General features: G+C 51.2%; 12 protein-coding genes across 23 annotated transcripts in view; 7 read left to right on the forward strand and 5 right to left on the reverse strand.

Moving 5' to 3' along the window:
• Positions 1–22135: 22135 nt before the first annotated feature.
• Positions 22136–24775, forward strand: LOC122365488. Its single transcript, XM_043336746.1, has 5 exons — positions 22136–22272; positions 22660–22757; positions 23072–23484; positions 23659–23771; positions 24715–24775. Exons 2-5 carry the CDS (start codon positions 22751–22753, stop codon positions 24773–24775), a joined length of 594 nt encoding a protein of 197 aa, XP_043192681.1. The 5' UTR covers positions 22136–22272; positions 22660–22750.
• A 394-nt stretch (positions 24776–25169) lies between these two features.
• On the forward strand, positions 25170–30281 carry LOC122365486 (myelin transcription factor 1-like). Its single transcript, XM_043336744.1, has 10 exons — positions 25170–25542; positions 25803–25921; positions 26227–26371; positions 26574–26916; positions 27244–27472; positions 28150–28233; positions 28536–28667; positions 28930–29156; positions 29353–29483; positions 29750–30281. Exons 1-10 carry the CDS (start codon positions 25270–25272, stop codon positions 30014–30016), a joined length of 1950 nt encoding a protein of 649 aa, XP_043192679.1. The 5' UTR covers positions 25170–25269; the 3' UTR covers positions 30017–30281.
• A 5859-nt stretch (positions 30282–36140) lies between these two features.
• LOC122365501 (mucin-17-like) lies at positions 36141–71560 on the reverse strand. 2 transcript variants are annotated; one of them, XM_043336768.1, is made up of 16 exons: positions 71417–71560; positions 69251–69425; positions 66834–66972; positions 64931–65184; positions 47400–51567; positions 45880–46009; positions 44226–44319; positions 43652–43799; positions 42905–43367; positions 42395–42495; positions 39688–42100; positions 39285–39396; positions 38393–38571; positions 37380–37479; positions 36981–37124; positions 36141–36479 (listed from the first exon to the last, which is right to left on the reverse strand). In XM_043336768.1, the coding sequence occupies exons 2-16, from the start codon at positions 69413–69415 to the stop codon at positions 36399–36401; spliced, it is 8691 nt and encodes a 2896-aa protein (XP_043192703.1). In that variant the 5' UTR covers positions 69416–69425; positions 71417–71560; the 3' UTR covers positions 36141–36398. The 2 variants fall into 2 exon arrangements, with proteins under 2 accessions (XP_043192703.1, XP_043192704.1); XM_043336769.1 differs by lacking the exons at positions 64931–65184; positions 66834–66972; positions 69251–69425; positions 71417–71560 and adding an exon at positions 63027–63089.
• A 14568-nt stretch (positions 71561–86128) lies between these two features.
• Positions 86129–94905, reverse strand: LOC122365495 (F-box/LRR-repeat protein 4-like). 3 transcript variants are annotated; one of them, XM_043336758.1, is made up of 6 exons: positions 94895–94905; positions 89871–90114; positions 89427–89587; positions 88567–88727; positions 87787–87966; positions 86129–87417 (listed from the first exon to the last, which is right to left on the reverse strand). In XM_043336758.1, exons 2-6 carry the CDS (start codon positions 90019–90021, stop codon positions 86646–86648), a joined length of 1425 nt encoding a protein of 474 aa, XP_043192693.1. In that variant the 5' UTR covers positions 90022–90114; positions 94895–94905; the 3' UTR covers positions 86129–86645. The 3 variants fall into 3 exon arrangements, with proteins under 3 accessions (XP_043192693.1, XP_043192694.1, XP_043192695.1); XM_043336759.1 differs by lacking the exon at positions 94895–94905 and adding an exon at positions 94810–94891; XM_043336760.1 differs by lacking the exon at positions 94895–94905 and adding an exon at positions 94543–94634 and having other exon boundaries at positions 89871–90122.
• A 225-nt stretch (positions 94906–95130) lies between these two features.
• Positions 95131–100031, forward strand: LOC122365496 (T-cell activation inhibitor, mitochondrial-like). Its single transcript, XM_043336761.1, has 10 exons — positions 95131–95336; positions 95550–95775; positions 96018–96147; positions 96367–96592; positions 96959–97179; positions 97533–97725; positions 98048–98191; positions 98529–98601; positions 99014–99072; positions 99279–100031. The coding sequence occupies exons 2-10, from the start codon at positions 95620–95622 to the stop codon at positions 99511–99513; spliced, it is 1437 nt and encodes a 478-aa protein (XP_043192696.1). The 5' UTR covers positions 95131–95336; positions 95550–95619; the 3' UTR covers positions 99514–100031.
• A 1593-nt stretch (positions 100032–101624) lies between these two features.
• LOC122365497 (deubiquitinase OTUD6B-like) lies at positions 101625–110253 on the reverse strand. Of its 3 annotated transcripts, XM_043336764.1 has the most exons (6): positions 110090–110253; positions 104473–104616; positions 104020–104171; positions 103443–103711; positions 102967–103183; positions 101625–102481 (listed from the first exon to the last, which is right to left on the reverse strand). In XM_043336764.1, exons 2-6 carry the CDS (start codon positions 104564–104566, stop codon positions 102296–102298), a joined length of 918 nt encoding a protein of 305 aa, XP_043192699.1. In that variant the 5' UTR covers positions 104567–104616; positions 110090–110253; the 3' UTR covers positions 101625–102295. The 3 variants fall into 3 exon arrangements, with proteins under 3 accessions (XP_043192699.1, XP_043192698.1, XP_043192697.1); XM_043336763.1 differs by lacking the exons at positions 101625–102481; positions 102967–103183; positions 103443–103711; positions 104020–104171; positions 104473–104616 and adding an exon at positions 104870–107042 and having other exon boundaries at positions 110090–110178; XM_043336762.1 differs by lacking the exons at positions 101625–102481; positions 102967–103183; positions 103443–103711; positions 104020–104171; positions 104473–104616 and adding an exon at positions 104870–107095 and having other exon boundaries at positions 110090–110175.
• Positions 110254–110804: 551 nt separating this feature from the next.
• On the forward strand, positions 110805–112526 carry LOC122365489 (dynein axonemal heavy chain 7-like). Its single transcript, XM_043336748.1, has 4 exons — positions 110805–110980; positions 111306–111542; positions 111851–111998; positions 112345–112526. Exons 1-4 carry the CDS (start codon positions 110834–110836, stop codon positions 112524–112526), a joined length of 714 nt encoding a protein of 237 aa, XP_043192683.1. The 5' UTR covers positions 110805–110833.
• Positions 112527–113369: 843 nt separating this feature from the next.
• Positions 113370–122092, forward strand: LOC122365490 (dynein axonemal heavy chain 7-like). Its single transcript, XM_043336749.1, has 8 exons — positions 113370–113383; positions 113611–113764; positions 114136–114285; positions 114734–114916; positions 118716–118810; positions 121087–121234; positions 121637–121764; positions 122089–122092. Exons 1-8 carry the CDS (start codon positions 113370–113372, stop codon positions 122090–122092), a joined length of 876 nt encoding a protein of 291 aa, XP_043192684.1.
• Positions 122032–181764, forward strand: LOC122365487 (dynein axonemal heavy chain 7-like). The gene is made up of 65 exons (XM_043336745.1): positions 122032–122163; positions 122576–122740; positions 123138–123353; positions 123587–123673; positions 123900–124016; positions 124187–124365; positions 124592–124702; positions 124890–125043; positions 125378–125500; positions 125778–126004; positions 126202–126400; positions 126650–126777; positions 127034–127143; positions 127488–127603; positions 128145–128286; positions 128541–128677; positions 128928–129158; positions 129435–129600; positions 129879–130024; positions 130569–130703; positions 131551–131664; positions 132708–132868; positions 133641–133812; positions 134249–134428; positions 136685–136816; positions 150550–150669; positions 152044–152142; positions 153664–153861; positions 155238–155361; positions 155795–155970; positions 156693–156844; positions 157139–157286; positions 157589–157680; positions 158016–158136; positions 158364–158678; positions 158912–159025; positions 159264–159404; positions 159859–160017; positions 160412–160641; positions 160953–161082; positions 161370–161490; positions 161780–161937; positions 162239–162382; positions 162549–162633; positions 162916–163136; positions 163435–163555; positions 163857–164085; positions 164389–164542; positions 164991–165124; positions 165545–165736; positions 166059–166464; positions 166697–166888; positions 167239–167419; positions 167801–167946; positions 168396–168548; positions 168938–169089; positions 169412–169518; positions 169704–169819; positions 170135–170288; positions 170693–170859; positions 171993–172224; positions 172789–172940; positions 180097–180234; positions 180639–180806; positions 181109–181764. Exons 1-65 carry the CDS (start codon positions 122092–122094, stop codon positions 181289–181291), a joined length of 10245 nt encoding a protein of 3414 aa, XP_043192680.1. The 5' UTR covers positions 122032–122091; the 3' UTR covers positions 181292–181764.
• A 2886-nt stretch (positions 181765–184650) lies between these two features.
• LOC122365499 (actin cytoskeleton-regulatory complex protein pan1-like) lies at positions 184651–219184 on the reverse strand. The gene is made up of 7 exons (XM_043336765.1): positions 219053–219184; positions 214629–214702; positions 198470–199811; positions 196702–196937; positions 191590–191706; positions 186783–186962; positions 184651–186458 (listed from the first exon to the last, which is right to left on the reverse strand). The coding sequence occupies exons 3-7, from the start codon at positions 199800–199802 to the stop codon at positions 185241–185243; spliced, it is 3084 nt and encodes a 1027-aa protein (XP_043192700.1). The 5' UTR covers positions 199803–199811; positions 214629–214702; positions 219053–219184; the 3' UTR covers positions 184651–185240.
• A 34804-nt stretch (positions 219185–253988) lies between these two features.
• On the forward strand, positions 253989–272711 carry LOC122365500 (ras-related protein Rab-27A-like). 2 transcript variants are annotated; one of them, XM_043336766.1, is made up of 6 exons: positions 253989–254115; positions 265193–265371; positions 267255–267343; positions 269690–269804; positions 270760–270869; positions 271705–272711. In XM_043336766.1, the coding sequence occupies exons 1-6, from the start codon at positions 254013–254015 to the stop codon at positions 271898–271900; spliced, it is 792 nt and encodes a 263-aa protein (XP_043192701.1). In that variant the 5' UTR covers positions 253989–254012; the 3' UTR covers positions 271901–272711. The 2 variants fall into 2 exon arrangements, with proteins under 2 accessions (XP_043192701.1, XP_043192702.1); XM_043336767.1 differs by lacking the exon at positions 253989–254115 and adding an exon at positions 258021–258428.
• A 1515-nt stretch (positions 272712–274226) lies between these two features.
• LOC122365493 (WD repeat-containing protein 37-like) overlaps positions 274227–283485 on the reverse strand; it is a 25999-nt gene continuing 16740 nt past the window's right edge. For 3 of the 6 annotated variants that reach the window (XM_043336752.1, XM_043336754.1, XM_043336755.1), the window contains exons 4-11: positions 281641–281736; positions 280670–280777; positions 279700–279891; positions 279140–279312; positions 277192–277350; positions 276571–276785; positions 275716–275962; positions 274227–275285 (exon numbers count right to left, since the gene is read on the reverse strand). In XM_043336752.1, coding sequence (XP_043192687.1) covers positions 275151–275285; positions 275716–275962; positions 276571–276785; positions 277192–277350; positions 279140–279312; positions 279700–279891; positions 280670–280777; positions 281641–281736 — 1325 coding nt within the window. In that variant the 3' untranslated portion in view covers positions 274227–275150. The remainder of the gene's footprint in view (positions 275286–275715; positions 275963–276570; positions 276786–277191; positions 277351–279139; positions 279313–279699; positions 279892–280669; positions 280778–281640; positions 281737–283485) is intronic. The other 3 variants (XM_043336756.1, XM_043336757.1, XM_043336753.1) reach the window with 1 other exon arrangement.

The raw sequence follows: 283485 nt of genomic DNA on the forward strand, positions 1-283485 counted from the left end.
CCACCGCACCACAAAGTATGAGCAGAAGCCGCGCCCAAAGCCAGGGCCCCGGTAACGTGAGGTAGCCGAGTCGGGGCAGCGTGCGCTGACCCAAGCCAGGGCCGCAGCTTTGGGCGCGGTCTACCGCATCCCCGCGGGCAGCCCCGGGCTATCACATGACACCGGGAGGACGCGCGGCCCCGGCTTGGGTCAGCGCACGCTGCCCCGACTCGGCTACCTCACGTTACCGGGGCCCTGGCTTTGGGCGCGGTCTACCGCACCACCTAACAGGCGTGTTCGAAACCGCAGGAGATGCTGATGAACGGGTTTATCGAAACTTGATTGGATGAGCATATCGGTAATAGCGATTTCAGTGTGTGCATTTATTGTTCATAGTGGTGTGAAATGTGGTTGAGGTACGACCGACAACCCGTCGGGGCGAATTTCGCACTGGGGTACTCAAAATTTGAAGAATTTAAGACGTTTCCATGAGTTTTGAAGGTATGGATAAGTTCTAAAAATCCGGTTCTCCTTATCTGGGCCATTAACTCCATACGGTCCAGGAAAGCTGGCACACTACCTTTAAGCACTTTGTACCAGTAATTATGCCCTCATCTCTACTTATCTTTCGAAGAAGCGCATTTTACTTATCATTAGCAATTTAATTGGCGAGCTACATGAACGATCCAGGTAACTTGCCCACAGCGCTTGTCAACGTACTAGGATGTTTGGATTAGGCAACTTCGATGCATAAGAACAAAATGGATTTAAAGCAATCGCCGGCCAGTTGATACTCGCAGGCCCTGTCATTTCAGAGTCCGAAATTATCTGGAGACGCCGCTGCATTGCCCGCCGGCAGTTCAAATATCACCATCCGCGACGGTCAATCTGTATGTAAATTCGCACCACCGCCTCGCCCGTTCTTTGATCTTGATAAAACTCAGGTTGTATGCGAAATTACATCCAATTGTTCGTTCCATTTCTTTCAATGAGGCAGATGTGTTTCGTCGGGTAACAAAGCCAGTGGCGCGATCGAAATTAATCCTCTCCGGATGGTAAGCTCATCGCCGCTTTCGACACAGCGATCCCGCGGCGCTATAACATTCTGTCTTTGCGGCCGATTCGCACCTCTTCAACCGCGTTGCAGCCTACTTGTGGATTCAAGTTGTGCGTTTGTTTCCAAACGAGTGCGTCTCTGCCCTCACACCAGCCTTTTCAGGCTCGTTTCCCGCTGTGAACCAGCCCTGTGCCTTGTACGGCGGTAATGGCCATACTCAAGCAGCCATTAGGTCTCCACACCCATATGATTCGGCAAATAAACCTAATGTGAGTAATTATGAGGCGGACATTCGTCCTCATAAGCATGACGGCTGCGCGGCCGCTCTGAGGCTGCGGTGTGGGAGCCGAGCTAAAAATCGGACCAAGGCTAATGTGCCCCGACTGAAATGAGAGCGCCGCCTTATTAACGTATCGAGCTAGGCGTGAACACAAGAGCGCCACAAAGTACGGACTGTGATATTTTGCTAGAGGCACCACTGCCGACTCACCTCCAATCTGCCACGATTCAATGTAATTGGCCGAATTAGCCCAACTTCGGCCGTAATTGCGAGCATTAGGACGCGATTTCTCCGGTTTTTAATATTCATGAGCTGGGAAAACTACGTGGGCTGGGAAAAAATAAACAAGGCAGGAGGCTGAGCGCCTCTTCTGAAAGTGCCGCTCGCTCGGTCCCTGAAGGGAAAACAATGGCGGCGAAATAAATATATACAGGACGGAATAGGAATTAGGAAAGGCTTTGTTATGTTCGCCCAGTGACAGACATTAAATTTTGACTACCGCGTCTCTTCCAGCGTGCCTTTACCTGATTGTCATAGACTTAGAGGGCTGACACATAATTTATTTGAGACTCACTAACTATATCTCTTTTCGATGTTATGTTTTACTGTGAGGTAACAATGTGTTTCATGCCAACAGGGTCGCCGCATTCATAGTTACCAAGTCATCATATTGGCCACAACTCCGCACACAACACTTGATATGGTTCCACACTTGACCAAGGAATTCAATATTGGATCTCCTGAACCCCTAAGCGGACACGAACCGCGAGCCCCCGGAGGGGGTACCCTAACCAAACCCGGAACCTCCTGCGAGCACCGCAGGCGGCTGTCCAGTATTGCTCCAAATGAACATGCAAATACCGGCGGTAGGCGCCCCGTGGGTTGTGGCAGCAGCGATGAACGCGCCGACAACTTTTCTCATTGCCGCGCCGGCGGGGTGCCGGTCGGGTACCATCCGGTGCCGGGACCGACTAATTACGACCACCGCTGAGAATATTAGGCGCGGCGATGACGTAACATCACGGCCGGGCAGTGTTTGCATTTCGGCAGGCGATGTGCGCATTTGCGTAACAATAGTTGAAAGAATTCATATTGATTTATTGAGAGTTCTGTGTAGATTGTCTATCAATTGAAACTGCAAAAACCTTCCTTTTTTCCTAGAAAGGCCAAGCTAAGAGGCTAACAACTGAAAACAAAAAGATTCCTTGCTTGGCACGATTTCAATCCATAATTACAGAGTATTCGCCCACCATGTGCGCGATGCTATCAGTACGCGTGATACTGGTGACAGCGACAAAACTCAATCGAAAACTGCTCAGCAGTGCACTACAGCACACTCCTTTGTTTCACTCCTGCCCGGACCAGTGCCCGATGGGGCGAACAGCGTCCGTTCAGCTCCGGTTCGGCCGTCGCTCGGCCCCTGATTACCTCGCGGTCGTCACTCACGACGGCAGACGACGCGTCGGGAGCGACGGAGTCCAACGTCGGCCGCGACAGAACCCAACGTCGACGACGACGGAGGCGACTTATCGGAGCCGCGCCGCGCCAGGCCAAGTAAACTCTAATCAGAGTCGGCGAACGGACCGTATTTTTATGTTAATCACCCTTTGCTTTTAACACATATAATGTGATTCTGTTAACTAGCCTCTTTAGAATGCAGCCGGGGGTCCCCGGGGTGCCGTATCGCCGACGTCGCCATCTCCGGCGGAGCGTGGAGGCGGCCCGCGGACCCGGCCGGAGCCGATGCTAATATGGTTCCGATGTAAAAGTGCCATTATGACCGGGGCGGTGTATCGGGCGCGACGATTTGCATATTGAGAAGAGGGGATCGGATTAGGGAAGATAGTAAAACGTTCGACACGAACAGGAGATGCCATAATGAAAGGGTCGGGGAATATTAATATTTTTAGAGCGGCCCCGATGCCGCATTTGCATCCGATAGGAAACGCGTAAAAGCCATCGCCGGGTCCTTTGAATTCGAAGGAGTTCTGAAGAGGCGGCGAAAATTGCTCTTCAAAAGAGCCCTTGACGCCAAAATGGCCAGTCTGTAATGAGACAGAGGCGACCCCGATCTCGCTGCATATCGGCTTCGATCGGTATTGGCGGCGATCGAGGCGCGAAGACGATCGCAGCCAATGATGCGGTGGTGACATTTCAGACGCGCATGTGCTCCACAATTGAAAATAAGCCCTTTATCACCGCCACGATACGACCCACACTGCGGAATGATGACTGAAAGGGTGTCTCGTCACAGCTCAGTAAAAAAAAAAAAAATGCGCGTGACTGTGTAGACTGCATGCTTTGAGACGCGGCGTCTCTCTCTCTCTCTCTCTCTCTCTCTCTCTCTCTCTCTCTCTCTCTCTCTCTCTCTCTCTCTCTCTCTCTCTCTCTCTCTCTCTCTCTCTCTCCTCTCTCTCTCTCTCTCTCTCTCTCTCTCTCTCTCTCTCTCTCTCTCTCTCTCGCTCTCTCTCTCTCTCTTTCTCTCTCTCTCTCTCTCTCTCTCTCTCTCTCTCTCTCTCTCTCTCTCTCTCTCCCTGTCTCTCCCTCTCTGTCTCCCCTCTCTCTCTCTCTCTCTCTCTCTCTCTCTCTCTCTCTTTTCTTTATTTCTGAAACTGGCTTTAGATCGGCGTGCAAAGCCTAGGTAAATGATGAAATCGTATTTCAGTTGTTAAAGCAATGCATAGCAATGTGAGGTTAGCATCCTAGACATATACCGTGTTTTGGAGCCGCATAGATTCACTTCCATAGAGATCTTTTATGCCTCCATAATATATATTTGTATAAGATCTCTATGTTCACTTCCCCAAGTGAAATGCCATTCAGAAGTATATTGCATATTATGTAACAACACGCTTTAAGTACTTGTTACGAGCTGTAACAGCGGCTGACTGATGTTCGAAGTGCTCAAAGCATCCCGATTCCATAACATCTGATACTGATAGAACGGGCTGCATGCAGATACCTACACATCTTTTGAGCATTACTTTTCATAGGCTATTAGCTATTCATGATTTTAAATTTTGGTACGAGCTGAACATTGAAAAGACAACAGACTCACCATTCAGGCGTAATGGCTCGCAGTGATGAAGTTCATTGTCTACGAACTTGCATGCTCCGTGCAAACTGTAATTGATTCGGGCATTCAATGTGTTGTCAATAGGCTGATCAATGATCATTTGACATTGCCTTTGCAGCGTTGCTTCGCTGGGCTGCTACCGATGAGTTGCTAATTGAGCTTCCTTGTTGTCATTTCATTTTAGCACTTTACTAGTTATTTTTAATTCACTACAACGTTCTTTCAGATACCATGCGCCCTGTTTCACGGCACGACGCTACAGCACGCTACGCGTATCGGTGTATTAGTTTCCATGGAAACATCAACAACCTCGGACGCCCGTAGCGCTGGAGCGTTGAGGCGAATTTGTCGCAAATGCCGCACCAATACCATAGCGTAGCGTAGCGCACTGTGGCGTCGTGCCGTGAAACGGGGCCCGTGGCGCCACCCAACATTTCATATAACCTCAGCACTCCCCAAGCGCCGCGAATGGCACACGTTTCCCCTTTCCGTCACTAGATGGCAGCGCCGTCGGTGGCCGGTGGTTTCTGGGTCTCTGGGTCACGCCCCAGATTAGCTGCGCTGTTTCTGCCGTCCCAATCAGCACTGGTATGACATCTGCTGTAAACCTCCGGTACCAGAGGTTCGTCCCTCCTCACTGTCGCGCAGCGGCGCCGCGCCTCCCCTCCGATCTGATGGGGCTGGAGCGGGGGAACAAACGCCGCAGGGGAGGAGGGCGAGGGAAGGAGAGGGGAGCCACAGGTGGCCGGCGGCGACAGAGACGCGGGACGTCGCGTCAATACTATCTGAATGGGAGATTGTGGTGTTTCAGGGAATGGCTGTTTGGTGGGGCTGGGTTAAAAGTGATAAAACGACACACGCACACAAACAGTTTTATCGAACAAATAAGTATGGGATGCTATGCACCGACTAACAATTGATGCTGGGCGTTTTGTGGCTGGTTTAACCTATAAAACGGCTTAGGATGTCTTTCAGATATTGTTTCACATACAAAAAAAATCAATTGGTATACCTTTAATTATGTTTGAAAAAGCTTCTTGAGTTTTCATAAAACTCTATAGGCATAATCGTAACGATATCCAGAATTTACATACCTACATCTGGTGCCGACTGATATTTTAGCATCTAGAAGAGGAGAGCAGTGGCTATATGCCCAATACCAACTGACCAATAACAATATTTTCTGACTTGTAACTTTGCTCTGACCATTAACTCACCCTTCAAACTGGCATTATCTATTGTTCTTTTACGTGTTGTTAGATGAGCGCTTATAAGCAGGACTACTGACATTGGATTTTAAGGTGAGAGGATCATAAACAGGGAGTGACAGGGGTTGTGCTGCAGGGAGTGACAATTGTTTGAGGGGTTAGCGTTTGCGAAACTACTTCAGCATATAGGATCATAATTGGATACTTGCTCATTGAGAGGGCACGATGCGTTCAGGCATCCAAAGAAGGCGATCCTTAACTTTATAAGGCATATCACAGTTGTAGAATGCCTATACCATTACATTACCACTTATATTATTTCTTGCAGAATGCACAGATGGTGCTTCATTAAATAAAACCATGGCATTCCAGACCAACAGTGTAGGGTACGGCTCAATAAAGAGCTAATGACTGTTGGTTGAAGCGACTTCACCACGGAAGAGCTAACCCCTTGAAGTGATACGCAACAGGAAGTAATGAGAATGACTTGTGCGGGAATAACTGCACAAACTAGGAGGCGGGAAGCGGCCGCTTCCAGGCTTTAGCAACAGGTCAGGGGATCCCAACGCAGGAACTTTCGCAGCCAGCCATGACCTTTAGTGGCTATGACAATGGCCAGAGTTCAGGCAGAAGTTGCGGTGTTTGTAGCAATGTTGCTGGATGGATGTTACACATCCAGCGCAGAGGGCTTTTGCGCCGTTTCGGCTCCTGTGCACTTATGTAAGGCTGGCTCAAGGAAAGCTGTAGCCGAGGGCACGCATTTTATTTTTAGAAAACAGTACCGAGCGCCCAAAGAGATCGGTCAAGATCAGCACATTATATGTAATCTGGAGATCTGTATCAGCACATTTCATGAGCTGTGCTCACATTTCATAAACAGTTTGGCACAAAATCAAGACATGAGTTCAAGGATACCATAGAAGCACTGGGGAAATATTTATCGAAGTAATATATGATCTTGATCATACCTGTCATTGTCATATTCATCCGACCGTAATGCTGTCTTCCAAAATCAGAACTGAGCGAAAGTTTTCTCTCGATTAACCCGCGCCGTGCTGGTGGCCTGAACTTTCCGCCGAGTGCTGGGGGGGGGGGGCGTTTTCACGCCCCCCCCGTCTAACTCGGCTCCTGGGCCACGTAGCGACACGCGGTAAGCGGCAATCGAAAGAGCGTCAAAAATAAGGACGAAAACACTTCGGTCATTTTTTGGGTCAGGTCAAAGGTCAGGTCACCAGAGGTCACCAAAGGTAAAATGTTGACTATTTCAACATTTTGGAAACTGCCAACGGCTATCTCGGGAACCGATAGAGCTACAGCGCCGCGGAAAAGCGCATTCGATAGCCCTTTTACAGACCTTTCTGAGTAATGTTCTCAGATTTGATCTCAGGTCAACGGTTTAGCCTCCAGAGGGCAAAAACTCCAAAAATAGCCGTTTTTACGAAAAACGTTTTTCGTCAATAACTTTTGACTCATAAGCGCCATGACATTACTTTTGCCAGCATCGTGTTCCTCTCGTCGAGACGCGTCGAATGAACTATTTGTTGACCTTGAAAGGTCATTTTGAAAATTTGACCTCAGGTCAAGGTCATGACCTGACCGAAAAGGGTCATGTTGCATATCAGTCGATCCGTATCGTCGAGCTGAACACATCTGACGTGTTTTCACCGCTCTAGCACGTCTCTATCAAAAGTTATAGCCAAAAAACTGCTGGCGACCGTTCATGACCTGAGATGACCTCAGGGGCACACAGAGGGGTCACAGGTGCATTTTTCCTATTCAGTGTGTCATGTTTACCTATGAACCGATGTTTGAGAGCGTTTTGAACGATATTCGTCCAAAAGAGGCGCATTTCAATTTTCTCCCATTGACTTATAATGGAGAGGTCGCAAAATTGACCTGACCTTAGGTCACAGATATCAAAAATCCGAGATATACATTTTATACATACTGTTACTCATATCAATCGCTGAAAGTTTCAAAGTGATCGTTCAGTCGGTGTAGCTATAGCGAGCCTTTGAACTTTTTCTGAGGTAAGGTCACTTGACGTGACCTGGTGACCTGACCTTGAACGGCCTAGGTCTGAAATTTTCACAACATGTGTGGAAATGATGTAGGAACACGTGTACCAAAAACGGCGGCGCTGCGCGCCGCCGTTTTTGAGATATTCGCGAAAAACCTGAGGGGGGGCGTAAAAACGCCCCCCCAGCACGGCGCGGGTTAAGCATTTGGTTTTACATGCTCAAAACTTAGACGGAATAAAGAAATGTTCACTACGGGATGTATGTGCCACTGGTGTGCAAAAACGATTCCCTCAATACTTATATACAGCAGACGGCTGACCAGTCTCATTGTAAATAGTTTTGCTGGGACTAATTGCAGACATACCTATAGTTATTAAGCGATCATTAAATCCAGCACGTTGCAGCGAGACATCTGCTTTTGCTTGGCAATGGCCTGGGAATCTATTTACTTATCGGTTTTAACATCATTAGTTGGTGTCCTGCACTGGCGGATCCAGGGTTTCAGCGCGGGGGCATACCAGGTCACGGAGCCAAACCTAGGGTACCCCCAAATCATGTTTTCTCATCGAATTTAGGCCACTTATTTTTCGTCATAGCCCTGCCACGAGTTTTTTTTTTTTCTTAAAAAAAACGAAATGGTAAGACACCTGACCCCATTGGCGATCCAGGAGGAGGAGGCTTTTGGGACAAATACCCCGGCAGCGCCAGAAATCGACGAATATTGGTGGGGCCGGTGGGCCCTCAGAATGACTGGTGTATAGAGCCGACCCAGGGCCGCCGGTGTGGGACCCTAAGAGGTACTGGCGTGGGACCATCAAAGGTATCGGTGTGGGTTCCTCAGAGGCAGTGGTGTGGGGCCCTCAGAGGCACCGGTGCAGGAACCACACAGGAGCCGGTGTGGGCCCTTTAGGTGCTGGTGTGAGGCCCTCACATGGACGCCGTTGTGGTGATCTTTCAGACACTGGTGTGGCGCTAATCCCACACCATTCACAGATGGCTGTGTGTGGGGCCCTTGGAGTTGTTGGTGCGAAATGCGAATGCTTAATAACCCAGTAGGGCTTCTCAGAGACCGACAAAGGGCCCTCAGAGGCCGGTAACGGGCCGTATAATGCCAACAATGGGCCTTTACAGGCTGGCAAGTGAGGGCCGGCAGTATCTTCAGGAGCCCTGTGGAGTCCTTAGAGATCGGCATGGTACTCTCAGACGCCGGTGGGGCCCTCAGAGTCACCGGTGTAGGACCTACAGAGTTACCGGTGGCTGGCTGCCAGAGGCACCGGTGTGGGGCCCCAGAGGCGCCGGTGTGGGACCCTCAGAGTCGCCGATGTTGGGCCTCAGGAGACACTGGTGTCTCAGAGGTGGCAGTGTAGGGCCCTCAGACGTGTCTGTGTGGTGCCCTCACAGTCGCCGGTGAAGACTTTCAAAGGCATCGTTGTGGGGGTCCTCACTCCTCAGAGACACATGCATGGGGGCAAGGAGTCTTCAAGAGACCAGCAAGGGCCAGCAGAGGCCTTCAGGAGCCCTGTGGTATCCTGGAGACCGGCGTGGTACTCTCAGGCGTCACTGGGAGCCCTCAGAGTCACCAGTGTGGGGCCCACAGAGTTGCAGGTAGGTAGCCGTCAGATGCGCTCGTGTAAGACCTTCAGAGGCGCCACTGTGGGGCCCTCAGAGCCAACGCCGATGTAGGGTCTTAACCCTCGCCCATGTAGGGGGGGGTTGGTGCAACCCCCCCCCCCCCCTGGGGCTTTTCGGAAATAGTGCAAAAACGGCGGCGCGCAGCGCCGCCAAATTTTGGGTACCTTATGGGGCAAACCTTGCGCATCTTTTGATAAAAAAAAATTGACCGGGTCATGTCAGGTCACGGAGTTATGACGTCACAAAGGGAACAGCCTCCGGCCGGATTTTCACAAACTGAGTGCCAACGCCCGAGGTTTCCTGCCGGTAGTACGGACATCGGTTGATGGATCATGATGAAACTTCCCATGCATGTTGGGGCAAGTATTGGCTATCATATGGTATAAGAAACTTGACCGGGTTAGGTCAGGTCACGGAGCTATGACGTCACAAGAGGAACAGCGTCCGGTACTATTTTTGAAAAGCGCCCGAACCACTATTTTGCTAATTCTTGTCACCTCAATGGGAATATGCAGCAATATTAGCTTTTATAGGGAGCAAATGGACCTCCCGAATCCAAAAATGCAATCAGATTTCAAAAATTTAAATTTTGATTTTTCGAATTTCTGCCGCCGACTGTGACCTTGCCGACTTCCGGCGCTCCCAACGCGCCATTTTTAGAGCTAGGGAAACGAAATACATACCAAACGATAGAGAATTGATCAAGGAACACGATAGTGAAGGTTTCAAGTCGATATCTTCCACCGTTTGGCCGCAATCGCCGCGGAAAGTTAAAAAAGTCTATTTTTCCGAAAAATTTGACCTTTGACCGGTCAAAAGTAGGTCAAACGTTGACCTAGGACCAAAAAATATACCACCAATCGCGAGATCTCGGCGAGAGCAATCCGTTGGTCTTTTCCGCTAAGCTCTACAACGCTCCGTTTTCAAACGCCAAGGGGGGGGGGGTCGCACCAACCCCCCCCCCCTACATGGGCGAAGGTGGCAGATCGCCGTTTACGGGCGAGGGTTAAGAAACATTGGTGTTAGTCCCTCAGATTGGCGGTGTTGGGCCCTCAAAGGCGCCGGTGTGAGACCCTCACATGTGCCGTTATGGGCCCTCAGAGACACTGGTGTGGAGCCGTTCCATGCGGGTATGGGCCAGGACCCTAATTAGAGCTGACGCTTAATAGGTCAGCAAGGTCACTCAGAGGCCAGCACAGGGCCCTCAGAAGCCGGAGTGGGGCCCTTATGGAGATGTGCGATGTGTGGCGACTCAGGAGCCCGTGACTCCGTGAGGTGCTCTCACGAGTCCTGCGGGTTTTATCTCAGTCGAAATAAGGCACGCTTGGACCCTGAGCGGCCAATTGGCACTTCAGGGCCTCTCGGGCCCATAGGGCACCATGCATCTACTGAGGCGGCACGCGCCCCTTGTGCCCCCCCCCCCCCCCGGTTACGCTGCACTGGCTGCGGACATACAGGTAAATCATATTATAACCGTCCGTATTCCCAAGCATAGGCGGCGGCCGATTCCTGGTTTGCGCAATATGAGTGCCATCGTTAGACAATACGGTCAAAAGGGTTGGAGCGGCATTAGTCCCCTGGGGTAAGAACTAAGAAGGAACATATTTTTAGACAAAAGAAAGCAATGACAACTAAATTGAGGTTACTAAAACGACTCTGATCACAAAAGTAGTTACCAGGAAGGCTTTCTAATCCATTTTTATTTAGTTCCTCGTTATAGGCGTTAGAAGTGTAAGTCTGAACGGGGGGGGCATACTTGTACTGAATGCCCTCCCCCAGGCTCCTGTCGGGGGGGGGCATATGCCCCTAATGCCCCCCCCCCCTTGGATCCGCCAGTGGTGTCCTGCCGCGTATAGCTATCGGCATCGCAAGGCCCTCTTACTACAGCGATCTTAACTTCGTTATTTTCAAAAACGTCACATCTTTGAACGCAAATTCGTTCAAAGCTATGCGCGAATCACTTTCAGTTGGACAGTCGCCTGAAAATAGCATTTTACTTAAAGCGTCGCAACACTTTATTCTTTGCCAAACTTTTGTTCATGTCGCCTGACGCCTTTCCCTGAAGTCAGAGTAGGGTGTCTGTGACACACACGGCACTGCGCTGCCACGTGCAGGACGGCACGGGTCGGGTGGCAGTACCGGGAACGCACGGCCCGGCGCCGCCGGCCGCCCGCTGCAGTCCGCCGAGCCGTGACATACGTTCGACCGCGCGCGGACGGCGCCGGCCAACTTTGCCGGCGGGCCGACCGGTCGGCTGGCCGGCCCGGCGCCCGGATAATGGTTAAAACTGGGCCGGCGCGGCCCGCTTCCTGTTCAAAATCCGGCTCTGAGGTCGCCGCGACCCCCCGGATGCCGCGGCGGGACCCGTGGATGGGCGGAAGGGCGAAGTTGTAGCGGCAGACAGCGCTGTTGGCGCCCCCGGTTTGTTGGCTCTGGCCTCTGGGTCTTTGTTTCAAGGGAAAGGTTTGTAAAATGATACTGGATATGAATTTTGAACCATAGACCTCTGTATAGGTTACTGAGCTAGGTAGGTATAGAGAGGCATTTAGAGGTCTACATATGCCTGAACAAAAACAATGCGTTTCATTTCATGTGAATTGTGACGTTTCACAACGTTTATGATGTTTCAGGTGACGGGTCCAAAATCTGAAAAAGAAAAATCTAAACTAGCGTTACACAGCCCTATGTAGATCAGAAAAAAAAAACAATGTTGGTTTATGTCCTTTGAGATCCACTTCATGTGACGGAGTGTCCGTTATGAGTTGTGAGTGCTGCTGCTAACGGTGTGGCAGTGGCTCCGTAAAAGTGGCACCAACTCATAACTGGATGCGCTCTGTTTGATTAGAACAAAATATCCTGGCTCATTTTTCTGCTGTTGTTGCTCTTCTGGGTCTTCATCCACAGCAAGGCTATACTCCACAGTATGATCTGTCCAGACATGCAAGACACTTCATACCTAGCTGTGGATTCCACGTTCACGCCATTTGTCATTTTTCCTTGTCCTTGTTGGGGTTGTGTTGGGACTGCTGTTTCCGGCAGCCGAGAGGAATGGTTTAAAAACGGCCTCTAGACTCTAACGGCGGTCCAGTCCCGTGCTATACGGCAGTGCTTTTGACGCGAGTCACCAAAAGTCATGAGCAAAATTAAAATGTGTGCTGTATACATAGTGTATATTGTCAACGTGCCGTCGCCGAGCACAATTGCTCAATGCGAGTAGGCCTCCCTCACATCCATATTTGACATATCATGCTTCATAGAGAAGAGAAGGCGATTGTGATAAACGTGATCGATTCCTTATCTGTGGTTCGAAGTGCAAAGTGCGCAGTGCAAATTGAATCCAACTAATTGCAACTGTCTTCCAAAAAAATAAATGTTAAGGTTAATTTCCATTGAAGTTGGTCTCCACTGCATTTTTTGGATGATAGATACGTTACTCGACTCCAATGAAGTGTTGGCGATTCCCGTATGTCTCTGAATGCAGGTTAACCTTTATCTTCGCGTTATGGGTGAACATCTGCCATCTGGGTTTCCCCATTTGCAAAGTCTGATCCCGATGAATCAAGGTCACGGCAAAGTTGACAAACTTTTTCCGATTGTTTCTGAGTTGGCCCGATGCGGCGCTTCGAACCACGATGCCCTGCTCCAGGTCAAGGTTAAGGCGAAGTTGGGGACATAAGTTGTCTTGAATCGTTTCCTCCTAGTCATAGATAACCGCGCATGGAGAAGGAGTCTTCTTGTTACATCGACAAGCATCACCAAAAGTCAGAAACAGGCGTCAAATGCTGATTTTTACAAGCATTGGTCCTTGAACTTCAAGGTTCCAGCGTCACACACAAACTTGCACAACTACATAAGTTACTTTGTTCTTCGCCTAGCTAGCCGAAGTTTGATTGCCTTCAAAGTTCACGACCAGTGAGGTGCCGGTGACTTCCTCAACAAGCTGTCGTCACGGCCAGGTTTAGCCTTGACTTAAGTCTTAAGATCACGCAACGACAACCCTAGTTGATAACTTCGCACATTCATTGCTTGAAACCTTGTTTACCGTTTAACACGGAGTTACAGTACTGAAGTAGATGATCCCAGTTCAGCCATGCAAATGTTTACCTCCTTCATAACCACATCGCACACGCTTTTGCGCTTTTCATGTTCCGCATACATAGGTATGTCATCGCCATAACACCGCTTCAAGCACAACTGAGAGTGGGAATAGATTGCTCTTCTTCCCCCGAGTCTGGTCCCTTTCTCTGTAGCCCACCACCCAGCTAAGTCTGACAGCTCTTCATCCTGTGTTACAGGACCTTCACCATGACGAACCGTGCCGAGAGCCGACATCTGAAGCGACTGCGTTCAGAAGAGTCGGATCCGGCCCCCAAGAAGCGGCGACGTCAGCGAGCTGACAACTCCTCCAGAGCTGCCGGAGCTGGCAGAGACGGCAGACAGGAGTCGGTGCAGGAGACGAGGGTGGAAATGAAGCAAGAACAGCGCTCGAATAGAGAGGAGAGGATGGCATCAACGGCAGAGACGGAGATGGAGCCAAATAAGGGACCAAAAGAGTTGATAACTGGTAGGAGACTCAGTCAAGAGCTTGAACTGCAGTCTAGTTCAGAACAGACGAGCTCTGTTGATGGCACGAAGGAGCAGTCCGAACAGCAATCCTCCTTTGTGTTTAGAGCATCAAAAAATGAGAGTAGTCATGACCGGGGATCAGACTCGAATCAAGAACTGAGACAAGAGCTGAGACAAGAGATGAGACAGGATCTGGAGCTGAGGCAAGAGGGGTGGACCGAGCACCGTGCCGAGCCGCGCACGCTGACGGTACTGGAGGCCCGGTCCGGGGGCGATGACGTGGTGCGCGTGGTCAGCCCTGTGGCCGATGGCGCCGAGCCGCCCCCGGAGCCGGAACCGGAGCCGGAGCCGGCCGGAGAGAGACGCGAGCCGACGGCCGGACTCCTCTACAACCCGTTGGACGATCTGCTCAAGATTGAGACAGAGTGCGCCTCCATCCAGTCCATGGCGCGTCATTGTGAGCGGTTGGTGCGCGACCGGCCGCGGCCCCGTCAGGAGGAGCCGCCGCCGCCGCCGCCGCCACCGCCGGTCGCTCCGCCGCCGCCGCCGACCTCCGAGGCTGACCGGGGACGGGCGGAGGCGGGGGGCGGCGGTCCGCCGTCGCCGGCCGGGCCGCCCACCGCCGCCGCTGGCTCCCCGGCGCACTCCCCGGCCCACGCGCCGGCCGACTCGCCGGCCACGCCCACCGACGCGCCGGCCAATGGCGGAGCGGCCAGCCCGAGCTCGGCGGCCAATCAGCGTTCTCCGTCGGCCGCCGGCAGCCCCCTGTCCAAAGGTGGGTCGATAGGAGGCCTCCGGGCTCCGCAGCGACCGGGATTGATTCGAGGCTTTACCTGTCCTTCCCCGACGCGGCAAAGGCGGCCTGATGAAATACACTTGGTCGAGATGATAAGCCCTCCAAAGTTGGAAACCTGTCAGGAAAAGGCTTCATCCGCTGTTTAATGACATTAAGTTTAAATTGCTCATATAAGGATTGGCGAAGTGTATCAAAGCGTCTATAGTCGACATAGGTCCTTGTCATAAGCATTTTGCACACATAAGCTCACAGTTTCCTAAACAAGTCCTCCTCCTTTCATTCACTTGTGAATATTAGTTATCATATCGAGTACATGTGTGTCACCCGACAGCTAGGCACAAGCCTTTGCAGCCTCTGACCCCCTCGTAGGTCGAACAGCGCTAGCGCCTAGCGGCCATATTCCTCCGTTCCGCTGAAAGCCTTCGACCGGCAGTGCAGTGGCGTGACCGAGGGCTGGTCTGCGGCCAGAGCGTTCCATCAAAACACCACCCGTCGGCTAAAGTTAGCCGGCAGCCGCCGCCGCCGCCGCCGCGGGGCTGCCGGGGGCCGCCGACTCAAAGTTGGAGGCGGCGCAGCGCCGAGGCCGTTGCTGGGAGCGCCGCAGTTTTGCATTATACATGCAGAGCGAAGCGATACGAAGCGAGGCCTATTCGGTACGGTGGCGCTACCGTGTATCGCCTGAACTGCCGTCGGCCGAACAAAGTTTGACAGATGTTTTGCTACGTCATCGTGAACATGTCAGAAATAGTGGATATGAAATGCAAATTACATAATGTAGCCGGTGTAGGTATTCTGAAATTTTACATATAGTATGCTTGAGGTAAACTGAAGTTAAAACTGTATTTTAGGGCACACCAACCAAATATGCAAGATGTAAAATCTGCATAACGTTATCGTAAGAATAACTTCCCAACTTTTATTGCGCATTTATGATCCACTTTAGTCGTTCAAAATCATCGTTCGAAGCGTTGACTGTTGTGAATAAGCAGTGTCACTGACAGTTTGATGGGATCGTTTTGGGGTGTTTAGCTTACTACCTGAAGCTTAATTTACCTACATATGTCGCTCTCCTTGTAACGAAAAAAGGCTGAATTTTTATAAGGGAAAACGTTTGCTTGAAATTGCACAGCAGCGACAAAAAGCAAACTCAGAGAAGTTTACAATTCGGAGGCAGTTTTTGAGGAGCACGCTTGCCCCGCAGCGTCCAAAATCACTTATCTAGGCTCATCAAGTAGCAACGCCCGGAAAGATGCATAATTTAACAGCATTCATCATATTTCTAACATGTGATCTGAGGCCAGTTTTACCAACAGAAAAAGAACCGCCTGCCGGAATTTTTCGCCTAAAGATCGCTTCACATACGGAGCGTAAACGTGCTGGGCACGTAAGCGGATAGGGCTTTACCGTTTACGGTTCATATGTGAAGCAGTCTTTAGGCAAAAAATTCAGCAGGCGGCTATTTTTTCTGTTGAAAAAACTGGCCTCTGCATCATTTTTCATGAATATTGAACTGTTCAATCGCTCAATTATCTAATCACATAGCACTCATGGCGCAACTTCCGCACAGGAGGCGTGGTGACCGGCGATTACCGGCATTTGCCCACATCGATATATTCGATACATTTCTGCTGAAAAGTTAGGTTATTTCAGTCCACACATTGCTTGGCTTTGATCATCAATGAAACGGAGAAAGACTCAACAACAGGACCTTCATTTTTCTAGAAACATTTAGGACTGATTTGTCATCAGGAATCTAAGTGAAAACACCATACAAATCGAAGATTCAGCGAAAATAGGCGTTTTCTAAGCAGCACGCGGGCATTTTTCTGGCCCATAGCATTCGTCCTCCATGTAGGCTGTGCCGCATGCCGATGTGTGGTGCGGGATAGTATAACTCGCAGGCATCATGCCGCCTCGCCGGCCGCGCTTGGCGAAGCTGCTTGTCGCTTGTGTGTGAAGTGTGTGGTGTGGGCATTGGACAGGAAGAGTGGAGTTTGCAGGTCACTCAGAAATCAGTGGTGAAACGGCCCCATCCAGCTATGGCTCAAAAGGAAGCAGAAGTTATTACTTGCTGCCGCCAATCCTGTCCTTATCAGAGTGACGCTACAGACTAATATTTGCTAATCACATCTCCATAGCCTAGAATCTCAGTTATGTCCCCATCTAGGCTGGGTGATAGTATTGATATCAATTTTGGGGAAACATGGATTATGGAACTTAACCTCATGCATCCATCCACAGAAATGAGAATCAACCCATGGTCATATTCGATCACACTTTCCTCCCCAGGCTGTTGCGCACTACACCACACCGCATTCCCCTTCCAGTTTAAGCGGTTTTCATGTCAAATAATCAATTTCAATTTCAAAATGTGTTTTATTGGACGTCCAACAAAGAAATTGATCCTTATTCACAGCTGAAAACTTAATTGAACCTCCATAAAGCTCCGTTAGAGACACTATCACGAAAATGGCTTCTTTACCACAGCTGCTCCTCAAATAACCCACTTCCAATGCCTATTGACAAGTGGCATCAGCTTCTCCCTGAGCAGTTCTCCCTGACTCCTAGCTACTGTCTCTGTCCCAGCCTGAGCTCGCCCCGTGTCCGCTGCCGCTGCCGCCGCCGCTCGCCACCTAGTATTGATCGGACGTTATTGAGAAAGTTGGACAAAGTTCGAGCCATTCGAGAATCAATCTAGCCGGCCTGCAGCGGCGGCCGGTGCAGTCAGGTGATCTGCATATAGGGTCGGCTCATCGACGGCACTGCTGGAGGCCTGATTACGGTCCGATCAGTCATACAGAGTCGGTTAGAGTCAGAGGTCTGATTAGGGTCCAATCCGATATATAGAGTCGGTTAGAGTCAGAGGCCTGATTACGGATTACAGTTCAGTCATATGCAGTCAGTCAGATTCGGAGGCCTGATTACGGTCCGCCTGGCTATAGCACCGAGAGTCTGAGTCGGTCAGAGTCAGATGTCTGGCTACGGTCCATACCGTTCAGTCGAAGAGCCGAGAGTCGGAGTCGGTTATAGCCAGTTGACTGATTGCTGGCCACTGGCAGTTCAGTTATGGAGGAGATTGTCGGAGTGGGAGTCGGAGTCAGAGTTAGAAACGGGTCAGGACCGGAGTCAGAGTCAGTCAGGGTCGTAATGCCGATTTTTGTCATTAGAAGCTGGAGTTGGAAGAGGTTCGAATCAAGGCGGCAATGGCACTTGCGCCGATATTTGATGGTCATCATGAAACGGCAGCTTGCTAGTCAAGTGCGACGAAAGAGCTTCTGCTAACTCTGTGCTAGTCTTTAGCTAAAAGCTAAATCAAAGACGGATCCTTTGGTTTGGATTGGTTAGGTATATATTTGTGCCTTGAGTCTGAGACAGAATTAGATGCGAACTTCGTAAGAAAACTGTTATCAAAATATCTTGTGAAATGTACAGTACGGCTGTTTTTCATTAATGATCAGCAAAAAGTTTTTAGGTACGGACAAGCAAGGATGCTTGACGTGGAGCTGATTAAAACTTTGCAAGCAGATAATCTAGTTACATGTAAGCGACAAGAACAAATAAAGTGCCAAAATGAGGTGGAAAATAAATTAGTGATACCAAAAGCCTCTGAACACACTGGTAGTCCCAATCAGAAATAATTTATGCCCCGAGGCAGCTACACTCTTTCTCTTGAAAACATTTAATGCATCGAAAGCGTCATGCTTGTCATCTTAATATTTCATCCCGTTCCACATTTTCATTGACACTCTTACTTTTTCCACGTGACCCGTGACCGCCGCCCGCAGCTCTAAATTGGTGGCTGTGACCGGATGATTCAAATATGGCAGCTGCTTCTCTATTGGCAGCTTTAACGACAGTTCTCTCTCAGAATGAGTGTGGATAGTGCCTTACCGACATGAGCTTCCCAATTCCGTTCGGAAGCTCTGACCTCCGGATGAATGAAGCCACTCCCGACCCGACCCTCGTCAGTCTACCGGTGGTCAGAGCCCACGCACTCACCAAGGGCGTATGAACACTGAACAGGCTACAGCGGGATCCAGGATCCAAGCAAAGGACGGATGAGGCTGCAGCGATGCATCCTCATCATTATTTTCATCGTGCTACACGCATTTCCTCTCTACAGCTAGTATTCTCCGAATGAAAGAAGTTCTAGAAGCTTCTTTTTCTTACTTTTGATATGTGCTCAAGCATTTTGGTGCAGACAAAATGCATAAGCATACGTCAATCCAATGTGACCTCTCACTTCTCGTCCCGCCTATGTCCAGTGAAGACTTCACGTGCTGTCTCAGCTCGGTCCGACGTCATTCGTCACAGAATCCTCCGCCTGGCAATCAGCGACTCCGCAGCACGGTCTATCCGACCTCAGAGATAATTAACGACCCAGCCGGCCGCGCCCGCCCAAAGACGACCACTAGCGGCCGAAGTCAAATTACCACTGCCTAAGGACAGACAGGGCCTAAATCACTATTCAGCACAGTTTCAAATGAGCGGCGGGTGACTGTGTTTCAAGTTGTAGGTATAAGCGGGGTATTATACATAGAGACGATACAGCTTATCCGTTGTCGTTACGTTACAAATATCGCAGTTTTATATGAGCTATGTGACAATTTCCGGGTCGTCGCTGTCAACACTCCACAGAGTGTGGGTAAACCAGACTTACGGGGGCGTCAAGCCTGAACTTGGAATATTGTAGAGTTTGGAATGGTTCGATGCAGCGAACCTTATCCTGGCAAATCTATTGTTCTCTGCTCATGACTTAACTAATGAACGAAGCACTAGCAATTATACCGCGCCTTCTGTATGCGAGCAGAGTTGCAGACCCTACCGTTATTTCTAACGACGAAACTGGGAATTCTAACTAACGTTATGTGAAGACGCCGAGCGTGGGCGGCATTACATAACTTGTCATTGTTCCGGATGTTGCAAGATTTCTCGGCATTCAAGATCAGCCTTGACAAATTTCTAGGAATTGTTCACTGTTCAGGATAGCGACAGTTTGCTCAACTATGTTTGGAGATAGCTGCAAAGTTTGCCAACAAGGACTCAAAACTATATTAAAGCAATGAAACTCAGACATCAGCAATTAGTTAAGATACATAGAATGAATTACGAGACCAACAGAGAATACTCCGACATTTGATGTAGCTTCAGTTGGCGAACGGAAATATATTAAGGAAACTTCACATCTTATTACGGAGCGAGCGAAGCGAGCGGAGTCTCATACTGAATTAAGGGAAAATCCTGAGTATGAGCGGCCGGCCGGCCGTGGGGACGCTCTTCAAAAGCTAATATCTTAGGAACGGGACATCCGATTGACAAGCGGTCTTCTTTACTGAATGTCACTTGGACGTAAAAGTTCTGTGGTGTGATGGCCACCAACCATGCGTTCTTGCCAACCACCGCACGTGGCGCGTGCTAAAGTTGGACATTTTTTAAGAACCCTCAAAATTGCAACCTCAATAACGGCACAACGGTTGGGCCGATTGAATTGAAACTCGGTACACAGTTAGGTCTCCATCAGATAATTCATCTGCATGTGTTAAGGTTGGGGTGCTACAGCACGTGCGCACGTGCAGGGGGCGCTCCCAGATCTCGAGAACGGCTGGGCCGATTGCACTCAAATTTGGTACACGGCTGGGGACCAGTTAGTAGGGTGCCGTGCAAAAGTCAGTTTGGACCCCGCTTGCACGTGCGCACGTGCAGTGTGCCGCTTCCAGATCTCGAGAACGGCTAGGCCGATTGCGCTGAAATTTGGCACATCGCTAAAGACCGGTTAGTAGGGTGCAGTGCACAAGTTAGTTGGAGGTACCCCCTCGCAATGTCGCACGTGCAAGGCCCATCCTCTCGCTCGCTCCGTTGGTCGCCCAAAAGGCGTTTTACTGGTATATAACCAACATTCCATGTTATCCTTTAATATGTTAACTACCTAAACGACTATCCGCTTGGTCCCAAAGATTGCAGAATACAGAATCACAGATATGCTGCCTTTTATAGTCCAGACCAGACACATGACCGATCAATGTATGTTTATGCTGTTGCAGACTCCAGCAAGTGTCCCACCCCAAGCTGTGACGGTACCGGTCATATCACCGGCCTCTACTCTCACCACAGGAGGTAAGAACCCACCGTCTTCCGGCGCTGCTGGGGCGTGGACGGTTTACTGTTTGTGATAGACAGGCAATAGCCGGATAAAAGCGAGGTGTAAGAGAGGGCTAGGTTGTGACGCGTGGATTATTACATCTACCTGCATAGATAGAGGCAATTTTTTAAAGTGCTCCAGCTTGATGTCCAAGTGATGCTGGATGACCGTTAGCAGATTCGGCCCCGTCGCTATCACGTCACTATTTCCTTTCTAGCTCTAGTCATTTAACTTTCTCCGAGCGTTTTGTCCCGGTGAAACCACCACACGCGTTTCGTTAATCCGTTGCTGTCTGTGGTGTCAGCTCGGTGTTCCCTGGCTCGGTTGTCGCGGCGCCCCCATTACCGCAGAGCGGTGTCGATGGTTCCGCTCCCAATGACCTGTCCCCGCCACCCGTCCCATCCAATTCGCCGCCCGAGTTTGGACGGCCGCCCAAAGAGCTCACCTCAACTTGGCGAGCGGAAAAGTTGGGCCACTGACGGTCTCAGTGTCACCCAGAGGGGGCGGGTCGTCAAAGGGTCCACTGGGCGGGGCGGAGAGGGGAACAAAGAGAGGGAGAGTAATGATAGAGGGAAGGATGCGGGGTCATCTTTGTGAACGTTATAGGTACGCAATGTGCTACCAGTGCGGATTAAACCGAAGGTGCACTACAGTTCGAAAACGAGTGTTGCGCATGTGCTGTAAGAAATGTCCCTACTTTCAAGCAGCCTATCAGGATGTCCAAGGAGGGACAAAGTGACGCCCGAAAGTAAGTTGGGGCGGGTTTTCTGTTGTTTATCTGTTTAGTAGGTATTGATCGATTTATTTTATTTTTCAGCTGCAAACTCTTACATAATACACAGCTACGTTACATTAATACAGCACCTAACCTTGATGCACCGGATGCACCACTCAGTAGTATCTTATAATTAAGTTATGCTGCCGTTTATTGGTTCACCCGTCTTCTTGTTTCGTTTTCATTTAATGTTATTCATGTTTTATAATGTGATGTTCGTGCTCTTATTTGCAAATTTAGCAAAAAAAACAGGTTTTGCCTGCAATGTCTAAGAAAGTAGCATTGCTGTAGTAAACGTTGGGCAATGAATCATGGATATAAAAAACCTGCAAGACGTACGATCCCTTCGCAAACGCATTTTTTTTCACGATGATAATTAGGTACCCGGCGTGATTGAACCCAATTCATGAGACATGAGTGCATTATTCTTTCATCATGTTTACGGAAATGTGAACTTTTTAAGAGTGAACGAATCAGCCTCGTGTGCTAGAAGTTAAACTTCGAGAAGCATTCAAAGCCATTCGCAGTAACTTATTCCTTTGAAGAAGTCAGCATGCATATAGGTACATACTTATTTCCCAACCGTCACGATCGCGCTTGCGTTTACAGTCGCTTGTGCTTTCTACTGCCCTCCACTAACTTATTTCCCTGACAGTTCTAGCCCAGTACGAGACAATTCTGAAGTGTCCTACGCCTGGCTGCAGCGGCAGAGGTCATGTCAGCACGAGTCGCACCACTCACAGGTCAGTCGGAGGTCACATCTGAGGTCAGGTCAGCCAAAGGTCACATTTGAGGTTCTGTCAACGTGAGTCGTACACAACTACATACTACATACACAGTACACAGTCATCAGTAAGTCAAAGGTCATATCCGGGGTTAGATCAGTCGTACGTCACATGAATGGTCAGGTCATGACGTAGATGGGTCATAGATGGGCCTGAGGATCATCATAGATGGGTTCATTAAAAAGTGTTAAACTAATTACTTTTTGGCACTTCACATAAAACTTCCAGCGGGAAATATCATGCAGCTTACTGAGCGATGCGCAGCTTCACGTATATCGTGTCACAAACCACACAGTAACTGATGACGTTCGCCCCCGTGATTGACTGATACCCTTCCTGTGTCAGGTCACTGTCGGGCTGTCCACTGGCAGCTGTCAACAAGCAGGCCGCCCGGGAACAGAAGCACAGAACTCTGCTGGCCCAGACAGCTCTTGGGATGGCCGGTAAGGACGGAAATGTGTCGATGGCGGACGGATTAGGCTATAGCTGAATGACAAACAGAAGGATGGACAAATGTGGCTGATAAATCGAACGAACAATGCTGACGGGTAGCCCAGTCCCTGTCCCTTCATCTACGGTTGAGTTGCCCGGTCGAGATCGTCCAATTTTAACATGAAATCACTGGTCAATATGTGGGTGGGGGTGAGAGGGAGAACTAAGCTATTGCCGTATCCTTTAGCTTGACCACAGTTGTAAGGTACGTACTGCTCGACCAAATGGCGCAGACTATTGACACAGCTCCTGACCCCGTGCTCAGGAAGCGGCTTCAAGTCGACCCTGCCGCCGGGACGCCAGGCTGAGATGGGTGCTAGCGGTGGCTTCGCGCCCCTGGACGCGGAGGGGCGTCGGCTGGCCTCAGACGCCGTACCACTGTTCGCTGGGTTGAGCAACGACTTCGGCGAGCAGAAAACGGTGCAGCGTGTGGCCGATGATCAGGTGCTGCTCGAGCCAGACGACCAGGAGAGCTCGCGCACGATCCTCGAGCTCAAGAATGACCGTGCGGCACCGGCAGCTCCCGCGCCCACGGCTCCGCCGGTAACGGCTCCGGCTGCGGGAGCCGTGGTGACTCCCGTACCGGTGTGTGCAGCGCCCCCGGCCGTGACATCAGAGCTGCGACCACAGCTACCGGCCGTGGCGGCCTCCCTGCCGGCCCACCTGACCGTTACCATGGTAACGGAGGACTCGGCGCCCGCGGAGGTCGCAGCGGCCGCGGCAGCAGCAGCGGCTGCGCAGGCGGCGGCGGCGGCAGCAGCACAGGAGGCCCCTCCGGCGCCCCAGGTCGGGTCGCTAGGAGAGACTAGGTCCGCCTACACAGGCCTCGCGTCCGAGTATGACGCCGCTCAGTCGCGGTATGGCTACTACGGAGACTTCTACAAGCGGCCAGAGCCGGTGCGGCCGGCGGCAGCGGCTCAGTACGACGTGACAGCGCAGCTGGCCGGCCGGACCGCCGTGGCAAGGTGGGTGGAAGGGCTGCAGGAACAGCTTTGCGTATTCATGATGATGCACTTTAATATGTTCATGGTTTCCTGTGTGGGTTTTTACTTCCCCAATTTGCATTTTGCGGCCACCCATAGGTATGCAAGGGGTTTTGTGCTTTGGTTCGCGAAAATCGATCCTTCTTCTCCTGAGCTATGTGATATCCGTTAAATTTGTGTGGCATAACACGTAAATCAAAGCACGCGAAATTAAAATCACGATTATCAATTTGTTCCTGTTGTAGAGCTTGCTATCAATCTACTATAATTTATTTCTCACTGCTTATAAAGTTGTGTACGTTTTGCCACATCCGCAGTATTTCGGAGATTCTGAACACGAACCGAACCGGCGCTATCGACCGAGCTGCCGAAAAGTTGGCCCAACAATGAGACGTTTTGACAACGTCCGCTGAACTTTTACCGCTCGCCACTTACGGTCTGACAGGCGAACCATTGTTCTGGCGGCTGGCATCCGGCGTGTGACAGCCCTGACCGCCCGTCTGTACCCTGATAGTCTTTTCGCTGACTGCTCTGACCGCTGACAGTCTGCCCGTATGTCTGATGACAGCCCTGTCCGCTGACAGACCTGGCCGCCCGTATGTCTGCTGACAGCTCTTTCTGTACGCTGGCAGACCTGGCCGCCCGTTTGTCCGCTGACTGCCCTTTTCTTCCGTCTGTCTGTCCGTCTGTCCGCTGACAGTTCTATCTGTCCGTCTGTCCTCCCATCGTTTCTGCTGATAGCCCTGACAGTCCGTTTGTCCAATGACAGTCTGATAGCCCGTTTGTCTGTCCGCTGGGCGCTAACAGTCCCGGCTGCTAACAGCCTGTCCGCTGACGGCCCTGACCGCCCGTATGTCTGTCCGCTGGTAGCGCTGATCGTCCGTCTGTCCGCTGACAGTCCTGTCTGTCCGTCTGTCCATGACAGTATCCACCCGTTCAAATTCGCCCGTGTCTGTCCGCTGGGCGCTGACAGTCCCGACTGCTGACAGCCTGTCCACTGACGGCCCTGGCCGCCCGTATGTCTGTCCGCTGACAGCTCTTTCTGTCCGCTGACTGCCCTGACCGTCCGTCTGTCCGCCCGTTGGTCCGCTGACAGTACTGACCATTAATTCGTTATGAAAACTTCACCTAGATCATCATCTGTGTTGCGCCCGATGTTTTTTTTTCTTGTCGCGAATGACGTGTTAATGAGCTAGTGTGTGTGAGGGAAAGGTGCCATGAAATAAGCTGCATAGCTTTTGCACTGATCCCAGACTGTCTGATGTCTAAATATGCGAAAATATTCAATAAAACCGAGAAAACAAACAACCACTCCGCCTGTTTGTCCGCCGACAGCTCATCTGACAGCTCTCTAAGCGCCGCGCCGCCGCCGGCCGCCTCCGATGTGACCTCCTCCTCCTCCGGGCTGGCCACCTCGCTGCCCTATTCCGCACCTCCACCGCGGTCTCTGCAGCCCCTACCACCGGCCTCCTACGTCACAATGACGTCACGCGAGCCCTCGGCGGCGGCGGGCAGCGGCGGCTACACATACACCACGGCCACGGCGGCGCTGATGACACCCAGCGTGATGACGCCGGCGGTGCGTCATCCGTCACCGCTGGCGCCGACAGCGGCCCTGCAGCAGGTGTCTGTGATGTCGTCGATGACGTCGCTGTACTCGATGAACGGGTACGGCGGGTACGAGGTGTACCCGGAGCAGAGGTACCACCCGGAGGCGGCCCTGATGCCACCGACTGCCTACGAGCCCGTCCAGGTGAGGGCTGAGGGACACCGAATGGAAATACAGCAACAGGCCCTCGCGATCTCGTATGTCTGTGCTAGCCCCTTCAGGTCAAAAGTCAGCAGACTTTGCGTCTTACCCTCGTGCAAACCCTTCCTGATCTGGACGGAAGTTGCCGATCAATTCCTCCTTGAAGAGATTGTTATACTAATCCCTACACTAAACGACGAAAAAGAGACCCGCAGCATAATACTCTCAGTCCCTCCACGACTATGTGACCTGTGTACCCTCAGGGAGCGACCAGTCCCCGTGTGGGCGGCACCTCCCCTCACGGCCGATCCAGCCCTCAGCTTGGCAGTCCACAGAACCAGACGCTCGACCTCACCATGCCCAGGCAGCAAATGGCACTCGGGTAAGATGGCTGGAACGTGGAGAGGGCAACGGGAGGACTTAGTGAGCGATGGAGCCACGTAGAGTATATCAGGATCTCGGAGGGTACTGAGACCGTGGAGAGGACGGCCGATCACTCAAAAATTTGAAAATGTCTACACACCGATATAAATGTCCTTAGTCCATGTCTTTGCCACGCTTTTCTGGTTTCCATCAATGAGGTAGTTTTATGGACTGGTTCTAATCTATTTTGCAAGTAAGTACCGTTCATCTCTTTCTCTCTAGTCTGCACGTTACCGAAGTTCCACCCTGCTTCTCCGTTTTCAGCCCCAGCAGCCCGGCGTACAGCCCTCCGCCGAGGGTCGAGTCCCAGTCATCATTCGGAGAGCAAACGGAGCCAGTGGACTTTTCAAACAACTCGCCGGTCGACTTCAGCCTCGGGCGCGCCATGGAGTGTGTTTCTCACAATCAGGTGAGGAGTGAGGACAAATAATCGGCTTAAGTTTTATTTTCATTGGAGATATCATTTTTGTTTCATACACACTATACACTACAGACTTGCTTTCGTTGGTATGAAGTGATATTTTCGGGGATATAATCGACACTGAGGATTTTTTTTTTGTGCCGCCTCTTTACCAAGCTCCGTATGCCAATGATGATTCTTGCCTTTGTAGGTGATGTATTCAAGAGACGACTACGCGGCGGCTACGTCACAACAGCAGCAGATGACGCAACAGCCACAAGACCACCAACAGCAGCAGCAGCATCAACAACAACAACACCAACATCAACAGGCCCAACAGCAGCAACAACAACAACAACAGCAGCAGCAGCAGCCGCAGCCGCAGCCGCCGCCAGTGAGCTCCAGCCACCTCTCTGTGACGAGCGACGCGCAGGGTGCCCAGGACCCGACGGTCGTCGCTGCCGCTGCCGCCGCCGCTGCGTCCCAGCCGACGTACCAAGAGACGCTCGAGTACACCGACTCACAGACCGTCCTGTACCGCGGTACGCTCACTCGTGAGTCCGAGAGAGAGAGAGAGAGAGAGAGAGAGAGAGAGAGAGAGAGAGAGAGAGAGAGAGAAAGAGAGAGAGAGAGGGAGGGAGAGAGAGGGAGAGAGAGAGAGAGGGTGAGAGTGGAGTCGCAGAGCCAAAGGGGAGGGGTATTATTTTCACACTTCTGTCTTTGTCGACTGTCGCATTTTACCGCTAGACGTCACATTCTGGGGTACCATTTTGGTGCGTCTGATTTCATAAGCTCAGTAGATATCCACAGCTGCTGTCCAAGCCCATGCTGAGTGACCCCGATGTCGGGTTCAGTCCTCTCACTCGACCCTCCTTCCACAGCGACATACTCGACCTCGCTGACCTACCACCGACCAACATACGACGCTAGCGCCACTTACAACGGCGCCGCGTACCAGAGTTTCGGGTACGGCGCGGCCGACTACAGCGCGGCGTACTCGGCCAACTACGCCCCGGCCACGGCGTACTCGCCGTACTCCGTGCCGTACTCCGTGGGTACGGCCGGCAAGCCGCTGACGCCCGCCGGAGCCGACACGCTGCAGCGAGACCTGTGAGTGGCGGGGAGGCGCGCCGGAGGGGTGGGGATGAATGGTTTGAGAGAGCCCCCAGGTGCCTGAGGTGCTTTTGTGTCCGTGTGTGTGTGAGTGCGATATATATGAGGACGTTGGTGTATTTTTTATCGTATTTTTTTATCGAGTCACGACTATTCTGTTGAGGTGTGCTGGCAGCTAAACTAACTAACTTATGTGTACTCAGTTAAGTTAAAAATAAAATAGGTTATTCAGTTGCAATCGTGGTGCTCAAATGTTTGGCTTTTGGTGTATGAATTTTCATGCCATGATCGCGAAAGAGATAATTAAATAAAATCGGAAATTAGTTTCATTAGCTTAGCATTGGACGAATATGTGCAAAATTCCAGACGTAAATCAAAGACGTCACAGTGCTGCTGAGACGTGCAGCTTTGTCTTAACCCACTTTAGAAGAGCAATGCCTAATATTTCAATTCAGGCCTGTTGCTCGTCACCAACCATCTCTATCTCAACCTCAATGATCAGTGTTGCATGCCTCTGTATGTTCTGTATGTTTGCCTGTGCCCCTGCTCCGTGCGTTCCACACCCCTACCCAATGCTCGCCAAGAGAGAGACAGACGGAGAGAGAGAGAGAGACCACGGGTGCCGTCTCTCCCGGCAGGTCCACCCCGTTCACGTACACGCGCCCTCGCGGCAGGGACGGCCGTGAACTCATCTCCTGTCCCACGCCCGGCTGTGACGGCATGGGCCATGCTACTGGAAACTACGCCACGCATAGGAGGTGAGTGGGTGACAGTCGGTAGCGCTCAGACGTTAGGCAGACGCCAAAAGGCCGGGCGGTCGGAGCCAGTCGGCTGTGGCGCAGTATAGGCTAGCCCGCACACACCAGAGCTCGGCGGTACAGTCTATCTCGCAGTAAGCCGCCGCGGCAGCCGAGACAGCGAGATCTAGGGGTTTACACGGGTGATGACTGATGAAGTGCTCAGCTGTGAGAGTTCGTTTGTAGCCGACTGAGCCTTCACCAGACCTCACGTGTCTGTCAGTCCATGTGTCCGAACTGACCACTATCCGCGTATCCGCCAGCTTGTCCGGATGTCCGCGAGCCAACAAGCCCAAGGGACGCCGGGACGGACAGGACAGCGAGCCACTGAGGTGCCCGGTACCCGGCTGTGACGGCTCAGGTCATGTGACTGGCAAATTCCTCAGTCACCGCAGGTTAGTTGGGAGGAGTTCAAATGTCACCTGTTTCAGAGCTCAGCGGCTAAACGTTATACAATATACATGATTAGGTATACCTATCAGACAGACGCCTAACACTGATGTTGTTTGTGCTGTCGGTCATTGTGACTTGATATGTTTTTTTCTGTCGTTTATTCGATGATTCTATTTCACGTTGATCAATCGTTGAAGTTCAACGTTACAACCTCACAAAGAGTGAACTTTTGAGTGTCTCCACTAAGAGACTTTCCCTCCACAGCGCGTCTGGCTGCCCCGTGGCCAACCGCAACAAACGCTCTCTGGACGCGTCGGGTGCCTCGGACCGCTCCTACTCCAGTCTGGGGATGATCAACTCCATCTCCATGGGTTCCTACATGGGCGGAGCAGGGTTCGGCGCGCCTTACATGGGCGGCTCCTACCCGCCTGCTATCACGGCCAGCACGAAAAAGAGCTCAGGAGATGGATCAGGGCGACGGGGCTCCTCTGGTGAGTGGAAAGAAAATTCGGACAGTTGAGGCGTAAGCGATGTAAAGCATCACGAGATAACGTCTTCATATGAGCCTCTTGACTGCTGAGTGCAGCTTAGGTAGATCCGATTGATCTGGCGTAGTTCATGTGCATGTTCTTACCCAGTGGTAAGCATCTCGATTAACTATATGACACCATGTCCCGTTTCTTCCAGCAGCTCAGAGTGGCGAGACTGCGGCTGCCGGCGCGACAGCCCGCCCCGGAGGAGACGCTAGCAAACTGTCGGCGACGGCCGCCGACGGCACGGGGCTCTCCGTTACGGCCACCCAGATCAAAGACAACCGGGTGAGTGGCACATATATCATAGAGCCGGCTTCACAGAAACTCAACGTAACTTTGGATCAGTTATGTGTTGTGGTTTTTGGTCGACACATGATTACGACACCACGGAAGAACATGCAAGCGAAATTTTCAGTTCAGTAGGTAAACCATGTTTACATGACCACCTGATCCAAACAAAGTCCTTCACGAGTTCATAAACAAGTAAAATGCGTCTTAGAGTTTTCACCTTGTCCCAGCGCTCGTTTATTAACTTCACCGTTACCCGACAGGTGGCCGACCCGGCGGCCCCGGTCGGCCAGGGCGGCACGGCCCTCAACGACTACTACGACTCCTTCAGGACCAACATGATCTCCCTGCTAGAGCACGTGAAGGCCCCCAGCTCTGCCGAAAGGCTGGCGCCCCCCGGCTTCGACTCGTACTTCACACGGTTACACGGAATGTACGGCGACGGTGGCGCCACCGAGGAGTACCGGCCGATTTATGAAACTATGAAGGCGGCTATCCATGACTTTACGGTGATGCCGACTCCTATCTAGGTTAGCGAAGGTACTGGTGACGTTTGTGCTGCTGATAAGTGTGTGGTGCGTGCGCTGGTGCCGATTCTGCGGCACCAGGCGAGTTTGGTGCTACTGTTTATGTTTGTTTGAACGGTGCGTGAGGAGGATGTTTGAGATGTTTGTTCAGTGTCTGTTGATCCAGAATGAAAGAGGGTGTCGCGAGACAGCTGGAAGATCCCAGCTGAGGCGAATGATAAGAGCTGTTTTGGAACCAACCACCGAATGATAATGTAAAAGCACGTACAGGGTGTCTCAAAAGTTCGTTCACAGGTACCTACCAGCCATGCTTTTTTGTCAATAATTCTGAATCAACAAGAAATTAACAGTCGAAATTTTGCATGGGCATTGGTGACAACCTTCCTCAAGCAGTCTCATTGTTTTCAAGTGCATTCGACCCTTCATGAGCTCACAAAAAGGGTTCACCTCTGACCATGGGTCAGGCACGAAAATGTAGGTTGCAAAGTCGGGTATGTTGTGAAACTCTCTGTTTCAGGAGTAATGGGAATGGTTCAGTCGGAAATGACACATGGCTAAGTGTCGGCGAGGATGAGTGCAACATGATGATCATCTTATAAAAACGGTGGCTAAAATTTTTGAAGGACGAAACCATGCGAGACTAAAGGTCGTTCTCCACGGTACATGTTTTGCGCGTTTTTAATGACGTTTTAACGCTTTTTTGATGTTTTGCGAGTTTTTCATGATCCGGCGTTGATCTGTACCATTAAATTACAGGGTGCCATCTCCACGGCGGAAGATTTGTCAAAAATCGAAAAACGCGAGGCTTCATAAAATTAAAAAACTGCAAAACTCGTAAAACGCGTCAGGTTGTGTCATGCAAAACTCGTAAAACCTTTAAAAAACGCAAAACTCTCATTTGTAAAACGCGCGATTTTATCCAAACATTTGGATCGAATGAAGTTTTCCGGTTTTTGACAAGGATAAGAAGGTAATCCTTCTGCTATTAATACCATTTTACGGTGAAATGGATGCAATGGAAAGTGTGGAAAGCGATGAAAAGCAATTTGATTAAGCCAATGATCATGGCAAGTACTCAGACAACCATACCAATAACTTTTGTTGCTATTCCGACGATGTGGATGTCAAATAATTGCATAGTGAGTCTATGGATAACAGATATTACTATATATGATCATTTCAGATAATTGATAATTAACTGATGTCATAGCGGTGATAACAATAGGGGAACGTGATGATACCCCTATACCTATCTTTACAGCGAAAATCAAGGGGTTAATAGAAGCCGTGCGCCTGATACTTGCCCTGTGGGACAAGAGGGCCACGGCATACAGCGCACGAAGGGCGGAGAAAGATGTTCTTTCTCTGAAATTGAAATTGTTCTGAAATTGTAATTGTTCTGAAAGACTGACAAACTAAAACCGTAAAAAGCGAAAAAACTCGCAAAACTCGCAAAAGCGTCTGTTAAAAAGCGAAAAAAGCGCAAAACTCTCGTTTGCTAAAACGCGTAAAAACCGAAAATGTTTACACGTGGAGACAGTACTTAACGGCGTTTTGAACGACCCTCGCACGACAGCAGACTCGTGTTCCGGAAAGCAGCTGAAAATGCGGTCATAACTATTGAAAATTGGCAAGAAGGTCACAGACAGAGGTTACCCATTTTCAAAAAGTGCAGGTCATCGTAAAATAAAGACAAATTATAATTTAAAATTGTTTATAATATCTATAACGCTAATTTTTGGGGACAATAACACAAAAATCGTCAATGCCAAGGACACCTGACCCTCCAAAAGTGTCAGTTATTGTAAAATTTTATCTAACGGAGTTTCGAGAGGCAGATCTGCAGCGAATAATTTTCTTTTAAACACAAAATCCCGATAAAACCACACGATGGACAGGTTTGGGCCGTTTACAAAGCAGAACATCTCCCGAGGAAAACATTCCGCAACCGAGCGAAGGTCTTGGCATGGGGAATGACGAGCGCTTGGAATTTGCAAAATTTGCACAATGTGTCTGAGAAACAGACGTCCGACACATTCTGCTACCATATGATGCGAAAAATTTACTCCTAGCACTTCCCGTTTGTTCAGGACTGGGGTCGTTTTGAAAAGGAAAATGGCGCTTGGGATGTCGGCGCCAGTCATTCATGAAGGAGTTAGCGCCAGAGAATGCCTACAAAATACTCAAGAATGGTGTCGATGCAAGCTGTCGGCTTTCAGGGAAAATCAGATGTTGCCGGGGAGCTAGTCAAAACTAAATCCGACGCAGAAACTGCAGGGGATTCCCCTGCAAGAGCTTGAAAGATGGTAACCTTTTATCAGCCTCCGGCAGCTGACGGAGCAACAAAAATCGGTATGGGCAAATATTTTTGGAGATACAGCAAAGGGGTTGGTTTCCAACCTTCTTAATCAGTTGTCAAAGCATGCATATTTGTCTAGTGTACACACAGACACCAAAACCTTATACTTTTGGCCGGTTCTTATATGCTTTATTGGCATGGGAAATGTGTGAACGAACTTTTGAGACACCCTGTATAAGCAACTAGGTACCCATCAGGATTTCCACGAAAGACCTTGTAGATTCTGCCGAGATATGAGTGGCAAATCAAATTCGGGGCCTCATGTTGGCTGACGGTCTGTCAGTTTCATGGTTTCAGGCAGGAGGAAAGCTATAAATATTCCAACACAGTATAAGTTGGTGCAGAACACGCCAATTTGACACAGGGCATCGCTTTTCCGAGACTGCCCAACAGATGTCAGAGCGGGATCCTTGCCCAAAGCTCTACCTATCTTGAAGTCAGCAAGCCCTCAATATGTGTGCTGGTGTAGGTGTGGCTCTGCTGTTGACTGAATGGTTGAAATGCCTGTACATATTGTAATCATACCTCTATATTATATGTTGAATCGATGTTTTGTATAGCCAAGAATACCCTGTACAAAGAGCTTGAAACACAAAGTTACATGTTGCTGTTAACCCGCGCCCCAGTGGCGGTCTCAGCCAACTTCGCCCTAGTGAGGGGGGGCATATGTTACCACCCACCTCTAACTCAAAAACTAAGAGGGCTAGAAAGACGCGGTAAAAAGCAGTCGATAGCTCTCAATGCGTACGTTTGAAAGTATTTCAGTCATTTTTCACCTTAGAGCAATATTGGGGTCACCAGAGGTCATCAAAGGTCAAAATTTGCCGATTGTCATTATATTTTTCAGAAAACATGCCGCTATCTCAGGAACTATGGTAGCTAGAATAACGCAGGAAAGAGCAATCGATAGCTTTTGAACTCTTCTTTTGAAAAGGTCATTATCAATATTGACCTCAGGTCAACGGTTTGGCCTCCAGAGGGCAAAAAGTCCAAAAATAGCTGTTTTTACGAAAAGTGTTTTTCGACAATAACTTTCGACTACAAAAAGCTACGACATTTCTATTGCCAGAATCGTGTTCCTCTCGCCGAGACGCGTCGAATGAACTATAATTTGACCTTGAAAGGTCAAGTTGAAAATTTGACCTCAGGTCAAGGTCATGACCTTACCGGAAAAGGTCATGTTGCATATCAATCGATGCGTCTCAACAAGGCAAACACAATGAGACCAACCCCAGCGTTCTATCTCTTTCCAATCGCGAGTTATTGGCAAAAAACTGTTTGTAGCCTCAAGTGACCTCGGATGACCTGTCTAGAGGCTATCAGCAAAAATGACACCTTGGTCATCACGAGTGGACTAAATCATTGTGATTCTGAAATATTTGGACTGTTCCGATGCGTACACACGGATCTAGAGGCATTTTCATTTTTCTCCATTGACTTGTAATGGAAAGGTTTCGCCACTGACCTGACCTTAGGTCACGGATATAAAAAATCCGAGATATACAAATTGTAGGCGCCCATAACAGCATGCAATCCAACAAGTTTGAAACCTTTCTGACAAACACTGCAGGCTGGACATGATTGCAAACTTTTTTTTAGGCTTGGTCAGTTAACTTGACCTGGTGACCTGACCTGACATGACCTGGGGTCAAAAATTTCACACATTGTCCAAAATCGATGTACCAAAAGCTACCCCAAGCGGCGCGGCGCTACGCGCCGCGGTTTTTTATTCACACGCAAAAAACGCGACAGGGTGGTAACATATGCCCCCCCCCCCCCCCCACTGGGGCGAAGGTTAATAGCAAACCATTGTCATCGGTTAGAATAGGGCTGTAACTCAATGCCATCTGATATTTACGTTCAATTTCGTTACCAGCACAATAAGGTATCAAACGATCAAAATGTGACAAAACATCCATGTTCCAATCACGCTCGTCTGAGCTTTCTCATTTGAGTTGACCTGAGCCGATCGATTCAGTGATTTGTTGTTGCTTTACTCGTCAGTGATCCAGTTGCGGCGCTAAACGGTTCGCTGGTCCGATGCTCCTTTATGTTCGCCAGCCGTTAATCGCCAACATCATGGAATCTAGCTTAGCTCACTTGCAGCACACTTCGCGGTGAACTAGACACTAGTCGAGCGTGAGAGCGCACTGTTGCACCGGGTGTGACGAGTCGGTTCGTCTGAATCTGCATCCCGTAAACTGCTCGCGTCAGTCGCGCTCGACCAGCCTGAACGGAACCCCCCTTCAGAAGGTGTGCCACCGAGCGCCACGTCGGCCTGTGTGACGCGCGTGACGCCACTGTGACGCGTGTGTCACGATTGGTGGCCGACGTCATGTCGGTGATTCTTTCATTCTTGGCTTTATGTGTGACGGAGTGGTATGCGCCGATGTGTTAGCTGGTCAATACAAAGTTACAATCCCGCCCCAGCACCAATGATTGCCTTCGGCTGAGATGCATAACGAAATCGTAGCACATCATCATTTAGTCCACAATGAACGGGAACATAACCACAGTAAATCGTACCTAATCAAACCGATTAAAAGTTGAAACAATCACGGCAGCCTTAGCCCTTATTGGAGCGAAACAATAGGTACCTAAGGACGATTATGCAGCCACGTCCGGTGTTAATCTCTTTAAACACCGATCTATAACACTCGGTTACACAAGTTTCGAGTAACATGATGAAAGAAGAATACAAAATTACACCTCCTGGCTCCCCACGATGAAAATTATGCTTCGACAATCAAGTGCCCTGAACAAGCTATACTCGGCGTTCAGTTATTAATTATTATAGAAAGCATTCTAGGTATCAAACACAGTTATCAGACATTATACCACATATGAACCAAAAGGCAACTAAAAAGGACAAAATGTGACTATAGGTATGCATCTGTTTTCAAAATTCTATAGAAAATGAGAACAAATATTCTTTAGCCAAAAGAATCTGTCTGGCAGTGGTACAATTTCTGCTTAACGTGAGACCTAAACAATATTTTTCACGCATAAGCATTGTTGTATTTCACGAGACATCAAAAATTCAAAAAGTGTTTCAGTTTCAGGCTAAATTGAATCGTCATAGGAGCAAAAACCTGACTCTTTAGTTTAATTTTATTTTTTTACCGAATCATCGCAATGATTCGGCGTTCAAAATCCTGCAGTGATGGGAAAATGAAGAAAGTCCTGCTGGATATTCATGGCAGCGACGTGAAGATATGGCCCCTGCGCGATAGGAAAAGCAAAGGATCGAGCCGTGGACGCAGCAAGTCCAGAGGTTCCAAGAAGGCTGGACGGAAAGGATCGAAGAGGAGGTCCCACTCCAAGAAATCCGGAGGAGCTTGCGGAGCAAAGCCGAGGAGGGTCAAGAAGAAGAGGTCGAGCTCACGTAAGGCCAAGGCTCGTGCCTGCGGAGCGCCGAAACCGAAGAAACGCCGTGTTGTGAAGAAGAAGAAGTCGTGCTAAATGTTTCATCTCTCGTAACAACTACACGCCACAAACTTAGACCTGTGCTGTCAATGTCTTCAGTGCTAAATATAAGTATCGAACTTTGACGTTGTGTGTTCGGGACGAAGGAAACGATGGAAAAGACGTTTTGTTTGTCAGAGACTTATTCAAGGTATAGAGGACTTGAAGAGCGTATAATAGAATGTCTTAGCATTCTAGCCACTCTAGCCACTCTATAGCCACCACTAGCCACTTAGCTCTGAGCCACTCGCAAGTCAAGGCTATCAACCAAAGTCGGCTGACAATTGATGCAAACAGCTACAATTCTGGTACAAAAAAAAAATGTTATATTTGGTAAATTCGACGATCACTGGCAGCGTTATCTTGTACAATAAGCGTCGTTCTTACCCACAATGACACACAATCAGCAGTTTGGCAACAAGTGAAAGCACAGTAAAGGCACCTCGCGCACACACGATAGGTGACAACAGAACCGTAACGATAACGGTTTCGCCCTTAATCATTTATGGACGATAATGCCCGGTACTAGATTCACCAATTACTACGAAAACGCACCTCAGCTCAGTGACAGTAAACACATTTCGGGTGGCATTTCTTTCCGTTCACACCACACTTGCATCCGCCAGAAATGTCTCCTTTGCCCTGGAAAGTAGATATTCGATTTTGAGATGGAAATGTGCATAGGTTTCTTGACAGGCTTGGTTTATTTCTAAATCGTATTCGAGCACTTAGGCAAACAAGTTGTAAACAAATTGTAAAATAAATTTGATCTTCTAATTCTATTAATAATTCGCCAATTAGCTTCCACTCGTAGCAACTCGATTTACGTTTATTGTAAGCAAAGTAGCGTCTAGCATATGTGCAATTTTATGAACTAAAAACGATCTCTTTCCAGCGGCTGGCCTTGAATCGTGGGCTGTTAAACGAAACTCCTATCAAAATCGCTGCCGGACAGTCAGCATGCTAAGTTATTCATATTATAAATGAATCACTTGATAAAAAGATCTTATAACGCAAAATCAAACCTTGAATACGCTAAAGGACATACTCTATCCAGTGTCCTTGTTGACAAACGTTAATTTTCCGGTCCCGATCCAGTTTGATCCGGTTTGATCTCGGCCAGTCGAGTGCTGCGGTACTCACCCCGGGTCCCCAGCGTGGCTGGGCAGTGATCCAGCACACCTCGTTTTTGCACATGGAGCAGCGCACCCAGTCACAGCCCCACTTCTTCATCAGTATGACGTCACAGATGGGACAGCGCAGCGCGTCGCCGCGGGACACCATGTCCTGAAAATGGATAGATGATTGTGAAAAGGTCAGGAAAGCGTGCACACATTTTCTTCAATTTCATCAGGTACCGACTGCATATCTGAAAGAGTTACATGAAACTACTTATAATCTTGGTAATGGTATATCTATCTTGGTAATATTCTAATCTTAGTAAACTACTCGATACATCTTGATAAAACGCCATAATTCATCGTAAGAAAGTGGTCAGTCAATGACTAAATATCAAAGTTACAGAGCCTGGGTCGGACTCACATCGAGGTATTGCTGGGTCTTTTTGGCGTCCTCACTGGTCTCGGCTTCATCCTGCAGTCGCCGCTGGTACGTCTTACAGTCACAGTCCTCGTGAATGGCTCTGTAGGTGGCGACAGTTAATCGGTCAGCTCAGCCAGGGACAGTGAAAAAATCGGAGCTTCGTTTGAATAAATACAGGTCAAGATCGTAGGTACTAAGAGGAAAGGCTACCACCCAGCCAGCAATTTTACTCCGGGCCCAAGCAGGCTAAAGTGCGGCTTACCCGAGATTTTAGTCGGGCTAAAGTCGGCTAGGGCTTGGGCTAAAGTCGGCGTATGACACAAAAACGCCGACTAAAGCCCATACTCCGCCGGAGGTATGCCCGCTCTGCGAGCTCCGGACAGCCGTAGTTAAGCCCTAGTTGTGCGACGGTTGGCGGTAGCCTGATGTAAGCCCGAGCAAAACGTGACTGGCGCAGAAATGCGCATGCGCGAACAGCATATCAAGTATGGCTAAACTCCGGCTTTACACCAGTTAGCCAAAGGAGACAGCCAGCTTTATCAGCCCGCGCTCCGCCCAAGTTGAGCCTGCTTTGGATGCGCGGGCAGATGTCGGGCTGAGCTGCAGCTGGCCACACTCGGGCATAGCTGCGGCATGCCCAAGCTCAACCCAAGTAAAAATGCATTGGTTTTGATCAAAGTGGGCAAACCCAAGATAAGCCCAAGCTACCCGACGTTTGCCATAGTTTAGCCCAAGCGAATTGCTGGCTGGGCAGACGAGTGGCATCACTTTCACGAAATATATCAATACTTGAGCGTAAAAAAAAATAAGCTTCCCTTGTCATAATGTGCTGGTGCGAACGAGAGAAGACTAAAGCATTCCTAATCAGCTAACTCAACTAGACAACAAGAAACCCAGCCCCCCTCACTAGTCACTACCAGCTACCCACACACTACCACACCCAAACGCTCCAAACTAACCACACACCGCTCACGTTCGCCAATCCGCGACACCGTGTCGCCGCCTCCCCTCACCTGCAGGTCAGACAGTTGGGCCGCCGGCACACGGGGCAGTTGAAGACGTTGACGTTGTCCTCGAACACGCACCAGCCGGTGCAGTTGGGGGAGCGGCAGTGGAACGAGTCGGAAGCGTTGGCCTTGGCGTGGTTCAGAGAGCGGGCCAGATGACGCTCGTACTCGGCCGGACTCACCAGCTGAGGGCGGGGTAAAAAGGTGTTATTGGGTTATTGGGTATTGGGCGTTGGAAACTTTAGGACTCATCATCCACAATAAGTTAGATAGATTTGGGTAAGAGGTTTCACGATTTCACGATGTCCATACACCAGGGATAGCATTACGGCCGGAATGATGCCCCGTACTTTGCGTGTGAAGCCGCGAAGCGCGTGAAAGTGACAGCAGCTGGATCAAAACTTCATATGGGGCACAAATGACATGATAAAGCGATCTAACGCCGCGAAAAGCGGATTTACAAGCGTTGGAAACATCATTTTCCTTCGCAGCCGCTCAACACAGCTCCCGTTCAGTTCGAGGTAATGCGGTACAGCCTACCCCTCCAGGCGCAGATTACTGGTGCCATCTAGCGAGCGGCCAAAGAACCAGCACTGCAACTGCAGCAGCGGAGCGTGGACTGGGGCCGCCGGCCGGCAACTGCGTGTAGTGCGGCACAGTATACACCTTCAGGCGCCGACAGCTAATGCCATCTATGAGCAGGAATACAAGTAGAATACACTGCTCAGTTTACAAAACGGTCACTAATGCTGACCGCCCCCGCGCAGATATCATATCACGCTTCCTGTACAAATACCAGCAATCGTAAGTACTTACCTACTCATAAAAAATACGTGCCGAATCAAGCCGTTACAGTGTGCAGCTCCACCTTATCATTCAGAATCAGACTCCCACTTACCGCTTTGATCTCGATCTCCAGTAGGAGACTCTGGCAGCTGTATTCCGGGCTCATGTAGGGACATTTGACCTCTGCTGTGTCGCTGTGGGTCACTGTGCCCTCCAGACATTCCCTGAAGACGAAATGGCGGGAAGGGGTGAATAAACACCAAGGTCACAACATAGAAAGAAGAAAGCACAGGTAAGTATGATTAATTTCTTATTGGCATACGTTTTCTATATACCATGGCGAGCACATAAGTCACATTAATACCACATCAATGTGAAAATACTAAGCCAGAAATCACTTTCTGAAACGCAACTTTTGATGTAAGACTGGATAACGGGAAAAATAATCGTTATCATCGTGTAGTCTATCTGTCGCTGTCTCCCTCCCCCTTCCCTCCCAGTCTCCCATCGCTCACCTGCAGAACATATGCAGACACTCCCTCAGCACCACGCCGGCCGCCGGCTCCACGTCCAGCATACACACCGGACACTCGAACCGCTCGGCGTTCGGCACCAGCTGCTGGCGCATTGCCTCCAGGTGCGCAGCGTAGTTGGAGTTGGGTACCGCACCGGCCGAAGGCGCCACCTTTCCACCTCCGCTTGTAGCCCCGCTTCCGCTTCCGCTTGAGCTTCCGCTTGTAGTTCCGCCTCCACCGGAGAAGAGCGCCACTTTTTCCAGGACAGAGCCGGATGACTGGCGGCGCACCGCCCGAGCCGCCGCCACCGCCCCCGCCCCCGCTCGGCGGCTGGCCATCGGCGAGGACTTGGAGCCGACTCCTGTCGTCCTGGTGACTTGGGGTGAGGTCTTGGTGGTAGGTGAGGTGGTTTTGGAGGCGGGTGAAGAATGGACGGTCGTTGTGGTGGGTTTAGCGTTTGCTGTCTCAACAGCTGATGACGAAGCTGAAGAGCCTGATGGAGATCGAGAGGCGTCTGGGCTCGTTTTAGCAGCTGGCGACGAAGTCTTGGTCACGGCGCCGGTTTTTGAGATCGTTGTCGCATTTGCTGGTGAGGCAGTAGCCTTGGCAGTGGAACATGAAGTTTTAGGACTCGCATCCACCTCTTTGGAGGTACTAGAGGGTTCTGCCTTCTTCACAGAAGAGTTCGCTAGCCGAGAAGTCGCGACTGGAACACGGGAAACCGGAGAGGCTACTTTACCACTCGGGGAGGGGCCTTTCTTGTCGGGAATAGCAGCATTCAGAGGAGATGTACTGCCGGCCTTCCCGGCATTGCTAACAGGAGCTGCAACATTCGCTTCCTTGGCAGTAGAAGAGGCATCAGTAGATACCTTACCCGTGACACTGCTCACTACGCTTCTCACTAAACCAGGACTCTGTAGAACATCAGAGCCCCTGAATGACTCTGCCTTTGTCGCCAAAACCTTCTCCGATCCATACACTACACCATTCATCAGCGAAGCTCCCTCTGGAGAGTGTTTCTCATCCGCTTGTTCCTTCCCTTTCACTAATGTAGTTTCCCTGGCGCCACAATCATTATGCTGAGGAACAGTCCCATTGGGTGCTTGCACCGACTTTGACTGAGTCTTAACCTCAGATAGACCAGTCTTCGGCTTTTCTGTTACGTCAGCCTTTGGCTTTCCTGTGACGTCAGACGCCACCTTCGAATGTACTGTAAGTTCAGCCACGCCTGGCGCCATGAGTGTAGCCGGTGGACTGGTCACCTTCACAGCTGCGCAGGCGGCCAGTGAGAGGGCCTTCATTGGTTCGGAGTGCATATCAGGTGCTAAAGCCGTCATCACTGTCACAGAGGAGCTGGCTGTATTCCGACTAGTAGGGGCAGGGGTGGGGGCAGGAGATGCGGATGCTGAGGGGGAAGAGGACGTGGCAAAGGCAGTGGAAGATGTGGATGGCGTGGGGGAGGTCGGTGGACTACTGTATGTATCGTTAGAACCAGTATTAGCGGTTGACGAAATGGAAGAAATGTAGGCATTGGTATGGACGCCCGTACCCGTAATGGGCTTCTGCGTTGTAAATGGTGACAAATCAGACTTCATAGACGATTGAGTCGAGGTTTTAACGGGGGCCAGTTTCGAATTCTGGCTACCTACCGGTCCTTGGTCACCATACGCTACACCATTCGTCAGCTGAGACGAGCTTGGTCCGCTGCAGCTTTTCTTGTCCCCAGAATCACCGTCCGTCCTCGTTCCAGGCACCGCCGATCCAAACCCCGCCGTGGAGGGCGCAGCCCTACCCTGCAGAGACGACACTGTCACGTCTGTCGTCCTAACCCCGCTCCCCGCTGATGCAGCATTCATGGGCGTCCCGTCGTCTCGCAGAACCAGGGCGGCGATACCCGGTAGCTTGAGCGATGCGCCACCTGGCTCCGGTTGTACGCGTCTGGCAGACGACTGTTCTGGTGACAGATGGTCGGATGAAACCTGACTTGATGACGCCTGTCCTGATGACACCTGACTTGATGACACCTGTCCTGGTGGCACCTGACTTGATGACGCCTGTCCTGACACATGCCCCGCTATCGATTGGTCGATGCCGCTCCCTGCTTTCTCCACCGTCTCACGCCGCCTCAGAGAGCTCGGTGAGCGCTGTTTGGCAGGCAACGGGGGCGGAGGAGAGGCCCCATCGCGCACCGCCAATAGACCGCTCTGTTCGAACGTGGATCCACCATCGAACACTGTCTCGGCAGTCTGTACAGACCCCGACCTTGCGGCAGCAGCGGTTGAAGGGTCTGGAGTGGTGGGGAGGGGATGGGAGACCGCTGGCAGGGAGGGTACGGTGCCGGTTGGTGGCGAGCGCTCCCTGGCTGAGGTCTGCTGGGTGGAGCCGCCACCTGATGTAGAGCTGAGATCCCGCTCTGAAATAGGAGATAAGAGCGTATATTTGAATGAAATCAGAGCACATCTGGTGACTGGTACACCTTACTAATGGGATGGAACCGATATCAACCTTAATAGGCATATTAATTACCGTCATTTACGCACGTTGATAACAAATTATGATCAAGGAAAAGTTGACAATAACACAATCATCTCTGTAATCTCATTTGGATGCCAGATTCATCTATAAAACATGGTACAAGACGCAGAAAATCTCAAAGCAGGGTCATGCTGAGCCCTGTCATTCCATTCTCCGCAGCGAAGTCACGCACCTCTATTGAGCTCGGCGTCCGCAGCTGTGCACAGTTGCAGCGAGCCCGGCGGTGACGTCACGCCCGTCAGCTGGCGCCTCTTGGCAGGCAGCGGCGGCGGCCTGCCGGAACACGGTGACGTCACTGGAGTCAACGCTACTGACGTCACTTGGCAGGGGAACAAAGCCCCCGCGGTCATTGGAAGTTCCTAGGTGTGCATTTAAACAAATCCGTACTTTGATATCTTTCGTCGTGGGCTGCCTAGCTGCCTCTGGGGGATAGCTGTCTATCTATTGAGATTGAAAAACTGTCTTCTTGCAGCGTCAAATTTCATCGTGGGTTTTGACGTAGGTCCTCTAAAATGCTCAATCGTGGGTCGTGCAAAATTGGGTTCGGCTAATCTACCAGGGTAAAGGCGGCTGTATGGGTGCTCAACAAACTACACAAAACATAGATCATGCCTTTATTGTTATTAGAGCGATTCAAGCAGTTTATCAACATGCCAAATTTTTGGCAAAACGCCATACTTACACCTCCGCATCGGCTCGCCTCTCCACCGGCGACACGCGCGCCCCTTCCGTCGCATCACAGCACTTCTGTTTCCCATCTCCGCCGGTAGATGTCACATCACTCATGCAAGTCTCCGCGTCCACTCCGTTCGGCACGCCCGATAGCCGACTCCGGCTTTGGACCCCATTCTCAACCGTCTCTCCCTTTGAGGGACTCTGTGCAGCGTCCGTGACGGAACTTCGCTTGACGTCACGTGCCTTAATTGCCGTCGTCGTCGCCGTCGAAGCGCCTTCCGAGCCATCGTCGGCGTCGTGAAACTCGTCGCCGCTGGCTGACGGTTGTCGGCCGCCCGCCGTGGCCCGGGCGGGGGCGGGGGCGGACTCGGGGGCAGGGGCGGGAGCGGGCTCGGGGGCGCTGGGCGGCGGCGTGGCGCGGAACAGAGCAGCCGTGGAGATGGGTCGGTCCCGGTAGACGTCGGCCGCCCCTGCCGACACAAGAAAAACTCGTGTGAGAGGCTCTGTTATTGCAGTGAGATAAAAAAAAAACTACGGACTTTCCTCTGTATAAAATATGGAAAAATAATCGCTAGTTTTTGGAAGAGGCATTTCGTACCGAGAGCGATTTTTGAAGAACGAGCAACATGGACAATGACTCATCGATACACTACTAGCACTTGACGGTACGGTGGAAGTTCAGTGCTGACTGCTGACCTGGCTGTACAGTGGAGCAAAGTACTGACCTGGTGGTACAGTCAGGTACAGTACTGACCTGGTGGTACGGTAAGGTACAAGTACACGGCCGACCCGTCGCTGACCCCACTCTCCACCAGACTGCGCTGTTCGGCCTCTGGTTCCACCAGCCGGCTGTCCAGGATCCAGCGCTGGCACGACACCGGCAGCGCATAGTCGCGCTCAATCTGACCGACGAGAGGGCGGGTTACAGGTAAGAAGTCATGGGTCAGTAGTCTGGGGTAAGAAACCACGGGCCCTCGGTCACGGGTCAAGGATAAGGGCACAGGTCATGGGTCATGTAGTCAGTGACCTTAGGTTGGAGGTCGAGGGTCGGATATATACACGGCTAATGACGCGTTTCTACGGCACGCTGGCATTCGACTCAAATGAAAGGGAAAACAATTAAGGACTAGGTCCAGCTATAACGCATAAATCCCGAGATGCCATGGAGGGAAGTAGGCGGCTAGGCGCCATTTACTGATATTCGTGTAAGACTCAGAGCAGCAATGCAACGCTCCATTGCTTTATCATTGCATTCATTGTACAATCCTTGCTCCCTCCAGCTCACCAAGCTCATCCCCCATCGCTCCCACCCTCCAGTCGGTACTGACCTGCGTTTTGAGCTCGTGCACGGCCATCAGAGGTGACAGCCGGAGCGGAATGGGGCCCACGTGACACTTGCGGTCCTCGACGAATAAGTTCACACTGCACAGAACAGAGAGAAACGTCAGGGCATAGAGGCAACAGCAGCTGACAGGAAAACAGACTGCACAGAGCAGACAGATGTCTAAGCCCGGGCGAATGCACAACCAGAGCAGGGATGGAAAATAAAGTTGAGGAAATGGAAGCGAGAGAGAGAGAGAGAGAGAGAGAGAGAGAGAGAGAGAGAGAGAGAGAGAGAGAGAGAGAGAGAGAGAGAGAGAGAGAGAGAGAGAGAGAGAGAGAAGAGAAGAGAAGAGGAGAGGAGAGGAGAGGAGAGGAGAGGAGAGGAGAGGAGAGGAGAGGAGAGGAGAGGAGAGGAGAGGAGAGGAGAGGAGAGGAGAGGAGAGGAGAGGAGAGGAGAGGAGAGGAGAGGAGAGGAGAGGAGAGGAGAGGAGAGGAGAGGAGAGGAGAGGAGAGGGGAGGAGAGGAGAGGAGAGGAGAGGAGAGGAGAGGAGAGGAGAGGAGAGGAGAGGAGAGGAGAGGAGAGGAGAGGGGAGGAGAGGGGAGGAGAGGAGGGAGGAGGGGAGGAGAGGAGAGGAGAGGAGAGGAGAGGAGAGGAGAGGAGAGGAGAGGAGAGGAGAGGAGAGGAGAGGAGAGGAGAGGAGAGGAGAGGAGGGGAGGGGAGAAGAGAAGAGAAGAGAGGAGAGGAGAGCTAGGAGAGGAGAGGAGAGGAGAGGAGCGGAGAGAAGAGGAGAGGAGAGGAGAGAAGAGGAGATGAGATGAGATGAGATGAGATGAGATGAGATGAGATGAGATGAGATGAGATGAGATGAGATGAGATGAGATGAGATGAGATGAGATGAGATGAGATGAGAGGAGATGAGATGAGATGAGAGGAGAGGAGAGGAGAGGAGAGGAGAGGAGAGGAGAGGAGAGGAGAGGAGAGGAGAGGAGAGGAGAGGAGAGGAGAGGAGAGGAGAGGAGAGGAGAGGAGAGGAGAGGAGAGGAGAGAGACTGATTTTCAGGGCACCGGAACAACATCAACTATCAAGGCAGAGAAGATGCAAATAAATACTCCGCCAACGGAATACCATGTCATCTGATACGGCCAGGATGACGTCATAGGAATGAAAGCGGCTCGTCGAAACATTGCAGATTTACACTGTGGCGCAGGTGTTATGGCAACAGGGGAAGGCAAGGGCAACGTTTACACTTCACTATAAACAGGACTGAACACTATCCAGATTTAACTGAGCCGTTGCCGTCCGATCTGAATCATCGCGAGCCAAATTTATCACCGAAGCAGTGCAGCGCTGAAGTAGGTCACGGAAAATAGCAGGCGACAAGACCCTAACTGTGCGCTTTCCCGACACCGTGCCAACGAGCACACGATTAACATCACGCGGTCACATTGGGACGGCAGCTGATGCGGTCTAAAACGTTCTCAGCTGTCCTCGGGAAAATTAACCAATAAGACTTCCTATACTAGCTCCCTCCTCGTTCTCTCCTCTCTCTTTTCCCTCCCTATCTGCCTCTCTTTCTCCCCCACCCTCTCTCCCTCACGCGCTCTCACTCTCTCTCTCTCCCTCCCCCTTCCTCTGTCTCTTTTAAGATGTCACTCACGTTATAACTGTGCTGGCCAGTCGGCTTTTCTCTGCCTTCAGAGCCGCCAGCCGGCGGGCCAGCGCCGCTGCCTCCCTGTGCTGACCACAGTCGATGGCGCGCTGTAGCTCCAGCATCAGGTCCGAGCAGCCTGTAGGCCAGGTCAGGTCAGGTCAGATTAGGTCAGGTCAGATCCAGGGAGCCTGTGGGTCAGGGAAGGCCATATTGCTTGGTCACGTCATAGAAGGTCATAGTAAGGACCAGGGTAACCGATGAACTTCTGACTGGTTATAAGCGACGCAGATTAGGAATTGGCCTAAAACAGATAACGAATAAATAGGCATTGATTGCGGAAGAGCCAACACAGGATCTTACTAAAAAGGCCAACAGGAGAACAGCCAGTCAAGTGTAATGCAACAAATTCAATTTCACCGAAATCCGCAAGGCCAATTGTGTCATGCTACGTCCTATGTTGCCATGTGTCTATCATACCCCGTGAAAGAGCTTGAATCACCAGCGAGGTCCACCACGCCCGGACCCGGCATGGCGGGGCGGATGGTACACGAGCCTCACTCTCAGTTTACCCTCCCTCAGCGAAGCCATCTCAGTGGGAGGTAAACACACCACATACCACCGAAATGCCGACACCGACACACCGGGCGGCGGTGGCGGTGGCGGCAGCGGCCGGCTGGCCCAGTGCCCTATTCCGCGCCCCACCCAGGGGCGACACGTCAGCCAAGCTCTCGGCCACGAGCCCTGCCAACTCGGTCGGGTTTCGACAGCGCCGCACCAAACGCGAGGCTCACCGGGGAAAGACATTGGACGAGAGCGTTCCCGATAGGATAGACGAGACAGAACAGCGCGGCTAGGGCGGTAGAGCAACGCCACGTGCGAGGTATGGGGTCAAAGTGAGGAAAACGTGGACATCTAAACAAGCAATATCTTGGAAATAAGTGGGCCACTAGGCGAAGTGGGCAATCAGGACAAGTTCAAATATGGACTGTTCGCACGGTTCACACTTAGCATGTGGGAGCTAAAACTGGCACAGACAGACCAATAACTCGAAAATGATAATGCATCCGCAAGGAGAAAACGTTCAAATTAATGTAAGCACCACAGAAAAAAGGCATGAACACAAAAGGTGCACAGTTAGTGGTGCGAGTTCTGCGGGGTACGCTACATCGACAAGAGGTTAATCAAAACACAATAACAAACCTCGGCCAATGTTGTCCACAACGTGCAACACCCGGGAGCTCCTCATGATCACAGCCTCTCACCGACCACCTCACAGCACCACCCGCCCTGCCGCGCGACCCGTCGACCCACTGGGTATCTGCGTCACTGGCGCCGGCCTGACCCCTCGCGTCACCACATGGGCCCCGAACCACCCCGGCTGGCCCGCTCACGTCACCCAAACCTCCACACCCGAGAGAGGGTCACCCGCGTGCGCCAGTCACCCTGCCACGGCCACCTCCGCTCGCGAGAGACCCGGCACGGCGCCCAGATAAATATACCTGCTCTAAAAGCGCCCTCTCACTAACCTTGGTCGGGCTCCAGACGCTCTGGACGGTCGGCAGCGCCACCGCCGCCGCCGCTGTCCGCGGCAGTGCTGACATCTGTGGGGAGGGGAGCCGAGCTGGTTGGACCGTTGCAGGTAGCGCCGGCCGGGTCTACTGCTTCCTCTTCTGCGCCCGCTGCCGCCGTTGCCGCCGTAGTCGCCGTCGTTGTCTTCTCTTTTTGTTGCTCCGGTGCGGGCGCCGAATCTGTCGAAGGGGGCGCCGGTGCCGGAGCAACGGCGTCTCGCGGCGGTAGCGCACGGCTCTCTACCGCTGCCGGAGTAGGTAGCTGACTGTACAACACACCATCTCTTATCACAAACTGAGGGGCAGTCGAGTCCCGCTCCACCACACAGCGCACGCGGCCTCCGCGACCGTCCGGCACAATAAGTGAGTCGCCACGCCACTGTGGCTTACCAGCCGGCCGGCGGCGAGCCTTCTCAGCCGGAGAGAGCTTCCAGGGACGCGGGGCGACCTCCACGTCTTCATACTCGTGTACAGTGAGCGGCGGCGCCGCGCCACGAGTCTCCTCTAGATAGTCAGAAGGAGAGGCTTCCTTGATGGCTGGGAGTGAAGGTTCAGCAGCGCTGTAGGCGCGTCCTAGAGTACCCAGAGGCGGCGCAGATGGCGCCGGGGCAGGAGTGGCCGGACCGGCGGTCGGCGGAGTGGAGATCGCAGCAGCAGCAGGAGCCACATTCGAAGACCGCGACTCAGAGGGACGGAGATGACCGGACATCGATGTCGAGTCTGACTCTGATTCATCGTCAGCATCGTCAGCGTCCGTGGGATCAGCAGAGAGCGACGCTGAGCTGGACCGGTGACTGTCCTCTCCTGAGGGCGTCGGCGCCGCGGCCTGCTGCTCCTGCGAGCCGCGTGCCGCCTGCCGCTGAGCGAAGAACGCCAGCCGAGCGCGGCGCACCTCATCCATGTCTGGCTCATCACTCGTTGACGGGCGGGAGGCAGACTCTGTTGATGTTGACGGGGCAGACGGTGTTGCCTGAGATGCCTCCCGCTGCAGTAACTGAGCCACAAACGTCGATGGTAGATTAGGGCGTTTCTTGACGGCCGGCTCGGCTCGTTCAGGCTGAGTTTCTCTCTGATTGGGCCCTGAACCCCGAGAATCGCTGAAGAAACTGCGCCGGTCGGCGGCGGTGAGCGATTCTTTCGGTTCCGCTCTGCGACTAGTAGCTTCCTGACGATCCTTTGTCGCGGCTCCTGCCGATCCGAATACACTCCCGGCCAGGGTCACAGGTCCGTTCGCCGTGCGCCGTTTGTTACCCTCCTCTTTCTCCACCGTCTGCCTCCCACCGCTACCCCAGGCGTTCATCGTATCATCACCCAGCTCCAGGCTGCGGTGATCACCACGAGCAGGCATTGGTCGACGAGGCGAGGCGCTATCCCGACTCAGAGACCGTGTACCCAGAGAACCCTGACCAGGGAACGTACCCAAACGGTGCGCCACGCCACCCTGTACGACACCCAGACTCTCCTTTCGAGGTGTCGGCTGCGGCGGACTGCCGCCAAAGTAGCGCTGCATTTCGGCACTCCAGTCGGGCGCGCCGGGCCGCCGCGAGCCACAAGCCTGACAGGCTGAGAGCACCGCTCGGTTGATGAGGGTGCACCGGCTGCATGACCAGCCGGCAGAGGGCACAGAGGCCGCCTCCGCACGGGCCAGCGCCGCCTGCCGCCTCTGGGCGCCCGGAGAGCTGAGAGTCTGCATGGTAGTGTCCAGAAACTGGTTCAGGTCGCGCACCAGAGTTGGGATGTCTCCGTCTCGCTGTGGAGTCGCCGACCCAGCCGAGGTCGGCACTGGACGGGAGGTTTCCTGGGTAGAAACACTTCCCTGACGCATACTGAGCCGAGGGGCGGGCTCTGGCGGCTCGGGGTCCACTCGGCGAGCCTCTTGAGGAGAGTCAGACTTTGCACGTTCACTGGATGCCACCGGCTGAGTGGTCTTTACCATTTCCTCTTCCTTCACTGGTGGCTGACTTGGTTTGACACACCTCTCGGCACTGTCCTCATGCCGCGGCGCGGACGGAGCAAACTCAGCCGCCGCCGCCGCCGGCTCAGTCTCTGCGTCCACATCATCTGCGAACGGGTTCATCGTGTCCGGGTACTCATCCTCGTCAAACGGGTTGGTCGACTGGACCGGTGCCAGCACGACGTTGTCATAAACGCCGTGCTGTTTCGACCTGGGCACGGGCTCGTCCGCGTCTTCAAAGGGATTCCCGCTCGGTTGAGGCCCTTCGTCGAATGGGTTTCTGTCGGCGGGGTAGCTTTCTTGACGCACCATTTTGCCTCGAGAGACATTCGACGGCGGAGCTGCTTGTTTTGGGGACTGAGTAACACTGTTGTTTTTCTGAGCTGCAGAATCAGAGCGCAGTGATACAGGGCTAGAAACATTCTGCACCTTTGCATTGTTTGTCTTAGTTTCATCACTTTTCTTTGTCTTATCACTGAAACCCGATGTTGCACTCGACGCACCACACGAGACCCTACTTCTCTCCGTCTTCAATCCCTGCTTCGCTACCTCCGGCGAGCTCGATTTGACACCCCCAGCGGCTCCCCTTTCCAGCGCCGATCCTTTCGGAGATCCCACACTTGCCGACGCTGAGCACTTCTCAGTCTCTGTCTCCTCTCCCTTCTCCTCAAACTTCTCCCTAACCAGCATCGCTATCGTCTGACACGTCTCACGTTTCTCACGCTCCATTTCGGCGTGAGATTTCCCACTCGCCACCAGCGTCCCATCGTCTCCTTGTGCACCATAATCATCGTCCACTCCGCCTAGAGCGCCGCCCAGGTGCGAGTGTGACGGCAGAGTAGCCGACTGATCAGCCCGCCCTTCAATCAGCTGGGCCGCCTCACGATCCAGTGCACTGATGTTTGCTAACATTGAGAACCGCGGCCGGGCGGCGGCCGGGTCACCACGAGATGAGGACTGTTTCGGCGAGCGATCGCGGCCGAACAGACTTCTCAAAGGACTGCGGTTCTTGGCCGGGAGCGGCGGCTGTGGCGGCTCAGGGTCGCTTTTGGGTGGCTCGGTGGGTTTGGTGGACGATCCCGTACGCTGGAGCGGAGACTCGGCTGATGCGGGCGTCAGGGAGGAGGCCGGAGCCGGAGCCGGAGCCGGAGCTGGAGCCGGAGCCGGTGCCGGAGGCGGTGGGGACGGCTCTGAGCGCTCCTCCTGGTCAGCAAGGTGGCGGAGGACCTGCAGTCGCCTCTCCACCGTACCCTCCGGCGGCGCCGCGCTGCTTCGAGCGTACACCATGTCCGCCAGCCAGTCCAGCTCTCCGTCCGGCTCGGCGGCACGCTCACTGCGACTGCGCCGGTCCCTGCGGCCGCGCCGCTCGCGGGCGTCCGAGGGTTTGCTCTCTTCGGGTTTCTTCCGTTTGTACCAAAGCCGAGGACCGGCGGCCACCGAGAGGCGTGATAGGGTCCCCGCGCGGGGAGTCGGCTCTGGGGTCCGCTCGGCGGCAGACTGCTGCGCTGAGTCCGACGGTAGTGCTGAGCCCCTGGTTTCCTCTGGAGTACGAGTCCGAGGTCGCAAGACACCTCCCTCCAGGACCAGGGTGTCCGTTTGTCGGCTGGTGGTTCGGTCCAGACTCCGCGCGGTTGGTGTCGGCGGCTCGGCACGGCCCGGCGGCTGTAGACTACAGAACTGCCCGGCGGCCGGCGGTGGCGGAGCACGCCGCTTCCCGCGCACATGGCGCACCTGATCGGAGGGCGCTGGTCGGGTCCGATCAGCGGCGGCCCCGCGTCGCGCCGTGCCGGTCCGCGCCGGCCGACCGGGCTGCTGCTGGCTGCCGACCGGCGGCGGCGGCGCGGCCCTCTTGCGCGGCCGGTAGCTGAGAGTGCGGTCCTCACTGGAGGCCCGTGCAGGCCGGCTCGGCGGCGGTGAGCCGGTGACAGCTCGGCGCCGTTCGGCCGACAGCGAGCGACGCCGCCGGAACAGACGCAGCAGCGAGAACAGGCCACGCTGGGAGCCCGGGTCGCCGCCGGGCCCCGGGGAGCCCAGTCTGAGACCGCCCGGAGGCATGGCCGGCGGACTGGCGGTGCCACCACTCCGCGGAGGGCTCTTCACTCGCTGGGTGCGCGCCGGAGACTTGGATTTGGACTTGGTCTCGCGTCTGCCGCGTGCCGGGCCGACATTGCTCTGCGGAGAAGAAAAGCCATTATTAGGAAAAGATCGGCGACACCAAAAACACTTCACGACTTCTCAATTTTTCTAGCGATTACCAAACAGACTTCAACATAAAATCTAGAACACCATACTCCTCACAGCCACAGATAACTAAAACAGGCCTCAGCACAAAACACAAAACAAACATCACCTCAGCCTGGTAGCTGTCAATATCCCCAAATCTTTATCCCCAAACAACAACAGTCCTGTCACCCACCTCTCTACTCCGCTCGCAACAGCCTCACAGCATCTCCCACCCTTCCAATCGTCACACAGCTGAACCACAGACACAGACAGCCTCGCCAGCAGCGCTCGACCGACTGACGGACGCGAGCGGCCGGAGCCCGATGACCCAGAGGTCAGGAAGGGAGGTGCGCCGCGCGACCGACGCGGCCGCTCGTCGGGACACGGCCGTCGCCGCCGCTGACAGCGCGTTATTTCTGTCGCCCGCGCTCCCAGCGTGTTTTGCTTGGAGCGACTCCAGCTGCTGCGCGCGCGATTCGACGCCTATCTGGTCAGGGATGACCTAGCGACCCCGACAGTGACCTTAGGTCACTCTGAGGTCATCGGTGACGGGTACTAGCGGCCAGACGACCCGAGACTACTGGGACGTGGTCCGGCGCGGGCGCGACCAGTGGCATCTATTTTACACTCTTGGCACGGCCTTTGGCAGCCTCGTCCGGCGCGGAGGCGCAGTTAATTCAGAGGGTGATGTCGCCGGTGGCGGCGGGGAACCAGCTGATGGCAGCGCCAACCGGAGGTGCACGCTCGTCACAGATGATAGTGGGATCAGGGGAGGCACAGAGGATCACAAAGGGAGGACGCAATCATGACGGACCAAGGGCTTCAACTCGGAACACATTTGAGTGGGTAACGCTATGATCACATCATCTAGACGTAACCGAAACCTTAGAAATACGGAACACTTTCGACCTAGCCAAGAGATCATGGGCACAAGCCTGCAACCACGTACAATTCAACACAGTGCTTAGCACATTGTCTCTGTCCACCAACCTTCCACAGCACATCTTCTCCAGCACAGCCCATCTCAGTCCAGCCCGACACACCACGGCGCACCAGACCCGGTCTCACTTCGCCAGTCCCTGGCAAAGTGAGAGCCCACAGTGACTGGCCCGCCGCCCCGACCGACGCCCGCCAACGATATAAACAGAACGGAACCGCCCCCGCCCCCGCCCGGACCCGACACAAAGCCAGCCGCCCCCGCCTAAAGACTGAGAGGACCCGACTGGTCGCGCAGTCAGCGACATTTAACCCTATTAGTGGCAGGCTCCTGGCTACCCCCTATTAGTGGCAGGGGGGGGCTGTTTACGACCCCCCCTTGATATCTCGAGATCTAACGGGCCGATTTTCAAAATTCAAAAGGCATTCAATTTCGCTCAACGTGATCTACATTTCTAAAAAATAAAAATTAAAAAATGTCAATAGGGGGGGGGGGGTAGAGGGGGGTAAAAACGGGCAAATTGCAGATACATTTTAGACTGTTTATCACGGCCAGGTTTCTGAACCAATCTTAACGCAACTTTTGCCGATCGATAGAGAATGAACCAGGAATTCACATGGATCCTAAAAATATGCATTTTCAAAAATCATAGGCGGATACAGATCATTGAGATTGGGGGTACACAAAAAGTATAGTAAATAAGGTTTTTGTTGGTACTGTTTCTAAAAAGGGTGGTAATGGTCTTGTTATGTTACAATTTTCTTATGAGAGAACGACTACAATTGTATTGGTCATGCATAGGCGGTGTCAGGGCACCTATGTTGGGAGGTAAAACATAACCCCCCTTTTTGGACGCCTGGATCCGCCTATTATAGCAAAAACGTGTCAAAAGAGGATGCACAATAACTGTATATGTTATCACATAATACCTTTCATTCACTGTTCGTAAAACTGGTGCAGCATCGTGATCTTCGCCCAAATGACTCGCTTCACGAATAGGACCCCCCAATTCCCAGTGCTCTGGAGCCGCCCCTGGTAAAGTTATGAACTTGAAATTTTCAGGGAATGTGCCCAATTTAGTTTTAGGAAAAGTCAGAAAATTTCAGCATCGTAGCTTCAGCGGTTTCGGAGATATTCCCGAAAAACTGAGGGGTGGATAAAAACACCCCCCCCCCTGCCACTAATAGGGTTAATGACCAGAGGTGGATGTAGAACGAGACAAGGCGCGCGTCCGTGAGCCCGCGCTGTGATGGAATCTAGAACAGGGACGTGGTGCGAGAAGTTTCCGCTCTGTTCGCAAAGGTCAGGCCAAGCGGATCTCTCTTAGTCACACCCGTCGGTATAAACAAGACCAAAACAAAGAACAAGAAAACAGAGATAAAAAGTGTTTGAGATACACGCTCCTTTCGCAGCTTCACAAGCTGGAGGTGTTCTAAGACTTCGAGAATCAGGGTTAGAATGATAAAATGAGTGGCAGTCAGGCAGCAACCGGAACTGCCGTCAATGTGAGCCAAGTTTATAACCCCCAGCTAATGGCGCCATAGCCTATTCTATAATAAACGTTAGGCAGAGTAGTCTTTGGCAGCACAAATCACATTGACAGTCTCCACGCCACTATCAGCATATCTATTTGTAGTTGAGCCATCCACCAGAAGCTCGGACCAGACGTGAGTGACGGGCCCTCCCACCTCGCCGCCTACCGGGAGAGGCCGTCTGAAACACCTCACCTCCGTGCGTCTGTCATATCAGCGCGGAGGGCGTGTCATACCGACGCAGTGGGCGTGTCCTCTGCCAATGACACGCCCCATAAGTCACACACTCCGAGTGAGCGGTCACCAAATCACCTTTATCGACATGACAAACGATAGGCGAGTACATCGCTGTCACATCTTCGAGACCTCACACTTCGAGCGGACGCTGACCGGGCCAAACGCCCGACGACGGCGGGTCCAAGTTAATCGTTTACGTATCGCTGTCAGTTTCGAGACTTCATACCCCAAGCGGACCCCGACCTGGCCAAACGCCCGACGTCTTCGGCGGCGGCGGGTCCGTCGGTTAATCGTTTACGTATCGTGGTCAGTTGATACCGAAATACACCGTTCGGAATTGGATCCGGGCCGGGCCCGGCCCCGGGTGCACGCAGCTGTGTCAGTTGGTGCTCACTGTTCAGTGGCAGGCAATCGGCCGGGGGGAGGGGGGGGGGGGGGCAGGGAGCGATTTAGAGACCGCAGTGTCACTGACCAGAGCACAGAGAGGCGAGCGCGCCAGGAGAGGCGGGGAGGGAGGGAGGGGTGACAGTCGGACACGCACCATTCTTCAGGCAGCCACCTCCCCTGGGGGGGGGGGGGGTCTGACCAAATACCAGAGCACCACTGACCCATCAGCCGTTGGCACCGGGCGCGCTAAGATGGCCACCGTTAAATGCCCCGGGCAATTAGTCAGGTGGCCAGCCAGCGCGTGAATATAAGGCCTCGGAGGTTGGAAACGGCGCGGATAGATGGATGGATGGGAGACGGGTCAGACGCAGACCAATAAAATACATATTCTAAACATAATTACAAGGCCAGGAAATAACCCACCACTCACCAAACCGCACGGTTCTTTACACTTACAACAAAGAGATAATCCATAAAATTGCGATGGAACGTTTAGGCCACCATGATAGTGAAAAGTGAAAAACAAGTCGACGTTTCATCAAGAAAGTGATTATGCTATGGTTTGGGCCCGGAACGGCAACCCTAACGGGCTGTCTCAAATCGTAGCGACTCCCGACGGTTCCATAGTTCCGTCACCTACCGCTGGGCAGCAGCACCCGTCTCTCGAGCCAATGCCGGAGGTGCAGCTGCCAGCGCCACCAAGCGACAGAGCGACAACCGTAGGGGTGAAAAGAATATCCAACAATGCCAGCACGCTGCATGAGCCGTCCAGGGTAAAACCTCAGCAGCTGCCAGATCTGATGGTCAGGGTCGATTGCTGACTACTAAGATATAACCAATGATACTTTTATGGAAAATAACGTCTCTGCTACAGTTCAGGTAAAACGAAAGCAAACATGTCGCCGTCCATCTGGTGTGAAGTCGCACTTACCCAGCACATCTATGCTCTAACCCCGAGTGCACACATCCCAGGGGATGATATAGGGCTATATCCAAGCAACCAGCTCCGTAAAGGCAGAAATAGCCACGACCCAGTCACCGATGACGGGACCCCCTAAACCCCTCCCTGTAGGAAGCGGGTGGTCGAACAACCCCCTCCGATCCATCATACCGTCAGCTGACCGCGGTGGAGCGGCCGATCGCTGTCAAACAGCCTCGGCTGAGGTGAGAGGTGGTAGCCGACCGGTCAGAAATATCGCTGGCGGTCGACTGGTGGCTATTTTGGTCAGCCGGGTCAGCAGCGTGCATTTTGAACACAGTATGGTGATAAAAATATGACAGATATAATAAATTGAAATGAATGACGAATGCTTAGACATTGATAACTAGAGCAAAGCTTAAAAATGTTTAGGTATCTTTTTGTTACCATGATCGTTATTCAAAAATTACCTACTATTCGCTGACCTCCAAAGTCTGTCCGGCACTTGACCTCAGGCTCAGACACCTGGTCCCGTGTCATCGTTCACCTCAGGTCACCCTACCACGCCCCCTCCGTCGATCAGCTGGCGAGGGGGGCCTGGGGGGGTCTGAGAGCGGGGTACTACATGGCCCACCGCCAGCCCTCCCCGCCGCGCCGAGTGGTCTCTCACTAACATTTGCCTCCGGTGCGGCCGGGCGAAGAAAGGTGTCGGAAATTAGAGCCGCGACCACACACAGCCGACGCACAGGTGCCGAGGGAGCTCTCGGCTCGATGACGATGGAAGTATAGAGACACGTGGCGAGAGACCGAGTGACCCAGGCCGACCCCGGGCCGGCAGTGAACTCGTTCTTGGGAGGAGCACGTGGCGACGTGGTCCTATTCCACGTGAAGCGCCGATGTAGTGTGTGTGGCCAATGCGAGATACAAGAAACAAACCAACCGTCCAAGAGACTCGAAAGTAGGCCGCAGTATTTTATCATCATTATTCTATAACAGTTTAACAGCAACCAGCACAAAAAGCTGCACCACCACTCTCTTGTGGAACACCGACTCAGTTACTTCACGCAGTAGGACGGAAATCGAGTGACTCAGGTATCACGACACCACCCACAGTGAGTCAGTGAGTCAGGAACTGGGGCTGTTTTGACTCGGTACCAGCCGCACTGATTCATTGTGCCCAAAGAGTACTTTGCAAGGAGACGTAATGTAAGCAGTTTGAATTGGCCTGTTTCCAGCAGTAAATTCTACCTGACCATTTGTTCTAGCGACAGAGAGATAAAACAGAACGGTTGTGTAAAGTGTCCACTTAGCCAATGGTTCAAACATTCGTGAAGAGCACTTTGGCCAGGACAAATTGCTCATGTGATTCATACCGTTCTACGAAATACATTGGAGCTCAAGAAAAGCTTAATGCAACTAAACGGAGCATCCAATCCCCTCCAAACTAAAACTAAAAATATCTACCACTCACCAATCTGACATGCCACTTGTCAGTTTCCGTCTGAACAAACGGCCATGTATGCCGGATACATACATGCAACCCAGTACCCACATGCTCTTTGTCACGTCACAATACTATCTGTCACATATGCACTGCCAAATACCGCCCTATCACATCGTCACCAAACACCCTCCAACCCGTCACGTCCCCCCAGTCACATTATATCCGGTTAGTACTGGACAGGGTGCGAATGTGAATGACGGCTGTGACACACGGCTCTCGATGGCTGTTTTCGCCCCCCCCCCCCCCTCGTCACGTCACGAGCCGGGTTGTCACGTTCGTCGCCCGTGGCGGTCACGTATGTCGCACGGGTTTGACACTGCCGAGCCGTCAGTGTGCGAGGTGTGCCACCACTGCGCAGTGGGGCGTTGAGCTTCTGTTGAGGCTGTTACAGCTCTGACAGTGCTACAAAGAGGAGTCTCCGAAAGCAGGCTTGCTGGTGTTACGCGTGGGAAGGATGGTTCATTAGTCATCCTTCTCATCAGCTCCTGTGATTTTCGTCACCATCATCAACTTGATCGTCAAACATCGGCGCAGCGATAACAGCTCTGTGGCTGTCTCCTCCCCGATGTCGGAGATGCCTGGAACCGCCCAACGCCTTTGGATAACCAGCTGAGGCGACAAGAGTTCAAGCCAGAGGAGAGCCCGGTCGTTGTCCTTCAGATTCGGCGCGGCCACAGCCGCCGCCTCTCAGCCGCAACACTGGGCAAGTAAGTCACTGGGCCGACCAAACTCCTCTGTGGAATAGTAGGACTCACTCAATAGCAACTGAGTCAGAGTCAGCAGGTGCTGAGGCCGGTATTGAGTGAGAGTAGGCTGCATTCAGCTACCAATGAGTCAGAGTAGGTCTCATTTGAGTCAGGTCGGCCTTACTCAGCTTCCTCTGAAAGTTTATCTCGCCAAGACTGTGCTGAGCTGTGGCTGATTCGGTCAAAGACCTCGAGTGACCTCAACAGTCTGTCCGGTGCCGCTTCAAAGGGCGTGCCGGTCCTTGGACACTGACTTCGCTGATCAAAGATGATCTAAGACCGGGTGAAAAGATTAATGGGATCAGAGGGATTTCAGTGACAGAGGTGAATGTTGATTGTTTGATTCTCTCTATTATTGTTGCGCTTAACTTTAAAGCAATAGAGTAACCCGATACCGCTGGGAAACTATTGAAGTTCAAAGTAAATACATTCACCAGGCTAGGCTTGACTCAACCATTGCCCTGGTCTTCATAGGCCAGTGACAGACACAAGACCCTCCTCGCTGTCAGTCTGACACCACGTCCTTTTCAGCTATGAGGTCTGGCACGATGTCGCCAAAGTGACATCACCCCTTCCCACTCACAGCTGTGCGAGCCTGGCCAGTGTAGGATGCTCCGTTCATAATTGTGACAGCCAGTGTCTGACACCATTGCCTTCAGCCAGTTTGACGTGTCTCCACATTGACACCAACCTTCTCCCCCCTCCACAGCTGTGGGAGCCGGTGTATGACACCGCCCTTCTCCCCGTTCACAGCTGTGAGAGCCGGTGTATGACATCACCCTTCTCTCCCGTCCCGGTCTATGACACCACCTTCTCCCCGTTCACAGCTGTGAGAGCCGGTGTATGACACCAACATTCTCCCCCGTTCCGGTGTATGACACCACCCTCGCCCCCCCCCCCCCCCCCCACGTTCACAGCTGCGAGAGCCTGTGCCGGTGCTGCGGGCCGTCCGCCGGCGGCCTGCTCTCCGCGGACGTGCTCTGCGCGCTGGCCGTGTCAGAGCGGGGTGCCGCCGGTGTCTGGCTCGATCTGGACACCGCTCTGTGTCGGTACTATCGCCGTGACCTGCCGCCGCCGCTGGCGCTACACCCAGACCCCACAGCCGTCAGCGCGGCCAACATAACCGCCGGCGTGCGCCACTGGGCCGGCCGCTGGGCCGACGACGGTCTCTCTGCTACCGTGTTCGCCGACTGTCCTCTACTCGAGGAGCTATCGCCGTACCGACTCTCCCAGCTCCGACAAACCACCGAGCTGACACAGCTCGCCGAGCCGGGGCAACTGACAGCGCGACACAAGCTCAAAAAACGACTCAAAACGCTACTCGATGAGTACGACATCACTCTCCAGTACGTCACTCCTGATCGGTACGACACCGCTGCCGCTGGCGACGAAGGTGCTAACGACACTCACGGAGAGGTGCCTGAGAGGGATCACTACACCCTATCCATGGGTTCAGCGCTGCTCGACGCCACCACGTGGCTCGCGCGTCACGTGAACGCAGACGTGGAGGCTGTGGAGGAGAGGATACGGCACTCTGTCGGTGACGGTGGTGAGCTGGAGGTGGAGCCCAACCGTGATACCAGCGAGCCGCCGGACGGGCTCTTCGAGAGCTGAGAGACGACGATGAGAAGAGAGAAAACGAGAGAACGACGCTGAGCGAGCTTGTAGCAATAGTTAGTGGAGCAGTCAAAGACAGAGAGGCGAAGATAAAAGTTCATTCGTATCGATCATAAGTGCTGCATTTGAGGTCTGATAATATCATGACGAAAGGCATGGCAAGTAGACACCTCCCACGCTACGACACCCCAGTTATAATTTACCTCAACTGCTGTCAAACATGAAGTTATAAGCTGTAACCGCTTAGATGGGGTGATAATTTTGGGTCAATATACTGTGACACCCAACCCGCCGGGATTTATGAATCACCCTCAAAATGGCAGCGCTGTGAAGCCTGGTGAGTTAGATGTGTCTTCATTTATCGACCACAGTCTTAATTTACCACTTGTGGTTTGGTCAGGAGCCAAGATTCGAGCAGTAATTGAACTAAAGCTCGGGCTAATATTTACGATCCGACATTTCTGCGCCGGTGGGGCTGAGGTGCTCCAGTGGATTGGTCAGCTCACGTCATCAGTAAAACCGCTTTGGATCCAATGATGTCAGATAGCGGACTAAAAATAGTGTGAAACTGGCACCCCACTGGTTGCTTGCTCACTGCATGGTGAAGACAGTCTTACGACAATAAATGACTTTCGCGCAAAGATTAAAAACTTTAAACAAGAACGAAATATGCCGGTGAAACAGAGACGCGTTTGGCTAAACACAACGTTCTCTGTTCTTTGTGTAGCAAACATGGTTTTTATCGCCCCAAATCACGCGAAGACTTTTCCAGTCCACATCGCACACGCCCCTATGTTTTTGACTCCATATTCCAGCTACGTGCGGCTCTTGTAAAGGCACCGATTTCTGAGTTCAATGTCAACTTTTTCAGATCGACCTTGCTTGGCACATAATTATGTAGCAGAGGAGCATCGCAGGAGATCATTACCCAGGCTCCGATACGAAACTAAGCATCTGAATAACAACGAAAAACGAACAACGATAAACGAATATGACAATACAAACCGAGCATCGCGCGAAAACTCGCCATTTCTCCGCTTTACGATTCACCCCGAGAGCAAAGCAGCCGTGTGTAATGGATTATGTAGGCATTGTCTAAATCGATAGGAAATGCTTCGGTGGTTTGTCACTGAGAAGAACAGTCTACGATTTTCGTGAATAACGACGACTTACCATTTGTCAAAGCATGGTCAAAGACATAAATGTGTCCAGATTCAACCATTTAAATCAAACCAAATAAAGCTTACATTAGCGTTGTAGCAGTTGCTGCTTCTGTCTACGAGATGTGTTTGCTGAAACCACGCGGTGGGGGTGGCCACAAATCAAAACAGCTCTTCTGCTGTTGACATCATAAATCACCACGCGTGTCGAATGCAGGTGGGTGGCTAACCGCGAACCCAAATAACGGTTACGTCAGATGGGAGCCAAATAGACCTCAACGTGAACTCAGCAGACCCGGCTAGACATATGTTCATGACGAAATGAAAAGCAGAACCACCAGGTACAAGAGGAAAGCAATTGCCCGTCATAGCATAACCTATCACGCGCATAATCATTGCCAAGTGACCAAGCATATTGGTGATGTAAAAGCAACCTAATGACAGACAGCCTTGAAAATCGAAGACCAGACGTGGACTTTGATGATCCTATGCGATCACTGTGACGTCACGTAACAGCGGAACCGGAGGGGGATGCTTGGCCCGTGTTTGTCGCTTTTACAACGTCCAAACAAACAACACCAGCGCGCGGAATCCGCGGAAACGGTGTTAGGAGCGGATACTAAACATTGTCCGCATTCCTCGAATGCTTCCATGGGTAAACAGAGTGGATAGCAACAGCAGTAACCGCTACCGCGGCAGCCCACAAGGAATGAACGAAGTACAACTTCAACAAATCAAAACTTCACCAAACTACCAGTATATGGTAATAAAACCGAACCATCAAAAAGCCCTTAGGGCCTAGCGACATGGGGCAGCAGTGTCCCAAAATTTTATTTGGGCTTGGGTGTCGGAGGGAGATACTCCGCACTGCAGAGAGGGCTGAAAGTGGAAAATCGCGAGTAAGAAAGGCACAAAAAGTTGAAACAGGGATCATCAGTTTTTTTGGTGAATGTTAGAGAATGTGGGAGCTGCATTATAAGATGATTCAATGTAATATGGATAATGGAGGTAGGTTAAAGCTAGCCAGCAAATGTACGTGCAAGTGCTCTTTATTGGTAAAATTAGGAGTGAAAAACTGTTCTGGAAAATTGGAGATGAAAGGGGAAATTGATTTCATTTGGATGTCACTTCCCACCCAAAACTGGCAAGTTTTGGGACACTGTGGGGCAGCAAGTAAAGATTAACAAAGCACGAAAGTAAAGCGGGCGGAAACAAGTCGTCTTCCTCCGACCTCCATGCCCCAAACGTCATACCTACCACCCGCGCGGCGCGACACCCCCCGCACCGAATATGGGCTGTTAGTGTAAGGTGAAATGACAGAGCAGAGCCGCTGGACCAACGGCCACTCACTTAACACTCCCAACACTCCCCACTCTTTGCGTCACTTCGTACGTCACGCTCACTAGCCTGAAGATCACTAGAGGCCGGCATACTCGTAGAACAGCTCAGCAGCATATTCAGCATAAACTACATTTACTGATGTTCGAAACTGACTCACCACCTACGGCTGAAGATCCCCGCTCCCCCATCTGTGACCTCACTACACCCTTGGATGTTCACAAAACTCACCGCATAATTCCACCGGCTCTTCGACCAGACTTCACCAGTTTTGCGTCTACGCCTCCTTCACTCTTTCCTTAGCCTCGTAGTCGTCACACTCACACCCAGCCCCCGGTGTCTGCCGACCGCTCCCCACCCCTTTTCCCCGCCCCGTCGCACGCCACGCCTCGAACACCTGTGGGCTGCGAGTGCACCCTACCCGGGGCGGGGCGACCTCTCACTCCCCACCAGTCCCAGTGCTCTGACTCGATGTAGCCGGGCAGCAGCTGTCACTAGCTCTCCAGACAGCAACACTAATGACGATACTAGGAGGGTATGCGTCCTAGTCTGCGATAATCAGGGGCCGAAGCTGTACGACCTGTGGTGCGAACCGATGACAATAACACGGGGGGTCGTATGGGGTGTCAAGTGACAGGCGGTAGACCGCATTCATCACACATTCGACCGCAAACACCCAACAACAAAAAACACCGGTTCTACTCCATCGAACGTTGCAGTGTACCCCAGCCCACCACATCACAGTCCTACCAACGTCCCTCCCGATCAGACCAGACACACACAGCTGGCTCAGATTCAGGTGAAGGCACGAAAACAAACAGTTCGAGACGCACAAGGTTACACTGTACACTCACATCGTATACGACTGAAAATCACTATCACCGTCCAATCGCTTCAACGCCTGTATCAGAAACGCATACTGACGTACAAAGCATTACAGCGCGAAACAGTGAAGGCACAGAAAAGCACTTGCACTCGGAAAGCAATAAACAAATAAGTGAGTGATAAGATCGGCATCTCGCGGTACTCACCACCAGCTGAGTTTCCTCAGGTCACCGGCAGGTGGCGCTGGTGCCACCAGCAGCACTCGGCCCGCTGAGGACGGAGCGGGTTAGTAATGTTAGTCTCACACACCACACACTCAAACGGTGCGTGGTTAGAGGGAAATCACTCAGCAAACCGTTCGGACGACGCTAGTAAAACTCAAACAGACACGACAGTAGCGTCACACTCAGCCGATTGGTGGGAGAGCAAGCAGTACGAATCAAAATTAGCATTGCCATAGCATAAGATCACACTCAAAGTGAAAAATATTACATCTTAGTTCTTACAATGTTTTGCCACAAGGTTGAAAAACGCATGCGATAGCTGTAAAAGGGACCGTTCCGTGCTTCTATCCTCAAGATACAGAAATCCTTCTCCTCCACGCCGCAACCCCCTCCGGGCTGGACAGGCAACTTTATCCCATGCGGGCTGCTCCCTTGGAGCTAGCCGGATGCAGAGAGTACCTTGGGGCTGGGTGGCCTGTCCTCTGGACGGGCTCAGCCCCGGCGACTCACTAGGGTGCCTGCCCAGACCAATGTCTCCCTCTAATTCCTATCATCCTTCCGGCTCTGCAATGGTCTTGTCAGACCGAAAGGGCCTAACCCAACAAAACAAACAGCAAACAGTAAGATTTTACCCATTCGCCACCGTTTTGTCACGACAAGGTTGAAAAACGCATGCGATAGCAGTAACAATGATTTAGCTGCAATTTTAAAACTTTTATTCTAGAGTTTAGACTATACAAGACCAGGGGCCATCTGATGCGAGCTAAAAAAGGAAACTTGATCAGTAGCCAAAGGCAGGTTGTGCTATTAATAAAGTCATCTTAGGTGGCGCATAGACCTGGCTGCTGCGATAATATTTGCGCTAAAGCTGCGTTCGTTATGACTGAAACGTCCGGCCCTTTCAAGTCGGGGTTCACCCATCATTTTGGCGGGAGCCGACAGCCAGAGATCAATCACGCGGGATTTAGAATCGCCTGCGATACTTCTAGAGATTCAGTTCTTTTTTCTAGGAGCACACCACACAGTTAGCCGGTCGCAAATAAGAAATCGACATTTTAGCAAGATACATAAGGCTGCTCTGGAACTAATAGCGAAATCACATCTAACACTTAGCACGGAACACCAACGATGAGAGCTACTCCTGGATGTGGAATTTGACATAAATACGCAAAAACCAACTTAAATAATTCATGCCCGAGTCCATTATCAGACCATTCACAGTCGGAAAAATTAAGCTTCATTCAACGAACTTCGATTCACGTCATTCGACTTCCCATGTATTCAGTCTATTTTGGAAGCGGACTTTAAAGTAAATCAAAGTAGAAGCGAATGACATACTATCAAAGCTAACGATCCATTTGACATCAAACGCCTTCTATTCATTAGTTAATGGAGGCCGGTGCTTGAGCTGGTGCCATGACCTTCCCGTGTCTGGCAAGCAGCGGTATTTCACACTGCAGCACAGATGACCGGCGAACGTGGATTCATAAACCACGCTTTGACCATTACAACACAAACATAAATATTGATTAACAAAGCACGGGGGCACACAGCGGTGTTTCATCGGTGCAATCACTTTCCGAGCGTTGTAATCGCCTGTGAAGCGAACTTTGTGCATCGGTTTCGGAACTATTCAGGACCTATTTACATAATCAAACCAGAAATCAACAACTTTGGAATGTTGCAAGCAAATCTGTACTTCGCTAGATGACTTTTGGTGCAACTAAGACTACGCCAGCACGGAAAGATGCAAAAAACTGCACCGACAAAATCATTCACCATTCGTCACAAAAAACCGGCACAGCAAACCATGCTTTCAAACCAAGTCCACCCTACCATCCCGATCCTCTACACATCAGCAGCACTCCCTCCTCCCTTCCTCTCACCTTGTGTCCCCTCGCGGCGGCCTGGGCGGCAGCCACTCTCCAGGGGGGCTCCAGCATGGTCAGCGGCGCTCCATACGCCGCCGGGCCGGCTCCCTCCCCCACCAGCACCTCGCCAGTCTCCTCCGGTCGCCTTCCGCGGTCCCGTAGCACCCGCTGCTCGGCCGCCACCCGCGCCATGGCATCCTCAATGAGATCCCGGGCAGTGAGATTTGGTCCAGGCACCGGAACCGGAGGCTGTGGCTGCTCCGAGGCGGCTGTCCGGCGAGCGGGGCGGGCGGGACGCACGGGACTGTCAGGCGGTGGGGCGGACGGTTGTAGCGATGGGTCGAGGGAGGGTGGAGGGGGAGAGTACAGGCAGGATGACCACGGGACACCCATTGTAGCGGCGGGGTCGATGGATGTGGCATGAGGTACTCGCTAGTCAGTCGGATGGACTTGCTGGAGCCGCATCAGTCGGCATGGTCACAATACTGCAGGTTCAGGTTCACCACACTATCACCCGCCAGGGGTACCAGCAGCGACACTGGCCCTGTCATGGTCTTTTTCAGTCATTCAGCCTGGAGAGCCTAGCACGGCAGCACCACCACCGACTAACACTTCTCTCACACACTGCCTAGTGCCTACGCACCGCACTGATTCACACACGCATCACACGCGCTCTGAACTGGCGCACCTGTGCTCCGCCCGACCACCACGCGTCCGATGACACAAAGACCAGCCCCCGGGTGCCGACAGGCCCACCCACCTGACCTGTGCCGTCAGCAGGATGACAAATGCGTTCATTGAGCACTGGAGGCGGGCCAACTGACGCACGGTTACTGGGCGGCGGGGGCGGGGGGCGGTGGTGACCAGAGACGGACGGTCACGGCTCGGGGGGAACGGTCACAGGTCATTTGGCGAGCTGGAACCGCTGCACTGGCGCCGTGGGGTCGGACCCGGGCGCCAGACCCAGTCACGGCGGATGCCGCCGGAGACGCCAGCACGCGTCTGGAGACGGTGATCAACAGCATCCGGGGGAGGTGTCGTTATTCAGTGGGGCGACGGGACGTCAGTGGATGAGGGAAAGTGGGTGGGGAGGGTTGATGTGGGGTCTCTGACTGACGGGTTGGGTCTTAGTGTGGTTAGTGACTGGGGATTCCGTGCAAGGCAGAATAAAATGGGTAAGTGTCGATAATAGCGCGGCTAATGGGATGAGATCGCAGTCAAATACTAATTTCAATATTTGTGGCAAGTAGAGAATGTATCTATGAAAATGCAAATGCCGATATAGTGAAACTTAACCCAACGACGGAAAACGAGTTATGGAGGACAACGCTTAGCGAGATCAGCAGTTAAGTGGCGACCATGACCTCACGGGTCTGCGATCTATGTACCGTTGCCAAGTCGCACTGTGTCCCTGCCCAGTACCCAGACTGAGATCTAACCGTCCGGATCGGCCGCAGAGCTAACTTGGCACCGTAGCCGGTCTGCGCGCCCTGCCAGGAGGGCGGTCAGCCGCCGCCGCGGCAGCGTGCATCCCCAGGAGTCGGCACAGCGGCGCCCTAAGCCCGGAGTCGGTCCGCGAGGAGTCGATTAATAAACCCCGACCCAGGGTGCCTGCGTCATCGGGACAGTTTCCGCACGTGGCTACGAGTTCAGTCGGGTTGGGTTACACGGACAGGTGCGCTTCATTCAGGTCGAACGATTGGTTGCAACACCACTCGAATATAACGAAACATCCCACAAAGTCGGATCACACCAGGGAAGCCGATCCCACCCCAAAACTACAAACGATCACTGGCTTACCGCTCACAGAGGGGCATTCACACAAGCCAGATTCGTTCCATTTCAACATAATCACACATCAAAGCATCCCCGTGCCATTTCCACCTATCCCCAACTGGACCGCTCTCGCGGCTCTCACCTGGGTCGGGCTTTCCAAAGTAGCGGTGCTCCAGGACCAACTCCTGGGGTGACACCAGCTGGCCATGTTTGGCGCGCGCTCGGAACAGAAATCGGCCCTCGTGCCACCCGTCCGTTCCACCGCGCGGTAGCTCGTAGTCCTGGCGAGGCAGAGGGCACGGGAGATAAGACTTACATTGCAGTACGGATATATCTCCAATGCACATGTGAGGCTAACTAGTGCAAAACAGTGGGTCGGTGCTCTCACTAAAGAATTGATAGTATGAACTGCAGTTTTACCTTCCGGGCTTCGAGTGTGTTCAGATCAAATAGCACTCGTAGCAGCGCGGATCAGAGTCCTTCAGCGACAGGCGCCGACAATAGCGACTAGACAAATAAGCACGTCAAACAGAACCGCTGAGTGAGAGTGGGGTACTACTGATCGGAATGCCTTACACCCGGCCAAAGAATACAACGTTACGGGCAAACAATCAAACAAACACGACTTACTAAAAAAGCACGCGGCCATGCGACTCTCACACGCCACAGTCAACCATATGCAATTAATTTGTCAGCATCTCCAACCCTCCCCCAGTGGTGTCGCCAATAGTAACACACGCTACCACGCAGTCATGAATCATGCGCGAGCATCAAATAGCATCCACAAATCGACGGCGACTGAAATAACAACCCAGCTACACACGACGTAACGAGCCTGAGACGCACCGTCATCCCTCCTCGCGCTCTGCACGACGGAAAGTGACAGATGGCACTGCGGAGAGGACTGATGACGCTGTGGAGAGGACTGATGGCACCACGGCCGGCTGACACGGCAGTCATCAGCGCGCCCATTAACACCCCGTTAATTACGTTCCTCGGTACTGAGCTTCAGCATTACATCGTGGGCTGGCGGTTCTGGACAACGTTACGGAAGATCTCGTAATGGTGCGCTGATATCTATCGGGCACAGTGTACTACGAGGGTGGTCAGTATCATCAATAAGGTTACCTTGGTCATTTGCACTCCCCATTCCCCAGCCCTCGACCTGGCTACTGCCAATATAATTTAAATCAATGTTTTAGGGTCTTGATTTCAATAGGGCTTGGATAGATGTCGACTAAAGCAGTTTCAGACTACAGCGAATATTTCCGTTTCCGCTACGATGGATTTTAGGGTCGGTTTGAGTGGAAATTTCAGCGCCTGCTTTTGTAGGATTACCTTTTTCCGATCCCTACGATCAATTTGGTGACGTATTTCAGTGGGTATTTCAGTGTGGGGTTCAGTAAACATTCCAGAAATGATTTCCGTCAATATTCTTGTCGCTTTCCGTTGCTATTTCAACTTGGTTCACTGGTTTTCGTTGGCTGAGGTTTTTGTCGCCACCAGCAAAAGTTGAGTCAGTTTCGGTTGATATTTCAGCATCAGCATCATATTTCATCATCAAGTGAATAATTATATGTCGTTTTCCATGGATATTTCTGAGTCGATTTCAGTGAATAATTATGTGTCGGTTTTCAATGGATATTTCAATGTCGGTTTCGGTAAATAATCATGTGTCGAGTTCGTTGGATATTTCGGTGTCGATTTCAGTGAATAATTCTGTACCAGTTTCAGTGACTATTTCGGTGTCGATTTCAGTGAATAACTTCGTGTCGGTTTCGGTGGTTTCACGGCGGTCTCCAGCCGGGATGATGGATGTACCGAACATAAACAAACAGTGTCTGGCGGCCGGGCCGGCGGGCCAAGTGGGGCGCCGACCGACCTGCAGACTGCATCCCGCCCCCTCCCCGGCGACCCAGGCACCTACCCTCCCCCATAGTCACCCAGGTGACAGAGTTAGAGAAAACTGACCTTAAGTGCATTGTTTACTAACCAGTGCCCTGAGCAAGGGTGTTTGCTCAGCCCTGCGACTGAACTAGAGAGGAAAACCAAAGGGTGTAAGGTACTGCCGGTCCTGCAGCTCAGTCTGTAGAACGCTGAACTCCGCATGGTGAGAGCATCTCTCCCGGTTATGAAAGTCCGGGGTTCGAAGCGCTCGATGTTTCTTAGGCTCATCACCGGTATGATTGCGGTTGGTGACAGGTCGTAGCCAACCAAAGTCAGTGAAGGGGACTTGTCGTCTGTGGCTATGAGCACACATTAAACTTAAGACTCTAAATTTTTTCATACACCAGGAATGGTGTGAGAGAAGGGTAGAGGGTGAGACCAAAGCAACACACTCACTCTACTCAGTAGGAGCAGAGTGTCACAGAGTCAGAGTCAGGGGCAGAGTCACTGCCCTGAGAATCTTTCCATCCAAAGGGCTGATTCAGATTAAATTTAGGAAAAAGCTGACAGGCTGAACAGTGACTTCTCATTTTAAGGCAGTACAAGGTACCAATCCCCAATCTCAAAACATTGCATGCTAGGGCAGATGAGGGCCTCTTATTCAAGACTTACCAGTTCTATGCCAACAGTGGTGCCAGAGCGCAGCTGGGGCAGCTCGCCCAACCAGCGGACGGTGCCCAGACGAGTGCCCAGGCTGCCCAGCCACACCACCCGATCAGAGACAGAGAAAACTGAGGCATCTGCCACTGCTCCACCTGTGACAGCCTCTGACGACATTGGTGCAAGGCTGAAAAGGAGAAAACAGAACACACTAGTTAGTGCCTAGTGGCAGCCATTATAAGCCATAAGCCAGCCGGCAGCCGCCAGCTGATATAACCAAATAAGTCAAAGTACGTCTCATAACAGTAGCCTGCTAGCAATGGCTATTAGCCCATTAACCTGATTTTCATGAAGCATCAGCATTGATTCATGGTAGTGTGTCAAGCAAGCTAAATCAAAATAAGTTTTTGTCAGTACCTACCAACCTATGTTATTAAGCACCCACCAGCTTCCAGATTATCATTATGATCCTTATCATTATGATCCAGTGTAAAATATGTGGGATTCGTCAGATCAATAAATGAGTCATGTTGGTGATAGATCAGTAGGCGGAACTATGGTCAAGCGTACCCATTTTCGGGAACGCATTATCGTTCCCATGTTTGGGAACGATAAACCCAAATATGGGAACGCCATGTAGGCATTATTTAAAACAAGAAAAAGAACCGTTAAATGACGTCCAAAAAATATAAAACGATCGTGAACCGCCTGATAGTTGTCTCAATATTGTTGGGAAAGAGTTTGATATTGTAAGGCCCATCGTAGTTTCAAATCGTTCCCCTATTTCTAAAGCAGTCCATCACCCGGGCCGCGAGCCCAAATTTGGGAACGCTCTCGTACACTGGCGCTGCAAGCGTTCCTTATTATGGGAACGGCGTACCCAAAATTGGGAACGATTTCACCGACGCCTTTCAGGGGCTCTTTTCATTAACAAGCATCACGTCCAACGCCGCAAATTATTGTTAACGCAACAATCATCAGATGACCTTTCCGGCAAGACCGTTGCATGTTTCGCCCGGTCTTCTGCGCTTTTATTCCCGTCGATCTCGCAGCGGGCACGCCCCCCTCTGCAGGATTACGTAATCCACAACGCTCAGCGATGTTCAACAAGGTCTTCCATACCTATATCCACCGTCCGCGCCGAGGGTGGAGACATGTCAAGCACCTGTCTGCTAATCACCGAGAGTTGACGAGCACAAGAAGTATCCAAAAATGGGAACGCTGAATATGTTACCCCCTTAAAACACCTAGTCCCAATGAAAATCTAGTTTTTTCCTTTCTTAATGAGTGTAAGTGGCAAAAGGCCTGGTAGGATGGGCACGAGGAATGATCGAAATCAGCATAAAAATTATAAATAAGCCACACAGAGCGACCTATATCAGAGAAATTCCCCCCAAACGATCATGCTTAGAAACGCCGAAGACAAAAACCACGCTCATGACGCTGCTTGTAAAACAACGCTTAACAGCTAGCATCCAAATAAAATATGTCTTTCAGGGCTGATAAAATACAGCTGAATGATTTTAAACCACTGAAACTGAGTTTACGACAGTAGTTCGGTAAAATCACTGACGTTCCACGCGGTCGATCGCCCCGACACCAAAAGTCAACAATATTACCTCGGGACTGTCCGCGTGTTCGCTTGCATATGTCAGCATCTGGTGTCGCTAGAATGAAACTTCATAACCAGGCGAAAATTATTATACTTGACCTAAAATGTAAAAAATGCTTCATTTTCCTTAAAATTGCATGTTAAATGTCGTATAACCCATATTTCCACCATTCTGTCATTTTTAAAAAATCATTAAAAATATCATTCCACGGTCAATTTCCTTGTTCCACGGTCAGATTAAAGATAACTTTATGGAGATTTAGTAGATACTTAAATCAGCGTGCACTTTTTTGAGACGTGATGCACTTTTGAGTTTTAGTGGGCGAACGGCCGAAAAATTGCCTTCCGTTCTCATAAATGGGAACGCCCGTTCCCATATTTGGGAACTCCGTTCCCAAAAATGGGAACGTTCCTATATTTGGGTACTCATGACCATAGTTCCGCCTACTGAGATTGCTCATTGTAATGCCTGATTTAAAAAATGTCAATGTTCAAGTTGTGACTTTGTGAGCATTTACTCGAGTAACCTAAAAAAACAGCAGTCTAGGGCCTAGGCAGACACCTACCTTATCAAGATCAATGAACGTAGACTGAGAAACTGACGCTTGTTTCTTGCCAGAGGTGCATTATGAAAAATATGATAAATGTTAGGGCAATATTGATATGAACGAATGCCCTATCCTGGCCACACCAACACACACCAACACGGCGCGCGGCCACCACCTCCACAGCAAATCTTCCAAACAACACTTCGCCTCTGCTGCGTCAAAACGGAGCTAATGCTGATAGTGATGTAAAGTACAAAGCCTAATAGTGCTGGGCAAGGTCCTATTGCGGCAGTTCCAGTACGAGTACCATGCCTACGGGACCAGAACCGCCTTGCCATTACCACCCAGTGGCGGCGCCACCATAGGGGCAGGGGTGGCAGCCTGCCACCCCTGCCGCGAGGTAGGGGTGGCATTGCCACCCCTGAAATATGGGACAAATTTGAAACGTCACCGACGAAGAAGACTCGCATACCTACTGCAAAGTCTTAACTATTCGAGGCCCCTTTGACCTTTAAGTCTACACTACATACAGGAGGCCCTTTTACACGTGGGAAGTTATCTAAGAGGCCTTTGCGTCACACAGGAGCCCTGTGCCCGCATAGGAGGCCCCTGTATCCGCGCCCTCACAGAAGGCCCCTGGGCCCTGGGCCCGCACAGGAGGCCCCTCTGCCCAAATAGAAGGCCCTTTGCCCACAGGAGACCACTGTGCCCGCATAGGAGGCCCCTGTGCCCGTACAGGAGGCCCCTGGGCCCTGGGCCCGCACAGGAGGCCCTTCTGCCCAAGTAGAAGGCCCTTTGCCCACAGGAGACCACTGTGCCCGCATAGGAGGCCCCTGTGCCCATACAGGAGGCCCCTGTGCCCGCTCAGGAGGCCTCTGTGTCTGCTCAGGAGGTCCCTGTACCCGCACAGGAGGCCCCTCTGCCCAAATAGGAGGCCCCTTTGTCCACAGGAGACCCCTATCCCTATGCCCGCACAGGAGGCCCTTTTGCCCACAGGAGACCCATGTGCCCGCACAGGAGGCCCCTGTGCCCGCACAGGAGGCCCCTGTGCCCACACAGAAGGCGTCTGTACTCACACAGGAGGCCCCTATGCCCGCACAGGAGGACCCTGTGCCCGTACAGAATGCCCCTGTGCCCGCTCAGGAGGTCCCTGTGCCCGCACAGGAGGCCCCTGTGCCCGCACAGGAAGCCCTTATGCCCAAATAGGAGGCCCCTGTGTCCGCACAGGAGGCCCCTTGCCCAAAGAGGAGGCCCCTTTGCCCACAGGGGACCCCTATCCCTATGCCCGCACAGGAGGCCCCTGTGCCCACACAGAAGGCCCCTGTGCTCACACAGAAGGCCCCTGTGCTCACACAGGGGAGGCCCCTCTGCACGCACAGGAGGACTTTGTGTCCGTACAGAATGCTCAGGAGGCCCCTGTGCCCGCACAAGAGTCCCCTGTGCCTTAATAGGAGGCCCCTGTGCCCACACAGGAGGCTCCTGTGTCCGTACAGAGGCCCCTGTACCCGCTTAGGAGGCCCCTGTGCCCGCTCAGGAGGTCCCTGTTCCCGCACAGGAGGCCCCTCTGCCCAAATAGGAGGCCCCTTTGCCCACAGGGGACCCTTATCCCTATGCCCGCACAGGAGGCCCCTGTGCTCACACAGGAGGCCCCTCTGCCCGCACAGGAGGACCCTGTGCCCTACAGAATGCCCCTGTGGCCGCTCAGGAGGTTCCTGTACCCGCACAGGAGGCCCCTGTGCCTTAAAGTGACCATCCCACCTGAACATTAGTTTTGAGTTGAGACAGCCAAATTGCTGGCCATGGCCTGCGCCCTGCAAATACCGGTTTGGGCACTCACAGGTCACAACATCAAAAAATGCTTTAGTTCGGAGATATGGAATTTCAAACTTGCAGTTTTCGGATTCTAAGGGGCTAATGCATTGAGATGCCCCCTTAGAATTTGTGACGTCAGCGGTGATCTAACGATTTTAAAACCTTATACTAACATCTTTTTGCAGCAGTGGTGGTAGGTATATGCTATTTGCGCCCAACATCTGCCGCAAACGCCGCACTTCCAAAATGAAGTCGCTAGGAACAGCGGAGATCCCAAAAAGTAAACAAAAGTAAAAGTCTGCTATCTTGAAAACCGGTGAATATTTTTTCGGTGAAATTTGGTAAATATTCGTTTTTGCTCTTTCTGAACCGAGCGACATCACTTTCATGCAAATTCATTAACTTTTTTTAAAGTGGGAGGGTCCCTTTAATAGGAGGCCCCAGTGCCCACACATGAGGCCCCTCTGCCCAAATAGGAGGCCCCTGTGCCCGCACAGGAGGCCCCTGTGCCCACACAGGAGGCCGCTCTGCCCAAATAGAAGGCCCCTTTGCCCACAGGAGACCCCTGTGCCCGCCCAGGAGGCCCCTAGGCCCACACAGGAGGCCCCTGTGCCCGTAAGGAGGCCCTGTGCCCGCTCAGGAGGCCCTGTGCCCGTAAGGAGGCCCTGTGCCCGTTCTTTGCCCAAATAGAAGACCCCTTTGCCCACAGAAGACCCCTGTGCGCACAGGAGGCCCCTCTGCCCAAATAGGAGGCCCCTTTGCCCACAGGAGAACCCTATCCCTATGCCCGTAAAGGAGGCCCCTGTGCCCGCACAGGAGGCCCCTCTGCCCAAATACGAGGCGGCTTTGCCCACAGGAGACCCCTGTTCCCGCACAGGAGGCCTCTAAGCCCACACAGGAGGACCCTGTGGCCAAATAGGAGGCCCCTGTGCCCGCACAGGAGGCCCTATCCCTATGCCCGCACAGGAGGCCTCTTTGCCCGCACAGGAGGCCCCTTTGCCCGCACAGGAGGCCCCTTTGCCCGCACAGGAGGCCCTTGTGCTCTCACAGGAGGTACCTGTGCCCAAATAGGAGGCCCCTGTAGTACCCGCACAGGAGGTCCCTATCCCTATGCCCGCACAGAACCATGTACCTACACAGGAGGACCCCTGTGCCCAAACAGGATCCTCTGTGCAAGGCGGTGGACGACCATATGTGACGGGGGTCCACCAAGGTAGGGTATCCCCAAATCTGCCTTTCTCATCGGATTTCGGCCACTTATTTTTCCACCTTGATCACCGACAAGACAAATTAGAATCTTTTTTTAATCTTCGAAATCTAGGCCCTCACGGGACCCGATGCACAAAACGTGCAGTTATAAAGGCAAATTAGTTATGTCAGCGGAACACGGGCCATTCTAACAGAGGCCCACGCCGACTAAAAAGGATGGTTGTGCTGAAAGGGACCAGGGAAGGTTTTGAAGGCCAATGCCGAGTGAAGGGTTCGACAACTAACGAGATCTCAAAACATTACGATGAGAGACCTGCTTGCTAAAATAAAAGGATGAGAAGTTTTCGTAATCTGATGCGGAAAGGACCTGGCGCTGGACCCTCGGGAATCAGAGTATAGGACCTTCTCAGATCAATATTGCCTATTCTGAAGCATCGCGGCACCCTCCGAAGTCGGTGTAGGGCCTTTAGAGGCTGGTTTTGGAGACGGACCTGGATTTATAAGAGGCCGTCGCGCGGCGTGCGGCGCTCAGAGGCAGCCATGGGCCGTCTAAAACCACTGGTCTTTCGAGCATCTTGGTATCCAAAAAGGACTTGAGCCCATGGGACACACCTCATTTCCAGCTACATATGCTTACCGTGGTTAGAACCTTAGATGTATAGTGTATACATAATGTGCTTATTTGCTTATTGTTTCGTTTTACTTCGTTATCAAGTGATGGCTGACAAAATATTGGCAGGGCTCAGGGAACATTGATAGGACCCAAATAAACATCGGTAGGGTTCGGGGCTCGGGCCCTACCAGGCCTATACAAAACCACACCCTGCCCCTGTTCCTACACAGAAGGCAACTGTGCGGCCATAAAGGACGCCCCTGTGCCACTGGCGGATCCAGAGCTCCGTTTTTTTTAGGGGGGAGGGGGCTAAACGTTGGTACAAGGCCGCTTTCTGTAGGCAAAAAGTTGAGCGGGGGACGAGGTGCACTCCGCAATTTTCAACCCATATCTTTCCATATACCCAATGTATGGTTAAAAAAGTTGTTGAGTGGGGGGAAGGGAGTGCGCTCCGAATTTTCCAGGCCGTTTTCATTCATTGCAACGGCATAATATGAGAGTTCAGACAAAAAAATTGTGGAGAGGGGGGGCTTATATGTATTGCCTGTATTGCCCTATTCATAAGTGGAGCTTAGTGGCACGTGGGCGTTTGCATCATTAACCTGGGGTACCTGGCGCTTTAGCAACCGCATCCCTTCATTCTGCAGAACCACACACAGAGCGTCAGCTTCACTGACGTCTCTGGTAACAGACAGATTGCAACCGCGCTTCCGAATAACAAAGGCGTTTTCCAAAGTTCGGCACTAGGTCCCCTCTTATATACTATCTTTTCAAATAACCTCAGCTTGTTCGTGTGCGACCGTTGGTGCCGGACGACACCCAGGTCATGGTCTGTGGCAACAAGACAACCCTGTCAGATCTGACTGAGCGCATGGAGCAGGCCCTCTTTTCTCTCGACCTTTGGTTCCGCGCAAATTCGACAAAACTCACCTGATTGTTCTTGGCAGTAGACAAAAACTGCGGGGCCGGAACGTTACACCTCTCGGGGTGAAATTCCGCGAGCGTACAATATAACCCGTATTAGAAGCAAAAATCTGGGGGTGATCTTTGATCATCATCTTTCCTGGGACGCCCATTTAACTATGTACAAGAAATTACGCGTAAATGCTTCGGGATCCGCATTGGCCTGTCGCACATAGGTACGTCATTACCTTCCGGCCGAGATCTTGCCCGCCATTGTAACCGCCCTGGTGCTATTGCCTCCCTCCCGCGTCCGCTATTGCCTCCCTATGTACGGCAGCGGCAGCGGGAAGAATCTTGCTAAGATTCAAAAGGTGATCATTGATCAACTTTGCCGCTCGTGTCGTCTCAGGTAGAAGGAAGTTCAGCCATTCTGCAGACGTTCGGAGGGCGCTGGGATGGCTCGATGTAGAGGATCTATTCAAATATCATACGCCTGCATTACTCACAAAATTATCAAATACCATACACCAGTGTCACTTTCATCCTTTATCCAAGCAAACCGTGATACACGAGTTCGGAGCACTCGCCAGGGTGACGACCTGCGAATGCCACCTGTCAGGACGGAGGCTGGGAGGCGCCGATTTATGTACTGTGGCCCGATGCTATACAACCAACTGCCAGCTGAAATGCGCAGCGTACGATGTCAATCGGTCGTTTTAATTATGCTATCAGGCAAGTGAGAAATAGCCAGTATAGTAGTAATACACTGCCATGGTCACTTTTATCATATTTTGTTTAGGTATTTTTATCGTTTTTATCAAGGTTAGTTCGTACCGCGTCTGTAACGTGTGGAGCAGTCCCATCATTGTATCATTTGTTTTACCATTGACTCTAGGCAAGGAAAAGCCACTTCTGCGCAAGGCCATATATAGACTTCTGCGTGGATTTGCCCGAATAGGCGGGATTGGTATTGGTAAAGCGACCCTCCTGCGCAAACCTTGGATTATTCGATATTCACGCACCAGTTCGACGCTTCACGTCAGTTAGCGCACGGTGTCCTCACTGAGCTCCAGGGTCGTCCATGGACGACCTTGGTCGCTAACTTTGAGTAAGCCTTCAGCTCTTTTTGCTCTATGTGACTGTAGGTAGGTCATCTAGGATAACTGCTCAGTCCGGGGGAAACCTAGCGGTGATAACGAACCGGACTATTTATCTTTATCTTTGCCTATAACAGACCCCGATCATGGCCATGGACTCGACCGGACCGCCTCCAGGGGCGCGTCTCCCACCCGACCTTGACCCACCAGAAGGCCGCGCTCTCATCCTGATGAGCCGGCCTGATGGCACTCCACTGCGAGGGAACCCGTTCGCCATCATCAGGGAAATCCGCTCGATCTGTGACTCGGAAGTCGAAAAAACCAAACAACTCGGATCTGGCAAAATTCTCATCTCGACCTTCAACAAAGACCAAAGCTCTGCCCTTCTGTCCTGCCAAACCATGCTCGGAAAACCTGTTTCGGCTGTTCTTGCAACCAACCTGATGTCATCGCAGGGTCTCATTCACTGTCCGGACCTCAGCGACCTCTCTGACGAAGAGCTCCTCACCGAACTAGCCCCGCAGGGTGTTATCGAGGTGCAGAGGCTCAAATCCAAGGACCGAACTCCAAACCCCCTGATTCGACTTCGCTTTAAAGGACTCGATCTCCCAAGAAAGCTCCTCTGCGGGTACCTCTCCGTCCCTGTTCGACCCTGGATCCAGCTGCCAAGGCAATGCCGTAGGTGCTGGAAGCTAGGCCACTCCATGCGCTCTTGCCGACGAAAAGAGACAGTCTGCGGGCAGTGCTCTGCCAGGGACAGCCACCCCACAGGTGACTGTACCTCGGTCCCAAAGTGCCCCCTCTGCTCTGGTCCACACCCAGCATGGGACCGAAACAGCTGCCCCGTCTGGAAAACCACCAAACGAGACACTCGAGAGCGAGCGCCATTCCAACCCCCGCCGCTCAACTCCACAGCTTGGCCTCCACTTGAGAGTCAGCACCGAACGATGCAGCCCCCTCCGGCTCGCACAGACGCCTCTGTCCAGACAGATGGTGAGGTCATGGCCCCTAAGGCGACCGCAGTCCCTGTTCAGACCCAGACCGAGACAGCCAGCTCTCAGACGACCGACGCCAGCACCCAAACGACCAAACTGACCACCTTCGACTCGACCTCTCAAACTCGACCCGCCCGACTGGTCTCTGCCGAAGTCCAGACTGACACCCCCGACTCACCGACACCAACCACGGACCCCGACGACTTCGGCTGCTCTCGAAGCAGGCCGTTCACCCGAGGCTACACGGCGAGCTTCCAGCCTGACAGCCCCCGAAACGACACTGACGATCCCGATCCAGACCTGATCCCGAAGAGACGTCCCAGGGGTGAGATCCCTCCACCTGACATCGGGTCGCTGAAGTTTGAGTACGCCAGCGGCAGGCGACTTTCCTACCCTCCCTCCACCCTCTACTGGTTTGACCATGAAATCCGACTATACGACCTTGACCTTCGCCCAGAATCCAAAGCGTACAGGGCAGCCGTGGCTGGCTTCTATTTTGACGGACCCCCTCACCACGGACGCCGTATCTTCCTTCAGAGAATTCCTCCAACGGGTAACCACTAGCCCTACCAACATCGCTGCCTAGGAGTCGAGCTATGCCTCACGGCTACTCCTCCAGAGCCACCAAATTCCAGTCAAAGTTGTACCCCTGAGACGGGCGGGACATGACTGGGGCACCCGGGTCACACCGGCTGCCATAACCCGCTGGCTGTCTCACTCGGTAGGCCGGTTTTATTTTGGCCGATCCCTGCGAACAGCCTGCGCAATTACACTTTCACTGTCCACATTAGAGATATAACGTAACGTAACTATTGCGGGGATTTTTACTGTACTCGACAGTTTTTGCCCCTTGACTTAGGCACCAGGTTTTTTCTAGTTAGGACTTTTCCTGGTAAATACATCCCACAACAAACATCACACATTGCAACACCTCACACCATCAGCAGCAAGATTTACAGCAGCAAGTATGAATATTCTACCCCTTTCTGGACACCCTTGCCTTGTTAATCGGACGCCACATGAGCCGAATTAAAGTAAAGTTTGCTTCTCTCTCTTGCTTGGGTCAGAATTAAATAGCTGACAGTAAAGTAAAGTAAAACGAAAGATCTGGCTCATTGCCAGCCTTAGTAATTTCCCCTTCCCTGGCGGTTGCCTTAGGCATGCCGGGAAGACTAAATTAAAAAAAAAAAAAATGGTAAAGCGAAAACGTTTTAAACTGCAGATAATAGATACACGTACTGTTTTTGACAAACGACCACAATTTTCACTTTTGAGGAGGCCCCAGAGGCGAAGAGGAGGCCCTCTTATGAAGAGGCCCCCTACTTCGGCCTGCCACCCCTGGCAAAAATCCGTGGCGCCGCCCCTGTTACCACCCATTACCACTGGCGGATCCAGACTTGCGTTTTGGGGGGGGGGGGCCAACTCATGCGGAGCCAAACCTAGGGTACCCCCAAATCCTGTTTTCTCATCGGATTTAGGCCACTTATTTTTCGTCACAGCTCTGACACTATTAATTTTTTTTAAACTAAAAAGAAAAATATATAAATGGTAGTCCACCCGACCCATGCCTTTATATTACTTTGTGAACACTTACCATTGCTTTTGTCGACCAGTTAACCCGCTTCGAGTCAGTTCTTGGGTCCCTTTGCGGGCCGGGAGGTGGTAAAACACCCCCAGTCTAACTCGGCTCCTGGGCCACGCACTGATTGAACTATGTTTCATTATCGTTTGGGGGAGGGGCAAACGGGCCACTTTAGGCCTCTGGGAAAGGGGCATGGCCCTAAATGCCCCCTCCCTGGATCCGCCAGTGTAAGACACCATTGGAGCTGCAGTTGGGTACCTCAGACGTCAGGGTACGCCCTCAGATGTATAGGACTTGCGTGAAGACCTCTTATGCTGTAGTGGACACTGGACTGAAAGGACCCAAAGGAGCCCGTCTAGGGCTCCCGGAGAATGGAGATAGACGTGGGCCCTCAGGAGCCCGCCAGAGCCCCCAATGAGGGATAAGTGAGGGATACCAAGTGCCTGCAATTGCATATTGCATAAGCCATAACGCCTTTACAAATCAATATATTATGTATCAGTGGCAGATACAAGGGGGGCCACATGGGTCATGACCCCCCTTGGTGCCCGGGGGCACCACCGGCCAAGCAGGGGCACCACCGGCCTAGCAGGAGCACCACCAGCCCGCCAGGGGCACCACAGGCCTAGCAAGGGCACCACGGGCCTGTGACGGGTCCCACAGGCTTGTCAGGGACACATCAGGTCTGTCAGGGACACCAGAGACCTGCCAGGGGCACCACCGGCCTCGCAGGGGCACCATGGGCCTGTTAGGGGCACCAGAGGCCTAGCAGGGGTACCACAGGCCTTACAGGGGCACCACCGGCCTTGCAGGGGCACCAGAGGCCTAGCAGGGGCACCACAGTCCTGTCAGGGCCCAGGGGCACCAGGGGCCTAGCAGGGGCACCACAGGCCTGCCAGGGGCACCACTGGTCTAGCCTTTACAAATCAATATATTATGTATCAGTGGCAGATCCAAGGGGGGCCACATGGGTCATGACCCCCCTTGGTGCCCGGGTGGTGCCTGTCAGGGGCACCACCGGCCTAGCAGGGGCACCACCAGCCCGCCAGGGGCACCACAGGCCTAGCAAGGGCACCACGGGCCTGTGAGGGGCCCACAGGCTTGTCAGGGGCACCCCAGGTCTGTCAGGGACACCAGAGACCTGCCAGGGGCACCACCGGCCTCGCAGGGGCACCATGGTCCTGTCAGGGGCCCTGCCGGCCTCGCAGGCATCACGGCATCACGCAGGGGCACCTTGGGCCTGTCGGGGACATCACGGGCCTGTTGGGGGCGCTTTAGGCTTGTCAGGGGCACCGCAGTCCTGTCAGGTCCCAGGGGCATCAGCAGCCTAGCAGGGGCACCCTAGGCCCGCCAGAGCCACCACAGGCCTGCCAGGGTCCAGGGTCACCACAGGCCTAGCAAGGGCACCATGGACCTGTCAGGGGCACCTCAGGCTCCCGTGCCCCCCCCCCCCCCCCTGGATCGGCCAGTGATGCCACACCACGCGAAACACCGCCAACTACCAGCTGCCGCGCCATAAACACGTGCCAACCAGGCTGGCACGGTCCGCCGACATCAAAACAACGGTGCGTCAGCTGATTATTGGTCCTCCGATTCAGGAGAAATTATTAACGCGGGAACGCCGGCGCTAAATAAAGGCGGTAGGATTCACGGCTTTGCATGATTGTGTGCAATATTTTTTATAGTATCAAGCGAGGGGTATTGCTGGAGTTTTGCAAATAAATATTTTATTCTCAGTTTGGCTATGCGATCGTGAACACTTTATTTTCATAGATACGATATGAAATAGTATAAACAGGCCAACCCAAGGCTATGTAGGCCAACCTTAGACTTCGCATAGCCATGGACATTGCGTAGGAAGGTACTCGCCGATCGTACCACGATACCACGGGCAAGATATCAGACTTTTGGGAGTTTTGTGTCGCTGAAATGTATTTTAAGTGCTAAGAAGGAAAATAATTCAATTTAATGTCATGTACAATGGACATTTAGCCATTCCAAGCATATAGTTTGCCTGGCTTCGCCAACCAGATAGCCAGGTTTATTCCAAGAGCTTCTAAAGAGGTAGTGGATTTAATATCGTTTCTATTACATTTATTTGATAATCCTACATATCAGTAAACCTGCCACGTTATCATTCTCGTCGAGCGATTACCGGCACATCGTACCAATTGGTACGATGTGCCGGTAATCGCTCGCCGAGGATGCCAATGCAGCGTCGAGCGTCCGATGGTTTACGATAGGAATTATAACAATAGTTTTAAACTAGCGCTTTTTAGAACCATGGTCCGAAATGGTAATTCAAAGAACCTCTTCCCCTTTCAACTCACCTGAAAAGGCTGCTTTCGTGTACCACCCAGCACCCGTTTCGTAGATATATCAAAATGATAACCGGAGGCGAAGCAAGCCCTCCGGTTATCATTTAATCGTGTGCTGTGCTCCACAATCATTGCGCCGCGCGCTCTTCCTTCTTATCGGCCCCCTTGAGATCGTATCCATCAATATATATTTGCTTCAGTTCTAAGTTCTAATGACTTGTATTGTAGAGAAACAATTTTAGAGCGTTTAACAAAATAATTGCATAACCTATGAGCGATAGGAAAAGCCCAATCGTCCAACTCATAAAAAACATTGGGACACAAACAACTGGAAACTGATGGTAGTTGGTACTTTCGCGCATAGGCGGCGGAACGGGGAGGGCACCGGGGCACCGTGCCCCCCTTTGATTTTGGCATTTTAACATGGGCTCTATGGGCGTTACATGGAAAGAATGGGACCAAAAGTCGGCAGTGCCCCCCCCCCCTTCCCCAGTTGAGCTGGGCGCAGGTACTAAATAGCATCAAAGGAAATCCTATATTCATCTCGCCGCATTTAAGCGCACCAATCGAAAGACGACAGCGTGACCGCGCTGACAGGCAATCAACCTGGCCACATAAAACTAGCTAGTGCAAGGAAGATGTCTATATAAACCACTGAACCATGCAAAGCGTTCATCTAAATAAAATATGAGTAAAGATGACCCGTTTGAGGGCAGACTGGCCAAACAGTGACGTTACACGCGGATCTCAACACTGCACAACCCATTCATCAAAAAAGATCTCGTGGATCCCTATATACGTCATAACTAGCCCTAGTACGGGGGTATATAGCCATGGACGTAAATGGCCGGCTTAAGGCACAGAATCCCAATTGTCATCCCCATTACGTGGTCCCCAGAAGTCGCCAGGCCGAGAGCCAATGGCAGTTAAGCACATCTTACACGTGCCGACAAAGGTGACACAATGAATCAAATAATGAGTCCGTTAATAAGCCTGCCTAATTCTGCATGTAGACTGCTATTTACCACCACGGCGGAAGGCTAAAACGCATCCATACAGCTCAACATAGGTGTCAATTTCCGCCGGGTTGGGGGTGCTCAAGCTCTTTAAATTCCCCGCCGGCTCGGCTGGCTTGGCTTTGGAGCCCCAACAGACGGTGCGGGTCAAGGTCACCGCTGAGGCGGCGGCGGATTTGCTGCGCCCGGGCAGTGGGCACCCTCAATTCGGTGAAAATCGACACCCATGCAGCTCAACATGACAAAACGCTGCATACAAGCGCACGTCCTCGCATTTAATTGACGCATTTAACTGCGTCACTAACCTCGTACACTGTACAACACTGGTGAGATGACTGTCCGAAGGAAACTGCCGACTTTGGCTGGCAACATTCAGGGTTGGTGACTTATGTACTGAGTTCGGCTGGCTGACAGCGATGTGACTTCAGGACCGGTTGATGAACGGGCCATCCTAGCCCCATACTACAGGAGCCCAGCTGGTCTTGGCGAGCGGCGGCGACTGGACGAGGCTGGACCCCTACTACAGGAGCCCAGCTGGTGCTGACGAGCGGCGGTTACTGGACGAACGGGTCAGCCTGGACCCCTATTGCAGGAGTCCGGCTGGTCTTGGCGAGCGGCGACGACTGGACGAGGCTGGACTCCTACTGCAGGAGTCGAGCTGGTCCTGTCGAGGAAATAGTTCACCTTTAACATGGGATTTTAAACTGAGCAGTCTGATAGAGCAGATTTGTGTATGCCCTATATTTGAACCGTTTGAGATATTCACCATTTATCAGTGAATATTGGTGCTTAAATTCATGTTCTAGTGCTCATTTACAGCAAGCAGAAACCTCTTCAACACACACAGTGGCCAATCAGCGATGAGAGCACTTACAGGAGCAGAATCCCTTGCAGCTGATAGGTTGTTCAGCAGTTAGTGTTCATAACTCTAATCATTAAAATAATGAAATCCCTTTAGAAGAAGTGTGTAATTCCAAGTTAGAATACATTTAAATTTTATTCATCACATTTTTAACACATCTTTTTGAATTTTATTAATCAAATTACTCACAGAAGGTGAACTATTTCTTTTAACACTTACCTTGCTTCAATGGTGACATGTAGCTCTTGCAGCAGAGAAGGCACAGCATTTGGCTGCAACTTCAAATATTGACTTGTTGCTATCAATTATTCAGTTTTGAAATGCATACAGGTACAGTGAATCTTGGGTTCTCCTGTAAGAATGCTGACCGCAGAAGCAGAAGTTCATCCAAAGCTTGTGCCTGAAAAAGGGCCAGGTTTAATATATGAGTGAAATGAAGACTTATAGGTAAGGTTTTGACTAGACCCCTGGGTCACAACAGGAGATGACCCCCGTGATTGGTGGGACCACCAGGCACCAGCACTGGCACAGTCTGTTCTGACCACCGCACACCTATCAGCCCGAGAGCACACTAAATTGCATGTTAAAGCTCCATTAATGCTTTTTTCAATTTTGGCCATCCATTTTGTTGGGTCCATCATGTCCATCACCAAGCCACATTTAAAATGCACTACACTACATCCCCCACCACCTGACCACACCAGGCCAAATCTGCACCGCGCTACACAAAATCCGCACTGCACCAAGCTAAATCCACGCCACACCAAAGCCTCACCAGCCGGACAAGCCAGCACAGACGAGATCTTGTTGAAATTGCCATGCTTTGCAGAGTGCATACTGGCCTACCTGAACCTGACCTTACCCAACATATGAGCCTGACTGTCCTTAGCACTGGGAGCTCATTGAGACCAGGCCCCACAGGCCTAGTGGCCTCCTGAAACCTGATTTCCATATGGGGTGAGCTATTTAAGAAAGAATGGTGATCGGATATCGAACCCGAGACAAGACAGCAATGAGCAGTGGGCGGTTCATGCAACCATAATCATGTTTCCTTACCACAAGTATCAAAGCAAAAACAAAAATAGCTACCTATCGAATTCAAATTTCACTGGAACCTCACCTGCATGGATCTTAAGTGAAAGGTACATCTTGATACATCTGCACGAAAGATACATCTTGATCCACTCAAGGCCCTAAAGGATCCACTCATCTCAATCTTGTTTTTCTGCATCCAGGGCATGCAACACTTCTGGTCAAGGCCGTATATAGGATATCGCTTCTGGTATTTTTGGCACAACTTACTCGACTGCTGAGCTCAAATGCAAATTGCAATCACGGTCATAAAATACTGAATCAAGGCCATATTACTGAATATTGAATCGCAATGTATATTCAGTCGATGTACCCCTCGTTCGATGTCTCTCAGACGACGAAGATTGTACGTCGTCCGGCCAATCCTCTTCTAGGTCAACGGGGGCTCGGCTGCAATTATGGAATGTGATTGGCCAAACGGCGTAGAATCTTTGTCGTCCGAAAGACATCGAACAAGAGTAATGTCGCTACTGCGCCATTGTTGCATCGAATTCGCCCCATAGAAGCACGTGTTAACTCTCTCCCATAGGGCCCTGGGTAAACTCTTGTACACAATCAGCTGACGGCATGCCTCCCGCGTCCCCTGGCTTGAAGCTTCGGCTCCGTGTTACCTTAGTATTCAATGACCGTGGTGCCAACAACAGACTTTTTCTCGCGCAACTTTTGACTGACCCTCACTGCTACCATATTGCTTCCATATTATGCTGTGGAAAGCTTTACTTCACCAAGTGGCTAAAAACCTCCATCAAGGTATATTTTCTTAGCATTTTTTCGGACGTTTTGGGGGGGCCAAACCGGCCACTTTAGGCCTTTGGGGGGGCCATGGCCCCCGTGGCCCCCCCTGGATCCGCCAGTGCCCATTACCTAGCTTTGCAAACACAATTTGGGGACGTTCCGGATCAATAACGTTCAAATTTTGATGCAAGTAACCGTGGGCGGACATTGTTATTAGATGTTGCTATATTTCTCTTCCGACGTCCCACATCCTTCAATCAGCATCGATAGCCGGCTATAGCCATATGGCCCACCCCACCTAATTCTCGTATTCGCGACGCGACGTAGGTACGTACCAGAAAATGCATCATGTTTAGATAGATATTCCCATTTCCAGGTTCCACGCTCAGTTACCGTTCCGTGCCGTTCCAAATCACTCAGAACTGAAACCTGTAGAGATTCAGTTTCAGCGCTTGGAAGTGTAGTTACCTCTAGCAGCCGTTCAAAGGAACTCTAATTATACGACATACGTCGGTCGTCTATTATCACACGGTTCTGATCAAATCATGACAAAACTACGGGACACATGCCGCAAAATTGAACGTAGGTAGTTAGCATCGATAACAAAACGGCATATCACACGTCAAAATTAGGAATCAGAGTGGGTAGTTTATGACTGAGTACAACAATGTCTTGCAAACAAATTAAACAAACCATATGCATGGGTTATAATTGCAATTCGGATAAAACATCTCGCAATATTGCTCTAAACAGCTCATTATTGACAGAAAGTACAACGATCAACGTCTGGATAAAGCTATAATTCGTCCTAGTAAAAACCACAGACGCCTTATCATTCGGAGCTAAAAATATTTTGCAACGATCTCGTATAAGGCCTGTCGGCATACTGGCTCCTAAATTTCAAATATCACACAGAAACGCATCACCCCCCCCCCCCCCCCCCCCCCCAACACAAAGAGTGCGCATCATACGAGCCACAGCCTGTCGAATTCCGCAGTCTCCGCGGGCGGCGGTCACTGCCATTCCACCTGTAATCGCCACCCGTTACCCTCTGCCAGTCTGCGCACCTCACCCGCGTCCCTCCGGGACAGCTGCGGGCACATCACCATCCGGAGTGTCTCCAGACGCGGACACTGCAGCACCAGTCGCAGCAGAGGCTCCACAGTCACCTGTCCGCAGTGCTCCAGTGAGAGCGTCTCCAGCTGCGCCAGCCCGCCAGCGTCCAGTGCCTCCTCCAGCAGTGTGTCTGTGATGGTGTCACAGTTCTGTAGGGTGAGGGTGGTTAGCGCGGGAGAGGCCAGCGCGCGCCGGAGCAGGTCCATCGGAGGAGAGCCGTCACTTTCCTCCGCTAGCCAAAGGTGCTCCAGGTTGGAGAGAGGTCCGCCTGGCGCCGGCTCCGACCTAAACCGACACATAATTAGAATCAGCGACTGCAGCGAGCGGCAGTGGCGCAGAGCAGCCGCCAGCGGGACTCCCGTGACCCCGTTCAGAGCTAGGTTGGTCAGCCCGGCACCGCGCGCGGCCAGCAGCTCCGCCAGTCCCGGGCACGGTTCACACGGTGACATCAACACCAGTTCTGTGAGCTTGCTCAGCTGTTGCGCCGCTTCCAGAGACGACTCGGGATCCATGTCGAGCCGGAGCAGGGTGCAGTCGGGACAGGCGGCGGCGGCCACCTCCAGTCCGGCGGCCGAGGAGCCCTCCAGACTGGTGAGGGCCAGAGGAGCCCGCTCCGGCTGCTGCAGCATCAGCTGGGTCACGCCCCACAGAGAGTCCGGGTGGTCGAAACTGCACGGAAAGGACGGATGAGTCAGCAGTCGGACACAACAGCACAAACGGCGGCATATACACTTATCAACCGACCATCGGAAGGAAGCAGATAATACGAGAACAGAGGGTACCAGCTATGTCGAATACGATCGATAGATTAATTATTCGCTTTGCGTTTGCTTTTCTAAATTGAAAATAAGTGACTTCATTCGGAACCCACCATTCTTCAGATCTTTCGATTCCCGCCGCTTGCAAATAAAAATATTTTTATGTAAGTAAAACAATCGTAGAATCTCTTACGCTAGCTAATTCGCGATCAGTTTAAGGTACCTCAACTGAAGTACCGCTAAACCCATTTCACGCAACTGGGTAAGATCGATCACTCACTGTACGAGGTTGGGCATGTTTTTGATGACGCCGAAGGCCGACTCGGGCGAGAGGTTGCAGCCCTCCACACTGAGTTTGGTAATGGACTGTCCGGCGGTGGTGGTACCGTGGGAGGGTACCGATGCCGCCAGGCTGTTCAGACCCAGGTCCGTCACCCCTGAGCGTTGTACATCCAGCTCCCTGTGGGTACGGGGAGGAGTGACGGCGTCAGCGGAGCGGCACTGTCGCAGCAGTCATGGGGGGGGGGGGGGGTGACACTGCTCGGCACCGTAATGTTACAGGTGACGGCGAGACCGTTCTGCCGTGCAAAGGCAAACATGATTATGTTAGGGTGACTTCTTATCTGACGCAAGGACCTCTGACCCGACGTAATCGTTTTTTGCCTTTGCACGGCAGCGTTAGCGAGGAGTCTTGATATCTCTATATAAGCTCTCTTTGCCCAGATCGAAAGTCACGAGCATTTGCCAGAAATATGGCATCTGCATCTGAGAGCATTGTCTGAAGCAACTGGCAGCAAATCGTCACTGTTCTCTGAAGAGTGGCACTCACTGACCGGAGTCGCGTACACGGTGCAGTACACTCACCGCCACCGGAGTTACATGCAGAAAATTTACCGTAACTGAGCGTACTATTCTTACCGGAGCTGCATACGCCGTGCAGTATCCTTATCGGAGCTGCGTGCGGTATCCGTATGTACTGGAACTGCGTGCGGTATATTCCCCAGAGCTGCGTTCAGTACCCGGGTTCAGTACTGTCCGGCCAGTAGCCTTTGGTACTCACTGGAGCTGCGTGCAGTAGGCGCCGATGACGGACATGACCCGGTCGGACGTGTTGGTGCTGCTCAGGTTGATACTCTCCAGCCCCCGCAGGGTGGAGAAGAGCGCCAGCTGGCCCTGCAGCGGCAGCTTGGCGTTGCCGGACAGGTCCAGATGCCGGAGATTCTGGGAAACAATGGCGGGAACTGGTGAGTAATCCGGTATAAAAAGGAAAAGGTGTAGATCCTGACCTTGGAAGTTGGAGACCTCGGATATGGGCAGTAATCGCCACGCCATGTGTGGATCGCCCATGATCGTAAATACAATACAATACAATACAATACAATGATCAGGGCTGCGGAGTCGATGGATTTTCAGTGACTCTGACTACAACTTTGGCTTCCAAAAACCAACTCCGACACTGACTCTGGTCAGAACTTTCAACTCTGACCGACTTCAACTCTGATTCTGACTCTGCAGCACTGCCAGGTCTGCAGAGTCAATGGATTTTTCGGTGACTGACTCATCTGACTCTGACTCCAGTCAGAACTATCAACTCCTACTCTGACTTCACAGCCCTAAATGTAATGATACTTATAACTTTAAAACTGTTTATGAGTGGTGTCAAAGGCCCAGCCATATGGAACAGCATAAGTCCAATGAAATGAATCTTCCTAAATCCTAGGTTGGCTTATAGCACATCTTCATATTTTGACAAGAGAAAACAGATGTTCACCAAAGCTTTGCCATAAAATTTTGCACTAAAAGTTGTTGCATAAAAGGTAAGCTCAGGAAACAAGTAAGAAGGAGATGTAAAAATCCCACCTTTCTGTGCTGAGATCAAACTGTTATCCTGGTACCAGTAAGATTGAGTCACCTACTCACCACACATCTATTGGTAATGGTGTTGAGGACTGTGCCCATGTTCTTGCTCAGCCTGGAGAGATCCAGGTCCTGCAGACTGTAGTCAAGCAGAAGCTGAAGGTGGCCAATCCTTACACCATTGTTCTTCAGGTATTTGATCAGTTGACTCAGCAGTACACCAGCTGGAAGACAACATCAGTGCTCAGTCAAATTAACCTTTATCTATCAAACTATGAAGACATCAGATTACAATGTGGACCATTTACTACATGCAGCAGTAGTATATACTTACTATCCTGTTAACACATTAGAGGCTTATTATCAGTAGGTATTTGCCAATTGTTATTACCCATCCCAAGACATAGGAAACATGTCCTATCATTAAGTTTAAATGGTGTCAGGTGTTTTATATATGCACTGCACAACAAAATGGTAAATTGGTACACCCTGATTACTGATACTCACGGAGGTTGGAAAAAGGTCCGAGTAGATATAAGCACTCTGACTTTCCATGAAAATGCTCATCATAGTGTTTACACCATAAATTGTCCATATTTTGAGAGATGTTTTTGCAGCATAGCTCTTCTAGCGTCTTTGGATCAGCAGTGTGAGGCATGCTCCAAAAAATAAAGATGAGCAGCAATGAATGAAACTTGACTGCTGAACTTCTTAACTGCTTGACCTGCTTAACATTGAAGCTTAACTTCAACTTGAATCAGTTGGGGGAGGTTTGGTCAATGGTTGTCATTTTTAGCACATGCCATTTTTGGCAACCATGTGCTAAAAACAGGGGTGTAACTTTTGATTTTGAGATGGGGGTGCACTTGGTGATGGGGGCGACATTCAATGAGGATAGGGGCGCTTTCCAAGGAGCATAAATGGTGCATATCTCTCAATAGGCGCGCACACAGGATTTTTGAACGGGGGGGGGCACGACCTTCAAACTGCCCCCCTCCCCCATGACGAAGGGCCCCAGGCCCCAGCCGAAAAATTCCCCGACGCCATTCTATTTCAGTTGACTTGAAAGTTGGCTTTTGTCGATACATGATTAAAACAATCACTTCAGTACCTGTTCAATTTTCAAAGAATTGAATCTGAATGTTCTATTTTTGTTTACGCAGCATGTTTCATTCAAATACGATTCAGTGATTAGTTATCACCATCTTAACAATCACGTAAAATATTCTATTAATAAGCGTGGATGCAAGGCCCTCAAAAATCAGTCCGTGTAGCGCCTTACTGCCAGCCGGCCGACCGACCCGGGCTACTGGCTAGCTAGAAGCGGAGGCTATAGTCACGGGTAAGCCCGGATGTGTATGAGCGGGGCAGCACCCCCTTTGTCAATTCGCATATCTATTCAGCCACATAGACATGAAAAATCATTACAATGATTCGTAGCGAGATCACAGACAAGAGATTTAACTTTTCTCACTTTTATACCACAAATTACAAAGACACGATTTTCAGGCGGCATGCCCCACGTTCCTAAGGTACCAGTCGTAACAGATATTCAGGAAGCCCATACCAGGGCACGTACGGCCGACGGCGGCCCCGATCACCCACCTTTCGCTGTCCCGGCGGCGAGCGAGGGACCCACGGCGACCGCGCACCTCACCGACAAAGCAGCACTGTCACAACGAAGAAGCCCTCAAGGGCCCGAAGATCCGAGGGTCCTTTGAGGCCTTCTGAGCCCGCTGAGGGCCGTTTGACGTCAGCTGAGGGCACTTTGGACCTAGCTGATGGCCCCTTGAGTCCTTCTGAGCGCCATTTGACGCCAGCTGAGGGCCATTTGATGTCAGCTGAGGGCCCTCTGACACCTGCATGGGGCCCTCTGACACCAACTATGGGCCCTTTGAGGCCTTCGGAGGGCCGTTTGACGTCAGTTGAGGGCCCCTTGAGGCCTTCTAAGGACCCTTTGACGCCAGCCGAGGGCCCTTTGAGGCCCTCTGAGGGCCGTTTGACACCAGCTGAGGACCGTTCGACGTCATTTGAGAGCCCTCTTACACCAGCTGGGGGCCCTCTGACGCCAGTTAAGGGCCCTTTGAGGCCTTTGGAGGGCCGTTTGGCGCCATCTCATGGTCCTTTGACGCCCTTCAAGGCCTTCTGAGGGCCCTTTGACCCCAGCTGAGGGCCCTTTGAGGTCTTCGGATGGGCCATTTGACGCTAGCTTAGGGCCCTCTGACGCCAGTTGAGGGCCCTCTGACACCAGCTGGGGACCCTCTGACGCCAGCTAAGGGCCCTTTGCCACCTTTGGAGGCGTTTGACGCCGGCACTGGGCCCATTGGCGCCTTTTAAGACCTTCTGAGGGCCGTTTGCTGTCGGCTGAGGGCTCTTTCAGGCCTTTTGAGGGCCCTTTGACGCCATCTGAGGGCCCTCTAGGCCTTCTGAGAGCCCTTTAAGGCATTTTGAGGGCCCTTTGACGCCAGTTGAAGGCCCTTTGGGACCTTTTGAAGGTTATTGAAATTTTACATCTATCACCTTCCCCTTGATTGCGCTGGACATTGTATGGCCTCATTTGGGCCTGCCGGGGCCCGAGATGGGCTTTCCTCATCCTGGTCTTTTTAATCGTCTTTTTAGCTCATTTTAGACAGTCTTCGGCGGTCTTAAGAGTAGAGGCCCATTTGAGAACCATTTGAGATGGCCCCCCTTTCGAATGGGGGGGGGGCACGGGCCCGTGTACCCCCCCTCCTTTTGTGTGCGCCCTTGTCTCTCGATTTCGGTAAAATGCTTTGTTGGTATATTTCGAAATTCAGACTTGAGAGTGATCACCATTTTGTGTTCCTCCGGTTTAGTTTGAACACAGACTGATGTTGCAAATGGGATTGAAGTTCATTTATATTAACCCAAGGCCCTCTAACCGGCGCACCGATAAACGGAAGTCGAGGTTTCTGCTTGTAGGTACAACTTACAATAACTTTTGAAATAAAATGAATATATTTGCATGTACAATTTTAATTGTATGAACACTAAACAATAAACATCCCAATGTTACAGTCCAATGGCATAAAGTTGGGTATTACGAAATGACATTAAATTCATTCGCACGAATATCAATCAATCAATTGAATTTATAACGAAATTGCATTTTACTTTTTATTCCACCCTTTTATAGAATCGGGGTGCCCTTTTATGCTCGGCGACTGGCGACACCAACTTTTGCTGGAATCGCCTTCTTTATTGGGCGCCTTTCTACTGCTGGGGTCGCCTTTCTCCTGCTGAGGTCACCCCGCTTCTGCTAGGCGGGACTTACTTCTGATGGGCGCTCCTCCTCTGCTGGGGTCTCACTTTTCTACTGGAGTCTGACATTTCCCTTCCCTGATATGCTCTATTTTTGCTAGAGGCGTCCCTCTTCTGCCGGGCGAGCCCAACTTCTGCTGAAGGTGCTCGGGTAGGTCTGTTGGGGGCATTGCTCTTTTGCTGGGGAGCCCCTGTTCTGCTGGGACGCCACACTTCCGCCGGGGCCGCTTGGGGCGCCCCACCTCTGCTGAGTGCTGGGGGCGCCCCGGCCCCACTGCTGCTGGACGAACCCAACTTTTGCTCCAGGTGCCCCTTTTGTATTGAGGCGCCTCTCTTCTGTAGGCATCCCTCTCCTGGTAGGGCGCCCCTTTCTGCTGGGGCGGCCCTATGCTGGGGGCACTCCTCTTCTGCTAGGGGCGCCCCACTACTGCTGGACGAGCCCAACTTTTGCTTGAGGTGCCCCATTGTTATTGGAGTGCCTCTCTTCTTCTGGAAGCATCCCTCTCCTGCTGGGGCGCCCCCTTTCTGCTGGGGAGCCCTTCTTGTGCTGAGGGCGCTCCTTTTCTGCTGGAGACATCTCTCTTCTCACTTCTGGTGGGGCGCCCTTCTTCCGCTGGGGCGCCCTTCTTCTGGTGAGGCGCCCCTTTCTGCTGGGGTCGCCCGTGTTCTACTGAGGGCGCTATTCTACTGGGCGAACCGCAAGTTCTGCTTGAGGTGCCTCATTCCTACTGGGGGCGCCTCTCCTCCGCTGGGGCGCCAGCCTTATGCTTGACGATCCCAACCTACGTTGGAGCCTGGAGGTGCCCCACTTCTGCCTCGGGCGCTCCACTTTTTCTGAGAAAGTCCCGTTTTTGTCGGGGTGCCCCTTTCATCCATTTTTAGGGAACGATACGACTGGACGCTTCCCAAGCCCGCAAGCAGCACGACGCCGGTCATGAGACGGAATGTAGCCGGGAAATCACCCTCGCCATCTGATCAAGAGCTTATCGGTGTCGGGCGGCGTGTGGGGTGCCGCTTAGCCTATGGGGGTGCACTTTGACGTGATGGGGGTGCACTTTCAGGGGATGGGGGTGCACCTGCACCCCCATACATATAGAAAGTTACACCGCTGGCTAAAAATGACAACGCTATCAGCTATTTTTAGCAACGATGAAGCCGATTTCACTCCTCAGCGAGGAAATCACGATTTTGGAAATACAAGCACTGATTTTGGAAAAGAAGTGCTGCCACCTGGTGCAAGAAGAAGAAACCAGCTTTAATATGGCCGTTGTTTGTATGGTAGTCCAACGTTGAAGTATACCCTTTTTTGTGGCCCGAAGTTGGAACTTTAAATTGAAGCATCCGAAAATGATCGATATTGATCGAAATCATGATGTTGATGAAAAAAATAATATGTTAAGTTGAGAGAGGAGGCCATTTTATCCAGATGCGGTGGTTTACTTCTTGAAATTATTTTTGCTTACGACGACTGCCATGTAATGAGGGATAATTAGCAGCCGTCATTAGCAAAAATAATTTCAAGAAGTAAACTACTGCATCTGGATAAAATGGCCTCCTCTCTCAACTTAAAATATTATTTTTTTCATCAACATCATGTTTTCGATCAATATCGATCATTTTCGGATGCTTCAATTTTAAGTTCCAACTTCAGGCCACAAAACAAACTACCATACAAATAACAGGCATATTAAAGCTGGATTCTTCGTCTTGCACCAGGTGGCAGCACTTCTTTTCCAAAATCAGTGTTTATCTTTCCAAAATCTTCATTTCCTCGCTGAGGAGTGAAATCGGCCTCATCGTTGTCAAAAATAGCAGAATCGTTGTCATTTTTAGCATGTGTGACAAAAATAGCACGTGCTAAAAATGACAACGATTGACCAAACCTCCCCCGACTGGAATCCTGCAGAAAAGCAAATTAAAACAAATCAAATGAAGTAGAGTGGGCCAAAAGGATTCTGGAAAGCCCAGTTCGAGTTGCAGTTGCCAGTGATTGGTGAATAGTGATAATAGTGAAATAGATAGCTATCGTGATCGATGGTGAGCCCAATTACCCTTGCTTCTATAGGTCAATGATGATGGTGAGCCCCTGCATTCAAGAAAGTTAAAATCCCTCAATGTGCTGTGCAGTGAGCAATTCCCTTCTGCAACAACACCTTCCTGCACCCACGGTATATAGAGAACTGCCTGCCCTGCACCAATAATACTTTGACTTGCCACAATGGATAACAATAAAAACATAACACCAATACAACGTTGGGCAACAACTTGCATGGTAAAAAATGACAGAACAGGAGTGGTTGCCTCTAGTTAAATATCACAAGAGCTATAATAAAAATATTTGTTGAAATTTATAAGTGTATTTCTGAAAAATCACATTGAACTATTGGACGTAAACGTTTGTAATTAACCCTTCATATTTCATCTATATATTTTGATCATATTTCATCTGCCAATCATGGCAAAAAAAGAAAATAATTTATAAAAAAATAAAAACGGCACGAAAGCCATGTTGGAGTTAGACCCTACCCTTTTTGTTTCGCTATCACGACGCAGATGTTTCGAAAGCAGCGCGAACCCTAGACTCTATTTACATTTCATCAGCTGATTTATGTAGAAGGACTGGAAATTCAGTGCTTCTTTTATTTTGGGTTGTTAGCAGTTCTTCATTCTGTTTTATTCTGTCCTTCTGTTGAAGTAAGTTATGAAGCAGGTCCATTAGCCGCATTACAATGCAATAACTGTATTATCTCATGCCATGCAGTCCTCTCAATCCTGTATTATCATTATTGGCATCGAGCGACGACCATCATTTGAAAGCATTACAATTAAACGGTTGTCTTCTCGTCGTCTCATTGTTTTTCTTTCAGGTGGCCGCCATTTCGTATTAACTCAGGCTATTGTTTTCAGACCGCTTATAGCGGCTGACTCCATCCTCAGTGAGCGGATGACCGACCTGCACTGAGATAGAGCGGCAGCCATGTTGCGCCGACCGGCCGTCGGCTTGCTCCGCTGCAGTCGCCGCCAGTGCCCGCTGCTGGCACGACGGCTCAGCTCTGCGCAGCTGGCACATGCGCTCAGGCCATTCTACTTTGTGGTTCACCCTGACCTGTTTCATCAGTATCCTGACTTTAAGGTGCGAATAATGACTAGAAATACTGAGTGACGAGTGTGTATGTGAATGCGTCAGTTCTCTGGCATTTTTCCATATCGTTCTTGGGCTAATTGTTCTTGCTCTCATTCTCGCAATCTTGGGAGTGGTTTTCTAATGTTTTTTAGCCATGGCTTTTGTAAGCTCGGTATCAGTGACAATATGCTTAGCGTCTAGCGATGTTGTCATCTTTGTCTTACGGAATTAATTTATTTGCTCCCTTTCAGAATGTGAATGAAGGCTCTCTTCAGTTTCTCCAAGCTCACCTGGACAAGCTGCTGAACTCGAAGCGAGTGGCTCCGAGCACCGTAACGTTTTACGTTCGCGACGTCGAGCAGAAGGGGAACCGCGCACAAGGTGAGTTGTCGAACGCTGGACATTGCTAGCCTGACATTGTAGGCCGTAGCCAGAGAATATCGGCTTTATTTTCTGTCATCATCGTAGATTTGGGCCAGTATACCTTTGTTTTATGTTCAGTCACTGTTGTATTTGTGACTTGCTTCTGGGGGCGTACATAAGTCGGGGATGCTCGTTGAGTAAGGTGCCGCCTCCACTAACCGCCTCTCTTCTCCACAGCGGCTCCGGCGCCGGTGCAGATCGCCCTGGCCCCGGACCTGAAGCGGACGGTTCGCACTGTCCTGGAACAGTGTCGGCTGCCCACCACCTACCTGGACAGTCTGCCGGCGGGACAGAGCGGCCGGCCGGCCCGCCCGCGCCGACCCACACCCCCCCTGGATGACCTGTTTGCTGAGATGGGTGCGGAGCCCGAGGCGCCGCCGCAGAGGCCCGAGATGACCCTGTTGTGAGTTGACGGCGGGATACTGCTGAGGTGGGATTACAATTTAAAAGAGCTGAGAAATTGGGATCTTTTGGGTTCTGTCGATGAATGATCCGTTTATTCGGCGGCACATTGTATAGATTCCTGTCAATGTGTATAAACCTCTTTGTTGCACACCATCGATTCCGTTCGCGTTGCCACGTGCTTGTACGTTCGCCCTACGTCTTGTTCGTTCTGCTTCGTTTTGCTTCGTACTTGCAATCAATTTGGCGCATTGCAACGAACTTCCGAACGCATTTAGCACATTCCTACACGTTGCAATAGACCGGTGAACTTATTCCACCTTGCTGTATCTGACTGCCTTCCTGACCACCTCCCTCTCGTCCTCAGCACGTGGCTGGCGCGCACCGGCGGCGAGACACGGCGCAGGGCGGCTGCGTCCGCGCGCACCCGCGCCGAGATCGGCCGCCTGCGCGCCGCGCTCGTCTCGCGACTGCATCTGTCAGCGATGGAGTGGCGCTGTGGCTGGGGCGCTGAGCACTTCCGGGGGTGTCTGCGCAGCTTTGACACGCTGGTCAACCACCATCCGGATGTTAGTGAGCTGCTCAGAGGTACGACGGGATGTCGAAGGAGAAAGGGAGGGAGGGAGCGAGTGGCTGACCTTGGAGTGTCGGGCACTGTGAGGATGGATTAGTCCGGAAATTGTGAAAAGCACTAGCGAACGAGACTTTCAGAGAAGGCTTGCAATAATAGGAGCCCGGCTGCTCGACTATATTTCACTCTGTACTTTCAGTTTTTTATTAGCGTCGAGACTGCTTATAGTACGTAATTGCAGACTAGCGTAACAAATGGGGCCTTGCTTGATTCTGAGCTTTGCCTGTGCGTGTTCAATGACTGGCCGCCACTTCCCTCGATGTTTTTTCTTTGGCTGTCGTCCTCACACCTCCCGCGCCGCTGCCGACAGACAAGACGGTGGTATTCGGTAACGAGTCGGGCGTCAGTCTGGACGGCCACCTGATCCTCAACAGCGGGGAGGTGATCACCAACTGGATCAGCGTGATCCGGCGGTGCGCCGACGACAAGCTCTACCTGCAGAAGGTGCCGCACCTGCAGCGCGCCCTCTCCCGCCACCTGAGGGACATCCAGGTGGTACACAGGTGAGCGGATGGTGTGGAGGGATACAGGGAGTTCTGAAAGTCGGGGAGGGGTGGATATATCCATGGGTGGGAGGGAGCGTGTTTTTGGTTTTGCCGATGGATAGTAGCCAAGTTAATCTAATTCATTCTGATGAACTGATCGTATGCATATTCGAAACAGCAACGTTGAGTAGGGTTACAAATAAGAAGTATGACATGCAATAATGAGTCAGTTGCCACCCATAGCGTCTTTTATTTATGCGTAGCACTTTCATACTGAACGTGCTACTCGTAAAACCCCGGCACGCTCCCCTTAGTTACAACTCCGCCCATTTGCCGTCAGGAAGTTTCAGCCGATCACCATGGTGACCAGCTACGAGCAGCAGCTGCGCCGTCTGGTGACGAGCATGGGCGACTTCTGGGGCAGCCATGGCTACCCTCGCTCGTGGCCCGACAAACTCAGTCACCTACAGTTGGTGGTCGAATCGTGAGTAGTTATGGTGGTCGAATCTTGAGTAGTACTCTGGTAGCCGTCTCTGCTGAGACTAACTGGGCGATGGGGTCTTATCGTTAGAAATGATGCAGTTGGTTTGTAGGTGATAATGAGAGTTGTCATTTGATATTTAATTTTGAATGTCCATGCTTCTCCAGTTATGCCGTTACCTTTTCTGAGATCTGAAATGAAAGGAATGTAAGGTCAGCGTTGTTGCAAGTCATCACTCAGTTCATTTTTTAATACGCTGTAAATTCTAGTCTGCCCGGTCGTCTATCTACCAATGCCATCTCGCGCTCGATTGACACCCTCACACTGTGTGTGCCGACAGCGAGTCGGGGCCACTGTTCCTGTCACCCATGGGTCAGATCATCGCCCCCTCCTCCTGTCCGCCTTCACTACTGGTGAGTTTAGCTGGACTCCTTGTCGCTTTCACTGTTGGTGAGTTAACCTGAGATAGACGCCCGGGAGCTCCGCTGGTGTTGACTTATGGCCCCGAGGACTCAAGTCAGCCCTACTCTCATGCGCTTGAATATTAGTTTAGGGATTCCGAACGGGTGTTCCCGATTATATTTGCTACCAGATCGATCTGAATTTATTATGCGATCTTGAACATCGCGTTCTAGTTGAGCTCGCTGAATGACACATGTGAGTTATGAATCCCGATCTTCTCTTGTCACACTGATCACGAAACTCCGCCAACCGGAGCGGACTCAGATATCGAAGCAGAGTCCCGTTATATGCGCCTCCCTCGTCAAGAATATGTGTCAGCTGCTAGCTTGCTAATCCTTTACGTGCTGTATCTTCATGTTACAGGTTCGGTATATTACCGATTGTATGGTGGAAGCAGAACAGAAACTGGAAGAGTACACTCGGTAAGGCGCTAACTTTTTCAGAAACACTATCAAATCAAACTCTTACATTTTGAATATATGTGTAAAAATGAACTTCTCTGACAATGTGTGTAATGAAATGTATGATAAAGTGTGACAAAGTAGTGTCCCCGGTTTAATCTTCCCCGCCCATTTTAGATACCCTCCCTCTCTGGTCTGGTCCCTAACAACCGCTCTCCCTTCGTAAGTCTTTCTCACGATGAGACGGCGGTGACGGCCGAGTGTGCGGCGGCGCTCGGTCTGCGCCGGCTGGAGAAGCAGGACAACATTCTACCGCAGCAGATGCTGGCCTGCTGCCGCCGACTGTTGGCACACCGGCACCGCCTGGCTCCAGTTCTGACCGACTGGCGTATCTCTGTGGCGCACTACTACGCCGTGGACGGCGATGGAGCGTGCACGCTACCGTGGGACTGGTTGGACTGAGGGGAGGGGTGGGTAGGATTTAGGAGAGTGATAGGGGAGGATGTCTTGGGTTAGAGAGTGACAGAGGACCAATTACCGGGACTGAGGGACAGTTGGGACCTTGTGAGAATGGGTGTACTGAAGAACCTGTGATGTGTGCGGAGGCGGACGGGGCATTGCGAATACTGTGACCTGCTGTATGTGGATTGACTAGAGGTGCTGTGTTAAAACTGATTGGGCCACGTTACTTGTTTTGACCGTTATTTCTGAATTTGGGCTTGACGGTACGGTGGCATTGTAGGGATTCGGTTTAACATAACTTGATGTTTTTCTGGTCGGCCAGTTCCCTAGATGTGAACCATGCCTGAATCCGTCGCTGGTTTGAACGACCTAGGATATACTCGTATGTTTGTGACCTACCGCATAGTGCAGTACTTTTCTTGTGATTTGCAAATGGAGCAAGTGATTCGTGTACTTTTAGGCAGTTGAACGCATTTCAGGACGTAGATTGAGACAGAACATAGTATGATGTCTCACGAGCTGTTTCTCTATGAGAATCTACTTTTTGACAAGGGGTGCCATTTGCGAAGAGCGAGGGAACTGTCATAGCTATACAAGTCAGTAAGTGCAGTCAGTGAGGGTGGAAAGCCATTCGTCTCAAGAAACTTCGCGAGACGTTAACGTTAGTAAGTGGCATTAGATATGGGGGACGAAGTCGCCAAGCGGCCAGATGGAAGTTCTCAGGGAATTGTCTTCGAAGGGAATCGATCAAATAACACGCACCGCGCTCGTATGCGTAAGTTGGCTAAGAAGTTGGCTATCGTTATGCTGGCCATTCATGTGCAATCGTTTCTTATTATCTACGTTTACATTTCTGCCCCGAAAATAATTGTTTTGGGGTGGGACTGGAAGTATTGCTAGCGAAAACATTCTTAGCGTATCGCTGTTATGGTTTTTATTGTCTTTCGACGCTGTAATGTCCTAATTTTCGACAGATGATGGCATTTTAGAGGCTACGACGGTGTATGTTTAAATAAAGCGGATCCCATAGTTTGAAATGTTTTTGGATATGGGTATAAAATGAGAGGTACGTGAGCTGAAGCGATGTTTGTGTGTCATGCTCCAGCGAAAAATGTGGCGCTGAAATGTCAGAAACTGTTGACGGCTATGGCAGAGGGCCAGAGGTTGATTATTGGTTACAGCACGTCAGCAATAACCTTAGTGCGTTGTTTCACAACCGCGTGAGAGACCCTGGTCGGCTGAGTGTCTAGTCTACTAGAGCGCAGCATAACTGTCCCGCTACCGCTACATTATCACGATAGATTTACCGTTCAGTGACGTGCCAGCCAGCTCTTCTAGCCTGTGTTCGTTCTTCGTATCTCCTACCAAGCTGTATCTCAATAGCGTCCCCGCGTCCAGTAAATCAGTATTAAATAGTAAATGTAAGGGACAACCTGTGCCACTTGTGCGGTGTTCTCGTCGAATGTGGCCTTGCATGCCGACTGTTCCGCCCTTACCGTAACAGTAAAATGAGGCTTGGATAGGGGCTGTGGGGCTGTGAATCGGGATGACTGTATGTATAATGCAGATAGGCCGGTTTGGAGGGATGGCATCAGCGTCAAGCTGTTGGTGTCCCCTGTGGTTTTCGGAATACACATGTGGTATTTTGTTTTGTGTCGAGCCAACGAGCAATGAGGAGAGCGATTTTTATCCCTACGTCCTGTTCTTTCGTGATTTGATCGAGGGACCGCCACAGATGCAACATACATAAGCGATATACGAGTACTTCGGAGACTGCCAGGCATGGACACAGTTTCAGTCTTCACAACGAGTGAATGATCTTTGATTTTTCGGGCTTTGATTTCCCTACTGAGAGCAATTTCTCCAAAGGTGCAAACTACTATCAGCGCTATCCCATGCCGAACAGTGCCCAACAACATGGGCACTGACGACCAAGACCCCCCCCCCCCCTCACCGTTTGACAAATTATTTGGTATCTAACAAACATTAGGCATGTCTTCCCCTAAAAAGTCTAGATCCGACTTACAGCACAAAATCAGCCATGAACACAGTGGGCCGTGAACACATGGAATAAGCAACCATGGTGCTGTGCTTTTCAACTTAACATCAACCAAGAGTAGTAAGTTTATTTGGCAGCTGCGTCATAGTATTAATTAGGCAAACAATAAAACAACGCCATTATTTGGATGAACCGAGAAGAACCTTTGTAACAAATGTAAACGCGCTTTGTAACGAGAAATTCGTAGAAAACATTCGCAGATGCACACAAAAAAGACGGCATTAGCACATCACATCTTCCTCCCGAATGAACGGCAGAGAGGCATGCATGAAATCGGCGTCTGATTATTCAGACAGGTAGCCCAGCTCCGGTGTGTACGTCTCATTAGTCGCAACGTGGGGTGGTGTGCGACTCGAGCCCTTCTGCTTTCAACTCGCCGTCACACCTCACGGCTTGAACCACTTAACCACTCATTTTGCACCAAACCGAAAAAAACTCATACACAGCACACCTTTGGCTCCTTCCATCACCGGACATCCTTGCACGAAACATCTTCCGCCATTTTCAATGCACCGTTTGATGAGCTTCATCCGACGCAGGCAGCAGCGTTGAACTCCAGCCTCGCGTCCCCTAGTCAAATAGCGCCTTTCCCGGCACTCTAGTCATGCCTCTCCCGGGTCTCTAGCGTTCTTCCAGGTTCAACAGCGTCCTTCCATCCCCACCTGTACTGCTCCAGACCCTCCCGTGCCCCTCAAAAACCCATCAGCTCCCGGCTCCCGGTCGTCATTCGTCCTCGTCTTCTGCGGTGGCCGCGCGTGTGGAGTTGTAGTGCTCGCCGAGGCCGTACATGTGCCGATGGTAGGTGATGAGGAGGGTGTTACCGGGCCGCCCGTCACCCAGCACCACCGGGGCACCCTCGGCCTGCACCACTTCAATGGTGCGGTCCAGAGCGGCCGACAGAGCTGCCACCTGTCGACGGGGGAGGGAATGTGACTACGAGCGGCTGCGATACTGGGGCACAGCGTAGGGGTGACGGCACTAGGTGCTTCGAGTAAGGCTTCTTAAACCATGCCGCTATAGGATTCTCACATCATCAGGCACAGACTGATCAGTAATAAATACCATCCTGCCTCTCATACTCGCATATTTAGTCCAACCATTACAAGACAGATAAACGACTAACCCACTGAGCTATGCTATACAACTGCCTTAATCTCCGTAATCGCCCACATCGGTCATGCTTTTCCAAGAATCCTCGTCTCTACCACGGACTACCACGGCACGGACATCAAGCCTGTGCTACCGCGTACACAATGCCCGATTCTCCGTGACAGGCCATGCCAATTGCCAACTCAACCCAACTAGATTGGCCGACCATCAAAACATATAATGCCTCACACCTCGGTCATCAGAGGTTCTCCAACACCAGCCTTGAGCTTTCGCTGTTCACCCACCTCGGTCATGCCTCCCCAGGCGTTGGTATCGGCCACTAGCCGGCAGTAGCGCTCGTAGCCCTCGTCCGAGTACATATCCCCAGTGGCTGGGTCTGTGAGGAACGGTTTGTACTCGTCCGGGTGCTTCGTCAGCTCGTCAGCGGTCCGTTGACGCAGTGAACCGACCGAGAGGCCAGAGGACGTGCCGCCCAACTGGTGGAGTACAGCTGCGTATAGACTGAGGGCGAAAGGGGGGGGGGGTAATAACTTGGTGGTCGAGAGAGGGAGGGTGATTGAAGATGCATTATTACTAACTTTTGTGCTGGGATGCATGATACTTTGTAGCTTAAAAAAACATCTTAACACTAAACTGGCATTAAACTAAAGCATGATACGGTAAAATGACTAAATAACTGTCTAGTAAAAATCGATGTACGAAGACAAACCACCTATCTGTCCATTGTTCGCTCTCTGGCTCCCCTACGCCCGCCACTGACCAGTCTCCATCGGACGGTATCAGGTGTATCGCCCTACTCCGCTCGCGCAGTCGGGCCCGTATCGCCTCCGTCTCCAGGTGGCGTGGCCCCTCCAGGTTGGCCACCTCCTGTTCAGCGATGGCACGCTCCCGCTCGCGCTGCTGCTCTGCCTTTTTGTCCCGGCGGCGCTGCGCCTTGGTGACACGCGGTTCGCGTGGCTCGCGGACTGAGAGGTTTTCCACGGCGTCTGTGGCGACAGCCACGGCTGTGTCCTCTGCGGCTGCCTCCGGCTGGTGGGTGGGGAAGGTAGTCAGTGGTTCAGCCTAACTTCCATCTGTCATCCGGCTGTGGCACGGATGACGGAGCGCCTTGTGTTGGGCTAAACAGATTATTAGCACTATCACTAAGCTAGAGGTGCGACGATAACTTGTCAAATGTCAACCAATAATTCCATCAAGCAGGTGGGCAGCTGCTTAGGGGAAAGGGGCTACGGTTGGCTACGGTAGCGAGTGTTAGGCATGAGGCTCTCACAACCTCATCATTTGATACAGACCATGATTTATCAGCGCATCATCTACGGGCACATCGGTGCACTCACATGCTGTTTCTGTAGCACGGACGACAGGGCATTTATCTCCTCGGCGTGCCGCTTCTGTAGTTCGTGCTCCATCTTATCAGTCTGCTCGGCCAGCTCCTTCTTCTTTTTCTTGTCCGTTTTCGATATCGACTTCTTCATGGACAAAATTTTACCTGGATCACCGTAAATGTTGTTACAGTATACCCCAACAGAAGCGGTCATATGCATTTTTAAGCGGGTGGTGCGAAACGACGCAACAAGATTCAAACACCAAGAAAGTAAGAAGTAAGAACACAGCAACATGACACGAAAGACGAATTGGGATAACACGTGTGTGAATGTGCGCAATATGATCCACTCTTGCAACATGTTTTACAGAGAAAATGGATGAAACTGAAAACATCATACATAATTGGAGAGCATTCCCAAAATACTTAGCCAATGAATTCCTCCGCTGCTTCCCAGAGAACGTACCTTGCAGTTCCTTTTTCTCGTGTTTGTGATTGGCAAGGAGGGCTGCCATCTTATCCTCTCCGTCACCGCCGCCGTCGGCTGATGTGGGGTCCATGACTGCTACTACTGACAGGTCGGCAGTGCTTGTCTCGCTCAGATAGTTATCTGGAGGGACACGTTATGAAAACAGTGATGGTTGTAGTCTAGGATGGAGAGTCGTTTTAGACGTCGTTTTGGGAAGGATATGCTCTGATGTGGGACTTTGTTTGATAAGCAAAAGAACATGACATTTACAGGAAAGCAATACTGCATATTAGCCGATTAAGGTTAAACATTTTGAAGTTGTCGCGCTCATGAGTGCTAGACAGCTCCATACCTCACGTGAAAAGAGCTGTTACATCCCACAGAAAGGCATATATTGCAACTCGTGTATGCATTTGACAAATATATGCCATCGAAGTTCTACAGATCCTCAGCATACAATCGATTTGGCCAAAAAAAAAGCAAACCATAACTGCAGCCGCTTTACGAAAGGAGCCCACACTAATATGTAGCCTTGTCATGGTCACGTTGGTGGTAATAATTGGAGGCTTTGGGCGCCCGGAACGCATCAGATATCGGCGCCCAGTAATTTGCCCAGTCTCCAAAACAGCAAACACATATCCTAAAATAAGTGCATTTTTAGCACATCTTTTTTCGTAACCATCCAACCTAAAAGCCTTCTAAACAGTCAAAACAATCGAAGGTTCTCAACTAGTGACATGAAGCTTTTCCATTCATCAAAGACTCAGAGCATTCAGGTCACCGTTCAGGACAGGCATGACTACTAGTTAGTAGCACCTTTAAACGTCTAATCTATCGCTGATGTCGTTTGAAAGGTTCACACAGCTGACCAGGCAGCACCATATCAAATCGCATTTGCTGCACAACGCTGCTCGCACACGATGAGACAATCCTCACAGGAGAACCACTCAAAGACATACTCCAAACTCCCGCCACAACCCCTGCACAAAATGGTCACCTTAGTTTTATCAGCAATGTCCACACATCCAACCATTGTGTTACTCGCCACGCGTTCACCTGTCCACGATCTTTGCCGCTCAGTCCATGTCCATGTTCATGTCCAGTCCTCTCCAGTCTGGACTACTAGCATCCACCTTCGCTCACCTCACCAGTTCTCACTCACAGCCTGTCCCCGCCCCAGCCGGGCGGACTCGGCCTCACATCCAGACGCAGCGTCACTTCCGCGCGGAACGCGTCCCTCAGTCGCTGTTCCGCATCTCTAGCCACCGCGCGGATCTTCCGCAGCACAACACGGCTGTGCTGCATCCGAGTACACTGCAGTCGCATTTCGACGGCCAGTACGTCGGCGGCGCCCTGATCCCACTGCGTCACCTGGCAGGTGATGCAGTACGGCACCTCCGCCGGCAGGTGCTCCAGCAGCGCGGCGCGCACCACGTCCTCGGCCAGCTGACGTGGCCGGCGGTCCGTCACCAGCTCGCCGCTGACTCGCCACCCGGCCGGCCGCGCCGCAGACAGGAGATAATCTGTCAGCGCGCTGACACCGGCGCCCTCCAGCGCAGCCGTCATGAACACACGCCGGAACAGCGGCCACGCGCGCCAGCGGCGGCTCAGCGCGTCGAGCTCGGACTCGGAGAGTTGGTCCGCCTGTCCGGCCAGCACCAGACGACGGTGCTCGGGGTTTAGCGGGGGCGGCGGTCCACCGCGGTCCACGTACCCCTCGGCCAGCTCCACGCCGGCTGCCCGCAACTGCTCCTCGCGGTCCAGCGCCACGTCTGGCGGCTGACGAGACTCCCCGTCACTGCTATTACCGTCCGTGTTAGCGACATCACGCAGCAGACGAGCTGGGTCCAGTCGGCGAGGACGCGGTTTCTTCTCCTCTGCCAGAATCGGCACACCGTCCACCAGCCCGTCGGTGAGCTGTCGGGTGAGCTCCAGAAGACGTCGCTTCCTCGCTAACATATCCACCTTGGTGAGAACCAGCACGGCCGGGCGGCTCGGCTCGGAAAACAGCAGTCGCTGTACCTTGGGGCTGAGTCCGGCGCGGCAGCGCGGGTCAGACACGTCATGAAGCACGCACACTAGATCGGCTCGCCGCAGCGCCGACAGCGGCTCGGTGGTGGTGGCCGGATCCAGTCTGTGTCGGCGGCGCTCGGCATCCGTCACCAACCCGGGAGTGTCCTCTAACACCAGCTGAGTATCGCCGATCGTCAGTGCCGCGCGAGAGTTCGTCTGCGTCGTGTGCACTTTACTCGAGACGGAGCACACGGGCCAGCTGAGAAGCCGGTTAATGAGCGTGCTCTTACCGCTGTTGGGTATACCCAGCACTGCCACAGAGAGGCAGCGTGCCTCGGGCCGGTTCGGTGGCCGCCTCCGGAGCGCGGCAGCCTCATCTTCTGTGACGGGCACGCGGCGACGCGGCGGGCGCGGCTCCCAGGACTGGCGGGCGGTGCGTACCGCCGCCGCTGCTGAGACGGACAGCCGGGCGCGGCTGGGCAGGGACCTGGCCGTCCCCGGCCACCACAGGCGGACCGACAGAGCCGGCGGCATGCTGCTGATCGGAGTGCACGCTGCAGAGAACAGAGTCCGACAGTTGGCACTTGGCAGAAGAGGCGGTGAAAACCTAGAAGCGTGCGGATGCGCCATTCAGTGGTGATTTATCTTGTGTTTTTAATTGATGAAAAGTCGGGGATGAGCAGATAATATAGGTATAAACATGGTTAATGGTGTGTACATGTGTATGTATAAAAGATAGGGACAAACAACGTGTAAGAGTTCGTTGGTGAAGAATGACACTATTGAGATACAATATCTTTAGAAGTTTGCATTCAAAATTTAAATATTCATGTTTTGAATTTCAGGTATCTTTAAAATGTGACTTTCAGAGCACTAAAATCAAATTATGAGCTAAAAATATTAAAACTTGGTGTGGGGAAAGTAGCAATACAGCCTGGCCAATGACCATGTCTGATCTTTCTGACAACTACCTGTCACACAAAAACATATATTGTCATATTGTAACTTGTAAGATCAGTGTTGTAGCAGGTAGCATCACCGTTTTGGTTATTTTGTCACATGTCAATTAAAAAAAGCCCAGTATCCACCTAATAACAATTATAAACAAAGGCAGGCAGCATCCTTATCATCAAAAATACTCATGCAATTATGGATTCTTCTAAATTCTCAGGTCTCATTAAATTCTTATCTGAATGCGCAAACAAACAAAAAATCCACCATCAAAATTGACACGACATTTAACAGCTTTGAAAAAAATAGCACAGGTGTTCTATATAGGTACCTACCTATGTTACAAATCATCAGCCTGCAAGAATGTATTCTTTTCTTACTGAATGAATGAATGAATGAATGAATGAATGAATGAATGAATGAATGAATGAATGAATGCATGCATGAATGAATGATTAAATGAGTGAATGCATTCTTTTTACACTTTTATTTTAATTTAAATAACCATTCAAAACTATGGAAATTCAAAGAGCACCATTGACATCTGGTGGGCAATCAGTCAAACCACCTTTACCTACAGGCTGATCAATAGCACAAAATCATGGATATACAGACATAGGTATCTACCAGTATAACGCCTTATGGGGCGACTAACGGAGCGAGCGAGAAGGTGGGCCTTGCACGTGCGAAATTTCGAGGGGGTACCTCCAACTGACTTGTGCACGGCATCCTACTAACCGGTCTCTAGCGACGTGCCAAATTTGAGCACAATCGGCCCAGCCGTTCTCGAGATCTGGAAGCGGCACCCTGCACGTGCGCACGTGCAAAATGGGTCCCAACTGACTTGTGCACGGCACCCTACTAACTGGTCCCTAACCGTGTACCAAATTTGAGCGCCATCGGTCCAGCCGTTCTCGAGATCTGGAAACGACCCCTGCACGTGCGCACGTGCAGCAGCACCCCAACCTTAACACATGCAGATGAATTATCTGATGGAGACCTAACTGTGTACCGAGTTTCAATTCAATCGGCCCAACCGTTGTGCCGTTATTGAGGTTGCAATTTTGGGGTTCTTAAAAAATGTCCAACTTTACCACGCGCCACGTGCGGTGGTTGGCAAGAACGCATGGTGGCCATCACACCACAGAACTTTTACGTCCAAGTGACATTCAGTAAAGAAAACCGCTTGTCAATCGGATGTCCCGTTCCTAAGATATAAGCTTTTGAAGAGCGTCCCCACGGCCGGCCGGCCGGCCGGCCGCTCATACTCAGAAATTTCCGTTAATCTAAGGAAAGACTCCGCTCGCTTCGCTCGCTCCGTAATGACAAAATAGTTACTCATTATCAGCACTTAAAGGGACCCTCCCACCTTAACATTAGATTTGAGTTGAGATAGCCAAAATGGGGTCCCTGGCTCACAATTACCGGTTTCGGCACTCACAACATCGAGAAATGCCTTAAATTGGAAATATTGAATTTCAAAATTGCAGCATTTTGATTCAGAGGGGCCAATGCATAGGAATACCCCTCTGAATGTGTGACGTCAGCGCAGATATCTAACGATTTTTAAATGTTTGACTAAAACGTTTTGTAGCACGCGGTGGTATATGCTGCTTTGCGCGCAACAAATGCCGCACTTTCAAATAAAGTCGCTATAGGAACAGCGGAGATCCCAAAAAGTAAACAAAAGTAAAAGTCTAATATCTTGAAAACCGGTGAATATTTTTCGATGAAATTTGGTAGATATTCGTTTTTGCTCTTTCTTAACCGAGCGACATCACTTTCATGCCAATTCATTAACTTTTTTGAAGGTGGGAGGGTCCCTTTAAGGTTTAGGTTGTGACTGATAAATGGGCTTATAGAAGCCTTTGAACCTCTAAGAACTGCAGGAATTCTAAAAAAAACATGAAAGGAGAGAACACATTCTTCTAAGCTTGAAAACTGGCACAACACCTTGATGCTTACATTGACATATTTTCTTAGTACAAGATATTTATTAGTTAGGTACACACTAAGAAAACCTAAACAAACCTAACCTAACCTAACCTACAACCTACAACCTTCAACCTAAAAACCTACAGCCTACAGACCTACAAACCTACCCTACAACCTACAAACCTACAGCGCCTCTCCTCGGTTAGAAAACCTTTGGGTGATATCTGCTCTACTAATGCCGATTAAGTTACCTTTAACCTTATTGTGTTACCCGTTAGGTTTGGAACGGTTGGGTTTTTGCAATTTGCATTACCTTCTGCTAATAGAGTACCTGATATTTATGAAGTAGGTGATTGTATAAATAATTTTTCATGCCAAAAAAACTATTGTTTGTGGCAAAATGGTGTGGTTTTCATTTTATTTAATTTAGTGCCTCAGCCTAGGGTACAAAACAGCAATTATACCAAAGTCTGCAAAAACGTTGAGGGATATAGTTCTTTCATGGAGAGCATAACAAAAATATACCATTGTAAAAGCAGTGCATGGAAATGCATTACACATTACACAATGGTGATGGTCTCAATGCAATATTGATATGCAATTGCTAAAAAGCTTCCTAAGGTCAAAAGTGCAACACAATCTCAAGCTTATTCATTGAAGACTGCTGTATCGTGCAATGGGAAACTTAAGGGAAATAATTAAAGAACACATTTACCTTTGATAAATATTCACAAATCCACCGCGCACACGACGCGCGCGCCTTTCAGCGAAAAGAAGGTGGTGCGTCATTTATGGTCTCAGTCGCGCAATTACTGCTGCCATTAGAAATAATCGTAAAATTTTGCATGCATTTGTCATGTAGATGTGGCATTTGAATATATTCATTTTATTTCCAAAACTGTAAATTTTGTAAAATTCTTGTTCAATAAAACCTAAAAGTATCACAGGAAGGACAAAGAGAAGTAAACTTAAAACTATTTTTCAATGCACTTGATAAAAGGATTCGTTGCTATAGCAACATATATGATTTCTTCAAGGTCAAATATCACCTGATTTCCGGTGAGATAGTTGGACTGAGTCGTTTTTTTTTGCCTTTTGGTTGGCATCCGAAAGGGTACGGATGTAGATGACTTTCAGTAGTCTGCTATAATATTGTTGCGTTAGCCATTTCCACATTCCTGACATTTCGTTCACTCAATTCTAGCTCAATAAGTAAGATTCGAGCTCCGAGGCTGGGAGTGAGGTTCAGGTTGAGGTTTGAAAAGCAGGATATGATATCAATGTTCAATTTTCACTATATTTTTCAGCTTCACCAGTATTTAAAAGTGTTCTAGAGACTAGATTACGTGCAAATGGAAACAATTGAGATTCGAAATGCATTTGGCTCATGGCTCATCGGCGTTCCGTCACTGATGTCAATGTATCATTGCTATAAATTTGTCTATTTTAGGCCAGCGCCATGCGCGGCTCCAAAAGAAGACCGAGCATCAAGCCAACGGGCGGCGGTTCTCCGTGTGTGAAGAAGCCCCACTACAACGCCCCCATCCCACACAAGAGGGAAGAGTTCGCCCCGCACAGTAACCTACCGAAAGATGTCAACGATCAGGTGACAGAGGAGGTTCTGCTGTAGTACTACGACTTCTGACGTATATCGGTGTGAAGGAAAATAAGCGACGCGTAACAGTATATGCATGCAAAAGTAGCCGTTGAATGATCAAGTTATTGTGTTTCATAGTTGACGCGTGTTTAATGGGAAATTTTTTGTCACGCTTTGACAGACAAGCATTATTAGTGTGCGCTTTTATTCAGTATATCTAACCTTTAAATGAATTAAACGTTATCAGTTATCGTCAATTTACTAGGCCTCTCACGGTCACAAGACAGCACAGCTCCGGTAGATGCATAACCTCCCCCCCCCCCCTCCCTTGCAGACGAGTCAGTTCGTACCGGAGATGTCTCTGCGGCGCGAGCAGCCGCCGTGGCTGCAGGAGCCGCCGGTGTTCACACCGTTCGCCCGGTATGGCTCGGACCGCAGCCAGCCGCCGGCCACTGAGCCGCTGTTCCGTCTACCGGCCACGGGACCGGGCCGGCGGCGTGGCGCCGTGCCGCCGCACATCGCCGAACGATGCGTCATCAAACGAAACAAGTTCACGCGACCGGCCAAAAAGGTGACTGACTGGGGAGATGACAGGATGGCTTGAGGAAAAGGTGTGGGTGTTCCGTGTTGTGGAATAGCTGCAATACGGTCAAGGAAGTGCGTGATGGATACGTTTTCCATCGCTGCTCTTGGCCGTCGCACTCGTCTCATTGTTTCCTTGACTTCTACATACCTACATAATCGTGCTTGAATATAAAGGCTTAGCTACCTTCCTGATTTGACCGGTAGTTTTGATCGGAGTGGGTCAGATGAATTCCATGTATGTAGTATGTGTGTACTGCGCTCTCATTTCCGCCGTCGCCCGCCGTTTGCTGTCAGGTGGCCACCCAGTCGTACCTGCAGTGCCGGGTGGACCGCGAACAGTTCCGTCGCAGACTGGTGGAGCTGCTCACCTCCAACGATGACGACACACTGACCAGCGGGCCGGCCTCCCGTACCGGGTCCGTAACAGAGCTACCCGTGCCCCGTGAGTGGACTGTGGGACGATAAAATGGGGTAGAGCTTAGCGAGTGCTTAATGCTAGAGAGGGGGTGCTTAGCGACTCCTAGGCTAAGCAGCGATGTATGATAGGAAGACGGCTCTCATACGGAAAGGCTAGTAAAAGTAATATATCAAAACGTTAACGGTCGTAACCGAATGGATCTAGGAACTCAAAGAAAGAACGAACAGCCGGTAGTGTCATAGTAACTGTTTCGTTTATCGTTCGTTCATCTATCGTCGCTGTCTCGTCTGACATCTTCTCAATGTCAGCGCCGCCCCATCACCCACCGCACAAATCCCACTCTCCATCTCTGACCGTCTGTGCCGGGCAGTGTCGGAGTCAAGCAGCGCCGACCCGTCCGCCCAGGAGCGGGCTCTGCTGCGCTACTACTACTACATCCACAACGGCATCGAGACGGGCCAGGTGGCTCCCATGGCCGACCAGTGGCTGCAGCACATGGACTCAATGCTGGCCGCCAAACTCCGGGTGGGTGAGGCTGGTGGGCTCGGCTGACTCTGCTGTGGATGACTGGGACTACATAGAGGGAAGTTATTAATTCAGCAGGCGTTCTAAGATGTTCTGAGTTTGTGCGAAGCGTTCGTGGTAGTAGTGTGAGTCGTATGTATAACAATGACTGTCAGTATCAAGACTGGTTTGACGACGATCGTCGGTTCCAGAGCCGGGCAGAACCGCTGGAAAAGCTGCACATTGAGCTGACGGAGGAGTATCTGTTTGGTGTGAAGAAGGCGGTGGTCGACTACATTCTAACGGAGAGGCCGGGACAGGTAATAGCGGCGTCAGTTGCGGTGGCTATCGTTTTTTTTTTGCGCTCCTGCGTATCTGCCAATATTTTATGTAATTAGTCAGTTTTCCATGACCAGAATCATGATTGCAAGTGGAATTTGAAGCAGAAAAAGTGCCTGCTGTATTTCTCTTCCTCACTCGCCTCTGCGCCAGGACTACGCCGAGCCGCCTCCGACGCTCCCCCACCGTTTGGAGCTGCGGGTCACCCCGTCACCGTGGCGACACAGCTTCCTTCACCACCGGCGACTCATCTTCTTCAACCTGTGGTCCATCAACACGTGTCTGCTGCAGATCCTCGATCTCTGGTATAAACAGTTCAGGTGAGAGACGCCGAACGCGGCCGAGCGATCTGCAGCGCTGCGGCGTGGTGGCGCGGCGGCGGAGGGCGACGGGGAGGTAGACTGTACCGCAGCACGTCAGTGTACGGCGGGTTAGTCTATCCTTCAGGCACTCGCTGCGCCGGCCGACACTACGCGACGTCGTCGGTGTGTCGGACTCGGTGATTTTAGTGAGGCTGTGGCTGGCATCGTAGTGGGAGGGCGTGACTGTGTGATGGTGCTCGTTCCGTACGTTGCCGGCGTGATATTGCCGATTTCGCGGTCAGTTGGTGTTTAGCGACCAAAGACGACAGTGGCCAAAAGCTGGTTTGTCGATCTCAGTCCCTCGCCATCTTCGTAACGAATTGTCGGGTATAATCTCCCAGTTTTACATATAACCCGTGACATTCCCAGTTCTAGTGAATCTCGCAGTTTCCCGATGCGTTTGTGCAACTGTGCGTGTGTCTGCGCGGCAGTGAGCTTCGGCTGCTGGACTCGAGTGAGCTATACTCTGCCGAGCCAGCGCTGGAGCTTTCAGAGTTCAACCACCTGCTGGAGGAGCACATTGCCCGGACCATGGAGGCGCTGGAGCACGACTGGTTCCCGGCAGTCCATCACATCCTGATGCAGGTCAGTCAGCATCACTACACTACAGTGGGTCTGGAAATATGTTGTGTATTGGATACCGTGGGACGTCATGTCACATGATGATGCCGTGTGTGAGGTGACTTTCTCAATTGGATGTTGGCAAGTTACAAGCACCTTTTTATTTAGGTATCGATAATTTTTGCCACCCATATGTAGAAGGTAGCAATGAAGAAATTATGTGTGAGCTGCGTAGAGCTGAGTCAATTAGTTTTATCAAAATCGGTCGGCTCTGGTTGGAGTAACTCGTCGGAGCCTGATATCCGACACCACCGACGGGCGATGGCGGTTGTAGCGATGCGTTATTTGACACCGACCGCGAGACGCGCCCGTGACCGTCTGGCGTCGGTTGGCAGGGTGCCAAGCGAAACATGATGCCTTCGCTCAGCCAACCTGACAAACTAGAGACGTTCTTCAACGCGGTGGCCACGCTGATGTCGATGAACGTGCAGAACCTGCTGCTGCACACCATCTGGGAGTACACGGACATGCTGTGCAGCAGCAAGGTGAGGATTTGACTCAGTGTGACGGTTTGAATGGTGGGAATAAATGTCTGTTGATTGTCATACGCTGATGCGTTTGTGGCGGGAATTACGCTTGAATCAAAGAAAATAATCACCTACTATGCTAGTCCGCTATTGATGTGTCTGAGTTCCCGGGTGTTTTTAGTTACTGCCGTCAATTTTAACCACCGCTAATTCTTTTAGACCATTCAACCTTCGGTGACTCCTGCGTTTATGCAGATTCTAGCGTACCCAAAATACTTTTCCTTCCCATTAGTGCATTTTTACCAAGTTCATTATGATTGACTTTAGACTACATTCGACAATGCGAGGTGGTTGTGGCACTGGTGGCTTCCCCTACCACTTTGTTTCGCCGTCAGAGCTGCGGATTCGTGCGGCAACCGGGCCGCCGCTGTGGTTCGGCTGGCTGACGCTATGTGTTTACCGCCAGAGCCGCGGTTTTGTACTGCACCTGGTCCGCTCGGGCGGCGAGCTGCACTTCCAGCCAACCGTGGACGAGTTTGAGGAGCAGCTGCTGGCCGTATTTGAACGCATCATCGCCGCCGTTCAGAAGCTGAAACGGGCAGAGACTCGCGTATTCCTCGACTGGCCCGGGCGGGCCCAGTACCTGAAGGTGAGGCGAGGAATTGTGAGGTTGTTGGCAGGGTGTCAACTAGTGTGTTACTGGTTGAGGGGTTTCGTGCTGAGTGATATATCAACGTTGATATGAGCATAGTGAAAGTAAAAGTTTACGTCATTCGTCATTTCACGAAACACTTACTAGGAGAATGCGGAGCAGTACAAGTAGCAACGGATGGGTGCACGTCAGAATAGCTAGTGACATTTGAGCTAGTGACTATTGAGCTAGTACAAAACAGCTAGTGCCTCACAACAGCTAGTGACAAAACAGCTAGCGTCAAAATAGCTAGTGAAGTAAAATAGCTAGTGCTTAAAAATAGCTAGTGACAAAACAGCTAGCGTCAAAGTAGCTAGTGAAGCAAAATAGCTAGTGCCTCAAAACAGTTAGTGACGAAATAGCTAGCGTCAAAATAGTTATTTCATTGGACCTCTATTCCTTTCCCATTCACTTCGCTTCGAAAATGCAAGATATCTATGACTGTAAATATATATTTCCCGCGATATGTCATCTCAAACATTCAAAGTGATGTTGAAACCTATTCCCCGAATGAATTATTTTTTGCTAATGATGCCTGCCCTGTAGCGTCTCAGTAGAGTGACTAATCTGACATTCATGTCTCTGTATGCTTTCTTTTGTTTTTGAACATCCTGGCCACTTTTAAATATCACAAGATCAGATGCTTGAAGATTTTGCTCTTTATGGATGGCGGTGAAAAATCTCATTAACCCGCGCCCTGCTGGGGGTCCTGGATTTCCACGCCCTGCTGGGGGGGGGGGGTGTTTGAACACCCCCCCTTGTAACTCGGCTCCTGGGCCACGTAGCGATACGCGGAAGGCGGCGTTCGAAAGAGCGTCAAAAATAATGACGAAATCACTTCGGTCAATTTTTTGGTCAGGTCAAAGGTCAGGTCACCAGAGGTCATTGAAGGCAAAATTTCGCCGATTTCCAGGTCGAATGTCGAAAATTTCCAAGAAGCCAACGCATAACTCGGGAACCAATAGAGCTACAGCGCCGCGGAAAAGCGCATTCGATAGCTCTTTTAACGCCCTTTCTGAGTAATTCTCTCAGATTTGACCTAACGTCAACGGTTTTGCCTGCAGGGGGCAAAAACTGCAAAAATAGCCGATTTTTTCGAAAACAGTTTTTCTGCAATAACTTTTGACACAAGCCTTGTACGAGCCTACTTTTACCGGCATCGTGTTCCTCTCGTCAAGACGCATCGAATGAACTATGACTTGACCTTGAAAGGTCAACTTGAAAATTTGACCTCAGGTCAAGGTCATGACCTGACCGGAAAGGGTCATGTTGCATATCAGTCGATCCGTATCGTCGAGCTGAACACATCTAAGGCGTTTTCATCGCTCTAGCATACCTCTATCAAAAGTTATTTGCGAAAAACTGTTAGATACCATTCGTGACCTAAGATGACCTCAGGGCATAAACAAGGGTCACGGACACCATTTTCAAGTTCAGTGTGTCTAAATTACTTGTAATTCGGTGTTTGGGAGTGTTTATAATGTCTTTCATCCAAAAGAGGCGCATTTCAATTTTCTCCCATTGACTTATAATGGGGAGGTCGCAAAATTGACCTGACCTTAGGTCATCGTTATCAAAATTCTGAGATATACATTTTGTACATGCTATTGCTCTTAGCAATCGCTGAAAGTTTCAAAGCGATCGGTCACTCGGTGTAGCTATGACAGACATTGAAAGTTTTTATGAGGTGAGGTCACTTCAAGTGACCTGGTGACCTGACCTTGAATGACCTTGGTCTGAAATTTTCACAACATGTGTAGAATTGATGTATGATAAGGTGTACCAAAAACGGCGGCGCTCCGCGCCGCCGTTTTTGAGATATTCGCGAAAAACCACAGGGGGGGTGTTCAAACACCCCCCCCCCCAGCAGGGCGCGGGTTAATGATGGTTGCGATCAGTCAAACATGCCTTGACTTTCCCGGTGTCACACTTCTTATTTGTTGTTTGTCTAGGGATCCCGTCCTCTGTCCTCACTCCTCCTTCTAACATTCCAAATAATTTTGTCAAACAACAGTGCACAGTGCAACAGTCAAACTTCTGCTCCTTCTACCTGTCGGGACTCGGCGTCAGGAAGGAATCTAAGGACTCGTCGGGAAAGAATCTATAACAGCTGCTCGTACTTTGTACGAATCAGCTATTTTGCTTCAGTACGTTATCCCGCGCCCTGCTTGGGGGGGGGGGTGTTTGAACACCCCCCTTGTGGTTTTTCGCGAATATCTCAAAAACGGCGGCGCGGAGCGCCGCCGTTTTTGGTACACCTTATCATACATCAATTCTACACATGTTGTGAAAATTTCAGGCCAAGGTCATTCAAGGTCAGGTCACCAGGTCACTTGAAGTGACCTCACCTCATAAAAAGTTTCAATGTCTGTCATAGCTACACCGAGTGACCGATCGCTTTGAAACTTTCAGCGATTGCTAAGAGCAATAGCATGTACAAAATGTATATCTCAGAATTTTGATATCGATGACCTAAGGTCAGGTCAATTTTGCGGCCTCCCCATTATAAGTCAATGGGAGAAAATTGAAATGCGCCTCTTTTGGATGAAAGACATTATAAACACTCCCAAACACCGAATTACAAGTGGTTTAGACACACTGAACATGAAAATGGTGTCCGTGACCCTTGCTTATGCCCTGAGGTCATCTTAGGTCACGAATGGTATCTAACAGTTTTTCGCAAATAACTTTTGATAGAGGCATGCTAGAGCAATGAAAACGCCTTAGATGTGTTCAGCTCGACGATACGGATCGACTGATATGCAACATGACCCTTTCCGGTCAGGTCATGACCTTGACCTGAGGTCAAATTTTCAAGTTGACCTTTCAAGGTCAAGTTATAGTTCATTCGATGCGTCTTGACGAGAGAAACACGATGCCGGTAAAAGTAAGCTCGTACAGGGCTTGTGTCAAAAGTTATTGCAGAAAAACTGTTTCCGAAAAAATCGGTTATTTTTGCAGTTTTTGCCCCCTGCAGGCAAAACCGTTGACGTTAGGTCAAATCTGAGAGAATTACTCAGAAAGGGCGTTAATAGGGCTATCGAATGCGCTTTTCCGCGGCGCTGTAGCTCTATTGGTTCCCGAGTTATGCGTTGGCTTCTTGGAAATTTTCGCCATTCGACCTGGAAATCGGCGAAATTTTGCCTTCAATGACCTCTGGTGACCTGACCTTTGACCTGACCAAAAAATTGACCGAAGTGATTTCGTCATTATTTTTTACGCTCTTTCGAACGCCGCCTTCCGCGTATCGCTACGTGGCCCAGGAGCCGAGTTACAAGGGGGGGTGTTCAAACACCCCCCCCCCCCAGCAGGGCGTGGAAATCCAGGACCCCCAGCCGGGCGCGGGTTATTTCGACGATAACGATTTTGTCACTAGCTATAATGAAGCACTAGCTATTTTGCTCTACTAGCTGTATTGACGCTAGCTATTTTGTCACTAGCTGATTTGATGCACTAGCTATTTTGCATTACTAGCTATTTTGGCGCTAGCTGTTTTGTCGCCAGTTGTTTTGAGGCACTAGCTCTTTTGTACTAGCTCAAAAGTCACTAGCTCATTAGTCACTAGCTGTTTTGACGTGGACCCCAACGGATAGTGTTCGATGAAATGGTTTATTTATCGATGTTTACTTTTTTATCAGCAGTCAGCCAATGCTTCTCTTGACCTTGCTAAGCGTTTAGCAAGATAATTAATGCATCCTATGTTCTAAGTCGTTTTCCCTATCGCTGTCTAACCGTCTCTCCCGCCTGTTCCGTCCAGCCGGTGGTTCTTCCTGAGATCGTGGAGAGTCTGAAGCAGCGAGTCCGGGCCGTGGTCGCCGAGCAGTCGGTCGGACCCAAGGAGCACGCCCTATGGTCAGTGTGGCACGCCCGTCTCCGTGGGAGGGTAGGGGAGAGTGGGGCACATTCGTGCATGGGGCACATTCGTTTTCAGCAGTTTATGGGAACACAAGTGACTGCACGAGCTCAAGGTAAATTATGGAAATATGTCTATCATTGCCGCCCTTCGTTCACCGTAGAAGACAACACTGTACCTGCTGTCATGCTTGATAAAAACGCAAATTTGTAATATTCGTGAGCTTTCCAAACTTTTCTCATATCATCCATTTTCGTGATCCTGACTCGGAAATGTGGTTCAGCTTTTCAAAATTGGGGGTGAAGAAGCCCACTCTATTCACGGAACTGCTGCAAACTTGTTTGTTGAAAAAGTGTCATTTTTTCAAAAAGAAATTTTGAAATCTATATTACTATTTGAGGAAGGCGTAGTTTCTGTCTATTACGAAGGTCGCGACATGGTGCTACGTAGCGCGGGTTACAGGTCACACCGTTGCACCTCCCGCGCTGAAATTTGCGCAAGTTATAGAACAAGGATGGACAACGTGCCTTTGAGCGGTCTCGGCTCGATCGGATCGATAGCGAGCGCGTGGCGCGTGCCCAAAAAGTGCAAATTCGCGTCATAGACTTTACATGTATAAATCGGCTGGCAAAAACGGGCGAAAATGGCTAAATTTGCCCGACACGGGTCCGTTCCCCGTGCAATATCTCGGTAGCCGTGCGCCCGATCGGCACGGGGAAAACAGCATCGTGTAGAGAATCGAACGGGCAATCGAATAGTGTGCGGTGCAGGGGTGGCACGCGCCACGTGCAAGTGTGAGGGCAATTTCATTTCAAAAAGTGCCATTTTAGACGTATTTTGGATTTTATTTTATTTTCCCGTGACCATCAGACTGAGAGAGTTGAAACAACGTCAGTTGCCAAGAGAAATGTACCGCCTCTCATGGAAAAATTGTGGACAGCTAATTGATCAAAAACAATGTGGAAAAATCGCTGAATTAAAATGGTATTTGTCCACAATGTGCCACTAAAAAGATACACGGGATTTGCTGCTTAACCTGATACGCTTGACAATTGAAAATGCTATCATTAGAAAGAGCATTCAATTCTCTCCAAGATCCAATCATCACGTTTGCATGACAAGCAACAGTATTCTTAAAAATATAAATGTTTTAAACCTCTGCAAAACGATTTTTAGCGAAAATTATCTACGCCTTTCATTTGTCTTAAAACTACGCACCTCAATTATAAAGCACATTTGACAGATTCTGAAGTGGAAAGCATGCTTATCAGACACGGGCACCTCGATGCGATGGATATTTTTTTCCAAACCAAAACGTTTAGCCGTCAAAAAGCTATCGACCGAAATGGATAGATAACCAAACCGACACAAGAACAACCAAACACCCGCCGATCGAAAATATCCCTTTTCGCGTTGCGGAGCACGCGGGTCACCCTAGTATATTACTAATAACGTCGTGGGGCAGGTTCGTGTACGCACTGCCTGGGGGCACGTTCGTGCATATTTTTTTTAGTTTTTGCGATTTATGACTTTATCTGTAGTAGGTTTCTCTAATGACGCTCGCCTGACTCAGTCTCGACTGCTTGCGACGTCGTGACGAGCAATTCACGCGAACTTGGCGAGGTCACGGAGGCCGGCAGTTGGCACATTCTTGTTGGCCAGCCCATTCTTTCTACATTTGTTGTGCAATGCATTCTTGTCGAAAGGAATCAAGTGAAATGACCCCCTGCCAATTTCCTTTGGTAAATTTCTGGTAATGCCCGGTAATTTCTCGAATTTTGCCGGGTGAACGGAAGTGCCCCATCTCTTGAACGAATGTGCCCCATAGGTGGGGCAGTTTCGTGCAAATGTTCAGAGTTAATAAAAGTCATTTTTTCTAATGGAAGCAATAATTTTATAGGATAACTTTTAAAGAGGAAAACTATCTGCAATAGTTCCTTTCCATACTACAATCAACAATTTTGCCATTGCACTAACCAAAGAACAGATATATGGGTTTATCCATTTTTTGCACGAATGTGCCCCACTCTCCCCTAGATACGTAACGGGATAATTGGGACTGTGGGTTGAGTAAGGAGCTTCATCTAAGTGGAATGGTCGCGATTTAATGTGATAGATTTAATGTGATAGGTCGTTCGATATCGTTGCTTCGTGAGCAATTAGTTCTTCCCGTGCAAATAGTGCAAATTGCGATGTCACATAGGTTAAATCCGAAAACATCAAATGAAGCCTAATATTTTCCTTTCTCCGGTACTGCTGTACCACTACTACACAGGTACGAGCGGTACGAGTACCTGATCAGCGGCCAGGCCAACGCAGACGTGGAGGAATTCCTGTCGGGTCAGCATCCATTCGAGGAGTACCAGGAGCAGGTGGTGCGCTACCACGAGCTCAGCTATGAGATCAACTGCGAGTCGGCAAAGGTGAGACATGGGAGGGGGAGTGACAGGGTTTAGGGGCGGGGACTGGTGTCGGGTGCGAGTATAGCCGAGACGAGAGATCCATGAGTTTTGTAACGTTTTTTTTTTTTTTTGGGGGGGGGAGGAGGCTTTGTAAAATAGGTGTTTGTTTCTCTGGTCTAATGTCGTATGTTATCATTTTTGAGTCTTTTTCGCATGATAATGTTTAATTGTGGTTCATCATCCTATCAGCTATTATCAGCTTATAAACATTAAAGCTTTTTTAAAGAGTCAATTTATTATGTTGACAATTTGATAAAACTTCCTCTCGTGGCTCACCGTTTCAATGGGTCCGATCTCGATTGAACGTCGCTTGCCAGTGTTATAATCGTCATTGCGTTTCCCACCCTGCGTTTCTCGCGGCAGGTGATCCGTTTGGGCATGTTTGAACTCCGCTGTGACACACTCACCGAGGATCTGGTGTCGCTGGCCACCGGTCTGCGTGACAAGATACTGCACAACATGCTGGCTAACCACAACGCCACCAACAAAACGTGGGTCATACGCTCACCGTCGCAGCTTGATATGAATGGCGCTGAATTGCGCTTTGATCATGCTATAGAAGTGTGATACTTCATGTGCGATGCTTTATGTACATAAACATCGCACATTAAATATAGAAATGTTCTCACATTAATAAGCACTGGACTCCAGTCGCAGTCTCTCTGACATTTCCTACAATTCGCCATTGGATCCGAATATTCGTCTCGCACCGTTTCACATACCCTATCGTTTTCCGTGCGCCATTCTACAGACTGTCCGAAGAGTACGAGCAGATCACGGACAAGTCTCTGACCGTGCCGTCCAACACGGCCCAGCTGATGGAGCTCAAGGAGTACGTGGACCAGACAGAGTCGGTGCGCATCCCGCAGATGGAGGATCAGCTCAGAACGGTACGGACGGGGTACTCTGGGAGGGCCGGTATGAGAGATCGGTGAATGAGGAGGGCCTTAGGGGTGGCTTGAGACAAACTTCGCAGAGCATATGCTCCCCGGTAGTTTTCTTACTATTTTTCCCATTTGAGATTATTGTTTTAATGTTTGCTGGTTTAAAGTGATTTGCTGCTGGGTCATGGTCATGAGCCCTTACTAATACGGTATTTATGGAGATAAGTATCGGTGTTAAAGCAGCTCTTCTACAGCAGCTATCGCATTCACGGCTTTGTAAAAAGTACAGTATCGACTATCGACGCCTCAAACTTTTCGATGAGCTCCAGACTGAGAGCCACTGCATCATTCGGTCTGATCTGATGGCTCAGTTCACCATTGCCCTATCATCCTGTACAACTGTGTCCGCACTCTGCAGATATTCTCGCATCTGCTGTTCCTGTCGGACTACGCTGAGTTTTCCTCGGCCGACCTGCGTCACAATACAGAGACATTCCTGTGGCACCAGCGTATACCGGCCGTGTTCGACGAGGGACGCTCCATCTACCGACAGAAGAGGGTCGAGTTCGAGGAGGCCCTCAAGGTTAGAGAGAGAAGTGGAGGCATGGGGAACAGGGAGAGGAGAACGTGAGAGAGCACGAGCCCTACCTGCTTGTTGTCGACACTAGCTTGTGGCACTGAAACAACACTTTAATGCTGCAGATGGTCAAACCTAGTTCACCGCACGATATCTACGTTGATGACTAAATATGTATCATGCAACTGATCGTTGTTTTCTTGGCTCCCTTCTTGGACTGCGTTTGGGTATGCAATGTGCATTCCTCGATACCGTCTGACCGCTGGAGTCCTCAACTACAGGTCCCTGACGCCGCTCCCTACATTTCGCCGCTCCGTCAGCCTTTTCTGACCTCCCTACATCGTGACGCTCCCTCTGCCATTTCTGACCGTTCTCCCTTCCCTGGCTCACCACCCTTCCTCAGGTGCGGCGCGAGCGTTTTCTGGAGGAGCTGGAGACGTACAACAAGCAGGTGGAGGAGCTGGAAGAACTGGGAGAGCTGCCCGAACTGCCGCGGTACCTGAAGCGCGCTCAGGGCCTGGAGGAGAAGCTACAGCAGGCGCTGGACAAGACGACGGCCATCAATGACGAGGAGGAGGCGTTCGAGTGGGAGGTCACCAACTACCCGCGCAGGAAGGAGGTGAGAAGCACGGTGGGGTGGTGCTTGTGAGAATATAAAAAGTAGATATAGAGAGAATGACGGGTAAATATTCGACTGCTTTTTGTGCGGAATGATAAAAGTGATTTACTCTGTCGCACTAATTGCCGGCGCATGCTTTCTGTAATGCTCTGTCGACTATGTTGTTGCGTTAATGTGTTAATATATTTGCTATAATCGCCACACGTCCACGTCTCGATCTATGTGTGTTTCAGGTGGCCGACAAGCTGAATCCCTACCTCCGCCTGTACACCAACGGGGTCGATTTCAGCGTAAAGTACGACTCCTGGATGAGCGCGCCGGTCAGTAAGCCCTTGATCGTGACTTTAGGATAGGATGTCAGTCGATTGACGCGATATTATGGTTATCATTGAACTGAATGACGATGTGGAAGGCATCGTGCATATGACTAAGATTAGAAATGAAGCTTTCAGTCTGGCGAACCAATCCTTGTTATGCGTTCGAATGTTCGGGAGAGTGGGCATTCGCCGTCGCCCTTCTAACCATGACTGTCTGCTGTGTGCCCAGTTGGGAGCGTACGAACCGGAGGACATTGACCAGGAGACGGACGGATACTTCCGCAGCATCTACAAGCTGGAGAAGTCGTTCAGCAACGAGGGACCGGCACGTGACCTGCTCTTGGAGGTAACGCTGCTGCCCAGACTAATAATTATTACCGAACATTTGGAGGCCAAATAATATGCTAGCTTTTATTATGTGTCGCGCTTACCTGGCCAAACAAATTTACTTCGTCATAAAATATCATGTAACCCCAATGCTCATCACAACCATCATCCCATCTCGTTCCCCGGCAGGTGAAATCGGCTATCGACGGGTTCCGTGCCCACCTACCTGAGGTACAGACTCTGGGAAACCCGGGTCTGCGCGACCGCCACTGGGAGAAAATCTCCGAGATTGTCGGATTTCCGATCAAGGCCGACTCGGAGACCACGCTGGCCAAGATCATAGACCTCAATCTCACCGACTACATCAGGTCGGTGGCTGGGGAAACTGGTGAGCGAAGTTCAGGCTGTCATGGGGAGCATGTCGATTGTCGATTGATGTCTGGTGAACGATCACTGTGACTTGAGACGAAGACAATAGAGATCATAAGCTTTACTTCTTTTAAGACGGTGTTCATTGAATTTGTATTTGCTACTTCATGGGTCGATGATATTTGCCTATGTTTAAACGCGTTTTGTTTCTTCTGATTCTGACAGCAAGTTTGAGAGCATCAGCGAGTCAGCTACCAAGGAGTACAATCTCGAAAGAGCCATGGACAAGATGAGGGCCGAATGGAAGGACATGGAGTTCAACATTGTCCCCTACAGGTAAATGCATCACTTATGTCGTTAGAGACGTCTTGTCAGTGAGAATGTAAGGCTGGAAGCAGGCAAAGCGCGGCGATTCCAAGTCAAGTCTGGCATCGAGCCTTTAGCTGAAGAGTCTGCTTTATAAAAATATTGCCAATGGCGAGCATCATCTGCAATATATGAATACTCCTCACGCTACCGACAGGGAGTCGGGGACGTCGATCCTGTCATCGCTGGACGAGATCCAGCTGATGCTGGACGACCACCTGGTGAAGACGCAGACGATGCGCGGCTCGCCCTTCATCAAACCGTTCGAGGAGCAGATCTGCGAGTGGGAGAAGACGCTCACCAATCTGCAGGTCGGTAAAGCATGGTCGAATCAGGGTGTCATTTGCCATTCTCGTGGGCAGTGTTTTAATGGGCATTTCTTCAGCACCAAGTTAATTCGATTGACTTATTCTACTTGGCTGATATTTTTCCAGAATGCATGTGTAGATATGGCGATGTGTAGTATGCATGTGTAGACGTAGTTGCTTGAGATTCTTGTGAATAATAGCTTGACTCGGTCTCAGTTTTCTGCTTTCAGATATATTTTCCTAGACACTCGGCTGACTGTTCCCAGCCGATCCGCTTATGTTGATCGTACCAGCTGACCCGGCTAACCGCCCGCCCCCGCCCCGGTCCGACCTGCAGGAGATCCTGGACGAGTGGCTCAAGGTGCAGATCACCTGGCTGTACCTGGAGCCCATCTTCTCCAGCCCCGACATCATGTCACAGATGCCCGAGGAAGGACGACGCTTCACTACCGTCGATAAGGTACGTATGTATATACGACTTCGTGTGTCCCTTGCTCAGTAACGCTGCATACGTTTTGAGTTGTGTGCATTTGATTACCGACATATTACGGCGAGTAGAATATGTCGTGTAAGGCTCTTGTTTCTTAGACGAAGTGCCGACGTTATGCAGATTATCACACACTTGTGATGTATACGGTCGAATCACGCACTGAAAATTAAAGAGCTGGACTCCATGCATGCACTTATTATCCTGCAAGTCAGTGACGTCTGGAGTCCCTTTGCCCCTCCCCTTCCAGAACTGGCGCGATATCATGAAGGCCGCTCTGGTGGACACACATGTTCTGGCCGTCATCGACGTGGAAAAGATGTTGGAGAGGCTGAAAAAGTCCAACGAGCTGCTGGAGCTGATCCTCAAGGGCCTGAACGACTACCTGGAGAAGAAGCGGCTGTACTTCCCCCGGTTCTTCTTCTTGTCCAACGACGAGCTGCTGGAGATCCTGTCGGAGACCAAGGACCCCACTCGGTCAGTGACGAGGCGGGGATGACTAAAACCGTCATGTTGAGGAACATTACGCGGAGGTGGCGGGATAACTAGTTGATATTGAGTTCTCCATGATTTTAAATCGAGTGGACGTTATTTTGTACTGAGTGGTTTGCAGGGCATCTCGTTTCTGCGCTTCCCCTGCACTCTAAACTATCCCTCCCACTCTCATTTCCCAGGGTGCAGCCGCACCTGAAGAAGTGTTTCGAGGGTATCGCCTCCCTGACGTTCACCGAGACGCTGGACGTGACACACATGAAGTCGAGCGAGGGCGAGGTCATCAAACTGCTCGAGGAGATATCGACAGCCCGCGCCCGCGGCCAGGTCGAGAAATGGCTGCTCGAGCTCGAGTCGTTGATGAAGAGCAGTCTGCAGCACGTAAGTCGTTGGCGATAGTGATTCAAGGGAGAGGGTAATGGATAGAAGAGTGGAACGATGGGCAGGGCATGGTAAAGGAGTGAGAGAGGGGTGGAGATGGAATGAGCCAAGCTAGAAAAGGCGACGATGACGAGTGACGAGTGACGTACGGACGTGGTGAGAACGTTCATTTACTGAAGTGTGCTACGCACCGGTGAGCTCCGTAGACATTACCGATAATTGATCACCGTCGCTCGTCTGTCATTTCAGGAGGTGGAGCTGGGCATGGACTCGTACGCCGGGGACGTGCGGGAGCACTGGGTGCTCTCCTGGCCGGGGCAGATTGTGCTCTGCGTGTCACAGACTTACTGGACCGCCGATGTGCATAAGTCCATCAGGTCGGTGCAGCCGATATTATAGTTTCTAGGCGCTTATTTGTAGATACAGATCTTATGCCTAGTTTTATTGCTCCGACTGGTTGGTTATGTTTACAGCAGTCTAATCTCAGAGTGGTAATGGGCTGTAGGCATGAAGACTGACATTTCAAGTAAAGGTTCATCGCGTTGAATTATGTTTGCAGTGATCTATAAGCCGTGACTGATGTATTGTCACGACACAATTATGTGCTTCACCTTGCCCGTTTCGTGTTGCTAGGTCGGGGAAGAAGGCGATGGACGCCTATCTGAAGCAGAACAATGACCAGATTTCAAAGATCGTGGAGCTGGTGCGGGGGAAACTTTCCCGACAGAACCGTACCACTCTCGGTCAGTCTCCGGGGGCTAGTGACAACTCTGCTTATCGATGGATAACTTGCTAAAGAGGAGCTAGAAAACCTTCCCTTCTATCCGCGCAACTAAGCCTTACATACAAGGCAGATGGAATGACCATTGTGCTGACCGCCCCAGAGTGCCAAGCTTAAAACGTTGCCATGTGATGTAGGTATTGTTCCGTAAACTTTTGAGCATTTATTCCGTGTTATCGGTGGCAAAAGCCAGGCTAGGTTTTCCTTTTAAAGTGTTGCTGAATGATCAATGAAGTGCCAGTGAATAAAGTCGCTCTCACTGTGCCCTGACCCGTGTCCATCCCCACCCGCCACCGTCCACCCCAGGCGCTCTGGTGGTGCTGGACGTCCACGCCAAGGACGTGTTGGCTTCACTGATCAACAGCAAGGTGGAGTCGGAGAACGACTTCGCCTGGCTGGCGCAGACACGCTACTACTGGGAGGTGAGGATCACAGGTTGAAACGTGAGAAACTGGCAGAACGACTTCGCCTGGCTGGGGCAGATGTGCTTCTACTGTGAGGTAAGGGCTAGGCTGTAACCCATCTGTAAACGCCTGGTTGGCGCAGATATGCTACCACTTGACTGGGGGATGAGGACCATTAACTAGACTGGAACGGTGAACAACTGGGAGAACGACTTTGCCTGGCTTCCAGAGACTTGTTACTGCTGAGAGGTGAAGTGCGCGGACTGTATCGGTTTGGACCTGGGAGGATGGGTGCGATAGCCAGGTGCTATTTCAAAAGAGGCCGACAGACCTAAACGGTAAGTACATAAGTGAGATAATGGAATAGAACGGCAACAACTGGAGCGCATCCTCGAATCGTTCAGATAGTGCACAAACATAAACTAGGTCCACAAAGTTAACGATATATTTTTTATACCGTGGCAGTAGCTCGCAATTCCAGTACCTGTCTCGTTTCTCGCCCTGTCACGGTGCAACGGCGTCATGTCTTGACGTCACCGTCTTCCGTCTAACCCTGCAGGAGAAGCGGCTGGCGACACGTATGATCAACTCGACCCTGATGTACGGCTACGAGTACCTGGGCAACACTCCGCGACTGGTGATCACTCCACTGACGGACAGATGCTACCGGACACTGTTCGGCGCGCTGCACCTCCATCTCGGTCAGTGGGGTGGTCAGGGCGGGCGGGCTGAGGGTGGGTGCGGCTGGTGGAACTGGTAGGGAGCCGCGGCTGTCATGCGACTTATAACATCGATGCTCCTTCATCCTTGAATTAATCGCTCCTCCCTTCTTTTCCGGCCACTGCATTAGTAGGCCACTCCATTGTTCTTTTGTGACTTTGTTATGGTAACTTTTCTTCATTTAACCATCGTCGGCACTTAACCTGAGCCGACACAACTGACGATGTGTGTTCAGGCGGTGCGCCCGAGGGACCGGCAGGTACCGGTAAGACGGAAACCACCAAGGACCTGGCCAAGGCCGTCGCCAAACAGTGCGTCGTCTTCAACTGCTCTGACGGACTCGACTACATCGCGCTCGGAAAGTTCTTCAAGGTCGGTGAGAGGAGTAATTGTTAGATGGGTGATAAATATGAATAGCAACGATTAAAGTGAACTACATTTATATCAACATGCAACAATCCAGGCTAAAATGCTTGCCGGTGCTCAATTATGCTAGTTTTCCCCAGTTACAGATTTTTTTTTAAGTTTCCAGCTTCCTTGCTGTGCCATCTGATTCTGATTCTTACCTATCAACATTTTAATATTTACCTTCCTGCCCCACCCTCGTCATTCTTCCCTCCAGGGCCTGGCGTCGTGCGGCGCCTGGTCGTGTTTCGACGAGTTCAACCGGATCGACCTGGAGGTGCTGTCGGTGGTGGCGCAGCAGATCCTCACCATCTCGCGGGCCATCAGCGCCGGCGCCGACATGCTGCAGTTCGAGGGCTCTGAGCTGCACCTGGACCCCACCTGTGCCGTGTTCATCACAATGAACCCCGGATACGCCGGCAGGTCGGAGCTGCCCGATAACCTGAAGGTAGGTAGCCACGGTCGTGTGGGGCGTGCAGTAAGGTGGATGGACTGGCTGTACTTTGTGGTGTGCTATCTTTTCTACGCGTTTCTGAATGGAAGGTATTAATTTAAGACCGGCTGGACATTTTCTTTTTGGCACTACAGTTTTCTAGCTAAAGGTGTAGCTGTTTGTGTAGCTAAATCCTATTGACGATGCTGCATCCCGGTTCGCACTGCATGATTGCTCTGAAGAATGCACATGTTGCCACACATTTGTCTAAAATCGTCTCTCTTTCCCCAGGCGCTGTTCCGCTCCGTGGCCATGATGGTGCCCGACTACGCCATGATTGCCGAGATCGTGCTCTACTCGTGCGGCTTCGTGAACGCCCGGCCGCTGGCCACCAAGATTGTGGCCACCTACCGGCTGTGTTCGGAGCAGCTCTCGTCACAGCCCCACTACGATTACGGTGAGGACGGTGGGGTCGGGTGGCTACGATTCGAAGAGCTACGGGATAGTGTCCAATATTCAAGCCACTTTTCAATGATAGTAGAATGTTTGGAACGAAAGTCTGTTTTGACGCTGATACACGTATGAGGATGTGCTAAACATATTATGTCTGAGGACATACGCAACTTATCATGCTCATGAGTACTTGCTACCCAGTACCCAGTACCCTGACTCATCATGACACACTTATAGCCGACTGGTAGCCTCTAACCGCGTACTCCGTCCTCTGTGGCCCAGGTATGCGAGCGGTCAAATCCGTGCTAACGGCGGCCGGTAACCTGAAGCTCAAGTTCCCCGAGGAGTCTGAGGACATCTTGATCTTGCGCTCCATCACCGACGTCAACCTGCCCAAGTTCCTGACGCAGGATCTGGGCCTGTTTGCGGTGAGTAAACTCTCCAAGTTCAAGAGGGTTGGTGGGGCTGTCCACGCCGCCCTTTTTAATCTGCGCTGCGTCGTTAGCATTCCTCCTGCCAATCTGCGAATCTTACTCTTAAGCTTCTTCCAAGGAAAATCGGTAACCAGTCAATGTATCGCAATGATTACAGATAACTGATCATTTACATAATAAGTAATGACCCGGGCAATAGTTCCAGGCCGTTTCAATCGGAGTTAAGCTATAATAGCCGTTTTCACGACGGCCATCTGGTACACATTTGGTGCACATCTGGTGCAGATCAGGTGCAGATTTGGTCAAATCAGGTTCAGTGTGTCTCTTAGTAGCTATCAGCTAGGGTTGAACTTATTGCTTATATGCCTGCTTTGTCATATTATCAGAGACATCGATTAAAACACTGAAATAAATTCATAAAATGAAGATATTTGCTGTAAAAGAGATTACTAGGTGCAGATTTGGTCAAATTAGGTGCACTCGCCGGATAGACCGTCGTGAAAACGGAATGTAACCAGACATCGGCTCATGTCGACAGGGTATCACGTCTGACCTGTTCCCCGGTATCAAACTGCCGGAGACAGACTACACGACGTTCAACGCCGCCGTCCGAGAGAGCTGTGAGGAGGCCAACCTCCAGTGCACCGACTACTTCCTCGAGAAAATACAACAGGTCAGAGGCGCAGAGTCGGCTGGGGCGGCCAGAGAGCAGAGCGATTTGGGAAGCGGCGTGAATTTGATTGCGAATGCTAGCTTTCTAAACGTGTTGTTCGTATTTTCGCGTATTTCGTTTATGGCATCAAGTTTGTCTTTTTTCACTATAAGGTACCAGTATAGCGCCTTTTGGGGCGACTAACGGAGCGAGCGAGGGGTGAATCTTGCACGTGTGAAATTTCGAGGGGGTGCCTCCAACTGACTTGTGCACGGCACCCTACTGACCGGTTTCTAGCGATGTGCCAAATTTGAGCACAATCGGCCCAGCCGTTCTCGAGATCTGGGAGCGGCACCCTGCACGTGCGCACTTGCAGCAGCACCCCAACTCTGGCACATGGATATGCAGTGCCTAGTGGGTGCCTACCTACATGCCAACTTTCAGCGCAATCGGCCAAGTAGTTACCGAGATATTGCAACAATTACAAAACTGACACCTCTTCGTTTTGCACGTGGCACGTGCATAAGGGGTCACCCACATGAATCGGGAATAGTCCAATACTTGGTAGAAGGAATGAAGCTACCCTACAAAAATTACCGCGTGTGAATCGGATAAGTGGTTGCTGAGATATAAGCCTCGCAAAAGCGTCCGCACGGCCGGCCGCTCATACTCAGAAATTTCCGTTAATCTATAAGGAAAGACTACGCTCGCTTCGCTCGCTCCGTAATTAATATCTCATTGGTCTCACTCTCATATTTAAGCTAGGTATAATTTGCGTACCTGACTCAAATAACTACACAACTGCCGAGCTTGTCTCTTTATCATGTGAGCCCGATTTCGGATATGATCACTCTTGTTTTTTTTTCAGATATACGAAATGATGATCGTGCGCCACGGATTCATGATCACGGGTATGCCGTTCGGCGGTAAGACGTGCGCCTACCGGATGCTGGCCGAGGCCCTCGCTAAACTACATGAACGGGTGAGTCGGCCGGCGAGTGGCCAGAGGTGCTCAGGGTCTTGGTCGGGTACGGGGGAGGGGGGGGGGGGGGGGGAGGGGGGAGTTAGGAGGGAGCCCCAGTTGTTGGATGCATGTCAGACATTCGTAAACGAGGTCTCTAGCATTTGCAGTTGATGCATGCTTACATAACGAGGTTAAATATAGGACAGTGAAATGCTAGGAACATTACCGTTCCATGCTTCTATCCTCAGGACACAGAAATCCTTCTCCTCCACTTCGCAGCCCCATCCGGGCTGGACAGGCAACTTTATCCCATGCGGGCTGCTCCCTTGGAGCGGCACCGCTGCTCCCGAGGGAGCGCACCCCGTAGCCGGGTGCAGTGAGTACCTTGGGGCTGGTCGGCCTGTCCTTCGGGATGGGCTCAGCCCCGGTGACTCACTAGGGTGCCTGCCCAGACCAATGTCTCCCCCTACTTCCTATCATCCTTCCGGCCCTGAAATGGTCTCGTCAGACCGAAAGGGCCTAACCCAACAAAACAAACAAACAAAACTAGGAACATTCTGTGGGAGTGGTTATATGGAAAGTTGGCGCCGTATTTGCGACATTTGTAGCGCGGCGTGCCGATTACGCTTGGGACTAATGCAGACCTTGTTTTTTACTAGCAGTGACGTGTTAAACGCGAGGCGTGTTGAATTGCGATCGATGACTTTGACCTCTAAACACGCACTTAATCTGGTCACAGACCGTGGCTGGCATGTGTTTTCTTTTACATCAGCTGACCTCTGTCAACCTGACCTCTGAGTTGACCGATAAGCCTTTTATCTGATCACGAACCCCTAACCTCTGGCCTCTGACATCTGACCTGGTTTCTGACCCTGACCCTGACCTTGGCCCTGACCTGACCCTGACCTTGGCCCTGACCTGACCCTGACCCTGGCCCTGACCCTGACCTGACCCTGACCTGATCTGACCTTGGCCCTGACCCTGACCTCTGACTCTGACCTTGAGCTGACTTTGACCCTGACCTCTGACCCTGACCTTGACCTTGACCTTGACCCCCACAGGAGGAGATGGACGAGAACTCTGTCCAAATCACCGTCATCAACCCCAAGTCAATCACCATGGGTCAGCTGTACGGTCAGTTTGACCCGGCCTCGCACGAGTGGACCGACGGCGTTCTGGCCGTCAGCTACAGGGCGTTCGCGGTGGATCCCAGTCCCGACAGGTAGAGTGGAGGGAGGGAGGGAGAGGGAGGGAGCGAGAGAGAGAGAGAGAGAGAGAGAGAGAGAGAGAGAGAGAGAGAGAGAGAGAGAGAGAGAGAGAGAGAGAGAGAGAGAGAGAGAGAGAGAGAGAGAGAGATGGAGGGAGAGAGAGATGGAGGGAGGGAGGGAGGGAGGTAGGGAGTGAGAGAGGAAGAGACTAGGGAGAGAATTATGCTGAAACGTTCGTGATGCGATACAACCAGCTAGTTTTCGGAGTAATGCCTTGCATGAACGTGTCTCCTGGTTCTGTCAGGTTCCCATGCAAAGCTGCCCGACAGTTATATTCTGTGATTGACTTTATTAGTGGCAGAGCTGTGATTTATTTTCTCGTAAACACCGTATTACCCCTGACATGCGCTCGTCCCATTCGTTGTTGTGAACTTTCTAAGAACCCTTTTATTCGGGCTAGTCGTAGTTCGGCATATGTACCTCTGAAGTTGTTAACTTCCATCCAAATTTGACTGAGCACGCTATGGGCTGTTGTGGAGTGGCTCTTATATAACTCGTAGCGCTCTTTCCACGATGGCGACGCTTGTATCGTCAGCTGGATACAAAATGTCTCCTGAATCTGCGACCAACGATGATTTATTCTCTGTACTCTATAGTTTGGCGTATGTCAGTAACTTCGCGCATGAAATGATCTATGCATGGACACTTGTCGGCGGACGTATATCACCGGTTAGCGCTTAGTCGCTAACACGACTTTACACTCTACTGTCCCTGGCTTGTCATCAGAAAGTGGCTCATGTTTGACGGACCCGTGGATGCCATATGGATCGAGAACATGAACACCGTGCTCGACGACAACAAGAAGCTGTGTCTGATGTCGGGAGAGATTATCCAGCTGTCGCCGACCACAAACCTCATCTTTGAGCCGATGGACCTAGAAGCGGCGTCACCGGCCACGGTGAGTCAATGGTATTGGTGGTGGTGGTGGTGGTGACGGTGGCAGTCGTGTAATGGTGGGATGGTATGGCGGTGGAGTTGATGTGAGAGGAGACTGGGCTGGTGGCTCCACATTTAGATCTACACGTGCGGTTTGTTACGGTGAAACCATTTACGACGCTGTTTCGTTACTCAGCTGTAGTAGTGGCGCTTCTTAGGGATCTTCCACCTGCACCTAATCAATATATGTATTTCAACTTTGCCGAGACTGTTTCCAACTGACTTCTATCGCTTCATAGAATATGCGCTCCCGATTTCCCTGTTCAGCTTTGTCCCCGTTCTATATCAAGTAAAATTATGCTCTGACCTGAGAAGCCGTTGCCACTTCTGCTATTTCCGTCGGGCCATTTGTCCGCCCGCTATCATCTCTACACCACCCGCCTGTCCGTGCTGCGCAGGTATCCCGCTGCGGTATGATCTACTTGGAGCCCAACACGCTCGGCTGGCGGCCCCACCTGACCTCGTGGATGGCCACCCTGCCTCCCACGCTGAACGAACAGCACCGCACCATCATCGAGGATATGTTCGAGTACTTTGTGCCGCCGCTGCTCAACTTTGTCCGACGCGCCGGCATCAAGGTGGGAAAACTGTCTTCACCGAACGCATGTGACTGGTGTGAGTGAGTGAGTGAGTGAGTGAGTGAGTGAGTGAGTGAGTGAGTGAGTGAGTGAGTGAGTGAGTGAGTGAGTGAGTGAGTGAGTGAGTGAGTGAGTGAGTGAGTGAGTGAGTGAGTGAGTGAGTGAGTGGGTGGCTGAGAGAGAGAGGGAATAGGGAGAGGGAGATGGAGAAAGAGGGGCAGGAAGGGAAGTAAGAGACAAAAAGATAGGGAAGTGGCAAGGGAAGAGAGAAATGAACGAGAAAGGGAAGGGTGGACGAGAAAGAAGGGAATGAGAACGAGCTCTGGAAGATTAAGATGTGAAGGTAAAAAGGATGAGACATGCCCGGGTCTGGAAAGGAGAAGGGACAGCTGAACTATGTAATAAGGATGAGAGTTGGGACGGCAATTGGGGTACAGGCAGCTAGCTGGTTATTATGAAATCAAACGACTGTCGGCTGCGCGATGAACTATATACCCGCCAGCTGAAAATGGTAGGGGATTCATGCAATGGCGCAGTGCGTGCGAAAATTATACGCGCCAGGTTCAAGCTGACCTCTTATGGAGCTAAAATAGGTAGCTGGTGTGCTTGGGGGTGTTTGATATACTTCTTGTAAGCACGGGATCTTTTTTATGTTCGTCGCAAGTAAGCACGGAATCTATTTGATGTGTGGCACAGGCGAGCGCCCACGCGGTCTTAATTAAGTAAGGCTCCGGCCAATGCTTGACGTCTTTGCCTCCGTAGGTTTGCCTGCCGACTGCTGAACTCTGCCTTGGCCTGTTGTGAGGAACCACTTTACGTAACCTGTCTATAACGGTGCCCGTGGTATGTTAATAATTTAATGTGAGCTTATTATTATTTGGCTGCGACTTGTAAATCATCCATGCAGTCTCGCTGACTCACGTTGTGAACAGCGACAATTCTTGGTGTATGTACAGTCCACAGCAGAAGTAATGTGTGGTTTCAGTCAACGGTATGTTCTGCTTCTGAAGCCTAGGAACGATAAGCCAGACTGCAACGAGACTTTAAATGTAGCTTACAAGTATCTTCACCCTTGCAGCTACAACTTTATCTATTGACGTCTTCTTTTCAATCAGTCCGCATTTAAAAATCGTCGGTCAGAGCCATCCGTTGTGATTGGTAAAACCACACATTACTTTAGCGGTGGGCTGTACATACTTCAAAATACCGTATCCGTGAGTTTATGTATGTAAGTAACGCAGCTGTACCGTATACGCTACATTTTCGTTGAAACTGACCCGTGCTGTACCGCATAGTTATTATACCGTCTGTGAGTATATATGAGTTCTTAAATTTCCCACCTGTACCTCATATACTCCGTGACTGTACCTATGTTATGTAACTGACCCGCTCCGCACCCCTGCGGCGGCGGCCAGTGGATGAAGCTCGATCCGCCGCTTATGTCCGATGTGACTGATGAGGTTTGTCGCTCGGTCCCGAGTCAGCAGAGTTTGATCGTTTACGAAAGGGTCGAGGAAGCACTTGGAACGTCCTGTCTGCATCTTCACTGCGCACTTATTAATACCGGCCTGTTCACTGCACTTTTTTATTTAGCACATTATCACTACACTGTTCACTGCACGCCTGTTTTCAAGCATTTGCTGCACCTGCTGATGTGACCCTCTTTAATAATTATGTTCGTCCGACCCAAGCACGTCTGGTTTTCCGGTTCTTCTTCCGTATTGGTCGATTCGTCAGGCTTGCGTTGTGTCATTTTAGACTGGTCGGCACGCCAGAATCAAGCCGATCGTTTGTTTGTCGTTAAGATTTTCTAAGTTTATGCCGTCATATCGCTTTTCTTACATCTTTGTCTTCCTTTAAGCTGCTGAATCGACAATTTACAACATCGATTCCAATTCAGTATTCACCGACGATTCGTTTTGTCTTGTTTCGCACAAACTTCCGTCAAAACAATACTTGGCGTTGAAACTTTGAGTAAACCATATTGACGGCATGACATATGTAGCAATCAAACGATCAGGTGCGTGTTTGGAACAACAACGTGATTACATTTCTATTCACAGTTTACACAAAAGTTTGTGCACAGTTTATACACAGTTTTTAAACTGCAATATCACAGTGAAACTTTAAGGTATTCAAATCCAATCACAGCTGAAAGGCGATGAAGTGGCACCCAAGTGGTACAGTTAACTTACTCTACCCTGCTCTACCCCAATGTAACTTACAACTGACCGAGTTCCTCTGCCGGTGTTACAGGAGATGTCCCCCACCACCGACATCAACCTGGTTCACTCGCTGATGAACCTGATGGACTGCTTCATGGACTGCTACGGCGACGAGAAACACCTGAAGGTCACTCCCGAGTCGGACGTTCGCACGCACCTCGAGGTGAGCTGCTGACCGTCACTGCTGACTGTCTGGCCGGCTGCGGGGTAGGGCGGAGGGAGGGGGACTGGGGGAGCCTGCTACAGTCGGAGTCGGGCTCGCCAAAATATTACATCGACTCCGGTTTGGTAATAATTGTAGTTAATATTGCGTTTGTTTCAAGTTTTTTTTTTTTGGTCAGAAAATGCTATGTTTTTTAGCGATGTTAAGCTAAAGCTGTGTGAAGTCAGTCCATTTGAGAATCATGCTTTCCTGGAACAAGTCAATGACATGTGCGATGCTGAGGAATTATGCCATTGGATGAAGGTCACGATGACAGCTCGCTGTCGTATATTATTATTACGAGCGAGCGAGCGCAGCGAGCGAAGCGAAGTCTTTTCAATATAACGGAAAAATCTCAGTATGAGCGGCCCGGCCCGGCCCGGCCTGTAACGCTTTTGAGAGGCTTATATCTCAGCAACCGCTGGACCGAATGGCCTGCGGTCTTTTTTGCTGGGTAGCCCCATCCCTTCTACCCCGTAATTGACTACTTTTGATGCATCTCAGTGACCGCCGTGGCACGTGCCACGTGAAAAGTCAAGGGTGTTCAAGCAGTTTTGCAAAAGTAATGATATTGAGAGGCCCATATCTCAGCAGCGGCTTGAGCGATTGTCTTGCGGTCATTTTTATAGGGTAGCTGCATCCCCTCTACCAAAGGTCGGATACTCTTCATCTATGTGAGTGACCCCCACTGCACGTGCAAAATACAACAATAAGAGGTGCCAAATTTGTTCCCATTTCAGTAACTCGGTAATTACTGGGGCGATTTCGCTGAAACTTGGCATACAAGTAGGCACCCACCAGGCAATGCATTCTCATGTGTTGCGGTTAGGGTGCTACTGCACGTGCGCACGTGCAGGGGGCGTTTCCAGATCTCGAGAACGGCTGGGCCGATTGCGCTCAAATTTGGTACACCGCTAGCGACCGGTTAGAAGGGTGCTTTGCGCAAGCCCATTGGAAGTACCCTCTCGCCCTTCTGCACGTGCAGGGCTCACTATCTCGCTCGCTCGTTCTTCGCCCAATAGTCGTTTTACTGGTTATTATCATTATTGCTGTTTATTCAGCATCGCCATGCGACAAAAGATACATACCTCCCCCCCCCCCTTTACACACACACCCGTCACCAGCAGCACGGCCGTCACCTGGTGCGTGGCGCCCAGGTCCATTGCTAGTGACGGAACGGTGACTCGAGAGTACGTCCGGTGCGAGGCTAATGGACCTAACAGCGTCACTTACTTTTCTTCTGTGGTTTTCTTATCTAAGAAGGGGAAGGTGGGGTATAATTCTACCTATTTTTTTTCTGCCATGTGGCCACCCGAGTTTAAACCCTGCCGGCCGGTCGGCCGGTCAGCTCGCCGGTCACTCCTCCGCTGCTGGCAGCCTAGCTATATCTGCTCCGGCTGTAGTGGCTGGTCACCGTCGAGCTGCGCGCCGATGACGGCCACCTCCGTCCAGGAGACACGCAGTCGGTCGGTGACCAGGTGCAGGTAGCGGCCCTGCACGGGGCGCTGGCAGCGGTACAGACGCGCCATCCGGTGGCGCATGTGCTGGCCGGGCAGCCGGCGGCAGACGGCCGCCGCGGCCGCGTCGTGCCGCTCCCTGCTACTGCTCAGGTAGATGGTGGTGTCGGCGGCCGAGCGTCCCGCGCCCGTCACCAGCAGCACGGCCGTCACCTGGTGCGTGGCGCCCAGGTCCACCGTCAGATGCTGCCGCTGCTCCTCCAACGAGTCCACCTCGTCCGGCAGCGTCGGCCCCGACCAGGTGTCCATGTCGCCATCGACGGCCCGCGCGGCGGTGGCTGTACCCCAGGAGGCCCACATGGGTCGGCCGCGGGCGGCGCTCCGCAGGACCCCCGGCTGCCACATACACACGTACGGTATGCTTTGGCCACAGCCAATGTCGTTCAACAGGCCGCCAGTGCGTAGCACAGCGCAGTCATCGTTTCCTCCGGCGTTGTTGGGCTCGTCGGGGTGCCAGGTGGTCAGGTTATCCAAAGGCTCGCCGTCTGAGTACACGAACTCTCCTTCGATGCCAGTGTCGTCCAGGCCCAGGAAGATCCTCTCATCGAGCATCTGAGCGGCGGCGAGCGCCGCACGCGTGCCGTCCTCGCGTCCGTGGTAGAGGATGCCGCCGAGGCTGGCGCAGTCGCGCGTCGCCGGCCGGTACTCAGCTGCCGGGTGTTTGCTGAACCACCACTGACCTCCGAGCTGTACAAAGTCGGCCGGCGGCGGGCCGGTGGCCGTCGGCAGCCGGCGCACCAGCGTCCGCCACTCGTCCGACGGGTCGGCGCCGAGGTCGTCGGTGATGCCGGCCGAGTACAGGCGACAGGTCGAGCTGACGGCAGAGAACTCCACGGCCAGACACAGCGCATCCCCCTGACAGGCGGCGGAACAGTCGGCCAGCTCGGCGGCCGCCTCCTCTCGGAGCAGCGCGTCGTCGGCCGGCCGGACTTCGTCTGCGGGTACCAGTTCCCCGAGGGGCCGGCAGCCGCCCGCCTCCGTCCGGTTGAACGCCTCCAGACAGGCGCACAGGCCGGCGCTGCAGAAGGAGCCAGGCACGACCAGACTGCAGTCGGTGGTCCGCTGGCACGGCTCATCCAGGAAGGCCAGGCCGCGGCGCGCCGCCAGCACCCACGGCTCAGCAGCGGGCTCCAGACGGCCCGGCGCCGGCCGGCGGACAGACAGCAGACACTGCTGGTCGCTGGGACGGTACGCTGTGCCCAGACAGTCGGGCCGGCTCAGACACAGGTGCCGACACGAGGGCTCGAGCACACCGCCCTTCGTGGCCAGCACCAGGTCGGCCGGCAGCGTCTCGTTGGACTCTCCGAGCTCCTCCATACGGTACGCATCCGGCGGCAGGCGCACGGTCGCCAGCCGCTCGGCAAGGAACTCCACCGTGCCCGGCTCGGCGGACAGCGCCGGCGCGGCCGCCAGAGCCACCACAGCTGCGGGAGGGACCATCGCCGCGACTGGCCGCCCGACCAGCACGGCAGCTCACCGGCCCCTCCGTCGGTGGGCAAAACAGCGGCCTAGCGACTGCCAGCCGGTCATTTTCTACCACATAAATTACCCTTCCATGGGTGTGATTGATAAGATCGAAGAGTCGTGACTTTGTTGGACTAAGAATGAGAATGAACCTGATTAAAAGGCGGAAAGTTGTATTCATTATTTAGGAAGTAACATTTTCAGACGTTCCTTCTCAAGGGATTATCAGGGTTTGAAAAAAGCTAGAGATCGACTTCGTTTTGCTATTGCTGATTCCTTAGGCTCTGCTGATTCTAATGTCCTAATGATATGCATCCCCCTATGTAAGTGCTTGATTGTACATACCAGTTTCAACCATTTTACTTGTTCAACATCGCCAGACTTCATATGTAGTGCTAATGCAAATAAGTAGTGCTGATTCAGCAGTCCAGCTAGACCAACAGCTGACTCAGGCGCGGTGCATTTGAGACAAAACATAGGATTTGAATTTGTGAACTTTACTACCTCGACAGTACGAAGTAACTGGACGGGCAGGCGAGTCAATGCCCGTCCAGTTACTTCGTACTAACGTTTCAGCAAACCCATTAAAAACTTAGCACATCGACAGTGGTACAACATTTTACAGTGGTACCATCTACCACGGCCCACACATATCGGATACATAATGCCCTGGGTGTGTACGGGGACCCGCAGTTGCTACTGTACAGCGACCCTGAGTAAATTGTCCCAGCACCCTCACAGGGAACAACGATAAGCTGTCGGAGGGCACTCACAGAAAACTTCAGCTGCTCTTGTACAGGGACTGGCAGTCGATATCAATGTTATCGGTTTTTACTGGGCAGGACAGACGGCTAGAGTTGCGGTTCGTGTACAGTAGCAACTGCGGGTCCCCGTACCACTGCCGTAATGGCTCACGATGCCCCCGAGCCGGTACGTGTTGTCGCCGGCCGTGTTAGCTTAGCTGAACGGGGTAAATGGTTGTCCTCCCTCGAGAGCTCGCACGGGTGCGCCAGTTCGGAGGAATCTGCTGGCAGGTCCTTTTCCAGCGAACTCATTCTGGCTTCCTGCAGCTCATTGTTGTCGTTCTCGTCGGTCCGTTGCTGCATCGACGTAGGGACTAGGGATGGCGGCGTCGGGCGTCACTCGCTCCGCTTGCGTTGGTGGCGGCTTGGCAGCAGCCTCCGCCGAGGGCAGCCTCCTCCGTCGGAAAGTTTTTTTTTTTGTACACATAAGAAACGTTGTAAAGAAAACTTAACACGCTTCACGTCGGAAAGGCTTGCTGCGCTTCCATTCTGGCGGCGACGTAACATCGTCCTTGGCGTACTTGACCAGTCCCAACAAGAACTTTGGGATGTCGACATTAGCCTGAATCTTCTGAGGTGCCTGTCCAACGAAGACGTACCGCTTCAGCTGCAGGACCAGCGTCCTCGGCAGGCTGGTGATCTTCGTTGTGACTTGGTGCATGTTGTGGCGGCAGTGCTGGCATAGCAGTTCGCGGCGGTCGGGCCGCATGCTCAGATGTAACGCGTTTTGCAGCGTTGACTCCCCTGGACTCAGGTGTTGCGGCACGCTGACAAAACAGCCAATGTTCTCGTGGTTCTTAAGCGTAATTTCATCGCACTTAACGCATCTCCTCGGTTTGGTATTGAAAGTTGTCGGAGACAGGGTTGTCTGCCGGCCAGTGAACAAAACTTTCGTCTTTTATAGTGTCCAGCAGGCGCATCTGGAACTCATTGGCGTCCTGCATTTCGTAGCCTCGGAACGACGAGTCGATGTAAGCGAAAACGTCGCTTAGCTCGGCGTTCAGGTGGCTGGAGACAGACTTGCTAAGCCCTTTCGGAGCACCATCAACTCGGCAACACCACGCAGTGTGCGGCAAAGGCTGTCCTCGCCTGAGCTCAGGTCGGAATTCAGCGACATCACGTCGCTCAGGAACGGGGTCAGGCCCAGCAGAGATCGCATCGTGGCGTTTTGATAGCAGGAGTTGCCGTAGTTCGACAGACCAATGCAGAGCGGGTCGCTGGCGCTCGTGTCCTACTCAAGCCACCTGTTAGCCGTGGCCCGTGATCAGCGCTGCGGCCCGGTGCTCTCGGTCGGCGTTCTCCTGCAAGACGACTGTGGCGCCTGATTGTCCTTGCCAGTGCCGTCGGCCTGTACATAGCTCTCTGTCAGCTGGCTGCGGCACCTGGCCGCCCTTACCGGCGCTGTCAGTCTGCGGCTTCCTAGCCTGCGGGAGCACCTGACTGCCCTCGCCGAACTTGCCAGGCAGTGGTGGAGGACACACATGCTGCATGACGACACGGCGCTGCACTAACGACGAGGACATCTGCAGCCAGATCATCCTGACGGATCTCTGTAACCGCCATAGGGAGCACTGTGTCACCGCTGCGGTTATCAGTGGCTGGACGCTTCTGGTTGTATGTATTTGACCACGCCTGTGTTATTGTACGTACTAACTAGTATGCATGTTTCTGTGTGATATTTTTGTTCTTGATGCCTTAGAAAGTGCCGAGATCAAATACCTAAGGCAAGACATGTAGGTATTTGGCCTTGTTTTTTGGAAAAGCCTTTGGTTTTTTCCTCGTACGTTTCAATGTCCGCTAGCAGTTCCTTCAGTTTATCTACATATTGGACGCTATCCATAATGATCACCCCACCACCCTTATCTGCCTGAGTAATCACAATGTTTTTGTCCTTTGAGAGCTCCTCCAGAGCCTGCATATACCTTCGAGGTAAGCTGTTTGGTTCTTTGTCTGCTAACGCCTTACACACTGCTAATACGCCTTGTATGAAACCTTTGTCCACATCATGATCGTCCCATCGATAGTTACGGCTGACGTGCTCTGCATAAGAAAAACGATCTTTTCCCGAGTCAAACTTAAGACCTAAAGATAAAGCTTCCTTCTCAGTTTGAGAAAGTGGGCGCCCTGAGAGATTCGTTACGATGTCGGCGTTTCCCGAATATTTCCACTTACTCTTTTTACACAGTTGATCCAGTTTTTGTCTCAAGTTACTTCGCTGTCGTTCGTTCAGGGTCGATAGTTTCGTCTTCAGTTCATTGGGCAATGGGACACCTTTCAGGTCGTTTTTCAGCTCGTGGATCTTGTCGTTCAGGTTGCTACAGGCGTCTTCAAGGTATGCCCTTGCTGCAGCACTGAAGGGCTTCTTGGAATCATGTAACTGCGCTGGGGCTGATTTCGGCAGCACCATTTCGGCTAAACAGTCCTTCAAGAACTTGTATCGGTTTAAGTTGCTTGCTAACTTTTTCCTTAAATTGAATTCTTTCATTATATGAACATTGCCATTGCCGTGAGTAGACAGATTAGAAGAGTCAGACATTTCGTTTTTCTCACAGTCAATGACAATCCAAAAACAATGTAATAAGACCAGACGTTTCGACAACAAAGTGCCTTCGTCAGTGGAAAAACAAGATATAGGCTTTACATCGATAAAAAATATAGAAGACGACCAGCCTGCACGAAATACAGTTCTACTTTTTTGAAATACAGGTTATATCTAATCTCGCACTAAAATGTTGTATCGTTCTTCTGTCTAAACTATTCTGTAATTCATAATCACAGCATTGACACATTGACACATAACAGAGACACTCCTATAGATATAGCTATTTGTTTTTTAGCACCATTTTCGCACCTATCCTGGACCAGCTGTAGAAGCCTGGTTTTATGTTAACAGTGTCTTCAAGTAAAATATATGCAGCTTCCATGGCTCTCCTAATCGGTTTTGGCATGCCCTTTTCCATCACTGTAGCTGAATCCCAAGCTGGAAGATGATGACACTTTTCTATATGAAGCACCATCGCATTGGATACATTATGATTTCGAACATCACGTTTGTGCTCTTGAAGTCGTGTTTTCAAACCCCTCCCCGTTTCACCGACATATGAAACAAAAACAAGAACAAAAGAAACGAGGACGATTCATAACGATTCCCATCTCGAAACAAGCGAACGAAATAGCGACTAGTCTACGATCAGCTGGAACCAATGTAGCCATCGTTTCAGGATCCAAGATTCAAGATTTAGTGCGACCGAAGAAGGTGAACACATCAGACAACAGTGTTATATATAAGATACCTTGTTCTGGACCATGTTCAAAATCATATGTCGGTGAAACGGGGAGGGGTTTGAAAACACGACTTCAAGAGCACAAACGTGATGTTCGAAATCATAATGTATCCAATGCGATGGTGCTTCATATAGAAAAGTGTCATCATCTTCCAGCTTGGGATTCAGCTACAGTGATGGAAAAGGGCATGCCAAAACCGATTAGGAGAGCCATGGAAGCTGCATATATTTTACTTGAAGACACTGTTAACATAAAACCAGGCTTCTACAGCTGGTCCAGGATAGGTGCGAAAATGGTGCTAAAAAACAAATAGCTATATCTATAGGAGTGTCTCTGTTATAATGTGTCAATGTGTCAATGCTGTGATTATGAATTACAGAATAGTTTAGACAGAAGAACGATACAACATTTTAGTGCGAGATTAGATATAACCTGTATTTCAAAAAAAGTAGAACTGTATTTCGTGCAGGCTGGTCGTCTTCTATATTTTTTATCGATGTAAAGCCTATATCTTGTTTTTCCACTGACGAAGGCACTTTGTTGTCGAAACGTCTGGTCTTATTACATTGTTTTTGGATTGTCATTGACTGTGAGAAAAACGAAATGTCTGACTCTTCTAATCTGTCTACTCACGGCAATGGCAATGTTCATATAATGAAAGAATTCAATTTAAGGAAAAAGTTAGCAAGCAACTTAAACCGATACAAGTTCTTGAAGGACTGTTTAGCCGAAATGGTGCTGCCGAAATCAGCCCCAGCGCAGTTACATGATTCCAAGAAGCCCTTCAGTGCTGCAGCAAGGGCATACCTTGAAGACGCCTGTAGCAACCTGAACGACAAGATCCACGAGCTGAAAAACGACCTGAAAGGTGTCCCATTGCCCAATGAACTGAAGACGAAACTATCGACCCTGAACGAACGACAGCGAAGTAACTTGAGACAAAAACTGGATCAACTGTGTAAAAAGAGTAAGTGGAAATATTCGGGAAACGCCGACATCGTAACGAATCTCTCAGGGCGCCCACTTTCTCAAACTGAGAAGGAAGCTTTATCTTTAGGTCTTAAGTTTGACTCGGGAAAAGATCGTTTTTCTTATGCAGAGCACGTCAGCCGTAACTATCGATGGGACGATCATGATGTGGACAAAGGTTTCATACAAGGCGTATTAGCAGTGTGTAAGGCGTTAGCAGACAAAGAACCAAACAGCTTACCTCGAAGGTATATGCAGGCTCTGGAGGAGCTCTCAAAGGACAAAAACATTGTGATTACTCAGGCAGATAAGGGTGGTGGGGTGATCATTATGGATAGCGTCCAATATGTAGATAAACTGAAGGAACTGCTAGCGGACATTGAAACGTACGAGGAAAAAACATGTAGGTATGTTTTAAGAAAATTTACGACATTTTGAATAATGCTTTGCTCAAATAGTTTTTGCTACCTTTCGCGTGAGTTCCTTTGCATGCATCATCACTTCAAGCTAACCAACGATTAAGTGGAGAATTCAAATATCGAGGAACCGCCCCGCGCGCGGGTGGCGTTTAACTGACTCCGGGCAACACGCATTCCGGGCGGTTGGCTGCGGCTACTTCTTTTGTTCTTTTCTTCTTCTTTTTTTTTTGCATGCTTAGTGGGTACCTTTTCGGGCTTGGCGGCCACCGACGTTTGGGCGAAACAGGCTTTGGTGCAAACGTGTCAAACTAAGCGAATCAGATATTTAATTTCCGATTACTATTTGATAATTACATCCTACATATTTTATTTTGTGAGGTTTTATTAGGACCGAAGGGATAGGTAAAATCTCATTGCTCCCCTGTCTCTTTATCTCTCTCAAACTCCTTGCTCTTTCATTTTTCCTCTCTGTAGACTGTGGGTATCACTTCCTTCCGTCCGTCTCTCCGTCTGTCCGTCTGTCCGTCCGTCCGTCCGTCCGTCTCTCCGGCCGTCCGTCCGTCCGTATCTACGTCCTCATTTCCGTCCGCCCGTCCGAGTCTCTCCGTCTGTCTGTCCGTCTGCCCGTCCTTCCTTCTCTCTGTCCGTCTCTCCGTCCGTCTGTCCGTCTGTCCGCCCTTCCTTCTCTCTTTCCGTCTCTCCGTCCGTCTGTCCGTCTGTCCGTCCGTCTCTCTGTCCGTCTCTCCGTCCGCCCGTCCGCCCGCTCGCCCAAGACCCTAACACAGGGCCTCGACCTATGCACCGGCCAGCGTCTACCAGGTCAATGTAATCTAGGAAATATAAAGTCGAAAGTTAAACAATTCCAGAAAGATATGCTCCTATTTGCAAAGAGATGACTAACAGATTTCCAGCTTAATCCGCCACCTTTTCACACAATTGCCACCTTCTCCCATCCCCAACATCCTTTTCAGGCTTCAAGATCTCAGGGCCTCACTCTCAAACACTTCCCCATTGGTGACTTGTGGATAGCTCAGATCAGTAGGGGAAGGTGGGGTAAGACGGACCAGGTAAGGTTTGAGGCCGCATATCTTGCTACACTGCTCTCGTAATTCATATTATTTATAGTCTTCGGAATGCTCAATCCTTCCTCTGTTGATATGTGTAAAGACTAAATTTCAAATTAAAGACATTAGGTGGTGGATGCTCTTAAAGAGGGACATGTCAAAAACTCAGACAAGAAAAAACGTGGGGTAAGACGGACCACCCACCAGTGCCTGCTATCCAGTCATGTGTGTTACACTTCTGCTCTGTACTCTTGTAAGAAAAAGTAACCAGAATGGTAAAATAACAAAATGAGCCTTTATTCTTTACTCATGTGTGAGAAGTGCAGCTAAAAGCTGGGAACATGTGTGTTGATTGTCGTTTGGCATGAATGCATGCTAACTGAGCACTTGCATGCATGGCTCACATGCAACAAAGACTCCTTCCTGAAAAATTAGCTTACTTAAACTTGTGTCAATGTTTTGGAAAAGAACTTTCCATATGCAGGGTACAATGGACCACCACAGGGTAAGATGGACGATGGACCACAGTGGTCCGTCTTGCCCCATATCTAAATTCTGTCATTATCATGACGTATATGTCAAATAGCCCAACATTGCAAAACCTTGCCTTTCCTAAAGTGTGACTATAACTAAGTTTATAACTTTGTTCTTCACAGTAAAGTGCAAAATAGAAACTAATCATGCAAGAAAGGCGCCGTAATTGAATCACCCGTAGACCTCTTATATTAGATCGGTTTGACGAAAAACAACATTTTTCTCAATAACTCAAAAGCTATGCATCCTAGCAGCATGAGCTCAAGGTGGCCATTGTTACGAAGGAAAACAAACATAGTGAGTGCATAAAGCAGTAGATACCAGCAGCGGTTCAGCCGGGAGGGCTGGTGGTCCGTCTTGCCCCGCTGGGCCGTCTTACCCCACCTTCCCCTATATCTGGGTGGTTGGCGTATCATCGGCCGAAGCAGCCCAACTTTTGGCGGAACCAACAAATGCCCGGCTGGGAAATAGCGGCAGCCCGGGCGGCTGGTGCCGCATGCTGCCAACTTTTGAAAAGTAGAGAAAGGCGTCTCCAGATTTTTTTATCTTTCGCTTCCTTACATTGAACGGCCATTGCGGCCCTTTCTGGTGTGCGACGGCCGTATTTGGCACCAAAATAAAAATCTCTGGAATTTTCTAGCTTGTGTTAAGCCTATGGACTCATAGGGAGATCATTTGTGTAGACCGTCAAAAGTAACGGCTGGCAAGCGGATCGAATTTTGGAGGGCCGTCATGTGCAAAATAGGCAATTTTATGACGAATGACTTCGGATTGGGGCCTCAGCCACCTTCTACACGTTTCACTGGATAACTCCGAAATTTAGGGAAAAAATAATCCTTTTTTCTCCATTTTATGGCAAACGCGACGCATAGCGAGCCAAGATTTCTGGTAAATTACCCTATTTGACCCCCGTGGGCCGCACCAGCTGGCAGTCGCTAGGCCGCTGTTTTGCCCACCGACGGAGGGGCCGGTGAGCTGCCGTGCTGGTCGGGCGGCCAGTCGCGGCGATGGTCCCTCCCGCGGCTGTGGTGGGTCTGGCGGCGCTGCTAGCGGCCGCGCCGGCTCTGTCCGCCGAGCCGGGCACGGTGGAGTTCCTTGCCGAGCGGCTGGCGACGGTGCGCCTGCCGCCAGATGCGTACCGTATGGAGGAGCTCGGAGAGTCCAACGAGACGCTGCCGGCCGACCTGGTGCTGGCCACGAAGGGCGGTGTGCTCGAGCCCTCGTGTCGGCACCTGTGTCTGAGCCGTTCCGACTGTCTGGGTACCGCGTACCGTCCCAGCGACCAGCAGTGTCTGCTGTCTGTCCGCCGGCCGGCGCCGGGCCGTCTGGAGCCCGCTGCTGAGCCGTGGGTGCTGGCGGCGCGCCGCGGCCTGGCCTTCCTGGATGAGCCGTGCCAGCGGACCACCGACTGCAGTCTGGTCGTGCCTGGCTCCTTTTGCAGCGCCGGCCTGTGCGCCTGTCTGGAGGCGTTCAACCGGACGGAGGCGGGCGGCTGCCGGCCCCTCGGGGAACTGGTACCCGCAGACGAAGTCCGGCCGGCCGACGACGCGCTGCTCCGAGAGGAGGCGGCCGCCGAGCTGGCCGACTGTTCCGCCGCCTGTCAGGGGGATGCGCTGTGTCTGGCCGTGGAGTTCTCTGCCGTCAGCTCGACCTGTCGCCTGTACTCGGCCGGCATCACCGACGACCTCGGCGCCGACCCGTCGGACGAGTGGCGGACGCTGGTGCGCCGGCTGCCGACGGCCACCGGCCCGCCGCCGGCCGACTTTGTACAGCTCGGAGGTCAGTGGTGGTTCAGCAAACACGCGGCAGCTAAGTACGGCCAGGCGACACGCGACTGCGCCAGCCTCGGCGGCATCCTCTACCACGGACGCGAGGACGGCACGCGTGCGGCGCTCGCCGCCGCTCAGATGCTCGACGAGAGTATCTACCTTGGCCTGGACGACACTGGCATCGAAGGAGAATTCGTGTACTCAGACGGCGAGCCTTTGGATAACCTGACCACCTGGCACTCCGGCGAGCCCAACAACTTTCGAGGAAACGAGGATTGCAGTGAGCTGCGCACTTCCGGCCTATTAAACGACATTGGTTGTGGCAGCAACAGACCGTACGTGTGTATGTGGCAGCCGGGGGTCCTGCGGAGCGCCGTCCGCGGCCGGTCCGTGTGGACCTCCTGGGGCACGGCCACCGCCGCGCAGGCCGTCGATGGCGACATGGACACCTGGTCGGGGCCGACGCTGCCGGACGAGGTGGACTCGTTGGAGGAGCAGCGGCAGCATCTGACGGTGGACCTGGGCGCCACGCACCAGGTGACGGCCGTGCTGCTGGTGACGGGCGCGGGACGCTCGGCCGCCGACACCACGATCTACCTGAGCAGCAGCTGGGAGCGGCACGACGAGGCCGCGGCCGCCGTCTGTCGCCGGCTGCCCGGCCAGTACATGCGCCACCGGATGGCGCGTCTGTACCGCTGCCGGCGCCCCGTGCAGGGCCGCTACCTGCACCTGGTCACCGACCGACTGCGGGTCTCCTGGACGGAGGTGGCCGTCATCGGCGCGCAGCTCGACGGGGACCAGCCACTACAGCCGGAGCAGATGTAGCTCAGGCTGCCAGCAGTGGAGGAGTGCCGACGAGCTGACCGGCCGGCGGTTGGCTGCATGTCAGAAAAGTAGATGAAATCACATGGATCCACAAAATTTACCATTATCCGTTACTTTACTCCATGAGTATTGTGAGATACACTACTCGTAAGATTGACCGCCTCGGCTGGTGGATGATAAAGTTATCGCTAATGTTGTATTTATGCTGTTATTACCCACATTTTGTTTCGTCTGACAACCATGGGTATTGTTGCATTTTATAATTCTACATGGGTGGATATTTCCATTTCACGTCTAGCTAGACGCGTCTAGCTGGACGGCAGCTGCGTCTATCTGGCGACAGCGACGCGTCTTGCTTGGAAGTTTCTGTCCAACAGTTAGACGGCAAGTTAGACGCCAACTTTGACGTCTGCTCAGTTAGACGCCAGTTGGACGCCAGTGGAAGTCTCTACCCATGTTTTTTGTCATGCGTTCTTATCGTTTGTTTTGAGTATTTGTGAAACCTTACATTGGCCAGGTATGAATAAATATTTCCGTTGCATTTTGACGGGTTTTATTCTCTCACCCGGCCACATCTGATGTGAGCCGCTGGGAATTGCCTTCCTCACCAGGACCGTCGCAGGACTCCAGTGCCTCACAATGTCGGAATAATAAAACTGTATTTTGTGAAATCATCCCGACCTAAGCCCGCCGCAACCACAAGCATAGACTCATTTGGAATAGATTATGTTTATATTTCTGTGCAGATGTCAAGCTTCACTAGAACTGAACACTTAACAGTGTACTATCCCATGGGATTAGTGATCATTCACGTTTCTTTTCAGCCCGTCGGTGAATCCATAAAGGTGGTATTGGACGCCGTGGGATATAGTCCAAAAACAAATATATTCTTCAAATAAAAGCTTGGCTTTTTATTTTTTGTCCTATATTCTAAATGAATGGACATCTTTATTAGTTGGTAGACAGCTACCCGGTCTGGCAGTGAAGTGACCCGGTCACTTCCGGCAGCCACCGAACACTGACTACATCCCCATCCCTCCGACAGTGTTCGTTCTTCTTTTCGTGCGTATGGTCGTTCGGCGGCTCGTGCGATGACGTCGGCCGTGAGAAGTTTGACGTCATCATGCGTCAGCTGATTGCCGGCACCGTTACCGATCAGCTCAGGGTGAGTGTCTTGTGTCCGGCCTAAAGTATGGTGATCATCATGGGACGTGGGCGTAGGTCAGTCAGTCGTTTCAATGCATTGGCCCGATCTTTAGTCTCGTGCCCAGCACTGGCGGATCCAGCTCAGAGTTTTGGGAGGGGCAAACCATAACAACATAGTGGTTCTTTCCATGCACTGTCTATAGGCGTAGTGTTAAAATTTTGCCGTTTGGGAGGGGCAATTGCCCTACTTGCCCTCCCCTGGATCCGCCACTGGTGCCCAGCTCACTTCTGTAACTGACATCTCTTTTGTCTATAATAACAGCCGAAAAACTGAAATGGGAGAATTTTGATATCATTTTTAGGGTGAATGGGAATAGGAAACGGCTATACAAACGCCTTGTATTCTATGGTCAAAACGCTGCGTGTCTTCTCTTCTATGCCTGTATGAATTCGCTCGTGAGTCTTACCTGTTCCACCTCGCTTTAGAGACTACTCATGGTCGGGAGGGGAGCAGACTCTGTCCTCCCCTTAGCGGGGTGCATGTTAACTGGGAGTTATCGTAAAGGGATGATTTAGAGTCCGTCTAGTCCTTTACCCAAATTAATGGCGGCAACATGTTTTACCCAAAGTGCACAGATCAACCTTCATGTTAGTCAATAGCCATTTAGCAAAACTAATTTATTACATCCAAACCTTTTGCAAAAATATAAAAAGTGGTTTAGCTAGTGTCCTTTCGATGGCCAGGAATAGGCAGCTTTATGCTAATCCAGTGGAAGGGCGTTGAAAGTGCATTGCGTGGCACCCAGCTTAGCCGACGCTGCACTGTTTACTGTTTAGGGTGGTTGCTCTGGGATACTTGCCACCGACAAGCTCAGGGCAGTGGTTGGGTGTTGAACGTAGCAGAATCACGCACACGCTCCGCTACTTGTACTTCAATGCGCCGTGGATGGCGTGCTTGTAGAATGTAGACACATTCACAGTGAATTGAGGAAAAAGTTTTGTTTGACGTCTGAGGTATAGCCTCTTTCAGTGCTGGATAGTTTAATGTGTTATGTAAGCACTGCCATTTACATGGCATGGCATACATAGGTATGGGATCGGTATTTGGGACCTGTCAATAATTCATATGTTCCTTGGATTGTGGCCAAAGCACGCCCTAGCCCGAAGGGCAACGAAAATAACAACACCTGCACGAAATACCACGGCATATCGGTGCATTCTGTCGCGTTTCACCAAACGTTACAAGTTAGTAACCAACCGACCACGCCCGTTACCTGTGTAGTGTGTATGTACCCTCATATGCACTGCCAAGTCGTTGGGCAGTGACGGGGGCATGGGAGTTCATAGAGGGGGCGTCGTCTGCTCAGTGCTGACCGTCGGCGGCTCGTTCCAGATGGAGTTCAACATGGACGAGGTAGCGCCGCCGCGCCGCACCTTCCTGCTGCCGTTCCCCAGGGAGGGACGCGTCTACGACTACAAGTTCGTGCCGGATGTGAGTGTGCTGACAGGCAGGGGCGGTGCCGGTGGGCACGCGGGGTATTTGATTCGGGGATCGGTAATATAGCCGGTATGGAATTGGGTTATGGGTTGGCTGTTCCGATGGGATCACACAGTTGATACTATTTGTTTCCGTTAAAGGGACACTCCCACCTTAACATTAGTTTTGAGTTGAGATAGCCAAATTGGTGGCCATGGCCTGCAAATACCGGTTTGGGCACTCACAACATCGACAAATGCTTTAATTCGGAGATATGGAATTTCAAACTTGCAGTTTTCGGATTCTAAGGGGCTAGTGCATTGGTATGCCCCCTTAGAATTTGTGACGTCAGCGGAGATCTAACGATTTTTTAATCTTTTACTAAAACGTTTGGTAGCACGCGGTGGTATATGCTGCTTTGCGCGCAACAAATGCCGCACTTTCAAATAAAGTCGCTAGGAACAGCGGAGATCCCAAAAAGTAAACAAAAGTAAAAGTCTAATATCTTGAAAACCGGTGAATATTTTTCGATGAAATTTGGTAGATATTCGTTTTCGCTCTTTCTGAACCGAGCGACATCACTTTCGTGCCAATTCATTAACTTTTTTGAAGGTGGGAGGGTCCCTTTAAGCATCCGTAGGCTTTTTGTAATTTTGCTTCTCTCTCTCTCTCTCTCTCTCTCTCTCTCTCTCTCTCTCTCTCTCTCTCTCTCTCTCTCTCTCTCTCTCTCTCTCTCTCTCTCTCTCTCTCTCTCTCTCTCTCTCTCTCTCTCTCTCTCTCTCTCTCTCTCTCTCTCTCTCTCTCTCTCTCTCTCTCTCTCTCTCTCTCTCTCTCTCTCTCTCTCTCTCTCTCTCTCTCTCTCTCTCTCTCTCTCTCTCTCTCTCTCTCCTCTCTCTCTCTCTCTCTCTCTCTCTCTCTCTCTCTCTCTCTCTCTCTCTCTCTCTCTCTCTCTCTCTCTCTCTCTCTCTCTCTCTCTCTCTCTCTCTCTCTCTCTCTCTCTCTCTCTCTCTCTCTCTCTCTCTCTCTCTCTCTCTCTCTCTCTCTCTCTCTCTCTCTCTCTCTCTCTCTCTCTCTCTCTCTCTCTCTCTCTCTCTCTCTCTCTCTCTCTCTCTCTCTCTCTCTCTCTCTCTCTCTCTCTCTCTCTCTCTCTCTCTCTCTCTCTCTCTCTCTCTCTCTCTCTCTCTCTCTCTCTCTCTCTCTCTCTCTCTCTCTCTCTCTCTCTCTCTCTCTCTCTCTCTCTCTCTCTCTCTCTCTCTCTCTCTCTCTCTCTCTCTCTCTCTCTCTCTCTCTCTCTCTCTCTCTCTCTCTCTCTCTCTCTCTCCTCCCCATGTCTTTATTTCGCTCTGACTCTACCCCTTTCATTCTCTTCCTTCCCGTCAACATTTCCTTCCCGGCTCCGTACCTCTCTCCCTATGCCCTCTCCCCCTCTGTCTTCCCTCCCTCTGATACCATTTCTATCTTTCTCCTCCATCTCCCTCCCCTCCCTCTCCTCTCCCACTTTCACGCCCCCCCCCCCTCCCCGCGGTCTCCGTCCAGGACCACGGCTACTGGGAGCTGTGGACGGTGGCTCTGAAGACGCTGCCCAGTATCCCGCGCGATATCCAGGTCAACCAGATCATCGTACCCACCGTGGACACCGTGCGCTACACGGAGCTCATGAGTCTGCTGGTCTACCACCGCAAGCCGGTGCTCTTCTGTGGACCCACAGGAACCGGCAAGAGCATCTATACGATCGTAAGTGGGCGCGGGTGGGTATGCATGTAGTAAACAGCAGAGTCGGACACACGGGCTGTTGGACAGACAGACAGACAGACGGACAGACGGACGGACGGACGGACAGACAGACAGACAGACAGACAGACAGACAGACAGACAGACAGACAGACAGACAGACAGACGGACTGACGGACTGACGGACTGACGGACAGACGGACAGACGGACAGACGGACTGACGGACTGACGGACTGACGGACGGACAGACCACCCGATGGACAGAAGGACCGATGGACCGTTGATTGCGACGGGATGTCGATAGGTTTAGTACAATACGAGTCCTCGTATGTCCTTAGTTTAGGTGGCGATAGCTTTAGTTTTGACTTTGAAGGATTTCAGGAAGTGAGGCTTCTTCGTGATGCCTGTAGCTCCCATACGTAGTTCTGTCTTGAATAGGACATATGTTTGACTCATTCCGCAATTGCGTCTATGCTGAATATCCAGTGGACTTGGAATACGACATCTTCTGTTAACAGCGTCGCCATTCGAGCTCATACCACTTCTCGCACCAAAACTTATCCAGACTTGACTTAAATGCATTTAAGGACGGCGTTTTGTACATGTCCCTGGTAGTAACTGCAAGGACCTACTCACGAGGCGTTGTGCAGTGGAGGTGGCCGGAGCTATAGTGAGGCGATGGTTTCTTAAGAACCACTAGCTTTGGCATGGCTGTGAGCAATTAGGCGCAGTGGTCTAGCAATTGTAGTGGTCCGGTCAGCTTTTGTACACGGCCCTGGGCCTCGTAACAACTGTGGCAAGGCGCAGCACCTAATGTCAGCTCGGTTTTATATAATCTAGCTTGACGTGCGTTGTTCTTGCCCGCGGCTCTGTTTCCTAGACTTGGTGTAAGCTTGGTAAAGTGCCTGTTTGTTGGATAGTTGGATAGCAAATAGCCTGGCGGTATCCAGCTGGTCACGTTTACAGTCAGGTAAACGAAGCAGTGTTCCGTTGTCTTGAGACTTAGCACTGCATGCCGGCAAGCGCCATGCTCGATGGAATTTAATCACGTCCAATCTTAAAAGCGCCATAGTTACTTTTCTACCAATTATGGTACGCAGTGGCGTCATGTATATGGGTAGTCACAAAGGTATACGAGTGAACGGCAAACGTTAAGATACGATGGCTTTCACTGCGCACATAAACGTCTCGTCGTTCTGCAGCTGAACTTAAACCGGTAGTGTCGAATCCTAGTAACGGCTCATTGCAAAATTGGGACATGTGGCAAACTGTGTCACTGGCAATCAATCAACCGACCGAAATGCGTTCTATTAGCATTCGGGTGTTTACCAACGACTCGTCTAACTCTTTGATGGGCTTCCTTCGGTGCCTATCACAGAACTTCATGCTGAATAAGATGAAGAAAGACAAGTACCTGCCTCTGATTGTCAACTTTTCGGCTCAAACGTCGGCCAACCAGACGCAGGACATTATCGTCAGCAAGCTGGACAAACGGCGCAAAGGTGGGGAGCTGGGACGGCGCTGTCGGGAAGGTGTCGAAACGCACTAGAGAATAAAGGTCGTTTTACCAAGCGCTGTCTCGGGAATCCTGGGTCCAACAGGGTGGTAGGGGACACTGTTTTATGAAAGCATCATGATGCATAGCCATATTGCGCGCAAAATGGGTGGGCACTGAGCATGTGAAAGTATCATATTCTTTTTCAGAAGTAAGGCGCGCAATAATATTTTACTTTTAATCGCACGATAATGCAAGTTTTACATTATCATAAATCATGCACGAGCATGGTGAATTTTATGCAAGAATACCTGAACCACTCAGCATATTAAATCCAAATCGCTCCCCTGGTCATATTTTAGACAGTTACGTAGCTTTCACCATCAAAAAGCACTCGATCGGTTCATCATACGCCAGTCTCCCTGTCTGTCCTCAATCAGGTGTTCTGGGTCCGCCACTGGGCAAGAACCTGGTGGTATTCGTGGACGACCTGAACATGCCGCTGAAGGAGACCTACGGCGCCCAGCCGCCGATCGAGCTGCTCAGACAGTGGCTCGATCACTGGATGTGGTACGACCGCAAGGACGTGGCGCCCTTCAAGCTGGTCGACATGCAGGTAGGGTGGAAGGGACGCTCAGTGAGGAAGGTCTAGGGTGACTGGGTGATTGGGTAGGAGGATATTGTGAAGATTTTTTTTTTTTTGTTAAGCCCTTTCGGTCCAATGGGACCATTTCAGAGCCGGGAGGATGATAGGATATAGGGGGAGACATTGGTCTGGGCAGGCACCCTAGTGAGTCGCCGGGGCTGAGCCCGTCCAGAGGACAGGCCACCCAGCCCCAAGGTACTCACTGCACCCGGCTACGGGGTGCGCTCCCTCGGGAGCAGCGGTGCCGCTCCAAGGGAGCAGCCCGCATGAGATAAAGTTGCCTGTCCAGCCCGGAGGTGGTTGCGGCGTGGATGAGAAGGATTTCAGTATCCTGAGGATAGAAGCACGGAACGGTGTACTGTGATTTGTGAAGACTGGGTGGGGACGTGTCAGGGATTGTGGAGCGTCAGGGATGCCGAGGATTGCGTTGTCTACTAGGTGTCACGGTGCTTATGTGTTTGGACGGTGCCGCTGTTATGCAGTGAGGAAGCCTCTGTCGGTTACTCAATGGCAGTAATTAGCCGGCCCGGCCTGCGCCGCCGCTCCGCCCCTAGAGTCGGTGGCGACAGCTAGCGCGGCTCGATGCTAGGACCTGTAACTGCTGCCCTCTGCATTGGTACGGCTGGGCTGACGCCGCTGCCCTCTGCAGTCTAATATGACCGTCAGGCGTCACTTTCCTTGTATTCGCCCAGATCATGTCAGCCATGAGTCCGCCGGGCGGCGGCCGCAACTTCGTGACTCCACGCTTCACCCGACACTTCAACCTGATCAGCATCAACGAGTTCGACGACGAGACGATGAAGGTCATCTTCTCGCGTATCATGCTCTGGCACCTGGACACTCGGTGGGTGGCTCGGGGAGGCCGGTAGGGTCTGGATACTCGACAATGAGCAGTGGGCATTGGGCAGTCCTTGGTGAATGTAGGGTGGGTATTATTGGAGAGTGGGCTATCGAAGCCACACTTTCTCAGTTACAGTGCTAGTTTTGAAGGTTTCGACCGTTCAAACGTTATCTTCGTTCTTCCATCGACTTAATTGGCGTTCTGAAGGCTTTAGATTGTTCCATCCTAAGATATCAATGCATTTGACATAAATATCCACATTTCTTCCTGACCCCGTGTGCCATACCGTTTCCGCAGGGGTTTCGGTAAGGAATTCGACCCGAGCATCGAGCAGGTGGTGGGAGCGACTCTGAACGTCTACAAAACGGCTATGGAGCACCTGCTGCCCACGCCCAACAAGTCTCATTACCTGTTCAACCTGCGGGACTTCTCTCGTGTGATGCAGGTGCGCCTCAGGGCGGGATGCCCTAGCGACAAACGGTACTGCGATGAGTATTGTTGACTGTGGGGCTGAATGGTTTTACCGTTGGTGCGGTGTTTGGAGGGTGAGAATCGGATGATCCGACTGACGGCTCCGTGGCGCCTTTGTGATGCGTATAAAGTTTAAGATACACTGGCCCGTGATTTTACCGATCCCTCGGCCCGGTTCAACCAAGGATAGTCTTGGTTCCTGTGTGGTCTCTAGTCGGTAGTCCCCTTGTCGGCGTTTTCTGTATAGCTGAGCTCAGCTCTCGGTGTCGTTTTCAGGGCGTGCTGCTGTCGGTGCCGGAGGCGGTGGAGGACCTGCCCAGTCTGAAGCGGCTCTGGGTCCATGAGGTGCTGCGGGTCTACTACGATCGGTCAGTGACGATGAGAATCCTTCTGCCGCCGGTGGGGTGGAGCACGCGGAGGGGACTCGTGTATTAGCTCGATGATAAGGCCGCATAGGTATGTCATGGATACTTATCCGATTATACCATTGTAAAAGTTGTTATCATCGGATTCGGCGTAAAGCGTTTTAAGTTCGTGAATTTGTCAAGCACAGCCTTTACCGTCCCACGGTCTTACGTATCCCGACCCTCCATCTGCTGATCTTCGTCCTACCCCGTGATTACGATACCCGTTAACTACTCTGCGCTGTTAATGAATATCACTGCCGTCTATTACATCCCTGGCGTTCTCCGTGCCTCCACAGTCTGGTGGACGACACGGACCGCGCCTGGCTGATCGAGCACCTGAGACAGGTGGCCAAGGAGAACCTGGAGGATGACCTCGATCAACTGTTCAGCCGGCTGGACTCGGACGCAGACGGAAAGGTGATGACGTAACATCACCTGAAATCACCAGGACTGACAGTGCGAAAGGACGTCGTATCGTAGTCAATCATGTCTCTTATTGACATCCACAGTTATTTATGGTTTGCTGGTATGTACTAGGATTTTTTTTTTGTGCAGCCTGCTCTTTGTATAATTGACGCAGCTATATTACTCACATGCATATAACCGATCTTCTGACTGTTGTAGTTCTCTCCCTTTTCCGGCAGGTGACGGAGAACGACCTGCGCGCGCTCATGTACTGCGACTTCTCGGACCCGAAGGCGGACCCGCGCAACTACACCGAGGTCGAGGACCTGGACTACCTGCGCAGCGTCGTCGACGGCTACCTCATCGAGTACAACAACATGAGCAAGAAGCCCATGAACCTGGTGCTGTTCCAGTTTGCCATCGAGCACCTGTCGCGGGTGGCGCGTGTGCTCAAACAGCCGCGCGGCCACGTGCTACTGGTGGGAGTCGGTGGATCGGGCAGGCAGTCGCTGACGCGGCTGGCGGCGCATATCTGCGACTGCGACATATTCCAGGTGAGGTGGACTGAGGGTTGAGGAACCGGCCCGACACAGGATAGACGTCGTATGCCAGCAATTTATTTCGAGTTTTTTTTTTGTCAAGCGGATAAACCGTGCTTGACAGCGCTGTATTTTCACTTTTTTAGGATTGGTGACTGGTTTTGCAATGAATGAATAAACAGTATGGAATGTTTGGCATATTATCGTCTAAATATTGCTGTCACTTATCAATAATCCGTGTTTCCCAGGTGGAGATATCCAAGACCTACGGCAAGAACGAGTGGCTGGATGACCTGCGCAGTGTGCTGAGCAAGGCCGGCTTCGGCGAGCGGCACTCCGTGTTCCTCTTTACCGACACGCAGGTCAAGACCGGGTACCTGCCGGGTTTGTTGGGTACCGATCGAGAGGGATTAGCGGTCGTGGATGTCCCTCGTAATGAATGCATAGGCGAAGGCTGGGCCACTGAGTGGAGGGTTCTGGCCGTTGGGAGATTGCGTCATCATCGGTCAGCTGTAATTCGTGGTGCTATCACTTCTACTTGCACTCCCGGCTGTTTGACGCTGATCTGTTCACTCACTAGTCAATTTTACCTCACGACAGATCAAGGAGGAGTCGATGGTGGAGGACCTGAACAACATCCTGAACGCCGGCGAGGTGCCCAACCTGTTCGCACTCGAGGACAAGATCGAAATCTGCGAGAAGATGAGAGTCATCGACAGACAGCGAGATAAGTCGATGCAGGTCAGATGAACAGAGGAACAGGACCAGCTGGTGTGCAGGTGGTTTTTGGTCACAAATGCGCACGTAAAATGCAGACTTTGAAGTGTGTTCCAGTCACACGTTTCAAGCACCACGAAAATATACTCTAGTAAGCCACCGTGTGGAGATTTTCGCAAATACACTATTACGATTGCGATTACGAAAGCGTACTATACTAAACTTAAAGGAAAACGAACAATTAATAGTAACAAAAGTCAAATTTTCAAACAACCGGGGTTATAATGTTGATTGTTGAGAAATCATAGCAGGCTACCTACGTGCTTTTATTTTTCATATAACGTTGCTTACGCCGAAAGCAAGATCTGTGACCCTGCCAATCGGCTCTCCCCTCTCCCGTACTGTCTGCCCGTGCCAGGTCGAGTGTCTGACTCGGTATCCCCCTCCCCTCCGCGGCGCCCCTCCCTCGCTCTAACAGACGGACGGCAGCTACGTGGCCTTATTCAACATGTTCGTGGAGCGCGTCCGCGACCAGCTGCACGTGGTGATGGCCTTCTCCCCGATCGGAGACGCCTTCAGGGACCGACTGCGCCGCTTCCCGGCCATCGTCAACTGCTGCACCATCGACTGGTTCCAGGTGATGGGCGATGGCGGAGGGCGGGCTAAACGGTTAGTGGGGAGGGAGGGGCTAGACAGATCTGACGGTGTTCCTAGAGAGGATGGCACAGCTCTGGATGGATTAGTTAAATTGCTGACCGAAACACGCGCCCTGAAGTGGGTTTCATTTAAAGGAAAATTTATTCACCAGGTGTTACTTGGAGTGAACGGTGAACATCGTTATTAATTAACAGCCGTAGAATCCATGTTGTTTTCTCGGTGACCTGTAGCATTTTACTAGCCGTGTCCATGAGGCCTTGTAGTATTCATCCAATACCAGCTTACAATAACGGCCCACCAGGCCATTCCAATAGTCTCCCACCCACCCTCTGACAACCCTCTCCCCGACCCTCCCTTCCCCTCTCCTCCGTCAGCCGTGGCCGGCCGACGCGCTGCAGGCGGTGGCCACTCAATTCCTGGCTGAGGTGGACATGTCTGAGGACGAGCGGTCCGGCTGCATCCACCTCTGTCAGTACTTCCACACTTCCACCGAGAAACTGTCACGGCGCTTCCTGGAGCTGACACGGAGGCATAACTATGTGACGCCCACGTCATACCTGGAGCTGATCGCTACGTATAAGTCGCTGCTGGATAGACGGAGGAAGTGAGTGGAAATGGTGGCCTGTGAGTCTATTTTATCGCTTGGCCTTAGATTTGTACGACTATTTTCTGTCGCGTCTGATTCTTGATACTGAAGTTGTGTGTAGTAAGGTACTGAATGAGCTTCGTGCTCATGACTTCTCGCATATTTTCTTCCCTGTCGCTAGTCGCTTTGTTCCCACGTCCGCCTGTCTTTCCTACTGTCCTTCCGTCCATCCTTTCGATCCGCGTTACCTCGCTCGTTCGCTCGTTTGCTCGTCTATCTGTCAATCTTGCATCTGTCTACCTGCCCATTTGCCGTGCCTTCGTCCGCAGGGAGGTTCTCAACCAGAAGTCTCGCTACGAGGTGGGTCTGGAGAAGCTGGCCAACGCTGCCTCGGAGATCAGCGTCATGTCCAAGGACCTGACGGACCTGCAGCCACAGCTGGTTGAGGCCTCCAAACAGGTGGGGTACTGCGCTTCAGACTTCAGGGCTAGTTACCAGATAGTTGTGATGGAAATAGTCGACTTAGAACGAATATGCATCATGGTACCTAACCTTTTTCGCCATCATCTTTATTTGAGATCTTTTTTTTTTACGAATTTCGGGAATTTGACCCTGGTCATTATACATGCTGTTGTTAAATACGTATCTGTAATGTTTGCAACATCACGTCATCACTTCATCGCTCACCTCACCCGTGTTCCACTAACTGGTGTCTGTCTCAACACGTGTGTTCCCGCTGTCCACAGGTGGACGAGATCATGCTGCAGGTGGAAAAGGACTCTGTGGAGGTAGCCGAGGTGGAACGGATCGTCAAAGGAGACGAGGCTATTGCCAACGAACAGGCCCGAGTTGCCCAGGGCATCAAGGGTGAGATCGGCTTATCGGGCGTGGTTATCATTACGACATACCTAGTGTGTGTTTACATGAAGGTGCTGATGACTGACGAGTTTGCAGTAAAGTGGTGGAAGGCAAAATCAATAAAGTAAATAAAAAAGTCGAGCAGGATGGGCATCTAAACGAGTCGACTGACCACCACGCAACCACGCCCTCACAGTGCATTCACAGTGCTTCCATTATTAGGACAGACGTGCCTTCAATTTTCATTATTGGTTTATTGCCGTCGCTCTGACCCAGCCCGTCCCCGCCGCCGTCACAGACGAGTGTGACGCCGACCTGGCCGAGGCGATGCCGATCCTGGAGTCGGCTCTTAGCGCGCTCAACACGCTGACGCCCAACGACATAACGCTGGTGAAGTCGATGAAGAACCCGCCGACCGGCGTCAAGCTCGTAATGGAGGCCGTCTGCATCGTCAAGGTCGGTTAGGAGATCGGTGGATATAGTGGAAGTAGGGAGCGTGCTGGAAAGAGGTAGGAAGCAGGCTGGGAGCTCATAGTGATCCACTGCTCTGGTCAGGGTTGATAATAACTTTCGGCTCCTGTTTTTTCTTTGTACATTTAACACATGATATATTTGATTGACTTATTGATATATTGATTTATGTATTGATTATAGTGATATCTCATAATTGATAACCCTGGCACGGCAGCTGTCGCCCCACTGTCCACCTATTGTCTGGTGTAGTTCGCTCCTCTTTGACCGACCGTTCCGTCCGCAGGGTCTGAAGGCCGACCGCATCCCGGACCCGAGCGGCAGCGGGAAGATGGTGGAAGACTACTGGGGACCCTCCAAGAAACTGCTGGCAGACACAAAGTTCCTCGACGGACTCATCAACTTCGATAAGGACAACATCCCTCCTAAGGTGTGGAACAGGCCTTGACTGGTGGATTAATGGAATGACGAAGGTTTCCCGCGCTTTTGTCTGCACGGTTCAATGCATCTGTTCAGATTACATAACTTCTTTTGTAATTGCTAAACTTTACAACATCTGCTTTAATATAACTGTATTGGTTTTGTGCCTGTTTCAGGTGATCAAGGTTCTCCGAGAGCGATTCATCTCGAACCCCGAGTTCGATCCCAACAAGGTCAAGGCCGCTTCAACTGCGGCTGAGGGTAAGTGACTCGGGAGACGAGTCTTTTCCTACATCCACGGTGCAGACTGCCAGCTTAGACAATAGACATCTATCAGTAAGACTTTCAAAGAACCGCTCGCCAACTAACAATTTCACCGCTAACATGTCCGCCGTGACTAAGTCATGGTGTGTTTATCTCGTTCCACCGTTGCGACGTTGATTGTCAACGCAGTCTGCCGCCGCTGCTAACCGTCTAAGCCCTTTCCCCTTCGCTTGATTGTTACTGAGCTTATGAACAACTCTTGGATCCGCGTCCGGCCAGGTCTGTGTCGCTGGGTGATCGCCATGGAGTCGTACGACAAGGTGGCCAAGGTGGTCGGGCCCAAGAAGGAGGCGCTGGGTAAGGCCGAGGGAGAGCTCGCAGAGGCCATGGGCAAGCTGGAAGCCAAGCGAGCGTCACTGCGCACCGTCCAGGAGCGACTGCAGGAGCTACAGAACAAGCTGGAGGCCAACAAACAGCGCAAGGTCGACTTGGAGAACGAGGTAGGCCTGATTGCTGGCGGTGAGGTGGGAGGAAACGATAACCTGGTGAAGGCTAGAATATAGGCAGCAGAATATTACAGTTGCCTGTCTATGATATAGCTTTATTAATGTGCTCAGACGTGTCCTCAACAATCTACAAAGCTTCGTTCAATGCGTACCCATCTTAGTTTGTGATGAACTAAGCGTCAAGTGATATCGAATTTTAAGTCACTTCAGCCGCGGTTAACCTCCGGTCACCCTTCCACATATTAATTTAGCAGCATGATGCATGATGCAATCACCAAGCTGTTCTGTCCAGGTGGAGCTGTGTCAGCTGAAGCTGGAGCGGGCGGAGCAGCTGATCGGTGGTCTGGGTGGAGAGAAGGACCGATGGAGCAACTCGGCCGTCAGTCTCGGAAAGAAATACGAGAACCTCACCGGTATGACTTAGTCAATCATGTCGGCTGGGGTATAAATCGCTGAGCGATTACTAGTTTGTTTGTATTTACGGGCTTTTATATCTCGATGATGGTTGTCAAATTGATGTTTTATTGGGGAGTCCGGATATTTCATTCTTGCCGATGATTTAGAATCGCTTTCACAGGCCAACGCGATGATCGGGCCATACAGGCCATGTGTTTCTTAGTCCGATGAGGATGACTGAAGATACCGCCAGCTGTTGAATCCACCTGACCCACAGTGACACGTGGCTCCACCGGCCTCGTCTCTCTCTGCCGGCAGGTGACATTCTGATCGCGTCGGGCGTGGTGGCCTACCTGGGCGCGTTCACCTCGTCCTACCGCTCCGAACAGGTGGTCGACTGGATGGACCGCTGCGTGGAGAAGGCCATCACCTGCAGCCCAGAGTTCGAGCTGAGTCTGGTGCTCGGTAACCCGGTGGAGATTCGCGCCTGGAACATACACGGCCTGCCCACGGATCTATACTCCGTGGACAACGGTGTTATTATGAAGTGAGATGGCGGCAGGATTGGGGGTGATGGATATGGATGGATGCACCTTTGTTTGTGTCTATGATGGCTATTGTAGCTTGTGACTTCTAGTTGATGATGCGTGGCATTTGTCTGATGGTATTCACTATTCATGCGATGTGATGGGCAATGAAGCTGCAGATGGGTTGCGTTTTTAAAATCGTATGCCAGATTGTAATATGTTAAACCCATCAGCCCATCATATTTGATTTTACCAGTTAATGGAACACCTCCGGGTGAAAGACAAGTCTCTGACCTTTCGACTTGTCCTGCGTCCGTCCCCAGGAACGCTCGTCGCTGGCCTCTGATGATCGACCCCGAGGGTCAGGCCAACAAGTGGATCCGAAACATGGAGAAGGCCAACCAGCTGCACGTGGCCAAGGGCAACGACGCTGACTTTGTCCGCTCGCTAGAGAACGCCATCCAGTTCGGAAACCCGGTGGGTGGAGCGGGATGGGATGAGATGTGGGGGATGAGGCCGAGAGGGGAGCGGGATGAGGGAGGAGGTTTATTTGGTGGATGTAGTATGGGCTTTGCTTGGTATGTGGGTGGACCGGAGCACCGCTATGAGAACAAGAATCTGTGATATGTCAGGCATTGGTGTCAGAACACAGAGATGTGAGCAGTTCTTGAGCACGGTTAGCCAGCTGAGATTTTGGATCAAAGTTTACCTTATGCGACTAGAATCGCCCCCCCCCCCCCCCCCCCCCCCCGTTTTGCATTGGTTTTGTCTTTCCAGCTGCATATGATCAATGCTTGAGTGACAGACTTCGATAGGCAGTCCCGTGGTCGGTCTCCAGCAGCTTTGTTTTCGGTTGAGGACGGTACGTTTCACCACATCCGCCCCCCCTCCCCCCGCGTCTAATCGTACCTACTTGTTACGCCAGGTACTGTTGGAGAACATTGGCGAGGAGCTGGACCCGATGCTGGAGCCGCTGCTGCTCAAGCAGACGTTCAAACAGGCCGGCGCCATCTGCATCAAGCTGGGCGACTCTGTGCTCGAGTACTCGCCGGACTTCAGGTGGGGTCGCCTTCACTCTGTTCCGTTTAGCGGATGTCGATTTATTTGGCAATGACGTCAGCGGTTGTGCTGAATCTTCGTTGATGTTGGGATTATATGTACAGGACTGTCTGCACTGCATTTGAAAACACAGCCATGGAATACATCTGTTTTTTTTTTAAGCTGCGATTTATCCCATAGTCAAGCTTCATATTCGATAAAGCCATGAATTTCCTGTTATTAAAAAGAAGATATTTCTACTTTCGACAGTCACTCTTTTACCCTGGCGTCATTTTAGCCACCACTGTGCCTGGCGCACCGCACTGTCACTCTCGCTCGTGGCTCTAAACTTCCCAGACCCGTAACGTGACTCTCCCCTCCCAGACTGCTATGTGTGGAGACGTTTCATCTTGTCATCATCTGTTCCCTGACCTCTGCCAGGTTCTACATGACTACCAAGCTGCGCAACCCGCACTACCTGCCCGAGATCGCCGTGAAGGTGGCTCTGCTCAACTTCGGTATCACGCTGGCCGGCCTGCAGGATCAGCTGCTCGGTACTGTCGTGTCCCGAGAGAAACCCGACCTGGAGGAGGAGCGCAGTCAGCTGATTGTGCAGTCAGCTGATAACCAGAGGTGCGGCTCGGGAGGAAGCCAGGGGACCACTTGCAGAGTCATAATAATTAGTGCTGAATATGAGCGGTGCATTGGTCAGAACTAAATCCTAGAGAGTATGCCCAATCTCGTGTCTCTAGGATATGATGTTCCTGAGTGAAAACTGATTTTATTGTTTTCGGACAAAATAATGGCTCTAACAACTTTTCATTCTTGAACTTGTATCGATCTGTTTCCAGAAACAAACGCTATGAGTTCTACCGATGTAACTTACACCTGGAATAGATCTTAGCATTCGTCATCCACCTTTATACTGATGTCTTGCCTCCCTCTGCGTCGGCAGACAACTGAAGGAGATCGAGGACAAGATCCTGGAGGTGCTGTCCACCTCCGAGGGTAACATCCTGGAGGACGAGACAGCCATCAAGGTGCTCAGCTCGTCCAAACTGCTCAGTAACGAAATCGCCGAAAAACAACAGGTGGCCGAGGAGACTCAGAAGAAGATCAGCCTGGCGCGTATGGGCTACACGCCGATCGCCAAACACTCGTCCATCCTGTTCTTCAGCATTACCGATATGGGCTGCATCGACCCCATGTACCAGTACTCGCTGGGCTGGTTCTTCGGACTGTTCGTCAACTCGATCGACAACACTGAGAAGTCGGAGGACTTGGAGAAGCGGCTGTACACGCTGCAGGACCACTTCACCTACTCGCTCTATACCAACGTCTGCCGCAGCCTCTTCGAGAAGGTGAGGGTCGCAGCCGGGAAGATGACTTTGACGAAAGAGCATATGTTTTTATAGTTATACGATGCTACGCACGATGGCTTACGTCCTTTGCATTCACCATGAATATGTATTCGTCTCAGATTGCTCTTTCGTTACCCCTCCCTCCTGATAGATAATACAGCAGTCAGGTAATACAGCACTCAAACAGGCCATCCATCGCCCGCAGCTAACCTGAGCCCGCCGCTGTCGACAGGACAAGCTCCTGTTCTCGATGCTTCTGGCCATCAACCTGCTGCGCGCTCGCGGAGAGCTGGATGAGGCCGAGTGGCTCTTCCTGCTGACGGGAGGAGTCGGCCTGGACAACCCGCACAAGAACCCGGCGCCGTGGCTGCCGCCCAAAAACTGGGACGAGCTCTGCCGGCTCTCACAGCTGCCCACGTTTGCCGTGAGTGTGGGGAGGTGTTGGAGAGTATGGGGAGGCGGTGGAGATAGCCGCCTCCACTATGGTTGCGCGTATCGAGATTGTTTTATGCTTACTGAACAGCTGGGATAACGACGCTGGTTCGGGGTTGATGGATTTTATTCAAATATTGCGTGCTGTTTTCTGGTCTTCTAGCTGCCAGTTTTCCATGAATACCTTCCATTCTGATTCTGAGCCCAGCATTCCATGGGCTCAGAACTATTATAGCCTGCTTTATTTCGGTTAGCAGCTTTAGACGATCTTTCTCCGCCCGGATCAACCATGTTCCCTGCGTAAAGTTAAACAAATGCTTTCTTTCCCATCCCACGTCGCAGGGTATCCGTGAGGAGTTTGAGGCGTCGACCGCTCCGTGGAAGGCCATTTTCGACAGCGTGACGCCGCACAGCGAGCCGCTGCCGGGCCGCTGGAACAAGCTCATCACCCTGGAGAAGATGTGCATCCTGCGCTGTCTGCGACCGGACAAAATGGTGCCTGCCGTGCAGGGGTTCGTCTCAGGTGAGTTCTGTCAGTTAGGTCGGTGGTTATAGCCGCGATATCGAGTGTGTTATAGGGGAGGAGAGTGAGAGAGATGTGATGACAGCGTTACTGGTAGGAATTCACAGGCACACGAGGGTGGTTCATGCAAGGAGGAGTCGATGCGCGCTGTTTAAGGAATGTCGGATGAATGTTTCACCGGTCCAAGGTGTGTCCTTGTTTGCAGTGTATGGACCACTGCCGCATCCCCCGCCGCAGTCACTGTGTCTTGAAATCTGAAGCACCGACTCATGCCAGTTCAGTGTTGGAACTATCTGTAGGAATCTTGGATACATTCCCCACCCTGTTTCTCAGAATGTCTGGACCACCGTCTCACCCCCCCCCCCCCCCCCTCTTTCTCAGAGTGTCTGGACCACCGGTTCATCGAGCCGCCGCCGTTTGACCTGGCCAAGTCGTTCGCCGACTCGCACTGCTGCGCGCCGCTCATCTTCGTGCTGACGCCCGGCGCTGACCCCACGGCCGTGCTGCTCAAGTTTGGAGACGATATGGTGAGAACCGAGTTTGAGAGAACCTGCCACTATGTTGTAGGACCGTGGCGATGTGACACTGGCAGTGATGGGATGGGTAGAGGTAGGTCATTACAAGTCTAAACCGTGCTGCTCCATTTTCCTTTTATGGACTTGAATATGGACGGAGTATCGAAATAAAATATTGCGTTCTATCGTTTTCTAGGCAGACTGGTTTTCCTAAGTGATCTGTCTCCTCGTAGATAAGTGATTCTTCACCAAAATTGTGCACCACTGCCCACTGCTACAGCATCATGTTACGTTATGCGGAAGGTTCAGCTCGCTGCTCATTTTCAACCGCGCTTGCAACGTTACCGCGTGCGATACTGATGATGTCCTGCCGATGCCTTACTAGCGTTCGCCTGCTTCCTGTGCTGATGTGGATCCGCTGTACGTGCGCCCTTCTAACTTCTGTATCCCGGCCCCATCAGGGTTTCAGCGGGCCGAAGCTGCAGTCGCTGTCGCTGGGCCAGGGCCAGGGGCCGATCGCCATGCGCATGGTCGAGGACGGCGTCAAGAACGGCACCTGGGTGGTGCTGCAGAACTGCCACCTCGCTAAGTCCTGGATGCCCTCACTCGAGAAGGTGGGAACAGATCGATACAGCGACTGCCGTTGGCTTTTCGGGGGGGGGGGGGGAGAGGCTGTTTTAGTCACTTGGTCAATGCCGTCTGTAATAGTCTTTACTCTTGCACTCCTCTGAGCTCTACTCTTACTCTCTTCCACTCTTAGCAATCTCCAATCGGCATGGTGATTTCTACGTTACACGCCACGCGTTGTTATATCATGACATTGATTTGCAGTTTACATGGTTTTCAGTTAAAGAGAATCATGAGAAAATTAAAGAAAGGACTATAAGTGCGTCATGCCTCAGTAGGCTCAAGTGTGTCGGCTGGCACTGTCCTTCTTTGCCCACGGTGGTGTTCGACTGTCAGTTTGTTGACAATGACCGTAACCCCTTCCTCTCCCGAGCAGGTGTGTGAGGAGCTGAGCCCGGACACGACCCACCCGGACTTCCGTCTGTGGCTGACCTCCTACCCGGCCGACCACTTCCCCGTGGCGGTGCTGCAGAACGGCGTCAAAATCACCAACGAGCCGCCCAAGGGACTCAGGGCCAACGTTAAACGGTGAGATGGAGGTTGGAGAGAGCGCAGGCCAATGTGAAACTTGTGAGACGGAGGCTGTGGGCCAGCGTCAACCGGAGAGATGGAGACTGGCTGCGCTACTCAATGTTTGACGGTGATATACAGGGATTGTATGAGACGGTTAGCGTTACGCGCACTCTGCTTGAAGATGAGCTGTTGGTGATTTTGTTACCATGCTAGTGCGATATCTTTGAGGGTAATGGTGTTGAGTCATTTTTCACCTTAATGTTTCACAGGAGTCATTTACTGTTTTGATCGATGCGGTGCGATTTGGTGTGTCGGCACTTGTCTGCTCTGTCCCCAGCTCGTACCTGAGTGACCCGATCGTCGATCCGTCCTTCTTTGGCGAGTCCAAGAACCCGAGCTCGTTCAAGGCGCTGCTCTACAGCCTGTGCTTCTTCCACGCTCTCAGTAAGACTCCTCTCCCGATGCGTTATGATACGGAGTGATATGATACGGTGTGACCGTCTCTTGCATGGCTCGCGGGGTGGATAAGAACTGCAGCAGAAACTAAAGAATTTGTCATGTAAATATCCGACCGATTAGTGTGAAGTATGGGTTGTGACAACTGACCATACGGTGCTCCCCGTTTCCAGTCCAGGAGCGGAGGGCATACGGCGCGCTGGGATGGAACACGCCATACGAGTTCAACGAGACCGACCTGCGCATCAGTGTCACCCAGCTGCGTATGTTCCTGGATGACTATGAAGAGGTGAGTCAGGCACGCCTTTGCTGAGAACGTGTGAGGTTTGTCGTGAATGATGCCGGCGTCCAACTCCTGAGCTTAAGACCTGCTACCGCAGCTTACTGTCAGCAGGTCGAAGGCGGTTCATCAGATATTGGTAGTGTCGACTAACGTCGCGCGGTTATACTCGTATTGTGTGATCTACCTGATAAGATAGTTCGCAGCCTGCTCAGAGGTCTGGATAATCGTTGCATATTACAGTTAAGCGCTATATATTTATGTATCACTAGCCGTTGATCGCTCCCTCCTGTTTCCATCTAACCTGCGATCTTCCCTCCCCAGGTGCCATTCGAGGCGCTCCAGTATCTGTTCGGCGAGTGTAACTACGGAGGCCGCGTCACCGACAACTGGGACCGGCGCACCCTCAACACCATCCTGCGACGCTGTCTCTGCAGGGAGGTGCTCACCAAGGAGCGATTCGCCCTCGATGACGATGGTAAGGGAGTGACAGGGTGGGAAGAGGAAAGTGCTGGGCAGGTTAGAGGTTTAGATAAAACATGCAAGATACCAGGCCGTAGAATGGTGATGTGACACGAGACATTTTACTCTGTAATCGGTAGACTGGAAACCTGCATCTGCGGTGGATGTGCGTGCGGTTATGATGGATAAGTGGCGCTGATTATGTGTGTGTGTGTTTTTTTTTTTTTACAAAAATGCACTACGTTAGGTTAGATGCGTTTTCAGCGAAGTGGCTTACTTCTGTCCGGTAGGGGTAAGCATATTACACGGTAACTCCGCCCGCACACCGTTGCACCCCATCCCCCCTAACCCAGCCGCCGTCTTATGTGTGTGTCTAACCCGCACATCACTGCCTCTCTCTCTGCTCGTGCTTTTCACCAGGTCACTACCTGATCCCGCCGGAGGGCGAGCACCAGGACTATGTCGACTTTATCCAGCGACTGCCGATGCTGGCCGCGCCAGAGGTGTTCGGCATGAACCCCAACGCCGACATCACCAAGGACCAGAACGAGACCAACATCCTGTTCTCCAGCGTACTGCTCACACAGGTCGGTCCACGGCGCGGCTTTTATTGTAGTTTTGCGGGTTCTTAGAGACTAGAACGGTGTTGTTTATTGTGTAATGAGAGTCAAGCATTTCAGTTGTATTGCCGACTGGTAGGTTGATGGTCTGCGCTAGAGGATTGACGAGTCTTCTCAACAGACTGTTGGTGAAATGTGCTTTACCTGGTGTTGATTATTGTTTGCTGCCTTCGAACGCTGCAATTAAGGACCGGATTCCCGAATTGGAGGTAAGATTACCGTGAAAGTGTGTATTTTTAAGCATGTATTGCACCTAGCTAGTGACCAACGCATCGCTGACGAAAGCTGCTCACAAGAAGCCCAACCCCTATTATATCGGCATTGTACCCTAAATGCACACCACGATCGCGCTATAATCTGCTCAGGTAGGGAAACTGCTCTTAGGACGTAAATTTTCCGACATCTCACAACAAATATGCACAATTTTGTCGGCTGAGCTAACCACTGTTACATATAACAACCCCAAACGAGGTTCAAGCGTTCCCTGATCACTTGAGCCCGCCCATGACGGCTACTGGCAGGTAGAGACTAATCGCCGCTCTGCCTAGGGACGGACGGGGCGGGGAGAGGGCTGCCCAGCGTGGGAACGGCACAGGCGGCGGTCAGGTTCGACCCTGTTGGTCGGTGGAGCAGATGGACGGCTGGGATTGCATAGTACTGAGGAGGGGATGGATCTGAGTAGAAGCATCGGGACAGGTGGTTAGATGAGCTTTGAGGAATATTGCGCATGTAGAGAATAACGTAAAATTATGGTGTTTGTGGCGTCCAGTCTTGAGCTTGCCATGTGTGCTGAATGGCTGGTGGAATTCGAATAATGAAGTAACGTTTCAAAGGTTAGATTCACTGACGAATGTTCTTCTTAATATGCAGAACGCTCTTTGGTTCCACAATTATGCAGCCTGCGACACCGGACGTAAGCGGAAAGTTGAATGTATGATGAGAAAATGCTACTATTTGTGTTCAAAACTCAGCATCGGTGAGGAGCAGAGCGAAGGGACGCTTTGAACTAGCAGATGTCAGAGTTGTGTAGTTGTACGTATCCCCGGAGCGAATCGTTAATAATGCACACACGACCACTGACGTTGACCCGTCTCGGTCAGGGCGCGGCGACCGGCGGCGGCGGCGCTGCCTCCGACGACGCCGTCTACCACATCGCCGACGACATCGTCAGGCGCCTGCCGGACAACTTTGACATCGACTTTGTGCTGAAGAAGTACCCGACCATGTACGAGCAGAGCATGAACACGGTGCTTGTGCAGGAGATGGGCCGCTTCAACGCGCTGCTCACAGTCATCAGGCAGAGCCTGCTCTCGCTGAAGAAGGCCATCAAAGGTCGGTCAGACAGCGGAAGAGAAGGAAGGGTATTTGGGATAGAAATCCATAGAGTACTTTTCGTTTTAAGGTGTATAATTGGAGTAAATAGCGTTATAGGACGTGCAGAGAAATCTGATGCAGGGTAACAGGTAACATACCGTTCGAGATGCTTGGCGCTTGCAGTTTCTCGTATCATTTGTCAAACACCATTTATGCCTGCAATAGTAATTTTTGTACACTCTAGCCTGTTTTCTGTAGGATCGGTCCGGTAACATCCTTACTCCCCGTCCCGTATCGTCCGATGCTCCGTTCCGTCCGCCCGCACGGCCACTGCGCTATAGGCTGTGCCGCAGTACAGCCGTGCCTTGCGGTACAATCTACATTCAGGCGGCCAGTGGAAATCTTGACTGGAGCTGCCGGGAACGGATGGCCGGAGCTTTCTGTCGGTTGATGACGAGGGCGTTTATCACTATTTGCTTGATCTGAGTGAAGCTAGGGTGTAATGTGCTTGGCTCGTATCGGAATAGCATGTAAGTTGATTATGTGACCGCGTGCCCGGCGCCGCCGCGTCCCGTCCGGCAGGTCTGGTGGTGATGTCTGCAGAACTGGAGGAGGTCTTCACCAGCTGCATGACCGGCAAGATCCCCAGCATGTGGCGCGCCAAGTCCTACCCGTCCCTGAAGCCTCTCGGTAGCTACGTCACAGACTTCCTGGCACGACTTCAGTTTCTTCAGGTCAGTGGGGGACCGTTCAGGCCGACCACACTGGGTAGATAACTGCTAAAGGGCTGCTATATAATTTGCATAGCGGAGTTTAACGAGCTAGCAATTTATAAAATTAGGCAATGCAATATTAAATCTGGAGTGGTAGTTACCGACGGATTCAGTTGCCCAGACGGGAGTATAGCATCACTGAAAATCGGCTCAGGAGCTCCAGCAAGGTGTGTATATGTTACAGACCGTATGAAAACCCAGTCCGTTTGCAAACGGCCTGGCCCAGTCAGGCCGTTTGAAAACGGCCTGAAAAAGCCGGCCGTTTGCAAACCGCCTGAAATATCAGGCCGTATGAAAACGGCCTAGGCAGTTTGAAACGGCCTAGACAGTTTGAAAACGGCCTAGTCAGTTTTCAAACGGTCTGGCGAACTACAGCAGCCTCTGAAGATTGAACTTAATGGATCCAGGTTGGTCGATGGTCAGGTTGCATCCATGTGAATGCTTGCGCATTCCATGCCGAATGACTCGTCTACATACGTCGAACATTTTCTTACTGTGCTGATGCTCGGCCCGGCCGTTTTTCGACAATATTACTAACTATACAAGTTCACGGTCCGCCTGTGTACGGCCATCCAGTTGATGGAGCCTGGTGAAGCCACTACTGGTGAGGTCTGGTGAAACGTATCACTACAAGACACCGATTATTTTACGGCATAAAACGCCGGAGCGCGCAATGGACATCAGAGCTCACATCAGTGGCGCGGGAACCGGGGGGGGGGGGGCTAGCGGGGGCTGAGCCCCTCCATCTTTTCGGCTGGGGGGGGGGGGGGGGGGCTCGTAATGTATTTGAGCCCCCCCCCCCCACACCCCGCTGGAGGAATCGAAATCGGAAATCTACCAACATAATTTCATAGATTCATACATAGGCGCGGGAACCGGGGGAGGGGGCAGTGGGGGAAGCTTGCTCCTACAGCTCTGGGGCCGTGGAGGCAGTTTGTGCCCCACAACTTTTTATGAGGTCAGGAACCGTTGGGGCAGTTTGTCCTCCCCTAATTAGGGGTTGCGGGTCGCAAAGGAAGAAAACATGTTAGTGAAAAATCCACCTCTCTCACTGGCTCGGCAACTCATTTGGCAGATTAAAACCTTTATTCCAGGCTGCCAAACGGTAGTTTCTTCACTCAGCTGAGAAGGAATAGCGGATTTTTTTGCAAATATTTTCGTTTTTTTTTTTGTTGAAAAGGCCAAGGTCCGAAAAATAAGTGGCCTAAAACCGGTGGGAAAACTAGATTTGGGGGTACCCTAGGTTGATCTCTATTATGGTTCAGCCCCCCCCCCCCCCCCCGTCTGGAAGAAGTTCCCGCGCCACTGGTTCACATTAGAGTCCTCACCGCGCCCGGTCGACCGCCGGCGGCTGGCCGGTGGCGTACGCCGGCAATACTTGACCATTGCGGTGGAAGGCGAAACTTTGAAGTCCGGGGGAAGCCCGGGTCGACCGGGCGCTATACGGGCCGGGTCTCAGTTCTGCTAATCTCTTCCTGACCACTGACCAGGCCTGCATTCGTCATCGGGAAAATGAGGGATAGTTTTCCGGAACTAGCGAGAATCATCGGGGATCACGAACGGTATCGCGATAACAAGACATGCTGAAGATAGGCGCTCAACAATAATTTTCCGACGGAGAATATCCGAGTGACAATATTTTTTTCCGAATGCCGAATGCACCTCAGGATTTCATGGTGCCATGTAATGTCATGAAACGGTCGTGCTTCAACAAACTCAACATTGTCCAGCTGTAACTTTATGCAGACCAGATTGTTTTCAAAATGTCTAGACCGTTTGCAAACGGCCTGGTGTCTGGAAAGTTGTCATACGGCCTAGACGGTCTGCAAACGGCCTGAAATTTCAGGCGGTTTGCATACAGCCTGGAATTTCAGCCCGTATTCAAACGGCCTGACTTTTCAGTCCGTTTGCATACTGACTGGGCTGTCCAGGCCGTTTGCAAACGGCCTGAATCGGGCCAGGCCGTTTGCAAACGGACTGAGTTTTCATACGGCCTGTAACATATATACTAGCTGTGTTAATAAGTTGAACATGATTTCCTAGTTAGGGCATCCTTTCCATGCCTACACTTGAATAATCTCCTGTCGGTTGGTGAATATGGTGGTAAAATGGTGTTTAGGGGAAGTTACTGTTTCACAGGCAGCTTTGCTAGCGAGCTTCCAGTATGGGGTCAATCATCATATAACATCCTCCATCTGTGGCCTTGCGCTTTCGGGGACAAAAAAATAACACACTTTCGTAACTAGTCCCATGATTGTCTGTTCGTTGATTAATCAAGTTTTCTTGTCATTTATCCTTTTGAATTTTTTATTCACAATATAATAATCACGGTCGATACAGCTTTTAGTCAGTGTGTCATTCTGTCGGCGCTCGAGACTCTGGGCATCCTCAACCTGCCTACACCCCCACCCCCACCCCCATCCCCGTGGAGCGACATCTCCCCATCGACCGGGCCCGTCGAATGAATAAATGAATGAAAGTCGAGCGGAGCGCGGCGGGCCCCAAAGCCGCGCCCACTGCCCTGCTATACTCCACAGCCGTCGTCCGGAAAGCAGTCGCGCTTGTACGCCAAAAGGCGGGATTTAGCTCGGCGTTTGGTTTTCGATTTCGTCAGAATTTTCGGTCGAGTGGATTTATAAAGAGCGCTAACGGCACTCGTAAAGTGCAATGGTCTGTAAACTGAGGTTCTGGACTAGCTGGATAGGAAATATTAAGTTAGAGTTGGAGAAATCCTTGTCGATGGTCACAGGAATTTTAATAGGTCGCGACTTTACGTGGTCTTCGCACACTGCTCACCACCTCTTTGTAGTTTTTACACAGTGTAGCAGTAAGTGTGGCCAATGATAATCCACCTTTGAAAGGTTTACGACATTTACGATGAAGCAATTAATCACCTTTGGTTTGTTATGCGGGCCGCATAACCCAAAATTTGACAAATTAAGTGTCCCAAAATTTGACAGTTTGAGTGGGAAATGACATCCAAATCAAAATAATTTTCCACTCTCACCTCCAACTTTCCAGAGCATTTTTTCACTCCTATTTTACCAATAAAGAGCATCTGCGGGTACCTTTTGCCTCCCTTAACCCGCGCCCCGTAGGGCTACCGGCGGACCCTACCACCCGTAGGGGGGGGGGGCCGTTTCGGCCCCCCCCCCCTAAGATCTCGGAAAGTTACCGGCCGATTTTCAAAATTCAAACGGCGTTTGATAGCCCTACCCGGGAACTACCTTGTGACCAAATTTCATTGACCTAGGTCAAACCGATGACGTCACAGGTCAGGTCAAAGGTCAGGTTTTCACCGTTCACAGGCAATTCAAGAAATGTGCTGTGAAATCGAGTAAATTGGTAATTTATTGAAAACCATCGATGGTATATTGTTCGTCAAACACATACTTTGCTATCTGAGGTCACTGATACCAGGTCAGGTCACAGCGAGGTCAGGTCACCGGGGGTCACAATATGAATGTGTCGTGTGATACTTGTTTTATGGTCCATTTTACATGACAAATGCGATTATGTGGGTTAGGCAGCCTTTGGGGCCAGCCTAGGTCACGTTTTGGTGAAGGTCAGGTCAAGGTCAGGTCAAATTAGGTCAAATTTCAAAGTTAATATTTTTGCATAAAATGGGTATCCATTCGATGCAGCTCGTCACGGGGAGTCTAATGGTGGTCTTTGTTTTGCTCTACAAGTTCCAGAATTGCCAAAAATTGAGTTTGAAAATTTGACGTCATCATTTTTGAACAGTTTTTTCGCTATAACTTGGCCAAAAAACGAGGTATCGATCTGAAATTTGGTATGTAGATAGAAGACGGTAGGTACTATCACATATATTCCGGTTTTTCGAAACTCAAAAAACTTTTTGGATTTTTTGGCTAATATATCCAAAAGAAATGCTTTTTTGATTTTTGGGGATCAAAACTCAAAAATTTCAAAAATCCGAGATAGCAGTTTTGTAGCCCTGTCAATTCTACACCTTTTATGTCTTGATCATTTTTCTGTATCTTCAAAGCTGTAGGCCTGACAGGTCTTCTCGCGAAGGTCTTTTTTCGGTCGAAAATGACAGAACATGACGTCACTCTGACGTCATTTGTGGCCAACCTATCACAGCCTCTGGGAAAATTTTTGGTCACAATGTGTAAAATTGATGCCCGGAGGGGTCCTTAAAGTTTGGTGGCGATATCTCCAGCCGTTTAGGAGATATCGACCGAAAAGGACAGGGGGGGGGGCCGTTTCGGCCCCCCCCCCCTACGGGGCGCGGGTTAACCCTGCGGCCGCTGGGCCTCCGCGCCACCCGCCGGCCGCTGGGGGGGGGGGGGCATATAGTTGCCCCCCTTTACTTCTGCGACGATATCGTCGCAACGCGAAGAGATAGAGAAGCGAAACTTTGCACATATCTTCCTGAATACCTAGCCGAGGTTGTGCCCAAATTTGGTGTTGATCTCATCTGAGATGACGTCACAGTGACGTCATAAGTGAAATTATAGATTTGCGACTCTCATATTCCTTACGATACATCAGATATATGGGACCGAATATAAAGGACCGATTTTTGGTCAGAAACTAGATGGAAGTGTAGTTAGATGTTTTAGGATGACAGCAGGTGCTGTCTAGTTCAATTACAGTTGAGTTTCATGCTCAGCGTCATCAGAAACGGTCCATATCGGAAAACAGCAAAACTTTATGACGTCACTGTGACGTCATCTTAGGTGCTAAAACCACCAAACTTTCCTCAAACATTGCCTAGGTATTCATTTGAAGCTATGCCAAGTTTCACGTTCGTAGCTCATCAGGTTTCGGAGATATGTCACAAAACGTAAGGGGGGGCAACTTTATGCCCCCCCCCCCCAGCGGCTCGTGGGTTAATTTTCGATTTAATTATCTTTTAAAGCAGCTCCCACCTCCTTCAACATTCACAAATACATTGTTGATCCCTGTTTTTCGCTCTTTTTTGTGCTTTTCTGACTGGCATTTTTCCACTCTCAGCCCTCGTTCTAGTGGCGAATATTCCCCTCCGACACCCAAGCCGAAATATAATTTTGGGACGCCGTGTTATGCATGTAACATTTTTAGGAAAACCCATCAGTTAACCAGTCATCCAATCACCGCCCTCTCACCTTATCATATCAGTGTCATTGGCAGCTGCATTATAGCTCGATTTCCTATGCAACATAATTTTCATTACGCCATCTGAAAGCAGTTACACCCGTGTACTCTATGTATGCCCCGGCCTGTGTCCCGGCCGCCCATTCTCGTCTTGTCATTCCACGGGAGGTCGGGTGGGGTATGTCCGGTCTACGCTGCTGCGCCGGCCCCGGCGCAGCTCATAAACTGGCCGGCCGGACCCGGAGCCGGACCGGCGACCGGAGTTCGGTCAGCTCCGGACGCTCTGATACGTGCGGACTGATGGAGGACTGGTGTCTGTAGGGTGTGTAAAGGGATGAGAAGCTCTCTTAGTCGGGTGGGACGCGGGTTGGGCGAACTTTGTTGAATGATGGAGACAAAGGCAAACGTCAATATCACAGTCAGCAATGCAGGATGTGGCTTCATGCAGTGGGTGGGATATGAAAGCGATCCAAGGGCGCAACTGACAGCAACCTTAGAGCATGGTCCGCAGAGGGACTGGAGGAGCCGGAACTGGATTGGGTCTGTGGCGCGCTCGGTCGGTTCAGCTCGTGCGCAGTTGTCTGTGGGACACTACGCAGCGGAGCAGGGAGGGAGAGAGGGAGGAGAGAGGAGGGGAGCCGGCGATCGACCGGAGGCCGCCCGCCGCCCACGGAGCTCCCCTGACGCTCTGCCTGCCCCGCGCGCCGCGCCGCCGAGGGACTGGCCGAGGACGAAACAGGGACGGACCCCTGACAAACAGGGACGAAACCAACGAAACAGGGACGAAACCAACGAAACAGGGACGGGGACCCCTGACGAAACAGGGACGGACCTCAGACGAATACAGGGACAGAGGGATGGACCTCTGACGAACCCTTAGACGAAACAGGGACCGGCCTCGGACGAAATAGGGACGGACCTCGGACGAAACAGGGACGAGGATTCGAGGATGATTTTAGTAAAGGAGCCTCTGAACAGGGTATATTGAAAGAACCTCTGACGGTGGGCCGGACATGCGACTGTGAGACTTGACGGCGGGCTTGTGACAGTGTACTGACGGACCTGGGCGGTTTAGGGCCTTTTGAACTTGGGACGGAAGTCCGGGTCTTCACGGCCATAGTTCTCCATCCCACGCCTGGTCGGCGAATCGGTGAGACCCGGACACGTATCAGCGTGCCTCTCGCGGATATGATTCACCGCTATGGAATCGGGGCTTCTATTCAAAGCGCCGGCACATACCACACCATCCCAAATCGCTACGTTTGCTTACATCAGAACAAATCGATGACGCTATCGGGCATAGTGCGCCGCTGGCACCGGTTTGCATGACATTTCGGCGTCCGTCCTGAAAACTTTTCGTCTCGGGTGCGTCAAATTGGAGGGAAGGACGGTCGTAGATCAGAGCCGGTGTGCCGCTGACCTGGAAATTCACCGGCAGTCGGGCTGGATAACGATCCCCAGTCGGTGCAAGTCGGCGCGCGGGGCTGTGGCCGATGTGGTCTGTCCAGCCGGCTGCCGCCTCCGCTGATATGACTCGCAGCTTTGTTCGGTGGCGAGAGTGTTATACTTATAGTAAGAAGGCGGTAGTAGCATGTATTGCGTGCGTGGTGTGGTGTGATGTGGTATGTAAACCGATGCAGTTGGCTGCGTTACAAGTGGCTGCGATTCAATTTTCCGAAAACTTTGGTCTGATGTATAAAGTTTAACTCATTACGACGTTGCCGTTGTGTCTTCATTGGATGTGACGGCTGTCTGCGGTCTTTGAATCGTTTCCTGTATGGATTTTTGACAGATATTTTTTAGTTCGCTCTGTGACAGAAAAGCAGACGTAGGTACTATTTTATGAGCCGGTCGGCTGTCGTAGTGGCGAACTGCAGCCCATGCTGGACGGATGATCGTCCTAATCTGTGTTAAAAATAAAAGTTGTCTCACTCACGATACAAAAAGATCATATTCTACAGTCTGTTGACTTTATCAACCGTCTACTGACCCGTGTTTTGCGCCACACCGTCAGAAATGGTACGAGGAGGGCCCGCCGGTGGTGTTCTGGGTCTCTGGCTTCTACTTCACGCAGGCCTTCCTGACGGCCGCCCAGCAGAACCTGGCGCGCAAAAACACCATCCCCATCGACCTGCTCACATTCGACTTCCAGGTAAGAAACTGGGAGGTTTGCTGACATGGTGAGAAACTGGGAGTGTTAAGTACACGGCTGGAAGTTGGGAGTATGAGTGGCTCACACTAGCATCACAACACGGTAATAGCAAGGCCCTAAATACACGGTACTATGTAGGCTCGTGGGACTGGCCGATATCAACAGGCTCGGTCGGAGTACCGACCGAGCGGCCGTGGGCAACTTCCGGCAAAAAAATCATAATGAGTGAGCGCCGGAGTGACTCAAACTTTTCATATTTTTCAGCTTCAGCTTCCGGATCGTTTATGAAATTGGCTAATCTTATTTCCATTTCCACGTTCCAGCTCCAGACTAGACAGACGTTACACTATCACGACGCTTTGCTGTTGTGACAGACGCCACTGTTTTATCTCCGTCTCCACCAGGTACTGGAGGACAAAGACTACACGGAGCCACCCGAGGACGGCGTCTACGTCACCGGCCTCTTCATCGACGGCGCCTGCTTCAGCCGGGAGAAGAAGGTGCTGGACGAATCGCCGCCCAAAATACTCTACGACACGCTGCCCGTGCTCTGGATGAAACCCGTCAAAAAGGTAGGACCCGGGAGAGACGTCCAGCGAATTCTACTGCCTTTGTGTTATATGGAGTCGTCCCGATGTGGTGCTTCGTGGGTTGTTTCTGTTTCAGATATGACGGATTCCGGACACTAGTTTTTTCACATCGGATGTAAATTATGAATTATAGTAGAGCATCTCGGATGAGTACGACTTTTGCATGACCTGTGATGTGAACCCCACCATGATGTCAGCCGCCCTTTTACAGCCGCCTGTGATCTGCCATGTGGCGTGACCTCTTTCTCCAATGTGATCTTCCTTCCCGTCCTATCACTCCCCAGGACGAGCTGCCGGAGCGTCGCAGCTACACGTGTCCCTGCTACAAGACCTCGGAGCGCCGCGGAACGCTCAGCACTACGGGACACAGCACTAACTTCGTGCTGGCCATCGAACTGCCCACCGACCGGCCTCAGGAGCACTGGATCCGGCGCGGCGTGGCGCTGCTCTGTCAGCTCTCCGAGTAGAACGACACACGGGAAAGACGCTGGTGGGGAGGCAGTGATAGACAGGGTTACAATGAGGTGTAGATCGCGTGGCGAAAGGCGGTGGGTGGATTTACTCGGATTGAAAGACGCTTGTGATGGTGGTGTGAGAGGGAAATGGACTCGTGACGCCATGATATTTAGTAGCGCGGCGTGGTAAGGCTCGCCGAGTGACTGAACCTTTCCATGAGCCGGTGTAACTGCAGTGGCCTCATGTATGATAAGGCGAGGGCTTTACGCCCACAGTGGTTTATGTCGATCGATCCGACTGTCCGTCCAGGTGCGGCCGGGACTGAGGGATGAAAACGATGCTAGTCAGGTACGATCTCAGAAAGTATAGATATCCTGCGATCTCAGGAGACAGTTATACCAAAGAGCTCTAGTCAGGAGGTGAGGATTGGCATGGATCGTGCAGCAATCTTGTATGAAATACAAATTTCCAGTTTGACAACAAAGGCGTATGATTGGAAGGAAGGGCTAGATGAGGATGATCGATTGGATGAGCCGATAGCGACTCGCTGTGCTGTTGCCAGCCGGACTCTAGGTATCCAGCCGGCAGTAATAGCTTTCAGTCGCTGTTTCCTAGAGAGCCGACATACATAAACGCGCCGGCTCCTAAAGGTCGGCATAAATTCAGAGGAGACCGCTCGACGGCAGAACCGGCCGTCTCACTTTTACGCTCTCGAGATAAAGGTTGTACGGCGAACGGCCGCCCGGGCTGCGATCTGGCCCCCGTTCTGCCGACCTTTCGCCGCACCGCCCCTAAACTGGATGAGGCCGGCAGTAAACCCGTGATGAGGAGCAGCCATAGACGGATGTCGACCAGAAAATCACCCGAATGGCCGCCACGGGCCCGGCAGAAAATCTCGGATGGGCACAGGTTGGACTTGGGCGGCCTAGCGGACAATGGAAGGAATGTATAGTCTGATCTGGCCCAGTGACACAGTGAAACATGCCGATCAGCCAGAACGGATTGACAATCACCCGTGGAATCCTGACAACTCCGCGGCATGTCGTAAACCTCGGCTGCAAATATCTAGCGACTTAAAAAAAAAAAAACTTTAGGGAGCGATCGCGACTGAACAAAGGCGTATGATTGGAAGGAAGGGCTAGATGAGGATGATCGATTGGATGAGCCGATAGCGACTCGCTGTGCTGTTGCCAGCCGGACTCTAGGTATCCAGCCGGCAGTAATAGCTTTCAGTCGCTGTTTCCTAGAGAGCCGACATACATAAACGCGCCGGCTCCTAAAGGTCGGCATAAATTCAGAGGAGACCGCTCGACGGCAGAACCGGCCGTCTCACTTTTACGCTCTCGAGATAAAGGTTGTACGGCGAACGGCCGCCCGGGCTGCGATCTGGCCCCCGTTCTGCCGACCTTTCGCCGCACCGCCCCTAAACTGGATGAGGCCGGCAGTAAACCCGTGATGAGGAGCAGCCATAGACGGATGTCGACCAGAAAATCACCCGAATGGCCGCCACGGGCCCGGCAGAAAATCTCGGATGGGCACAGGTTGGACTTGGGCGGCCTAGCGGACAATGGAAGGAATGTATAGTCTGATCTGGCCCAGTGACACAGTGAAACATGCCGATCAGCCAGAACGGATTGACAATCACCCGTGGAATCCTGACAACTCCGCGGCATGTCGTAAACCTCGGCTGCAAATATCTAGCGACTTAAAAAAAAAACTTTAGGGAGCGATCGCGACTGTAGCAAGGCGGTCCGTGCTGGCGACGCAAGTTCTTCCTTGTCGTATGACGCACAACGTTTGTCTTGCGAACGGCAAGCACATACTTTACTCTCGCAGAATCAGGCGATGGAGAGTCCGGTATGTAACAGAGCAGAGCTCCCCAAGGTAAGCTGGTAAAGCCGTCGTGGGTCTCATGGCGGCTCTACAATCTACGCAACGCTGCATCTATTAAACTGTGAATACCAGGTAGCTATTCAGGTGTAATGTCATTTTATGTCCGATTTAGGTCGTGCTGTGTAGTTTACCAGTAAAACGCCTTTTGGGCGAAGAACGAGCGAGCGAGATAGTGAGCCCTGCACGTGCGGAAGGGCGAGAGGGTGCCTCCAGCGGGCTTGCGCAAAGCACCCTTCTAACTGGTCGCTAGCGGTGTGCCAAATTTGAACGCAATCGGCCCAGCCGTTCCTGAGATCTGGAAGCGGCATTCTGCACGTGCGCACGTGCAAACGGGGTCCAAAATGACTTTTGCACGGCACCCTACTAACTGGTCCCCAACCGTGTACCAAATTTGAGCGCAATCGGCCCAGCCGTTCTCGAGATCTGGAAACGCCCCCTGCACGTGCGCACGTGCAGTAGCACCCTAACCGTAACACATGGGAATGCATTGCCTGGTGGGTGCCTACCTGTATGCCAAGTTTCAGCGAAATCGCCCCAGTAATTACCGAGTTACTGAAATGGGAACAAATTTGGCACCTCTTATTGTTGTATTTTGCACGTGCACTGGGGGTGACCCACATGCATCGAGAGTATCCTATTTTGGGTAGAAGGGATGCTGCTGCCCTACAAAAATTACCGCAAGTCAATCGCCCAAGCGGCTGCTGAGATATGAGCCTCTCAAAATCACTACTTTTGCAAAACAGCTTGAACACCCCTGACTTTTCACGTGGCACGTGCCACGACGGTCACTGAGATGTATCAAAAGTAGTCAATTACGGGGTAGAAGGGATGGGGCTACCCAACAAAAAAGACCGCAGGCCAATCGGTCCAGCGGTTGCTGAGATATAAGCCTCTCAAAAGCGTTACAGGCCGGGCCGGGCCGGGCCGGGCCGGGCCGGGCCGCTCATACTGAGATTTTTCCGTTATATTGAAAAGACTCACTTCGCTCGCTGCGCTCGCTCGCTCGTAACAATTGTTCGGAAGCTATTCTGGTGTATGTACAGGTTTTTGTTTATATATCAGTTTAAAACTGGAAGGTTTGCTAGTCTTTAACCAAAATGTTTATCCAACGTATTCATTGTGTATATCTTATGCTACTTCAGCATTAAGAGGCCATTAGAAGATTATGCAAGAAGGATGACAAATGATTGACCCTGACCAGCAAACCTTCCACATCGGCACATTACAAAGAAGAATGAAACATAACAAGACAGACAGGGATGGAAGACTGAAAGTGGTCAAAAAGGTGTAAAAAGACCGTGTAAAAACCATACATGGAAGGGTCGGCCGGCGACCGCCAGCTGCCAGCAGCTCAACCAATCACAGAACGGAAAAACTGTCCTCCAGCCGGGTCAGGGCAGCTTTCGGCACAACAGCACAAGCTATGGCTAAAAAGGCGGGTTAAACGTCGTTTTATCGGATGCATTTACGCGACAGATGCGTGGCTTTAACTAATGTATTTTGCAGTCTTTGGCCGAGGCATCATTCTGCGTAGAAATGACACGAACGGTGCGAGAGACAATGCGGGGGTGAGCGCCGCCGCTCGGCCGGCGCACCAAACAAACAAGCACGAGCGCCTATGGACGACACAACACGAACAAAGGCTACAGCTAACACATACCGAGATGGCGCGGGGGCCCCACCCCCGCCGCATGCCGCTATGTACAGAGTATATGGGATATCTGCTAGCTGCAACCTTGTAAATATCACAGTATTGTCGCCGGTAGCCACGCGTCGAATCGTTTTGATTGCAGAGAGAAATATTCCAGCCTCCGATGTGACGCTCAGGCGCGCTGAGTTAGTCGTGCGTTCTGCCAAAGTGACCGAAAAACCGTGGCCAGGTTCCGCCAAGTCAGCACTGTAACAATCATCCCGTGTTTATTTGCTCTCTGAAAGACAGCTTTGGAACTACGGCCTTAGCTAGAAATCCCTCTTTTCGTTTCCTCCCATGTCAGTTAAATAACCATAAAAACATTGCAACACATGTCTGGCGTTTCAAACAGGGGTGGCGGCGGCGGCGGGAGCGCCTCACGCCGACACGCTCTCAACCATTGTCTTCTTCATAATCTGGCCAATGTTCTCGTCCGCGGGCGGCGCGTGCTTGGCTGCGCACTCGTCCACATCGACCCCCGAGTCCTCGGAGGGCGGCGTGCCGCAGTAGGACGCGGTGCCGGCCGTGCTGGCGGCCGAGGTGACGGTCGGGCCGCCGCTGCCGGCGCCGGACGCCGCCCAACCGCCGAACTTGTCCTGCAGCAGGTCGGCCAGCGACTCGAGCTGGCCGCCGGCTGGCCGCGGCACGCTCCGCAGGTCCGTGTACTTGCGCTCGTCGCCGGCGGCGGCGCCCGTGTTGGCCGGCGCGGCCGGCTCCGGCGGGAAGGCGGCGGCGCCGGCGGCCGGCGGGCCGGCGAAGCTCGCCGCCGGCGCCGCCGCCGGGTACGAGCAGGCGGCCGGGTCGTACGGGCCGGCGGCCGCGTACACGGGCGGCGCCGGCTCGTACGAGCAGCCGGCCGCCGCCGGGTAGCTCGGGTAGCCGCACGACGGCGGGTAGCCGGCGGCCGGCGGCGCGGCGCTGGCCACCGGCGCGCCGCCGCCGCCCGGGCCCGGCCCCGAGGTCGGGTACTTGTTGAACGGGTAGCTGTAGTGCGGCGCCGGCGCCGGGTAGTGCGAGCTGGCCGTGTAGCTCTGGCAGACCGTGTACGGCTGCGGATAGCCGGACAGCGCCGCCGTCTGGTAGGGCGGCGCCGCGCCCGGCAGCGGCCCGTAGTTCTGCAAACCACCCTCGAACGAGAAGCTCGAGTAGTGCGACTGCGTCTGCGGCGGCTGGTAGGCGGGCGGCGGGGCGGCCGCCACCGCCGCGCCGGCCGTCTCGTAGCTGCCGTCGCTGCTGCCGTCGCTGTTCTCCGAGTAGGATGAATCCTCCTGGTATGGGGCGGACAGCTCGGCGAACGCTGCCCCTCCCCCGGTCGCCGCGTACCCGCCGTTCGGGAACTCCTGCTCGGCCATGTACTGCTGGCCGGGCGAGGCGGCGCAGCCGGCCGTTTTCTGCCAGCCGCAGCTCGCCCAGCCGGCGGCGCCCGCCCCGCCCGGACCCGGCCCCGATGGACCGGGCGCCGGCGGCGGAGGCTGCTCGCGCATGATGGTCTCCACAAAGTGAGAGCGCACGCGGCTGGGGTTGAACTCGATGCGGCCGGAGGGGTTCTGGCAGCCGTCTCGGGTGCAGCCGCAGGGGAAGTTCTGTCGGTCCACCTGCCGGGTTAGACGCCACAGGTCACGGGGGCCATGGGGGCACGGCATTAGCAGTAACTTGGTGCTGAGCCTGTCTTTACACAAAGCAACGAGACAGAGCTCCAGCTATCATCGATACCTGAGCGAATGTCACGATCCACTCCGCGTAATAAACCCACACACCCAACCATGAAACCACACTGCCATCTATCTTCTCAACAAATTGCCTGCACTCCCTCCCATACTCAATCACCAAATCTCACAACCAATGCCCACAATTATCCCACCCACCCATCCCTTTCTCCGCCCCCCTGCCCCCCCCCCCCACCAGTCCCACACACCCACCTGGCACTTGATGCCGGCACCTGCACACTGGCAGTTGTCAGGTCGGCAAACCACCTTGCACGCGCAGCCGCAGAACTCTCGCGAGGTGCGGATGTCTCGACATTCGTCCTTCTCCATCGGTTCAATCTTACGTACTCCGGAGGCTCGCAGTAGAGCCCTCCGCTGCCGCGTCGACACCGGCTGGGGGGACAGAGAGACGGGTGGGTGGGGGTCAGAGGGGGCTGGAAATCGGGGAGTTTGTGCATACGTGACGACCTGGGCGAACTGGGGAGACATATATTTTATAAAAATGCACCAATGGTCAGTGGTGTAGTGGATATTCATCAATAGACATAAGTGGTCATGCAGCTGAGCACCTACGAGCTATCAGCATATGTCTTATGAATCGTTCTATTGCTCCCACTTCACTGATATCTCTTTCCGTTTCCGTTATCGACCTGTGTTCTTTGACTGCATAAGCAGGTATCCCGTTCAACTAAACTGCAAACAAGCTTGGGGTAAAAACAGATGACCTTGTAACAGTCGGTTCGTCAAACAGGTGTTTGCACAGAGTCCGTGTCCCCGCGCCGCGTCACTTCCGTCAGCTTGCGTCACATACTCCCACGTCACGTCACGCCGACTCCGACGTCACTGACGGAGTCACAGTGGCGCAGCCAGGGGGGGGTCAGAGGGTCAGCTGACCCCCCCGAAATTTCTGTCAGGGGCCCGCTCGAGAGAGAGAGTGAGAGAGAGAGAGAGAGAGAGAGAGAGAGAGAGAGAGAGAGAGAGAGAGAGAGAGAGAGAGAGAGAGAGAGAGAGAGAGAGAGAGAGAGAGAGAGAGAGAGGAGAGAGAGAGGTCCTAATCTAATCGGACGAGCCCGCTTCGAGAAATGCCCACTGCGACACCTCGGGTGAGGGGTCGGCCTGGGGCCCCAGGTGGACAGGGCCCGGGCCCCCATGAGAACGGGCCCGGCCCCCTGGGTGGATGGGACCCGGGCCCCCTGTAGATGGGTCCGGGCCCCCGGGTGGATAGGACCCGGGCCCCCCGGCGGATGGGGCCCCGGTGGATGGATCCGAGCCACCGGGAGAACGGGCCCCGGGTGGACGGGGCCCGGACCCCCGGGTCCCGCGAGAACGGGTCCAGGCCCCTCGGGTGGATGGGGCCCGAGGCTCCGGGAGAACGGGCCCGGGCCCCCTGGGTGGAGGGGGCCCGGGCCCCCGGCTGGATGGGGCCCGGGCCCCAGGGAGAACGGCCCTGAGCCCCGGGTGGACGGGGCCGGACCCCCGGTTGGATGGGGCCCGGGCCCCGGGAGAACGGGCCCGGGCCCCCTGGGTGGATAGGGCACGGGCCCCTGGGTGGATAGGGCACAGGCCCCCGGGTGGATGGGGCCCGGGCCCCGGGAGAACGGGCCCGGGCCCCTTAGGTGGATGGGGCACGGCCCCCCGGGTAGATGGGGCCAGGGCCCCCCGATGGATGGGTCCGGGCCCCCGGGAGTACGGACCCCAGGCCCCGGCTGGATGGGGCCCGGGCCCCCTGGTGGGCGGGCCCCGGAGCCCCGGGTGGACGAGGCCCGGAGCCCAGGTGAACGTGGCCCGGGCCCCCGTATGGATAGGTCTTGGTCCCCCATGTGGATAGGGCCCGAGCCCCCGGGTGAATGGGGCCCGCTAGGGTGACCCGCTTGCTTCGCAACGCGAATAAGGGGTATTTTCGATCGGTGGGCGTTTGGTTGGTCTTGTGTCTGTGGGTTATGTATCCATTACGGTCGATTGCCTTTTGACGGCTAAGCATTTTGGTTTTGGGAAAAAATATCCATCGCATCGAGGTGCTCGTGTCTGATAATAACCATGCGTTCTACTATAGAACATGCCAAGTGTATTTCATGACATAGGTTGGCGTAGGTTATTGAAGAGTGAAAGCCATCGATGAATTACTATGTAGAGGTTTGAAACGTTTATATTCTTAAGAATATTGTTGCTCGTCATGCAAAAGCGATGATTGGACCTTGGTCACAATTGAATGCTCTTCCAATCTATGCCCATCTCAATTGTCAAACATACCAGGTTATGTAGCAAAACCCCTGTAATTAAGTAAGTCATAAGCAAATGCTATTTTCTCCAGCAATTTGTTCCACCTTGTTTTTGATCAATTAGCTTTTCACAATTTTCCTATGAGAGGCGGTAGGTACATTTCTCTTGCCAACAAGCGTTGTTTGAACCCGCTCCGTCTGACAGTCACCCAAAAATAGCATTAAGTCCAAAATCCGTCCAAAACGTCAATTTTTCAAGCATAAGTGCCCTCACGGGTGCACGTGGCGCGTACCATCCCTGCACCGCACACCATTCGATAGCCCGTTCGATTCTCATGCACGATACTGTGTTCCTCGTGCCGATCGGACCCACGGTTACCGAGATACTGCACGGGGACCGGACCCGTGTCGGGCAAGTTGAGCCATTGTCGCCCATTTTTGCAAGCCGATTTATGCATGTAAAGTCTATGACGCGAATTTGCACTTTTTGAGCACGCGCCATGTGCTCACCACCGGCCCGATCGAGCTGTGACTCTTCACAGGCACGTTACCCATCCTTGTTCTATAAGTTGCGCGAATTTCAGCGCACTATGGAAGTTACGTCGCGATCAGCCGCTTTTTTACGCGAGTTCTTCGCGAAAAAAACCTTAGGGGGTTGCATCAACCCCTCCCTCCTGTGCCGGCGAGGGCTAAAACTTCTTACGAGCGAATTCACGTAATGAAGAAGAATAAAAGCACAATCTACTACAGCAGCCAATAGATGACTTAGGACAGGCACATGGGACTACTTTTAAATCTTGTGCGACAGAAGCAGGCAACAGTTCCGATTGCATATAATATGCTATGCATATTGCGGAATTGGGGCTCATATCGGACTCGAAAGATACGAAGTCATACGTCATAGTAACATATTTCTGTCGTGGTCAATTTGCGTAAAAAGTGAAGACCGGGTGATTACCGAGCTACTGTTCTATGCAAATTTTCTGATTCAAACTCGCTCAGGGTTATCGTGCAGGTAAAGGGGGCCCGCCCAGCAGAATGCGTATGAAATATGGAGAGATTCTGAAAAATGGGTGGGGGCCCGCACACTAGGGGGCCCGCTTTGGAAGCGATGACCCCCCCGAAACGAAATCCTGGCTGCGCCACTGCGGAGTCATTCAGTATCCGACTCCAGAATGAGACTACTAGACATGTGACGGCAAAGGGCCGTAGGAATACCCTTCGCAACTCCAGTGACAGCGTTTGTGGAATCGCGGAAGCGTTTCTTTTCGTCGGGATTTCCGAACCGAATAAATAGTAGGCAGAACGACCTACAGCCGCCCGCAAAGCCATATTCAGCAATGGCATTTAAACACAGCAATCGCAAACCACACTGGCATTTCAGCAGTGCTATGACGCTCGGCTATGAATCTTTCATTCATGGGAAAGTGGAGTTAAAAATTACAGAGGGTGGGGCGTGGTACGACTAACAGAGCTGTCAACGCCAACACGTTCCTACGCCCTCAGCGGCGTTCAACCAGGAGTTACAAACCGCCATCAGGTCAACAAGGTAAGTGATGCAACGCGCTCCAGTTCTGTCTCACACCAGCCGAAGTGTGGGACGTGGAGCGACTTTCAGTTGACGCAAGCCCGGGATTTTCCACCACCGACCCGAGAGTAGTTCACTTTCATCAGTCTAACCCGCCGACGAACGACCGGCGCCTTTCCGTCGCCACCTTCCGTCCTTTGTTCGACACTCGACAGGCAGTCGCTCCCATCCCACGGGCCTAGCGCTCAGCCCCCTCCGGCTCTCCGCACCCCCTCCCCAGTGGCGGGCAGTGCCCGGGGCGGCCACGCGCCGCACCCCTCCCCTCCCCATCCTGCACCGCACGTGCCCCCCCCCCCCCCCCCTCCGGCGTCGACAGTGAGTCACAGCGGCCCGGCCGCAGTGGGCCAAAGTTAGCCGGCCTCGGCCGGTCTGCCGCCGGCGTACGCACGCTCGGTCGGTTGACCCGAGGCAGCAGCCGACGTTAGGTCAACGAGCCGTCGGAACGGAAAAACAACGGCGGTAAGTCGGAACACGTGCTGTGAAAAATAAATAATGATATAGGAGACCGATATTGGTCCAGTAGTAACGAGACCCCCGGGCGCATTACTCAACGCACCCGGCACCAGTATATTGTCAATGGATGAACTCAACACAAAGTGTGTGTGTGTGTGTGTGAAGTGTGTTACCTATATTTTTGTGTTACCTTTATTTGTAAGTGCATCTTCCATCAGCCCTTCTGATTCAATCATAACCGAACTGATGTAGGATCGGGCAGTATTTCATCAGCTTGCTCTGTCATCCAGTGAAGTGGAACACTGTAGCAGCTGCCAAAGCCCTCTATTATGTGGCACCTGTCCGCCCGCCCCTCACCAAAGAAATCGGCGCTATCGGAGCCACGTTCACCGTGGACTCGTGTCGAGGAGTTCCCCTGCTCGGGTTCCTCGGCCTCTCATTGGAGTAATCAGAGACTGCAAGTGTTGCTATCAGCTATCGGCCTCTCATGTTCACTGACTCATCACGCGGAAACTATCGCACGGCGATACGAAATCAAAACAGTCAAACCAAACGAAGCCTGTCATCTTTCAAGCATCTCACCTTTTGTGTAAAATCTGACCTGCGACACATCGTGAGGAAGTTGCTATTGTCTTCTGTTTAGTGACTGATTTTAGAAGTTCAATTTGGCCAAAAGCTTACCCCTGGGGGCTGGGAAGTAGTAGCTGTCACCTGACTAGCGGCTCATCCTCCAGAGCTGACACCCGACTCAGCGACTCACCCTGAGGAAGAAGTAGCTGTCGACGTCGAGCTCCGAGTCGGAGAGGTCGCTGCCCTCCTCGGAGCCGGCGTCACTCTCCTCACTGCTGCTGGCCGACGGCTGGAACGGCGCCAGACGCTGCCAGAGTCACAGAAAATGAGTTAGAGTCAGTCACAGACGGCTGGAACGGCGCCAGACGCTGCAGGAGTCACAGAAAATGAGTCAGAGTCAAAGTCACACACGGCTGGAACAGTGCCAGGCGCTGCCGGAGTCACAGAAAATGAGTCAGAGTCACACACGGCTGGAACGGCGCCAAATGCCGACGGAGTCAAAATGAAATGGTCAAATTCGGAGTCAGAGTTCGAAGGTGCAGTGGTTGGGCGGAGTCAGACACTGTCGGAGTCAGAGGTAGACTCATTTAGAGTCAAAAGTTAGACGGAGAGTGGGTGGGCGGAGACATACGCTGTCCGAGTCATATTTAGACAAGATACGAGTCATACGCCAGGCGTGGCCAGGCAGAAGTGAGTCAGGTCCAATCAGAGTTTACTTGAGTCACTCCAGAGTCATGAGTCAAGAGTGAACCGAAAAGATGCTAGCTGAACCATGGCAGAGTCAAGGTCAGTCTGAGCCAGAAAATAGCAGACAGCAGACGGTCCAAACGAGGATCACACAATTCCAGCATTGGGTCTTAGACTTAGACTTATTTCGTCGACTCCATCTAGTAGATGCAGGATCATTTCTGATCGTCTTCCAATTATGTTAGCTGTCTGGATGATATAAATTTTCAGGACATCATAGTTGGGAGGACTCTTTAACAGTTACTCTTCTTGGTTATATTCTCAGTGAGTTCCTTGCGCACACGGGCTTGGTAGATATAATGGATGATCAAGCTTTGTGGCTTATCGGCGATGATGATAAGTTCTGCTGCTGGTAGCGTTCTGTTCAAGATAGTTTTGTATATTTTTTGAGCAGCTACTCTATCGTCTTTCAGTTTGTCACATTCAAAGAGCATGTGTTCCAGAGTTTCAATGGCATTACGACACAATGGACAGACAACAGTTTCTTTGTGCCTTCTAACCATGCTTGTGGCCACCAAAGAGTGGCCCGTTAGTAGGACAATTTTGGTTAGTGTCGCTTGTCTGGTAATTGCGCTGTACTTGCTTGCCGGCCAAAATGTTTTCGGCGCCTCGTACTTTTCGGTTTGTGGCAGTAGCGAAAGCCAAAACAAACTTGTCATATTATCTGCTGTGTTCCTGATGATTTTTGTCATACTTTGATCCACTGATGCAGATGCTAACTTGTTCCATGCTGTCCGCGGTTGGTCTATTTTTTGATTAGCCAGAATAGAGAGGCTTGGTAAGTTCAGATGTTGGAGCAATGTGTCCCATTGGCGCACAAGACTCGTGGTTCGATCAGCATTGACTGCTCCATGGGTGATGATATATCTGGTTAGAGTGTGTTCCTTCGCAGCTCTCAGAAGGAAACCTATGAATTGGAGTGCGGTTCTCATTACGAGGCTTGTGCATGTCGGTGCACCCAACATCACATATGTCACCATTTTTTGCGTTTTGGTTGGTAAACCTTGGATGAGACGGTAAATGCGCATGAGCATTCCTTCCAAGTACATGATATCTGTTGGTGAAAGGGATGTAACTGCTAGGCTGTAAATTAGAACCGGTTCAGCATGTATTCTCCACGTTGTATAGAGTGACATCGGATTGTCCATTTTGAGGTTGATTCCTTTCTTACACTTAGCAAAAAATGTTCTTGCTTTCTTCATGCATTCTTCTATCCTTCTCTTTGCTGGACTTCTGGTTGTCATAATGATTCCTAGGTGGGTGTATTCATCAGTTTGTTCTATTGATTCAGTGCCAAGCGTCCACTGTACCGGAGCTGTCCTGCCAAAGACCATTATTTTGGTTTTTGATACGTTATATCTATAACGCCACAAGCAACTATGGTTGTAAGCGATATCAAGCATTTCTTGGAGTTCGTTTGGGTCTGTGCTTATGAGTACTTCATCATCGGCGTAAGCGATAACTGGTACTTGTTTACACCCTATCTTGGCTCCCTTATGTGATTCCAGCAGCATGCGTATCTTGTCTTCCATAAATAGGATCAGCATGCTCGATGATAAGACGCCTCCCTGTTTGAGCCCTTGCTCTATGCGACCATCGGTGGATACAGTTCCTCCAACTTTCACTTTGACATAAAACTCTCGATACAAGTTGCGCAAAATGACGATCAACCTTGGTGGCATGTTGGCGCATATGAGTTTGTAGATTACCCCGTTGTGCCAAATAGAGTTAAAACACTTGCGTACGTCGAGAAATGCAACATAGGTCGTTTTCCCAATGTCTCTATTAGCTGATATGACTTCTTGGAGAACAAAGTTTGCTTGGAGTGTCCCTCTACTTTTTTGATACGCAAACTGTAGTTCTGAGTAGATACCAGCCTCGACCATCTTTGGGTGAAGTCGTTTCACGATCAGTATCTCAAAAACTTTACAGAGGGTGGTAAGGACAGATATGTCCCTATAGTTATCAGTCTTAGAAGGATCGGTTCCATGTCCTTTAAAGGGACCCTCCCACCTTCAAAAAAGTTTATGAATTGGCATGAAAGTGATGTCGCTCGGTTCAGAAAGAGCGAAAACGAATATCTACCAAATTTCACCGAAAAATATTCACCGGTTTTCAAGATATTAGACTTTTACTTTTGTTTACTTTTTTGGGATCTCCGCTGTTTCTAGCGACTTTATTTTAGAAGTGCGGCGTTTGCGGCAGATGTTGCGCGCAAATAGCATATACCACCGCGTGCTACAAAACGTTTTAGTCAAACATTTAAAAATCGTTAGATATCTGCGCTGACGTCACACATTCAGAGGGGTATTCCTAAGCATTAGCCCCTCTGAATCAAAATGCTGCAATTTTGAAATTCAATATTTCCGATTTAAGGCATTTCTCGATGTTGTGAGTGCCGAAACCGGTAATTGTGAGCCAGGGACCCCATTTTGGCTATCTCAACTCAAATCTAATGTTAAGGTGGGAGGGTCCCTTTAAAGACCGGGGTAACTAATCCAAACTTGAAGTTATCTGGGATTTTGCCAGTATTAATGATTTCTTGCATAATACCTGCTATTGTTGCGTTTGCTATTCCTTTTGCTTCTTTCAAATGTTCTGCAGTTATTTCGTCGAATCCTGGAGCTTTTCTATTCTTTAGATGGTATATAGCTTCATCAATCTCGCTTTCGTCAATCGGGTCCACTTGGTCGAGACTATCAAAATCAGCTTCATATCTATTGCATATGTTTTCTACTGCTGCATCTACTGCCTCTTTCCACTTTTCATTGAAGGCACTGGATTTGATCGGTTTACCTGTGTGGACAAAATGAGTCAAAAAATTATGTGCAATCTCATCAGGTTCTAATATCTCTGTACCATCATCCACGATTCTTGGAATTGATGTGCTTGTTCTATGCTGTCGCATTGCCAAAAAGTATTTATTTGACAAGTTTTTACATTCAAATTCCCTTTCTGTGTCTTCTGCTTGCTTCCTTGTCAATTGATGTGCTCTCTGTGCGTTTGGTGCCTAATAAACTATGATGATGATGATGATAGTGTCTTTTGTGTTCTCGAAATATTTGCTCAGCTTTCTTTTTCTCACACTCGGGAGCTGATTTCCACATTGCTTTAGCCTTGAGACATTTTTTCCTATGCTCTGTGAGTTCATGATTCCACCAGTTACTAGCTTTGTTTTTCTTGCGTTTTTTCGGGAGCACTTGTGATGCTCTATTGAAGGCTTCATTTAATTCTGCAACACTGGTGATGTCTTCTAAGAGATCATCCAGCTTTCTTTGATATTGTTCCGTAGTCCCTTCTCTTCTTGCCTTTTCCCAGTTTATCTTTGCATTTTTTGATGTACCTCGCCCATGAGCAGTTTTCAGTAGAATAGCTGAGATTACTAATTGAACCGGTTCATGGTCCGATCTATTCAATGCGCTTCTATCAGATATTTCATACTCTTTAACTAAGTATCCATGAGTAGAGTCAACAAGAAAATAGTCAAGTAACGATACTGGCGTCGTATCTTGGGTATAAAAAGAGCAAAGCTCATCCAGTTGCGTCTCCACCGGGATCATGAGGTTATGATCATCGATGAGGGCTGAGGTATACTTTTTGTTGTAGTGGGTGTCTTTTCGTAGGTCAACATTGAGGTCGCCTCCAATTATTACCATTCTATTTGCTGGTCGGACATGGAGCTGAAACTGTCTTTACGTAGTTAGGCTGTAAGCCGCAAAAGGCGCTTCTCAAGAGTCACACGAGATGAAACTTGAAATTACATAACGTCACGATTACATTATATGTGCATTACATAACGTTACTTCATGACGTAATACAAAGCGCAATGCCAACTGCCAGCAAACCCTGAGCCAAACTCCACAAAAACTCAACCACACGACTCAGAATCCAGTCTTGTAGTGTCTGCCTGTCCCATCACACTGCCTTGACTGCTACCCGACCTTTGTGGTTGGCCCAATCCCAGCCTCTCCCCCCCCCCTCCATCGGTGACCTAGACAGCGGTGAAGCCGCCCAACACACGCCGGCTGACGGGGGCGGGCAGACGGACGGACAGACGGGCCACACCCACCAGTCATGTGGCGACGGTAACCATGGCGTGGCGACGGTAACCAGGGCGGTAACCACACGGGGCCCACCGGCTGGGTGGCGATGGTAACCGTGCAGGTGCCCCGCGCACAACACAGACAACTGGGCTGAACGACGTTAGAGCTGTCGGCTAGCGTCATGGCCAGAGTGGCAATCATGTAGTACGCCATACTGTCTACCCTGTCAGACCGCCAGACAGCTCTAGTGGAACTCGGGGCCCGACAGGAGCTTAGAGAGACGGTCACGAGGGGAGTGTTCAGTGCTGCAGAGGTGAATGCCGCATAGTGAGAGGGGGAGGGTTGAAATTCAAGAGACCAGTCGTATCGCCGACCCGTGTGGCGCTTTGACCTCACAGGCCCCTACCTATCACCATACTGTTGATCGTCTCTCCCTTTGCATCCCTGCCAACTGCCCGTCACTTCTGTATCCCTCTCTCACGTCATCTCTCATCCTCTCTCACCGTTCTCACCTGCAGCTTCCTCTGTTTGACCCTCAGTCGGGTGAGCAGTTCGCGGTGTGCCATCCGCTGCTCGTTGACATGATCAGTCAGCGTGAACCGCTCCACGTGACTGTGCTCGTCGGCCATACCCAGTGTGCTGCCGCCCTGAGACGGGATGCATGTGAATCCCTGCGCGCGCGGGAAGTAGAACACGGTGACACCGTCAAACTGGATGCCCCGCCGCGGCCGCTTTGGTGCGCTGTCACCTGTGGATAGAGAGGGGAGTTAGAGACAGAGGGTCAGGGTGGGTGTGGGGATGGGCGCATTTCAGGGGTGGGATTGAGAGGGGAAGTCATAGTAGGGTTGGGGAGGCTGGGCAGAAACAAGAAGTTAGAACAGGGGGGGGGGGGTGGAGAGAAAAGAAGAACTTCAATATGGGTTTTTAGAGAAAGGCAAACAGATGCCGATAACAACTCAGCAGTAGTCTGAATGAGATCCCAGGAGTGATAGTCCATGTTAACGGTAATTTACTTTACAATTGGTCAAAGCCCACCCGTCACTTTTCTAAGACGAGCAGCAATTGTATGGCTTATTGTGCCGGACAGGCGAACCCACACGAGCAAAATGCCAGTCGAGTCAGACAGCATGGAGGTGAAGTTTTCAATTCAATGTGGGATGCCTGACAACAGAGTCCCGTGCTCTCCGATGGGACAATAAGGTCCCGGAGAAATATGCTGCCGCGGTGCCGCGGAAAGGTCACAGAGCCAAAGGTCACAGGTGAGGCCGGTCATAGGCCGTCGTCCTGTCGGGGACGCGGCGGGCGCCGGAGCCGGGGAGGAGCTCGGGGAAAGGTCGCCGAGGTCGCGACGGGTTATGACTGTCCACCACCTGACCGCGACACGACTGTGACATTTTCCGAGCGATGTGGCGGACACAAACGGACAGGGGACATTGTGACCTTCGGGGGAAGGTGAACGGCAGAAAGAAAAATCTGGTCTGACACCAGGGATGACACAACAGTTAACCATTCAGGTGTGAAAATTTGTCTTCATGGCAATGAGATCAGCCACGATCACTGCGGATTTCAAACACCATCCGCTCTCAGGGACTCAACGACCCGCATAGCCTATGATGAATTTCACGAGCGATCCCATTTGTCAGATTCCGGTAACCGCTAAGGGGATCGGGCACCTCATCTTTCTAACGCTACATATTATTGTTTCTGAATGACAGTCCCACAGCAACCGGACATCCACGGTCAACACGGCCTCAAAACCAGCACATCGGTGGCCGGGGTGAGATGATTTACGTACCGCTGCCCCGACGGAGATTTGTGGCAAGGCTGCCGGCTTTAAATCGCGGCCCGTCGGCAAAGTTTCGGCATGCCGACGGCTTAGTCAGCCAATGGCCGGCTTCCTGAGTGACGTCACCCAATGGCCGAGATGTGAGCAACAGGTCGCCGCTAAACGGGGCCGCTCTTCCGGCGCCTATTGTGACGGACTTACGAGAACAATGCACGCGTTTCTATGACATTTTACAACTTGACCCCAGGCAACTTGACTTTAAAACTTGACTTCACCTTTGAGGACGTGAAGCCTAAATCATATTTAGGTTATTTATTATAAATGGGTTTACGGTGCCAACCGGCATAACTTGCTTGTCACTTGCGTAACATGTCTATACCAAACGCGCATTTACGCGTATTAATTTCCCGAATCGCTATAACCATGAAAAGAGAAGGCAGCTGACGACTGAACAGATAATTTACTGACAGTACCGACCCTCCGACGCTACTTACCTGTCGTGCCGTCGCTCTTCCTCTTCAGGTTACTGCGGGTAGGTACGGCCCGCAGGTTCGGCTGTTCCCGATGCTTCCGGCCGTCATCCACCGCCGCCGCCGGGCCTGTCGATGACGCTGTGGACGACGCCGATGATGACGCCGCTACTGATGACGTCGATGACGATGATGAAGATTCTGCGGATGACGCCGTTGCCGGTGCCGGCATGGCGACAGCGTCGGCAGCCGCCGCCCGCTCTGTTTCTGACAACGGATGCTCTCCATTTACTGGTACGGACTCCGGCTGCTGCGGCGGCGCAACCACCGTCGCCTCTGATGTGGACTCCTGACTGGTCTCAGTTGATGAGACTTCCACTTCCGCTGGAAGAGAGACCTCCTCCTCCCGTAGCGACTCCACAGACGAACTCTGTGACTCAGTACAAACCTCCATCTTCTGTTCTGAAGCAGCATCACTCTGTTCCTCCAGCTGAGAATCCTGCTCCTCTGAGACATCCTCCTGTCCCTCTGTAATCTCTGCTCGCCTCTCTTCCTCTTGAATCTCTTGTTTCTCTGCTATCTCGGTCTGAGTTTCGCACTCCTCTGCTGGTGAGCCACCCTCATCCGGAGACGGCGGTTGAGCGGACGGTTCCGCGGCGCTGGGCGGACTCTCCGCTGAGTCGTCACGGTCCGCCGGCGGCACCTCTGCCGGCGGAGCAGGCTGCGGTTCGAGTTCCGCGTCGTCCGAGTCCCGCTCCTCCGATAGGGACCCGGACGAGACGGCCCTCGGAGCCGACTCTGCTGCTGCTGCCTCCGCCGCCTCTGCTGACGGAGCGGTGTACTCCGTCTCCGTCTCCGCCTTTTCCCCTGCCTTCGCTTCCATCTCCGTCTCCGCCTTTGTCTCCGTTTCTTCCTTCGTCTCCTTCTCCGCCTTCGTCTTCGCTTCTGTCTCCGCCGCCGTTTCCACGCTCGTCCTCACCTCTGACGTCACTTCTGCGGTTGGACCCTGGACAGGATCCACCTTCAGCGGCGCAGACTCAGCGTTAACAGCAACATCGGCCTCCGTCGTGTCTGTCTCTGCGCTCTTAGCGATAGCCTCTTCCCCAGACCGTTCTACCTTGTCGGTCACGTTTGTCGCGCCCGTTTCGTTCAACACGTCTTGCGAGTCGGTGTCATCGTCACCCGTCGCAGTCACTGTCGCCGACGTCGAGTCGATGTGGTCGAGCAGATCTCGTGGGCGGCCGTCGGCGGGCGCGGGCGGGGGCGGGGGCGGCGGCGGCGTATCGACGGCGTCCACGGCGTCCAGGAGGTCCCTAGGCGGCGGCGGGGCGGTCGGGCCCCGCTCCTCTCCAGTCATGGCCGGCGTCTGAAACAAGACAGGGGGAGGAGGGTCAGAGCATCGCACAACGCGTAAACATTGCGCCGACAACGCAACAGACTGACTGACAGGCTGGAGACAACACCGAAATCCATTGCGGTTAGGGTGCCAGATCTCACATTAGCCCCACTGTACAATATGGACTTACGTTATGCTTCATTTTATGGCAGTCAAGCATTCGAACTAATGGAGAACAGCATGTATGGCCATTGGCCACTGCCGGGTACCCATTCACCTTTTGCGGAAATGTCAACATGAAAGGCAGCCCCGCGCCGGTGCGGTTCGGTATGGCGGTCGGCCGGTATCTGGGAACCCATCCCGCTCAATGGTGAGCAGTATCAACGTGTTCGTGGAACGCACCGTAATACCATTCAACCAGAGCCCCAGTCTGACATACCTAGCTAGGAGCAATTCTAAGGTCACGTGACACCTTCCTGCATGCACGAGGGGGATATTTGCATAGACATTGAAGGTCGACACTGGTTTCTATATATTGAATCCCCAGGCGACATCTTCAATTCATGAAAAGTTTTCCAGGTCCGTTTCAATTTCATTGGCAGTTTACCGAGCAGAGCACAGACGCCCTGTCGGCGTTTCCCGGGCGCCGACAGCGCCTCTAGCGGCAGCGCTCGGAACCTGTCACTCTCTCGGCGCATGGGACCTGGGACTGCCCCCCCCCCCGTCCCTCCCGCCCGGCCGGCCCGCCGAGGTTCGGCCACCCCCGCCCCACCGCGACTGGATGGGGTGTCAGCTGTCCACCTGGTTGCCCGAGCACCACCATTCTGCTGTTCAACACCGCTCCTGACCAGTGACGGACAAGGAACATCGCAGCGCGCCATATATGGAAGTGGGGCGTTCACAAAGGAAGTCCTCTGAGGACAGCTCAAGGACAATGTCGAGCGAACACCGACCAGCCGTCTGATTTTGTATGAAAAATAGCCTACCACTAAAAGCCCACAGGCATGTTTATGGGTCAGACAGCCAAAGTAGCCGGGATCATGACATCATAAACTCTACCATGAGTTTGACCTGCCTCGTGCCCGCCGGCCGTCACCCTCACCTGTCACCGTCGGCTGTCACGTCCGTCACCACTCCGTCACACGTCAGGCACCACTACAGGGCACCATTCGTCACCAGACAGCACCAGTTTCCGTCCGGTCCTCCGCGCGGGCACCTCTCCCTCCGACTGCCGCCACAGGAATAGCGCGGGAGCGCCGAGTCGCGTCACCGCCGCCGAGTCGCGGGCGGCGAGAGCGTCACGGAGCTCTGCACGGCCGGCGGCGCACCCGCCCAACACGACCAGCTGCCAGCCGCCGCGCCGGGGCGAGCAGCGCGGCGGGGAGGGTGGGGTGACGAGACACACACCCGCCAAAACGGACAGTCCGGCGGCGCGCGGCGCCCCAGAGTGGCGCCATTTCCACTCGACCGAGCGAGAGGATGGGGTGGTCCATCCGAAGTCACCGATTGATTAGATTGGTGTAAACAGCCCGTGAATGTTGGCGCGTTTCGGTCGCGCCTGGACACTGGTTGCGACGCCAATCCACTATGGAATCGTGGAAAACTACCGGCACTTTTTGGCACAGCCGCTCCGGTCAGTGACGGGAAACGTCGCACCGCCAGAGTCCCGACACAGCTCGGCAAGGTCGCAGCCCACCGTACCGCGCCCATGTTTTCCATCCCCTCTCATCGAAACACCAGCTGACAGATCACGATCAATTGGGAGCTCGTCACCACCTCTTAGAATGACCGACCGTGTCCCTCACTCAGCCGGTCACTGTGTCATTCTCACTCGCCGAGCGCGCAGCTCGCGTGGAAGCCTCAGCAACAGCGGTCGCCTCTCGGCCGAGCTGGAAAGTCTGGCGCTTTCCCCACAGGTCGCGACCCGGGCCGACCCGCCGCGCCGGCCGGGCGGGGTGCCGCCGAGTGCTCAGGTAAGTACTCTCTCCCTCCTGGCCCACCAGCACGGCACGGTCCACTGGGAGCAATCAATACCGGACGGATCAGCCGTCCACGGCAGCAAGCCTGAGGAGATCCACCGCTAACGACAGACGTCGACACCGTCACGGCCTGTCACGTGACGTCATGTAGCCCGTCACGTGGCGTCATGAGGGTGCGGCCATCGGACGGACGGTGACGCCGTGACTGAGGCCCGTCACCGTGACGCAGTGTGGCGAACTCGGAGGGCGCCGAGGTGCCGCTGTTACGTGCCGTGTCCGTACGTGTCTCCGGCTGGGTATGTCCGGTCCGCGGCCAAGGACGGCCGCCCCCGCCCCCGCCCCCGCCGCGCCGCGCCGCCCGGGACCGAGACTGACACAGAGCTGAGGTCCGGCGAAGGACGTATACCGACCAGCCGCTGTAGATATAGGTACATAGGGGAGAAATATTAGAGCTGGGGAGATCCTGGGCACCTTCAGCTGAGAGCGTGTGGCCGGACATCTTCCGGAACGCGTCATAGAAAAAGAAGGCTGATCCCAATAGACCGTGATCTACATAAATCATGTTTTACCATATTAAAGCTGGGGAGATCCTGGGCACCTTCAGCTGAGAGCGTGTGGCCGGACATCTTCCTGAACGCGTCATAGAAAAAGAAGGCTGATCCCAATACACCGTGATCTACATAAATCATGTTTTACCACAGGAAACGCCGATGCCACGCTACCACGGGATAAATGGGCGTCGCCTTGATAGGCACAAGCAGGCTTCATATGACTCAGACTCATTTATCGTTTATACCGTCCATATCACTGATAATCTTCTACCACTCATCACCTCATACATCTGTCAGCACCAAACATCCATCGCAGCTCGTCAGTTCCTGCCTTACTGGACCAATTAGCGAGCATTAGCTGTCACAGCTCCTGATCCACGCAAGCTGTGACAGCTCCAGTCTGAACGTGTTTCACCCAGTCCTACCGCCCACCAGCCCGACCATCAAGCAGCGCTATCAAGCCCGGGGGTCAAATGGAACCGGACAGACTCATCCACGATACGGGAGCCACGATACGAACAGTGCGATAGCCGCACACGCCCCGGACTCAGGCTGGTCGGCGACTCAGCACGGCGTGACGTCACCGTGACGTCACTGTACAGCATGACGTCACTGGCGCCGCACCGGATGACATCCTATGACGTCACGGCAGCACTGACTCGCTCGCAATACACAGCGCTAAAGGGATTGAGTCCGGACCCGAACCGTCCATAAGGCACGTCTCTGTTCGGGGCTGCCTGCCACGAGACCGTCGTCCGAGGCTCACGTCAATGTATCGTGACGTCACCACGTTGTGACGTCACGGTCGGGAGAAATACCTATCACGCGCCTGAGGCACGGCACGGAACAATAAACGAGATCTGTGCAGACGCTCACATATAATTGGGAAGACGGAATGTGCGAATCATGTTGCTGCCACAGATATTGTTTCGGTACGACTAATGGGCTCCGTGACGCTTTGCTCAACCATTGCGTCAGCTAGTGGGGCGAGGTGCGACCTCCTAAAAACGTTTGTGACCGATCAGGTGACCTCACAGTGCACGAGGAGCAAGAGAAACTAACAGCTAGGAAATGGCAATAGCCAGCGATCGGGATCAAAGTTGCAAGCAAATCATGACAAAGACAACAGTCACATGCTTCGCCACTGCACTGCCTCGCCAAGCCAGACATTGATAGGTGACTGAATTTAAAAATAAAGATGAATTTGAAGATAAATCAAAATTGTAGGCCAAATTAATCAATCCCCAAGGATAGGTACATACATAAGCCAGCATGCAAAAATAGCCACCTCACCTGTGCTGAAATTATCGACAGTCGTGCATTTCTTCTCGGTCTCAAGCGATCGTTCCAAATATTCGTCGACATTGCTTTTATAAAAAAAACTTAAACCCGGATAAAGCTATAGATCGTCTACGGAACGTGGAAAAAGTATGGATGACACAAGCAACAGCGATTCAAGCCAGCTTTATGCAATTCGCACCGGGTGCATGGTTTACTACGAGTATTTCTAGGCAAGTATTCACCGTAACAATTAATTAATCGGCAGGTTAATTCGTTGAACGAGTTATGCATTTTAGCCAAGCATATGACACAAATTTAAGGTGTTTTTTTCAAAAATAAATACAACACCAATCCAAATTTTTGGCAATAAAAATGTCACCCAAAAGCCGTACAAATAAAAGGTGTTTGCTGCACGCGTGGTGTTGCTTGTCGAAACCCCTGCACCTCTGCAATGCGAAGAGCATCCATGCACGGAAAACGAAGTTGCTCGACTGTTCTAGATGAAAGCGACTGACTGGGGCTGCCATCTAGATTTCATGCCAAGATAAATAGAGCATTAAATGGGGGACATGGTGCAACAGAAAGAGGATGAAATAAAATGGCAGATTGTGTAGGCCGACGATCATTCACGACGTCGTTCATACGTTTCGCTCAGACATGCAAATAATGTTTTTGATGGTGATAGCTCGGTGATATGTGAGAGATACATATTGCATACCTACAGCTGTTGCAGTCTGCATAGGAAGTCATACTGCATACGTATGGTTATAAGAGTAACATGTGATTATGACATACAAATACGCGATAATGACGGTCCTGGTCACTAACACCCTGATAACCTTCTTACGAGTTCTCCACATGAAATAGACTCTACGCCACACTGCAGCCACGGCACCTCATAAAACAGCTGACCAGTGCAGCGTCCCTTCCCCTCACCCCCTCATCGGCGACCAGCCCATGGCATCTCAAGTGCCGTGGCATCATGACACCGTCACAGCCGTCCGCTGCAAAAACGTGACGCAGTTCTAACCTCTGGACCGCCGCCTCACCGGCCGAACTGAGGCCAAGTGAGGCGCGCGAGGATCTCCCGTAGCGGCAGTCGCGGTCACACTGCGGCCAGTCATGCGAGCCGCGGCAGACGGCCGGGCGCCACGCCGCCGAGTGGCCTCCGGCACCGGGCCGTCGGCACTGAGCAGTGCAAGCGTACCAAGCGGTTCGGCGGCACTCGACCGACCGACAATCACCCTGCCGACACCCGACGGGCAGCGACACCTTGCCGACAGCAGCCAGCCGACACCCTGCCGATAGCCCAACCAACGACACCGGTGCGCAGGGGCGGCTAGTCGACAGTAGCTTAGCGACGGCAACGGCACTTCGATAAACGGCCGCACCAAATCGACAGCGGTACCCATGAGCTGGCTCACTGGTAGCCATTGGTGAACAGACGACCGACGACGAACGACAACGCTCCAACAACAGCGGCATGAAACCGACTACAACCGGAGAACACTGGCAAAACGTCATCGGAATTCAATGCCCATGAGCTGGCAAATTAGCATCCTACAACGCTCATAGGATTGTTGTAGCAAAACGAACACGTACCCAGCAATGATTATAGCACCCACCTAGCGGCGCCCTTCCTTGCGACACAGAGTTGGGCGACCGAACGACAGACATGGAACGGAGGGGAGCCGAGTAACAGACACGGACCAGACACAAGACAGATGTGGCTGGCGGGGGATCACTGGGGAAACCGTGGCGCAGATCTGCAGCGACAAGGCTGGTGGGACGACGAGAGTGCCAAGTTGAACGAAAGACGCTGTATGCACTTCTCAGATGCCTATCTCGCATCGGAGACAAATAAGTTCGAATCACGTTATTGAAAGAAACTGCCTTTGTCGAAAAGATAAATACTTATAAAAAATCATTTTATGTGTCAAATAGAAATCCCATAATGAAGCCCAGCCTACAATTAACATCCATGGTTCGGGGAAAATACACCAAAACCAAGAGGACCGAAATCCACGACTTTACTTCCTTTGCATTCATAGCGCTGCATCCGTCATAATTCGAACCGCAGCACACCAAAACGCCAGGCGCCTCTAATAACTTCCCCGCATGTGACATAGGGGTCACACGCTGACTGGGCGCCGACCAGTCCACCGCTATCCTGTGTCCACGGGAGCAGGAGGCGGGTCCTCGAACCCAGCCTCAAAGTGACTTCACCAGCGTCCCGATATCACCCCCTCGGCATCCCTCATCGGTCAGACCATCAGCTAGAGAGCTGCACGAACCGCCCTTCTAACGGGGAGCCTCCCCTCTAACGGTGAGCCCCGCAGATAGGGAGCCCTCAACAGGAGAGAGGGGCGGCGTCGACAGTCATTCATACCCGTCAGCGGGAGATCGATCCGCGGGGTGCCTGCTCCTCCTCATCCAAAGCAGCCATGAATGGGGAGGGCGCCGGCTGGTCGGGCAGAGACGACGGCCCGACACGAGGGAAGGTTCGGGGTACCGGTGGGTGCCCAAGGGTACGAGACGAATTTTTTTTTGGGGGGGACGACTCAGGTACCAATGGGACGACCTAACTCTGATCTAACTAAGGTAGTTTGACTATCATATAGCCTTGCATGTGATGCCGACGGTGTTGGATGGAAATGCCTAATTACCCGTGTTTGCACACACTCGGGGCACAAGTCACAATAACATATTTTCATCGCAATTCGTATGCCATGTGTATGACTCTGCTGTTGACATTTTTTCCTCAACATTTGCTTGCAACCACTGGGGTTTGCGAGCCTCTCACACATTTGAGAAAAAAATGCACCGGAGCACTGGAATAAATGGAGTGCACAGTAACATAGAACAGTTTTGACCATATGGACACAGCAGCACAGAGACATCCGCTCAGCAGCTTTTGCTATGCCAGGCAATCTGCAGAGTGAACGACATCTGAAGAGTGCACCAAGTTCCAGGCAATCCGTAGCACACATGAAGATCTGTTTTAAGTGATGACTGCCTATCCGTGTCAGAAGGATTAGGTACCTCCTAGTTGGGAGGTCAAGCACCCCGCACTCCAGTCTCGGTGTGCGGAGACAGTGAGCGGTATTCTGAGACGGTGGCCGATCGGACGAGCTGTGTAGGCAGGCGGTAAGGAGATCTTCTCACCTATAGACAATCGACAGTGCAAGGGTCTAACTACTAGCTTGTGGGTTGTAGACTAGCTGGATATGGGTTGTTCAAGCTATTACATACTGGGGCTATAAATGTGACGCTTCACCTATCAGACACTTAGGAGGTCAGGCGTCAGCCACCAATTTAGAATAACTTGGACCGAAACTTTATAGCTCAATGTTCGCACTCTATTTCGGGCAGAATTGAGGTAGCCCGCTGGCCTTAGTGAAGGACAAATTCAGCTAGACTGGAGCACCAAGCCAGTTGACGCTGTGAACCGAGATGTAACAACAAGTGTTGAAAAGCCAGAGGAAATAGCAAAAACAAAATGCAATCACTATTCACTAGACACACAGGTAAGGTACAATGTATATGTAAAAGGGACAAGCGATTAAGTCTGTTTCATCTGCACGGCTAAGGCCTCTCAATTCTTATCCTTACTTGACGCATATTTCAATCGTTTTATTATAATGATTTAAATGCCATGTCACTGCTGTTCTCAAAAAGGCATAAGTGACAATATTTGCTAGGCTCTTCGTGGAAAGTCATGCCACGCTTTACTCTGTCCTCGCCAATCAGTAGTCGCCTATGGTGACCCATTCACTCCTAGTAGGGGATAACCTTGACTCCACTATCGCGGCCAATTCAAACATCGACTGATGACAAATGCAGTGATTTGAAATCAGCTGTATGACGGATAGCCAGGTCACGTCGAGCGGCCGCTGGTATTACGTCTGTCAAATGATATCGCTGATAACCAAATGTCGCTATTACGATTCAGCTTGGACGAGATGACTGCTTCTTCAGTTCATCTGCTGCGCATTGGAGCAGGTTTAGTACGATTGTTAGGGATAACGTTACATAATATAATTCCAACGTATGACTCCAGCTTTATGGCACTCTGAATTCTCAGGCCGTGCGTTCAACATCAGGCTATCACTGCCACCTTGACAGACCGGCTGGGTTTTTCAAGGACCCGTTGCTGTCTCTTCCCGGTATTGTGTGGGTACTGTCACTTGTCAGGTTGTCGCAGACTCAATTCCGATCTCGACAGTTGAAACGAGCGTCCATCCCCGCTTCCCCGCCTACCGCACCCCACACACATCCACCCCCATATTCCTCAGCATCGGCCCTTCGCCATCAGCCACCCTCGCCTACGATTCATCTTCCATCCACCACTCGCCGTTGCCCGCCACCAACCACCCTCGCCTAGCCTCCCACCTATCACCCACCGCTGCCCGCTACCGCCTAGTCACCCACCACCTACCGCCCGTCTTCCTGCCACCGCCCACCGCCACAGGTCACCACCCAACCACCACCACCCAATCACCACTCCTCGCCCAGCGCCCACCACCCAACCACTACTATACCCAACCACCACCACCCAATCACCACTCCTCGCCCAACCCACCACCCAACCACTACTATATCCAACCACCACCACCCAATCACCACTCCTCGCCCAACCCACCACCCAACCACTACAATACCCAGCCACCACCACCCAATCACCAATCCTCGCCCAGCGCCCACCACCCAACCACTACTATACCCAATCACCACCACCCAATCACCAATCCTCGCCCACCACCCACCACCCAACCACTACTATACCCAACCACCACCACCCGATCACCAATCCTCGCCCACCACCCACCACCCAACCACTACAATACCCAGCCACCACCACCCAATCACCACTCCTCGCCCAGCGCCCACCACCCAACCACTACTATACCCAACCACCACCACCCAATCACCACTCCTCGCCCAACCCACCACCCAACCACTACTATATCCAACCACCACCACCCAATCACCACTCCTCGCCCAACCCACCACCCAACCACTACAATACCCAGCCACCACCACCCAATCACCAATCCTCGCCCAGCGCCCACCACCCAACCACTACTATACCCAATCACCACCACCCAATCACCAATCCTCGCCCACCACCCACCACCCAACCACTACTATACCCAACCACCACCACCCGATCACCAATCCTCGCCCACCACCCACCACCCAACCACTACAATACCCAGCCACCACCACCCAATCACCAATCCTCGCCCAGCGCCCACCACCCAACCACTACTATACCCAATCACCACCACCCAATCACCACTCCTCGCCCAACCCACCACCCAACCACTACTATACCCAACCACCACCACCAATCACCAATCCTCGCCCACCACCCACCACCCAACCACTACAATACCCAGCCACCACCACCCAATCACCAATCCTCGCCCAGCGCCCACCACCCAACCACTACTATACCCAATCACCACCACCCAATCACCAATCCTCGCCCACCACCCACCACCCAACCACTACAATACCCAACCACCACCACCAATCACCAATCCTCGCCCAACCCACCACCCAACCACTACTATACCCAATCACCACCACCCAATCACCAATCCTCGCCCACCACCCACCACCCAACCACTACAATACCCAGCCACCACCACCCAATCACCAATCCTCGCCCAGCGCCCACCACCCAACCACTACTATACCCAATCACCACCACCCAATCACCAATCCTCGCCCACCACCCACCACCCAACCACTACAATACCCAACCACCACCACCAATCACCAATCCTCGCCCATCGCCCACCACCCAACCACTACAATACCCAACCACCACCACCCGATCACCACTCCTCGCCCAGCGCCCACCACCCAACCACTACTATACCCAACCACCACCACCCAATCACCAATCCTCGCCCACCGGCCAGCGCCGGCGGCCCTGACCTGTCAGCCAGCACCTGTCAGCAGGCACGCACACAGTGCTGACGCAACGCTGCGTATGTGGAATCGAACCAGCCACCGACCAGCCACGCACTACGCAACGCGCCGGGCGGCCCGTTATGCGTCCGCCGTCGGCCGCACGAACGACAGGCAGCCTTTCTCTCGGCTGGCCGAAATGACCAGGAGTGGACGGCACGGGGCTGGGGCAGCACTGGACGGCGCTCTCCCTCTCGGCTAGGTAGAATTCGGTTGCAAAACCAGTACAAGCTGTCAGATGACACGCATATTGGTAATGGCATACGGGTTGTGCTAATACATAGCCTTCGACCCTTCAATGCCTCGGGTGTAACGTGAAAAGATGACGTTCAGGGCATCAAACTTGACTGCTAATCCCATTCCCGACTCTTCAATGAGTCTCATCAAAAACTTTTTCACTTCGTATTCGCCCTATTGATGTTCGGGAACCACGGTCATTCAACTGTAGAGCGAGGTCACCCCCTGCTTACGCAGCTTACTACGACCACCACACGAGAATCTCTGCTGCTGTCAGCATGGGCCATAAGGTCGCCGGCACGGCCGGCCGGCTGGCCAGCCTCGTACTACGAGATATAGCCTAATAAATGACCTCGTAAATAGTCGTCAGCGCGGGCAGGGTTCGCGGCGGTGGCGGTTTGACGAGACGGCGCTCCAGGGACAGATAGTGGCCGCAGACACCAGCTGACCGCACAGGACACGATCTCAGGCCTGCCTCAAGACGGTAGTCGGATCATGAGCGTCAGTCAAGGCGATCCCTGACCTTCAGAGAAGCAATCGACGTCAAACTCGGTCAACATCCAATAACTCGAACACCATGAATACCCTCCCGCTTGTCATCCCCTCTCAAGTCTCATGTCGGTGGGGTGGCTTCTCCGCCGCGGACCTGACGTCTCCTCCCGCCAGGCGGCGCCACGGAGCCGCGGCCCGTACCGGCGAGGGTAGGTCAGCGCGGCCGGCCCCGGTGCCGAAATAGGCGGCCAGTCGGCCGGAGCGCCGTCGTCGCCTCGGACCAGCACCACGGCAGCCCGAGCTGTGACGTCACACGGTGCAGGCTGCATCGAGACGTCTGTCACAAGGTCACATCAGAGAGCTGCGCACGGCCGGCGGCAGCCCGCCCGCCGGACGGAGCTCGGTCTAGGGGGACGGCGTGGGGTGTGCTAAGCGTCGCTCAGTGCATCCCTGCAGGATGAGCGCGACTTATTACCAACCGCGGCCTCCCAGGGATGAGCACTCTGAGTAGCCAGCGGCGCGGGACGCTCCACTCCCAGCGGGTAGCCGGCAGCGGCGTGTGTCCCGTTAGTTTCCGCGCCCGCCGAGGTCCGCTGTGACTCAGGAGTCAGGACAGAGACAGTTCGGCAGCGGCCGCGGCGGCGGCGGTAGCGACACCATGCAGCGGCAGGGAGTGGCCGGTCAGACCTGTGGGGGCAGCTCCGAGCAGGAAAACACGCCCCCCCCCCCCACCCCCCGCTGCCGGAACCAGCCCGGAGCCACTGCACCGGCGTCAGGGGCGCGGGGAGCCGGACAGATACCCGGAATCCGGACCCGGGGAGAGAGGGCAGGGACTCGCCGCACTGAATATAGCGCCGTGAGGACCGGCCAAGATGAGCAATGTAAACCTTGGCCTGTCTCGATAAACAACCGGAATTCAGACCGGCCCCGGACCAACCGGATCGGGCAGAGCTCCACTGGAATAGGTAGAACTACAAAATATGGGCAGCACGAGCAGGACTCATGCTCAGAACCGGAATGTCTGGAATTTGGATTGCATGGGAGAGCGAGTACCGAGGTATGGCAGGTTAAAGCGGCATACAATGCACAGATGCTGGGTGCAAAGGGGTCGTTGCCCCCGGCCACAAAGCCCGGAAACAAGCACGGTAAGTGCAACAGTGATTGGAGACGGTAGATCATACACGGTTCGTGAATAGTACGGTCGACAAACTGTCATGGAACTGTCCGCTGAAGACAAAGAAGTAAAGACGATATAAAGAAAAGAGGAAATAGTAAAGCAATGGCTATTGCTGCTACGCCGTAGGGTGGCGGGGATGTCCCAGAAGAGAATGCTGTGCTTTGAGGTACTCTAGGCACGTCTCAGGTCCCCGTGTTGAGCGGAGAACCGGGGGCCGACCCGCCATGGTTGCACAAATGACGCTGCAAGGTCGGAGTTGTTTACCGAGCTGCATATGTCGTGTTGACCGGTTATCCGCCATGGCGCGAACGGTGGTACTCCGCAGTGAACTGACTAACTCCATGGTGCGCTCGTATAAGCGGACCTTCCCTTTGCATTCCCTTGAAGTTGGTTTCGTGATTAATCATTACATTACCACATTATGTCACACCCAATGCTTATTCCAAATCTAGAAGGGAATGTTTATCTGAGATCGTGATCATCTTGCTACAAGGAACCATTCATTTACTTTCAGTAGGTACACCGTGTTCGGACTCAGTACAAAAACAAATAGGTCGCGACAAAACGCTGGATAAGTGCGCTGTTACCTATTTACCCACAGAGGACCGATAAGTGGGTCAATAGTTGGGAGTGAGCGAGCGGCCCAGTTTTCATCCCAGTGTCGAGCGTGCGCGACGGACAGTTTTTGCTCGCAGTGCCCGAGCCCGACTGCCAGGAAGCCCCACAGGTGAACAATGAGAACAGCCGTGCCGTATCGTGAACCATGGCGCCTTTCAAAGCGGGTACCGTAGATCGGGTGGGAGGGTGGGGGCTGTAATACCTATAGCGAGCATAATAAGAGTACAAACATGCCAGCACTCGTCAGCTTATCAGGAACCATTTATTTAATTAGCATAAAACTGGTCAACCCTCAATATATGATCGTAATTCGACACCAACAATCCGAGGCCTGTCTTCCTGGCCACATGATTGTCTCAAAGACCCCCTGATCCATAATCCGTCCTCGTATGCCAAGGATCTGTAGTCCGTAACCGTGACATGTACCCACTACCCAGTATACATGATTCGTGATCCGTATCCGTGACCCCGTGATCCGTCTCCGTGACGAGAGATCCGTGATCCGTATCCGTGATCCCGTGACGGTCAGATCCGGTCACGACCTGTGTTCGTTGGGAAACAGGACACCGCTTGTGACCGCAGGAGCTCCCTGTCAACCCTGCACGGCTGGGGAGAGGTATTCTTCCCCCTGCCTCCTTCCCTCTCATAGGTATACGGTGGTGGGTAGGAGTGGTTGGGCAACAATCCGCCTTTTTCATAGCTACATCGGGTAACGCTCATTATTTCTGCTATTTATCGCCGCATTTCCATCCTCGTTAGTTTGTTTACGGGTCATTCATCACCTACCTCTCACTAATTTGTACCACTTACACCTCCAATCAACTGGTTAACGCCACGGTTTATGCTATCGTACAGTAGTCAGTAGACAGCCCGTAATGAGCTAACGGATATCTGTATGACTTATTTGCGATGAGGTGCGCTGACTTTAAGATATAACACGCCACCATTCACACTTCACCGGGAAAAGTCCATCCATAATTGCATTTTGAAACGCTGATAAAACACGGAGCTACCGACACACAGGCTACCCAAGGAGCAACGACTACCCACAAACCAGCCACCGAACCACCACGACCTGCCAATGACCCTCCCACGACCTGTCAATGACCTGTCACCGACCTGACAGTGACCCGCCCCGACCGTCGCGACGACGGCAGCCCCGCCGAGAGCGATGAAAATAGCCGTTCGTTTCCTGTCTCAGGGAAAAGCTAGCAGCTGGCGGCGCCGGTTTCAGTCGGTGGAGCATGACAAAATACGCACGGCGACGGTGGCTTTGTATACAGAGCAGTCCCGGGGCGGGCGCCAAGACGGGCGGCTGCCAACTGCGCCCCTGTCCCGGCCCGAGACGGGTCACGCGGGCGGCCGCAGACCCGCCTGGTCTACTGGGGAGGGGCGCTCACTGACAGGGGAGGTATTGGAGAGGAACGCCCACAGTATGGTGTAAGTTCTTGGGAAGGGGAATCACCGTCAGTATCAGTCTGAGCTAAGACCCGCAGGGTATAAGCAGTCAGTAGGGGAGGGAGGCTCCTTGTCAGGTCAGTCAATAAGGAGGAGCGCTAACAGTCCCTAACGTTGGGTCTAATTAGCTCTATACGTCGCAACTGTCTGTCCATTTGAACGCGCCCAGCGCTAAACATCGCAGACCTTGATTTAGACTACAAGGTTATATCCAGAATAAATTGAACCGTGATGTCAAATGACCAGACTCCCACCGTGCCGGCATTACAGGAAAAACGCCGTAAACCTCGACTAAATATAGACTGAATGGCGAATCAGACATGATACCATCAGATGTGTTCCATTTCCTGATCTGACACATTCGCCTGCAGTTCGAACATAGAAAACATGCACCTTGAAACTAAGAAAGCGTTTTGCATTGTAGTGCACCTTATTGTGCATTGGTGCATGCTGCCAATGAAGAAACAAATGGATGTAAATAGTGCCGGTGAATTGTGGGGTCGTAATGGAAATGCATGAGTAACTTATATTTCCTGTTATTACATTACCATACTACGTTTAACTTGTAATACGTTACGATCAAAGTACCACCTCAGACCGGGTTGAACATGACCTCACACTTATTCAAAGGGAAGTATACCCTAATACAATGCGTCCGGTGATAGGGATCATACGCTCCCCGCCCATTGCACACAAAGTGATAGGTAAAAGCTAGTAAATGTTTCTCTAGCGTCAATCACAAATAGGCAAACATTTGAAGTGTAAAAAAGACGAATGCATCCCGATAAGAACGCTTTATATCGTCTCGATGAAACATAGCCATTGGTCATCACCATTGGTGTCAATATACGACGGCTAACATGACCCAGCAACCCAAGTGAATCCCAGCATTTCCGCTGTCCCTGGCACGGGGAGTCCCAGCTCTGCGGGGAACCGAGCCGGTATCACCGACACCGGAAGTGGAGACCGATAGTGTCCCTCCAGCGGGAGTGAATCGCTCTTCACTCACACCCGGGACAATGTGTGGAGTTGGGGCACGATAGTCGGGGATGTACTTGTTTTATATACTCACCTCTGAGTGACGAGGGTGGCGGAGGTCGTCACTCGGCTGCACCACGCACTGACACTGTCTGTCCGCGGTGGCGTCTGAAAAGAGAGAGAGGACCAGAGGTCAGACTATGAATTGGACGCTACACCTAAATGGCAAGAAGTGAAATGTGTGCGATATAGACAGTATGAAAATAATGTGTAGGTGGCAGTGGACGTCGGTAGACAGGGGTTGTTAGACGATAATCGGCGAACGGTGGACTGGCGACGGAAATGAAATAGTCGCCATCCACTAATAACCGTCCGAGCACGGGACGCTGGCTTAGGTCGCAGTTCGGCATGATCGCATGCAAATGCGTGCGTAAGCCGATGCGGCAGTTCGGTCCCTGTAATATGAGGGGATGTCCCAGCTGTATAGGAGCAGCACCTAACGGTGCACGTAACCCGTGTCGTGGTGCCGTCTGTGTCTACACGTCTATATGTGTCTATGATATGTCTATATGTGCGTTAGGCCTGTTTACGTGATCATCACGTCTCCTTGAGGCTTGACATGCTTGCGATTTGGCAAGAAAACACATGACCCTTGGCATAAGTATAAAAAACGAACCAACATCGGCGGTGGGCGGTACACAGAGCCCCTAGCGTGCGAGCTACTAACGTTATCTAAAGCTTGTTTGTTTTCAAATTAACTAAAGAAACTATCATATTTTACGTACCATATTTTCCGTTAGCTCAAAATCAATTATTTGTCAAAGTAATAATTTGTTAAAAATACAGCTCTCTGCAACCACGAAATCTCACTGCCTCTGGGTAGCTCCGAATAACCCAAAGTTCAGTGAACTTGAACCTCAGCGGCCCACAGGGAAGACTGGGTGGTTGCGGACTGCAACAGGGTTCAATCCTAGCACTCCGTCTGGGGCTTCCGGGTGGCGGGGAACTTGGGTCGGCTTCGCGGACAGAATATGCCGACCGAGGCTCGCTACTGGAAACTTGCCGCTGGATGATGCTCGGCCACTGCATATCAATGCATTGGAAAAGCTCGGACGGCGATCGGCGCGGGAAGAAGGGCGGTAGTTTCACGGTCCACGGCTGTCTGACCCAGAACACTCCGGAGTGAGCAGCAAATGTATGCGGGAGAAAGAAGCAAGGGCACTGGTGAGTTCAACTACGTTTATTACCAAATGATGGGTTAATAAGTTAGTGAGAAGGCAAAGGGAAATCGCTAGACGTTCTGACGCAAATTTTAAGCAATTGTATGACGTTGAAAGAGGTTTTAGTTAACATAAACCCAGTCCGAGTCACATAACTCGGCTGAGAACTTGTTAGGTCGATTGCCCCGTGCCCCAGACTAGCCCCATCGATACGAGGCCGTGCGCGAAATGTTTTCCACAGCAAACAATGCACGTTCAGCGACTGATCGAATTGCCACCAGACACGATGGGAACGGAAGGCAGGGGTTAAACGACTCGCGTCGTGACCCAGAAAGGTGCTGTGTGATCCTCAGACAACATAAAACTAAAACAAGGTCATCGAGGCAGCAGCGGCCTAATAAACACAAGAACCCCAGCTCCGGGTACGAAACGGTCACTTCTTTTGGTGCCACTTCCAGTCAGCCGTGCTGCAGAGACAAAGGATTGGGTTGATTACATCCGGTCGCACGGAGGCGGCACACGACACACGCGTGTGGGCCGCTCGGTTCCGGTGACCGCGGTACGACCCAGTGCCGGCACGTGTGATCCGGGGCGGAGCGGTCGGGCGGGGCGGGTGCGAGGGCGGGCGGGGCGAGATACTGAGCTGCAGCGGTATAGGTGAGGTGCACACTCACCGTGCACGGGCCAACTGCACGCGGTGTGCTGTGCACAGTTTGCACATCTAACCCAGCTGTGAGTGTGCAGCGAGTCACAACAGCTGTGACCCACAGAGCGCGGCAGTGAGCAGAGCGCCGCAGAGGGCAGAGGAACAGCTGAGCGGGCAGATCGCGGGGGTACCCGACCAGACGGCACGTGCCTCGGGCAGCAGACGTGACCCGAGCTTGGTCCCGGTCACAGAGGGAGGAGACTGGAGAGGGCTTTGGTACGGTGGAGCATGTTGTGTCAGGGAGGTGCCACAGCACGCAGAACAAGTGGGCGTTCTCTGGACCCTGCCATTGAAGAATGAATAGTGCGATGTGTCATGCTAATCAGGCGGTAATCAAGAAAGAAAACAAGAATATGTAATGGTAGATGGGTCGTGAGAAAAAAAAAACAATATTGAGATCAATAGTGAATAAATAGTGTACATTGTTTTACGAGACCAATGTCCAACACTTAGCTTTCATCAGTAGTTGAGTGCTATGGGGCATAAGCTGTATTTTATATCAATATCAACGAATGTATCATACGAGCGTGAAAAACAGCTGCCAAGAAAGACCAGAGTATGATGGACGCGGTCTCATATCCAGCAACAGAAGCAGTATACATACATGCAGTAAGAATTATGTCACATATAATTTATGCCATCAATAACAATTACCTACATCCGAGCAGACATCGTACCATTGATCATTCAGAAACAAGTGAAAATTGACACAAGAAACGTACAGCCATTTGTGACCAATGATCATCAAACAAGCACAGTATAATTCATAATCAGGTAACACTCAATAACAATGGAAACGTAATATAGGAACAATTCAGAATCGTGCAACAATGCATCCATCTTATTGTTGTCACGGAATCAGACTCATGCAAAAAAAAAGAACAAAGCGAAAATAGCATTACTGATAATTTGAGCGGGCCTCTATGCGTAGCTAACAATTGGCGACAGTATTGTATAACACCAATATCACATACCGCAACATAGCTAATGACCTGACAAAGCGGACATCAAGTGACAGTAAAATGTAAACAGCGACAAAAGCGTGCATCAAGCGTCCCCCTGCCCTTCCTCCCACACCATAATAAAACACAGAACCCTAAAGGAAACAAAAGAACACACCGAAGACAAAAGAAATGAGAATCAACCATGTAAAAGCATGCTAAGTTGAAGTGAAGCATCTAGACAAACGGCTAATCAAAGCAAAGGCTCGACCATCGGTAATTCAATGTCACTTAAAGGTAGTGTGCCAGCTTTCTTGGACCGTATGGAGTTAATGGCCCAGATAAGGAGAACCGGATTTTTAGAACTTATCCATACCTTCAAAACTCATGGAAACGTCTTAAATTCTTCAAATTTTGAGTACCCCAGTGCGAAATTCGCCCCGACGGGTTGTCGGTCGTACCCCAACCACATTTCACACCACTATGAACAATAAATGCACACACTGAAATCGCTATTACCGATATGCTCATCCAATCAAGTTTCGATAAACCCGTTCATCATCAGCTCCTGCGGTTTCGAACACGCCTGTTAGTTGGCTTCTGATGCTCGTCGAGGTCGGAATTTCCAAATACGCGTGGTGCGTCGGGCCGCGCGCTCTGACTTCGGCCAAGAAAAATGCGTCAGCTGATCATTGTCATTTCTGCCACTTGCGTGTGGTGAAATGGGGTCATAACTTATAAGACGGCTTTTTCATATCAATTATTTTACATAAAATCATATTTCAAACCATAAATAATGTTCGACAGCCAAATAAAAGAAACAATACCAATACGGGCTTACAGTTTAAGGCTCGACATTGTGTTGTCTACGATTAGACAGCTGATAACTCATTCCCGTACGTCGTATGGTCGTAACACTATAATGACCTTTGCTTATTGTCACAAGTGCGCCGCATTCGCGATTGTTGCCCGACGCCTGTTTGCAGGTGAGCCCACTACAGTTGTTATACATATCTAAAAACCGAAAAACTTTTAGGCGAAAAAGGCACTATTCCAGGCCCATTTTTGATTTTTTTTTTGCGATATTAGGTAAAAACAGAAGCTTCTTATCCTAGGAAAAATAAAATGGGAAATCTTTCAAAGGTGGCACACTACCTTTAATACGAAGCCGATGCTACACGACTACAAGCACATTAAATAAGCACCATGCAGTGGCTATGCTAAAACAAAGTCACGTCAAAGCACACTGGTTTTCAGGCATGCCACAAGGGAACCAAGTCTGTTGGAGTGGAAACGGAAACTGCTGGGCGATTGCAGTAACCATCGAATATAGCCTTTGCTATAGCATATCTGTAGCCACCCATGGAAAGAGACACCTGTGTGCATGTCGAACTAAAAAGATCAGATAGGTCAGGTGGCAAAAACGAATGTAATGATTTGGAGGGAGTCAGGTGATGCGTCATCAGTCCAATTTTTAAGAAACCGTAAGAATGACTGAGATAATTTTTCCTCTGGGGCTCATACCGGTCATCTTTTGTCAGTCACGTGTGGGCGGGCGGTGCGTGTGTTCTGTCCAAACCGTCACGACCCCGGCTGTAGCGGGAGCGGCCGAGGGAGGGGAGGTGGACCCCACAGCTGCCGGCCGACTGACCTGCAGTGGCTGCGGTCTCCGACACAGACAGACAGACAGACAGCGGTGGTGGCGGCGGGGCGAGCGGCCAGCCCGGCGCGGACCCCACACACGCACGTGTGGCCAGCTCGGGCGGCGGCGGCCGACTCGACCCACCGCCGGTGCGGCCGGCACCGCCACCGCCGTCACCGCCGCCGCCGGCGGCCGCGCCGCGCCGCGCCGGCCCCGTATTGATTCGGCATCGCTATGGTAATATTGATTGGTGTTGCGCGCGCCGGTGCGGCTGCCTGCCGACGGCGGCGGGCGCCGCCGAGCGCCGGCCGGCCATCGCCGAGCCGCACACCGGACTGAACCGGCCGACTGAAACGACGGAATGAACCGGCGGACTGAACCAGCAGACTGAACCGGCTGACTGAAACGACGGAATGAAACAACGGACTGAGCCACCAGATAAACCAACGGACTGAACCGGCCGACTGAAACAACAGAATGAACCGGCAGACTGAAACAACGGACTAACAGAACAGACTGAACCACCTAATAAACCAACGGACTAAACCGGATGACTGAAACAACGGACTGAATCGGCGGACTGAGCCGGCAGACTGAACCGGCCGACTGAAACGACGGAATGAACCGGCGGACTGAACCGACGGACTAACAGAACGGACTGAGCCACCAGAGAAACAAACGGACTAAGCCGGATGACTGAAACAACGGACTGAATCGGCGGACTAAAACAACGGACTACGCCCGCGAATTGAAACAGACTGAACTGGTGGACTGAACCACCGGATTAAACCGGGGACTGAACCGGCGGAACGAAACATCGGAATGAAACGGCAGACTAAGCTCTAGACTGAACCGCCAGTAACCAAACAAAGGACTGAACCACCGGACTGCACTGGTAAACTGAGCCAACCGAATGAAGCGGTGGACTGAACTGGAGGACTGAATCGACAGACAGGACCGGAAGACTAAAGGCTCGGACTGAACCGAACACTGAAACAGCAAACAGAGCCACTGGACTGAACGACTGGATTAAACCACCAGACAAACAACGGACGAAACCGGCGGACTGATCCAATGGATTGAATAACTGTGCCGGACCAAGCCGGTAGACTAAACAATTGAACGAACACCGGAATTGAAAACAGCGGACTAAACCAACAGACTACGTCACCGGAATAAACCAGTTGGTTGGACTTCCGGACTAGAACACCAAACTGAATCATCGGACTTCTCTCAGCCCCCTCAGCGAAGGACTGAGGGTAAAGGCACAGGACACAGACACAAGGCAACACACTGTGCTACAGCACAACAAATACCATAAGCCATGTGGTTGTATCACAGTGATGGGCAAATTCAGAGGGAGTCAATCACATCAACCGTCCTAGCTACTCACCAATCATCACAAGCCACGACCCCAGAAAGCTCATAAGTAGAGAAATCGATCGTGACAACCAACAAATGCTGAGCTCACCTAACTAATGACCTGATCCCAGATAACCAAATGTTGGCCTCCGCTATATCCCGGCAAAAGATTTCCCGGGTAACCCAGTCAACTGAGCTCTGTGTTCACTGCATTTTGTTACTGCTGTTCTACCAACGATGGCACAGGCCGGGTCATAGTGGGTCTTCTACCTTTAGTAACACCATTCCACGATTAAAAAGCAATTCATAATTTTAAATCGTTATTTAATAGCCATTTACACATTCACATTTCATTCATGCCATATATTCGCATTCGTTCAACGGAATGACCCAGACAAACAGACCTTCACCCGTAGGTGTAGGGGGAGGGACGTTTTAGGCCATAATGAAGTTTCTTTTTTTCGCGTCGCTTAGTTAAGTTAATTATTCACCAATTTCGCAGTGTATAAAAAATAACCCCAGATCATATAAGGTCAGGTCACTAAGCGGCCATTCCTCCAAATAATTTCTAGCTTATCCTGTCATTCCTACAGATTGTCTCCTATAAATTTAAAACTCGATGTATTGCATGAGGGTATCAGAAGAAAAAGTTGATATATCTTGGATTTTTCATATTTGTGACCTTGGGTGAGCTCAGCTTCACCGGTATAGGCAATGGGGGAAAGTACAAATGCCTCCTGCTTTGAACAAACACGTCAAAACCACAGGATATTTACAGAAGCATGTAAACTCTACCCGTATGTAGAAGACAGAATGCAGCTGACGGCCAGCGGTCACTAAAAAGGCCATGGAAGGTCTTAACAGTTCAAGAGCAGTTTTTAACCAGCAGCTTTTGATGGAGACAGGGTAGAGCAATGAAAGCATCTGAAATGTGTTCCGGTCATCAATACGGACCGATCGATATGCAACATGACATTTTCCGGTCAGGTCATGACCTTGACCCGAGGTCAATTTTTAAGATGATCTGTTCAGGTCAACTTATATTTCATTCGACGCGTCTGGACTAGAAAAGCACGATAGAGTTAAAATAAATTCATACAATACCTGACGTTAAAGTAAATGCGGAAAATTGTTTCGGCAATATCTGTTAATTTTGATAGCTTTCACCCTCTCTAATCCAGACCGCGGACCTGAGGTCAAATCTGGTGATAGCAGAAGAGCTTTGAAAGAGCTATCGAATACGCTCTTCCGCCACCCTTTAGCTCTTTTCGTTCCAGAGTTATACGGCTATTTGTGAAACACTGTGAAAATCAGGAAAATTGTTCGTGATTATTTTACTTTTGATGGCCTCCTGGGCCTCAGCAATAACGTGATCGAAAAAATGACCTTTGAAATCCTAAAGCATCTTGACCCGCGCCGGGCCGGGGGGGGGGGGGGTGTTTGAACACCCCGCGCCGGGCATGAAAACGGCTATCCCCTGCGGTTTTTTGCAGATATCTTAAAAACGACGGCGCTGCGCCATTTTTGGCACAGCTGTTCACGCATCTTTTTCACACATGTTGTGAAAATTTCAGACCTATGTCATTCAAGGTCAGGTCACCAGGTCACTTTGAGTGACCTCACCTTAGAAAAAGTTTTAATCCTCGTCAGTCGTCATAACTACACCCAGTAGCGGCGGAACACCTTCAATTAAGGGGGGCACTGCCGACTTTTGGTCCCATTCTTTCCATGCAACGCCCGTAGGGCTAATGTTAAAATGCCAAAATCAAAGGGGGGCACGGTGCCCTCCCCGCTCCGCCGCCTATGGCTACACCGAGTGGCCAATTGCTTTGAAACTTTCAGCGATTGATAAGAGTAACAGTATGTACAAAATGTTAATCTCGGAATTTTGATATCGGTGACCTAAGGTCAGGTCAAGTTTGCTACCTCTCCATTACCTATCAGTCAAAGCGAGAAAATTGAAATGCGCCTCTTTTTTGGAGGAATGGTGTTCGAAACCCTCTCAAACATCGGTTCATAGGTAAACATGACACACTGAATCGAAAAAAAAACGCACCTGTGACCCCTCTACATACGTGTGCCCCTGAGGTCATACCAGGTCATGAACGGTCACCAGCAGTTGTTTTGCTACCTGATAGACAGGCTAGAGCGATGAAAACACCTCAGATGTATTCAGCTCGACGATACGGATCGACTGATATGCAATATGGCCCTTTCCGGCCAGGTCATGACCTTGACCTGAGGTCAAATTTTCAAAATGACCTTTCAAGGTCAACGAATAGTTCATGCGACGCGTCTCGACGAGAGGAACACGATGCTGGCAAAAGTAATGTCGTGGCTTGCTTGAATCAAAAGTTATTACAAAAAACTATTTCGTGAAAACTGCTATTTTCAGAATTTTTGCCCTCTGGAGGCTAAACCGTTGCCCTGAGGTCAAATCTGACAACATCGCTCAGAAAGGTCTGTAAAAGGGCTATCGAATGCGCATTTCCGCGACGCTGTGGCTCTAAGCTTACTCAGTTTTCGGTATAATCAGGTACGGCCAAATACGGCCCCCACCATGGTGAAATTGCTGAGAATCCCGCCATGGCGTGGGATAATCCACAAAGCCATTAGTTTTTGACACTCAATGATCTAGGGCTTAGTTGGGGTCTCAACATTCTGAATATCACCAAAGGGTTTGGCATTATCCGTTTGAGCAAAACAAAGCTTGCATCGATACATTGCACAGAATAAAACAAGTTCTTTGTCCAAGTCATTAAATATACCTAAAGCCCTGTTTTGTTATCTTTGAATATAATATTTGCAGACTTAGATGCATTTTAAAGAAAGGCTTACGATTTCGAATAAGTTTTTTCCGATCAATCACTTCAGAAGTGTTATGTCCAAGGATTAGCACGAACGGGTCAGTTCATTGTTAGCAGGTACAGCTTCGACAGCCTGTGTTCGCTCTGTACCTAGGAGAGCAAGCCCACGGGCAAAGCCACCGCCCCCTCTCCCACCAGTTATTTCATAGACCACCTGCAATCTAAACAGAGCAGCATGCTGCATCGCACTATGCCGTTTTGATGCCAATTATGCTCACAAATCGTTGACCTCCGCGGGAAAGATGAGCGATCGTCATCGCAGAGTATTGCCGGGAGCAGCCGCATCAGTGACCCCAAACTCCATGCATCTGATGTCAGTCCGTGCCTGCGACATTTCGCCGCCCAATTTAGGGCAGGGCGGGGTGGGGCGCCCTCCAACCTCCCACACCTTTCACCACGGCGACCGCCTTCGCCGCATCGCCGTCGAACAGTCCACAATTACGGTACGCGGTGAGCGGTGCGGCGTTGTCGGATGCTCGCCGCCGGTTGCGCTCCGCCGCCGCCAGGTGGCAGGCAGAGCGGCGCTCTCGGTTCGACCGTCCGTCCCATCGTCCGCTTCGGGGCAGGGCGGCGATTCAGGTGGAGCACCGGCAAAAGAAGTGTGTCACCGACTGGAGCAGCACTGGCGCAACTCCCGTCGCTTCACAGCGCGATCGGCCGAAGGACAAAGGAAAATAAAGGTGCTCAAGGCACCTTTATTTTCATCAAGGCACATATTTCATGAATATTCATGAAATATGTGGAATACTTCAAAGGTTGCAGCGTCATTACACATATTACCAAACTACAACAAGGCTTGTATTGCACTTGTCACCGAGGGAGAGTAGCAAAAGAGTATTCTTTACCGATCCATGAACTTTTTATGTTGTTAGCACTTAGCACATTAGCCTTACCCGGATGAAATTCATAACCCGCAATAAAAACCATTAGCGTCGCCACGGGGGGGCAAGCGGGGCAGCTTGCCCCCCCAACCTCGGACCGGGCACCCCCTGAGATCGATACAGATCCGATGAGATTTTGGAGTCGGGGAAAAATGGGGGTACCTTTCTGAGAATGTCTGTGAGGTCAGACTCTGTTGGAGCGTGCAGTTCAAACCAAAGTCAGAGTCGCAGTCGCCAAAATCATCAAGACTCCGACTCCAGAGTCGGAAATGTCAATGCCATGATTCATGCCATGTTCCTAGTTGGTTCTTTATTACATTTTGTAGCTGATTTTCATAAATTTTGGAGTGCTGACACATAATTTTCGTTCAAAGCGTGACACGAAATCTTCGGGGCCTTTCTCAACTCTCGTCAAATGTCTGCGACAGGCACAAGTACCGTTCAAGTGCCGCAGGGCTCATGAGCCTGCTTTTTACACAGGCTCCTAAGGAGCTCCACTGAGCTCTAAGACGCTTTCGGAGGGCCGAAACCGGCCTCTGAGAGTCCCACTGGTGTCCATGTTCTCTAGAGGGCCCATACAGGGATCTTTGAGGACATTATACATACGTAGACCTCTGAAGGCCCACACGAATCTTTGAGGATACCTTCGAAAATTTCTGAAAACCTCAACTGGCCTATGATAGTTCAGCCGAACTTTTGAGGCGACAGACTTTACTAACCCCAACCCGGCATCTGAGGGGTCACAACTCACGTGTCCCTCTGAGGGCCGCAACACATGTTTCTTATGTCCCTACCAACGTAGGGTCCTTAAGGATTCGACACAGACCCCGACGGTTCACACTGTTATTCGAGAGCTCCAAGCTCACCCTGGGCCTAGTCTCTTAGCGCCCGCCGCCCACACTGGCTTCTGAAAGTTCGTGTGCCCTAAAGGGCTTTCCGGGCCCACCTTAGGCTCGGAAAGCCCTAAAGCACCAAATGCACGTAAATATTTGGGGTGACCCACGCCGATCTCCGGGATCCTAAGCAGGCTTCTGAGAGTCCACACTGACCCTGAGTGGCCTGAAATGGCATGGAAGTCGCAATCCTATCTCTAAGGGATCCCTTGCCGCTATGCCGTGCGTAACTTTTGGTTACGTTAAATATTTTTGGTCGCGTTTGCAGCGCTTCCCTTCACTCGAAAAACTAGAAGCTTTTTGTTCACACTCGAGTGAACAAAACACTTCTTCTCACTGCAGCAAGGATGAATGATGTACTTCCGATTCACACTTCCGACATTCTCTCTCAGTCTCCGCCGAATGCCCAATTCTTAGCTACAATCGGCGGCTGGGATAAGCCCTATGCATTTCACGTAAAACCTCGGCATGCATGCGTGAATGGAGGTTTTAGCGAGGCGATTCGATTCAAATGGAGCGTTTTTCACCTTCTTTGGGTAATTATGATGAGCGACGAGAGTCTGCACAGGGGGCCCTCTGCAGTGCGTCGGCAATCGCAGCCACTGTAATTCTGACGGTCGTTTTTGTCCAGAAATATCAAGATTTTGATTTTTAAAAAAAATACATGCTATAGCTACAAGGAAAACTTTGTCACCATCGGATTCTTCGCACCATTGCGCGTCGAATGAAATGTAAAACGAGTGAGTAACGGCTGGGGAAAGGCAAGATTTAACACAAAACTTGATTTTGCCCCCCCAACCGAAAATGTCTGGCGACGCCTATGATAAAAACACATATTTTTGGGGCACTGAACTCGCATCTCAAGCGATATCGTTGTCTTTTAGGGCGTCGTCATTTCACACTGCATATCAGGAAGTTTTGTGTTAGCGGTACAGCAGAACTTCAGGCGCCCGATACTAGCGCCATCTAGGAACGAGCGCAGAGGCAGCAGTCCTCTGTCATGCGGTACAGCATAACTTCAGGCGCCCGATACTAGCGCCATCTAGGAACGAGCGTAGAGGCAGCAGTTCTCTGTCATGCGGTACAGCATAACTTCAGGCGCCCGATACTAGCGCCATCTATGAACGAGCGTACATAGAGGCAGCCGCTCCCTGTCATGCGGTACAGCATAACTTCAGGCGCCCACTACTAGCACCATCTATGAACGAGCGTAGAAGTAGCAGGCTGACAGGGGGAATCTCCGCGCTTGCTTCGCACAAGCCCATGCAAGCCGCGCTGGTAAATACAGTGCGCGCGAACAGAGACCGGCTCCTGCACATCATGAGCGACACGACCTGACGCGCTCATTGTTAACCTCTTCCAGACCTCATTTTTGCGCACGGTCGTTCGTTGATAAAAAGGCGTTTCATTGGTTTAAGTTTAATTCATTGTAATTCATTGAGCTCCTCTCCCTCTGTTCCCCTTATTATTCCAGTGATGATTCTGTTCGGCTTTGCCAAGAATAAGGCCTTTCCCGAATCGTGCGGCTAGTTCCGCTATAGTGCACCAGCACGACCCGCCGTCAACAATGCTAACAGAAACATGGGTAAATTAATTATGCCGTCGTATATCTGCAAGAGTTGTATTCTCGATCTATTTTCGTGCACTACGACGTTGTCAGTCCTTTTGTATGTAAGTAGAAGTCTACGCGCACCAATTGCGGTTACTCTCGCAGCACGTGCGAGAGGTCTGAGTGACATGAATAAACCTTTAACCTTCGCGTCATGCGTCATTCACGCGATGAAGTGGCGATATAACCGTAATCTAGACTGCGAAGCGTGTTGAAGGGGGGTGAATGTTAAAGTGGGCCTACCATTCGAGTAATTATACCGCAACTGAATGACGGGTGGAAAGGTCAGAAATTCTTACCCCAGCTCCATATCTAGGATTCGGTTGGATGATATCTGTCTGGAATAAATGTGCCTATATGTTTCTAAGATGAGCGATGAATATTCCCCACCTGACTCCGCTCAAACGCCTCACACAGCTGGGCAATGCTCTAATCCCATTCATCAGACCAATAAACAGTCTAGGAAAGCGCCGGATCCGGTCCCGGCTTCCGTCACCTCATCAAGAGTCGTGCGGCGTCCGTCCGGCCATGGTAACGAGGTGGTGAGTGGCATCCATTAGCATCATCCTTCGTAGCTCCATCCCAAGTGGAGGATCTCGGAACAAGTCATAGAACACGGCTCGACTAGCAGCCCGGGCGGCGGCATCCCCGGTTAGTCTAGCAAGCAGCTCACTGCCAGGAGCGTAAATATTTACTGGTATTTTATGTCTGGCCTTCTAGTACGCAGAGGCCTACTTGGCGGCCACTGCCGGGGGTCTGGTGACCGACTGAAAGCATCACAAACATGCGTAGTTGAGAGCGAATGTGGTAAAAGGCATACATTACAACCTTTCAATGGCGGTTATGAGAAACATATTCAATAATTTCTCATTCACTAACACCCGTATTATCAAAGGATGTCCATTTTACTGAGCAGTTGGTCTAAAACACCTCAGCACTATTCGGAGTTGATGCATCATAATTCAGGCAACTGCTTGATACAACTCGTAACCGCCACTATTCCGCTCTAGGACAAGTTGAGTTTGTTTCGGCATTCAGGATACAGAAACTGGTTCAGGATCCAGCTTGGTGTTCGTTATGCGATTTCCTTCTATTTCGACAAATGACAGTTGCATAGCTTCTGCTTTCCGATATTTAAATCGCTCCGCACGCCAGACTGCATTATTCAATCAATCCTTGGCTATCACAAACTCTGACAAACAAGCCAGTCTTCTCAATGGATGTTCTAATTATCAGCACGTAGACATACGCACACTTCATACTGTTTCCCACATTGAACCTATCTACAGACTTGGTCAACATCATAACGAACACAAATCAACATACAGTCCGTCTCCATATATAACCAGACTTCCCAGAACAAATAAGGCATTGTCGAACTCGAGCGTAATACCGTGAGGCGCCTATGCGAGAGCGGCATCCAACGTCGCCAGGCCATGGGCACCGACGGGAACAAAAACTTGTGTAAAAAACAGCACCGCGAGGATGCATCACTGATTGGGTTTGCGGCCGGGAAAAGGCGGCTGGAAGCGAGCCAAATTGATGCAGAAAGACTAGATACGGTCGGTGTAAACCAGTCTGTAAAGTCAGTCTCCTCAGCTTCAGGTTAATGTGATCTTTCCGATTCTGGTCAAGAGTATCCTCGGTTTCGATAGGCCTTCCTGGTTTAGACCAGTTCAATCCTTTCAGGTAGACAGGGTTGTCCCCTGCGTTTCAGGTCTACTCGGCGTCTCCAGTTTACATAGGTATTACAGATCTCTTTATGACAGAGCAGGTCAGGTCGGGTCAGTCTATCCAAGTAACGTCAGGTCCCTTATTCTACTAATACCCCGTTATCCCCACTATCTATCTGGCTAGTTTGGCAGGTTATCAACTGAACCGATATCAGCTGAAGACATGTAAGGCAGAGTGTCACCGTTCAGACACAGCCCGATCCCTCGGCCACTGCACGGCGGGTAGGCCGACAACCACGGCCGGTACGGGGCCGGGCTGCCGGCCGACCGCCTCAAACCCGGCGCCGTCCGCGATCAATACGGGCCGTGCCAGGAATTTGGTCAGGAGCGCCCGCCCGCCCGGACCGCCCACCGCACCCCTCCTTCCGACCCGCCACATCGGTGATAAAATCGCCCGCCTCTTCACTGGCTTACTTTATTAATTTACCTATATAAAGAACAATAAGTATTAGAAAGTAATGAAGAATGACCTTAGTCAAAAGCTCTTCTTACTGGTGGCCAACATCCGTCCACTTTATACTCCTTTTTACCATTTACTTCTTATTCTCACCCGTCTACTTCCTATTCACTCTTTTCTATTCTTTTGCACCCTAAGACAAAGACGGTATTACTCATGTATCGAATAACCGGCACGCCCATTGCCTTTCCTCACATGCCTCAACTACCGTTCACAACACGCCATTCCTTGCTTCCTACACCCCAAGCTTGAGCACTGAGCATTTCAGCGTCGGCAGAGCCCCGAGCGTAGCCGGGGACGGCAGACGGACAGTTCGTCGAAGTCACGCATCAGAGGCAATGTTTTACTACGTCGCTGGCGCCTGGCCTCGGTTCCCAGACCGGGCAGCGGTCGACGGGGTCACGTGACCCAGCTCAGAGGCGTCAGGCCGGGAGTTCAGGGGGAGGGGATTTGAGGAAGTTCGACTAAACAGCAGAGTTCAGCTCTGGGTGCTAGTTGACTTTAGGGTAGTGTCGGGACGAGCTACAATGCTGAATAACGCTCCAGGGGCTTACGATTAATCGTTTACGATATTCGAGGTCGATAAAGGCAGAGATTGAGTGTCACTAGCATCTGATATGCGGAGGGGCGTTCCTAAAAACTCGTAAGCGCTGACGGCCGCGGGAAGCCTCGTCGACTGACCGACGCGCCAGAATTGTTCGTGCATCAATGTTGCAGGACACGGCTGAACACGGAAGAAACATGAATTCAGCGGAATCTAAAAAGGAAAAAAAAACCTATGACTACCCAGAAAACAGTCTGGGCAGCCACTACACAAAGTTCGGAGAAAACTGTCGGCCACCTCAGCCCACACAACTCCCCTGATTAATCTGAAAGTAACCCGATGATAGCCCCCGTTTATCACACGAATCGCTTACACTAGTCAACATGGTTAGGAGAATAAATCATGACATCAGTGGACTCTTTGGAACGGATACATATGCCCACCGAAAGTATACACCCATGCAGCAAATTTCTGCATGTAGAAGGAACTGGAAGCATCCTGCTGAGTTTACTGCCCTTGACGTTATCTTTGCTCTCCGATCTAGCACGACATCTTTCTGTCACCTGAGCGCTGAGCCGCTGAGCTGGCTCAGTGAGCCGCTGAGCCGACTCAGTGAGCCGCTGACGGACGGCCGTCGGCGTCGATGCGCCTTCGATGAACCGACGATGACGTCACACCGAGCGGAGAACGGAGCAGCGTCCTGAGTTCCCGGATAGGGAGCCCGAACCGCCGAGAGTACCGAGAGACGGCAGTGGCAGCAGTACCGACAGCGTTCAGACGGTTAAGGACGAATGAACCGTGGAAGGCGGCAGCTGCTGAGGACGGGGACACCCCGGAACCAGGAACTAGGAAATGAGACAGCCAGTAAATGAGAGCCAGTCAACCACTGTGCCATGGCAGCCTCGACCACTAATAGCGGTAATAACCATTGTGGCAGCGGCTAAATGGCTGATGTATTCTGATATTGCTCTAGAGAGCCACTCGTCCACTTGTCGCCATGCGGATGGAAGTCGAGATGTAGAGGAATCCAGCTTCAATCCTCCAGTCTCCCATTCCCAGAAGAATGTGAAAAACCAACATCCTCAGTTGAACGTGAATGAAAACGGCTAAGACTTACCACGCATTGTAGACACTATGGACGCTACATGGTCGTTGATGGTATGGGGGACATCGAGCCAAACAAAAGTGTAGCATAGCTTTAAAGGGACCCTCCCACCTTAACATTAGATTTGAGTTGAGATAGCCAAAATGGGGTCCCTGGCTCACAATTACCGGTTTCGGCACTCACAACATCGAGAAATGCCTTAAATCGGAAATATTGAATTTTAAAATTGCAGCATTTTGATTCAGAGGGGCTAATGCATAGGAATACCCCTCTGAATGTGTGACGTCATCGCAGATATCTAACGATTTTTAAATGTTTGACTAAAACGCTTTGTAGCACGCGGTGGTATATGCTGCTTTGCGCGCAACAAATGCCGCACTTTCAAATAAAGTCGCTAGGAACAGCGGAGATCCCAAAAAGTAAACTAAAGTAAAAGTCTAATATCTTAAAAACCGGTAAATATGTTTCGATAAAATTTGGTAGATATTCGTTTTTGCTCTTTCTGAACCGAGCGACATCACTTTCATGCCATTTCATTAACTTTTTTGAAGGTGGGAGGGTCCCTTTAAGCTTAACCATTATGAGTTACAGAGCAGCCTGCAGCTACATCTACCTGAGCCCAGTTGGCAGCCATATATGTAAACAAATACCGTGTTTTTTTCAAAATGTTGATAAATCGACGGTCACCAAATGATTATCGCAAGTAAGAAAGACAATCATCCCAAGGAGAAAGTTTAATGGTGGTTAGAAAACATATGGGCACCTGTGGTTCCGGTCATGCATGCCTTGATCGCAGCATACGAGCTCAAAAGATACCGTAAAGTGGGGCTATTTGAGACAGTGGGGCTATTTGAGACAGCATTTAAAATCGCTATAAAATGAAGATCGTTTGTTTTTTGTGTGATATTTTTGCTCAGGGAGGTGTGGAATCGAGCAGTAAATCGCCTGAGCAAAAAAATTAAGCATGAATTTTAAGTGATTTTTATTTTATAGCAATTTTAAATACTGTCTCAAATAGCCCCACTGTCTCAAATAGCCCCACCTTACGGTACGGAATAGGTATCATCATTCAAACAAAAAGGCATAATATTTCAATATTAAATTGTTCACTAAGCATGTTCTTCAGAACCCATCCATTGCGAGACTAAAATAATGGATGATTTGATCTATAGCGCTTCAAAAGAATGCAATAAAACAATGTGTCATTCGGTTCCAACTCAGGATGAGTATTATAAAGTGCCTGCAGTTGCAACGTACTGTTTAAGCAAAGCGCCACCTCAGGATGTGTATTATAAAGTATCTACAGCTGCAACGTGTTGTTTAACCCTCGCCCGCACATGTAGGGGGGGGGGGTGGTTGCCACCCCCCTCCCCAGGTAGTCTTTCTGCTCTACACTCTACATTTTTAGAGCTAGAAGGCTGATTTTTCGTATAGCTGCTCCTCTATCCTTTCTTGATGTCCACTGAAAATTTCAAGTTTCTGTGGTTTTTGGTTTCGGAGATAGGTATGACCTTGTTTTTCAGGTCATGTCATGACCCAAATGGCCAATTCTCAACATCTTGCGTTGGCTATGGGCCTTGTGAGCTTTTGAGACCTTGATTTCGGCCTTTTTTGCCAGTCTTACCTCCACCCTATCATGGAACATGTTGTTCGACGATGTACAGATGTCAAGGTCAAGGTCAAGGTCAACCTAGGTCATCTAAGATAATTGCGTTTTAGCAAGCGGAAATTACTTTTTGTGAAGTTTTTTGACTGCATTTTTGGTAAAAGCTTCTCAGATCATTATTTCATGTAATATTATGGACACATAAACAATCGGTGCACATATCAGTATACACAGAGACACACACAGACATACAAACACATATAATTGACCTTGACCTAACTTGACCTGAAATGACCTCAGCAGCAAAAACCTGGTCGGGTAGAGTGACAAAGAGGTTCTAGCTGGCTTGGCACCAGAAAACGGCATCGTCATCGGTATATGATAAGCAGCGCACTTGATATCTAACAGTGACCCAAAACCAACATTTTTTAGTTTGACCTGACCTGGAAGGTCAATGACTGACCTGAGAAGGTAAATTGGGTATCATTGGATTTGTCTCTTCCCAAAGAATCTTTTTGGTCTTTACCGCTAAGCTCTATCTTCAACAGGAACGAAATGGCGCGGGGAGTGGCAACCCCCCCCCCCCCCATGTGCGTTCTAAGATGAGAAAATGGCATGTGCGGGCGAGGGTTAAGTGAAGCGCTGGCTCGTTGACACATTGTGTGAAGAAAATCATAGCCGACTCACTTCGTAGTTATCACATTTTGAAAGTTTCATTGCCACTGATCATACCAAATGAAAACGTGCACTTGACAAGGAATCCGGCACATTTACGGTTGTTTGCGGCGGCGATCGATATTTAATCCGCTTACCAGCGGGCCACGGCTGTCTGGCGGCCTGCCGCGCCGTTCGACGGTACAACTACTACCGACAGAGCGGACCATCGACGCGACGGCCCAGTCGGCAGCGGCGATCGAACTCCAATCAGAATTTATATGCACCGCCCGAAGGCCACGGTCGGGCCCGGTAGGCGACGGGGCTCCGACCAGCAGCGTAAGCCCCAGCCGAGGCAGCCCGCAGACGAATCGTGTCTGGCTATCCGGAATTTAGCTTATGCCCCCCTTCCCCTCCCCTCTTCCTGTGGACATCCAGGGGATACGGTCAGGGTAAAATAAACTGATTTTGGATCCAAACCTTTGCGTTCCGGTAAATTACGGCAAGGTCCAGAGGAACATAGGGAATTGCCACGAGTACAGTTGAGCTGTGGAGTGTTCTCGGTGGTTCGCTGTGGACCCGATAAGCTCGCCATGTTCTGTTACTTCTGTTTGGGTTCCGCGTGGTTCGCATTGTTCCAGGCAGGTCCGGCGCCTTTCCAGTATTTTCCCAATGCTTCTCTGTGCCCACGCCGCCGTGCCCACACACAGCCGGATCACAACTTGGCGGAAGGTCAGCGTCGCCGGCGGCAGGATCTCCCGCCCACGGGCCGCCGGGCCGGTCATCGGCCGGCGCACGGGCGGGCGGAGACCCGTCGGCGGCGGCACGAGGCGCCCGGCGCCCGGCCCGCCGCCTCCCGACGGAGACGACGCTCCGACGGCGGCGGCGGCCGGGACGTCGGCGCCGCCAGTTGCCAGGCGCCGCGAGTGGCGAGCGTCAGGTCCGGGCCGGCCGACAGCGCGGCCTGACCTCGGCCCTTCCCTCCCCGGCCCGGCGGAGCAGCGCCGCGCCGTGTCATCATCCCCGGAATGCGGAAACACGACTCCCATCGGCGACAAATCAGCCAGCTTAGCGGTGCCCGACCTTCCGTTCTGCAAATTGATGAGTGGCCCTAGCGGTCCAGTCCACAGATCAATCTTTCTCCAAATCAGGCGCCACGCTCGGGAAGAACGGAGCCCGAACCACTGGCACCTTAGCGGGACATGGGATGAGATTATGCATAGATAACAGTAGTACTACTGTCAACTGTGGATTGTCATCAAACACCTAATCAAACCATGATCGGAATATAAGTATGCATTGATTAGTGATCATCAACAACCATTTATGTTGTACCATTTCCAGTCGATACAGAAACACCTACAATTTTCTGCAAAGTCAGCACTAAAAATGATTGATGTCCCATTCAGGGCGTGGCTCGGCACAGTTATGTAAATTACTCCGAGCACACGTCAGTCTTTTCCACGTTCTGATGAAACCAGACCCACGAAACCGGATACGTTTCTACGAGCGGGCTTATCCTATTCCTGGTGGCATCAACACCACACGACACCCCTCCCCCCCCCCCACTTGACCTCCCCCAGGGTGACAGCAACCCGCCACGAGACCTCGCCCTATTCAACAGAGGTCTAGCGCACATGTCCTTGTTTCGATGGGTCGATCTGTCCTCAGCACGCCAAGCTTCATAGTGTTCGACAGAGAAATGTACAGCCCACCGCTAAAGTAATTACGAGCGAGCGAGCGCAGCGAGCGAAGTGAGTCTTTTCAATATAACGGAAAAATCTCAGTATGAGCGGCCCGGCCCGGCCCGGCCCGGCCCGGCCCGGCCCGGCCTGTAACGCTTTTGAGAGGCTTATATCTCAGCAACCGCTGGACCGATTGGCATGCGGTCTTTTTTGCTGGGTAGCCCCATCCCTTCTACCCCGTAATTGACTACTTTTGATACATCTCAGTGACCGTCGTGGCACGTGCCACGTGAAAAGTCAAGGGTGTTCAAGCTGTTTTGCAAAAGTAGTGATTTTGAGAGGCTCATATCTCAGCAGCCGCTTGGGCGATTGACTTGCGGTAATTTTTGTAGGGTAGCAGCATCCCTTCTACCCAAAATAGGATACTCTCGATGCATGTGGGTCACCCCCAGTGCACGTGCAAAATACAACAATAAGAGGTGCCAAATTTGTTCCCATTTCAGTAACTCGGTAATTACTGGGGCGATTTCGCTGAAACTTGGCATACAGGTAGGCACCCACCAGGCAATGCATTCCCATGTGTTGCGGTTAGGGTGCTACTGCACGTGCGCACGTGCAGGGGGCGTTTCCAGATCTCGAGAACGGCTGGGCCGATTGCGCTCAAATTTGGTACACGGTTGGGGACCAGTTAGTAGGGTGCCGTGCAAAAGTCATTTTGGACCCCGTTTGCACGTGCGCACGTGCAGAATGCCGCTTCCAGATGTCAAGAACGGCTGGGCCGATTGCGTTCAAATTTGGCACACCGCTAGCGACCAGTTAGAAGGGTGCTTTGCGCAAGCCCGTTGGAAGCACCCTCTCGCCCTTCCGCACGTGCAGGGCTCACTATCTCGCTCGCTCGTTCTTCGCCCAAAAGGCGTTTTACTGGTGTAGGGTTTTACCAATCTCAACGGTTGGCTTTGACTGGCGATTGTTTAACCCTATTCCTGGCGGGGGGGGCCTCAGGAGCCCCCCCCCCCCCCCTAGGGTGGCACTAAAACGGGGCTAAAATTTCGTTTTGAGAATTTTCAACGGGACGGGCAGCCAATCTGTTCTACCACCCGAGAAAACGTTGCGTGTACAATATTTTTGGAAAATATGTTTATTTAGAGGTAGCTCAACCAGGTCAAAGTTCACATTTTTGTGAAAAACACAACTTTGCCAATTTTAATTTCCACGTGTATTTCTGATGTTCACAATGACATTGGACGTTGCCAAGACTTTAACGAGACGTTTCAGCACCTAAAGCTCAGATATATAGGTACATATGAGGTACATAATTCTTTTGAAGGTATGCATAACTTACTGCATAACTCCATGAAAAGAGAAAGCGGTATCATCCGTAATCAGCCAACACTTGTACACGTTATTCGTCGGCTAGTCTTGCCTACTTAGAAGGTACGATCGCCTGGCGTATGTCAGAATGCTTGCTTCTTTGCTCCTCGACGACCTACAAGAGGAGCTGCTGTTAGTCTTTATCCTTCGTGGGGGTTAGATCGATATCCTGGCCATCAACAAAATGCCTCGTTCCGCGAAGTCGTAGAGGCGTGAAGAGACGTCATGTAGCGCATGGCGGCATTGTAGAATGGCTTGACCTCCCAAAGAATCACCTCCTTCAAGAGGAAGTCGGTGTCCATACTGAGGATGCTGAAGAAGCTTGTGAAGCCAGTTGTGATATGACGAAGTCTGCCGTGGACTTGCTAGAGACTGAAGCTATAGAAAGTTCAACGTGGGCTCGACGGGGGGGGGGGGAGAGGGGCACTCGGCCCTCTCCTCCTCTCGTAACGATGCAGCCATCTCACGTTTAGTAGCAGCAATCGTAGTCTCCTTCATTAGAAGTTGAGGGCGACCAGCCTCTCATTTAGATACCAGAGATGACGGCTGAAGGCAATGGCTGTCGCCTTGGACACCAGTTCGGACACCAATTCGTACTCCAGAAGGGACTTGAGGAGGTCGAGATCTTGCGCTGGTGCAGACGCCAGAAGCGGTGCATTGAATCGAGCCGAAAACTACGTTGTTACGCACAAAGGTCACGATTTGCTGGAGGCTCTTCTTTTTAGACGTAAAGAGCCGGGATTGTGCTCGGAAGAGGTAAAACTTCATAGCGTAAATGACATTGGTCAACCAGCACACAAGGAGCATATCGGGGCGAGCGATCTTCATACCTCGTTTCGGAGCACCACCGAGGACAGTGATGGCCAGCTCCAGAATCTCGCGGTTGTCGCGTGAATGCTGGTGGTCAAGGATATAAGACCGAACTGTGCAAGAGCATCACGCGGGTTGTGGAGGTGGGACATGTCACAGTTTTGGAAGGTTTATGGCTTCGTTCCACCTAGCCGCCCACTCTTTATGGAAGCGCTTAAACAAAACAACGTCCGGGCCGCTGGACGGGCCGAGGCAGGCTGAAAATGTCTTTATAGAACGAACTCGTAAATGCCGTGGCAAGTCAGATGGAGCAAGTCCTGCTCGAGCCGCTGCTTGATGATCGTGCAGGCTCCTGCATTGAGGCCGGTGTTCGATGCACTTGTGTCAAAACTGAGCGCTTTCACTCAATCCTTCAACTCTCACTCATCGAGGGATTCTAGAACAGCGTTTGCTGCGGCGTGACAATTTGAGCCTGGCTAGCGAAAAATGTTCTGAAATGGCTTAGCAAAACACAGCTTATCTTTTTCACGTGCACGTCTTCTCCCTGACATCACGAAGACACGGAGACCTGCCCTGTGGCCGTACACTGGCAGTGTCCCCCTGCGCATCAGTAACCTGGGATACATGACATGAGCAGAGTAAATGCGTATTACAAACGGATCACAATACTCAGCGAAGAAAACCATTCCTTATACGCATTTATTTGCTTATGTAACCCCGGTAAGTGCCAGCAGTCTCGTGACCCTTCCTAACCATCGTAATACGAGAGAAGAGCTGAAGTTGCACGCCTGGCAGCGGGCCACCGTCACCGAACAAAATAAGCTGAACTACGCTGAACGGCCATTGATTGAATCACGCATTGCGTCACAGCGCGTTTGCGGTGAGAAACACTGTGGTTATGAAACAAATAGGAAGGCATCTATCATTCATTTAAACGTGTTACAGCTCAAATATGACAATGCTTGGAATGGCGCGACACACATCTGAATCCCCGTTCACAATATACGTTTTCTCAATATGTACCAAGTACCCCATTGAGCTACCTCTAAATATAAATATTTTTTGATAAAATTTCATACAGATCATTTTTTCGTGGGGTAGAACAATATGGCTACCCGTCCCGATCGAAATTAAAAAAGTCGAAATTAAGTGCCACCCTACCCCCCCCCCCTGAGGTTTTTTGGTTATATCTCCCAAACGCGTTGAGCTAGGAAGCTCAAATTTTCTGACTTTTCCTAAAAGGCTTCTACGCAACATGTCTGAAAATTTTGAGTTGATCTGACCTCAGGTCAGGTCACCAGAGGCGGTTTGGTGACGCTACCTCAGAAAAGTTTGCAATCACGCCAGAGCTAAAGTTTTTGACCGATCAATTTTTTCTCTTCAGGGTTTAGTTAGGGTACCAGTATGTGCAATTTGTATATCTCGGAATTTTGATATCGGTGACCTAAGGTCAGGTCAATTTCGCGACCTCCCCATTATAAGTCAATGGGGGAAAAATCAACTCCCTGTTTTTACCACTAAAACGGGTCGGAATGGCCCCATATACCATACATGACTTCATATACGATCAACCTTCACTACCTTGAGGTCTGTTTTGCTGTTGGGCAGCTGTGAGGTCATGTGACGTCATCAAAGGTCACCAAAGGTTTTTGGCCAATAACTCCGTACAGGAACAAGATACAGACGCGTGGATGGTCTCATTGTGTTCAGCTCGTCAAGACGCATCGAATGATATACATGATGACCTCGAGGTCACGTGACCTGAGGTCAACCTTTGACCTTGACCTTTCGAGGTCAACATATATATCATTCGATGCGGATTGACGAGAGGATCACGATGATGCCCTTAGTTTGTTCGTATCTTGACTAATTCGAAAGTTATTTGAGAAAAACTCTCTCCATATCTAGTGCCGCCATTTTGACTTTTTCGACCCCTGTGACGTCATCTTTGACCTGACCTGAAAATGACCTTAGTAAAAATTGTAGATCTTGGCCGTGCGTATCCGATGCCGTTTACCGCTTGTCGCTATCTTGCTTCGTTCTCGAGATCTCAGGGGGGCCGAATCGGCCCCCCCCCCCCGCCAGTTTCTTGTCCCGGCGGAGCCCGCCAGGAATAGGGTTAATGCGGAGTGATCGAAAAGAAGATGTCAATAGCTTAAGTTGCAGCTGCAAGGGTGACGATACATATAAGCTACATTCAAAGTTTCATTGTAGTCTGGCTAATCGTTCCTAAGCTTCAGAAGCAGAACATACCCATGACTGAAACCCCACATTACTTCTGCTGTGGACTGTACACAAATGTAGCATCAGTCCGACATACAGGGTGTCCCATAAGTTCGTTCTCACATTATATTTGCATGTGAAACAGAGTACATTGCGTCTTGATATATTTGTGACCCCTCAATGTGCTCCCCATTTAATAGGAAAACACATGAACACATGCTGCGGCATGCCAACCGGCATGTTTGGCTGCATAGCAGGCTTAAAGTTAATCAGACTGACTTGACATGCGTCGTGAGCTCCTCGAGGCTGTAACAGCGCTACGCTTCGACGAGCCTAATTTTCAGCATAACCAACAAATTTTTATGAAATTTTGATCCGATGAGGTGCCTGGCATGTGGTCTTCCCACAAACGCCTGTCACAGTCTCCTTGCACCGCTTTTAAGCTTTGCTTGACCTGTGCACTGATGCACTGTCTTGCCTGAAGATGGGTCTACGACCTCTCGGATGCCATTTTCTACTCTATAAATGTGTTCATACTCGCGGTTCGAGTTAAGCTTGAGGGTTGAAACTCCTCCTAGATATTCTTGGAAAAGCATTATGCTTCCCAAAGCTGTTTCTGGGACACCATTCGCAACCTGGTCAGCGTCTGGACGCCTATAACCCCACAATACCGTGACCTTGGCCTTTCGCATAGGAACATAACGGGACGAAACGGAGGCCTCCTCCTTCACCCTTATGGGGTTGTTTTCGGGTTTGGACGGGTGTTTCATGTCGAACGTGGACTAGTTAGTCCAGATGACCTGGTTGATGTCCTCAGCCCTTTGGTTTTTTAGCCTCAGGCATAACGAAACTCATGTTTGGCCATTTTAAGACGTTTTTGACTGTTTTGAGCCCTCCGGTAAGCAAAGCTTAAGTCACCTTGAGTTATGTACCCCGAAAGAACACTCTTAGACAGCTGGTAATCCATCCTGAAAAGTCTGTTTACCAACTTTCTAACCCTTTGACCTTTTTGATGGCCACTTTGGCGCCACACAGTTTTGGCCACATGACTCACTCCGGAGAGCTGACAAAAAAAGAGGATAAACTTGCAATGATTGACTCCCGACAAATCATCGGTGTCACTTGCTGACTGTGCGTCCAGTTAGCGATGGACATTGTCTACAGACTGGTAGGCCTCAATCACCCTCAATCGTCGCGAATGGTCACGTGCTGACTAAATACCGAGACGTATCCGTATTGGAGACCTCTATGTTGCGGCGTTAGCCGTCTGTGTAGGAAACGGGCTCTCTAGCAAAAACTATTTTGTCTACAGAAATTAGTTACTGTGGAGCATATTTCTACCAGCCATGGCAACCACGTAAGCCCAGTAACGAACCAATTTGAGCGTGCCTTTAAGCAAGAGAACCTAAAAACGTAAAATTTAGGTGAGAACGAACTTATGGGACACCCTGTAGGTATCATTGAGCTGACCACAGCCGATCTCTTCAACATGATGCTTTACGATCTTCTTACGAGCGCTGCTTGCCACTTGTCACTGCGCGGCTTCGGGTCTGAGCTGAGGTGTGCAAAAACGTCAGCCTAAATCCTCCATGTAACTTGGCCTGGTCACTGCACAGATCACCAAGATGCTGTGATACAAAACGCATTCATTTTTCATCGATTCAACTGACTCATCTATCAAAAACTCAAATAATAATCCTCAGGATTCATCCGTTCAACTCCCGGATTCTGCCTCCTATGTCAGCAGTGATCCTTATGACCCCTCCTTGTCTGCCATCAGCCGACTGCCGCTCTGCTGGCAGTAGATAGAATCGGTCGCCACTCCGGGCAAACAACCGCACCAGCCTTCCCGGAATGAATGAACCCGACCGGTGTGATACCAGTGCTGCTTTGCCACAGAATATCAGGCAGTACAGACAGAGAGATAGCTTGATAGCCAGAGCATACGATAGAAGTTTATTACGTTATTGTGTGTTCATATAAACCATCGTATGGGCCACTTTCGTTTGAAATGGTAGACTCAGGCGGTGCCGATCGCTTTTAACGGTTTCGTGTCGTGCGGTACAGCATACTTTCAGGCGTGTGTTACTAGTGCCATCTAGCGGCAGAGATGTGCTTCAAACTGCACAGCCGTGACATCTAGCGGCAGAGATGCGCAATCGCATGAAGAGTCTCGGCGCTCCATGCACGTGCAGCCTAGGGGGGGGGGGAGTGCCTTAACTTATGAGATAGGCACCTAGCTGCTATGGCGCTTTGCAGTTTGCAGGCACTTATCATAGAGAGCAAGGCCGTTCGGACTCCAGAGATGCGCATTCATTAGTTTCTTCCTGAGGACACTGGTGGTCCAAAAAAAAAACTGCACATCGAGCCTAACAACGTAGGAAACCGTACTAAAAAAAAAACAGCACATGTCATCATACATATTGCACACCTACCTAGCCTAACATGCGGAATACGATTAGGTATTACACTTACACATAAACGAAGTAGATATAGAACACAAAAAAAAATCAACTGAACAGCAGAAAAAGAACTACAGAGAAAGAACTTGAAAGAAAGCCCCCTCCCACAAAAAAAAAAATGTTAAGGACGACTAAATAACTTGATTAAAGTAGCATCCTGCCATTTTAATGAAAGAAAATACATTTGTGAAGCGATTAATGATGAAATATCGGAAACGAAACTGACCAGTCATCCAGAACCACAAAAACGCTGGAAGCGTCGCCCACCAAGTCACCTCATTCCGTTAAAAATCATATTCATTACGGGGCACAAAACCACATACGATGCCGATCATAATGAGCCCTCTGCGGCAAATCTGGAGACTAAGTCGCAATTAACAGCAGGAAAGAGACACGTTTTTCATGAGCGACACCGCAGAACATGCACAAAATAGAGATAAAAAGCATTAATTGTTCCGCTTATGAAAGTTGTCGCACATGATTCGCTAGAAGGGCAAGACTCCATGCGAGCTCGGACGTTATAACTAAACCAACCCTCTAAGAAGCCACACAGGAATCGTGAACAACAAACGGTCCCTGTATTCGAGCAACAGTGAAATCCATTTCGCCGGGTCACGTAAGCCACCTGCACTGATTGGGCGGCGGAACAGGCTTATAAATATTTGAGCAGCTATTGACGCTAGGCAAAACGACTGAACGTGATTCACGGTGTTGCAGCAAGGAGAGACGCATTGAGGTACGGAAGGGTTAGGAGCAGGGCTGCGGAGTCGATGGATTCCCGGTGTTTCCGACTCCCACTCCGACTCCGGCCAGCTTCGACCTTTCAAAACCAGCTTCGACTCCGACTCCAGGCAGAACTATCATCAACGCCGACCGACTCCAACTCCGACTCCGAATCCGCACACCTGGCAGGTCTGCGGAGTCAACCAATTTTCGGTGACTCCGACTCCGGCTCCGGTTTCTAAAACCGACTCCGACTCCGGCTCCAGTCAACACTATCGACTCCGAACGACTCCGACTCCGACTCCGAGCCCTGGTTAGGAGTGTTGTTGAATGGAAGCTGGTCCACAAATTTAGTAGTGAGATATCAGGAAACGCCAGACCATGAAGTCAGCTGTATGAACTAAAGCTACTGTGGGCCCAATCTCACCAAGTGCGGTAAACTCAATTTGGGGTAAAATACCAAACTACCCCACTCCGTAACTACAAAAATACTACGCCGAAATTAGTTAAACTAGCTTGGTGAGATTAGGCCAAGTGCCCAACCTCACCAAGCTAGTTTAACTAATTTCGGGGTAGTATTTTTGTAGTTACGGAGTGGGGTAGTTTGGTATTTTACCCCAAATTGAGTTTACCGCACTTGGTGAGATTGGGCCCACTGGTAGGGCAGTCTATGGTTATAGTTATACCAATGAACGTTTTATGTATGAATGGGGCCACCGGCGAATCCAAGGAGCGGGGGACTTCGGGATATATGCCTTTCTCATGGCCTCCGAAATTGACGAAATTGTGGCAGGTGCCTTGCAAAAAAAAAAAAAAAAACTAAACAGCTTTTCAAATAAAAAAGTATGCCATATAGAGAAGATCAACGCATGAGGAATCAGAAACCAACTTTCTACATTGCAGTTTTTAGCATGCCCCAGCAGCACCCAACGCCATTCTGGGTCGGCCAGTGGAAGCGGTGAGGTGTCATAGCCTCAAACAATGGTCATAAATCAATCAATTTTGACACCATGACAAATACTAAACAAGCCATGGTAGCACTTACTCTAACCGCTCATAAAACGGCATTAAGAGAGTAATGACCGACGATTTACGACGAATTTTGTAAGAACACTTGCAATGTCAGCAAGTGAAATATAACAATTAAGTATCAACCTAAAAAGTGGTATCATGACCACTCGTTTGGAGCTCCGAGCGTCTCAGTAGTGTGGGCTGCTCGTGCCTGGACGGCGGATATCTGTCGGCGGCGCGAGGGTCGGTCGGTCGGTCGGTCGGTCGGTCGGAGGCCGCCTATCGACCGTAGCGGGCCGGGGCGCGCGAGCGGCGCCCTCTGGTATTGACCTGACCGGCCGGCCAGTATGGCGACGGCGACGGCGGCCCACACATTACCGCCGGCCAGCGCGCCGCGCCGACACGGCACAGAGCGCTGTGGTACAGCATAGGATGCCGCAGTACAGCACAGCACACCGCGGCACAGCACAGCGCTGAGGACACGGTACCGCACAGGACAAAGCATAGCGTAGGACACGACACGTTACAGTAGCACAGGACACGGTACCGCACAGCACACGGTACCGCACAGAACACAGTACGTCACAGGACACGTACACAGTACAGAACAGGACACGGCACAGCACAGCACACGGTACAGAAACAGGTAATCACAGAACACGCGCTGTGATACAGCACACGGTACTGCGGTACATACAGCACATGACCATACCGCAATACAGCACAAACGAATACATCAGAAACAAATTACATTCCCAGGCTGAGTTGGAGAATGCACTGCCAGAGCATGCACCCTGCCGGAACTGCAGATTTGGTCGTGCTCGATGGCACAGGAATACGACCCCTTCGCGTTTGGCTACTGAGCTAGAGTGTTGTGAAAAACAAACGAGTGTGTTTCTCTATAAGAGAGGAAGCAAAAGATACTAAAGTGAAATCTGAAACCTAGAAAAATACTTGCATGCAAAATATCGGTTTCCGGGTAGGGTGCGACATCCGCGTGCTTTATCAAGTGTTCGGTCAACGGTGACTTCAATGGACAGGTCAATAGCCTAGCTGTTACTACGTTTTTTTTATAAAACTTCGTCAAATACGTTCGCAAATCAGCAGCTATGATGCCATCACGTGTTGTGACTGTTGTGTCAAGCCGCGTCGATGAAGACTTTTCGTTTCGGAAGACAAAAGTCTACTCTAATGCTGAGCTCACATGATCTCCGATAATCTTAGGTGGCCTTGGCAGAGTACGCTAAAAGGCAGCAAATATCACCCAGATATGAGCCGATGACCATGTCGAGCCCAATAGAAAATCGACATTTGACCTCTTAAGAACGGAATCTAGGTACCCCTTATTTATCCATCAACAGGAGGTAGTTCCCTCCACACGAGACGGCGACCGACTCGCATCCCCTTCCCACATCATTGGGAGATCGCGGAGAAGAAAAAACCACCGGACCCGGTCTGTGTCCGAGCCCAGTGATAAGTCTGCAAGAAGGTAGATCTGTCTGCAAGCAAGCACCATCCGTCGAAACGCTCGCCAGTTTGCAGTGGCAGGCGGTTTGGTCAAACAGCCGCAGCGCGGAGCGTGGCAACCAAGGTGGCAACCGCGACAGCCGATTGAAGCAGCCAGAAGTCTCGCCGTGAGTTGGCGACACTCTTGGAAGTTAGAGAGATCAAACAAAAATTTACGAAATGTCGTGCGAGTATCTGCATAACAAACTGTAACCTGTAGGTCACATAAAATAAGCTGACGTAATCGATGCACTTCAAACGTTGTTTGAAACGATTATGCATACTACCGCCGCGAGCTGGAACAGTCTAAAAGCCTAGTTCCAGGCTCTGGTAACATCTAGTTTCCAATGTCCAGCAATACCATCTTATGCCTAGAAACTGGTCCAACGAAGAGATATTTCATTTGAAAGCATCAGCAGTGGGTGTTACGTGCGCCAGACCGTCGTGCCACGCAATCGTGTTATACGGAAACAATAATTCGAATAGATTTGAAGCCCAGTTAAACGATCATAAACCATCAAGTCTTCAGCATGATCCAACTTCTTACAACCAATCGTATCGAGGTAAGGTAAGCCACAACAAAACTTTGAATATCCCATAACGTCAGCGCTTTACGAAACCCAGCATTGCCGTAACTTCCTTGTCTTAACAAAACGGAGACTCATAACAAGCTTTCATGGTGCATAAATCGGCCGAAGCACCACCACCTAAGCCGCCTCTTAGCACAGCTGAATGTGAGGTGTGTGACGATTGGCATGCATTGGCCGAGGCAGCAGGACTGTATATGTCCGCGGGGCGGCGACCGTCGGCAGATATAGGGTCAGTGGCACGCCGCAGTCAAATCGTGAGGTGCACGACCAGAGGTGAGATTTAGGACACGCCGTGATTCCTGTGTGCCATCATCCCAAAAACCTGCAAATCAGTGTTCATTAGAGAATTTCCATCAGAGACCGGTAAATGTTCATTTTGTGGTAGCGTAACCAGGTGCACCCGAACCCTGTTCCATTCTACACTTTTGCCCACCCTTACCGTCGACTGCAGTACTGCATGACAGATTCTAACAGCAACCTACACTTAACCTGTCCCAATCTAACCTAACCATATTATTTACTAAGGCCAAATTTAGAGCAGACGGTAACAAGTGATTTGAAACAACGTAAACGACAAATTGCATCTTACATACGACGCATCGAATGCCTAGTAACTCTGAAAAACGACACTCCTGCTTAATTTTTTTTCAGAAAATATCTCATGAACCCTACAGAAACAACAAAATTTCCAGAGTAACTCATAGCTACACAACTAGCACACCGAGCGAAGATCTCCTCCATCCATATCACCCCACGTCTGCCCTCTGATGCTGTTCTGCGCCTGTTAAATACGCGACTGCGTGACATCATGAGACGTCACCTATACGAGTAGACTGCGGACATCAACGCAATATGCGTGTGTATGTACTTACAAGATGCTTACGTCACCATGACGTCATAATCGAGCCTGGAGCTAACGAAGCAAGCATCTAAAGCACGCAACACAAACGGAATCTGAGCACATTCCCACATACCTCTGCGCCTGCACGATTCCATTCGAGCTAGGCTGCAACCGGAACATAGGTGACATTTACAGCCTAAAACAATTACCCAGCTAAAGCCTAATCACAGAGACTCCTACCTTGTAACCATACTCGCCGGATCACAATAATTATCTTCAACAAATGACACCCTCGCAAAGATGGGCCCTTTTTCAAACAGCCCGTACAACAAACTATGGTACATGTGTGCGCGCTAATTAACCAAAGAAATCGTATAATTGCTTCGATGATTCAGCAATTAAAATAAGTCTGACGAAAACTGGACTATATTTGGCGGGCTTTGTCTCCGTCTCCTCCGGATCACTATTCGCTGGCCTTTATCACTGGTTTTTGACTCTTGGTTTTTATCACGGGCGCTGGAAATGATTCGCAGACCATAATATTATGAATAAACTAGTATTTTAGAAGTCAGTACTACCCAGTATACTCGTCAATGACAACTGTATACGACAGTAGGAAAAGCGCACTATTGGCAATGGCATCAAAGGATGGCCCCAGCTGCATGCAGCCCTCACCAGGCATTCAGATGATCATTCTGAAAATCTGTCCTAATGGATAAATACCTCTCCACTGATCCACTCACCCTGAAAGTTGTTTAAAAACATAACTGAGTGGTAGTAAAAGAGGGGAAAAACTAATGCGCTCAAGGCTACAGAACTCCGGTCCGGCATAGTGACAGACGCTTAACGCAAGTACAATCGCAGTTCACGGCAAGCACACTAATCAATGTTACGCTAAGCCTTATCTACTGTTCTGCATTTGGTCCGCAATCCAGAGTATCTACGTCTATCGTCTTCGAGCGGGAGATATTCAAATTTGAGTTTGTACCAAACCATACAAAACAAAAGCGATAAAATACCAGGTGGCGTCATTAAGACTTTTGCACAGGTCGAGCGTGACGTTGCCGTGGGAAAATCGGGAGTTGAAATAGTAGATGGTTAAGAAATAATATTGGACTTCAAAAACTTATTAGTTTCATCAAAGTGTAGCTGCATCATACCAAAACAACTCCAAAAACAAATATTTTTATCCAAGTGCTTTCCTCGAAAATTGTTCATTTCACACGGCTAAGTCATCGACACTGAAACCGGAACATGTTGCAGGCATTCTAATGATAAGGACATGAACCAGCTAGGCACAATCCAGCGCCCCTTCCACTGCGTCCATATGTCGCCACACCCCCATTCCTCTCTGTTGCCATGACTGCCGCCCGCCTCAGCCGTGCTGCCGCCTGCCACTGAGCACTCGGCACACCCACCAGACGGCAGAATCTCGGTTCTGAGACTGACGTAATGGTAAAACTGGCGTAATACTCCGCCAACCGCAACACCAGACGCGCTGCAATAGCGCCGAATGAATGACGTCGAGCTTTATCGGTCATTTTGTAATGTCGGCTAGCGGCATCTGTCAACTGCGAAAAGAAGCATTAGGAGCTCGCAGTCTATGAGCCGATTCTGGCACATAATCGCCAATCAAAATGAATTAATCGCGTTAGAATATCGGGAAGAGATACACTGACGGATTCGGGAGTAAGGCCGTAGGAAGGGGGAGGGGCGTTTAGGGCCTTGGCTTCCAAACCAAAACTGTCAAGTTCGATCTCTCCCCCAACTTTTATTTCTCATTGGTAATTAGAAATGTGTGAATACTCATCGCGGCCGTTGATACCATCTCTGCCCGGAGGATGTCTCCCCTACCGTTCTCTTCTTCTATTGTCCGTGTAACTCAGCCCAGTGGCACCCATAGAGCGGCAACCATCAGGGTAACTAGCAGCACACGGTGCCTCCGTGAATCGAGGGTGACAACAAAAGATGTGGAGACCTCACCGTACAGCCGAAACAAAACAGTCCGAAGCGGCAACACCGGCGTTTAGCATGCTGATAGGGAAGGTGAGCTGTCATAGCCAAAAAGTTTCGTGATAGTCGCATGAGGGACGCATGGGTGCCTCTGCCGTCTGTCCCTTGTGGGATGGGATGGGTTAACATCCACCTGAATGCCAAATCATAAACTAATCGATCGAAGCCGGCAACGAATGTAACGGTGGTCACTGGAAGGATAAAAAGAGCTAGACCAATACGGAAATGCCATTCAGTTAAATACTGTAACGTAAATGAAAGCGAAGTCGTTGGTACGGTAAGAAACCAATATAGATGGACTTAGCAAGAAGCCGTGTGTTTTTTTAAGAATCACTAAGTCGCCGAACTCCACCTACGAGTCAGGTCAATTCGGAGCTCCTTTTGAGCCAGCATGGTATCCGGTGTCATATCACTCAGAAGAGGATCTACTGAACATTCCTTCCTCGAAAAGAGAGACGAGATCAGACCCAGATGGCTCGGGGAAGGGAGGGAGGGGTGAGGGGCGAGGCTGACCGGAGGGGGAGGGGCACCAACCAGCCGCCGACCGGAAGAGGAGGAGGGTGTCCGATCAGCCGCACAACTGACCGGCTCAGCGCGGCCGACATCTAACCACCTGTTGGCACCGGAGGCCCCGAGCAACCAGTGGTCCGCCGCCAGCCCGCAGGGGCGATACAAGTCCGGGGTTGAATCGATGACCCCCTCCCGGCCCCGTGCGGCCGCCCCGCCGCCGGCGAAGTCACTTGGCGTGACCCGGAGGTCCGCCCTCCTCCCCCTACCCGGTTCCCAGCGGCGTACCACGCGTGTCAGCGGCCAGCGCTGGATGAATGACGGCTCGATGGCTGAACGGTGCAGCACGACGGAGACGCAGACAATCGGCGAGCATGCTACGAACCGCAGGAGCCGTGAGGAATCGACATGATACAAACCGAATCATATAACCATGCAACATGAGTTTAATTGTTTAGAATGTACGGCGGCAGGATCTGAGTTGGACATGGATAAGCACAGAGCTGTCGGTCCCCGTTGTGAAGGCTGTCGCTGCCGACCTCGCTAGACTCCCACTCGCCGGCACCGGGATCGATGCTAGGTGGCAGCACCTGTGCTGACGGTGGCGCCGCCGCTCGGCCAAAACGTGAACTACTCTCGACAATGAGAGGCCGGTGGGGAAGGCAGATTAGTGGCAGGTTAACATCGCTCTCCTCGCAGCAATATCATGAAGTGGACAAGGCTCATTCCAACATTCCGATAGATCTACTTCCTGTCCATCACAACAACGTCGGATTCAACAGAGCAGAGCTCATACCTCGCCCCAACATAATCCGAGCCTATTATCAGCTAACTCACCCCCTTCCGTTCATCGGACGCTCCACACACATTCAGAGTGTGACAATGGAATCGCCGGCTCGGTCGGCCGACCGGCTCGGTAAGCTTGTGCCGAGTGACCCGGTCACCGCGCCGGCCAGCCCACCGTAACGACGCCGAGCGCCCGAGTCTCCGGCCGGCGGAAATCAATCATGCAGTCGCCATGGCAACGCTGATGGCCGCAGGCACCTCGCCGCCCTACCGTCAGGTGGCAGGCCAGGCCGGCCAGCTGCACATTTGGCTGGTGCCGGTGTAGGCTGGTCAGATGCTCATGGAAAATATTCTCTAAAAACAAAAAATATGGCACTCTTACACCTTAGGTAGTGTAGTGTCTGAATGCGCAAAACTTACCAGCGAAACCTGAGGATATAATAGCGCGATCAGCGTAGCGAAAAGGAACGACACGAGCTCAACTTCCGCCTACAAAGGTCAAAGTTCTATCAGGAGTTCTCCTCACCCCGCCCCTCGCCCCTATACCGTTGTTCGTTCGTTCGTTTGTTTGTTTTTTTGTTTACTTGTTTGTTTGCTTGGGTCCGTCCAGTGCACACTAATAGCGGGGTCATTCAGCGCACATCCCTCACGCCACATGGCAAAAGTCAAACATGACTCCTGTATCTCAGGATAACCGTTCCAAGACGCAGTCTCACGGCGGTATAACGACCATGAAATTTCCTCTTACACATATCCATCCATACAAACCTTCACCAAGTCGGCACCGCCACGGGCCGGATTCGGGACACCTCCAATCAAGACGGTCGGGTCGCCACGCCTGTTTACGCGTAACCATGGCAACAAAAGAGCTATCGAACTAGCCCATCAGCAGCGGACGGACGGCAAGCAGACGGCCCTCCCGCCGCGGGCCAAGGCCCTATATCGGGACGCGGGCGGGGGCAGAGCCGCAGGGCCGATTCGCGGCAGGTGACACCCCTCGGGGACATGCGAGCCGACCTCGGGCCGACCTCGAGTGACCCAGGTCGATAGATGCACCGTTGCGCTGTGTTATGGGGACGGTGGGCACAAGGGCGTACGGTGTATATGTTACAGGCAATGTGTGGAATCAGGCATTCTATAGAATGCCTAGGCATTCTATAGAATGCCTGACCGACCAGGCATTCTATAGAATCCCTAGGTATTCTATAGAATGCCTGACCCACCAGGGATTCTATAGAATCCCTAGGCATTTTATAGAATGCCTGATTTTCAGGCATTCTATAGAATGCCTAGGAAATACACGAATCTTTCCAACATATTAGTGCATGTTGTATGTATAAGATTATGAGCACAGACCGATATGTAACATTATTATTTTCTGCCAGGCTACCTTGCGGTCAGCTATTTATGTTCATTCAGTCAAATGTTCATTCAGTCATTCATGTTCATTCAGTCAAATTTTCCGGTCAGGTATTCAATCTAGCCTAATTAGGTCAAATTGTATCAGGATTTCATTCTGAAAGTACAGAGTATTTATCTTAACGCTAGAAAGACGATGGTGGTAATGTCAATATCGGAAACGTCTTTGGTAAAAATTACACAGAAAAAAAGGATTGACAAATCGACCATTTCTGGAGGTGTTTGCCTTCTAAGGAATTGATTTAAGGTCAAACTGGAGAAAACGGCTACGAGCCAAAAAGGGACAAAAATTTGCCTGACCTAAAAATGGCTTAGCTATTTGTTTTAGATATGGCATCCTTTCGAACATTGGCAAAGAAGAACTGGAGTAAAATTTCATTATTTTGACGACCTTTCGAATACCGCATGGCCCAGAAGTCAAGCTGGAAGGGGAGATCGAACAACACCTAATCCGGCTCTTGTTACGGCCGGGCCACCGCCCAGACGTGGAATAATGAACCATTTATTCAGGTTATTCCCTGACATTACAGTGTAGGTTGAGCTGTCCATGTATATTGAGAGTCGTTACACGAAGTGCTAATGACGACATAAAATGTGACCTTTGGTATATTATTCACCTTCATTTCTAACATCAGAACAAAGCCACCGTCATTCGCAATCACTTTCGATTCAAGCCTAAGGTCCACCCTCCCAGCCAACACTCTTCTGATGCAGTTTCATATCTGTAGCGGCGTAATCCTCCGAGGGTAACCGTTTGCGACTGGTTGGCCTGTGGCTCTCCTGCGTGCCTTGCGCCGTGGCTCTCCCGTGCCAACGGGATTGGATCAGTTGCAGCTTGCGGCGCACCATTTGGTGGTCGGCATAGCCCAATTTCTCCCTCGCTTCCTCTCAACTCATTGCCCTGAAATGGTGTGAGGTGACGACCGGCCTAGGCCAACAAAGAAAATTAGGTTAACAAATAGCATTACTGCCACTGACCCCTAATTTTCGAAGTGTGTTTCGGACAATCAAAATACTTAGGCATTCTATAGAATGCCTGGGAGCTTAAGCCAGGCATTCTATAGAATGCCTAAGCATTCAGGGATTCTATAGAATACCTAGGGATTCTATAGAATGCCTGGTCGGCCAGGCATTCTATAGAATGCCTAGGCATTCTATAGAATGCCTGATTCCACACATTGCCTGTAACATATATACTGGTGGGCCAGCGTAAACGGACGTCCGTCGAAAATCGGATGAGATGGTTATCCGTGCCGTTTCAGCTGAGCAGCGTATAAGGAAAAGGAGGAATCGATGCGCTAGAACCAATACTACATTTATCAATCGCTTCTGGACTCTGTTGCTTTCACTTCTTATTTGCTGTAAGCAGCAAAACAGTGGTGCTAAATGTATAACATTGCTAAACAAAACAAAACGTCATATTTTTGGTTCACTCACACTTCACAAGGGCTCTCCAGTCCAAAGTGTGACAGGAGAGGCAGAGCCCTAAAAATTATCGATTTTTCCTCCTTCCCAGAAAAGGGAGAAATTGGCACCACCAGTGGCAGGTGAGGGTGGCAGCAACTAGCTTGACTTGCCTCTCCAGTTTGAAGCACATGTTACACACGAAATTGACTGTCAGCCTTGTCCAGTATCCATCACCAAAGTGAGCATTCCTAGTAATATGTGCAATCTGACAGAAGACAAGCCTTATCTCAAGTATCTGGAGGTCACTTATTATCTGAAACTTTATCAGTTACAATGCTGAGATAGCCATGTGCTTAGCCCATCTAAACCATCATAAACAGATAATTCAGAATTAACTTGGGTAGAGTGACTGTACTCTGCACTGACTCACCTTGCAGCTTTTATCCACCATGCATAGGGATCAATGAGAAGCTGTATGTCTGAGAGTTGACTGGAAGAGTGTCCTCCAGCAGACTTAGATTCAGCTCCTGTGGTCTGTGGGGACAAAAACACCATTATGCCATCAACTTTTTTTCTACCAAAGGAAAAGCAAAGTATAATTAAAAGCAAACAACTCCAGCAGACCAAAGGAAAAAATAAAGTGAGCAGCTTTACACCATCCAGATTCCAGACAAACAAAACCCTCATTTTCTGGCTCTTCTTAGAACTGGCAGGCACTTCAGGAATAGGTAAACCCATGTATAAATGTTTATGACCAGTGCTTGCAGCACTTAAGCCCCATCAAGTCATTAAAGTATGGTATAGGAAACTAAGAATGTGTAGTGGGAACCTTGGGTGGAGTTCTGTAGCCTTGGTGGGGGAACTGGACCAATAGAATGGGAGAGGGAGCTCGAGTCTCAAAATCGGCCGCACAAAAATTAAGCATGAATAAATCAAAGCACATTCAGTGCATTGTATCAGGATTCAATATTTTAAATCCATATCATAGGTATTCATCAGCATGGTATAGGGATCCACTAGGGCTGGCGGCTGATTTAAAGCAGATGAGATGAACAGGTGAGTTGACAGTCAACAATTCAACCTGGAGGCAGAGGTTTGCGTACAGCTCAATGACACACAGCAATGTGACATGCATTTCAACTCGTGACATACACTGACACTACGTTTCCATGACACGTCTAAATCGATTTAGTTGACATGATGGAGAAAAACCATTTGACAAAATCAGTTAAACTTGGCCCTTCAGGCAATGGAAACGTAGGTAACAGACAACACCAAGGCTATATCATATAGATATAGGTATATGATATATGAACCCACAACACCAATAATCTTTTATCATACCCTGTATTTCACCTCAGTCCAAGCCCCCTTTTGATCCCACTGGATGGAAGAGATGGACCTGGGATGGACTAGATTGAGATGAATCCCAATCCCGACTCCCGAGGGATTTCCGAAAAATCCAAAATAGGCGGGACTGCTCGTTGTGTGATGGACTTTGTGTTCAATCGTTGTTCAAGGCCGTTTTCAATGACGTTAGAATGAAACTACAAACATGTTGCTAGGCAACTCTCGATTTTAGCAGCGTGTTGCTGTATTTAAGAACAATGAAGGGCTCATATATTAAAACATCAAAGAGTAAAACGCATTGTTTTTTCATTTTTTTTCGAAAAAAAGGAGCAACATAAACAAATGATTGATTTGTCCATAGGTATAATTTATATAGATATTTAGTGTCTTTATTTCTATGGATTTATCGCAGCACTGATACAACACTAACCGTATTTTGTGTTCAATTACTTCCTGCTCAGACAAGGAACGCCCGTTGATTGGTTACATGTCACTGTCAGCAATGCAATCGCGGATCAAAAGATCACAGGCAAGGTGGCGGTAGTATTGCAAACATGACGCGTGTAAACAATCGCAAAAATCGAGCTCAACATCAGCGACCACTTGTTGAGCTGAGGAGGCGTGGAAGTTCTGGGATAAGGAAGGTGTCTTTTACAGGTGAGCGTTTCTGAAATACATAAAATGTACAAAGTTAGCTAAGCCTTCAGTATGGCGCTATATTCCACTCACAACTTAAACTGTCAACAGCTGGTCAGCTCAACAGCTCATGCTCAAACTATTACCTACATCAACTTTGATTTTGATTTATAAGTTGTGCCGAGTGGTTTTGAGCTTCACGAGCTTTTGCTCTTACTATTACCTTAAAAGATTGCCCCAGAGGGTATGCCAAATTTGGCAGCGCTACGCGCCACCGTTTTTACGTTATTTGCGAAAAACCTTGGGGGTTGGCATCAACCCCCCTGGCCCTGTGTGGGTTAAGCATAGCCTGCGCAAGCTATAGTCCTCGGCTGTGAGTTTTTTCACACAAACTAAAGGGCTTGTCTGTTGTCAACCTACATAGTTTTGCCTAATACTTGTGATTGGTACTGTTTGAAACTGTCATATCGTAGTTCAATTGTTCATTGTGCCAAACAGTGGTTGTTACTTGTTTGTGGTGTGTGCACAGAGTTACAAAGAAATGTGAATTTCTATCAGAATCTCTGGAAAAGCAGCTGCATAATTATTGTTATCAGCATTGATTGTTTTGTTTATTTAGCTAGATAATTCAATAAGACACATTCAGTAGCTGCATAGGCTAGGTACTCTATTTCATGCAGACATACAGTATTACAGTAGGTAATGCAGTAGTCAATAGGTTAGCAGTGGCAGCCATACCATGATTCAGATTGCTGACTGGCAAGTGGCAATAACAAACATCATCACCACGCCTTGTCATCACCAGTAAAAATCAAGAATACTTGACGTCTTCTTAGCTCTGCTAGCCTCACTTTTTGACATAAGCTGACAATCGCGAGTATTTCGAAATATTTTAACTATCTGGAAAGGCGCTAGCCATTCGTCAGAATCACTACCTAACTCGGGAGCCGAGTTGCAGGGGGCGCTACGCTCGCGGCGCCACCTAGCGTTCCGTGTGATTCACCGCCACAACACGGGCATAGGATCTTACCGTGCTGTGCTTACGACGATATCGTGCTTCTTTCTCGGGTTAGACAACGAGATTTACAATCTAATTTGTGTAATCTATCGACTGATATACCGTTTGTTTTTCTTTTACAATCGTTTGGGTGGAACCTATCTGCCCGCTCCGCTGTCCCGTCCCTTCAATCTATCACACTGGACAGCATCGAAGCCCGCTCAGCTAGGTTTCAGTTGTGCCGTCTCGCTGACAGGCACCGAAGTCCGTTCAGCTGGGTTTCAGCTGCGCTGTCTCGCTGTCCAGTCGCACCCGCGGCATGTTCAGCGGCCTGGGTGACCTGGCGCCGGCCACGCTGGGTGTCGGAGACGGCGTGGCTGTCACGGTGAGCCGCCGGGCCGGGGACACCGACTGGCCGCCCTCCCGGCGCCGCGCCTCCTCCTCCAGTTTGACCAGCAGCCGCTGCCGGCGCCGCTGCTGCTGCTGTCGCGCTGTGGCAGTACTGGGACGGCGGCTGGGGGTCAGATGGTTGGCGGAAATGGAGGGGTCGGCGGGGTCACGGTCGGATGTAGAGGGGTCGGACGGAGTGAGGTCGGTGGGGTCAGGGTCGGAGGTGGCGGTGTCTCCCTGTTGGTCAGAAGTAAGGTCTGTTTGTGGGATCAATTTCTGGTCCACTTTGAGCTCTGTGTGCGGAATAATATCCTTGCCTTGTTCCGTGTTCATTTGCTGATTGTTTCTTTTCGGTTTGACTTCTTTAGAGTCACTGGGGCCTGGTGTGTCGAGCTGATTGTTGGAATTCGGGTTGATTTCGCCAGAGGCATCGGTGGAAATCATTTCGGAGTAGCCCTTCAGAAGAGTCATTGTTCTGTTCAGCGGGTGTGACTTGTCACTTTCTTCGTCTGTCATGGCGAGGTTGTCACTGCTCTGTTTTCGCTCGTGGGCTCGTTGCTGAGTTTTCGCCATGTTCGGCTTTATTTTTGTTACCGGGACTATGCTACTGTTGGCTTCATATGAAGTCTCCTGTTGGCGATCTGGTAATTTGTCGTCTCTTTGGTTATTTTCTTCGGCATCCAACGATGCTACCTTTGCTGTATCGGATACAGGCTGAACTGAGTTCAATTTTGTTTTGCGAGTAGCATTGCGCCTGTATGATATTGGCTCTCTCTTGATAGTGCTGACTTTTAAGAGTTTGCCCTTTCTTGGGATTATTTTCGTCTTGAGTTTGGTTGAAGTCGTTATCTTGGCTCTGTCGGGGACATTCGGTAATTTTTGGTCTACCGTCGTCCTTTCCTTATCTACCAGCGGAATGTCTTGATTAGGCGATGTTTTGGACGCTTTGCTGGTAGTCACTGGTGCTAATTTGCTTGTTTGCGCTACAAGTTGGGCAAGTGACGCCCATTTACGACGAGCTCTCTTGTTTCTTCCGTTTTCCGTTTTCCCATATTTGCTGAGGTCTTTCTTTTCTTTTTCCACGGCTGCTGAGCCAGCATTATTTTGTGTTGGCATCCCTGAGAGTTTTTGCACCGGTGTCTTGTCCTCTGTTGGCCGCGGTGGCGATTTGGCTTCTTCCTTTCCGTTTTTTATCTTTGTCCTGTCTGCTGCTACTTCTCCACGACTTTGATCAGCTACTTTCGATTTATTTAACGTTGATCGATTATGACCTGTGTCCTTCAGATGCGGGTGCACCTTGTGTTGTTTTCCCGCTTTAGGGTCGTTTTGAATTCCCGATTTATCTATTTGCTGATATTTCTTCTCGGATGATGGCTCGCTGTGTTCCGTCACACTTGAATCATTCTTCCGCCTCTCTGTACCCTTATATGATTTATTCACTGTCGGCTTGGCAGGCTGCCTACCTCGTGTATTTAGCGGCTGTATCTGTCTATCTGTTGACTTTGCCCGATGTATCTCTGCTATTTTTGCCTGCTGAATGTTCTCTCTCCGGTCGGATGGTCTCGTTGTTTGGCTCTCAGTCGTTGATTTTGCAGGTGCGTACTGCTTGCTGCGATCTCTTGATCCCTCGTCTGGAGCTGCTTTGTTCGGCTTGCTAACAGTCTGAGAGTGCTGGCGATTTTGATGACCGTTAGTTGTATGCTCGTTTCCTGGATTTGCTGGCGAATGTCGCGGGCTCGCTTGCTTGCTTCGGGGGTGTGGGGCCTTTTTCGTCTTACCTGGCACTTGTAATCTTTGATAGCCTTGAGGTTCAATTTCATCCTCCCTGGCCTGTTTCTTATATCCTCTTGAGTTATATTGCGACTCGCTTCCGGTGTACTCGTTCTGTTTGCTTGTTTTGGAGGGTTGCTGTGTATTTGGGAGCTGCTGATGGCTACGATCAGTCGATTTCTCTCGTTTATCTTTACCGGGTCTGCCGAGAGTTTGTTTTAGCTTCTGTTCTGATGTCGGTTTCGACTTATCGTTAGATACCTTATCATTCCGGATCTCCTGCGATGACTGACGCTCTTGTGACCTTTCTTGGCGGCTCCTCCTATCGGGCTTCCTGAGATCATTGTGCGACAGACGAATTTTCTGCCTGCTAGCTCGACCAGCTTTTATATCTGCCGGTCTATGAGATAGGCTCTGATAGGTTTTCTGTTGATCGGCGGTGGTTTTCTTATCGGTGTTATTCTGTGTCATGACCTGTTGTACGACAGATCGAAACCCAGGCCGCATGGCACCCACACTGCGCTGTAGCTTTGTGCCCATGGTAGATGACCTCGGAGATATCCGGCAGTGCCAAATGTGCTTATCCAGACAGGTCGATATTAACGCTCATCCGCGAAGTTGCCCTCTCTTGACACTTGCATATGTGCTATTTTTTCAATCTTGCGTTACTCAGTCCTCTTCATATCACTGCTTCATTCACTCCACTCTGCCTTCTCTTCTTTCTCCTCCGTTTCTCTCTCCGTTCCTCGTCTCCCGCCGCTCTCTCCACTTGTGCGTCCCCCGGTGCCGTCGCTCGTCTCAGCCGGCCGCCCCGCCCCTCCTGCCACCGACGTCCCGGCGTCGCTCGGCTCAGCGCGGCGCCGACTGGCGGCCACTTGTGCCCGACGGACCGACCCGGTCGGAGACAGGTGTTCCTGCTGCACTCCTGACGCTCAGTGACGAGGTCGTAGGTCGTGCTATCTGGACATGGATCAGACCGCTGTCGCCCGCGATCGGTGAGCGGTAGTATCGGCTGATAGGATCTCCGGTGGTGATTGCTGGTGTGTGCTGGTGTCCGATTGTGTTGGTGTCGCGCTGTGTTGGTGTGTACCAGCTGCCGCAGGGGCAGGGGAGGTGGTGGGCTGGGCCGCCCAACTGATGGGAAGTGCGAACCAGCGCCGCATCGACGTACTGAAAGGTGAGACGTTCTTATGTTCGGGGTGGTGCTCATAGGGTTTATAGAGACTAAAGACTGGTTCGAGACTAAATGACCATGAAAAAATCCAACCTAGGTAGGTAAGATCACATACTGATACTCGTACATGGATGACATAAGGGCCTTGATGGAAGCCTAGGACTCTACATCTGATTGTGAAATGTTACGATACAAAAAGCACGAGTCGAGTCTCGGCGTCATCGAAGACTTCGGACGACCCGCACCGTGACGTTTGGCAACGTCAGTGCTATCGTACAGTTCTATCGTATGTGCCACACTTCGGCCGTCCGGCTGAGCTGATAAGGCAGGTGCAATGTCTGTCACTTGCCGGTTCTGACACAGCCTAGCGGGCCTCAGAACGTGGGTGGTTTTTCATCTGGGTAGGTATGATAGGAATGCGATTCTTCGGCGTAGTACGCGCATCTTTATAGCGTGACGTGTAGCATAACATATAACGTGCCGACTTTTCTGATGTTTTTTATGGCCTGGATGATTTGATTGCTGCTCATCGTTGGATGATGATATGAGGGTCATTCATGATCACTGATGACAACATCACCTTTATCATTATTCATTACCTTTTTCTTTTAGCCATCATTTTACGCATAAGACCGGAGATGGAATCCGTAAAGCACTTGCTCGAAAGCGCCCTCAGAAAGAATAGAAAGCTATCATGGAGTCCATGCTTCCGTTCTTGTAACCATGCAATTGTTCTAGCTTCATGCTTACGAAAATAATTGGAAGAACCATTCATTAACCCTCCGAATTATTGTGAAAAACTCTTGTATCCAGTGGCACCCTCCGTCCCCAAGTGTAACTCATAAATGAACTTCTTCCAAGATGTGTGCGACAATCGTATCCAATATCCATGCCCCGTTACCTCGCGGTGACTGCCTCTGCTGACAGCCTGACCCCCATATGTTCTGCGCCGGCCGGCAACTCTGCCGATTAGCGTGGGAGGGCGGCGAACTCCGAGGACTTGTCTCCGAGACTGAAGGTCTCCGATCTCGAGTCAGACTTGGTATTTCGACGCTACTTGGCTATTGCTTGCAGTCCTTTGGTCTCCGGCTCAATCAAATCAAAATTGTGGATTGCGGTTCGGTGGATTGCGATGCCTTTGGTGGTAATCGGTTCGGCAGCCTTTGTAAATAATATTCGCTCTCACCCATTTTGTGTCGCTATAGGTATGTTTCGGGATCCGATGAGGGAAGGTGATGTGGTAACTGGTTTGTCTTCACACCGTCACGGTGTCAGTATCGAGTCGGTGTGGATCCTGCTTGGCTTCAGACGTGACATCGCGAGAAAGATGTTTGTGTTTCCGTGAACAAGAAAATAGGAGCTAAGTGAATGAGTCGTATAAATGTGAGTCGGGCACGAAAACGGACACAGTGATGGAACACGAATTTCACACAAACACGGAACGAGGACAGGCAGGTGAACGGTGAACTGCACCCACCGCTTAGTCTGGGGAAAAAATGCGGATCATCTCGGGTACACTGGTCAGTCCCCTGAACCCCGACTGACCGCAGTGTGTCAACTGCATGCATCGGCCTGGGTCCCGACTCCCGATGCATGTGGCCTGCGGGTTAGTTCAGGTCCCGGCCCATGAATGGGCTGCACGGTCAATTAAAGTCCCGGTATCTGAAGTGAACTGCGGCCTATTCACTGAATCTGAACGCGGCTCAGTCCGCGCCCTGGACTGCGGTCAGTGCGCACCGCTCCGTCCGCCCAGTCGGACCGTCTATCAGCACGATTGGCCACTGGGCGAGATTGGCAGGTCGGCCGGCGCGGGCCGGGGTGTCGCTGTCGCTGTATATTTGATGCACCCGCACCCCGGGGGCCGATCGCAGCCGGATAGTGACCTCCCAGGGCGCTGCTCGGCCGCTGGTTATGGCGCGGCTGCATTATGCAGCAGAGTCCGGGCTGGGTAGGTCAGGGCAGACCTTACTTAGTGATTAGGTCATGGGGGACTGTCGGCATCCTCGGCAACTGAAAGCAGCGGACTGCGGGCGGTAAAAGGAGTTTTTAGACGTTATTTATTATGGATAAGTATGCCTTCAACGAGAGACTTCGGGCTATTACGATGCGTTGGTGTCGGTATTTTATTACCACATGCCTAGCTGGCCGTGGATTAATTTGCTAATGTGCCCTCGAATGTCATTTAAAGTGTCCTTATCTACAGGACGCATTATTGGATCAGTTTATAGGTACTTTATGCTAATCGTAGTGCCAGCGTCAATGTTCTGCTCAGCGCCAACATTCTTTAAAATAAGCCCATTACTAGTTACTTACCTGTGCTATCGATGCAGCTTGTCGGTAAAAAACGAGCGTACTTTATAAACGCCAGTGGCATAATTACAAAGCTTGTTCAGTGTCTTTGTGGAGGAACAGACGGCAATCTAATGTTGCACCCTTGCTGTACCACATTGGATATGACCGGCAGGGCACCATTAACGAGACGGTCGATCCTTATGAACCATTTTGTGTCATCAATTTTGGATATGTGAAGACATTTTAATGATAAGCTGATAAGGAAATTGGTGGCATTTACTGGATGGTCAAGGCTGCATAATTTACTGGTAATGTAATGTTTAAATTTTCCGCAGCTCACTAGCTACTCTGTTATTGGACTACCACTTAATTTCCATGGATGGGGTTTGCTGAACTATTATTCGGGGACATGGCCACGAGAAATTGACCTCAGATGGCTTTCGGGCCCGGTATATCTATACTTTATGAAGTTCGTGGGATGTAAACTGCCATCTGAAATCTACCGATGATAATTTCTTACACATGTTCAATATATTTTGTCATTTGTGCTCGTGACGTCTAACAACTAACCTAAAACATATTAGGTAAAATGACTTAAATATTTGGATAGGTATTCCCTCATCAGTGAAATCAAATATCACATCATCGCTTCGCCACCCATACAGAATTGCTGGTTGCCCTGATGAATGACCTTAGCGAACGGTGGTGTTCTGAGAAGACTGGCTAACAGCCGGTCTCTGCAGAACAGTACGGCTCGTTAGCACCCCGGCGCCGTGTGTCCCGCTTCCCCAGGCTCCATCACAGCTGCCGACCATTTTTGGATGATGAGAAATCCTAACAAACTCGGGAGAGAACCGTGATATAACAGTTTCCGTTTTAGGAACCACCTGCAAACGTATAAGTACCGTAAAGTGGGGCTATTTGAGACAGTGGGGCTATTTGAGACAGTGCGGCAGTGGCTTAGTAAAATTGCTGTAAAATTAAAACCGTTTGATATATTTGATCAATTTTTGCTCAGGCTGGTGTGGAATTTAACAATGAATTCCATGGATAGGGTTTTTTGAAAATATTGAAATTTTTTGAAAGAAATTTGGCATTTAATGAGAAATACAGAAAAACCACAATTTAAGTTATACGAAAAGCACCCCTACCTGCAGCTTAACATGGTTGAAGTTTTTAAAATTTTGCAACCGAATCTATCGTAACTATCGTTTTACTTATGGGCTAAGCACATTTTACATGAAGACATTATATATTGTTAGCGGTAGTGACAATTATGTAACCCGATGTCTCAGAATCCCGATGATACCCACCTCGTCAAACCTCAACGCATGCCAAATACAGCTGATGATTGTGATGCCAAGGCCCTAAAACCAGGTGATATGATGCATCTTAAAAGACTTACCGCCATCTGCCTAAGGTGTATCAAACGTTCGACCTAAGGAACACCGGTGAATCGGCCATGGGTTCATGGTACTTTTAGCAGCAAGCAATATTAACACATTGTAACCTAATACGACAATCCAGTTTGTGACGGCATTAGTTACCTTTATGAATATGTGCACAGAATGTGTTTCATCAGTCACTGACGTGGTCGGTAATCGACCCATGTCTACTCTGGTTGACCATAAGCACCATTGAAGGTTATTTATCATGCATACTAACTGTTAGGTGAGCCTTCAGTATACGTACTTGATGCAGTGCGGTAACCGGCCATTCGATACAACATGCAGTGATCTAGGAAAATCGGTATAAAATCAAAACCGTTTGACCTTTTTCTGTTATTTCTTCACAGGTTGATGTGCAATGGAACAATCAATCATGCATATCATTCATTCAACCATTTTGGAAACTGCTTTCCCTTTTTTAATGCATTACGGTACGTTTAATGCATGTAGCGAGACTGTCTCAAATAGCCCCACCAACTTTCGGCCTATGTGTTTTACGCCGCCAGAAATAAACACAACAACTTTATTTGAAAATTTCACTGTCATTGACTAAGAAATAGTCCTAGATAATCATCCTGTGCTTTTTAAAGCTTAGGATCACATCATATTATGACAGCCCTAGCATAAAGTAATGCAATTTTTTAGCAGACTGAAATGCTAGGTCCAAGGAAAAACGAAAAGTTTGATTATAAGGGTTATTCAACTGTAGGTAGTTGAAAGAAATGCTTTTTGCTAGAAGTATCAAAATTTAATTTCCAATCGCATGGCATTAAAAGAATTATCCCTAGCTTGACCAATTTTCTTCAATTTCCTCGCAACCAAAACTGTCTCAAATAGCCCCACACTATGGGGCTATTTGAGACAGGCTTCAAGTTTAAAAATAACTTTATTTATGGTTAATAGCTGAACCAAAATTGACCTATCTGAAAGCGGTTGCAGAGAACTACGTTTTGCAATTTACATGCTATAGGAAATATCAACCGTTTTGAAGGGAAAGGCCAAAAACTGTAAAATCTGTTTCAAATAGCCCCACTTTACGGTACGTATCAGATGTACTATTTTCACTGAACTCTAATATATACTGGAAGGAGCATTGGTGACTTTTTTTGTCTATCGATTTCCGCCATGTTGTGCAATGTGCATACCAGAAATATAAATTGCATGTACGGTAGCAGAGGTGCAGTTTAGTGAGAGGTACACTACTCAAAAGTGCTGCTGCTTCATGCTTGCAGTTTGATTGCAGTGATCAACTTTTCAAGACTTTGGTATACACAACATGGCGGAAATCGTTAGACATTCTGGCCCATATACGGCCAAGGCGAGTGCCTCCCCCTGACTATTTTATCTTTTTCACGCAGTCTCGTTCATATTACGTGCCTACATGGAACGCTCCATAATCCATTTTTCCTTAGTCGCTTGAATTGAAGCTTAACTGCTTGTCGACAAAACTGTTCATGACATAAATGAAAATGGATTCGTTAGTGCATAGACCATTTCATAGATACAGATGCACTACGAAGGTGTAGCGGTCTATGTTTTTTCATACATCTAGCCAAAAAAAGTGTTCGTTCAAAGTGTCTTGATATTCGGACTTGGAGTGCTGCGGTACAGCCTACCTTCAGGCATTTACACTGGCGCCATCTATGAACGGTTTTTAACACTTCCACAATGCGACAACACTTCCAATGCCTACCTAATACCTTAGCGCTAATCTGTGCTGGCTGGGGAAGTGCGCGAACGCAACTAACAAACAGTGGCGCGGGAACTACTTTCAGGCTGGGGGGGGGGGGGGCATGTGATATTAGCGGTACTGTGTACATACTGTTAGCCGGTGTACAGCAGCTGTACGCCGGCTAACAGCTGCTGTTAGCCAGCTGTAATGTGCCTCGCCGGGGAAACGCTTGCCCGCCGCGCTGGGTGAGTGTGCTCTCGGCTACGCCCGGGTCGTGTGCGTGCTGCCGACATAGACCGCCGCTGTTGTCGCCGCTCTCTGGATGCATGCCTCGCCCCTATGCTTCACAACACGGCAGGGCACACCTCATGCTTCCCGGAACCGAGGGTACCCTCAAATCTAGTTTTCTCACCGGTGTTAGACCACTTTTTTCATCCCTTCGCCATTTCAACGAAAAGAATGAAACGAAAACATTTGCAACAAAGTGAGATATTTCGTCTCAGCCGAGTCAAGGGACCACCTTTTTGGTAACATAGAATAAAGGTTTAAATCTTTCACATGAGCTGGCATGCCAGGAAAAGAGGATTTTTTACATTTTTCTTCCATTCAGTTTTCCTTTGTGACGCACAACTGCTAATTCAGGGAGGACAAGCTGCCCCGACGGTTCCTGGCCCTATGAAAAGTTGTGGGGGCAGCGCCCCCCCCCCCCCCCACGGCCCCAGAGTTGTGGGGGCAAGCTGCTCCCACTGCCCCCTCCCCCCCCCCCCCGGCTCCCGCGTCCATGCTAACAAATTTATCAACATTCAGCGGAGGATTAGGTCTGACAATGCTGCCGTGATGAGTGGTGCTTCACCGTGTTACCGTTGTAGTGAATGGTCGATGGCATTTACCGGCTTGTCATTGCTCTATTGCTCTCCTCTCTCATCTCTCATCTCTCATCTCTCCTCCACTCTCGCTCTCTCTCTCTCTCTCTCTCTCTCTCTCTCTCTCTCTCTCTCTCTCTCTCTCTCTCTCTCTCTCTCTCTCTCTCTCTCTCTCTCTCTCTCTCCCTCTCTCTCTCCCCTCTCTCCCCCCTCTCCCTCTCTCTCTCTCCCCTCTCTCCCCTCTCTCTCTCCCCCTCTCTCTCTCCTCTCTCTCCCCCTCTCTCTCCCCCTCTCTCTCCCTCTCTCTCCCCCTCTCTCTCCCCCTCTCTCTCCCCCTCTCTCCTCCTCTCCCCTCCCCCTCTTTCCCCCTCTCTCCCCCTCTCTCCCCCCTCTCCTCTCTCTCTCTCTCTCTCTCTCTCTCTCTCTCTCTCTCTCTCTCTCTCTCTCTCTCTCTCTCTCTCTCTCTCTAACTCCCCCTCTCTCCGTTTACAGACCTTGCCATGCTGGACGCGCCGGCGGGTACCAGTATCGAGTACGACTACCTCATCAAGTTCCTGGCGCTGGGTGACTCGGGTGTGGGCAAGACCTCGTTCCTGTGGCAGTACACGGACGGTGTGTTTCATCAGCGCTTCATATCCACAGTCGGCATCGACTTCAGGGAAAAACGACTGGTGAGACGGAGAAAAAGGTTCGGGGAGACGGGGAGAAAGGCCGAGGAGACTGGAAGAAACGTACTAGGAGACGGGAGGTATGACTGGAAATATGGGGAGAAAGGTTGGGTGAGACGGGAAAAATCATTGGGTGAGGTGTGAGAAACGGCTTGTGAGACGGGGAGAAATCACTTGGGTAACGGGAAGAAACGACAGGAAAGACGTGTTTAATGAGTTTTTGGGCGGGGAGAAATGCGGAGTAATAAGATGAGAAATTTCTTGTGAGATGCGAGACGTGGAAGATTACTTGTAATGTAGACAAGGGTAGGTCACATGTTAACCCTCGCCCGTAAACGGTGTTTTGCCACCTTCGCCCATGCAGGGGGGGGGGGTTGGTGCGACCCCCCCTGGCGTTTGAAAACGGAGCGTCGTAGAGCTTAGCGGAAAAGACCAACGGATTGCTCTCAACGAGATCTCGCGATTGGTGGTATATTTTTTGGTCCTAGGTCAACATTTGACCTACTATGACCGGTCAAAGGTCAAATTTTCGGGAAAATCTAACTTTTTCAGATTTCCGCGCCGATGGCGGCAAAACGGTAAGAGATAACGACTTGAAACCTTCACTATCGTGATCCATGATCAATTCTCTATCGTTTGGTGTGTATTTCGATGTCATAACTCTTAAAATGATGCGTTGGGAGCATTGGAAGTCTGCAAGGTCATTTGTGCATTGGGTCACGTCAGGCGTGTGACGTCACTGACCTGACCCTGACCCAAAATGAACTACAAGAAACAACCGACGATGCCTGAAATGGATAGCAAATTCGAATTCAGGGCATCAAAATACCCCGAAAAGGCATACAAGTGCAAGAAGTCATTACAGGTCAACCGAGGTCACTGACCTGTCACCTGACCTTGACCTTTAGTAACCTTGAAAAGGTCAACGGACATTGTGTCAATGTCAAATCAGCCAGTTATGATTCTAAAACAATCCATCAGTGTGTCAGGTCAGTCGGCATTTATACCAATGTGAAGCAATCTCCGATTTAGCGTAAATCTGGCCGGAGGTTGTTCCCTTTATGACGTCATAACTCCGTGACCTGACATGACCTTGACAAAAAAAAAAATACCAAAAGTTGCGCGAAGGATGCCCCATAGGGTACTGAAAATTTGAGCAGGCTATCTGAAACGGTTCGGCGTATAGCTAAGAAAAACCTCAGGGGGGGGGGTGCACCAACCCCCCCCCCCCCTACATGGGCGAGGGTTAACATGTAGGTATGCAATGCATATTTGCGACTCCATTTCTCAATTATCGTCAACCTTATTCACATAGGATTATGTTATCTTCCCCTAATTCCACTTCTTCCCGCATAATCTCTTCTCCATTTTCTCTCGTTAAAACGTCATCCTCTCCCTATTCTCTCCTCCGGTCTATTTTCTGTCCGGGGTCCGTCGGGTCGGTCTCATTGCCTTCGTTCGCCCCCGGCCCGTCCGCCGGCGGCCGTCTCGACTCTCATTTGTTGTCGACGACGACGCCGGCGGGAGACACTCCCGGATACCCCGAGAGGAGCACTGGCCGGTCGTTTTTGTGGGTCTGACATGATGGGATGTTTTATCCGTGTTTTCTCCGAAAGGAGATGTTTCCTGTGTTCTCCGTTCCTACAAGTAGCCTCCCTCCGGTGTGGTCTAAGGTCTTATCTCATTTGGACTTCTTTCCAATGCATCAGATTATGGGTCCTTGTTATGCACAATGGCCTCTCATGTAGTACCATTGTGTGCTAACGTGTACCATTCTGGCCCTTATGCACTTCGTTAACCTCAGCTGTTCCCTTCCTGTGACCTGACCTGCCCCACCTCAGCTGTTTCCCCATGACCTGACCTTTCGTTGTCCTATTGTGTTTTAGCTGTACCGGCCCAAGGATGCTGACGGCACACCACAAGGAAAGAGCCAGAGGATTCACCTACAACTCTGGGACACCGCCGGCCAGGAGAGGTCAGATCGGTCACTCAGAGGTCACCGAGACCGTGCAGAGGTCACCGAGACCGTGCAGAGGTCACCGAGACCGTGCAGAGGTCACCGAGTGGCGGGGGTCGCTTAGGATAGTGCCGGCATTGTAGCGACAGCTGCTAGATAGGACCCTCCCAGACGGATTGGTCATGGTTGTAACCAAGTGTTGTATAACTGCAAATCATCCGGGTTAATGCTGCGGGTGGTAATAGCCGGAAAATCGATGCAACCTGATCAGCAGGTGTACTTTTTCAGCTTGTGGGCTGTGCCTGCAGCGCGATGATAAGAGTTGAGTGCTGCAGTGCCGGCCCGCAGGCAGGGTGAATGATAATATTGCATTGGCATCGGCTATCAAAACATAAACCGGATCACAATCCGTCTGGGAGGGTTTTTAGTGGCCAGTTCTGCTGTGAACCTAGCGAGACTGCTCATAGGTATAGCTGAGTCGAGACAAGGCATTTACCCGCCGGCATCCAAAAATATCACACATCGTGTTCCGTTCATAATTTACATTCCTCCATCGCAGCGCTAACTTTCCCATCCGCTCCGGACCTGAAATTCTGTTTTCCGAGTTTGAGTGACACCGAACTCTCGCGTGTCTGTTGTTTACGAATCCCGCTCCGCCTCATAGAATAATAACGCACGCCCCATTAGAGTGGCCTGACCGGGATGGCTGACCTGCCTGCAAATTGCAAATGGGACGGGATGGACTTGCCTCAACGCGCTTCCGTCGTAGCCCATCGCACCGTCTAAAAGTAGGTGCAGGCGGAATGGCGAATAGATACATGAGGTATAGCTTACATGACAGGATTAGACCTACCGGGACTAATTGTTGAGAATGGGATAACTCATTTGCAAGGTTGTTTGTGCCTAAAAGGACCATATGTGCGAGCTTGTAATGAAATTTCGAGCAATTTTGGAGAATAACTGTAGATTCACCTTGTGAGGCCAAACGTTTAGTATCTTGATTCTTGGCATTATGTGCATATAATACAATCTCCCTTATAAAATATTTTACGTTTTATCGTGGGCTGTATAAATTCCCTCTTTCGTAAAGCACAGGTGTTTAACAGAAACGGCGGGGGATTGCCAACGTGCCGTATTAAATAGCCCTTCCCTGTCGACCGTAATTAACCTGGCATGGAGGACCCTTCAAAGCTCCTACTGGTGCTCAGACTGGAAGATTATAACACCCTATGTTCTGAGCGAGCAGCTGCGCCGCGCGAATGCAGATGACGGCGCTATTTTGCGCTGGAACTCGTCTCCAGCTCTATTGGTCTTCAAACAGATCCGGCGCGCCTCATCAAAGGCATCCGGGATCTTTATTTGAGTGGCTTTCCCCGGCCGCCGGCTGCCGGCGATCATAAATGGCGCTAACGGAGGGAGCTGCCTCTGATGGCTGCTGACGAGCAGCCGTCCGAGCCGGCTTCTGATTATCGGCAGACGGCGTGCCAGTGCGGCGTCACAGGAAATTCTGTGGTGGTATTTTATATTGCGTCTGAGATGGAAAATATGGGGAAATCGCCTACCAGGGGATCCCGAGGATAGAATATGTATTTTTCAAGATTCTTACAGATAGTATTTTTAGTAACTTATTTGTCATAAGCGTCAGCAGTAACGGAAATGCTTATTGATAGTTATTTGTCATTAACGCCAGCGGTAGGGGGATTACCGGTCCCTAGCGGACGCTGTGCTGTCATTTATCCGCGTCCGCACACTCTTGAGGCCCATAGGTTTTAGGCCCTCCACTCCTGAGGCTCATTGGTGCACCCTTCCATCAGCTCCCCGGTCCCAATAGTTGTCCCACTGGCCACTGCGCCCATCAGCAGTCCCCGTCCCATCAGTTGTCCCACCCATCGACTCCTCCGTCCCACCATGCGCCCCACCTAAAGGTTTCCCACCCGGCCTCCCAGTCTGCCTATCGGCTCTTTATCCTACCATTCATCCACTGCATGTTCCGCCGGCGGGTGATGCCTTGGAAGTTGGAATAGACTAGACGATTACCAGTGCACAGCTTAGTGTTTGCCGTGGTGATTAGCACTGAACGATGCGCTCTGCCGTGAATGCTGTATGAGACTTGACTAACTCGCCTGACTAGCCTAACGGAATGTCAATACTAACTGCCTAGACTGCTTGCTAATTGATCACTAACCAGCTTGCATCATAGCGCTAGCATAGCTCATAACGTAGCGTACCTTCGCTAGCACAGGTGCCTGCTGTATAGCTCTCTAGCCTTCACTAGCGCTCAGTACGTACTAACCCGCCTGATTAGGACCGCTCGCCGCCGCTGGATCGGTCGCCGGCTCTGCGCTGACCCGCTGGTCACCGCAGGTTCCGCAGCTTAACCACGGCCTTCTTCCGCGACGCCATGGGCTTTCTACTGCTGTTTGACCTGAGCAGTGAACAGTCGTTCCTGTCCATCCAGGGCTGGCTCGACCAACTCAAGGTCAGCTCTCCGTCTATGGAGGTCTCTGGAGGAGACGGTGGGATTGTGAGAGATGGGACGGGGTCATGTTGTGGTCAGCTTTCCGTCGCTGGAGGGGACGGTAGGGTTGTGTGAGCTGGGATGAGGTCACGTTGTGTTCGGGTGTGATATGGGTCTCAGTAAAGTGAGGTGAATGATGATTGTGAGCACTGTGTGTATTATGGAGATGATAACTTGTTATTTTGTGTGGCCTTATTCTGGACTGGATTTCAACCTATTTGAGATCGTGATTGATGCCTGGATTTAGACACACCAGACCTGAAATTTCACACATCAAACGGTTGAAATTGTTATCCCAGTCCCGGCATGTTTGATGATGTGTTTTGCGGTATGTGGGAGGCGGTAATGCTGGCGGTGACACCCGCGAGCGAATGCGCAAACTGCGTTAATCAGTGCTTTGAAGCTTGCCGCCACTCCCGCCCCGCGTGCTTTACTGTCAGTGCCACTGCTGTGTACACTGTTTATGAGTTGCACGAAACCCCACCCGGTGCGCGGCGTGTGTTACCCACGTAATTACCTCGGTGTCTGTGTGTCTGTGCGAGCTGGGTGTCCTCTAAGTGACCTCTCTGACTCGCTAGCGGGGCCGCTCGAGACGCGCTACCTCGACCGGTCACCGATCGATAGTCTCTGATTCGATTGACCGCGCTGTATTGCGCTAGATTGAAGTGACTCGCTGGGTAAACGGTTCACTAGAAAGATTTGACATAGCCTTGCTGTCTTCACAGGCGTTCGAGGAACGGAGTTCTTCTGTAGATTAAGTTCCAAGTGTTCCAAGCGTGTTCAGCGTACCGTTTTGTTTAGTTTTCCTTAGAAGCTGTTCATAGTTAGATCTGCGAATCTTTTCTCCGCACTTAATCATTGTATCTCATGCTTCATTTCCACACCTTTCACAGCGTCTCTTGTATGGTATTTTCAGACGCACGCATACTGCGATAACCCCGACATAGTGTTGTGTGGAAACAAGGCTGACCTGGAGCAGAGAGCCGTATCCGAGGAACGCGCCCGGGACGTGGCAGATAAACACGGGTCAGTATCCGACCGGCGTGCTCGTTACGGTGACTGGGAGATCGGGAAAACGGTATAAGGGGTTCAGAACACGAGGGGCAACAGGTGTCTCACGTCTGGATAGTTTCAACAAATGTGTGTGCTAAGGTATACGTGGCGACAGCTTGATGCTGCTGTTGGGCTGATTGGATGGTTGTTTGGTTGACTTAGTAAACTTAGCTGCTTTCGTCCCTACGAAACCATTGCTTGGCCATTGGTCGGTCATCGGGAATTAGGGTAGGGAGCTATTTTGCTTCGATGTTTCTCTGCTCAGCGCTGTCCCGAGGAAAAGTCCAAGTGGCGGGTCACAGAGTCTCGCTAATGGTCGCCCCGGGATAACTTATCCAACTTGAGTTGCCGACTTCCACTGGTTACCGCCGGCCGTCCAGCCCCGCATATTAAACATTGTGGTCATGGCGGGGAGCGGAAGGTTTCTGAGGATAAAAATGAATGATGTTTTGATATATGGATCGTGGAAGCAAAGCGCAACTATAGTGAGTTCATGCGGTGATGTATGAGCTGCAAGTTGTAGAATTAGATCATGGAATTGACAGTGCTAGGGGATAAAGAATATTGTACCAAACGATGGCTCAACAGAGTTTGTACGTCATGTGGCGAGAGCCCTTACCAATATTGTTGCTGACTTCCCCCCCCCCCAAACAATGTTTTGCCCCTCTGTGTACACTGCCTGATCCTCGTATACCCTCATACTACCACCCATTACGATTAGCTAGCGTTTTTCGTTTCGCTGATATCTAACTGAAAACCGTTCATTACCCCTACGATATCCCCCACTGATCCGTTTCTCTACCCCCAGTCTAACATACATCGAGACATCAGCAGCCACCGGTCAGAACGTCCGCGCCGCGGTGGAGCTGCTACTGGAGGCGGTGATGAGACGTATGGAGCAGGCCTCCGACCAGTCGACTCTACCGGGCCGGCGCGGCAGACCGGCCCCCGACGTGGCGCACATGCAGCTCACGCCCGTAGAGGAGTCCAAGTGCGCCTGCTGATGACAGCTAGGGACGGGATAGGGGCGTGATGGGGAGGAGATGGAATAAGCTAGACCGGCACGGAAAGATTAGGTAGAGGGCCGCCAGGAAAACGGCGGCGAGAGGAGTGGACGTCATGTGCCATGAAAGCGGGCGGCGGGGCGGTGCCGATGCTGAAGTGCAATTATTGTGACCGACCGTTCTAACCAGGCGCTGATGTAGGTATGTGCCACTGTTACGCGCCCGTCAATGTTTTCCGACAGCGGGGCCATTAATGACGAAATGCCAACGATGCCAATAGTGGAGCTCTGCCGGGGCTCAGCCCGACGTTGCCATGTTTTCCGATTGTTGACCATGTTACGCTGGGGTGTTTTGTGTGTTGGTGGATTGTTTGTGTGATCAGGGGCGTTCGCCACTGCCTCTGGTGGGTGCGACTCGCTGGGGTCAGGTCAGGGCGCCTGCCCAGCCGGCCGGCTGTTTTGTCCAGGGTCTGCGGCTCAAAGGCCGGTGCTTGGGGCTCTCATTGTGCTGCCAGTATCGGACGCTTATTGATTTCGTCTTCCGTGGTTGGATCTGGCCGTCGCGGGGCCGGTGCGCCTCCCGACAAGCGATTGATGATGCGAGGTTAATCAAAAAGACCTGCCGCGCTCAGCCGGCGCGCCGGTCGACGCCGCCGTTTTTTGAAGATCTATATTCGCGTTGTATCGAGGCAGCTCCTCTTCTTTTGCTCATCTTCGACTGCTAGGATCGAATTTGGGTGGTCCGTGGTTACTGAGAGATCATATATGAGAATATGATTTAGTGTGAATTAATACATGTTTATAGACGTTTCGTCATTATGTTTAGCGAGGAATGTGACTGGATGTCTCACGGATATTTGATATTTGAAGATATGGAACAAATTACGTATGGGAGAGTAAAGCTCTGCAGCTGCAGAGATTTTTTTAGGCATTTACAAAAACCCGCCCGACAAAGCAAGGCGCGCCTCTCATTACTGTTTCCAATTATGTACTTTATTTCCTCACTAATTTTCGTTGTGATTAATCCGTCTTCTGATCGTTAATTTTGTGTGATTAACGATCGCATTGCAGCTATATGCGACTCATCCTTGTAAGCAATATATCAATATAGCGTAAATAGACAGTTGGGTCCTGGCTCCGATGAAAAAGAAAGTGCATTGCGTTGTGCACTCACGTCGCCGCAAGAGTTAGTTGTTACGAGCGAGCGAGCGAAGCGAAGTCTTTTTCAATATAACGGAAAAATCTCAGTACTGAGCGGCCCGGCCCGGCCTGTAACGCTTTTGAGAGGCTTATATCTCAGCAACCGCTGGACCGATTGGCCTGCGGTCTTTTTTGCTGGATAGCCCCATCCCTTCTACCCCGTTATTGACTACTTTTGACACATCTTAGTGACCGTCGTGGCACGTGCCACGTGAAAAGTCAAGGGTGTTCAAGCTGTTTTGCAAAAGTAGTGATTTTGAGAGGCTCATATCTCAGCAGCCTGCAGCAGCCGCTTGGGCGATTGTCTTGCGGTAATTTTTATAGGGTAGCTGCATCCCTTCTACTAGTTCGGATACTCTTGATCTATGTGAGTGACCCCTACTGCACGTGCAAAATACAACAATAAGAGGTGTCAAATTTGTTCCCATTTTAATAACTCGGTAATTCCTGGGGCGATTTCGCTGAAAGTTGGCATACAGGTAGGCACCCACCAGGCAATGCATTCCCATGTGTTGCGGTTAAGGTGCTACTGCACGTGCGCACGTGCAGGGGGCGCTTCCAGATCTCGAGAACGGCTGGGCCGATTGCGCTCAAATTTGGTACACGGTTGGGGACCAGTTAGTAGGGTGCCGTGCAAAAGTCAGTTTGGACCCCGTTTGCACGTGCGCACGTGCAGAATGCCGCTTCCAGATCTCAGGAACGGCTGGGCCGATTGCGTTCAAATTTGGTATGCTGCTAGCGACCGGTTAGGAGGGTGCTTTGCGCAAGCCCGTTGGAAGTACCCTCTCGCCCTTCCGCACGTGCAGGGCTCACTATCTCGCTCGCTCGTTCTTCGCCCAAAAGACGTTTTACTGGTATTTGTAGCTGATGTTCAGCTTATAAGCATAATGCAGACTGAATCAAAGTGGGTCAGGCTGTAGTTTGCCTAGAGCTGTTAGAAACTTGGATTTGCATTGTCAGGTGGTTCGTGGTCAGCAAGGTTCGTTGGCTGATGAGATTACCAGACACCCGCTAGACACTGAATGTCAAGGGCACATCGACCCGTAAGAGACTTCTCGTCCCACAGCCGTCAAACCACTTACACCTGACAGCACTCCGCATGTCAACGGTCATCCCCAAACGCTCACTAAACAGGGAAAGCTGTGTATTTGCGCTGTATATGTATCTAATACACTGCACTGGCCGCCTACAGCGGGCGGGCGGGCGGGCGGGCGGCGCCCCGGCCACACGGAGGCCAAACGGGGGCGCCGCGCCCCGTCCGTGCGGCGCCCCCACACTGACACGCGGCACACGCGGCGGGCGCGGCCGAGTTTGTTCCTAGCGCGGGGCGGCGGCGGCGGCGCGGGCAGATCTGCATCACTCGGCGCACGGACGCTCTGCTGGCCTGGTCTACCTCTGACTGGCCTCGGGAGACAATGCCCTGGGTGCTCCGACTCTCTCAGTTGTCACCGGGTCCACACACGTGACACAGTCGCGATCTGTGACCCATCAACTCGCCTCTCGATTCGGCATGTCACTGCCGAGCTAACTAAAACTCCAGCGTTCGTCAGTCGCCACCTCCTAACACATACCCCGGCCCGGCCGCCGCCCCTGTAGTTAAGACATCTCTCACACAAATGCATACATATACACAATTCGTGGGCAGTGCGGACGTGACCGCCCCTATGATTGTATGTGGGTGACGCGGCGCGGTGGCAGCGGCGGCGGCGACTACGGGCGGGCCGGCGGCCGGCCCGGCCTTCGCGGTCCGTGGACAGCAGGGCCGGGCCGGGCCGTCCGACCCGCCCCGGGAAGACGTGTTACCAGTCCTAACGGCGCCGCGCGGCCGCTCCTAGCTCACAGCTGAAAAAACATCACGACCGCGCGGTGAGTCGACAAGCAGTGTTCTCTAGCTCTGTGCTCGCGCGCGGCCGACCGGCTCGGCACCGCGCTCCGTATACAAACAGGCAACTGAAAGGGCAAGGGTAGCTCTGCGAGCCGCGGCGACGGCGGCGGCGGCGACGGCGGTCACTGGTCGGTCGATATATCACACGGCGCTCGAAGCGCGCTGACTAGTCCTTGCTGTCCTTGGGCGGGGTGATGAGCCATCCGATGGCCGTGTTGTCAAACCCGCTGCTGAACAGGTTCGGCCGGCCCGAGCTGAGGTCGTCACTCCATGCCACTGAGCACACCATGCGCCGGTGGCCCTGCGGGAGGGACGGACGGCCGTCAGACCGGTGAGGACGGCATGGGGCGCGAAGGGTTAGTGGGGGTAGGCTATGACACTCGACCACCACCGAGGTACCGCAAGACAGACAGTACGGAATGTGGTCATTTTTTCAATACACAAAATCGGTTAGGGATGCGCTGCTGTTACCATGGCTCTTCAGTCTACATAGCTCTCGTACACTAGAGGCGACGCGACATCTAGCGACATTGAGCATCGTGACTGTCCTCTGCCGCCGGCGAAGCAATAATCGGTCACTGCGTCTTCAAAGTTGCCCCCACAACCCTCCCAACCTTGTCAGTTGTCACACCCCTATCTTGCCTTCCCGGCCTAAGCACATCTCTCGTCCGACCCTTCAATCCATCCCACGCACTATGACCTCCCTACACCCTCCCCTTAGCGCCACTCACCAGCCGGTTGGAGCGCGGCAGTCGGGCCAGACGCTGGCCATTCATATCGTACAGGCGGATATGCCGGTTGTCGAACGGCACCGCTATGACGTTTGCCGATGAAACGTCCAGCCGGTTGACCGCGGCGTCCCCGCGGATGGTGGCTAGTGGTGAGCGCATGTTCTTCAGGTCCCAGACCTTACAGCTGCGGTCGTCGCTGCCAGAAACTACCTTATCCTCGCGGCTGAAGACGGCCGAGGTCACAGCGCTGGCGACAGGGAGGGTCAGAGGTCAGACGAGGTTAGATGAGGGAAGGGTGGGTGGCTTGTCGCGGTGGGGCAAGGGACGGTCAGATGGGTTAGACGGGTCAGATGGAAGAGAGGTCAAAGCTGTCATGGCACAACCGAGAAAATAGCGATGTCACTTACGCGGGGACGGGTCGGACGGGGGAGTAGATGAGACGCAACTGTTAGAGGCGCAGACATGTCGCAGGCAACGCGAGTCGACTGATGAACAATGTCCGATTCGCATGAAGCAAGGCATAGGGCAGATAAGAGGCAGGAGCAAAACTGCGTATTGCTAACTGCGACTTGCTAACTGAATATCGGAATCTTTCTTAACTCTCTCACTAAATTAAGCATCAAGTTTTTCATTAGGCTACTTGAGTTTAAAACTCCAAGCGAGTAACCGCAATAAAATTCTGTCAAAGCGGCTATACGTTCAGTCAACCACGAAGTGCCGCACTCTATTCTCACTCACAAAGACTGCTGGCACCATCTACATTACCTTTCGCGACGTATACTACAGAGGCTTGGGTCCACAATAGAGTGTGTTCACTGAAAGCATTAAAATTGCGCCTACGCCCACCCTTCTCACTCTGTGTGTCCCTGGAACACGGAGACGCAGGGAATGGGCTCGCGGAAGTCCCACAGCCGGAAGGTGAAGTCCTTGCTGGACGTGACGACGAACTTGTGGCTCGGGTGTGCCGAGACGTGCGTGAGCTCCTGGTCGTGGCCAGCCAGTGTGTTCAGGCTCTCCCCCGTGTTGACGTCAAACAGCTGCGCCGTCCGGTCCCAGGAGGCGGTCACCACCTGAGGACAAAGGTCAGGGGTCGGGTCAGGCCACAGCACCGTCCTGTTCTAAGAGACACCAGGCCAGGCTAACCGAAACAAGGCCACCCAAAACACTTACTCCCACAACTTCAGCACTTAAATCCCAAAATCATAGTTCTCCAAAGTCCAAACTCATTATCACGTAGTAATGAACCATATTCTCGTAGCAATACGAGGCAGCATTTCATGATCGTCTAAAATTAGCCACAAACCCATACCACAACAATGACGCCGTCTTCTTCTCCCGAAACCCCACTTCGTATGAACTGCCTCACCTCCCTGAGTTTCTTCTACAGTCAACCACCCTTTCGTCTTTCTATCTCCCCTCCCTACGCTCTCTCCTCATTCGTTCCTACCCACGCCACGGCGCCCCCGCCCCGTTCACCTGTTCGGCTCCAGCCAGCCAGTCGGCGGCGATCACCACCCCCGAGTGACCGGTCAGCTCCAGAATCGGTGTCCGGAGCACATTGCTGCCCTCGGCCGGCGCGGCCATGTCGTCGTACATGTCGGACGGGTCCACCTCCTCCTCAGAAGACATGGCCCGCTGCGGTGGAGAGGGGGAGAGGGTGAAAGAGTGAGCTGGAGGACAGAAGGGGAGAGTGAGAAAGAGGGGCAGGGTGAGAGGGTCGTCATACCTATCCGACGGGTCCACCTCCTCTTCAGAAGACATGACCCGCTGGGGGACAAAAGGGGAGAGTGAGAAGAGGGCGTGGCCCACTCGAAGAGAAAAGGGGAAGAGTGACAGAGATGGGAGAGGGGGAGGGTGAGAGGGGACGTGGCCTTGGCATACAGAGGGAGGGGTGAGAGCCGTTGAAGACAGGCAGGGAGGATAAGCAGGGGTATGTAGAAAACTAGTCCCCATAGGCAAACAACAAGCCTAAGGTACTAATGACCTGCCGGGGAGGTCGAGGGTGGGTAGTGGTACAAACGGACTGCCGTATTCTCAGTCTAAGATATCAGCGATAAACTATTCTAGTGTCTATAATGTTTCTAGAAACTCCACATATCTGAAGGTTTCTACGTATTTAGGCAATGCACAATGCACATCAACTCAGAATGATAGGTATATGAAAGGGTCGAGGATAGAATAGAATTGGAATATCATCACAAAGCATATACGATGAGGGAACGAAATAAATCGAGCATCGAAAAACATCTAGAATATAGATGTCCTGGAAATGTCCTCTATATACGCTATGCATGGACTGTTCAATCTATGCATATTGCATATCCATTGAATCAATCAGTTCAATCCTTGGTTGTGTCCCATCACAGCAGGTCGATCTGTAATTGAAATCGTGGACGAGGGAGCAGGCTGGATCCACCGAAAGTATCACAAGTGCAGCACGATAGAGAGTTGGTGCAGGTATTATAGTTAGTAAAAACGGCACTGCACAAGTGTGCGCCCAACTGTTTGTGTATCCCGACACCTGTTAAAACTGCGCAGAGTGTCGCAATCAAGGACGGCTGAAAACAGTTACTGGTGCAGGCAGAGAGCATAGAGTCAAACTGCGAAATATGATAAGGAAGTGTTTGAATAGTGGCATGCAGTAACCAAACCTTGCCTCACCTCTCTCGATTCGTTCTTCTCAGGGTAAGCGACAAACCAACGGGGAAAGGTGAGCGTTCTACGTTAGTTGTCGTCAGCTCATAAATATGCTGGCATGAAGCTGTTGATACGGTAATGGTAGTTTATCCTTACATTTGTTCGTTTATACTGCATACTAGGTCGCTAGCGTCGAATCAGGGTCGTTCCCAAAAGAGACTGTGATGGTGGCATACACTTACACGCTCAGTTTTGATACAATAAAATGTTAAAACAGCTTAAGGACAATTAGATTCGCACAGCTTGAGGATCCTATTTCCCATGGTACGGTAAAATCTGAAGCTGAGACGCTAAATGACACCTGAAGAGGACTGAGACTATGTAGAGGTTCATGTCATAAATTTCGGAATGTTTCACTTTTTAGATTAGCGGATACCGCGACGCGTCTTAACGGCCCCAGGCTAACCTGACCTGCGTTATGTCTGGCACTCAAGTGTGAAAGCGTGCTTTGTTGTTCACACTTGTGCATGATCCAATATCGTACAACCGACTCTTTGTTCGGCATTTAAGACGTGCTTACAACGCTTCGTTCTTGCATACTGATTGGTGTCAAAGTCCTGAACAGCCTTCCATATTGGAATATCTACAGAATTACATATGACCACTTCGTATGCGTGGCATTTTGGGAGTGTTTTGGTCCTGTAATATGCATGAACATAAACACGTCACAGGCAGCAGCTGGGACCCCGTACCCCACTGGGTCTCGCTCCCCCGCCTCCCGGCTCACCCCCGAGTCGATGTTGACGGCCGCCTGCCAGACGTGTGCAGTCTGGTCGCCCGACCCGGTCAGCACCAGGTCGCGCGTCGGGTGGAACCGGACCGAGTTCACCGAGCCCTCGTGGCCCTGGTACTGCAGCAGACACCGGCCAGAGTCGACCGACCATACACACGCCGTGTGGTCTGCGAGAGGGGAGGGACGGTCAGACAACACGCCATGCAGGTTACATAGGTGGCTTGGCAGGTCACACATGGAAATTTGACAAATCAGGTCACACAGCATCAGCAAAAACAAGGCAATATACAAAAAAAAATTGAAACCAAAGTTTCGTACCGCCATCGAACCTCAACTTCTGGACGTAGTTGATTCCTATTCCTACCTCTGACAAGGCGATCCCTCTCCCCGCAGCCTCCAGACATGTGGCACCCTACTCCTTCCCGCTACAGACCTTCAGCATTCCGCTCATTCCCGTTACAGACCCGAAGAATCCCACTCTTTCCCACTACCCCATGGACCCATCCCCCACACACTGACCTGCGTCCTCTCCCCTCCCGTTTTCCCCCACTGACCTGCTGACGCTGTGCCGACCACATGCTGCCCAGGCCGTCCGGCCGATACCTCCCAGACGCCGTCCTTGTGACCGCGGTACTCCCGAACTAGGGCGCACACCACCGAGGCCGCCTTGAAGCTCGACACGATCTTACTAGTCTGCTGCTTCAGCTTGTAGGCCGGCTTCAGCTTCTGCGCCGCGTGCGACATGACTGCCGAGCGGAGATGTTAACTGGTGAGACTTGAGAGTCGGTGAGAGCTTTCGCAGATCGGTTAGCCCGGCATAGCAGCCTCACACTCACGAACAAAACTTCCTGATTCACCCAATTATCATCAACACTGTTGCACTTCAAAGACCGAACTCTGCGTGGCTTCTTGGCAGTTGACACGTTACACAGACATCAAGTCAAGGCAGACCCCGCCGCAGTCAGTCTAAGTTGACCACCGAGACGCAAATGGCGCAGTCTCGGGACACAGCTGCGGCCTACTGAGACAGTAGGGAGCAGCAGGGTTTAGTTGCGACACAGGATATAAGGCGATAGGCGTCGAGCACATACAGAGCAAACGGAATCCGTAGAGAATTGAGAGGACACAGAGGGGAACGCGTAAAACCGGATGTGAAAAAAGAGCTTTCGGGGCGAGGGAAAGCGAGTATGGTCGTTACTTAGGAATTATCATTTGGCTTATTCAATTGAGCGACAGTTGAAGGGCAAGCCAGGTCAGGCTGCTGATTGACTCAGCCAGGGCGGGTAACTGAAGAGGAAAGTCGGCTACCGTGTTCATTTACCGAGATTTAGGTCGGATCTGTGGCAAGGGTACTCTGTTGTCAGGTGCGCCCAATGACCGTGGTAACGACCGGTTATCAGGTCATAGGACGTCGGTTATCATGGTAAGATCAGTCACCGTGGTAACTAGCGGTGACGTTTACCATAGGATATCATTTATTGTGGTACGTGGCGACGGTGTTCACTGTAGGATAAGGTCATTTACCGTGGTACATGGCCGAGGCTCGGGCAGGAGATAGGTCGGATATGGATGTCATCGGCTCGGAGCTCAGAGATGACGTCACTGGTGGAAAGGAGCGCCGCCGGGTGCCCCCTGGAACGGATGGGGTGCGGGTTAGGGTACTGGGGTTAGTGACGTCACCGGTGGAAAGGGGCGCCACCGGATGCCACCTGTAAAGGACGTTCAGGAAGCTAGAATTAATGATGTCACTGGTGGAAAGGAGCGCCGCCGGGTGCCGCCTGGAACGGACGGTCTGCGGGTTAGGGTACTGGAGTTAATGACGTCACTGGTGGAAAGGAGAGCTGCCGGGTCCCCCCTGGAACGGACGGTGTGCGGGTCAGGCAGGGTACGGATTCAGATACACAAGGAAGCCCGTTAGGCAGGGTATTGCGTGACCGCACAAGTGCAACCCGTCCCACTCAGGGGCCAGGCATACACAGACATGTCTTTGGTTATCAGGCGCTTCTACAGTAACGGCCGCCAAATTAACGACAGGGAAATAGCGGCTAGCGCTGAACACGGAAACATTTGGGCTACACGTGGGCAGCTTTATTACCCCAATAAATAACGGTTATTAGCGGGATAGCAGCTGATGAAACTGAATAATTAATTAGGGAAAATGTGTGTACTGGAAGTCACTAATAGTCACTAATATAATGATATGGGTAATATGGGCAATGGGCATACCAAAAGGCTAGAAAGAACTGTAAATGCAGCCAATCTCGAGCAAAAGTAATGAGTCAATAAAAGGGTGCACGCGACGGTGGCACCGGACACCAGGCTAAATGGCAGCAGAGCCAACCTCAAACGCTGAAAAGGATATGTTGGCTTAGACGCGCCCCAAGAGAGCACGGGGCACACGAGTTATTTAGCTTCACCGATATGTCAATCCCTTATCCCTGATCACGTCTGGCGCCCCGGCCGCTCCCGGCAGCACCGTCTGGCGCCTCACTCACGTTTCTGTTTGCTCTTGACGGCTCCGTCCGTGTCGTCACACCGGTCTCCTGTCTCGCGGTCCGGCTTCTCCTGTAGCAGCTCCAGCTCCTTGTGCACTGTGGATACACGTGGGGGTCAGGTGGATGGCAAAGGTGGACAACTGAGGTGGACAGTGGGCTGTGTGGATCGTCATGTGGACAGGACGTGGCCAGTGTGGTGTGTAGACTGTGAAAAGAGTGGAAAGGATATATGGACATTCGGTGTAATATTTAATTATTCATCTACCTAACATGTGGACACGTGCAATATTGTGAAAACATTCGGTATGTGGGGTTGTAGTCTGTAGATCATGTGAACGTGGATAGGACACGCTGACACCACTCAGTCAGACACCGTGCATGGACAGCTCGAACACACCGCGTGAATCACACACCCCGCGTGAACGATGCGTCATACGTATCCATCACATGGCAATGCGTCACGGGGGAAGTGCTCCGGCACGGAGGGGCGATCGGCGAGGGGAGGGCACGGGTGACGGGTATGGTCGGCCGGGAGGTGTCACTGATCGGGCTACCGGAACGGAGTGAGCCGTGTCGGCGGGCAGAGAAAGCGGAATACGTTAGTGGCTCGATGAGTCATTTTGGGTAGGCGGTAGGTGGGCCGCATGAGCCATCAATAAAGAAGTACGAACATCGAGACATTAATGTTTGCATTTATTGATGATTCTGTACGTGCCGGTTGTGTTGATCGTTTCACACTTACATTGAAACAGGAATATGACAATACAAAGTTGGTTATAAAATTTCATTCACCTTTCCCTGCCCCCCCCCCCAAACGCGAATTAAGGTTAAAAAAGAGGAGAACATTACTATAAAACGTTTGTTTAGCACGGCTTCATGGCCTATAGTTCTTCTGTCAGCGCTGATAAAAGGGGAGGTTTGCCGCACAGGTTCGATTTATCCACACAGTCAGCTCAACGCTGGTGACAAAACTGAGCCGGAAATACAGCGTGTGTCAACTAGTTGCACATGGTTCCACTTACCGGGCAGGTGCAATCATTAACATTACGGAGTGGTGAAACTTAGCTTATACGTGCTCCTGTGGAGCCCCAACATAGCTCATCACCATTTATCGGATTATGGATGAGGAATACGTTTTGTATCACTGCCGGACTTGGCTCAAGAAGCTAAACGCCCATTTCCAGAGTGCAAGGTCTGAGGACGCCAGAGGTGCTGCAATGTCGTAATGTTAGTTGTGGTTTATGAAAGTCCGGATTTGATGGTTACCTCTGTGTCCGCATGGTTTAAGTGTATACAGGGTGGGGCATGGGTGGGGCAGCATAATCGGGAATGCTTTTTGGGCTCTAATCATGAGTAGGCATGACATTATTTTGATAAATTATAGCATGGCAATGAAACGCCCAAAAGTTGTGCATCATCTAACATGACTACATCCATGAGCATGCAACCTCCTGGAAAAGAGCAGCAAAATAGTTCGACGGTGCTCCAAGTGCTCTGCGCGCGCCCATAGACACTAATGTTAAACGAGTAAAACAAGAACATTTTGTTGAAACCCCTGCAATTCCACGTAAAGGTTGCTGGACAGGTCAACGTGTTATCACGGACAATAAGGATTGTGTGGGAATACTTAGGACAAAAGGTTAACGTAATCGTCGTAAAATAACTCTTAGCAGAGGACATACAGATGACTCACTTGAATATAAGGAAGACGCTCTTGAGCATATTAAAAAGAAACAATGTTCAAAACTTCAGCGACCAAAAATCTCACCACCGACTGGAATACGACAAAAAAGAATGGCAAGCCATATAGGGGATTGTATCGAGAATATTCCAGCGGTCATGCAA

This window comes from Amphibalanus amphitrite, unplaced genomic scaffold (assembly GCF_019059575.1).
Source record: "Amphibalanus amphitrite isolate SeventyFive unplaced genomic scaffold, NRLGWU_Aamphi_draft 000744F_arrow, whole genome shotgun sequence".
Lineage (NCBI taxonomy): Eukaryota > Metazoa > Arthropoda > Thecostraca > Balanomorpha > Balanidae > Amphibalanus > Amphibalanus amphitrite.

What these genes read in the sequence shown, in the direction of transcription:
- LOC122365487 (XM_043336745.1), top strand. Translation starts at nt 122,092, where the DNA reads ATGGAGCTCAAGGAGTACGTGGACCAGACAGAGTCGGTGCGCATCCCG. An exon ending in GCTTCACTACCGTCGATAAG is followed by an intron (nt 125,501 to 125,777) that starts GTACGTATGTAT and finishes CTCCCCTTCCAG; the next exon opens with AACTGGCGCGATATCATGAA. An exon ending in GAGTACTCGCCGGACTTCAG is followed by an intron (nt 165,125 to 165,544) that starts GTGGGGTCGCCT and finishes GACCTCTGCCAG; the next exon opens with GTTCTACATGACTACCAAGC.
- LOC122365489 (XM_043336748.1), top strand. Translation starts at nt 110,834, where the DNA reads ATGCGCGGCTCCAAAAGAAGACCGAGCATCAAGCCAACGGGCGGCGGT. An exon ending in TCACGCGACCGGCCAAAAAG is followed by an intron (nt 111,543 to 111,850) that starts GTGACTGACTGG and finishes GTTTGCTGTCAG; the next exon opens with GTGGCCACCCAGTCGTACCT. An exon ending in AACAGAGCTACCCGTGCCCC is followed by an intron (nt 111,999 to 112,344) that starts GTGAGTGGACTG and finishes TGTGCCGGGCAG; the next exon opens with TGTCGGAGTCAAGCAGCGCC.
- LOC122365490 (XM_043336749.1), top strand. An exon ending in TCCATCACATCCTGATGCAG is followed by an intron (nt 113,765 to 114,135) that starts GTCAGTCAGCAT and finishes GTCGGTTGGCAG; the next exon opens with GGTGCCAAGCGAAACATGAT. An exon ending in CCCAAGGAGCACGCCCTATG is followed by an intron (nt 118,811 to 121,086) that starts GTCAGTGTGGCA and finishes ACTACTACACAG; the next exon opens with GTACGAGCGGTACGAGTACC.
- LOC122365501 (XM_043336768.1), bottom strand. Translation starts at nt 69,415, where the DNA reads ATGTCGTCAGAGGCTGTCACAGGTGGAGCAGTGGCAGATGCCTCAGTT. An exon ending in CTTTGGAAAGCCCGACCCAG is followed by an intron (nt 65,185 to 66,833) that starts GTGAGAGCCGCG and finishes CTCGCCGGACAG; the next exon opens with CCGCCTCGGAGCAGCCACAG. An exon ending in CTGGCCAGCACAGTTATAAC is followed by an intron (nt 44,320 to 45,879) that starts GTGAGTGACATC and finishes TGTTCTGTGCAG; the next exon opens with TGTGAACTTATTCGTCGAGG.
- LOC122365497 (XM_043336762.1), bottom strand. Translation starts at nt 110,163, where the DNA reads ATGACGCACCACCTTCTTTTCGCTGAAAGGCGCGCGCGTCGTGTGCGC. An exon ending in TTTGTGAATATTTATCAAAG is followed by an intron (nt 107,096 to 110,089) that starts GTAAATGTGTTC and finishes GCACGCTTCTAG; the next exon opens with GTTTTCACCGCCTCTTCTGC.
- LOC122365500 (XM_043336766.1), top strand. Translation starts at nt 254,013, where the DNA reads ATGACGCGTGTAAACAATCGCAAAAATCGAGCTCAACATCAGCGACCA. An exon ending in GCTGGCTCGACCAACTCAAG is followed by an intron (nt 269,805 to 270,759) that starts GTCAGCTCTCCG and finishes TGGTATTTTCAG; the next exon opens with ACGCACGCATACTGCGATAA. An exon ending in GACGTGGCAGATAAACACGG is followed by an intron (nt 270,870 to 271,704) that starts GTCAGTATCCGA and finishes CTCTACCCCCAG; the next exon opens with TCTAACATACATCGAGACAT.
- LOC122365486 (XM_043336744.1), top strand. Translation starts at nt 25,270, where the DNA reads ATGACGTCACGCGAGCCCTCGGCGGCGGCGGGCAGCGGCGGCTACACA. An exon ending in GACACGCTGCAGCGAGACCT is followed by an intron (nt 27,473 to 28,149) that starts GTGAGTGGCGGG and finishes CCCTCGCGGCAG; the next exon opens with GGACGGCCGTGAACTCATCT. An exon ending in CCCAGATCAAAGACAACCGG is followed by an intron (nt 29,484 to 29,749) that starts GTGAGTGGCACA and finishes GTTACCCGACAG; the next exon opens with GTGGCCGACCCGGCGGCCCC.
- LOC122365499 (XM_043336765.1), bottom strand. Translation starts at nt 199,802, where the DNA reads ATGACTGGAGAGGAGCGGGGCCCGACCGCCCCGCCGCCGCCTAGGGAC. An exon ending in TCAAACAGAGGAAGCTGCAG is followed by an intron (nt 191,707 to 196,701) that starts GTGAGAACGGTG and finishes TGACTCTGGCAG; the next exon opens with CGTCTGGCGCCGTTCCAGCC. An exon ending in GTGCCGGCATCAAGTGCCAG is followed by an intron (nt 186,459 to 186,782) that starts GTGGGTGTGTGG and finishes CTAACCCGGCAG; the next exon opens with GTGGACCGACAGAACTTCCC.
- LOC122365495 (XM_043336758.1), bottom strand. Translation starts at nt 90,021, where the DNA reads ATGCCTCACACTGCTGATCCAAAGACGCTAGAAGAGCTATGCTGCAAA. An exon ending in CGGACCTTTTTCCAACCTCC is followed by an intron (nt 89,588 to 89,870) that starts GTGAGTATCAGT and finishes GTTGTCTTCCAG; the next exon opens with CTGGTGTACTGCTGAGTCAA. An exon ending in CCATTACCAATAGATGTGTG is followed by an intron (nt 88,728 to 89,426) that starts GTGAGTAGGTGA and finishes ATTGTTTCCCAG; the next exon opens with AATCTCCGGCATCTGGACCT.
- LOC122365496 (XM_043336761.1), top strand. Translation starts at nt 95,620, where the DNA reads ATGTTGCGCCGACCGGCCGTCGGCTTGCTCCGCTGCAGTCGCCGCCAG. An exon ending in AGGCCCGAGATGACCCTGTT is followed by an intron (nt 96,593 to 96,958) that starts GTGAGTTGACGG and finishes TCTCGTCCTCAG; the next exon opens with CACGTGGCTGGCGCGCACCG. An exon ending in GACATCCAGGTGGTACACAG is followed by an intron (nt 97,726 to 98,047) that starts GTGAGCGGATGG and finishes ATTTGCCGTCAG; the next exon opens with GAAGTTTCAGCCGATCACCA.
- LOC122365488 (XM_043336746.1), top strand. An exon ending in CCCACCTGACCGTTACCATG is followed by an intron (nt 23,485 to 23,658) that starts GTAACGGAGGAC and finishes GACGCCGCTCAG; the next exon opens with TCGCGGTATGGCTACTACGG. An exon ending in GGCCGGACCGCCGTGGCAAG is followed by an intron (nt 23,772 to 24,714) that starts GTGGGTGGAAGG and finishes TGTCCATGACAG; the next exon opens with TATCCACCCGTTCAAATTCG.